General features: G+C 48.9%; 4 protein-coding genes, 1 long non-coding RNA gene and 3 other non-coding genes across 12 annotated transcripts; 4 read left to right on the top strand and 4 right to left on the bottom strand.

Annotated features, from left to right (window-relative positions):
- Positions 1 to 6,306: 6,306 nt before the first annotated feature.
- On the bottom strand, positions 6,307 to 16,216 carry LOC128332674 (uncharacterized). Its single transcript, XM_053267260.1, has 19 exons — positions 15,965 to 16,216; positions 15,578 to 15,641; positions 14,435 to 14,520; positions 14,060 to 14,132; positions 13,015 to 13,100; positions 12,574 to 12,652; positions 12,094 to 12,185; positions 11,501 to 11,570; positions 11,031 to 11,200; positions 10,514 to 10,636; positions 10,275 to 10,395; positions 10,048 to 10,185; positions 9,533 to 9,706; positions 9,206 to 9,355; positions 8,862 to 8,981; positions 8,652 to 8,760; positions 8,271 to 8,333; positions 7,812 to 8,003; positions 6,307 to 7,517 (listed from the first exon to the last, which is right to left on the bottom strand). The coding sequence occupies exons 1-18, from the start codon at positions 16,003 to 16,005 to the stop codon at positions 7,819 to 7,821; spliced, it is 1,944 nt and encodes a 647-aa protein (XP_053123235.1). The 5' UTR covers positions 16,006 to 16,216; the 3' UTR covers positions 6,307 to 7,517; positions 7,812 to 7,818.
- Positions 16,217 to 46,107: 29,891 nt separating this feature from the next.
- TRNAA-AGC (transfer RNA alanine (anticodon AGC)) lies at positions 46,108 to 46,178 on the bottom strand. The gene has a single exon. It is a non-coding gene; the product is annotated as a tRNA-Ala (tRNA).
- A 25,471-nt stretch (positions 46,179 to 71,649) lies between these two features.
- On the bottom strand, positions 71,650 to 193,644 carry LOC128332669 (uncharacterized). 3 transcript variants are annotated; one of them, XM_053267250.1, is made up of 22 exons: positions 193,555 to 193,644; positions 189,353 to 189,426; positions 187,914 to 187,977; positions 186,845 to 186,933; positions 184,628 to 184,691; positions 183,485 to 183,570; positions 183,089 to 183,161; positions 182,045 to 182,130; positions 77,933 to 78,011; positions 77,441 to 77,532; positions 76,848 to 76,917; positions 76,378 to 76,547; positions 75,861 to 75,983; positions 75,622 to 75,742; positions 75,395 to 75,532; positions 74,880 to 75,053; positions 74,553 to 74,702; positions 74,209 to 74,328; positions 73,999 to 74,107; positions 73,619 to 73,681; positions 73,160 to 73,351; positions 71,650 to 72,865 (listed from the first exon to the last, which is right to left on the bottom strand). In XM_053267250.1, exons 1-21 carry the CDS (start codon positions 193,576 to 193,578, stop codon positions 73,167 to 73,169), a joined length of 2,154 nt encoding a protein of 717 aa, XP_053123225.1. In that variant the 5' UTR covers positions 193,579 to 193,644; the 3' UTR covers positions 71,650 to 72,865; positions 73,160 to 73,166. The 3 variants fall into 3 exon arrangements, with proteins under 3 accessions (XP_053123225.1, XP_053123227.1, XP_053123228.1); XM_053267252.1 differs by lacking the exon at positions 74,880 to 75,053; XM_053267253.1 differs by lacking the exons at positions 186,845 to 186,933; positions 187,914 to 187,977; positions 189,353 to 189,426; positions 193,555 to 193,644 and adding an exon at positions 185,015 to 185,295.
- LOC128332680 (uncharacterized) lies at positions 122,330 to 215,112 on the top strand. Of its 2 annotated transcripts, XR_008310717.1 has the most exons (11): positions 122,330 to 122,380; positions 210,189 to 210,367; positions 210,559 to 210,596; positions 210,880 to 210,996; positions 211,134 to 211,213; positions 211,561 to 211,651; positions 211,789 to 211,871; positions 212,532 to 212,636; positions 212,999 to 213,071; positions 213,450 to 213,497; positions 213,588 to 215,112. It is a non-coding gene; the product is annotated as an uncharacterized LOC128332680 (long non-coding RNA). The 2 variants fall into 2 exon arrangements; XR_008310716.1 differs by having other exon boundaries at positions 213,450 to 215,112.
- Positions 141,911 to 144,937, top strand: LOC128332679 (uncharacterized). The gene is made up of 7 exons (XM_053267270.1): positions 141,911 to 142,015; positions 142,191 to 142,340; positions 142,565 to 142,684; positions 142,786 to 142,894; positions 143,218 to 143,280; positions 143,548 to 143,739; positions 144,034 to 144,937. Exons 1-6 carry the CDS (start codon positions 141,929 to 141,931, stop codon positions 143,730 to 143,732), a joined length of 714 nt encoding a protein of 237 aa, XP_053123245.1. The 5' UTR covers positions 141,911 to 141,928; the 3' UTR covers positions 143,733 to 143,739; positions 144,034 to 144,937.
- On the top strand, positions 166,041 to 166,111 carry TRNAA-AGC (transfer RNA alanine (anticodon AGC)). The gene has a single exon. It is a non-coding gene; the product is annotated as a tRNA-Ala (tRNA).
- A 33,922-nt stretch (positions 215,113 to 249,034) lies between the features above and the next one.
- LOC128332673 (uncharacterized) lies at positions 249,035 to 258,936 on the top strand. 2 transcript variants are annotated; one of them, XM_053267258.1, is made up of 19 exons: positions 249,035 to 249,216; positions 249,540 to 249,603; positions 250,659 to 250,744; positions 251,068 to 251,140; positions 252,099 to 252,184; positions 252,517 to 252,595; positions 253,000 to 253,091; positions 253,614 to 253,683; positions 253,984 to 254,153; positions 254,522 to 254,644; positions 254,764 to 254,884; positions 254,975 to 255,112; positions 255,506 to 255,679; positions 255,855 to 256,004; positions 256,229 to 256,348; positions 256,450 to 256,558; positions 256,882 to 256,944; positions 257,212 to 257,403; positions 257,699 to 258,936. In XM_053267258.1, exons 1-18 carry the CDS (start codon positions 249,176 to 249,178, stop codon positions 257,394 to 257,396), a joined length of 1,944 nt encoding a protein of 647 aa, XP_053123233.1. In that variant the 5' UTR covers positions 249,035 to 249,175; the 3' UTR covers positions 257,397 to 257,403; positions 257,699 to 258,936. The 2 variants fall into 2 exon arrangements, with proteins under 2 accessions (XP_053123233.1, XP_053123234.1); XM_053267259.1 differs by lacking the exon at positions 255,506 to 255,679.
- Positions 258,937 to 268,114: 9,178 nt separating this feature from the next.
- Positions 268,115 to 268,185, bottom strand: TRNAA-AGC (transfer RNA alanine (anticodon AGC)). Its single transcript has one exon. It is a non-coding gene; the product is annotated as a tRNA-Ala (tRNA).
- Positions 268,186 to 284,938: the final 16,753 nt, after the last annotated feature.

The raw sequence follows: 284,938 nt of genomic DNA, 5'->3' as shown, positions 1-284,938 counted from the left end.
AGATCTTGCATTTGTTGGTTACATTTTTTGACTTCTTTCATCCAGCCTGCTTTTTTATTATAATCTATTGGATTGTCCCATAATTTCCGCCAGAATTGCACTGTTTCTTCTTTATTTGGCGTTTCTACGTTTCTTGCAGTTTCTCCTTCTATGCTTTGGTAGAAACGTCTCTGATTCGACTGGAATTGGAGATTCTGCCTGTGTTGTGTAATTCTGGCTTCATATCTGCTAATCTTCTTTGACACTGCTGTTATTTGCTGCTTTATTATTTCCAGGACTTCTCTCATTTTCCTTGAATCTAGGTGGTATTTTTGGATCAGATACTGTTTAGTGTTTTCATTCTTCATCTTCTTGTCTGGCATATCTTTCAATTTACTAGCATCTGATCTAAGCCTGGAGATTTTATTTTCTAATCAAATCTTCCATTTAGGTGATGTACTGCTTTCTTTTTTTACAGGTCCACTGATCTTCTATCCGAGCTCTTGTGTTGTTATTGTTGCTGCACTGTACAGGAGTTGGTTTGTTTCTTGCAAATTCTTGGTTGTTATTTCTGCAAGTGCAGCATTGACATCTTTTAATGCCTGAGCAAGTTGTTTTTTGGCAACTGTTTTTAGAGCGGGAAGTCGAACCCTGGTGGTTGTTTGCTTCATGTGCTCAGTTATTTTTTGCTTTAGTTCTTGTTGCTTTCCTGTTAAACGGCATTTGGGTTTTTGAGGTGAAGGCAAAGGGGAGGTTGCCTGGTTTTAATTTTAAAACAGTTCAGCAACGGTGATATCCTCTATTTCCAACACCTCCTCCATCTGTGCCTGAGCAACTGCTTCCGTTGGTGGTAATTCTTCTTCCATATCTTGAGCCTGTGTTGCTCTTTGCAGTTCTTCCAGCTCAACTCCTGTGAATACTTTATTTCTTATTCTGAATCTTCTCTGGTCTGCTAGCCTTTGTTCTGTTATTTCTGTATCTGGATGCTTCTCTTTCCAAATTTGGTACATTCTTTTTAAATAACCTCTTCTAGTTGGACTAGACTTGTAATAGCAGATCATTATTTCCTTCTTGGCATTTTTTGTATATTTTTTTCGGTTAAGCGACGTTTCTTCCACTAGCTTTGCTGTCTCCAGCCCTGGTTGCTCAACTGAAGATCCTGAGTCCTGTAGCCCACTTGCCACCAGATGTCCAGGGACTATAGCACCTGGCGTGGTCCTTGTTGACCCGGGCGATGACCAATCCGGTATAGATTTATTAAAGTTACGTCTCACCATATTGTTGATGGGAGAAGCACTCTTTGTCTGGATCCTCTGGTGAGACCTGTCTTGTAATAATAATAATTATTATTATTTTTAATAATTAATAATAATGATGATATTATTATTATTATTATTATTATTAACATTTATATCCTGCTCTTCCTCCAAGGAGCCCAAAGCAGTTTACTACATACTTAAGTTTCTCTTCACAACAACCCTGTGAAGTAGGTTAGGCTGAGGGAGAAGCGACTGGCCCAGAGTCACCCAGCTAGTATCATGGCTGAATGGGGATTTGAACTCAAGTCTCCCCGGTCCTAGTCCAGCACTCTAACCACTACACCACACTGGCTCTTCCGATAGCCTTTGAAGTACCCCTAGGGGTACTAGTACCCCCTGTTGGGAACCCCAACCTATCTCAATATTGTCTGTACTGTCTGGCAGTGGCACTCCAGAGTTTCAGGCAAGAGTTTTCCCCAGCTCTCCCTGTAGATGCCAGGGATTGAACCTGGGACCTTCAGCATCTTTAAGCAGATACTCTACCACTGAAATACAGCCCCATCCCTAACACAGTCCAAGGGACAATAAAATGCTCCTTTAGGTTATAATGTTTGAAAACTGCATGCAGAAGGTTCCACATTCCCTCCCTGGCAGCATCTCCAAGACAGGACAAGATTTTTTTTTATTCTTAGTACAAGATTTTAGGACAAATTTTTTTATTTTATTTTTTAGGACAAGATTTTTTTATTGAACCAACAAACTACGAAAGCATATGAAACACTTGCCTGTAAACTTGGAAAAGCTGCTGCCAGTCTGTGTAGACAATACTGAGCTAGATGGACCAAGGGCCTGACTCAATATAGAGCAGCTTCTGATGTTCCTAAGTTCCTATATTCACAGTGAAGTCCTAAGTGTTTTGAAACGGAGGGGGGAAATATTTAAAACTGAAAACCTGGACATTTTTGATGGAACTGTGAGTCTGGATTTGCTTAAAATGGCAAGAGGGTGGTGGACAGTAGGAAGGCAGGAAGGCAGTCTAAATAAATATCATAGGATTTGTCTTACACATAGTCTTACACAATGCTTGCTTGTGGTAAAACTTGTTTTTGTTTTTAAAAAAGCATGTGGTTTCTGCATAGAATAAATGTGTGGTTTTTTTCCTGGGGAAGAGCATGAGCAATACCCTGCTAACTAGGCAAAGAGGCACCTTTTAACGTGGTGATTCTCTTTATTTAGCAGGGGGAGAGTAACTGGCCCTATCCATCCCCAGCACAGCATCCCTCCAGTGACTTTTGCTGGTGTCTATCTTATGTTTCTTTTTAGAGTGTTAGCCCTTCGGGGACAGGGATCCATCTTATTTAGTTATTTATTATTCCTCTGTGTAAACCACCCTGAGCCATTTTTGGAAGGGTGGTATAAAAATCAAATGAATGAATGAATGAATGAATGAATGAATGAATGAAATCTTACTTGCAATCTGAATAGGGGGAGGCGGTCCACAATTCTGAAAATGATGCTAATGCACCAAACTGGCCACGTGGGAAGCTTCGGGGCAGAGAGCGTCCAAGGCAGGCGCGTTCTTAAATTCTTCTTAAATTTGGATTCCCACAAGTTGTTTGAGAAGGAGAGCTGGTCTTGCGGTACTAAGCATCATCATCATCATCATCATCATCATCATCATCATCATCATTTATTCAACTAGCACTTTGCAGAGTTGTAATAAAGGCCTTGGGAAAGATATTTAGATGCCATGAAGTGTCTATACCTACAGAGATTAGAATAGTTTGGACAATTGTTTTCCCCGTGACACTCTGTGGATGCAAAAGCTGGATTTTTAAGAAGCAAGATAGAAAAAGTATTGACACTTTTGAACTTTGGTGCTAGAGAAGACTTTTGAGGATACCATGGACAGCCAGGAAAATAAACAAATGGATCACAGAACAAACCAATCCAGAATTTTCACTCAAGGCAGAAATGACCAGGCTCAAACTATCATACTTTGGACACATTATGCGAAAACCCAGCTCCCTTGAGAAGTCCATAATGCTGGGGAAAGCTGAAGGCAAGAGAAGAAAATGGCCAGCAGCAAGGTGGATGGACCTGATCACGACAGCAATGGATGCACCACTGAGAGACCTTAAAGGCCAAGTTGAAGACAGATCATCCTGGAGAGAATCTATATATGTGGTCGCTAAGAGTCGACACAGACTTGACAGCACTCAATCAATCAATCAATCAATCAATCAATCAATCAATCAATCAGGGAGAGAAGGGGGATATGTCTCCATCATCTCTCTAGGAGGAAACAAAGAAGATTGACTCACCACAGGAGGTACCTGAGGAGTAAAAGCAGGGTTCATAGAGTAGAGGCAAGCAGGGACAGGTGAGGAGACCCTGACTAGCTCCCTCTGATCCCAATGCCCCTAGTTGCCATTAGGTTAGTTGGTGCAAAAGGTCGATGCACTGGAACTCCATCTCCAACACGTATAGACAATAGTGAGCTAAGCAGACCAATGGTCCGGCTTGGTATAAGACAGCTTCCTATGTTCCTATGTACAACTCCCATAGAATCACAGGATCATAGAATGTCAGAGTTGGAAGGTACCTTAGAGTTCTTCAGTCCCCTACTCCGTGCAGGAAACTGCTACAGCAGCTCGGACAGATGCCTGTCCAGCCTCTGTTTGAAAACCTCCAGCAAAGGAAAGCCTACCACTGCATGAGGGAGACTGCTTCACTGTCGAACAGCTCTTACAATTAAGAAATTCTTCCTAATGCCTAGCCTAAATCTGCTTCCTTGCCATTTCAACCCATGGATTCTAGTAGCCCAGCCCTAAGGAGCAACAGAGAACCAGTCTGTTCCTTCTTCTATAAGGCCATGGTGGCCAGGGATGTTGTAGTTCAGTATCATCTGGAGACCCAAATATGAGGACCCCTGACCTTCGAATGATGAGTTAGTGTTCTAGCATACAGTCGAGATGTGCAACGAAACCAGACCACACCCTTGTGCAGCAACTATAATGTGTAGCAAGCGTATAATGGTAGCAAGCGTTTCTTCCCCCCTTAGCTGAGCAGTGTCTGCCTTGGTTTCATTTGAATGGGAGATTAGACGTGTGAGCACTATAAGAGATTCCCCATCAGGGGATGGAGCCGCTCTGGGAAGAGCATCGAGGTTCCAGGTTCCCTCCCTGGCAGCATCTCCAAGATAGGACTGAGAGAGATTCCTGCCTGCAACCTTGGAGAAGCTGCTGCCAGTCTGTGTAGGCAATACTGAGCTAGATGGACCAATGGTCTGACTGGCAGCTTCATATGTTCCTATCCCCCAATGCACCACGCTCGACACACTATGCATTGTGGGATATCCAATGGTCATCCCAGCCTCCAAAGATCCACACTGCTGGGAGCAGTGAGGATCATGTGAGCGCATGGTAGTATACCTGAAGAAAAGCAGAAGAATCATCTGGGGGGAAGATGAGTTGGACTCTCCCTACCCCACTGCCCGCCCTCCGCATCCCAGGACTATCATGTGAATAGCCTCAGGGTCTTACTCCTAATCAGCTCTAATTCCAGCTTTAGCGCGAACTTTAAACTCTTCCTCCAGCTTTCACTAACTTTCTGCTGCAGGCGAGCCTCCTTTTATTCTCTTCCCCCCCTCCAATTTTCCGAAACTAACCGATTTAAAATTGACTGCATGTTATGCTTTAAAAGAAAATTATTACAAAATGATGTATAGATGGTATATGACACCCAAAAAATTGGCATTAATGTATAAAAATGTATCAAACAAATTTTGGAGGTGTGGACAGTCTGAAGGCACTTTTTTTCCTATGTGGTGGAGCTGTGGGAAGGCTAAAGCATATTGGGAGATGATATATAATGAGTTAAAGAAAATATTTAAAATGACATTTCCTAAGAGGCCAGAATCCTTCCTGCTGGGAATAATAGAAGGTGCAATTTCTACAACTAAGTCAACGCTTTTTATGTACGCTTCGACGGCGGCTAGAATTATATATGCACAGAAATGGAAGAGTAATGAAGTGCCTTCAAAAGAAGATTGGCTGATAAAATTTTTGGAATATGCGGAGATGGCAAAACTTACAACACTAATAAGAGACCCAAATTTGGAATGCTTCAAAGAAGATTGGAAACCATTCTTGTTGTATCTAAAGAACTATTTTCCTACTATGGACTTTACAGCAGGGTTCGAAATTCAGTAAAAAAACCTGCAGGTTGGGTAGATTAGCTGTGTTTGTAAGGATTTAAATTTATGTTTTGAACTATTATTATAGCAAGGGTGAACTTTATAGCTGATGATTCACGAAGAGATGCGTGCGGGAAGTCCACTTTTGTCTATTCGTAATAAATGACATATTAATATTGTTAAAAATAATAAAAATTGAATTTGGGGGAAAAACCAAACCAACCAATCAAAATTAATGCGAGCTCCCCCCATTAAAAAAACAAAACCAAACCAATCCAATCCAATCCAACCCTCTTCTCCCTCCAAAAACCAAACAGCAGGACTCTTTCCCCAACCAGACCAAACTGTCAAACGGGAGCTGTGAACTCTTGATCCCTGCCAGCTTCTTATTACAGAGCACAGGAAGGAAGCAAATACGCATTCAAAAGAGAAATGTGAAGAGCACAAGAGGAGGTCAAGGCCTTGTTCCTGCACAAATGGCATTTCATACTTGGCAGGACTTTTTAATCACTGGAATGGAATCACATTTCATATTTGGCTGTATTGGAGGCAGTCAGTGTTGGTTTGTAAGCTTGCCAAGCATTGCCAAGGCTGTGCTTTCCGGGCACTCGATTGGAAGGTGCAGCTTGCTCCCAGGATCCTGTGCTCAGCAAACCTCATTGGCGGCAAACCTCAAGTGGGCTCCTCTGGAGTGATCCAAGCCAATTGTCTGAGTGAGTGCTTGAAAGCAAGAGGCATTTGCATGGACCTGTAGCAGTGTAGCAGCGTCTCCCTCAGCCAAGAGGTGAGCTTGGGAGTCTGTGGGCACAAACGCTCCAAGGGAGACGAGAAGAAAAGAGGATCTCAGACACGACGGTATGTTTTGAACAAAAGGGGCAACTTTATTAATATACTTAAATAGGTTACAAGTCGTCACTTAACTTTCTAACTAAAGGAAACAAAACAGGACAGAATGGAGTAGGCAAAAAAACTTTCCATCTCGGCCAATCTGTTGGAAAGCCAAAAATTCCTACTCGGCCCCCAACAGGGCGACCAGCAAAGCCCATTCTGTCCCTGGGAGGGAGGGGGAGGGAGGGAGGGAGGGAAGGGAGGAAGCCCAGGGTCACACAGAAGAAGGGAATAGCAGGGCAAACAAAATTGGGGGGAGTCCCAGCCAGCCCCCACCCACCCCCCCGCTCCTGGCAGGCATGTTCACGTGGTCTCCTTTTCTGGGGCGGATCGACTCCTCCAGCCTCCCAGCAGCAGCACATGCCTGCAAGAAGCACAAAGCAGCGTCAGTGGGGTTGCCCTGCTCCTCCTCCCTTTCCACTCTGGCAGCCCAGCAAGCGGGGATCGGGCAGTGGGGTGGGGGTTGATGGGGGGGCAAGCCAGAGAATTCGGGCTCCCCACTGTGCAGCCACAGCATGGAGCAGGAGGGAGAGGAGAATTCTCTGGCCTGCCACCGGGCAGCACCAGGGGGCGCTACTGGGGCTGCAGGGGGCCCCCAGAGTCTCCCAGGCTCCTCTGCTGCTGCACCGGTTTGGGAGGAAGGAGGAGGGAGCGGAGGGGGGAGTGAGGCGTGGCTGCGGGAGTGGAGGGGGGGAGGAGCACACCCTCGGCAGGGGAGGGGGCGGATGACTGGATGGGGCTTCCCCTGCCAGGGGAAGCCAGGCCGCTGGGGAAGGGGAGAAAGGTGGAAGGAGGAGGGGGCGCTCCTTGGCCAGCTGGTGGGAATGGAGGGACCTTGCCCTCCTGCTGGGGCCACACAGCCTCCCCGGACCCAAGGGAAGCCCAAGAATGGTTCCAAAGGGCCACTTGGGGGCAGGGTGGTCCTGTAGCCTCCTCCCACAGCCTGCCAGCAGAAGCAAGGGGAGGGGCTTCTGCACCCCAGAGGCGGGGCTTCCTTGGGCCAGGCGAATGGAGCCTGCTTCCCCCTCACTCCTCAGACAGAACTGCACTTCCCTGCTGGATGTCTTCTTGTGGACAGATCTTGTGTCCACGCGGTTGGAGGAGGTCTTCTGGGAGGCCCCTGCGCTGCACGGTCTTTCCTGAACCTCCCTTCAGCTGCTGATCTTCAAGGGGAGAGCACGGGGCTGTTGTTCCTGGAAAGAGAGAAGGACATTGGTTCAGAGATGGGGGGTCTTCTCACACTCTCCCCCATGACACCACCAAGCACCAGGGACTCCTGGCAGAATATTTGTGTCCTCATTTCCCAGAGGGAAGAGAGATCTTTCCTCTTTCCCTTTGGCTACTGGTACAACCAGACACAAGGGCCGAAGTTGGCATTCCAACACGAGGGAGGGTTGCCCAGATTCCTGCCCACCCTTCCTGCAGCCCCAGCCCCCTCCCTAACCATCGGGGCCCCTTCAAGTGAAGCCCTGCCTTGGTCTGCTCACCAGTCGGTCAGGTGGAGAGATCACCGTACTCTGGCGGGTGTCTCTTCTTCTTACAGCCCGCCCACAAGCGCCGAACGGCAGCCCGCAGCCCGTGCCGGGAGTGGAGGGAAAAGGCCTTCTTCACGATCTTCTCTGTCTTGCAGGCAACTCTCCCGACCTCGGGGTCATGGTCGCCAAGCAAGCTCTCCAGCGCTGGAGGGATGAAGGAGAAGGTTCAGAAATGGCATGAAGAGATCACCCCACCCTTGGCCAAGCCCCACCATTTCCACACCAAGAGGGCGCAAGTCCTGACTCTTTCTCCCCTGCACTCTGGGAAAGCCTACTGCTGAGCATCCCTGAGGATGCAAGCGGGACCTTCCATTTGAGGGGACAGGTGGCCCATTCCAGCTCTGTGGTCCCTAAATCTAGGCCTCTCCCCTCACAGAAACTTCCCCTTCCCACCCAGAAACCGGCACTTACCAGCATGGAAGGTCTCTATGTTCCCTTCAGTGAGGATGCTGCCCTTTTTGTGGACCAGGTGACCTAAAAAACAAGGGTGGAAGGAAATGGGACCACAGTTCAGGACACTGTGCATGGACAACCCGATCATTCAGGAGAGGAAATCCTCCCCTCTCTGCTCCCTCTGGGACTGACAATTTGAGCCATTCCTCCAGGGACTCTTATGTCACCTTGGGAGGAAATTAAGCCAAGAGACCTCGCTAACACGCACTGGGCCAGTCCTCCTGGGGAGGGAACAGCTCCTGCCCCTCCACACCCTTCTGGCAGTGCCTTCCAAGAGAATGAACCTTTGCCCACCAAGACGACCCACTAAGGGAGACCCAAAAGTCTTGTTTTGCTTACCGATCAGCAGGGCAGCCGTTCTCCTCACTGAAGGCTGCTCGCTGCGGAAGAAGCCCAGGATCTTGGTGGCCTCCATCTCCACGGCGTCCTCTGTGCCGAGCTGCCGAATCTGGGATCAAGAGCAAAGACAAATCCCGAGTGAGCAAAGCATCGCCCAAAGGTCCTTGAGCCATTTGAGCCGAGGGATGGACAGGGAGGGGCTGCCCTTACCAGACGCTTGGCGATCTTGTGGAGCAGCTCCTGCAGGCTGTAAGAATCCCGCGCCAGCAGCTTGCCCTCCAGGTGCCATAGGAGGGCTTCCGCCAGGAGGCTCAGATTGTCCTTCGCAGCCTGCCAAAAGAAAGACCGGAATGGGAGTGAAAAATCCTCCCAAGGGATTCCAAGAAACCTCTTAGGGGGCTTCAAGGAGTAGGGCCTGGATAGGCCAAACCACAGCGGGACAGCTCGTGAATTCACCATCCCGTGAGGCTAACTCTGGGGCCTGCCACTGGGTGGCTGGACTTGGGGAAGCCTAAACACCTTCGTAGGGGTGGCAGGAAGAAGTGGGCTCTCACCTGTGCTACCTCCAGGTCCTCATCCTCCACATGCATCAGCACTGCGATGAGGGTCGTGATGTTCTCCTCTGTACCCTCATGATGGTGGTGGCGGTGCTGCAGGAGATCCAGGTGGGTCCTCATGGCTGCCCTTCGGATCTTAGCCTCCTCCTACAAAGAAGAACAGGGGTTGTTATTAGGGAGGAATTCCTCACCTCCATCACCATGCAGAAGAGCTTGCATGGGTCTCTAGGGGGTGTCTGGTTTCCCTTCTCCAACCCGTTCGGAACCTGCAGGTTGGCCAGCCCTCATAGAGCCGGGGCGGAGGGCTGGCATGTAAGTACTCACGTGGTGGAAGAGAGGGCGGCACAGGGCAGCCAGGACAGCATTCACCGTGGCCTGGTGTTCTGATGGACAGTGCCTCAGCCGCTCCATGAAGGCCAGGACCCCCAAAGTGGCTTCCAGACTGGAGGTCCTGAGCCCTCCCAGGATCCCAGCACTAAAATCCTGGGGTTTCTTCGCCTAGGGAGGGAAAAGGTGGATCCTTGAGAACACATGCTAGTCTACCCCCTGCTAAATGGACCACATAGCTGTCCATGTTTGATGCCGCTTGGCTTCCATCCAAGAGGGGTGAGAAGGCGGCATTGGAGCACGTGGGGAATCAGGGCTCCCACTGAGAGATGCATTCCCTTAAGGATTTCTCCTTCATCCTGTGGCAAGGGTTCCACAGGCTGAATCCTCCCAACTGGAAAAATCTTCCTGTCACACCTGGGGATGCCTAGGAGCACCAGCCTCAGGAAGGGCTCCCCAAAGAGAGGAGTCTCCATGTCTAGGGATGCTCCATGCCCAGGGATGTCACTCACCGCCTTTAGCTTTCCATAAATGTGGAGAAGACCCCTTTCGCTCAGGTAGCGGATGTTCTGGCTGGGGTGGACTAGCCACGCTACCAGGAGCATCCAGGTCTTCTCTAAGGCAGCAAAGTCTTGGTCTTTCAGGAGCAGCTAAAAGAGGGAAAGGAGCAGAAGACCCATCAGCCCCTGGGGCCAAACCCTCCTCTCAGGGAAGCCCACCTGAGGAAAATGCTTCTCACCTCCACAAAGAAGGCCACCTCTGCGAGGGAATGCTCTTCTGGATCTTTATCGAGGCTGAAGAGGGAAGCCAGGTATGCCTTCAGCCTGGCCACTGTGGAGGATGGTGTCTGGAGGAGAGCCCTGCAACACACAAAGGCCCCTGCTGAGTCCTGGGCGGGAGCCCCAGAAAGAGCAGACCTGACCCAAACCACCCCAGCCCCCAGGCCTCCTGAGGAATCTCCTATTCACTCCTACTTACCTCACCAAGAGGGCCACACCCTGGAGGCAGCTCTGCGGAGAGCACAGGGATTCCCAGCAGGTCTTCTCTGGGGTCACCTGTGCCACCTTCTCCAGCAGGGTTCGGACAATCTGCTCGGTCTCCCTGCAGAGAAGAGAAGGTTGCTGTCACCACCATGTCAAGGGTGGAGGCAGTGGACAAGGGAGGGACTCCTTGCGGGGTGGCGTAGTATCAAGGGTGGAGGGACTGAGTTGGACCATGGGAGGGAGACCACAGAGGTGAAGTGACTTTATCCACAGCTGGCTTTTTAACACTGCAGATGCATTTTAAGGCTCTCTGCAGAGCCAAGAGGGCTGCAAATTCTGGGCTCTCCTCTGTGTAGCTGAGGGAGGGGACATCTGTGCCAGAGTCACCCAAACAGGCCAGAAATGCTGCTCACCCATCAGAGTGGGACATGGGAGAAATGACCCTAGCCTGTCCTCCCAGAGTGCTGGAAGGAAGACTTGCTGGCCCCGCTTTCCCCACTGCCATGACTTACTCAGGAGGCAGGTCTTGGCTGTCTCGGTTCCCGACTCCCTCGGTGGTGTTCTGCAGGCCGGTGAGGATCTTGTTGACCAGGCCCACCAGGAGTTTGGGGAACCTTTCCTCCACCTCACTGGCATACTCCACGCTCCGGATGACGTCCCCAATCTTCTTTGTTGCTCTCCCCTGCGAAGAAGAGGAGGGTCAGGCCTCAGCACACAGTCCTAGGGACGGTTATGGGTCAGGAGAATCCCCAGGGCCAGGCCAGTGCCATGGGTGTCTGCACCCACATCTGGGCCTGGAGGGTGCTGCCTTTGGCTCAGGGTGCATGAGGTCAACTGCAAGGGAAAGACATCCACAAGGGGAAAGGGCAAGTCCCCACCTCCCGTCTGAACAGTGACTGCCATCCAAGCCGCCTTCTTGTGTAGTGCAGGAAAGGAGGGGCAGATGGCTGGAGTCAAGTCACCCTTGGTTTGCGCCCCTTACCTCTCCCAGATGGACCGAGGAGAACCAATCTGGGGCCAGCTGTCCTCTTCTTTCCTCTTCGCCGATGTTCCTGAGAGAGGAGAGGAGAGAGAAAAGCTTCTCAAAGAACTGTCCTGTTGGAGATGGCAGCCAGCTGAAGAAGTACACGGGCACCCAAGGAGATGCTAAGCAAAGATCTCGCCTCCCTTGGGAGGTGGCTGGCAGGGGAACTTCATCAGGCCAGAGATCTCCCAAGTCCAGCCTTTCGTTCCCCACTGAGAAGCCCTGGGAAGTGTTCAAAGGGGGCATCGAGACAGGAGCCCTCCCCTGCTCCTTCTCCCCAACACCCGCTCATGCCAACAGCATGGGGGTCTCAGAGCTCCCTCTGCTAACAGCCAGCAATAGACTTGCTGGTGTCTGTCTTGCACCTGCTGCCAATCGGCCTCCTTGGGTGAACTCCCCCTCCAGATTTCTCAGGGAGCAGGTAGGAGGAAACATCCCTCTATGGGGCTCAGACATGGGGGATCTGCCCCTGTCCCCTGCAGCCTTCTGCTGGCTACGCTAAAATCCCCCCAGCTCCCTACTGGCTCCTCAGCTGAGACGAGGGTACCTACCTGGCCGAACTGGGGGTCAGCGGAGAGTCCCACACCTCGTCCTCGATGCTGCTGATGTCATGCATCGTGTCGTCCTCGTCCGTCGAGGAGCACTGGGGAGGAGAGAGAAGAGAATCGGGAGCGTTTCAGGGCTTGCGTTGACCTTGCGAGGCTTCTGAGAGGAACCAAGCCCAAGGGACGGTTGGGAAGACATCCTGCTCTAAAATAAGACCTGCCCCTTGGTAGAAAAGGCATTTGGCATCTCAGCCCAGAAGAGCCTTTCACCACATTTTTGCCCTCTTTCCAATGCCTCAGATGCATTTCCTCCCATCCCACCAATCACAATCCCTCCCATCCTGCAGCATCTAGAACTAGAACCATTCCATGTTCTGTCTCCTGCTGGGGAACAGGGCACTCACACACACACACACACAAACACACAAAAACAACCTAGAGCCCGTTCACATGAAAAAATGGATGATGAAATGGATCATTTCTCACCTCCGCGGAGGACGAGTCTTCCACCGTGTAGGTGTTCTTCATCATCTTCTTGATGAGCCACTTCTTTGGCTTCTGGACTCTGAGAGGAGAAAGGAGAGACATGGCATAAGAACAGCAATGCATGCCCTGTGGATCAAGTGAAAGACACGTGTAGCCCAGAACCCAACAGTGGACAGCCAGATGCCTATTTAGTTGGTTGTGAACCACTTGAGACCTGGTTACATGTGGCATTAAAGTGTGTTTATTCAGAGAGAGAGAGAGAGAGAGAGAGAGAGAGAGAGAGAGAGAGAGAGATCTCGAGATTCGGAGGTTCCTTGGCTGTCATGGGTAATAGTCTTCAACTGGCTTCTCCTCCATGAACATGTCTAATCAACCAAGGCTCCCAGGGAAGGTGATCCGCCTCTATGATCCCTGGAGCGGCCCTTCAGCTGAGAAAGGTACCTGGGGGAACTGGTGGCATAGTCCTCTTCCGACCCCTCTTCCTCCACGCTGGCATGTGGAGTCTCGGCCCCCGGGAAGGAAGAACTCTGTGAAGGAGAGAAGGGGGAGAAATGGTTGCTCTGGCCCTCTCATTGAGCTTCCTAGGCTTCAGCAGGGAATAGGCCAGCCTGGCACCTTCCAGCGGTCATCACCGGGTGAGCTGAACGCAGGAAGTGGGCCAGAAGGGGATTGTCCCGTTCTGGACACAATTCCTCCCGCTTTCCTGATTTTCAGTTTTCTTAAAAACCACTTTGGAGCCCAGGCATGCTGGCTGGAAGCTGGCAGGAGAGATGGCAAAAGAGCTCCTCTCTCATGCCCGCCTTCCTCGCAATAAGGTCGGTCGGGCTGATTTCAGGCCTTCGCGCACGCATGCAAATGGCAGAGGGGAAAGGCATCAACTCCCCCCACCCCAAGACATGCTGCGCTCCCTCACTCAACTGGGGCCCCGATGGCTCTGGTGACTGGAAAAGACCACTTCCAGTCCACTTCATGCTTTCAGTCGGCTCCTTAGTGAGGACACTAAAGGCACGTGCAAAAACATGCCAAAACTGGGTCTCCTTTCCTCTTTCTTTCCCATTTCTTTCCCCTTTTTCATTTAGTTCATTTCTCATTGGTTTGGTTGAGTTTGCTTATTGTTTTGTATTTTTATTCATTCTTCATTTATTTGTCACTGTTTTTCAATGGTTGCCATTAAAGCAACAGGATGTTCCACCTTTAACTGTGAGATCTCGACCAGAAGTCAAGGCCATAGCCACCATCTCCTTGCGGCCATCTTCTTTAATCCTATCACCCCCACCGTGCCACCATTGTGATGCAGTGTTGTTAAGGGCATGGCTATCCCTTTACCATAGCTTTAAGCAAACAACTGTCAGAAGATGGCCGCCCACCCGGCAGCATCAAAACTGGGGCCACTCCACATGCTCTCTACTCCTGGGCAACACGGGGGACCCACACGCCCAACCCACAGTTCTTCCGAGGGAGGGACTGGATGTTGAGGCTTCCTGACCTCTCCAAGGGATGGCTCTTGGTCAGCGGCGGTGTTTTGCAGCCTCCTCAACACAGTGCTTGGCCTCTGGACGCTAAGAAAAGAAAGAAAGAAGACACATGAGATCAGAACACGAGTGCTTAGAAAGAGCTCTGCTTGATGAGATGAATGAGGCATGCAGCCCAACACCCTGTTTCCAGGAGTGGACAGCCAGATGCCTGCAGGAAGCCCACGGGCTGGGCATGGAGACACCTGCCTCCATGGAAACAACCCTCCACCCTTGGCTTCTTGCTAAACTAAACACCTCCACCCCCCAAAAAACTTGCATGGGCTTCTAAGGAAGGTCCTCTACTTCCATGAGCGATGGAGCTGCCCCTCCAGGTGAGAAAAGAGTACCTTGGGGAACTGACAAAGCTCTCCACGTCCAGCTCCTGATCCCTAGTGCTGTCTTCTGGGATCTTGGCCTCTTGGATGTCAGGACTCTGCAAATGAGACAAAGGTTTCCTATGAGTGTACTCACTCTGATCTTCCTAGGGCCCAGGATTCGTAGGGAGTTTTCCCCCTGACATTTTCTTTGAGTTCTTTTTTATTTCTTTAAATTATTTAGATTTTTTAAAAAAACAAAAAAACCTTATTAAAAAGAAACCATGTGTTCTAATTCTAACTGTGGTGGGAGTGCCAGGGCACAGCCACCACATGCTTGTGGCCATTTGGTTTCATCCTATGTCCAACCATGAACCTCCATTGTGATATGATCTACTGTGGTCAGCAAACTGGCCACCATCCTTCAAAAGGGCCATCAGAATCAGTTGGCTGCACTCTGGAGCTCTAGTCCAAAGACAGCATGACAGGTAGGTCTGTGAAATCTCTTTCTTTCCCTCCCCAAAACCAGCCATTAACAGAAACATCACTGCATGGGAGCTCCAGAATGGAATGCTAACTGCTTGTTGTCATTTCTTGTCATTTCTTCTGCATTCCTTTCATGGGGAATGGAAACCAAGAGGAACGGGACCCACTGGCATCAATAGTTTGGCCCAGAGAGTCTTCTTGATCCCACCCCTTCATGTCCTCTTCTCTCCTCTCCCCAAGAAACAGGGTTAGCTCAGCCTTTCCAAAGGGAGAGACAAGGTGGGCCCCTGAGTCCGGAGTGAGGGCCATCCCTCCTGCTGTGGGCTGTTTTTACCTGAGGGGACCAGGATTGTCTCTCCAGAAATGCCTCTTCAGTCAAGAGACCTGGAGGATCTCTGCCAGGAAGACCCTCTCCTCTCCTGACCCGTCTCAGGGTCTTGGGAGCCGTTTGATGCCTCCAATCCAAAGCACACCAACCCAGAAAGGTGGCCATTGGAAGGAGAGGCAGAGGGTGGCAGAATCCTTCCCTAGCCACGACGTTCCCACTGTAATCCTCTGGCCAACATGCAGCAGCTGGATTTCCTCCCCTTTCAGGATCTGACCCCGCTCTGTCTCCTGACGGTGGAGATGCAATCTCCCCTCACCCCTCCACCAGCCCATCCACAAAAGCGACTGGAATCGTTTCCTGACCTCACAAGACCATTCGGTGTCCACGGTCTGGAGAAACCATCCATCCTCCTCAACCGTGAAGACACTGCAGGAAGAAATACAATGGCCTGAGTACCTCGGAAGAGCCTTGCTGGATCAGACCTAAGATGCGTCTGTCCCAGCACGCTGCTTCCAATATGGGACAGCCATCCGGCAGGCCTCCAGGAAGCTATCCTCTGTGCCCTTCAAGCTAGCGGACATCACCACCACATCTTGGAAGAGTGAATGCTTCTACGCAGGGGCATAACTACCATGAGGCCGGGGGAGGCCGTCGCCTCGGGGCCCCACTGCCTTGAGGGGCCCCCCAGAGACACCTCCCATGACTCCCCATTGCCCCCTGCCCAGCCCCAAGACCCTTCAGCCACTTGCCCTGTTTGCCCTCCCTCCTGCTGGTCCTCCTGGTCGGCCATCCAAGCAGCAGGCAAGCTGCTTTTCTCCCGGGCGCCTCTCAGCTGATCGGCGGCTGGGCGGGGCTTCCAGGGAGGCCTCCGTGTAGGCCTCCGTGAAGCCTGAATTCGAGTAGGCTGGCCAGCCCCAGGAAGAAGGCTGGCAGTCAGAGTGGCCACTCCAGTTCTCTGCAGCAGACCCTCTTCTTCCCAGGCCAGACAGCTCAGCCGTGGCCAGGTAGAATGTGGATTCCTTTTGGTGGTCACACCCCGCCCCCCGCCCCCTATATCCAGGTAGGGATCTGCTTGCCATAGGGCTTGGATGGGGTGTGGGGAGACTGAGAAGTCTCTGAATATTTCATTGAAGACTGATTGGAAAATCTGCTGGCTTAAAAAAACCTCTAAAAAGTCCTATAAGTGGCTTGTTTCATGTCCGGAAATTACAAAAACTTCTGGAACAAATTTATTTATGACTTCATTCATTCATTCATTCATCAATACACTTCTGTTCAAGTTGTTTTGCAACCCAGGTCTGAGTGAGAACTGAGACATGAGTGAGAACTGTGACGCATGTGTTGTGCTTTTCTATTTTTCCCCCTTAGGGTCAATCTGGCCCACATGTGAATGCAGCACCTCCATTCCAGAGGAGATGTGTGTTAAAGGGCTTTCAAAGCCTCTTGTGAAAAACCTCCTGGAATCAAACTTGACTGAATTTGTTCAGAATTCTGAGAAAACAAACATAGGCTCACCCTGCATGGTTGAAAGTCTCCTTTGCTAATCTGCAGCAAGGGGCCCATCTTAATTATGAGTGTTTCTAGTGTGTTCTAGGCATTAAAAGTAGCACAAAGATATAGTATTCAATGTATATCACTATATATTGTGAAGTGAGTGTGTATTCAGTGAAATGTATTTCTTGGCAGCATACATATTTTGAAATATCAGACTTAAATCCTTGGAAGCCTGGGGTGTGTGTAAGCCCTGGACTTTGGGGGGGGGGCATTTTAAAATCTCTTCTCAGGGCCCACTCCAACCTTGCTACGCCCCTGAGCGAATTTGGCTCCGTTCTTAGAGCTCTACTTCGAAAACGGAGCACAATGCAGAGAGCTTCATGATTGAAAAGGGAGCTGCATCTGCTGTCCACAGAGCCACCACCAGGTATTACTTGCTGGCAGACTGGAAGTCGCTTAGATGAACTTCCAGCTCAAATCCTTGGTTTTGCAAATACACCACATGAAAAAGGAATTTTTGACTTGGAAATAGTTGTGCCTGAAAGGTATCCATTTGAGCCTCCAAAGATGCACTTCCTGACTCCTTAAGAAAAAGGTTTTACTCCCATATAATTCTTCTCTCCTCATTTGCTCAAATTTGTACATCTGTTTTTTGTATGTTTTGAATGAGGACAGAAATGTGAGAATAAAAGCCCCCTGCTTACGGGGCAAAGAGGCACCTTTTTCTCTTTGTAAACCGCCCTTAGGCATTTTTGGAAGGGCGCTATAGAAATTGAATTATTATTATTATTATTATTATTATTATTATTATTATTATTATTATTATTATTATTAAAAAATTTCTGGGCGGGGGGGCCCATTTAAGAATCTTGTCTCAGGGCCCACTCCAACCTAGTTACGCCCCTGCTTCTACACAATGTATGAAGACATCGTTTTTGTCTGCCCTGCACCTCTTGCCAGTCAGCAGCACTGGATCCATCCCAGATCCAGGCTGGCAGGGGGACAGAAAACCTTCCCTACACAAAAGTTCAAGAAGAAACTCTACCTCCTCGGGGAACTGATGGCATGTGCGTCTTCCAGGATCTCGTTCCCAGTGTTGACGGTCTGAATCCTGGAGCCATCCGAGAATGACTTCTGTGGATGAGAATGGAGAGAGGAATGGGTGCTGTGGTGCCCACTTGACCTTTGCAGGGCATCTGGGGTCCAAACATCAACCCTCCTTCAAGAGGTCCTTCTTAACAGAGGAGCTTAAAGCAGGAGGTGGCTCCTTAGCACCTCAAAACCGTGTCTACCAAGGTGTAACTGGGCTCAGAGAGGAAACCAAACCCAAGAATCTACTGAACCTCAGAAACCAGCTTTCCGCTTATTCCTGGGCAGTCGGGTGAGATCATGGGTATTACACAACATTTGGAGTGTCAGGATCCCGAAGAAGAGTCAGGCCTCCTGCTACATGGGACACTATGGTTTCTTTAATGGTACCTTTAATTAAGGAAAGCCTAGCTAAGTTCTTCTCTTTGCTGGGCAGAGCTATTGGGCACTTGATGCTGCAGACCCGTGTTTTGAGGCCCTTTTCAATGACACCAGAAAGTGGGCCATGAGGAGCCAAGAAGTGGCAGTGGGGGAAGAATGCACCATCTACCCCAAAGAAGACTTTCCCACTCTAGTTCCCCTCCAGACTGCTCCCTTCCTGGATGTGTTTTCTGCTTGGTAGTCCAGAACAAAATCAAAGTCTAGAACCCTGGGGGAGGGAGTGATTTGGGGCAGGAGAGCGGAATGGAGAAGCGACGTTGGAAGATAGGTAGACACACCCCTCTTCCCTCTCAGCACTTCCCATCCCAAAAGTTCCCATGATGCTTCCTCCATAGCGAGGGTCTCCAACCTTTGCCTGAGTCACTTGTAGTTGAGCCCGGATTGTCACTCATCCCACCCACCCAATTCACTGCTACTACCACTGCAAATATCAAGGCATATGGCTTTTCCAGACAAGTTCTCAAAGCATCCCTTCAACTTGCTAAGACTGAATCTCTACCACACGCCCTCTATTCTAGCTCGAAATAGGGTCTCTCCCACCCCCTCCCAGCCCTGCCATGTACAGACTGGGTTTTCATCCCTTACCAGTGACCATTTGCTTGTTTTGGCCACGGAGCACTCTTCATATATCTCCTGTGGCTGGAAGTCACTGAGAGGGAAAAAGGACAAAAGACACAAGTGAGTGAGTGAGTGTGTCAAAGGAATCCAGATTAGCCTGTTTCCAGCAGTGGGCAGGGGTGAAGGCAAGAACCCTCCAAGCTCCTTGCAACATAAAGGTGACTTTCTTTATTTTATTTTATTTTATTTTATTTTATTTTTTTATTTATATACCCTCCCCGCTCTCCACAACATAAAGGGCTTTCTTTCTTTCTTTCTTTCTTTCTTTCTTTCTTTCTTTCTTTCTTTCTTTCTTTCTTTCCTGATTCATTCATTCATTGGATTTATATATATTTTTATACTGCCTAATTTAAAAACCTCTAAAACAGCTCAGCTCCCTTGGTTGGGGTTTGGAGAGCGGCTACTGGTCAGAGTAGAGCAATGGTCTGACTCAGCATCACCTGTTCCGAGGGGCTGCCACAACCCCCTCCTCTGCCCCCCAGAGGGGCTTCCATCACTCCCCATCTCAACTGCTCCCTTTGCCCTGCAACCACTCAAGGAGGCACCAGCAGATCCAGCCCTGAAGGAGCAGCCAGCCACACCCTGGCTCCAGCCTCACGCTCTGGGTGCTGCAGGGCTCACCTGGAATCCAGGGCCTGAGAAATAGTGGGCCAGGAACACCAGCCCATGGAGCCCCACAGCCCTTCAGTCCTCAGAGAGCAGACTAGGGAACCGATCCCCCCACCCCACCCATCCTCCTTTGAAACCCTAGGGAGCAAAATGTGCACGAGAACCCTCCCTGGCCTCCTGTGCCTGAACCCCTGGATCCTCTCCCAGAACCCAGCTAGCTCAGACGGATCGGCTCTTCTCCTTTGGAACTCCCTTTGGCTGGACATCCATCAGGTAGAGTGGTGTGGTTAGGAAATGCTTGGAAATGCTGGAACACAACGTGGACACCAGCAGCAGCCGTCAGGAGGGGTGCCGTGCTGGGGTTGGATAGGGCCAGTTGCTCTGTCCAGGAGAGACGCCGGACCCATCCGTTGGGGCCAGCATCTTTAAGAAACTGCGAGGCACGCCTGCTCAGAGGAGATCATCGCAAGCCCGTGACGTTTAGGCTTGCAACGATCTCTAAACTGCACGGGCGCGTCTGGCAGTTTCTTAAAGATGCTGGCCCCAACAGATGGGTCCAGCGTCTCTCTTGGCTGCCGCCGGAGGAGGGGGGAGGGAGGACTGCTCCACTCCCCCCCCCCAGCCACAAGTATTTTTTTAAGCGGAGCTTTGGAGGGGCGGCCCCCCCAATGAGATTGGGGGGCCTCATACAGGGTGGCGGGAGGGGTGTCTCATGGCTGGGTGGTCCAGGCACCTGAATTACTTTGGTGCACCCCTGGGAGGGGCTGCTGAGCTCTTGGAGGCATAAAAAGGAGGGAGGTGCACCAGAGGGCCGGCAGACCGCCTCTAGGCGGCCAACAAAGCTGGCCTCCAAAGGGGGCCAGCTTTTGGTGCCGGGCCTTCGGGGTGGGACTGAGGTCTAGGAGAAGGTTATATTAGGGTGGGGCTGGAGGTCTGGGCTAGAGTTTGCAGGAGGCTTTACACACAGGGTTTCTGCCCCGAATCTCCTTCAGTAGAGAGCGTGTGCATACACTCACTGGAGCAGGACCTTGCTCCTCTGCAATGCCAGGTCAGTTCAGAAGAAGACCGAAATCATCCACGACTTGATCATGGGTGAGGCAGGGAGCTGACCCGGCTTGTATAAGTCTATAACTGAGACTTGGCTGCGGGAGGAAAGGGGTCCAGTTTGGGCCCAGCTTCTCCAATCAGATTACTCTGATGGGGAGCAGGTTAGGGGAAGTGGGTGGGGTGGGGTAGGGTGGGGTGGCTGTGGTCCATAAGAATACCATCTCCCTTACCAGAGCCTCTGTGAGACAGATTACTTGTACCAAGTGTATATTTTTGAGGCTGGGAAATAGGGATAGACTCTTGGTGTACCATCCACCCCGCTGCTCAACGGACCCCCTAACTGAGTTGATGGAACCAGTCACAGAGTTGGTGTTGGAGTCTCCCAGACTTTTGATGTTAGGCGACATCAGTATCCACTTTGGGGCTGGCTTGTCTGGTGCAGCTTGGGAGTTCATAGAGGCCATGAAATCGATGGGCCTATCGCAATTAATTTCAGGACCAACTCATGGTGCCGGAAACACACTCAATTTGGTCTTCTGTTGGGCTCCATCGTCAGGAGATCCTGTGGTTTCCCCATTGTTATGGACGGACCACTGCCTGCTTCACAGCCACAACCCACCCCTGCAGGGGTGGTGGACCTATTAGGATGGCCCACCCGAGAAGGCTGCTGGATCCAGTAGGATTCCAAAAAAGCCTTGGAGGGTTTTAATGTTGGTGCTGCCAGTGAGTCTGTCGAGGCCCTGGTGGGAACCTGGAATATGGAACTCACCAGGGCAAGAGACACGATTGCTCCTAAGCGTCCCTTCCAACCTGCTTCAAAAATGGCCCCTTGGTATACAGAGGAGTTGCGGGGGCTGAAGCATGAGAGTAGGTGTGACTGGAACACAAGTGGAGGGAAACCTGGCTCAAATTCGACAGGACACAGCACTGGATCCATTTGAAGGTTTATGTGATAGCGGTGCATGCGGCAAAAAACCAATTTTGGTCTGCATGAATTGTGCATGCAGATTTGCGTTCAGCAGAGCTATCCCAGGTTGTGAGGAGTTTAATTTCTGCTCTTTCTGTTTGGAATCAGTCCCCGGAGAATTTGTTCTGCTGTAAAGCTTTTAATGGGTTCTTTGCGGATAAAATCTCCTGTATTCTGGGCTGACTTGGACTCCACTATTTCTGCAAGGGTTATGAAGGGGGTGTTCAGCAATCCCTCTTGCAGTATTATGCAGGATCAGTTTCAATCTGTGATTTCTGAGGATGTGGACGAGCTGCTTCGGGCGGTGCGGCCTACCACCTGTTCTCTGGAACCTTGCCCGACTAACAGGAGGAGAGCTAGTTTTGTGGTAGCAAGCATGACTTGTCCCCTTAGCTAAGCAGGGTCCACCCTGGTTGCATATGAATGGGAGACTAGAAGTGTGAGCACTGTAAGATATTCCCCTTAGGAGATGGGGCTGCTCTGGGAAGAGCATCTAGGTTCCAAGTTCCTTCCCTGGCATCTCCAAGATAGGGCTGAGAGATCCCTGACTACAACCTTGGAGATGCCGCTGCCAGTCTGTGTAGACAGTACTGAGCTGGATGGGACAATGGCCTGACTCAGTATATGGCAGCTTCCTGTGTTCCTACAACTTGGCTGCTTCTATCTAGCAAGGAGATTGTTGGAGGTGGCCTCGTTAATATCATTCATGCATCGCTGAGGGGGTACCCCCCGTTTGGAGGAGGGGCAATAGATAGACCACTTCTTAAGAAACCTTCCCTGGATCCCTTAGCGATGGCTAGTTACAGGCCAGTCTCCAATCTCCCATGGTTGGGCAAGGTGACTGAGAGAGTGGTGGCCTACCAACTCCAGACAGTTTTGGAGAAAACGGATTATCTAGACCCATTTCAAACTGGCTTTAGAGCTGGCTATGGAGTTGAGAGGGCTCCATTCTGTCACCAGTGCTTTTTAATATCGACATGAAACCGCTGGGTGAGATCATCAGATTTGGTGCAGGGTGTTATCAGGATGCTTGTCATCTATTTCTCCTTGTCATCACCACCACCACCACCATCATCAGGAAATGGCATTCATTCCCTAAATGCCTGCCTACAGGCAGTAATGGGCGGAGGTGCTCATTGTAGGCACTCAGAATCTGAAGGATGAGTTAGATCTTCCTGTCCTGGGTGAGGGTTACACTCCCCCAAAAGGAACAGGTATGCAGCTTGGGAGTACCCTTGGACCCAAGCCTCACCCTGGTATCTCAGGTGGAGGCTATGGCCAGGAGTGCCTTCCAACAGCTTTGGTTGATTCACCAGCTGCGTCCATTCCTTGAAGAGAACAATCTCAAAACAGTGGTGCATCAGCTGGTAACCTCCAGGCTTGACTATTGCAATGCGCTCTACGTGGGGCTGCCTTTGTACGCAGTTTGGAAACTTAAGTTAGTTCAAAAACCAGCACCCAATCTCTCAAAAACCATTGCTTCTCTCCAACCATCCATTTTCTGCTAAACCTGCCTGCCTCTGGACCTAAGAGGGAGGGAGAGAGAAAGAGCATCCGAAGGCTGCCTGTTTGCTTAAGGAATCAAGTGGCCAGCTGGATCTTTGATTTTGAGAGCCGATGATGATGGCGAGAGGGAAGCCTTCTTGGATTCAATTGGGACAGATGGGACATTCTCCTTTTGTGCTGACCCCCCCCCCAACGCCCCCCCCCCATGCTCCCAGCAAACGTGATGGTTGTTGGTCCCTGCATTAAACAGCATTCTGTGCAATGCCCGCTCCATCTGTGAGAGCCCTCTTTGACATTTCTTGCCCTGTCTCCAAGGAAGTAGCTTCGATAGCCTATAGAAGACCAGCTAAAAGACCCCCCCCCAACACACACACAGCTCTGGCTCTTGGGGGAGACTATCTGCGTAGATGGATAGATAGATAGATAGATAGATAGATAGATAGATAGATAGATAGATAGATAGATAGATAGATAGAACAAGGCTGCATAATCAACCAGAAACAAATTTGGATCTTCACCATTAGTTCCCTGAGATCATAGTTCTGGCAGTGAACTACATAACTATGTAAATTTAGTTATATTTGTAACTATATATAGTTATAGATATAAATATAACTATATAGTAATAGATATAAATATAACTTTATAAATATTCACCATATTCATATTATTATTTATTTGATTTATATACCGCCCTTCCAAAATGGCTCAGGGCCGTTAGGGGATGTGATACATATAGGGGATGTGAGTGTGAGTGCACTATATATTGTGAAATGTGTAAACCAACCAACCAACCAACCAACCAATCAGCGAGGGGCCCATTGTAAAACCTCGTCTCTGGGCCCACTCCAACCTTGTTATGCTCCTGCTTTTGCAGTGGCCACTTTGACGGAGCTGCTCCATTCCTTCCCATCCTGCCACCTGCGTTCTCACCAGAGTAGCTGCTTTCACTCCGTAGAAGGGAAAATATTATTATTATTATTATTATTTCTTGTTTACACAGTCAGACAGGTGTTATTGACTGGTTTGTTTTATCCAGACATCGAGTCCTTTCCAAGGACCTGGGATGCCAGAATTGTATTGTCAATCGTTATAGATATCGTCGCAGAATATAGGCTGTTCCCAGTAAAGCTGCTTTTTGTAATTGGCTGATGGTGATTTCTGGGGCCCCTATGGTGTTGAGGTGCTTTTCAAGGTCTTTTGGAACTGCACCCAGGGCGCCAATTACCACTAGGATTATTTCGGTCTTTTTCTGCCACAGCCTTTCAATTTCAGTTTGTAGATCTTTGTATTTTATTATTTTTTCTATTTCTTTTTCTTCTATTCTGCTATCCCCTGGTATTGCTATGTCGATTATTTTCACTTGTTTTTCTTTCTTCTCGACTACAGTGATATCTGGTGTATTGTGTGGCAGATGTTTGTCTGTTTGTAGTCGGAAGTCCCATAATATTTTTACATCTTCATTTTCTTCAACTTTTTCAATTTTATGGTCCCACCAATGTTTGGCTACAGGTAGCTTTAGGGATGTGCAATTCGGATTTTCGGGTGATTCGGCTCGGACCCGAGCCGAATCACCCCCGTTCTGTTTTGTGCCCGAATCTGGGTCACCCGAATCACCCTTGATTCGGTTCGGATTCGGATTTAATCTGAATCTGAATCCAAATCGATTCAGGGGGCTAAAAAGGGGCCCAGGGGCAAAATTTTGGTGTGGGGTGGTATTGCCCAATGGGTAGAGTCTACCACCCCAATTTCAGGGGGATTGGGCAAAGTAATGATTTTTTGTGAATTTTTAAAGTTTTAGTGACTTTGGGGCAGTTCGGGGGCATAGCATGGGATTTGGGCAAAAGGAGTGGGGTGGGTTGGTAGCGCCTAATGAGTGCAGGCTACCACCCCAATTTCAGGGGGATTTGGAAAAGGGCTGATTTTTGGTAAATTTCTGAAAATTTCATGTCTTTGGGGCAGATTGGGGCATATTGGGGCAGAAAGTGGGGGCTGGGGCAGAATAGTGGGGTGGGGTGGTAGTGCCTAATGGGTGCAGGCTACCACCCCAATTTCAGGGGGTTTGGACAAAGGGCTGATTTTTTGAGAATTTTTGAATTTTTGGTGACTTTGGGGCAGTTTGGGGGCAGAAAGTGGATCTGCCCCAAAAGAGTGGGGTGGGGTGGTAGTGCCTAATGGGTGGAGGCTACCACACCAATTTCAGGGGGATTGGGCAGAGGGCTGATTTTTTGAGAATTTTTGAAATTTGGGTGTCTTTGGGGCAGATTGGGGACAGAAAGTGGATCTGCCCCAAAGGAGTGGGGTGGGCTGGTAGATAGTGCCTGATGGCTAGAGGCTACCACCCATCCCCAATTTAAGAGTGATTGGGCAGAGGGGTGAATTATGGTGAATTTATTTGTATGAGGTTTGTCTTCATAAGGTGAAGTGTGCTAAATTGATTACTTCCTCATATTATTCATAGTAAAGGAAAGTGTGAAAAAGTGAAAGTGGGGTCATGAGAGTTGTTTAATTGAAAAAAATCTCATTTGCTATGATAGAATGAGAATTCACACCTCAGAAAAAACTTATGAGGTGTGAATTCTCATTCTATCATAGCAAATTTGCCTGCCCCTGCTCTCATTCCTTTCTGTCTTCCCCACATTCCAATAGTAAGAACTTAGACTGGGTGCCCCTTGCAAACTGGGACCTCTTGGGGGTTGGGCTTATTAATGTTGGGGGTCATGACTTCTATGGCAGAGTATTCAGCAGCTATTTCACTCCCATTACAGCAGAAGTCAACAGTGTCTCCGGGGCAATAGCTTGTCCATGATAAGCAGGGAGATTCACACAAGGTTAAACTAATCTGCTTTATTCAGAAGAAGATGCTGAGAGGAAAAGACCTCCATCTGACTTCTGGCTACGTGTTGGTCAGAGAGAGACCTGTCGTGGTCATCAGGGTTACTGGTGCCAAAGGCCGATGGCATCTGGAGCTGGATCTCCAATAATGAAACCCTGGCAGGGGCCATGTTTCTTGAGAGGATCCCAAGTGGTCCTGAAATCCAAGGTGCCATAAATCAAGATGGGCCCAGATAACGCAGGAAGAGCAGGAGGACGTACCTGAGAGGAGCCACAGGAGTTGCCTCATCAAGGCTGCCCACGCCGCGTAGTGAGGGGCATCCTTCTCCCATGTCCTGTCAAGGAGAGAGGAGAGCAGGATTGAGGATGGGCTGGGCCAGTTCACACCCACCGGGGTCATTCCTAAGCAGCCAGTGGGGACTCCCACCCTAGATTTCTCATCAAACCGCTTTGAGAACTTGGGTGGTCTTTCCCCCACATTGGACCTCTTTGGGGCAGGGTGGTGAACCCTCCCTCTAAACCCCCTGCCGGAGGCCATGTTCAGCGCTCCCACATGGCCCCAAATGGACCAAATTTGGCATGAGCCGCAGGGGAGACAGGTTGCTCTCCCCCTGCTAAATATCAGAGTATGACCACTTTGAAGGGGTCTCTTGGCTCAGTTAGCTGAACTCCCTGGGCCCCGTGGTTGGCATGGGGCACCACCAGCCAGCAGGGTTGCCAACTCTCTCACTAATCCTGCTCCTGTGACTTCAGCAGAAGGCTGGCATGCAGATATCAAGCTGGTGATGCATTTCCCATCTCTTTGGGCTAAGCTGGTCAAGCTTTTGCTCAGAGCAGAGGAGCCAGGCCACATCAAGAGGGGGCAATTCCCATCTTCCATAGAACCTGCAACTCCCCCTTGGCAGAAATGGCCCTTTCAGTCCTCCCTCCATCCCCCTCCTCAACATTTCATTTCTTTTACTGAAGAATGACCAGTGTTGTTTTCTTCACTCCCTCATATGGCCATCCTGCCCCTCTGAAGGGGGAAGCTGCAGGGATCTCGGAGAGACCAGGAACCCCTTCCCTTCCTCTGTGCAGGTGGCTCCACTCTGCAGTTCCTCGCTGGATGAGGTCCTTGAGGAGGGAGGGGGCTGATGGGACTCTGACCCATCGATGGGGGGCTGCTACTCCATGAAGACCCCGTGAAGATGGTCTGGGCCAGTCCCTTCCTGCACTACAAGGTCAGCCCAGAGGGGCCAGGACAGTCTCACTTCCTAAATGTCTCCACCTTGACCCAAATCCAACCCCTGGGGGTCTCCCCACCCCCACCCCCTTCATCAAGAGGGGGCAATTCCCATCCTCCACATAAGTGCCACTTGGCAGATCTTGCCATTTCTATCTTCCCTCCATCCTCCTCCACAACATTTCATTTCTTTTGTATCCTACTTTTAGTTTAAAAATATCAAAGAGGCTTACAAGCAATAAAACTTGTATTATTTCATTCTAAGCTACTGAGGAAGAAGCCTTTCAAAACAAGGTCATCATCACCATCAATCCAAAGCGGGAGGGAGGGAGGGAGGGAGGGAGAGCGCCTCTCTGCAGGGGTGTTGCTTGAGACTTAAAATTTTCCCGAGCCTGACCCCTTTTATTTATTTATTTATTTCATTTATATATCGCCCTTCCGAAATGGCTCAGGGCGGTTTACAATTAAAACAGAAAACATTAAAAACAATTAAAACAGAGATACAAATATAAATACCAATTTAAAACAACTTAAAAAACAATTAAACTATCAAAACAATTAAAACCCTGAAAACCAGGTATTAAAACAATTAAAACTGATTAAAAACCCTGAAAGGCCAGGCTCTCTTGAAGGACAGTAAAGAATCAAGATTACGAATTTCCGCTGGGAGTGCATTCCACAGTCCAGGAGCAGCTACAGAGAAGGCCCGCCTTTGAGTCGTCACCAAACGAACCGGTGACAACTGGAGATGGACCTCCCCAGATGACCTTAATGTGCGGTGGGGATCATATAAAAGAAGGCGCTCTCTAAAAGATCTTGGACCCAAGCCGTTCAGAGCTTTAAAGGTAATAACCAGAACTTTGTATTTTGCCCGGAAAAAAATTGGCAGCCAGTGTAACTGTTTTAAAACAGGCTTTTGAGCATCCAATCCAGGCATCTCCAGCTCCCAAGAATGACAAATATTTTTTTAAAGCCACCTAATGGCGAAGCAGGGAAGCAACTTGCCTAGAGAGCAAGAGGCTATTGGTTCGAATCCCTTCTGGTGTGTTTCCCAAACAATGGGAAACTCCTATATCGGGCAGCAGCAATCAAGGAAGGTGCTGAAAGGCCTCATCTCAGACTGCACAGGAGATGGCAATGGTCAACCCCTCCTGTATTCTAGCAAAGATAACCACAGGGCTCTGTGGGCACCAGGAGTCGACACTGACCAACAGCACAATCTTTCCTCTCCTTTAATAAGGCCATCCTGCCCCACTGAAGGGGGAAGCTGCAGGGATCTCGGAGAGGCCAGGAGGTCCTTCCCTTCCTCTGTGCAGGTGGCTCCACTCTGCACTTCCTCGCTGGATGACGTCCTGGAGGAGGGAGGGGGCTGACGGAGCTCTGACCCATCGATGGGGGGCAGCTGCTCCATAAAGACCCTGTGAAGATGGGCTGGGCCAGTCCCTTCCTGCCCACCAGGGTCAGCCCAAAGGGGCCAGGACAGTCTCACTTCCTAAATGTCTCCACCTTGACCCAAATCCAACCCCTGGGGGTCTCCCCCCACCCCCTTCAACAAGAGGGGGCAATTCCCATCCTCCACAGAACCTGCAACTCCCACTTCGCAGAATTCGCCATTTCTATCCTCCTTCCTCAGGCCCCCCCCCCACATTCCATTAAATTGATATCTTCCTTTTAATTTAAAAATAATGAAGTGGCTAACAAACAATAGAACTCATATAATCTCATGCAAAGCTACAGAAGAAGAAGCCTTCCAAAAATGGAGGTCATCACCATCTATCCAAAGAGGAAGAGAGAGGGGGAGCCTCGCTGCAGGGGTGTTGCTGGATGCTGAAAGTGCTCCCGAGTTTGGGCTCTTTTCACCATCCATTCCAGTCATGCTCAAATACCAAGAATGACCAGTGTTATGTTCTTCAAGTCCCTCATATGGCCATCCTGCCCCTCTGAAGGGGGAAGCTGCAGGGAGCACGGAGAGGCCAGGAACTCTTTCCCCTGTTCTGTGCGGGTGGCTCCACTTTGTGCTTTCTCGCTGGAAGAGGTCCTGGAGGAGGGAGGGGGCTGGAGGAGCTCTGAGCCATCCATGGGGGGGCTGGTGCTCCATGAAGACCTTGTGAAGGTGCGCTGGGCCAGTTCGTTCAGGCCCACCTTGTTCAGCCCAAAGGGGCCAGGACAGTGTTGCTTCCTAAATGTCTCCACCTGGACCCAAATCCAACCCCTCTGGGTCTTACCTGCCCCCACCAAACATTGAACCTATTTGGGGCAGGGCGGTGGACACTCACTCTGGACTCCTTGCCCGAGGCCATTTTCTGCACTCCCTCACGGCCAAAATGGGACGGAAATTGGCCGTGAGCAGCAGGAGAGGCCAGAAAGTCTTCCTTTCAACGGTCGAGTCCAGAGAGTTTGATGGCAACAGTGGAACCTCCAGCCCCATCAGGATCCGTTGCAACCGGTAAACACACCCAGCCAGGGACTCCCCCCCTCCAGCAACCGCCATGTTTGAATGTACACAAGGATGGTGGAACTCCCAGGCCCAGTGGTGGGCTCGAGGAACCAGTAGTCTGGGTTGCCAACTCTTTACCTGGTCCTGCTCCTGTGACTTCAGCAGATGCCTGACAAGCAGGTCTTAAGCTGGTGAAGCAGTTTCCCATTTCTTTGGGCTAGGAATGGCTTCACCTGCTCAATCTGCTCAAGCTTTTGCTCAAAGCAGAGGAGCCAGGCTACATCAAGAGGGGGCAATTCTCATCCTCCACATAAGTGCCACTTGGCAGATCCTGCCATTTCTATCTTCCCTCCACCCACCCACCCCACCTCAACATTTCATTTCTTTTAGCCAAGAAAGACCAGTGTTGTTTTCTTCACTCCCTAATATAGCCATCCTGCCCCTCTGAAGGGGGGAACTGCAGAGAGCTCAGAGAGGCCAGGAACCCCTTCCCTTCCTCTGTGGAGGTGGCTCCACTCTGCACGTTCCTCGCTGGATGTGGTCCTGGAGGAGGGAGGGGGCTGATGGAGCTCTGAGCCATCCATGGAGGGCTGCTGCTCCATGAGAACACCGTGAAGGTGAACTGGGCCACTCCCTTCCTGCCCTACAAGGTCAGCCCAGAGGGGCCAGGGCAGTGTCGCTTCCTAAATGTCTCCACCTGGACCCAAATCCAACCCCTGGGGGTCTCCCCCGCCCAAAAAACATTGAAACCATTTGGGGCAGGGCGGTGGACACTCACTCTGGACTCCTTGCCTGAGGCCATGTTCTGCGCTCCCTTCACGATCCAAATTGGATGGAAATTTGCTGTTAGCAGCAGGAGAGGCCAGAAAGTCTTCCTGCCAACGGTCGAGTCCAGAGAGACTGAAGGCAGCAGCGGAACCTCCAGCCCCATCAGGATCCGTCACGACCGGTAAACACTCCCGGCTTGGACCCCCCCCCCCCCAGCAACCGCCATGTTTGAATGTACACAAGGATGGCGGAACTCCCATGCCCAATGCTGGCCACGAGGCACCAGCAAGCAGGGTTGCCAACTCTCTACCTGCTCCTGCTCTTATGCTTTTAGAGGAAACCTGGCATATAGAAATTAAACCGATGAAGATTTCCCCATCTCTTCATTTCCATTGCAGCAAAAGCTTCATCTGCTTAATTTTGGACTGTCAAGCTCTTTTTCAAGGCACAGGAGCCAGGCTAGCAAAAAGGTTGGCAACCCTGCAGGAAAAAGACTGAAGTCCATCCCTGATCACACATGGAGGGGGACAACAGTGATGTGAATTTGGTTCGTCCCTGGGTCCGCCTTTTAGCCAATCAAACAGACACAGTGGGAATCTCTTTTGAGGTGTTTATTGCTACTGCAGATTAGCAAGGTATCCAGTGGGCTTTGGCTCTGCACTGAATACAAATTGGTTATAGGTGCATCTTACATTTATACAAACAATCTGAATGATGCTGACACCCTAGACATAGTATACGTGGCAATCAAATGGTGGGCTAAGTATCTAGTACGCATGCGAATGATTCATTCTTCATCTGGTGATTACTCCTTATTTGGTTACATCCTGTTTTCTTAATTGTAAGCAAAGAACAGTGAGAATCCTGTGAGAACCAAGTTTCCTTAGATACAATTTAGTGGAGAGAGATAACGACGTTGATCATGAGAGGCCGTGATGGGCCTGAGCTGGGCTGGTGTTACTTTTAGTCAGACTGAGGTTTTCTAAGTAAAATGGAGTTACTTTGGTTTTCTAAAAGACATCAATTCCCCCCTGAAACACTGGATCATCCTGAATCTTCAGGATATATGGGCTTGTAAAGGTACAGCTGTATGTATGGGTCTTACATTATGGCAAGGTTGAAAGGTTCTCATAAACATTTGGATTCAAGCTAGAATGCATTATAAGCAGCAACATGTGATTATCAATAAAAGGAAAATACATACTATAATTAGAATTATCTTCTTTGCCCATAAATCAATAGGCTCTCCATATGAGTTAAATGAAAGTCCTAACTGTTTGGAAATATTAATAATAGCTCTTTCTAACACATCAACTCCTAATCTTGGAAATATAGTTCTGTGTTTTGTGTAGCTAAAGGATTTGGGACATATAGGTGCTGAATGGGCTGTACATATGGCAATAAAACTAGATACATAGCATATAATATCCTAGAGCTACAAACATAATTAGTATAATTCTGATTTGATATAGATAAAAAGTTTTAGACATAGCAGCAAGGTTTACATATAAAGATCATATAACTTATAGCAAGCAACATTGTTTTTATCCCAAATAAAGTATCAATAACAGTCTTCCATTGTGGAACCAGGTGCTTATGGTGATTAATGGATTATCAGCTTGTGGAAAGCGATAGCAATGACAAGTCATGAACAATCACTTTGCTTAAATACAAGTGTCTACAAACTTAGCAGGTAAATCTTGGGTTAGCTTAATGTCTTAGAGCACAAAGGGACCAGTAACTTGGGGATAGGTGCAGACTTGCAGGTAAATGCTCTGGGAAATGACCGGAGAGCAAGCATGTGAGGTCCATGTCCTTACAGCACAGGAGATAGCAAGGTTTTCAACATAATGATAGCACATAGTCACTACAAGAAAGTAATATAAGAAAGTGGACCTCAACTCCCACCCCCCTTAGTGTCCTCTAGAGTCTGTCATGGCCAAAAAGGAAGCCATGGAGAGCTTTAGAACTGTGATCTGGCTGCTCACAGTTACAGTGGCAATTGTCTGCACAAGGAAACACCATCCCCATGATGGCCAGCACTTCTGTGATCAGCAGCATGTATGACCCCCTGAATATAAATATTTGTAGTAGTTGTAGTAGCAGCAGCAGCAGTATAGTATATAAATGTGCTAAAATAAATAAATAAATATGTATGTAATATTTATATTAAACATATGAAAATAACAAAATATGAAATATGAGAAAGAAAGAAAGAAAGAAAGAAAGAAAGAAAGAAAGAAAGAAAGAAAGAATTAGTTTGTGAGGAGATATAGTGATGAGGAAGCCACTTAATTGTGCAGCAGAGAAATGACTTGATTATCAAGCCAGATGTTGGCGGTTCAAATCCCCGCAGGTATGTTTTCCCAATATAGGAAGATGCTGAAAGGCATCATCTCATACTTCAGAGGAGGCAATGGTCAACCCCTCCTGTATTCTACCCAAGACAACCACAGGGCTCTGTGGTCACCGGGAGTCAAAACCGACTTCATGGCACACTTTGCCTTTACAGTGATGAGGACAAGTTTCCAGAGGATAGAAAGCAGGGGTGTGAGAGCTGGCTGGGTTCAAGCCGGCTTGGCTTGACAGGTCCAGGGTCAAACTTGGCTGGTCTTGTGTGTTCAAATGGGCACAAAACGGCCGGGATGGGTCCACTCAAATCCAGTTCAAATTTTAACCAAGCCTGCATAACTCGTTTTGTGTACATCCCTAGTAGAAAGTTTGAAAACAACAGTTTATGGAGAGGAAAGGCATAGACAGGTGATGATTCAGCACTTTAATCAGATTCCCTCCTCCTAGTTCTTACGTGACTGTGTGAGAGTGAGACCTGCATGTAGAGAGACTGATCTGCCACTGCCATGTCTAGTTTGGCTCCCAGTCAGACCATTGGTCCAGCTAGCCCAGAACTCCCTGCTCTGACTGGCAGCGGCTCTCCAAGATCCCAGGGGATGGGGCCGTAGCTCAGTGCTACAGTATATGCAGAAGGTCCCAAGTTCTGTCCCTGGCAGCATCTCCAGAGAGAGCTGAGAAAGACTCCTGCCTGCAACCTTGAAGAGCCGCTGCCAGTCAGTGTAGCTAGATGGACCAATGGTCTCACCTGGTATAAGGCAGCTTCCTATGTTCCCAGTCCACTAGGCGGTCACCATGCATCTCATCATGTAGCATCTAGGGCAGTGGTTCCCCAACCAGGGTTCCTCCAGATGTTGCTGAACTACAACTCCCATCACCCCCCAGCCACAATAAATTGTAGCTGGGAATGTCCACTGGTCTAGGGAAGGTACTAAAACAAATGACAGGGAATGCCCACTGAAACGCCCTTGTTCCCTCCAAATGGCCATGGGAATGCATGGGATTTCCGAATGGCCGTTGGGAACCACTGCATTCCAGAGGGCATTCCCTGTCATTTGTTTTAGGATGCCCTGACAGTAGCTCACCATAGGACTTGCACACTGACGGTCCCAGGTTCAATCCCTGGAAACAGCTTCCTGTTGGAGATGGAGTTCCAGTATATCGACCTTCTGCACTGACTATACTAATGACCATTAGGGGAATTGGGAGTAGAGGTAGCTAGTGAGGGTCTCCTTACCTGTCCCTGTTTGCCTCTACTCTATGGCCCCTGCCTTGACTCCTCAGGTATTTCCTGTGCTGCGTCAGTACTCTTCCTTTCCTCCTAGAGAGAAGATGGACACATCTCTCCCTCCCTCCCTCCCTCTTCATTACGTGGCTGATAGATAGGATAGGTCTTTCCTATCTCAAAAGTACCTAACCAATAAACCCATTTAGTTTAGATTGCACAACAATCTCCATGTGTATTCTTAAGGTAACTGCAACAGCGAAACTCTGCCCTACTCTGGAGTAACTGGAGTGGGCAGCTCCCTCGTGGTGCTTTGCTAAATAATTAAAAACTCTTAACACTCCCAGCATGGCTGGGAAAGGATCGTGCCTGAATCCTGGGAGAGCCACTGCCGGTGGAGTGAGCCAGAGACCTTCTTCACGCAAAGCCTGTGCTCGTCCGCTGAGCAAAGGGCTTGCTGACTCGCTGTATCAGGATGCGGCTCAGAGGCAGGTGAGGACGCTGAGGTGGACATGAGTCAGTCAAAGGCCGGGGCTGGGCCAAAGGTAACAGCCGCTTCCTCGAGTGACCCAGAAAGCCAGCTGAGTGCAAGAGAGCAAGAATTCATCATGTGAGGTCATGGCAGTGATGAAACCAAGCACAGAGCAAGATTAAGGAGGGTGTGGGGCCTGAGCTAATCCATCAGCCAGGCCCACCCATTTTGGCCATCAGCCTGGCTCTGTGGTTGCCAGGAGTCAACTCTGACTTGACGAGGGCGCAACCAAAGATTTGCTACCCCAGGGACAAGAGTAAGGGGGCTTGGTGGGGAGGAAAGCTTCATTCCGTTTTTTACCTTTAAAAAATATTGCTGTGCAGAGGCAGAGGCTCCGTCCACCTCCTAAACCATCACAGGAGGTGAGGTCGGGCACTGGAGGATGGCGGGGAGAGAGCTCTATATTCAAGCCCCCTTGCAAATGACACAGAGTGGCTGATGAAATTGCTGGTCTTGTAGGAGGAGAGCTGGTCTGGTGGTAGCAAGCATGACGTGTCCCCTGAGCTAAGCAGGGTCTGCCCTGGTTGCATATGAATGGGAGACTCGAAGTGTGAGCACTGGAAGAGATTCCCCTCAGGGGATGGAGCTGCTCTGGGAAGAGCATCTAGGTTCCAAGTTCCCTCTCTGGCTTCTTCAAGATAGGGCTGAGAAAGATTCCTGCCTGCAACCTTGGAGAAGCCACTGCCAGTCTGTGAAGACAATACTGAGCTAGATGGACCAGTAGTCTGACTCAGTAGAAGGCAACTTTCTATGTTTCTGTGTTCAGTGTTTCTCTTCCATAGGATCCTATGGAGTTTGGGTTGTACCCTTGTACTTGTACCCTTAGCTAAGCAGGAGTGTGAGCATTGTAAGATATTCCCCTCAGAGGATAGAGCCGCTCTGGGAAGAGTATCTAGGTTCCAAGTTCCCTCCCTGGCAGCATCTCCAAGATATGGCTGAGAGAGATTTCTGCCTGCAACCTTGGAGAAGCTGCTGCCAATCTCCTGTGATAGTTTAGGAGGCGGGTGAAGCCTCTGCTGCTACACAGCATCATTTTTAAAGGTTGGGGGGGGAGAATTAAGTTCCCCTCCAAGATGCTTCTCCCCAAGATTTGGTGCCATAGGCAGTTGGCCAATACTGCCTATGCGGTAACCCACCATTGGGCACAACTTTACTTCACCATCTCAGGGGACAAATGCTCCTAGTGATCCCCCTGAGATGAAGAATGGGTGATGGTATTGCTGCACTGACAGCTTTCTCTGTCTCAGCATCACCCTGCTTCTTTATCCCTACCCCCAAACCCTCAGGGTAAAATTGCACTCATTTCTGCACGGAGCAAAGGGTCAAGGTAACAATGAACAATGTGTTGTCCTCTCTCCATGGAATGGACTTTGGAGGACAGTCCTGCCCATTTCCATTTCCAATCCTCTAAGAACATTGAAGAAATTTTGAATGAGCTTTTGTGTTTTTAAAAGACTTCTAAAAACTTTCAGAACTCCATTGCAAATGTGGCCACAGCAGGCTCAATGGTCAGGACAATCAAAGCATGAGCACACACTGGTGGAGAGCTGGTCTTGTGGTAGCAATCATGATTTGTCCCCTTTGCTAAGCAGGGTCTATCCTGCTTTTCATTTGGATGGGAGACTACATGTGAGCATTGTAGGATTTGGGGGCCGCTCTGGGAAGAGCATCTGCATGCTTGCATGCAAAAGGTTCCAAGTTCCCTCCGTAGCTTCTCCAAGACAGGACTGAGAGAGACTCCTGCCTGCAATCTTGGGGAAGCCACTGCCAGTCTGGGTAGACAATACTGAGCTAGATGGACCAATGATCTGACTCGGTAGAAAGCAGCTTCCTATGTCCCTATGAAAGCTAAAGTCATGCAATGCTATTACCTATTTTCCTTCTCTAGACCTTGTCCCAAATCTCAATGAGCATTCGCCCCCGCCCCTAGATATTCAGTGGGCAAACATGGTCCTCCAGCTGCTATTGAACTACAACTCCCATCGTTCCCAGCCACAATGTATTGTAGCTGGTGGAGCTGGGAGTTGTAGTTCAACAACAGCTGGAGGACCGAGTCTGCTTAGCCCAATCCCAGACGGTACCAATCACCCCAGCCAGCTCATGTACTAATACAGGAGATTGGTGATCATCAGAACTCTCAATGGTTTATTTTTATTTTTATTTTTAAGCAGCTCTGAGAGCTCCAATTTTGATCAAAGTGGCAGCATTGGGTGTTGTGCATTCTGCTGTCCCACTCTTTTGAACCAGGAGGTGGTGCTCTTAGATCCAGCTTTCTTGTGTAGGGTTAGGCAGTGGCCGTAGCCAGGGTGCTTTCCAGATTAGGCCCTGCAATGGGGTCACATTGTATCGCAGAAGTTGGTTGCCACACTTCCTGTGTTGTGATACCACCGTCCCTACGTGGACAGCAGGGTGCCATTCACATTTCCAATGCCTTGTTTCAAATTTAATCACTATGCTATAGTGCTATGGAGTTGCATATCCAGTGTTAAAAAGGTGCTGTTTTTTCGGGTTGTTAGTTTCCGTGAGCCTGCTCCCCCTGCTGTTTACATTTTGAATGCGACTTGCCTGAACGGAGGCATTTTGCTGCTGTTGAGCAGCTAGCCTGGAAAGCGCCCAGGAGTGTCTTTGGGTTGCCAGCTGCAGCCTTTCTTGGAAAAAGAAGATCCAACCACAATTGTTAGATATGATTGAATTGTGTAGTGAATCTGTAGATAGGTTTCACTCTAATGGGGTATGTTGAATCTGCCAAACTGTTGTATCTGCTATCTTTACTTGGTATCTTTGTTGCTCCAGGAAAATGCTTTGTTAAGAGCTCTGCGTCTGCATGGAGTTGTGAATACTACACAATGAGGTGATTCACACAATCAAAAACTGTGTCCTACCCAGGATTAGGAGCTGTGTGTGCTCCCAATTTTCGGTTGTGTGGAAGCAGGGGAAGAGGAAAACTTGGGTAGCTATTCCTCCAACCTTGATTCCACACAATCACTTATATCCAGGTTTTCCCTGCTACTTTGCTTCCACACAACCGAAAACTGGGAGCACACACAGAGCTCCCAAAACGGGGTAGAACACAGTTTTTGATTGTGTAAATGACCTCAAGATCTTGCAACCATGAGGCAGGTCTCACGATCAGTGAGACCCACTTTGTCCAGTGTAGCAGGGAGAGCAGGCTAAGCCCGCTCTCCCCACAGATGAGCAGGGCGGCAGCCCTGGGCAGCCGGATCGGCCGCCCACATGACTGCCAGCTCTGTGATGGAGCCGGGGGGACACGACTGGGATGATTGGGGGCCGTGCGGCTGCTGGAAGCTCCAGTATGCCCTGTGCGGGCATGCAGGGCATACTGGAGAGACCCCCGAGCCGGGAGGCTGCTTTTGAGCCTCCCGGTTGGGGGTCTCCTCATGAGTAGCCATGGTGCGGAGCTGCACCCCGGCTACTCATGATTTTAAAAACCGGGTTTGCGGAGTGCTGGCTACTTAAGCCGGCTAACCGGCTAACCGCTTGTAAGCCACCAGGCTCGCCTGCGAGCTCGGTGGTTTACACGAGCAGCAAAAATCGGGCTAGGCTCTCCTCGCCCGATTTTTACTGCTCGTGGAAATAGCCCCCATCTTGTTTTATAGCTGCTCCCCTCATAAATACAAAGTCACCGTATGTTTGTTTAACTAAGACTTTATTCCAGAAACAACTCCATTTTCGCTTCTCCTTCCTTCCCCTTTTCTTTCTCACCTCTTTTCTTTTTCACTCTCTACAGGATCTCCACTGGGACAAACGTCTGATCAACAAAAACACAATGGACTGCTAGATAGAATGTAACAAGCTTCTTCTGCCCTGGTCACAATCCTGCTAGACAACTGCAATGTATTCTACATGAGGTTACCTGCAACGGCTGCAATCAGATTGGTGTCCTGCATTTTTAAATTAAGATGCCAAAATATCCATGGCTGTATTAGCACACAGTGAAATGCGCTCATTACAGTTGATATGAGTTCTGATATAAAAGCACTGCATTTTTCAATTAAGATGCCAAAATATCCATGGCTGTATTAGCACACAATGAAATGCGCTCATTACAGTTGATATGAGTTCTGATCAAACTGGTTTTATGCCACATAGGCACGTGAGGGAGTCGGTCAGAAGAGTACTTAAGGAAGTATGCCGTTGTAATTCCTTTAGCCCTATTCACTGGATGTAAGCAAACCTCTTCATACATTAGAATAAATTACTCAAATAAACAGTCTCATTGCAATTGATGGGACAGGTTTACTTGTGGGGCAGGTTTACAGAGAAAGTCTCCTTCCTGCAACCTTGGAGAAGCCACTGCCAGTCTGTGTGGACAGTACTGAGCTAGATGGACCAATGTTCTGATAGGCAGCTTCCTACCTTCCTAATTTCAATGGGAGTATCCAGTGCTAATTTTCTGGAGCCTGTCAGTCAGGCTGAGGGGAGGGATTTTCATTCATTCATTCATTCATTCATTCATCTATCTCTATGTAAACCGCTTTGGAAACTTCAGTTGCAAAACAGTATATAAGTATCCGTTGTATTGTATTGTATTGAATAAGCTGAGCTCCAGCTCATAGCCAGCCAGTCAGGAGCAGAGGAGAAGGGTCTTCACCCTCCTCCTTCCCCTTCTGCAGCAGACACATCGCTGAGGATGTGTTGGGTTCAAGCCGACGATCCTCAGATGGGGATCAATAGTGCAGTTGCACCATAGGGGGGCAGGAGGGCTGTGAGTACCCCACCTTCAAGTGCCACTGGGATTCTAGTACCCTCGTTGGGAAGGAACCCCTGCTAGGGATGTGCACGGAACCGGGCAGGGGTGGTTCGAAGGCAGGGGGTGCACCTTTAAGGGTGGAGGAGGGTGCACTTACCCTTCCCTCCGCTTTCCCCCCCACCAGCGGTCCATTTTTTAAAAAGTGCATCGGGGTGGCAGCATACCTCTCCACTGCCCCATTGCCCCCTTTACCGGAAGTAACCAGAATGATCCAACATGCCTGTGCATGCCAGGCATGAGCGTGTGCACATCGCGTGCACATGCATGCCCGATGCACGCCCGTGCCCAACGCATGCAGGTGCATCGGATACTTCCGGTTACTTCTGGTAAAGGGGGCAACCGGGTGGCAGGAAGGTACGCTGCCAGCCCGATGGACTTTTTAAAAATGGAATGCCGGTGGGGGGAAAGTGGAGGGAGGGGTAAGTGCACCCTCCCCTGCCCTTGAAGATGCACCCCCCCGCCAGCGAACCGGCGAACCACTCGCAGTTCGAACCTGTTCGGAGGCTCGTAAAGGGCCTCCGAACCAGTTCCGTGCACATCCCTAACCCTTGCTCTGTTCTGACCTTCAGATGAGTGAAGGTGAGACTGAAGGCAAAATCAGACCACCGTGATCCCACCCTTTCCTGCTCATGGAAACAATGTGTGGAAGGGATTAATCAGTTCAGTTCAGTTTCATTTATTATAATCACTGATCAGTTCTACACATTTCAATCCAAACCCAAATAAAAAGAAGAACCTTAGGAGTAAATATTGGTACATAGACTGTGTAAAGAGCCCCTGGTGGCGCAGTGGTAAAATTGCCGCCCTGTAACCAGAAGGTTACAAGTTCGATCCTGACCAGGGGCTCAAGGTTGACTCAGCCTTCCATCCTTCCGAGGTCGGTAAAATGAGTACCCAGAATGTTGGGGGCAATATGCTAAATCATTGTAAACCGCTTAGAGAGCTCCGGCTATAGAGCGGTATATAAATGTAAGTGCTATTGCTATTGCTATTGCTAAACACTATTACATAAAAATAAAACAAAACAGAATGAAATGAAACAAACTAAAAAACCTAAATTAACCATTTCTAGCACACCATGTGCGGAACTTAATCCCAGCCATACACAAAATGGACACCTGATACGAGACATCATCGGTGTGTTTATCAGAGAGAAGTATATAAAACTCAACAGAATTGTTTGGGTATCTAGAAACAAGAGGAGTAAAATATCAAAAATGTAAATTGCAGTAAAAAGAACAACAGGGGGGAGAAATGTTACACGTTTACAATGCTGCCTTGAGGTACGTTTCACGAGCAGTTTCTCAGAAAGCACAGTTTTACTGACAGAGCATAACACAAGTCAGAACTTGCCTGGGAGACTTCAGAGAGGAGCATTGACCAATCAGGAATGCAGGAAATGTAGTTGATGTTTAATCCAACCTGGGACTTTTACACAAAGCAGGCTTTACCACGAGCTTACGGGGGGACTTTACTGCGAACTCGAAGTTTTCAAAAAAAACTGGCGCAAATAGTGGGGTTTTTTTAACCCTGGATATAAATCGGGCTACACTCTAATGTGCAGTGAAAAACCTGAATTGTGTGTGAACTGCTCCCTGATAACTCACAGGGACTTCAGGGTAAATCTAGCCGATATATGAATGCATCCCCTCCATTCCAGAGGAGATGCAAGTTAGAGGGCTTCAAAAGCCCCATGTGAAAAGCTTCCTGGTGACTCAAAGCCCAATCATGGCCCTGTCTAGTTTCAGGGGAGGAACATGAATAGAGGCCTTGGATGATTCATAAAAAGGTCATACAATGAAAATGCTAGAAGGGATCCAGTGAGAATCAGCCAGGCCTGGCTCTCTCCTGAGACAGAGTAAGTCCATTTGGGGCAGCAGCAGTAGTGGCCTTTCCTAAGAAGCCAGGGGGCACCAAAGGAGACAGCTCGGGTCGTTCTTCTCTCTCTCCTCCCCCACCTGGGATCTGTGCTACTGCAGGCTGGTCAACCACGCATCTCTACCTGATGAATGGCCAGCCTGCAGGCAGCTGCCTCCTTTGGTGCCCCCTCTGGGCACTTTCCAGATTAGCCCCTGCAACAGGGTCACAACATACCTGCGAAGTGTGCTTCCCCACTTCCTGTGTTGCGACACCGCAGTCCCTACGCTGTCAGTAGGGTGCCGCTCACATTTCTGATGCCTTATTCTGGATTTTATCGCTGTAATTTAATGCAATAACGTTGTATGTCCTTTGCCAAAAAAAAAAAAAAACTAGCTGTAATTTTTCCATTTTAAGAGGGTCACAATTCTGTTTCGGCATTGTAAGTGGTGTGGTGAGGATGGTTACATCTGCGTGGATGGTGATTTATCAATATAAAGCTCCTTTCCGTTTTAGAAATTTATTTCTTTTCTTTTTTTCGATGGGGTTGTGAAGAACTTTACACCTTGATTTTTTTCTCCATGCGGTCTGCAAAAGAAAGCCAACGTTCTGGCAAGGCTGGAAATGTGCTCCCTACAGCAGCAGAAACGTGGAGACCGCCGGGGGCTGCCCTCCTCCTGCTTGGCCGTCCCATTGTTCCTAAAGGCAGCAGCCACAATAAGAAGGTTTGTGCACAGAAGTCCCCCCCCCACTGTGAGCTTGCAAGCAAGTTCTGTGGCACAGCCTTCCCCGCCCCCCTCCCCGAGTGCATTTGCATCCCTTTTTCTCACCCGTTTTTGCGCACAGTTCTAATAAAGCTAATAACAATAATAATGCTAAGGGGGGGCCCCTCTTGCTTTACATGTGCCACAGCCAGAGAGAGAGAGAGGAAAGAAAGACGCATCCTTGGGGGCGAAGTTGAACCATGTGTGTGCTTGAACGTTTGATTGTGTGCACATGCGTCTCTCTTTCAGAAAGCAAAAAGGAGATGCAAACTCCTCAACAGTGGATTGCAACTCTGCAGCTGCCAGTGCAGTTTCTTTTGGGGTGGGTGGGTTGCAGCACACAGTATGAACGGTTCCGCCTGGGGGGGGGGCATTGTTCCATGGACTATGCAACAAACGACTTACACCATTTCTTTACGTTTCCAATGCGATCGTGCCAAGCCGAAGCATTTTACACCACCCCAACCACTGTAGAGCATGTAATCTGGAAAGCACCCTGGTTCATTCGGACAAGCCACTACTGGACAGCAGAGAGTGACTGGCCCAAACTCACCCTGTGCCATGGACCAGGACCTATTGCCACACCAGGTTGGTCTGGGGAGGGAGAGCTCTGAGGACAAGGTTCCTGGTTTCCAGGAGATACCTGCACAACCTGGGCGCTTTCCAGGTTAGCCGCTCAACAGTGGCACAATGCTTCCCTTCAGGCCAATCCCATTCAAAACGTAAATAGCAAAGCACCCAGCAGGGGGAGCAGTGTCATGCAAACGAACAACCCAAAAAAACAGCAACTTTTTTACGCTGGATATATAACATCACAGCACTAAATCGCATCGATTCAATTCTAAAGAAGGCATTGGAAATGTGAACGGCACACTGCTGTCAGCGTAGGGACTGCGGTGTCGCAACACAGGAAGTGGGGAAGCACACTTCATAGATACACCATGTCCCCATTGCAGGGTATAATCTGGAAAGCGCCCTGGCCCCAAAGCTACCCTCGGGGAACCTTCTGTATCCCCAGCCATATCTGGACCTATTGCTGAGAGTTCTGAGGATGAGGAAACTGAAGCGTCACCTTGCTCTGAGGACACCTCATTGCCCCTTTACTACAGTTCGGAGGAGAACGTTGACCCTCCTGCAGAGACTGATCCGTAGGAGTCTGCGATTAAGAAATAGGGCTCAGCCCTTTAACTAGCCATTGGGGCTATTCTCACAATCGGGAAGAATCGGGCTAGGAAAGCCTAGCCCGATTTTCCCCGATCGTAAGAACCACCGGCCTTGGCTGCGAGCCCGGTGGTTCTCCAGCAGGTAACCCGCTTTGGTGGCCCTCCTCTTAGCCCGGGTTTGCGGAGTGAGTGCTCCGCAAACCTGGGCTATCTGGCCGTGAGTAGCCACATGCAGCTCCGTGCTGTGGCTACTCACGAGGAGACCCCCAGAGGGGAGGCGAAAAGCCGCCTCCCGGCTCCGGGGTTCTCACCAGCATGCCCTGCGCGCTCACGCAGGGCATGCTGGAGCTTGCAGGGAGCGATCGGCCCCCCGCTCCCCCCAGCCCCCGCCAGCTCCATCACGGAGCCGGCAATTGTGTGGGTGGCCGATCCGGCCGCCCAGGGCTGCTGCCCCGATCGTCTGTGGGGAGAGTGGGCTTAGCCCGCTCTCCCCGCAGTATAATCTAAAACGGGTCTCACTGATCATGAGACCCGCCTCATTGTCTCCGGGATTGTGGGTGGAGTCTAGGCTTATACCCAGCAGCAGGGCTATATAAGAGCTCAGTTTGCAGTATGAGTTGCTGAAGCAACCTGGTTGTACTTTGCTTGTCCAGGAGATTTATCAGACTTTACCGTGACTTAACTTTGGGAGGGTGTGGGTGTGCATTCACATGTTGGCCAGATTTGCCCCTAAGTCCATGAAATGTTTCAGAGAACACTTCACACATGATACGGGTTTTCCCCTCAATATTGGAACCTAGCCTGATTTATGTCTGGGGTTAAAAAAATCTTTTCTTTTTGCGTTGGAGTATCGGTTATGCCCTGAACTCACAGTAAAGCCTCGTGGTAAAGCCACGGAAAAGCCTGCTGTCTGAAAAGCCTCCTGGTTCCTGATCCTCAGCTCCCCTGAATATGCCCTTTGCTTGCTCCTGAGAAGTGCTGTGTATTGACGACAGGCCTTTGACCTCCTGCTCTGTTGACTGTGCTATACGTCTCCTCCTGAACTACAGGACCTGTGGGTCTTCTGAACTACAGAACCTCGCCCTGTGCAGAACATGATCCATGTCTGAAGATCAACCTAGACAAGACGATGTACATTTTCCACAACAGGGCAAGTAGCAGCCCTTTCCATTGGGAAGATGGCAGGGAGGGGTCAGTCAAGCTTCTTTTCCAGTGTTGGTGATCTGAATTCCTCTACAGCTGATTGCTTTAAATATGTAGAGACACCAGCCCTATTCAGTCATTATAAAAATGGTTAGAGATTGTAACTGGGGGGCGGGGGCAGAAGTGGGGTTCCCATTTAAAACTGCCAATGGTAAGGCATCATCTCTTGCTCTGAAGAACACTCTCTGGTGGCTGGGTAGAGAGAGTAACAATAAATCACTGGCTGGTTCCTGGCTGTGATTGCCAAGATGTCCTCTTGTGGTCTGCAGGATGATACCCAGGTCATTTTGATGCTCAATGTCCAAGATCCACTGTTTGAGAATCTTCTTGGCCTGATTATATCCTAATAGTGACAGATATTTCTTTAGAATTCTTTAGAATTTAGATGCCAAGTGATGAGAGTTTTGCTAGCAGTGCTTGTATCCAGGAAGACTGAAACCTGTCGGCCAGTACAAGGGGAATCAGCCCCAAAGGGGAAAGTTGATCTTGAGACAGTAGTTGAAAATTGAAACGCATGCTTTGGATTCCACCCTTTGAAAACCCATTTCTACCTTAGTGCAGCATTAGAAATACATCTGGGAGCCCAGAATACAGCTCTTATAAACTTAGACTGGACAATCTGCAGTGTTCTGTAGTTGGAATAGTGGCCCAGTTGTTCACCGTACAGACATTGAGCCAGTGGTTTGGCAATGAACAGATTTAGTGCAGCAGAAATAACTTCTCCTTTGGAGCAGAAAAATATCAGAATGGCTGATGTACCTGTTGGGCAGTGTAATCCACATGGGCCTTCCATGACCCTGTGGCATGAAAAACCACACCCAAATATTTAAAACTGTTAACCTGTTCAGTCCGATGGCCCTTGATTGACCAATTAAAATTCTTAGGCTTCTTGGCAAGGACCATCACCTTAGATTTCTGAAAATTCATAACCAGGTGGTTATCCTTACAGTAATTGGCCAGGAGCTTAAGAGCCCTCCTAAGATCTACTGGGGTTTGAGAGATAATAGCATCAGCATCCGCTTACAGCAAAATTGGGATTTTTACCCCCGCGGTGTCTGGCAGATGTAACCCTGGATCTGAGAGATTTTTGGCTAAGGTGTTTATATGCAGGTTAAACAGAGAGGGTGCCAACCTGCACCCTTGTTTGACTCCTTTGCTGGAAGTTATTGGGTGTGAAAGTGAGCCTCGGGGTTACCTCTCACCCTGACGTTGGTGTTCTCATAAAGCTTTTGAATGAGAAGAAGTAATTGCCTATCAGTGTTGATATCCCTGAGTTTTCCCCACAACCTTGGCCTCGAAATTGAATCTAGCGCTGATTTGAAATCTACAAAGGCCACATACAAAGAGCACTTGGGCTTACTGCTATACTGGATGGCTTTAAGAGGGGTTTGGATAACTTCATGGAGGAGAGGTCTATCAACGGCTACTAGCTGGAGGGCTATACTATAGGCCACCTCCAGCCTCAGAGGCAGGATGCCTCTGAATACCAGTTGCAGTGGAGTAACAGCAGGAGAGAGGGCATGTCCTCACCTCCTGCCTGTAGGCTTCCAGCGGCATCTGATGGACCACTGTGTGAATCAGGATGCTGGACTAGATGGGCCTTGGGCCTGATCCAGCAGGGCTGTTCTTATGTTCTCAATAAGATGGCGTAGCACTAAGGAATGATCCATAGTTGAGCGCCCCATTCTAAAACCAGCCTCTTCATCCCCCAAGATGTCTTCTTGGTGGCACCACTGTGGCAAACCCGCCTAAGTAGCCACCCTTTAAAACAAGGTTAAGGGAGCGAGTGTTCCTTTAAACCTGTTTTTTAAATCGTCTGGCAGCTGCTGATGCTTCCAGCTGCAGATGCCAGACTGCGGGGAGCCCAGAGAGGCCTCATCCCCTAGGAAGCTGCTGTCTACTGAGACTATTGCCCCCCCCAGCTCAATATTGTCTACACTGCTTGGCAGCATCTCTCCAGGGTTTCATGTTGGGGTCTTTCCCAACCCTGCCTGGAGATGCTGCCAGGGATTGAACCAGGACCTCCCGCATGCTAAGCAGATGCTCTACCACTAAGCTACAGCAGCACTATTTCCAAGGAAGTTGCCTTCTACCAAATCAGGCCATTGGCCCATCTAGCTCAACACTGGCTGGCAGCAGTTCTCCAGGGTTTCAGGCAGAAGTCTTTCCAAGCGTTACCTGAAGATGCCGTGGGTTGAACCTGGGACCTTCTGCATGTAAATCCAATGCTCTACCGCTAAGCTACAGCAATTGCCCCAACAATCTGCTCCCTGAGATGACTACGTCACCTTGCTTCATGGTGGGGCCGCCCCGTCCAAGCCACTAAGCCACACAGACTCTCCAATATTTTCAGCAGCGTGGTGAGTGACCCTTTGGATTTCTATACACTCCTGGCTTGATCCTTTAAAAGGGATTGATGGTCCCAAGTTCCAGTGGCAGGATTCAGACTGGTTCATCTTGATGTACCCCCCCTGCTCGCTTAAATACATACATACCGGAAAGAACTAAGAGGACGAACAGCAGCAAGGTGGATGGACTCGATTACGCAGGGGCATAGCAAGGTTGGAGTGGGCCCAGAGACAAGATTTTTAAATGCCCCCACTCACTGAAGCTCAGCTCATAAAGTAAAGAAATCTTAAAAGAAGCTGAACAGTGGTAACAAAAAGCATCTCTCTCTCTCTCTCTCTCTCCTATGTGCCACTATAGAACATCATCCTAAATTATATTTTAAAAGGTTTTGTAAATTGTGGATGATGCAAGTCATTTAATGCATTTCCCAGTCATGTGACTTGCCTCTGGGGGAGGGGGTCCCCAAGGCAGTGGGGCCCCAAACACTGTCTCCCCCTGCCCTATTAAAGTTACACCCCTGTGATTTTGGCAGCAGTGAATGCACCACTGAGAGACCTAAAAGGCCAAGTTGAAGGCAGATTATCCTGGAAAGAATCTATCTATGTGGTTGCTAAGAGTCGACACCGACTTGACGGCACTTATCAATCAGCAAGAACTAGAAATGTAAGCTTTGGAGGTGCATTTGCATGCATAGTGGTGGGGACATCACTTGCACCCCCCTAAAAAAAAAAAAAATCAGTGCAGGCTGGCATGCAAAATGAAATCTGAACAGACATTCTCAATCCGTTGGCTGTTCTTTCTCTCTGCTTTGATCGATATTTTGCTACCAGGTCGGTATTAGGTAGGGCCTTCCTTCCATTGTTTAATTCTATGGCCATCGGGTTATTAGCTGAACAAACAGTTGGGTGACTGAAGCAGTTGCTTCCCAAGGCGGAGAATTATGTTGACTGTATGGCTAAAATTCTCTTCCAAGAGCTGAAATGCCTTAGTGATTAGTCCTGCTGCTAGCCTGAGTCCCAGGCTTTTGCCATTTAACCAAGCCTGGTCATTTGTCCTACTGACAGTAATGGGCTTTATTGGGTTACTATTTGTGAAGTTTCATTTGATGCCTGCCAGAGGTTACTGCACTCTAGGGGTGTGCACGGAACCGCCAACTGCGGTCTGGCACTGGGGTGGGGTGGGGTTGCTTTAAGAGCGGTGGGAGGGTTTACTTACCCCTCCCGCCGCTTTCCCGCTTGCCACCGTAAACATACGAGTAATTGGGGCGGCAGGATACCTCCCTGCCGCCCCTTCCCCGACGTTACTTGCAAAACCTCCCAGGAGTGCATTGTGCGCCTGCGCGCACGTCACAGTGACGTTAAGCGCGCGCTCGTCTCTGTGACGTGCGTGCGGAGTGCACTCCTGGGAGGTTTTGCAAGTAACGTCGGGGAAGGGGCGGCCCAATTACTCGTATGTTTACAGCGGCAAGCGGGAGAGGGGTGGGAGGGGTAAGTAAATCCTCCCGCCACTCTTAAAGCGACCCCCCCAATCCAAACCACCCAGGTCCGGACTGGTCTGGACTGGTCCGGACCGGTCCGGAGGCCTTTTCAATGGCTTCCGGACCGGTCCGGGTCCATCCCTACTGCACTCCTGTGCACTCTTTCTAGGGAATCATGTTCCATCAAACTCCATGACTCTTACTTCTGATCAAATATTTATTTATTTATGTTTATGTTTATGAGTACCCAGAATGTTGGGGGGCAATATGCTAAATTATTGTAAACCGCTTAGAGAGCTTCCAGCTATAGAGCGGTATATAAATGTAAGTGCTATTGCTATTGCTATTGCTATTATTTATGTTTATTCACCAAACATTTGTCTCTGGGAGGTTAACATAAAACAATTAAAGCACATATAAAAGTTAAAACAAATCAACAGTTTAAAATCAACCATAAAATTAAAACAGACATTTTTTTAAAAGCTGAGAAAGCTTTTCAATATGCTTAGGATCCTGCTTAGGAATATGCTTAGGATCTGGCAAGCAAAGTGTGTTACAGATATTTTTATCATACTTTTTATATACACACATACACACACCATTATACAAGAGAGAGAAAAGGAATAGGGTCAAACAGCCCAATTCAGACACTATGCTGCATGAGTGTACAGATAGATGTCTGTACACTCGTACATGTGTTTGTGTGAATGGCTATACCTGAGTTCATTTTTAAAGTGAACCTGAATGCAGGCCCTTCAAATGCAGGGTACAGATTGGAAGTATACTGCTGTACCTGCAATCAACATAACATGTGAATGACTATACCTGTGTACAGATCTGTACCTGTGTACACTGTACACACGTTCTACAGTGTTGAACATAATGTGTGAATGAACCTATTATCACTACATTTCTTATTCCAATGGACCAAGGGCAGGCAAACTTTGGCCCAGGTGCCAAAGTGCAGACAACGTGATTTTGAGTGGCACTCACACTGACATCTGAGAGGAGGCTCCACCGCTGAATTTAGCAGGAGCCATTGTTGCAGGGGATGATGGGAGCTGTAGTCCAACAACATCTAGGGACCCCAGTTTGAGAGACCTCCTGTTCCATTGGGTTTCTTCTCCTAAGTTGGGAGTGCACACGGTTGCAGCTTGTGAAGGCTATGCAATGTGCTACAGGAAGTCCTCAGACTTATGACACAATTGCTTCCTGAAAACTATGTCTTCAGTCACAGAACGTCTTAACTCAGAACCCATTTTTCAATAGGAATCAACGTTCTAAGGAGGGGAGTTGGTTCCTTAACCACGGTTACATACCTTATTTCCCCCACCCCGCCCCCCTGCTGCTGGCACAAAACAGCTACAATACAGGAGAAGGAGGAGAGCTGGTTTTGTGGTAGCAAGCACAAATTGTTCCCTTTGATAAGCAGGGTCCACCCTGGTTTGCATTTGGAAGGAAGACTACATGTAGTCTCTCCCAGACTACATGTGATCGGGCTGGGAGAGACTCCTGCCTGCAACCTTGGAGAAGCTGCTGCCAGTCTGTGTAGGCAATACTGAGCTAGAGGGACCAAGGGTCTGACTCGGTAGAAGGCAGCTTCCTCTGTTCCTATCTCCCAGCCTTGTGTTGTCTAGATGAGAGCATTGCGACAGTTTTAACCCCACCACAAAGTCTTAGCAAAGACACACAGCAAAGCCACCACAGGAGAAGAGGCTGGCCTTATTTCTTAGCAGACCTGGTTTATGCACGAGGCAGAGAGAAGCAGATGTACAGGTGACTTCCTTGCCCTGGCTTGCAAAGAGTCTTCAGTTCTTGCAGCCAGAAGGAAACTGCAAGTCGAGAGGACGAGACAGATCCGAGGCTGCCCACAGTAGCAGGGGATGTGGCAAGGAGGGTTTCCAGCAAGCCTGTTCCAGGAGAAGATGGGACATTTCTGCTGAGGAGTGGCTGAACTTTGGCCAGTCACTATCTTTGGCCAGTCACAGGGTGATGGTAGACTGACTTTGGACTAGACTGGTAGACTGACTTTGGCCAGTCACAGGGTGATGGCAGCCCTAGCAGAGCCAATAAGGATGAGAAACCCGTTCCCCAGTGCCCAGTTCCTCAAGGAGGGCAGAAACCCCTGCAGCGGAAAGGAGAGCAGCTAGAAAGCAACCGGAGTCTGGCATTCCATCCAAAAAGGAGGAGAGAGGCTTGATGATTTGCTATTCAAAAGCTTTTCCAGCTTCCCTGGGGGAAAAAGGTATCTTCATCATGAAAGCCCCATATTGATCTACCTTTATTTGCACACATTATTTATGCTGAAATTTTGCCTTGCCAAGTGGAAAGGCATTCATACAGATTCACCGTGTTGCTCTTGCCTGCCTCTTTTCTTTCTTCCCTCCTTCCCTCTGCTGTCTTTCTCAGCTAAAAATCGAGATTGCATGCTCCTTGGGACAGGGACCTGTCATTTGGCTCTGTGTAAAGTCCATCAATGGTACTTTATCAGTTGTTTGATTGTTCAGAGAGCGCTTCAGCTGTGTACTTCACGCCATGATTGCAAAGTAATTCATGAAGCAGTGTTTAACATGTTGTTGGGAGTGTGTGTGTGTGTGTGTGTGTGTGTGTGAGAGAGAGAGAGAGAGAGAGAGAGAGAGAGAGAGAGAGAGAGAGAGAGAGAGAGAGGTGGTGCAACTGTGGGGAGTCCAGCCAGATTTAACTATTGAACAGAGAGGTGATAAAGCAGGTCAAGCCTTTCTGGAAGTCCTTTTGGAGACGGGACCATAGCTTAGCACAGAGAACATAGCTGCCTTTTGAGGGGAAGGAGGTGTGAAAGATCCAGAGATAGAGCATCTGCTTTGTATGCAGATGGTCCCAAGTTCCATCCCTGGCAGCATCTCCAGGTAGGGCTGGGAGAGACAGATTCCTGCCTGCAACCTCAAAGAGCCGCCGCCAGTCAGTGTTGACAGTACTGAGCTAGATGGACCAAGGGTCTGACTTGGTATAAAGCAGCTTCCTATGTTCCATGTTCTGCCCCTAGGTGCATGGGGCATTCTGCCCCAAAGCATGCCTTTTATACTAGTAGTAGTAGTAGTACTAGTAGTAGTAATAGTAATAATGTGCTCCAGGACAGAGCTTTTACAATTAAAACAGTTTCTTGGCTCACATTAAATCCTTTATCCTGTGTAGGACACTCTCTTCTGCATCCCCTATGCCCCTTCCTCTCACAAAACCAAAAACCAGATGCGCACTCTTGCAATGTCCTTCTGCGTGGCGCTTTCCAGACTAGCTGCTCATCATCAGCAAAACGCCTCCGTTCAGGCAAGTTGCATTCGGAATGTAAACAGCAGGGGGAGCAGTCTCATGGAAACTAACCACCCAAAAAAACCAGGAACCTTTTGACGACGGATATACAATGTCCTAGCTCTATATCGCAGAAATTAAATTCGCAACAAGGCATTGGAAATGTGAACGGCACCCTGCTGTCCACGGAGGGATAGCAAGAGTGGCTATCTGGCTGGCTGGCTAGCTGTCTGGCAGCTGGATTTTTAATTTTAAGCCTCCTAGCCGCAGTGGAAGAGAACGTACTTAGGGGTCCAACAAATACTGCAAAAGAGGGGAATATTAAAAGCAATTTGCTTGTATTTCGAGACCGACTGCAACTTCTGGCTTGTGTTGGGTTTGTCTCCTCAAAAGACAGCTCTGCATACAGTGCATCACAATTGTCTCTTCAGTGTGGATACTGCTGCTCAGGTTTGTTGCTGGCCCTGTTTGATGCTGGCCCTGTTCCTAGTCTACACAGCAATCAGGTTGGGTGTTGTTGTTGTTTTGCTCTTCTGTTTTGGTTTTTCCTGCTGTTACATAAGAACACAGGAAGCCGCCTCCTACCGAGTCAGACCTTTGGTCCACCTAGTTTACTATTGTCTACACTGACTGGCAGCAGCTCTCCAAGGTTTCAGGCAGGAGTCTCCCCCAGATCTACCCCGAGAGATGCTGCCAAGGATTAAACCTAGGATCTCCAGCGCGCCAAGCGGATGCCCTGCCACTGAGCTAAATCCCCATCCTCCTAGGATTTCTTACAGCTGACAGTGCTCACATCAGGGGTGTAGCTATGATGGATGGTTCAAAGGACCCAGCCCCCCCAGCTCCTGAGAGCCCCCCAGCTCCACCCCTCCCTCTTTTCTTCATTATTTCCCTCATTCCAAGGCACTGTCAGAGAGAGGGCCAAACACGGGCCCACCTCCCTTAGCTACGCCCCAGGCTCACATGTTGTCACCCATCCAAATGCAAACCAAGATGGACCCTGCTTAGCAAAGGGGATGACTCACACCCTGTGACGTGAAATGTGTCCTGGGTTCCAAACAGCTGACCTTCAAACAAACTTTAGGAAGACAATACAGCCTGTAGGTGAGTTAGGGACTTCCTGTAGATACCGTACTTGTCATAACAGAATAAGCAATGCCGTGGAAGGGAAGGAGAGACAACATGTAATTCCACCTTCCACCAGTTCCCTTTCTCTAGGCCAGCTTCTGCCTTCCCACCACCCTGAAAGAAGCTAAGGCTCAACAATAGATCAGGAGCAGCTCGTCCTAATGAGTCAGGGGGACACCCAAGGAGGCGGCTCAGGTTTCTCCTCTCTCTCCCACCCTGCCTGCTGCCTGTAGGCTGGACATCCATCAGGTAGAGTGGTGTGGTTAGGAAATGCTTGGAAATGCTGGAGCACAACGTGGACACCAGCAGCAGCCGTCAGGAGGGGTGCCGTGCTGGGGTTGGATAGGGCCAGTTGCTCTGTCCAGGAGAGATGCCGGACCCATCCGTTGGGGCCAGCATCTTTAAGAAACTGCGAGGCACGCCTGCTCAGAGGAGATCATTGCAAGCCCGTGATGTTTAGGCTTGCAACGATCTCTAAACTGCACGGGCGCGTCTGGCAGTTTCTTAAAGATGCTGGCCCCAACAGATGGGTCCAGCATCTCTCTTGGCTGCCGCCGGAGGAGGGGGGAGGGAGGACTGCTCCACTCCCCCCCCCCAGCCACAAGTATTTTTTTAAGCGGAGCTTTGGAGGGGCGGCCCCCCCAATGAGATTGGGGGGCCTCATACAGGGCGGGGGGAGGGGTGTCTCATGGCTGGGTGGTCCAGGCACCTGAATTACTTTGGTGCACCCCTGGGAGGGGCTGCTGAGCTCTTGGAGGCATAAAAAGGAGGGAGGTGCACCAGAGGGCCGGCAGACCGCCTCTAGGCGGCCACCAAAGCTGGCCTCCAAAGGGGGCCAGCTTTTGGTGCCGGGCCTTCGGGGTGGGACTGAGGTCTAGGAGAAGGTTATATTAGGGTGGGGCTGGAGGTCTGGGCTAGAGTTTGCAGGAGGCTTTACACACAGGGTTTCTGCCCCGAATCTCCTTCAGTAGAGAGCGTGTGCATACACTCACTGGAGCAGGACCTTGCTCCTCTGCAATGCCAGGTCAGTTCAGAAGAAGACCGAAATCATCCACGACTTGATCATGGGTGAGGCAGGGAGCTGACCCGGCTTGTATAAGTCTATAACTGAGACTTGGCTGCGGGAGGAAAGGGGTCCAGTTGGGCCCAGCTTCTCCAATCAGATTACTCTGATGGGGAGCAGGTTAGGGGAAGTGGGTGGGGTGGGGTAGGGTGGGGTGGCTGTGGTCCATAAGAATACCATCTCCCTTACCAGAGCCTCTGTGAGACAGATGACTTATACCAAGTGTATATTTTTGAGGCTGGGAACTAGGGATAGACACTTGGTGTACCGTCCACCCCGCTGCCCAACGGACTCCCTAACTGAGCTGATGGAACCAGTCACAGAGTTGGTGTTGGAGTCTCCCAGACTTTTGATGTTAGGCGACATCAGTATCCACTTTGGGGCTGGCTTGTCTGGTGCAGCTTGGGAGTTCATAGAGGCCATGAAATCGATGGGCCTATCGCAATTAATTTCAGGACCAACTCATGGTGCCGGAAACACACTCAATTGGGTCTTCTGTTGGGCTCCATCGTCAGGAGATCCTGTGGTTTCCCCATTGTTATGGACGGACCACTGCCTGCTTCACAGCCACAACCCACCCCTGCAGGGGTGGTGGACCTATTAGGATGGCCCACCCGAGAAGGCTGCTGGATCCAGTAGGATTCCAAAAAAGCCTTGGAGGGTTTTAATGTTGGTGCTGCCAGTGAGTCTGTCGAGGCCCTGGTGGGAACCTGGAATATGGAACTCACCAGGGCAAGAGACACGATTGCTCCTAAGCGTCCCCTCCAACCTGCTTCAAAAATGGCCCCTTGGTATACAGAGGAGTTGCGGGGGCTGAAGCATCAGAGTAGGTGTGACTGGAACACAAGTGGAGGAAAACCTGGCTCAAATTTGACAGGACACAGCACTGGATCCATTTGAAGGTTTATGTGATAGCGGTGCATGCGGCAAAAAACCAATTTTGGTCTGCATGAATTGTGCATGCAGATTTGCGTTCAGCAGAGCTATCCCAGGTTGTGAGGAGTTTAATTTCTGCTCTTTCTGTTTGGAATCAGTCCCCGGAGAATTTGTTCTGCTGTAAAGCTTTTAATGGGTTCTTTGCGGATAAAATCTCCTGTATTCTGGGCTGACTTGGACTCCACTATTTCTGCAAGGGTTATGAAGGGGGTGTTCAGCAATCCCTCTTGCAGTATTATGCTGGATCAGTTTCAATCTGTGATTTCTGAGGATGTGGACGAGCTGCTTCGGGCGGTGCGGCCTACCACCTGTTCTCTGGAACCTTGCCCGACTAACAGGAGGAGAGCTAGTTTTGTGGTAGCAAGCATGACTTGTCCCCTTAGCTAAGCAGGGTCCACCCTGGTTGCATATGAATGGGAGACTAGAAGTGTGAGCACTGTAAGATATTCCCCTTAGGAGATGGGGATGCTCTGGGAAGAGCATCTAGGTTCCAAGTTCCTTCCCTGGCATCTCCAAGATAGGGCTGAGAGATTCCTGACTACAACCTTGGAGATGCCGCTGCCAGTCTGTGTAGACAGTACTGAGCTGGATGGGCCAATGGTCTGACTCAGTATATGGCAGCTTCCTGTGTTCCTACAACTTGGCTGCTTCTATCTAGCAAGGAGATTGTTGGAGGTGGCCTCGTTAATATCATTCATGCATCGCTGAGGGAGTACCCCCTGTTTGGAGGAGGGGCAATAGATAGACCACTTCTTAAGAAACCTTCCCTGGATCCCTTAGCGATGGCTAGTTACAGGCCAGTCTCCAATCTCCTATGGTTGGGCAAGGTGACTGAGAGAGTGGTGGCCTACCAACTCCAGACAGTTTTGGAGAAAACTGATTATCTAGTCCCATTTCAAACTGGCTTTAGAGCTGGCTATGGAGTTGAGAGGGCTCCATTCTGTCACCAGTGCTTTTTAATATCGACATGAAACCGCTGGGTGAGATCATCAGATTTGGTGCAGGGTGTTATCAGGATGCTTGTCATCTATTTCTCCTTGTCATCACCACCACCACCACCACCATCATCAGGAAATGGCATTCATTCCCTAAATGCCTGCCTACAGGCAGTAATGGGCGGAGGTGCTCATTGTAGGCACTCAGAATCTGAAGGATGAGTTAGATCTTCCTGTCCTGGGTGAGGGTTACACTCCCCCAAAAGGAACAGGTATGCAGCTTGGGAGTACCCTTGGACCCAAGCCTCACCCTGGTATCTCAGGTGGAGGCTATGGCCAGGAGTGCCTTCCAACAGCTTTGGTTGATTCACCAGCTGCGTCCATTCCTTGAAGAGAACAATCTCAAAACAGTGGTGCATCAGCTGGTAACCTCCAGGCTTGACTATTGCAATGCGCTCTACGTGGGGCTGCCTTTGTACGCAGTTTGGAAACTTAAGTTAGTTCAAAAACCAGCAGCCAATCTCTCAAAAACCATTGCTTCTCTCCAACCATCAATTTTCTGCTAAACCTGCCTGCCTCTGGACCTAAGAGGGAGGGAGAGAGAAAGAGCATCCGAAGGCTGCCTGTTTGCTTAAGGAATCAAGTGGCCAGCTGGATCTTCGATTTTGACAGCCGATGATGATGGCGAGAGGGAAGCCTTCTTGGATTCAATTGGGACAGATGGGACATTCTCCTTTTGTGCTGACCCCCCCCCAACGCCCCCCCCCATGCTCCCAGCAAACGTGATGGTTGTGTTGGATGTAAAGGACTTTGCGCTGTCTCTTTGCCTCAGACAGTGGAGGACAGACTAGTAAGTCAGAGGGCTAGAAGGTCAAAGACATTTGGTCATCACTTCCTGCTGCTCTGATGCTATCCCTTTGAAATGTAGATTGCTAATCTTAGGGGATTCAACTTCCTTCTTCCTCCTCTCTCTTCCTACCTGGCTGTTGACCTTGCAACATGGCAAGTCTCTTGCCCTGCACCATATGTGCAGAGAAGATGGTGAATCCATCTGCATCCATTTAGATAGATAGATTAGAGATCCTAAATCCTCACTTTCCTATCTAGAATGGAGTTCCTTAATAAATACCTTTTTATATTGATTTGAAACTAGCAATTGGCTCCAAGTTACTTTACTCTTAGCACACATGCATGCATAACTAAATCCGCTGTGTTTGTGCCTCTGTGCACTCTGCTATATTGAAAAAGGGATTCTCTCACCACAGAGAATTTCCAACAGGTTATGGGCTCCAGCCAGTTATGGGAGCAGTATTTTGAGCTGCGTGTGCTGCAACTAGATAGTTAGGTTTGTTCCAGGAGATCCATTGAGATCTAGCGTGGACACTTTGAATTGCTAATCTACAGCAACTGCCTTTTGGAGCCGGTGAGCATGGCTGCATACCTGGAGGGAAAACTCAGGCTTACCATCCTGGAAGCGGATAATTACTTGGAATGGAAGACTCGACTGAGGATTGCACTGAAAGCAGAGGGACTCCACCAAGTTACTGAGGAAGACCCCCCGCCAGATGGAACCTCGGATGCTGAAAAAAAGGAGAAGGAACTCTGGCTAATTAAGGACCGAAAATCACAAGCGATGATTACAGCTTCCGTGAGTAAAACTTTCCTTTATGCTATTTGTGATCTTGGAACCTCAAAGGAGATGCTAAACAAGCTAGATTCTATGCATATGAGGAAAGGATGGGCATACACGTTTAATTTACGCCGAAAATTGCAAGATCTTCAGTATAAAGATGGGGACTGTTTCTCTACTTTTATTGGGACTTTGGAAGATTTCTTTTTTCAATTTAGACAAGCAGGAGAGGAATTTACAGAGAGTCAAAAGCTGGAGACTCTGTTCTTGAGCTTGCCTGCTTCCTATAGCACTATAATTGGGCAATTGGAAACCCACACCAATCTAAACTTTGAAAAGGCTGTAGAAACATTGTCTTCGGAGGCTAACCGAAGAAACCTTTTAAACTCACGCTATGAAAGTGAACTGGCTAGCAACTTTGCTCTTAAAGCAACAATTGATCATTCCAGACGTAACCCGAGATGGGGAGGGAATGCTGGAGGAAATGCTGCAAGAGGGAACCGCATGGGCACCTCACATTTGCATACAAAGAGAGCCGATTTCACCAGAGAAACTCAGCCCAGAGAGAGAGGTCACATGACCGCCAGTGCTGAAATGAGGTCAGCTGGAAACAAAGCCTTCAGGTGTTTCCTATGTAACGAATTTGGCCACCGGGTGGCGCATTGTCCCAAGAATCAGACCAGGAGGTCTGGGAATATCAGTCAAACAAAGGAGAATGAAAATAGAGATTCCAAGTATACAGACAGACATTTCAACAAGAACTATAGTGTTAATTTAATGAAAAATAATGAAAAGCTGATTTTAGATTCTGGGTCATCTGTCCATATTTCTAAAAATCTAAGTTTCTATACTGAACTGTTTGATATTCCTGAAGAGACCGTTTATTTGGGCAATAATACTACAATTAAAGCAAAGAAAAAGGGCGAAGGAATTTTATATTGCAAATTGCTGGATGGATCTGTTAAACCATTTTTTCTGAGAGATGTTTTGTATATCCCTGAATTCTCAAGCTCCTTGATTTCAATATCCAAGCTAGAGCAACAAGGCTGTGAATTGTATATTAAAAATGGACAATGTGTTGTTACCCAGAATGGAGAAGTTTGCCTTGTGGGCTCGGAATTTCAAGGTCTTTATCATGTGGAAGAGCAATTTACAGACAGAGAAAGACCAGCCCAGTCCAGACCTGAGGCATACCAGCCTAATGTAATGAACCTAGCCAAGTTGTGTCAGCATGGAAACTGCTTACAATTATGGCACAGAAGACTAGGACACAGAAGTTTTGAATCAATTCAAAACATGAAGGAACAGGGATTAGCTAATGGCATTGATTTTGTACCATGTGACACTGTAACTAACTGTGTTTCTTGTCTCGCGTTCAAAGCAGTAAACAAGCCATTCCCAAAGCAGAGTGAAAGGAAGACGAAAGGACCCTTGGATCTGATCCACAGTGACATATCTGGACCACTACCAGCAACCATAGGTAATCATAAATATTTTCTAACTATAACAGATGATTTCTCAAGATACACGTGTGTTTATTTACTGAAGGAAAAATCAGAGATGCTGGAGAAATTAAAACAATATGTGGCGATGGCAAGCAACAAATTTGGCTGGAAGCCAAAGATCCTGCGCACAGATAATGGAGGAGAATACATGTCCAATGCTACACAGCAGTTCTTAAGAGAACATGGAATTGTGCATCAAACTACGGTGCCTTACTGCCCGCCCCAAAATGGAATCGCAGAAAGAATGAACAGAACTCTACTGGACATGGTAAGATGCATGCTTGCTGACGCACACCTCCCACAGAAATTCTGGGGAGAAGGCATCATGACTGCTACATACATACACAACAGAATGAACACAAAACCTATTGAAACAACACCTTATGAACTTTGGCATGGTCATAAGCCGTCCCTGACGCACCTGCGTGTCTTTGGAAGCACGGCTTACTCATACATCCCAAAGGAAAAAAGGACTAAGTTAGGGCCTAGGGCCACAAAAGGGATTTTTGTAGGCTACGCAGCACAATCCAAAGCCTACAGAATTCTGGATCCTGACACCAACAGGATAACCATAAGCAGAGCAGTGTGTTTTGAAGAGGATGAAAGAGCTACACCTTCAGAGGGGGCCTACACTGAAGCAAGCAACCAGACCAAGCACCCTGATGACTGGATTATGCTTCCTGATCTCAGAGGAACTGAGGAGGAGGAGGAGACAGCAGATCCAGATCCAACCACACTTGACACAGAGACCCCCAGCGATCCACCAGACGCACCTGAGGTGATAGAAGGGACCACAGAGGGTGAGGTGAGGCGATCAACGCGCTCAAACAGAGGTGTTCCAGCTCTGAGGCTGTCCTACCTCGCAAGAACAGCGGAACAACCAGAACCTTCATCATGGGAGGAAATATCCCAGCTACCACAACCAGAAGCCCAGAAGTGGAAACAGGCTGCAATTGAAGAGCTTGAGGCTCTACAGAAAAACAAAACCTGGACTCTTACTAAGTTACCACAAGGAAGAAAAGTTATTGGCTGCAAATGGGTTTTCAAACTCAAACATGATGCTGATGGTGAGATTCAGCGCTACAAAGCCAGATTAGTAGCAAAAGGATATTCACAAAAATATGGAGAAGATTATGATGAAACCTTTGCACCAGTGGTTAAACATACCACAGTAAGGACTCTGTTAAGTATTGCTGCTAGCAAAGGAATGCATGTTGAGCACCTAGACGTGAAAACTGCATTCTTGCATGGTGAACTAGAAGAGGACATTTACATGCAACAACCACCAGGTTTCTTACAGGAAGGCAAAGAGGACTATGTATGCAAACTGCAAAAGAGCATTTATGGTTTAAAACAAGCTGCCAGAGCATGGAATATAAAACTGAATGATATGCTGCTTCAAGCAAACTTCAAAAGAAGTGAAGCTGATCCCTGCCTGTACACGAGATGCAGAGATGGGAAATGGACTTACATTTTGGCGTATGTTGATGATTTGATTTTTGCCTATGAAAATCCAGATGACAGCAAGGAAATAATGGATCATCTGAACAAAGAAGTGGAAGTCAAGCAACTTGGCAACATTGCACACTACTTGGGCATTCAAGTACAAAGAGAGAAAGATGGAAGTTTCCTGATCAACCAAGAACAGAAAATTAAAGACTTGATAAACTTGCTCAGACTGGAAAATGCAAATCCTACACCAACTCCAATGGAAGTGAACTACATAAAGCAAGAAGATCAAACTGAGCCACTATCTGACAACCATAGATATCGTGAAGCATTGGGTAAGCTTTTATACATTAGTACACTCACTAAGCCACTACCAAGACCCTGCTTTGAAAAGCTGAGAGAGAAAATGAATATTGTGAACTAAGTCATGAGACAACGAGAGGGGGTGTTGGAAGTAAAGGACTTTGCGCTGTCTCTTTGCCTCAGACAGTGGAGGACAGACTAGTAAGTCAGAGGGCTAGAAGGTCAAAGACATTTGGTCATCACTTCCTGCTGCTCTGATGCTATCCCTTTGAAATGTAGATTGCTAATCTTAGGGGATTCAACTTCCTTCTTCCTCCTCTCTCTTCCTACCTGGCTGTTGACCTTGCAACATGGCAAGTCTCTTGCCCTGCACCATATGTGCAGAGAAGATGGTGAATCCATCTGCATCCATTTAGATAGATAGATTAGAGATCCTAAATCCTCACTTTCCTATCTAGAATGGAGTTCCTTAATAAATACCTTTTTATATTGATTTGAAACTAGCAATTGGCTCCAAGTTACTTTACTCTTAGCACACATGCATGCATAACTAAATCCGCTGTGTTTGTGCCTCTGTGCACTCTGCTATATTGAAAAAGGGATTCTCTCACCACAGAGAATTTCCAACAGGTTGTTGGTCCCTGCATTAAACAGCATTCTGTGCAATGCCCACTCCATCTGTGAGAGCCCTCTTTGACATTTCTTGCCCTGTCTCCAAGGAAGTAGCTTCGATAGCCTATAGAAGACCAGCTAAAAGACACACATCCCCAACACACACACAGCTCTGGCGCTTAGGGGAGACTATCTGCATAGATGGATGGATGGATGGATAGATAGATAGATAGATAGATAGATAGATAGATAGATAGATAGATAGATAGATAGATAGAACAAGGCTGCATAATCAACCAGAAACAAATCTGGAACTTCACCATTAGTTCCCTGAGATCATAGTTCTGGCAGTGAACTATATAACTATATAAATTTAGTTATATTTGTAACTATATATAGTTATAGATATAAATATAACTATATAGTAATAGATATAAATATAACTTTATAAATATTCACCATATTCATATTATTATTTATTTGATTTATATACCGCCCTTCCAAAATGGCTCAGGGCGGTTAGGGGATGTGATACATATAGGGGATGTGAGTGTGAGTGCACTATATATTGTGAAATGTGTAAACCAACCAACCAACCAACCAACCAACCAATCAGCGAGGGGCCTATTGTAAAACCTCGTCTCTGGGCCCACTCCAACCTTGTTATGCTCCTGCTTTTGCAGTGGCCACTTTGACGGAGCTGCTCCATTCCTTCCCATCCTGCCACCTGCGTTCTCACCAGAGTAGCTGCTTTCACTCCGTAGAAGGGAAAATATTATTATTATTATTATTATTATTATTATTATTATTATTATTTCTTGTTTACACAGTCAGACAGGTGTTATTGACTGGTTTGTTTTATCCAGACATCGAGTCCTTCCCAAGGACCTGGGATGCCAGAATTGTATTGTCAATGGTTATAGATATCGTCGCAGAATATAGGCTGTTCCCAGTGAAGCTGCTTTTTGTAATTGGCTGATGGTGATTTCTGGGGCCCCTATGGTGTTGAGGTGCTCTTCAAGGTCTTTTGGAACTGCACCCAGGGCGCCAATTACCTCTGGGATTATTTTGGTCTTTTTCTGCCACAGCCTTTCAATTTCAGTTTGTAGATCTTTGTATTTTATTATTTTATTTTTTCTATTTCTTTTTCTTCTATTCTGCTATCCCCTGGTATTGCTATGTCGATTATTTTCACTTGTTTTTCTTTCTTCTTGACTACAGTGATATCTGGTGTATTGTGTGGCAGATGTTTGTCTGTTTGTAGTCGGAAGTCCCATAATATTTTTACATCTTCATTTTCTTCAACTTTTTCAATTTGATGGTCCCACCAATCTTTGGCTACAGGTAGCTTGTATTTTTTGCAGATGTTCCAGTGTATCATCCCTGCTACCTTGTCATGCCTTTGTTTGTAGTCAGTCTGTGCGATCTTCTTACAACAGCTGATCAGGTGGTCCACTGTTTCATCTGCTTCTTTACAAAGGCGGCACTTGCTGTTTGTTGTGGATTTTTCGACTTTGGCTCTTATTGCATTTGTTCTTAGTGCCTGTTCTTGTGCAGCCAGTATTAAACCCTCTGTTTCTTTCTTCAAGTTGCCATTCTTAAGCCATTGCCAGGTCTTGGTGATGTCTGATTTTCCACTTATATTGTGTAAATATTGACCATGCAGGGGCTTATTTCTCCATTTTTCTGCTCGGTTCTTGACTTGTTCTTTCTTGTAGGCCTGTTTTGTTTCATTGGTGTTGAATAGTTGTGCGTTCTTGACCATATGAAGTGCATCTTCTTCACTGTCCCTTATATATTCTTCAAGGTCTCTTTTCTCCTCCTCTACTGTTTGATGGACTTGCAGCATTCCTCTTCCACTTGAGCTGCGAGGGAGGTAGAGCCTATCTACATCACTGTGGGGGTGCAGAGCACGATTGATGGTCATGATTTTCCTGGTCTTACGATCTAGCGTCTCCAGCTCTGCCTGGGTCCAGTCTATCATTCCTGCAGTGTATCTAATAACAGGTATAGCCCAGGTGTTTATGGCTTGTATGATGTTCCCGCCATTGAGTATGGACCTGAGGATTTTTCTGACTCTCCTGATGTATTCACTTCCCATTTTTCTTTTAACTTCAGCGTGTGCGATGTTATCAGCCTGGAGAATGCCCAAGTATTTGTAAGGTTCTTTCTCTTCCAGCTTCTTGATCTTGCTTCTATTGGGCAGTTCTATTCCTTCTGTTTTTCTTATTTTCCCTCTGTTCATTATTAGTGCAGCACACTTGTCTAGTCCAAATTCCATTGCTATATCGCTACTGAATATACGGACAGTGTTTAGCAGTGATTCGATTTCTGACTGGGACTTTCCATACAGCTTCAGATCGTCCATGTAAAGCAGATGGTTGATTTGACTGGATGTTTTAGATGTTTGGTATCTGAGGCTTGTTTTGTTTAGTATTTGTGAAAGTGGGGTCATGGCGATTACAAACAATAGAGGGGATAGTGAGTCCCCTTGGAAAATGCCTCTTCTAATGCTAACCTGTCCAAGTGCCTCACCATTGATTGTTAACTGTGTACTCCACATGCTCATTGCTTTTTAAATAAATATCTGAATGTTTTTGCTGACACCAGTTGTTTCTAAACAATTTAGTATCCATGTGTGAGGCAATGAATCGAAGGCTTTCTTGTAGTCAATCCATGCAACACTTAGATTGGTTTTTCTTCTCTTGCAGTTTTCTAAAATCATTTTGTGAATCAGCAGCTGGTCTTTTGTGCTTCTGGTGTTCGGGCAATTTCCTTTCTGTTCAACTGGAAGCTGTTTGTTAGTTAATAAGTGTTGCATCACTTCATCTGCTATTATTCCAGTTAAGAATTTGAACATGGTTGGCAGGCAGGTTATCGGTCTATAATTACTTGGAACTGCACCTTTTGCTGGGTCTTTCATGATGACATGAGTTTTCCCAGTTGTTAGCCATTGTTCAATATCACCTCCTTGCAAAATGTGATTGAACTGTTTTGATAGTTGTTTATGAAGGCTTGTTAGGTGTTTAAGCCTGAAGCCATGCAGTTCATCGTCGCCTGGCGCAGTCCAATTTTTAATTTTCTTTGCTCTTTCACTGATTAATTCTGGTGTTATTATTAGATCTTGCATTTGTTGGTTACATTTTTGACTTCTTTCATCCAGCCTGCTTTTTTATTATAATCTATTGGATTGTCCCATAATTTCCACCAGAATTGCACTGTTTCTTCTTTATTTGGCGTTTCTACATTTCTTGCAGTTTCTCCTTCTATGCTTTGGTAGAAACGTCTCTGATTCGACTGGAATTGGAGATTCTGCCTGTGTTGTGTAATTCTGGCTTCATATCTGATAATCTTCTTTGATACTGCTGTTATTTGCTGCTTTATTATTTCCAGGACTTCTCTAATTTTCCTTGAATCTAGGTGGTATTTTTGGATCAGATACTGTTTGGTGTTTTCTTTCTTCAGCTTCTTGTCTGTCATATCTTTCAATTTACTAGCATCTGATCTAAGCCTGGAGATTTTATTTTCTAATCAAATCTTCCATTTAGGTGATGTACTGCTTTCTTTTTTGACAGGTCCACTGATCTTCTATCCGAGCTCTTGTGTTGTTATTGTTGCTGCACTGTACATGAGTTGGTTTGTTTCTTGCAAATTCTTGGTTGTTATTTCTGCAAGTGCAGCATTGACATCTTTTAATGCCTGAGCAAGTTGTTTTTTGGCAACTGTTTTTAGAGCGGGAAGTCGAACCCTGGTGGTTGTTTGCTTCATGTGCTCAGTTATTTTTTTGCTTTAGTTCTTCTTGCTTTTCTGTTAAACGGCATTTGGGTTTTTGAGGTGAAGGCAAAGGGGAGGTAGCCTGGTTTTGATTTTGAAATACTTCAGCAACGGTGGTATGCTCTATTTCCAACACCTCCTCCATCTGTGCCTGAGCAACTGCTTCAGTTGGTGGTAATTCTTCTTCCATATCTTGAGCCTGTGTTGCTCTTTGCAGTTCTTCCAGCTCAACTCCTGTGAATACTTTATTTCTTATTCTGAATCTTCTCTGGTCTGCTAGCCTTTTTTCTATTATTTCTGTATCTGGATGCTTCTCTTTCCAAATTTGGTACATTCTTTTTAAATAACCTCTTCAAGTTGGACTAGACTTGTAATAGCAGATCATTATTTCCTTGTTGGCATTTTTTGTATATTTTTTTCGGTTAAGCGACGTTTCTTCCAGTAGCTTTGCTGTCTCCAGCCCTGGTTGCTCAACTGAAGATCCTGAGTCCTGTAGCCCACTTGCCACCAGATGTCCAGGGACTATAGCACCTGGCGCGGTCCTTGTTGACCCGGGCGACGACCAATCCGGTATAAATTTATTAAAGTTACGTCTCACCATATTGTTGACGGGAGAGGCACTCTTTGTCTGGCTCCTCTGGTGAGACCTGTCTTGTAAAAATAATAATAATAAATAATAATAATAATAATGATGATGATGATGATGATGATGATTAACATTTATATCCTTCTCTTCCTCCAAGGAGCCCAAAGCAGTGTACTACATACTTAAGTTTCTCTTCGCAACAACCCTGTGAAGTAAGTTAGGCTGAGGGAGAAGCGACTGGCCCAGAGTCACCCAGCTAGTCTCCTGGCTGAATGGGGATTTGAACTCAAGTCTCCCCGGTCCTAGTCCAGCACTCTAACCACTACACCACGCTGGCTCTTCCGATAGCCTTTGAAGTACCCCTAGGGGTACTAGTACCCCCTGTTGGGAACCCCAATCTATCTCAATATTGTCTGTTCTGTCTGGCAGTGGCACTCCAGAGTTTCAGGCAAGAGTTTTCCCCAGCTCTCCCTGTAGATGCCAGGGATTGAACCTGGGACCTTCAGCATCTTTAAGCAGATACTCTACCACTGAAATACAGCCCCATCCCTAACACAGTCCAAGGGACAATAAAATACTCCTTTAGGGAATAATGTTTGAAAATTGCATGCAGAAGGTTCCACATTCCCTCCCTGGCAGCATCTCCAAGACAAGACAAGATTTTTTTTTATTTTTAGGACAAGATTTTAGGACAAGATTTTTTATTTTATTTTTTAGGACAAGATTTTTTTATTGAACCAACAAACTACCAAAGCATACGAAACCCTTGCCTGTAACCTTGGAAAAGCTGCTGCCAGTCTTTGTAGACAATACTGAGCTAGATGGACCAAGGGCCTGACTCAATATAGAGCAGCTTCTGATGTTCCTAAGTTCCTATATTCACAGTGAAGTCCTAAGTGTTTTGAAACGGAGGGGGGAAATGTTTAAAACTGAAAACCTGGACATTTTTGATGAAACTGTGAGTCTGGATTTGCTTAAAATGGCAAGAGGGTGGTGGACAGTAGGAAGGCAGGAAGGCAGTCTAAATAAATATCATATGATTTGTCTTACACATAGTCTTACACAATGCTTGCTTGTGGTAAAACTTGTTTTTGTTTTTTAAAAAGCATGTGGTTTCTGCATAGAATAAATGTGTGGTTTTTTCCCCTGGGGAAGAGCATGAGCAATACCCTGCTAACTAGGCAAAGAGGCACCTTTTAACGTGGTGATTCTCTTTATTTAGCAGGGGGAGAGTAAATGGCCCTCTCCATCCCCAGCACGGCATCCCTCCAGTGACTTTTGCTGGTGTCTATCTTATGTTTCTTTTTAGATTGTGAGCCCTTCGGGGACAGGGATCCATCTTATTTAGTTATTTATTATTCCTCTGTGTAAACCACCCTGAGCCATTTTTGGAAGGGTGGTATAAAAATCAAATGAATGAATGAATGAATGAATGAAATCTTACCTGCAATCTGAAGAGGGGGAGGTGGCCCACAATACCGAAAATGATGCTAATACACCAAACTGTCCACGTGGGAAGCTTCAGGGCAGAGAGCGTCCAAGTTAGGTGCGTTCTTAAATTCTTCTTAAATTTGGATTCCCAGAAGTTGTTTGAGAAGGAGACCTGGTCTTGCGGTACTAAGCATCATCATCATCATCATCATCATCATCATCATCATCATCATCATCATTTATTCAACTAGCACTTGGCAGAGTTGTAATAAAGGCCTTGGGAAAGATATTTAGATGCCATGACGTGTCTATACCTACAGAGATTAGAATAGTTAGGACAATTGTTTTCCCCGTGACACTCTGTGGATGCAAAAGCTGGATTTTTAAGAAGCAAGATAGAAAAAGTATTGACACTTTTGAACTTTGTTGCTGGAGAAGACTTTTGAGGATACCATGGACAGCCAGGAAAATAAACAAATGGATCACAGAACAAACCAATCCAGAATTTTCACTCAAGGCAGAAATGACCAGGCTCAAACTATCATACTTTGGACACATTATGCGAAAACCCAGCTCCCTTGAGAAGTCCATAATGCTGGGGAAAGCTGAAGGCAAGAGAAGAAAGTGGCCAGCAGCAAGGTGGATGGACCTGATCACGACAGCAATGGATGCACCACTGAGAGACCTTAAAGGCCAAGTTGAAGACAGATCATCCTGGAGAGAATCTATCTATGTGGTCGCTAAGAGTCGACACTGACTTGACAGCACTTAATCAATCAATCAATCAATCAATCAGGGAGAAAGAGGGGGATATGTCTCCATCATCTCTCTAGGAGGAAACAAAGAAGATTGACTCAACACAGGAGGTACCTGAGGAGTCAAAGCAGGGTTCATAGAGTAGAGGCAAGCAGAGACTGGTGAGGAGACCCTGACTAGCTCCCTCTGATCCCAATGCCCCTAGTTGCCATTAGGTTAGTTGGTGCAAAAGGTCGATGCACTGGAACTCCATCTCCAACACGTATAGACAAGAGTGAGCTAAGCAGACCAATGGTCCGGCTTGGTATAAGACAGCTTCCTATGTTCCTATGTACAACTCCCATGGAATCACAGGATCATAGAATGTCAGAGTTGGAAGGTACCTTAGAGTTCTTCATTCCCCTACTCCGTGCAGGAAACTGCTACAGCAGCTCGGACAGATGCCTGTCCAGCCTCTGTTTGAAAACCTCCAGCAAAGGAAAGCCTACCACTGCATGAGGGAGACTGCTTCGCTGTCGAACAGCTCTTACAATTATTTATTTGTTTATTGATTGATTTGATTTGATTTGATTTGATTTTTATACCGCCCTTCCGAAATGGCTCAGGGCGGTTTACAATTAAAACAGAAAACATTAAAAACAATTAAAACAGAGATACAAATATAATTACCAATTTAAAACAACTTAAAAAACAATTAAACTATCAAAACAATTAAAACCCTGAAAACCAGGTTAACATTAAAACAATTAAAAACTGATTAAAATCCCTGAAAGGCCAGGCAAAACAGATGGGTTTTAAGGGCTCTCTTGAAGGTCAGCAAAGAATCAAGATTACCAATTTCTGCTGGGAGTGTATTCCACAGTCCAGGAGCAGCTACAGAGAAGGCCCGCCTCTGAGTCGTCACCAAACGAACCGGTGACAACTGGAGACGGACCTCCCCAGATGACCTTAACGTGCGGTGGGGATCATGTAAAAGAAGGCGCTCTCTAAGATATCTTGGACCCAAGCCGTTCAGGGCTTTAAAGGTAATAACCAGCACTTTGTATTTTGCCCGGAAACATATTGGCAGCCAATGTAACTGTTTCAAAACAGGCATCATATGGTCTCTCCGGGTTGCCCCAGAGACCAATCTGGCAGTCGCATTCTGAACTAACTGAAGTTTCCGGACTACATACAAAGGCAGAATTAAGAAATTCTTCCTAATGGCTAGCCTAAATCTGCTTCCTTGCCATTTCAACCCATGGATTCTAGTAGCCCAGCCCTCAGGAGCAACAGAGAACCAGTCTGTTCCTTCTTCTATAAGGCCATGGTGGCCAGGGATGTTGTAGTTCAGTATCATCTGGAGACCCAAATATGAGGACCCCTGACCTTCGAATGATGAGTTAGTGTTCTAGCATACAGTCGAGATGTGCAACGAAACCAGACCGCACCCTTGTGCAGCAACTATAATGTGCCAAGGGAAGGCAAGTAGTTTGCATAAGAGAAAACACACTCAGAATTTATCATTTCTACAGTCCTTTTTAGTGCTTCACAATGGATATAACATTGCTCCTCTTCCGTTTCTGTTGTGAAATGTCATGATGCATCTCTTGAACTCCTCCCTCCTCCTTCCATGATCTTCTGGGTATTTGAAGACCATCCTTCCAGGCCTTCACAACTCTGGTCCTGCCCCCAGTAGAAACATAGGAAGTTGCCTTATACCAAGTCAGACCCTGGGTCCGCCTGGCTCAGAGCTTTCTGGCACAATATTGTCTATTCTGACTGGAAGCAGCTCTCCAAGGTCACAGGCAGCTTTTCTCTGTTGCCCCCGAGGACTGGATTAGAAATTGGATTAGAAATTCCATGGGGTGAAATTGCAAGGAAGCAGATTTAGGAGACGACAGGGATCAAACCTGGGACCTTCTGCGAGCAAAGCAGATGCAATTCCAGCTGCGTGATTTCCAGCTCTCTGCTCTAAACTGATCAGGGTGGGGGTGGGGGCCAGTTCTCTCCTGCGTCTGCTTCCCTCTTCACTGTTCTAGCTATGTTTCTCAGGAAGACGGTTCCCAGAAGCAATTTAACCCAGGCTGCTCGTCTGCAGCGCAGGCATCCCTATGGATCACGGTGCTGCTGGCCCGCCTAACCCCACTTTGAAGCCCGGCCTTTAGACAAAGTTTAGGGTGCGAGCGTGCCCTTTACCCTGGCACTGGGATCAGATGGGTGCTCGGGCTGCTTGTTGCCTGAGTGCACACAGAGATGGGTGCCTAGAGCGCCCGTCTCAGAGGAGAGGAGAGCTGGTCTTGTGGTAGCAAGCGTGTCTTCCCCCCTTAGCTGAGCAGTGTCTGCCTTGGTTTCATTTCAATGGGAGATTAGACGTGTGAGCACTATAAGAGATTCCCCATCAGGGGATGGAGCCGCTCTGGGAAGAGCATCGAGGTTCCAGGTTCCCCCCCTGGCAGCATCTCCAAGATAGGACTGAGAGAGATTCCTGCCTGCAACCTTGGAGAAGCTCCTGCCAGTCTGTGTAGGCAATACTGAGCTAGATGGACCAATGGTCTGACTGGCAGCTTCATATTTTCCTATCCCCCAATGCACCACTCTCGACACACTATGCATTGTGGGATATCCAAAGGTTGGGATGTGTCATCCCAGCCTCCAAAGATCCACACTGCTGGGAGCAGTGAGGATCATGTGAGCGCATGGTAGTATACCTGAAGAAAAGCAGAAGAATCATCTGTGGGGAAGATGAGTTGGACTCTGCCTACCCCACTGCCCGCCCTCCGCATCCCAGGACTATCATGTGAATAGCCTCAGGGTCTTACTCCTAATCAGCTCTAATTCCAGCTTTAGCGCCAACTTTAAACTCTTCCTCCAGCTTTCACTAACTTTCTGCTGCAGGCGAGCCTCCTTTTATTCTCTTCCCCCCCTCCAATTTTCCGAAACTAACCGATTTAAAATTGACTGCATGTTATGCTTTAAAAGAAAATTATTACAAAATGATGTATAGATGGTATCTGACACCCAAAAAATTGGCATTAATGTATAAAAATGTATCAAACAAATGTTGGAAGTGTGGACAGTCTGAAGGCACTTTTTTTCCTATGTGGTGGAGCTGTGGGAAGGCTAAAGCATATTGGGAGATGATATATAATGAGTTAAAGAAAATATTTAAAATGACATTTCCTAAGAGGCCAGAATCCTTCCTGCTGGGAATAATAGAAGGTGCAATTTCTACAAGTAATTCAAAGCTTTTTATGTACGCTTCGGCGGCGGCTAGAATTATATATGCACAGAAATGGAAGAGTAATGAAGTGCCTTCAAAAGAAGATTGGCTGATAAAATTTTTGGAATATGCGGAGATGGCAAAACTTAGAACATTAATAAGAGACCAAAATTTGGAAAGCTTCAAAGAAGGTTGGAAACCATTCTTGTTGTATCTAAAGAACTATTTTTCTACTATGGACTTTACAGTAGGGTTCGAAATTTAGTAAAAAAACCTGCAGGTTGGATAGATTAGCTGTGTTTGTAAGGATTTAAATTTATGTTTTGAACTATTATTATAGCAAAGGTAAACTTTATAGCTGATGATTCACGAAGAGATGTGTGCGGGAAGTCCACTTTGTCTATTCGTAATCAATGACATATTAATATTGTTAAAAATAATAAAAATTGAATTTGGAAAAAAAAACCAAACCAACCAATCAAAATAAATGCGAGCTCCCCCCATTAAAAAAACACACCAAACCAATCCAATCCAACCCTCTCCTCCCTCCAAAAACCAAACAGCAGGACTCTTTCCCCAACCAGACCAAACTGTCAAACGGGAGCTGTGAACTCTTGATCCCTGCCAGCTTCTTATTGCAGAGCACAGGAAGGAAGCAAATACGCATTCAAAACAGAAATGTGAAGAGCACAAGAGGAGGTCAAGGCCTTGTTCCTGCACAAATGGCATTTCATACTTGGCAGGACTTTTTAATCACTGGAATGGAATCACATGTCATATTTGGCTGTATTGGAGGCAGTCAGTGATGGTTTGTAAGCTTGCCAGGCCTTGCCAAGGCTGTGCTTTCCGGGCACTCGATTGGAAGGTGCAGCTTGCTCCCAGGATCCTGTGCTCAGCAAACCTCATTGGCGGCAGGCCTCAAGTGGGCTCCTCTGGAGTGATCCAAGCCAATGGTCTGAGTGAGTGCTTCCAAGCAAGAGGCATTTGCATGGACCTGTAGCAGTGTAGCAGCGTCTCCCTCAGCCAAGAGGTGAGCTTGGGAGTCTGTGGGCACAAACGCTCCAAGGGAGACGAGAAGAAAAGAGGAACTCAGACACGACGGTATGTTTTGAACAAAAGGGGCAACTTTATTAATATACTTAAATAGGTTACAAGTCGTCACTTAACTTTCTAACTAAAGGAAACAAAACAGGACAGAATGGAGTAGGCAAAAAAACTTTCCATCTCGGCCAATCTGTTGGAAAGCCAAAAATTCCTACTCGGCCCCCAACAGGGCGACCAGCAAAGCCCATTCTGTCCCTGGGAGGGAGGGGGAGGGAGGGAGGGAAGGGAGGAAGCCCAGGGTCACACGGAACAAGGGAATGGCAGGGCAAACAAAATTGGGGGGAGTCCCAGCCAGCCCCCACCCACCCCCCCGCTCCTTGCAGGCATGTTCACGTGGTCTCCTCTTCTGGGGCGGATCGACTCCTCCAGCCTCCCAGCAGCAGCACATGCCTGCAAGAAGCACAAAGCAGCGTCAGTGGGGTTGCCCTGCTCCTCCTCCCTTTCCACTCCGGCAGCCCAGCAAGCGGGGATCGGGCAGTGGGGTGGGAGTTGATGGGGGGGGCAAGCCAGAGAATTCGGGCTCCCCACTGTGCAGCCACAGCATGGAGCAGGAGGGAGAGGAGGATTCTCTGGCCTGCCACCGGGCAGCACCAGGGGGCGCTACAGGGGCTGCAGGGGGGCCCCAGAGTCTCCCAGGCTCCTCTGCTGCTGCACCGGTTTGGGAGGAAGGAGGAGGGAGCGGAGGGGGGAGTGAGGCGTGGCTGCGGGAGTGGAGGGGGGGAGGAGCACACCCTCAGCAGGGGAGGGGGCAGATGCCTGGATGGGGCTTCCCCTGCTAGGGGAAGCCAGGCCGCTGGGGAAGGGGAGAAAGGTGGAAGGAGGAGGGGGCGCTCCCTGGCCAGCTGGTGGGAATGGAGGGAGGCAGTGACCTTGCCCTCCTTCTGGGGCCACACATCCTCCCCGGACCCAAGGGAAGCCCAAGAATGGTTCCAAAGGGCCACTTGGGGGCAGGGTGGTCCTGTAGCCTCCTCCCACTGCCTGCCAGCAGAAGCAAGGGGAGGGGCTTCTGCACCCCAGAGGTGGGGCTTCCTTGGGCCAGGGGAGTGGAGCCTGCTTCCCCCTCACTCCTCAGACAGAACTGCACTTCCCTGCTGGATGTCTTCTTGTGGACAGATCTTGTGTCCACGCGGTTGGAGGAGGTCTTCTGGGAGGCCCCTGCGCTGCACGGTCTTTCCTGAACCTCCCTTCAGCTGCTGATCTTCAAGGGGAGAGCACGGGGCTGTTGTTCCTGGAAAGAGAGGAGGACATTGGTTCAGAGATGGGGGGTCTTCTCACACTCTCCCCCATGACACCACCAAGCACCAGGGACTCCTGGCAGAATATTTGTGTCCTCATTTCCCAGAGGGAAGAGAGAGATTTCCTCTTTCCCTTGGGCTACTGGTACAACCAGACACAAGGGCCGAAGATGGCATTCCAACACGAGGGAGGGTTGCCCAGATTCCTGCCCACCCTTCCTGTAGCCCCAGCCCCCTCCCTAACCATCGGGGCCCCTTCAAGTGAAGCCCTGCCTTGGTCTGCTCACCAGTCGGTCAGGTGGAGAGATCACCGTACTCTGGCGGGTGTCTCTTCTTCTTACAGCCCGCCCACAAGCGCCGAACGGCAGCCCGCAGCCCGTGCCGGGAGTGGAGGGAAAAGGCCTTCTTCACGATCTTCTCTGTCTTGCAGGCAACTCTCCCGACCTCGGGGTCATGGTCGCCAAGCAAGCTCTCCAGCGCTGGAGGGATGAAGGAGAAGGTTCAGAAATGGCATGAAGAGATCACCCCACCCTTGGCCAAGCCCCACCATTTCCACACCAAGAGGGCGCAAGTCCTGACTCTTTCTCCCCTGCACTCTGGGAAAGCCTACTGCTGAGCATCCCTGAGGATGCAAGCGGGACCTTCCATTTGAGGGGACAGGTGGCCCATTCCAGCTCTGTGGTCCCTAAATCTAGGCCTCTCCCCTCACAGAAACTTCCCCTTCCCACCCAGAAACCGGCACTTACCAGCATGGAAGGTCTCTATGTTCCCTTCAGTGAGGATGCTGCCCTTTTTGTGGACCAGGTGACCTAAAAACAAGGGTGGAAGGAAATGGGACCACAGTTCAGGACACTGTGCATGGACAACCCGATCATTCAGGAGAGGAAGTCCTCCCCTCTCTGCTCCCTCTGGGACTGACAATTTGAGCCATTCCTCCAGGGACTCTTATGTCACCTTGGGAGGAAATTAAGCAAAGAGACCTCGCTAACACGCACTGGGCCAGTCCTCCTGGGGAGGGAACAGCTCCTGCCCCTCCACACCCTTCTGGCAGTGCCTTCCAAGAGAATCAACCTTTGCCCACCAAGACGACCCACTAAGGGAGACCCAAAAGTCTTGTTTCGCTTACCGAGCAGCAGGGCAGCCGTTCTCCTCACTGAAGGCTGCTCGCTGCGGAAGAAGCCCAGGATCTTGGTGGCCTCCATCTCCACGGCGTCCTCTGTGCCGAGCTGCCGAACCTGGGATCAAGAACAAAGACAAATCCCGAGTGAGCAAAGCATTGCCCAAAGGTCCTTGAGCCATTTGAGCCGAGGGATGGACAGGGAGGGGCTGCCCTTACCAGACGCTTGGCGATCTTGTGGAGCAGCTCCTGCAGGCTGTAAGAGTCCCGCGCCAGCAGCTTGCCCTCCAGGTGCCATAGGAGGGCTTCCGCCAGGAGGCTCAGATTGTCCTTCGCAGCCTGCCAAAAGAAAGACCGGAATGGGAGTGAAAAATCCTCCCAAGGGATTCCAAGAAACCTCTTAGGGGGCTTCAAGGAGTAGGGCCTGGATAGGCCAAACCACAGCGGGAGAGCTCGTGAATTCACCATCCCGTGAGGCTAACTCTGGGGTCTGCCACTGGGCAGCTGGACTTGGGGAAGCCTAAACACCTTCGTAGGGGTGGCAGGAAGAAGTGGGCTCTCACCTGTACTACCTCCAGGTCCTCATCCTCCACATGCATCAGCACCGCGATGAGGGTCGTGATGTTCTCCTCTGTACCCTCATGATGATGGTGGCGGTGCTGCAGGAGATCCAGGTGGGTCCTCATGGCTGCCCTTCGGATCTTAGCCTCCTCCTACAAAGAAGAACAGGGGTTGTTATTAGGGAGGAATTCCTCACTTTCATCACCATGCAGAAGAGCTTGCATGGGTCTCTAGGGGGTTTCTGGTTTCCCTTTTCCAACCCGTTCGGAACCTGCAGGTTGGCCGGCCCTCATAGAGCCGGGGCGGAGGGCTGGCATGTAAGTACTCACGTGGTGGAAGAGAGGGCGGCACAGGGCAGCCAGGACAGCATTCACCGTGGCCTGGTGTTCTGATGGACAGTGCCTCAGCCGCTCCATGAAGGCCAGGACCCCCAAAGTGGCTTCCAGACTGGAGGTCCTGAGCCCTCCCAGGATCCCAGCACTAAAATCCTGGGGTTTCTTCGCCTAGGGAGGGAAAAGGTGGATCCTTGAGAACACATGCTAGTCTACCCCCTGCTAAATGGACCACATAGCTGTCCATGTTTGATGCCGCTTGGCTTCCATCCAAGAGGGGTGAGAAGGCGGCATTGGAGCACGTGGGGAATCAGGGCTCCCACTGAGAGATGCATTCCCTTAAGGATTTCTCCTTCATCCTGTGGCAAGGGTTCCACAGGCTGAATCCTCCCAACTGGAAAAATCTTCCTGTCACACCTGGGGATGCCTAGGAGCACCAGCCTCAGGAAGGGCTCCCCAAAGAGAGGAGTCTCCATGTCTAGGGATGCTCCATGCCCAGGGATGTCACTCACTGCCTTCAGCTTTCCATAAATGTGGAGAAGACCCCTTTCGCTCAGGTAGCGGATGTTCTGGCTGGGGTGGACTAGCCACGCTACCAGGAGCATCCAGGTCTTCTCTAAGGCAGCAAAGTCTTGGTCTTTCAGGAGCAGCTAAAAGAGGGAAAGGAGCAGAAGACCCATCAGCCCCTGGGGCCAAACCCTCCTCTCAGGGAAGCCCACCTGAGGAAAATGCTTCTCACCTCCACAAAGAAGGCCACCTCTGCGAGGGAATGCTCTTCTGGATCTTTATCGAGGCTGAAGAGGGAAGCCAGGTATGCCTTCAGCCTGGCCACTGTGGAGGATGGTGTCTGGAGGAGAGCCCTGCAACACACAAAGGCCCCTGCTGAGTCCTGGGCGGGAGGCCCAGAAAGAGCAGACCTGACCCAAACCACCCCAGCCCCCAGGCCTCCTGAGGAATCTCCTATTCACTCCTACTTACCTCACCAAGAGGGCCACACCCTGGAGGCAGCTCTGCGGAGAGCACAGGGATTCCCAGCAGGTCTTCTCTGGGGTCACCTGTGCCACCCTCTCCAGTAGGGTTCGGACAATCTGCGCGGTCTCCCTGCAGAGAAGAGAAGGTTGCTGTCACCACCATGTCAAGGGTGGAGGCAGTGGACAAGGGAGGGACTCCTTGCGGGGTGGCGTAGTATCAAGGGTGGAGGGACTGAGTTGGACCATGGGAGGGAGACCACAGAGGTGAAGTGACTTTATCCACAGCTGGCTTTTTAACACTGCAGATGCATTTTAAGGCTCTCTGCAGAGCCAAGAGGGCTGCAAATTCTGGGCTCTCCTCTGTGTAGCTGAGGGAGGGGACCTCCGTGCCAGAGTCACCCCAACAGGCCAGAAATGCTGCTCACCCATCACAGTGGGACATGGGAGAAATGACCCTAGCCTGTCCTCCCAGAGTGCTGGAAGGAAGACTTGCTGGCCCCGCTTTCCCCACCGCCATGACTTACTCAGGAGGCAGGTAATGGCTGTCTCGGTTCCCGACTCCCTCGGTGGTGTTCTGCAGGCCGGTGAGGATCTTGTTGACCAGGCCCACCAGGAGTTCGGGGAACCTTTCCTCCACCTCACTGGCATACTCCACGCTCCGGATGACGTCCCCAATCTTCTTTGTTGCTCTCCCCTGCGAAGAAGAGGAGGGTCAGGCCTCAGCACACAGTCCGAGGGACGGTTATGGGTCAGGAGAATCCCCAGGGCCAGGCCAGTGCCATGGGTGTCTGCACCCACATCTGGGCCTGGAGGGTGCTGCCTTTGGCTCAGGGTGCATGAGGTGAACTGCAAGGGAAAGACATCCACAAGGGGAAAGGGCAAGTCCCCACCTCCCGTCTGAACAGTGACTGCCATCCAAGCCGCCATCTTGTGTAGTGCAGGAAAGGAGGGGCAGATGGCTGGAGTCAAGTCACCCTTGGTTTGCGCCCCTTACCTCTCCCAGATGGACCGAGGAGAACCAATCTGGGGCCAGCTGTCCTCTTCTTTCCTCTTCGCCGATGTTCCTGAGAGAGGAGAGGAGAGAGAAAAGCTTCTCAAAGAACTGTCCTGTTGGAGATGGCAGCCAGCTGAAGAAGTACACGGGCACCCAAGGAGATGCTAAGCAAAGATCTCGCCTCCCTTGGGAGGTGGCTGGCAGGGGAACTTCATCAGGCCAGAGATCTCCCAAGTCCAGCCTTTCGTTCCCCACTGAGAAGCCCTGGGAAGTGTTCAAAGGGGGCATCGAGACAGGAGCCCTCCCCTGCTCCTTCTCCCCAACACCCGCTCATGCCAACAGCATGGGGGTCTCAGAGCTCCCTCTGCTAACAGCCAGCAATAGACTTGCTGGTGTCTGTCTTGCACCTGCTGCCAATCGGCCTCCTTGGGTGAACTCCCCCTCCAGATTTCTCAGGGAGCAGGTAGGAGGAAACATCCCTCTATGGGGCTCAGACATGGGGGGGCTGCCCCTGTCCCCTGCAGCCTTCTGCTGGCTACGCTAAAATCCCCCCAGCTCCCTACTGGCTCCTCAGCTGAGACGAGGGTACCTACCTGGCCGAACTGGGGGTCAGCGGAGAGTCCCACACCTCGTCCTCGATGCTGCTGATCTCATGCATCGTGTCGTCCTCGTCCGTTGAGGAGCACTGGGGAGGAGAGAGAAGAGAAACGGGAGTGTTCCGGGGCTTGCATTGACCTTGCGAGGCTTCTGAGAGGAACCAAGCAAAAGGGATGGTTGGGAAGACATCCTGCTCTAAAATAAGACCTGCCTCTTGGTAGAAAAGGCATTTGGCATCTCAGCCCAGAAGAGCCTTTCACCACATTTTTGCCCCCTTTCCAATGCCTCAGATGCATTTCCTCCCATCCCACCAATCACAATCCCTCCCATCCTGCAGCATCTAGAACTAGAAACATTCCATGTTCTGTCTCCTGCTGGGGAACAGGGCACTCACACACACACACACACACACACACACACACACACACACACACAACCTAGAGCCCGTTCACATGAAAAAATGGATGATGAAATGGATCAGTTCTGACCTCCGCGGAGGACGAGTCTTCCACCGTGTAGGTGTTCTTCATCATCTTCTTGATGAGCCACTTCTTTGGCTTCTGGACTCTGAGAGGAGAAAGGAGAGACATGGCATAAGAACAGCAATGCATGCCCTGTGGATCAAGTGAAAGACACGTGTAGCCCAGAACCCAACAGTGGACAGCCAGATGCCTATTTAGTTGTTTGTGAACCACTTGAGACCTGGTTACATGTGGCATTAAAGTGTGTTTATTCAGAGAGAGAGAGAGAGATCTCGAGATTCGGAGGTTCCTTGGCTGTCATGGGTTATAATCTTCAACTGGATTCTCCTCCATGAACATGTCTAATCAAACAAGGTTCCCAGGGATGGTGATCCGCCTCTATGATCCCTCGAGCGGCCCTTCAACTGAGAAAGGTACCTGGGGGAACTGGTGGCATAGTCCTCTTCCAACCCCTCTTCCTCCATGCTGGCATGTGGAGTCTCGGCCCCCGGGAAGGAAGAACTCTGTGAAGGAGAGAAGGGGGAGAAATGGTTGCTCTGGCCCTCACATTGAGCTTCCTAGGCTTCAGCAGGGAAAAGGCCAGCCTGGCACCTTCCAGAGGTCATCACCGGGTGAGCTGAACGCAGGAAGTGGGCCGGAAGGGGATCGTCCCGTTCTGGACACAATTCTTCCCGCTTTCCTGATTTTCAACTTTCTTAAAAACCACTTTGGAGCCCAGGCATGCTGGCTGGAGGCGGGCGGGAGAGATGGCAAAAGAGCTCTTCTCTCGTGCCCGCCTTCCTCGCAATGAGGTCGGTCGGGCTGATTTCAGGCCTTCGCGCACTTATGCAAATGGCAGAGGGGAAAGGCATCAACCACCCCCCCAAGACATGCTGCGCTCCCTCACTCAGCTGGGGCCCCAATGGCTCTGGTGACTGGAAAAGACCACTTCCAGTCCACTTCATGCTTTCAGTCGGCTCCTTAGTGAGGACACTAAAGGCACGTGCAAAAACATGCCCAAACTGGGTCTCCTTTCCTCTTTCTTTCCCATTTCTTTCCCCTTTTTCATTTAGTTCATTTCTCATTGGTTTGGTTTAGTTTGCTTATTGTTTTGTATTTTTATTCATTCTTCATTTATTTGTCACTGTTTTTCAATGGTTGCCATTAAAGCAACAGGATGCTCCACCTTTAACTGTGAGATCTCGACCAGAAGTCAAGGCCATAGCCACCATCTCCTTGCGGCCATCTTCTTTAATCCTATCACCCCCACCGTGCCACCATTGTGATGCAGTGTTGTTAAGGGCATGGCTATCCCTTTACCATAGCTTTAAGCAAACAACTGTCAGAAGATGGCCGCCCACCCGGCAGCATCAAAACTGGGGCCATTCCACATGCTCTCTACTCCTGGGCAACACGGGGGACCCACACGCCCAACCCACAGTTCTTCCGAGGGAGGGACTGGATGTTGAGGCTTCCTGACCTCTCCAAGGGATGGCTCTTGGTCAGCGGCGGTGTTTTGCAGCCTCCTCAACACGGTGCTTGGCCTCTGGACACTAAGAAAAGAAAGAAAGAAGACACATGAGATCAGAACACGAGTGCTTAGAAAGAGCTCTGCTTGATGAGATGAAGGAGGCATGCAGCCCAACACCCTGTTTCCAGGAGTGGACAGCCAGATGCCTGCAGGAAGCCCACGGGCTGGGCATGGAGACACCTGCCTCCATGGAAACAACCCTCCATGCTGTTCGGAGCTTCTCTCCACCCTTGGCTTCTTGCTAAACTAACCACCTCCACCCCCCCAAAAATTGCATGGGCTCCTAAGGAAGGTCCTCTACTTCCATGAGCCATGGAGCTGCCCCTCCAGGTGAGAAAAGAGTACCTCGGGGAACTGACAACGCTCTCCACGTCCAGCTCCTGATCCCTAGTGTTGTCTTCTGGGATCTTGGCCTCTTGGATGTCAGGACTCTGCATATGAGACAAAGGTTTCCAATGAGTGTACTCACTCTGATCTTCCTAGGGCCTAGGATTCGTAGGGAGTTTTCCCCCTGACATTTTCTTTGAGTTCATTTTTATTTCTTTAAATTATTTTGATTTTTTTTTAAAGACAAAAAAACCTTATTAAAAAGAAACCATGTGTTCTAATTCTAACTGTGGTGGGAGTGCCAGGGCACAGCCACCACATGCTTGTGGCCATTTGGTTTCATCCTATGTCCAACCATGAACCTCCATTGTGATATGATCTACTGTGGTCAGCAAACTGGCCACCATCCTTCAAAAGGGCCATCAGAATCAGCTGGCCGAACTCTGGAGCTCTAGTCCAAAGACAGCATGACAGGTAGGTCTGTGAAATCTCTTTCTTTCCCTCCCCAAAACCAGCCATTAACAGAAACATCACTGCATGCGAGCTCCAGAATGGAATGCTAACTGCTTGTTGTCATTTCTTGTCATTTCTTCTGCATTCCTTTCATGGGGAATGGAAACAAAGAGGAACGGGACCCACTGGCATCAATAGTTTGGCCCAGAGAGTCTTCTTGATCCCACCCCTTCATGTCCTCTTCTCTCCTCTCCGCAGGAAACAGGGTTAGCTCAGCCTTTCCAAGGGGAGAGACAAGGTGGGCCCCTGAGTCCGGAGTGAGGGCCATCCCTCCTGCTGTGGGCTGTTTTTACCTGAGGGGACCAGGATTGTCTCTACAGAAATGCCTCTTCAGTCAAGAGACCTGGAGGATCTCTGCCAGGAAGACCCTCTCCTCTCCTGACCCGTCTCAGGGTCTTGGGAGCCGTTTGATGCCTCCAATCCAAAGCACACCAACCCAGAAAGGTGGCCATTGGAAGGAGAGGCAGAGGGTGGCAGAATCCTTCCCTAGCCACGACGTTCCCACTGTAATCCTCTGGCCAACATGCAGCAGCTGGATTTCCTCCCCTTTCTGGATCTGACCCCGCTCTGTCTCCTGACGGTGGAGATGCAATCTCCCCTCACCCCTCCACCAGCCCATCCACAAAAGCGACTGGATTCGTTTCCTTACCTCACAAGACCATTCGGTGTCCACAGTCTGGAGAAACCATCCATCCTCCTCAACCGTGAAGACACTGCAGGAAGAAATACAATGGCCTGAGTACCTCGGAAGAGCCTTGCTGGATCAGACCAAAGATGCATCTGGCCCAGCACGCTGCTTCCAATAGGGGACAGCCATCCGGCAGGCCTCCAGGAAGCTATCCTCTGTGCCCTTCAAGCTAGCGGACATCACCACCACATCTTGGAAGAGTGAATGCTTCTACGCAGGGGCGTAACTACCATGAGGCCGGGGGAGGCCGTCGCCTCGGGGCCCCACTGCCTTGAGGGGCCCCCCAGAGACACCTCCCATGACTCCCCATTGCCCCCTGCCCAGCCCCAAGACCCTTCAGCCACTTGCCCTGTTTGCCCTCCCTCCTTCTGGTCCTCCTGGTCGGCAATCCAAGCAGCAGGCAAGCTGCTTTTCTCCCGGGCGCCTCTCAGCTGATCGGCGGCTGGGCGGGGCTTCCAGGGAGGCCTCCGTGTAGGCCTCCGTGAAGCCTGAATTCGAGTAGGCTGGCCAGCCCCAGGAAGAAGGCTGGCAGTCAGAGTGGCCACTCCAGTTCTCTGCAGCAGACCCTCTTCTTCCCAGGCCAGACAGCTCAGCCGTGGCCAGGTAGAAGGTGGATTCCTTTTGGTGGTCACACCCCGCCCCCCGCCCCCTATATCCAGGTAGGGATCTGCTTGCCATAGGGCTTGGATGGGGTGTGGGGAGACTGAGAAGTCTCTGAATATTTCATGGAAGACTGATTGGAAAATTGGCTGGCTTAAAAAAACCCTCTAAAAAGTCCTAGAAGTGGCTTGTTTCATGGCAGGAAATTACAAAAACTTCTGGAACAAATTTATTTATGTATTCATTCATTCATTCATTCATTCATTCATTCATAAATACACTTCTGTTCAAGTTGTTTTGCAACCCAGGTCTGAGTGAGAACTGAGACATGAGTGAGAACTGTGACGCATGTGTTGTGCTTTTATATTTTTCCCCCTTAGGGTCCATCTGGCCCACATGTGAATGCAGCACCTCCATTCCAGAGGAGATGTGTGTTAAAGGGCTTTCAAAGCCTCTTGTGAAAAACCTCCTGGAATCAAACTGGACTGAATTTGTTCAGAATTCTGAGAAAACAAACATAGGCTCACCCTGCATGGTTGAAAGTCTCCTTTGCTAATCTGCAGCAAGGGGCCCATCTTAATAATTAGTGTTTCTAGTGTGTTCTAGGCATTAAAAGTAGCACAAAGATATAGTATTCAATGTATATCACTATATATTGTGAAGTGTGTGTGTATTCAGTGAAATGTATTTCTTGGCAGCATACATATTTTGAAATATCAGACTTAAATCCTTGGAAGCCTGGGGTGTGTGGAAGCCCTGGACTTTGGGGGGGGGCATTTTAAAATCTCTTCTCAGGGCCCACTCCAACCTTGCTACGCCCCTGAGCGCATTTGGCTCCGTTCTTAGAGCTCTACTTCGAAAATGGAGCACAATGCAGAGAGCTTCATGATTGAAAAGGGAGCTGCATCTGCTGTCCACAGAGCCACCACCGGGTATTACTTGCTGGCAGACTGGAAGTCGCTTAGATGAACTTCAAGCTCAAATCCTTGGTTTTGTAAATACACCACATGAAAAAGGAATTTTTGACTTGGAAATAGTTGTGCCTGAAAGGTATCCATTTGAGCCTCCAAAGATGCACTTCCTGACTCCATTTAAAAAAGGTTTTACTCCCATATAATTCTTCTCTTCTCATTTGCTCAATTTTGTACATCTGTTTTTTGTATGTTTTGAATGAGGACAGAAATGTGAGAATAAAAGCCCCCTGCTTACGGGGCAAAGAGGCACCTTTTTCTCTTTGTAAACCGCCCCGAGGCATTTTTGGAAGGGCGCTATAGAAATTGAATTATTATTATTATTATTATTATTATTATTATTATTATTAAAAAATTTCTCGGCGGGGGGGCCCATTTAAGAATCTTGTCTCAGAGCCCACTCCAACCTAGTTACGCCCCTGCTTCTACACAATGTATGAAGACGTCATTTTTGACTGTCTGCCCTGCAACTTTTGCCAGTCAGCGGCACTGGATCCATCCCAGATCCAGGCTGGCAGGGGGACAGAAAACCTTCCCTACACAAAAGTTCAAGAAGAAACTCTACCTCCTCGGGGAACTGATGGCATGTGCGTCTTCCAGGATCTCGTTCCCAGTGTTGACCGTCTGAATCCTGGAGCTGTCCGAGAATGACTTCTGTGGATGAGAATGGAGAGAGGAATGGGTGCTCTGGGGCCCACTTGACCTTTCCAGGGCATCTGGGGTCCAAACATCAACCCTCCTTCAAGAGGTCCTTCTTAACAGAGGAGCTTAAAGCAGGAGGTGGCTCCTTAGCACCTCAAAACCGTGTCTACCAACGTGTAACTGGGCTCAGAGAGGAACCAAACCCAAGAATCTACTGAACCTCAGAAACCAGCTTTCTGCCCATTCCTGGGCAGTCGGGAGAGATCATGGGTATTACACAACATTTGGAGTGGCAGGATCCCGAAGAAGAGTCAGGCCTCCTGCTACATGGGACACTGTGGTTTCTTTAATGGTACCTTTAATTAAGGAAAGCCTAGCTAAGTTCTTCTCTTTGCTGGGCAGAGCTCTTGGCCACTTGATGCTGCAGACCCGTGTTTTGAGGCCCTTTTCAATGACACCAGAAAGGGGGCTATGTGGAGCCAAGAAGTGGCAGGGGGGAAAGAGTGCACCATCTACCCCAAAGAAGACTTTCCCACTCTAGTTCCCCTCCAGACTGCTCCCTTCCTGGATGTGTTTTCTGCTTGGTAGTCCAGAACAAAATCAAAGTCTAGAACCCTGGGGGAGGGAGTGTTTTGGGGCAGGAGAGCGGAATGAAGGAGCCAGGTTGGAAGATAGGTAGACACACCCCTCTTCCCTCTCAGCACTTCCCATCCCAAAAGTTCCCATGATGCTTCCTCCATAGCGAGGGTCTCCAACCTTTGCCTGAGTCACTTGTAGTTGAGCCCGGATTGTCACTCATCCCACCCACCCAAGTCACTGCTACTACCACTGCAAATATCAAGGCATATGGCTTTTCCAGACAAGTTCTCAAAGCATCCCTTCAACCTGCTAAGACTGGATCTCTACCACACGCCCTCTATTCTAGCTCGAAATGGGGTCTCTCCCACCCCCTCCCAGCCCTGCCATGTACAGACTGGGTTTTCATCCCTTACCAGTGACCATTTGCTCGTTTTGGCTACGGAGCACTCTTCATATATCTCCTGTGGCTGGAAGTCACTGAGATGGGAAAAGGACAAAAGACACAAGTGAGTGAGTGTTTCAAAGGAACCCAGAGTAGTCAGTTTCCAGTAGTGGGCAGGGGTGAAGGCAAGAACCCTCCAAGCTCCTTGCAACATAAAGGTTACTTTCTTTATTTTATTTTATTTTATTTTATTTTATTTTATTTTTTTATTTATATACCCTCCCCGCTCTCCACAACATAAAGAGCTTTCTTTCTTTCTTTCTTTCTTTCTTTCTTTCTTTCTTTCTTTCTTTCTTTCTTTCTTTCTTTCTTTCTTTCTTTCTTTCCTGATTCATTCATTCATTGGATTTATATATATTTTTATACTGCCTAATTTAAAAACCTCTAAAACAGCTCAGCTCCCTTGGTTGGGGTTTGGAGAGCGGCTACTGGTCAGAGTAGAGCAATGGTCTGACTCAGCATCACCTGTTCCGAGGGGCTGCCACGACCCCCTCCTCTGCCCCCCAGAGGGGCTTCCATCACTCCCCATCTCAACTGCTCCCTTTGGCCTGCAACCACTCAAGGAGGCACCAGCGGATCCAGCCCTGAAGGAGCAGCCAGCCACACCCTGGCTCTAGTCTCCTTCTCCCGCTCTGGGTGGCTGCAGGGCTCACCTGGAATCCAGGGCCTGAGAAATAGTGGGCCAGGCACATCAGCCCATGGAGCCCCACAGCCCTTCAGTCCTCAGAGAGCAGACTAGGGAACCGATCCCCCCACCCCACCCATCCTCATTTAAAACCCTAGGGAGCAAAATGTGCACGAGAACCCTCCCTGGCCTCCTGTGCCTGAACCCCTGGATCCTCTCCCAGAACCCAGCTAGCTCAGACGGATCGGCTCTTCTCCTTTGGAACTCCCTTTACCTGCCCCTGCTCTCATTCCTTTCTGTCTTCCCCACATTCCAATAGTAAGAACTTAGACTGGGTGCCTCTTGCAAACTGGGACCTCTTGGGGGTTGGGCTTATTAATGTTGGGGGTCATGACTTGTATGGCAGAGTATTCAGCAGCTATTTCACTCCCATTACAGCAGAAGTCAACAGGGTCTCCGGGGCAACAGCTTGTCCATGATAAGCAGGGAGATTCACACAAGGTTAAACTAATCTGCTTTATTCAGAAGAAGATGCTGAGAGGAAAAGACCTCTATCTGACTTCTGGCTACGTGTTGGTCAGAGAGAGACCTGTCGTGGTCATCAGGGTTACTGGTGCCAAAGGCCGATGGCATCTGGAGCTGGATCTCCAACAATGAAACCCTGGCAGGGGCCATGTTTCTTGAGAGGATCCTAAGTGGTCCTGAAATCCAAGGTGCCATAAATCAAGAATGGGCCCAGATAACCCAGGAGGAGCAGGAGGACGTACCTGAGAGGAGCCACAGGAGTTGCCTCATCAAGGCTGCCCACGCCGCGGAGTGAGGGGCATCCTTCTCCCATGTCCTGTCAAGGAGAGAGGAGAGCAGGAGTGAGGATGGGCTGGGCCAGCTCACACCCACCGGGGTCATTCCTAAGCAGCCAGTGGGGACTCCCACCCTAGATTTCTCATCAAACCGCTTTGAGAACTTGGGTGGTCTTTCCCCCACATTGGACCTCTTTGGGGCAGGATGGTGAACCCTTCCTCTAAACCCCCTGCCGGAGGCCATGTTCAGCGCTCCCACATGGCCCCAAATGGACCAAATTTGGCGTGAGCCGCAGGGGAGACAGGTTGCTCTCCCCCTGCTAAATATCAGAGTATGACCACTTTGAAGGGGTCTCTTGGCTCAGTTAGCTGAACTCCCTGGGCCCCGTGGTTGGCATGGGGCACCACCAGCCAGCAGGGTTGCCAACTCTCTCACTAATCCTGCTCCTGTGACTTCAGCAGAAGGCTGGCATGCAGATATCAAGCTGGTGATGCATTTCCCATCTCTTTGGGCTAAGCTGGTCAAGCTTTTGCTCAGAGCAGAGGAGCCAGGCCACATCAAGAGGGGGCAATTCCCATCTTCCATAGAACCTGCAACTCCCCCTTGGCAGAAATGGCCCTTTCGGTCCTCCCTCCATCCCCCTCCTCAACATTTCATTTCTTTTACCGAAGAATGACCAGTGTTGTTTTCTTCACTCCCTCATATGGCCATCCTGCCCCTCTGAAGGGGGAAGCTGCAAGGATCTCGGAGAGACCAGGAACCCCTTCCCTTCCTCTGTGCAGGTGGCTCCACTCTGCAGTTCCTCGCTGGATGAGGTCCTGGAGGAGGGAGGGGGCTGATGGGGCTCTGACCCATCGATGGGGGGCTGCTACTCCATGAAGACCCCGTGAAGATGGTCTGGGCCAGTCCCTTCCTGCCCTACAAGGTCAGCCCAGAGGGGCCAGGACAGTCTCACTTCCTAAATGTCTCCACCTTGACCCAAATCCAACCCCTGGGGGTCTCCCCATCCCCACCCCCTTCATCAAGAGGGGGCAATTCCCATCCTCCACATAAGTGCCACTTGGCAGATCTTGCCATTTCTATCTTCCCTCCATCCTCCTCCACAACATTTCATTTCTTTTCTATCCTACTTTTAGTTTAAAAATATCAAAGAGGCTTACAAGCAATAAAACTTGTATTATATCATTCTAAGCTACTGAGGAAGAAGCCTTTCAAAACAAGGTCATCATCACCATCAATCCAAAGAGGGAGGGAGGGAGGGAGGGAGGGAGGGAGGGATCTAGGGAGGGAGAGTGCCTCTCCGCAGGGGTGTTGCTGGAGACTTAAAATGTTCCCGAGCCTGATCCCTTTTATTTATTTATTTATTTATTTATTTATTTATTTATTTATTTATTTCATTTATATACCGCCCTTCCGAAATGGCTCAGGGCGGTTTACAATTAAAACAGGAAACATTAAAAACAATTAAAACAGAGATGCAAATATAAATACCAATTTAAAATTACTTTAAAAACAATTAAACTATCAAAACAATTAAAACCCTGAAAACCAGGTATTAAAACAATTAAAACTGATTAAAAACCCTGAAAGGCCAGGCTCTCTTGAAGGACAGTAAAGAATCAAGATTACGAATTTCCGCTGGGAGTGCATTCCACAGTCCAGGAGCAGCTACAGAGAAGGCCCGCCTTTGAGTCGTCACCAAACGAACCGGTGGTAACCGGAGACGGACTTCCGCAGATGACCTTAACGTGCGGTGGGGATCATGTAAAAGAAGGCGCTCTCTAAGATATCTTGAACCCAAGCCGTTCAGAGCTTTAAAGGTAATAACCAGAACTTTGTATTTTGCCCGGAAAAAAATTGGCAGCCAGTGTAACTGTTTTAAAACAGGCTTTTGAGCATCCAATCCAGGCATTTCCAGCTCCCAAGAATGACGAATATTTTTTTAAAGCCACCTAATGGCGATGCAGGGAAGCAACTTGCCTAGAGAGCAGGAGGCTGTTGGTTCGAATGCCTGCTGGTGTGTTTCCCAAACAATGGGAAACTCCTATATCGTGCAGCAGCAATCAAGGAAGGTGCTGAAAGGCCTCATCTCAGACTGCACAGGAGATGGCAATGGTCAACCCCCTCCTGTATTCTAGCAAAGATAACCACAGGGCTCTGTGGGCACCAGGAGTCGACACTGACCAACAGCACAATCTTTCCTCTCCTTTAATATGGCCATCCTGCCCCACTGAAGGGGGAAGCTGCAGGGATCTCGGAGAGGCCAGGAGCTCCTTCCCTTCCTCTGTGCAGGTGGCTCCACTCTGCACTTCCTCGCTGGATGAGGTCCTGGAGGAGGGAGGGGGCTGACAAAGCTCTGACCCATCGATGGGGGGCTGCTGCTCCATAAAGACCCTGTGAAGATGGGCTGGGCCAGTCCCTTCCTGCCCACCAGGGTCAGCCCAAAGGGGCCAGGACAGTCTCACTTCCTAAATGTCTCCACCTTGACCCAAATCCAACCCCTGGGGGTCTCCCCCCACCCCCTTCAACAAGAGGGGGCAATTCCCATCCTCTACAGAACCGGCAACTCCCACTTGGCAGAATTCGCCATTTCTATCCTCCTTCCTCAGGCCCCCCCCCACATTCCATTAAATTGATATCTTCCTTTTAATTTAAAAATAATGAAGTGGCTAACAAACAATAGAACTCATATAATCCCATGCAAAGCTACAGAGGAAGAAGCCTTCCAAAAAATAGAGGTCATCACCATCTATCCAAAGAGGAAGAGAGAGGGGGAGCCTCGCTGCAGGGGTGTTGCTGGATGCTGAAAGTGCTCCCGAGTTTGGGCTCTTTTCACCATCCATTCCAGTCATGCTCAAATACCAAGAATGACCAGTGTTATTTTCTTCAAGTCCCTCATATGGCCATCCTGCCCCTCTGAAGGGGGAAGCTGCAGGGAGCACGGAGAGGCCAGGAACTCTTTCTCCTGTTCTGTGCGGGTGGCTCCACTTTGTGCTTTCTCGCTGGAAGAGGTCCTGGAGGAGGGAGGGGGCTGGCGGAGCTCTGAGCCATCCATGGGGGGGCTGGTGCTCCATGAAGACCTTGTGAAGGTGTGCTGGGCCAGTTCATTCATGCCCACATGGGTCAGCTCAAAGGGGCCAGGACAGTGTTGCTTCCTAAATGTCTCCACCTGGACCCAAATCAAACCCCTCTGGGTCTCCCCCCCCCCATAAACTGAACCTATTTGGGGCAGGGCGGTGGACACTCACTCTGGACTCCTTGCCCGAGGCCATTTTCTGCACTCCCTCACGGCCAAAATTGGATGGAAATTTTTTGTGAGCAGCAGGAGATGCCAGAAAGTCTTCCTTTCAACGGTCGAGTCCAGAGAGTTTGAAGGCAACAGTGGAACCTCCAGCCCCATCAGGATCCGTTGCGACCGGTAAACACACCGAGGTGGGGACTCCCCCTTCCAGCAACAGCCATGTTTGAATGTACACAAGGATGGTGGAACTCCCAGGCCCAGTGGTGGGCACAAGGCACCAGTAGGCTGGGTTGCCAACTATTTACCTGGTCCTGCTCCTGTGACTTCAGCAGACGCCTGACATGCAGATCTTAAGCTGGTGAAGCAGTTTCCCATTTCTTTAGGCTAGGAATGCCTTCACCTGCTCAATCTGCTCAAGCTTTTGCTCAAAGCAGAGGAGCCAGGCTACATCAAGAGGGGGCAATTCTCATCCTCCACATAAATGCCACTTGGCAGATCCTGCCATTTCTATCTTCCCTCCATCCCCCCCCCACCTCAACATTTCATTTCTTTTAGCCAAGAAAGACCAGTGTTGTTTTCTTCCCTCCCTAATATGGCCATCCTGACCCTCTGAAGGGGGGAACTGCAGAGAGCTCAGAGAGGCCAGGAACCCCTTCCCTTCCACTGTGCAGGTGGCTCCACTCTGCACGTTCCTCGCTGGATGAGGTCCTGGAGGAGGGAGGGGGCTGATGGAGCTCTGAGCCATCCATGGAGGGCTGCTGCTCCATGAGGACCCCGTGAAGCTGCACTGGGCCACTCCCTTCCTGCCCTACAAGGTCAGCCCAGAGGGGCCAGGACAGTGTCGCTTCCTAAATGTCTCCACCTGGACCCAAATCCAACCCCTGGGGGTCTTCCCCGCCCAAAAAACATTGAAACTATTTGGGGCAGGGCGGTGGACACTCACTCTGGACTCCTTGCCTGAGGCCATGTTCTGCGCTCCCTTCACGATCCAAATTGGACAGAAATTTGCTATTAGCAGCAGGAGAGGCCAGAAAGTCTTCCTGCCAACGGTCGAGTCCAGAGAGACTGAAGGCAGCAGCGGAACCTCCAGCACCATCAGGATCCGTCGCGACCGGTAAACACTCCCGGCTTGGACCCACCCCCCCAGCAACCGCCATGTTTGAATGTACACAAGGATGGCGGAACTCCCATGCCCAATGCTGGCCACGAGGCACCAGCAGGCAGGCTTGCCAACTCTCTCCCTGCTCCTGCTCTTATGCTTTTAGAGGAAACCTGGCATATTCAAATTAAACCGATGAAGATTTCCCCATCTCTTCATTTTCATTGCAGCAAAAGCTTCATCTGCTTAATTTTGGACTGTCAAGCTCTTTTTCAAGGCACAGGAGCCAGGCTAGCAAAAAGGTTGGCAGCCCTGCAGGATAAAGACTGAAGTCCATCCCTGATCACACATGGAAGGGGACAACAGTGATGTGAATTCGGTTCGTCCCTGGGTCCGCCTTTTAGCCAATCAAACAGACACAGTGGGAATCTCTTTTGAGGCGTTTATTGCAGATTAGCAGTGGGCTTTGGCTCTGCACTGAATACAAATTGGTTATAGGTGCATCTTACATTTATACAAACAATCTGAATGATGCTGACACCCTAGACATAGTATACGTGGCAATAAAAAGGTGGGCTAAGTATCTAGTACGCATGCGAATGATTCATTGTTCATCTGGTGATTACTCCTTATTTGGTTACATCCTGTTTTCTTAATTGTCGGCAAAGAACAGTGAGAATCCTGTGAGAACCAAGTTTCCTCAGATACAATTTAGTGGAGAGAGATAACGATGTTGATCATGAGAGGCCGTGATGACCCTGAGCTGGGCTGGGGTTACTTTAAGTAAGACTGAGGTTTTCTAAGGAAAATGGAGTTACTTTGGTTTTCTAAAAGACATCAATTCCCCCCTGAAACACTGGATCATCCTGAACCTTCAGGATATATGGGCTTGTAAAGGTACAGCTGTATGTATGGGTCTTACATTATGGCAAGGTTGAAAGGTTCTCATAAACATTTGGATTCAAGCTAGAATGCATTATAAGCAGCAACATGTGATTATCAATAAAAGGGAAATACATACTATAATTAGAATTATCTTCTTTGCCCATAAATCAATAGGCTCTCCATATTAGTTAAATGAAAGTCCTAACTGTTTGGAAATATTAATAATAGCTCTTTCTAACACATAAACTTTTAATCTTGGAAATATAGTTCTGTGTTTTGTGTAGCTAAAGGATTTGGGACATATAGGTGCTGAATGGGCTGTACATATGGCAATAAAACTAGATACATTGCATATAATATCCTAGAGCTACAAACATAATTAGTATAATTCTGATTTGATATAGATAAAAAGTTTTACACATAGCAGCAAGGTGTACATATAAAGATCATACAACTTATAGCAAGCAACATTGTTTTAACCCATCTTTATCCCAAATAAGGTATCAATAACAGTCTTGCATTGTGGAACCAGGTGCTTCTAGTGATTAATGGATTATCAGCTTGTGGAAAGCGATAGCAATGACAAGTCACGTACAATCACATTGCTTAAATACAAGTGTCTATAAAATTAGCAGGTCAAGCTTGGGCTAGCTTAATGTCTTAGAGCACAAACTTGGGGATAGGTGCAGACTTGCAGGTAAATGCTCTGGGAAATGACCGGAGAGCAAGCATGTGAGGTCCATGTCCTTACAGCACAGGAGATAGCATGGTTTTCAACATAATGATAGCACATAGTCACTACAAGAAAGTAATATAAGAAAGTGGTGTAAATCATCAACTCCCACCACTCTTAGTGTCCTCTAGAGTCTGTCATGGCCAAAAAGGAAGCCATGGAGAGCTTTAGAATTAAAATTAAAAAAACCCTAAGAGTCCTTGGTAAAAAAAAATTTTAGTCCTTCAGTTGAGAACCAAATGCTCTTGTACAACGTTGCAGGATTTTGGCTATCCTGGATGTTCTCTGATCCGTGTTGTTTTGGCTTGTTTGGATAGTGTCCATAGACAAGCTCGAATGTTCATGTGTTTGGGAGCCTTGATTCCCCCCCCCCCCCCCGTGGGCAATCTGAAATAGTCTCTTTGGCAGAATTTGAAATAGTGTCTTTGGCAAGGTATCTTACCCAGGTAGGATGGTTCCAGGGCTTTACAGCTTGGGGAGATGCTGTTGCATGTATGACTCCAGAGAAAAGTGACAGCCTCCAGGCATTTGTTGTCTATCCCTCTCCTATAGCACTTAGGAGCAGGAAGATGAACTTTGCATTAGGCCCTCTTCTTCGAACACAGGACAGGGTAGCAGATGGACGTTCTGTCACCATTGGGTTGGATTGGAAATGCAGATAGGGACTGCCCCCGGGTAGCTGCTGCTGATGATGGTTAGCTTTCCTGGGTCAGTGTTGATGTCCTCTGGAGACTCCCTTGGGATCACGTTCTGGCGACGGATCCAGGTATTCCTTCATTCTGGAGAGGACCAATCCTTCTTGGAAAGACAATTCAAGGCACTGCTGGTTGCAAACCTGTTTACTTGAGAGAAAGACAGGCAAGTGAGTTGCCAATTCCCTCCCCCCTCATGTAGGGACAGCGTCCTGAGACGCTGTCTGGGTGCCAACCATCAGCCAACCATCTGGGTGCCATCCATCAGCACAAAAGGAAAAGTCAAGTTTTCAAGGCAAATAATACAAAGGATGGATAAAACCTGAGGCTATTTTCAATTTGGTCTTTTGGCATTTTTTCTTTTGTTCCTATGTTCATGGAGCCGCTCTGGGAAGAGCATCTGAAGGTTCCAAGTTCCCTCCTTGGCTTCCCCAAGATAGGGCTGAGAGAGATTCCTGTCTGCAGCCCTGGAGAAGCCGCTGCCAGCCTGTAAAGACAATACTGAGCTAGATAGATCAGTGGTCTGACTCAGTATATGGCAGCTTCCTAGGTTCCTAGGTTCAAATGATCTGGCTGCTCACAGTTACAGTGGCAATTTTCTGCACAAGGAAACACCGTCCCCATGATGGCCAGCACTTCTGTGATCAGCAGCATGTATGACCCCCTGAATATAAATATTTGTAGTAGTTGTAGTAGCAGCAGCAGCAGTATAGTATATAAATGTGCTTAAATAAATAAATAAATAAATATGTATGTAATATTTCTATTAAACATATGAAAATAACAAAATATGAAATATGAGATAGATAGATAGATAGATAGATAGAATTAGTTTGTGAGGAGATACAGTGATGAGGAAGCCACTTAATTGTGCAGCAGAGAAATGACTTGATTATCAAGCCAGAGGTTGGCGGTTCAAATCCCCGCAGGTATGTTTTCCCAATATAGGAAGATGCTTAAAGGCATCATCTCATGCTTCAGAGGAGGCAATGGTCAACCCCTCCTGTATTCTACCCAAGACAACCACAGGGCTCTGTGGTCACCGGGAGTCAAAACCGACTTCATGGCACACTTTGCCTTTACAGTGATGAGGACAAGTTTCCAGAGGATAGACAGCAGGGGTGTGAGAACAAGCTGGGTTCAAGCCGGTTTGGCTTGACAGGTCCAGGGTCAAACTTGGCTGGTCTTGTGTGTTCAAATGGGCACAAAATGGCCAGGATGGTTCCACTCAAATCCAGTTCAAATTTGAACCAAGCCTGCATAACTCCTTTTGTGTACATCCCTAGTAGAAAGTTTGAAAACAACTGAGCTAAACCAAAATAATCCCAAAAACATGTCATGATGTGCAGCGGCCCTCTCCACCCCCAACACAGGACCTTCAGTGACTGTTGCTGGTGTCTATCTTAGGTTTCTTTTTAGATTGTGAGCCCTCTAGGGACAGGGATCCATCTTATTTATTTGTTATTTCTCTGTGTGAAGCTGGACTTGGAAGAAGCAAGATAGAAAAAGTATTGACGCTGCTGGAGAAGACTTTGCTGCTGGAGAAGACTTTTGAAGATACCATGGACAGCCAGGAAAACAAACAAATGGATTATAGAACAAATCAATCCAAAATTTTCACTCAAGGCAGAAATGAGCAGGCTTAAACTATCATACTTGGGACCCAGCTCCCTTGAGAAGTCTATAATGCTGGGAAAAGTTGAAGGACAGAGAAAACGAGGAGGACCAGCAGCAAAGTGGATGGACTCAATTACGGCTGCAATGAACGCACCACTGAATGACATTAAAGGCCAGGTTGAAGACAGATCATCTTGGAGAGAATCCATCTATGTGGTCGCTAAGAGTTGACACCAACTTGACGGTACTTAGTCAATCAATCAAGAGAAAAATGACATTGAGGACAGATTATGGGGAGGTAAGGCATAGACAGGAGATGATTCAGCACTTGAATCAGATTCCCTCCTCCTAGTTCTTACGTGACTGTGTGAGAGTGAGAGCTGCATGTAGAGAGACTGCTCTGCCACTGCCATGTCTAGCTTGGCTCCAGTCAGACCATTGGTCCAGCTAGCCCAGAACTCCCTGCTCTGACAGGCAGCAGCTCTCCAAGATCCCAGGGGATGGGGCCATAGCTCAGTGCTAGAGTATATGCAGAAGGTCCCAAGTTCTGGCCCTGGCAGCATCTCCAGAGAGAGCTGAGAAAGACTCCTGCCTGCAACCTTGAAATGTTTTAGCTGGATTTCACTGAGCAGAATGATTAACTGCACTTCACTGAGCAGGTGTGAATGGGTAGAAGGCCAAAGTCTGTCATTCTCCTGGGACAATTAATTACCTGGGATTATCAGCAGGTAGCCATGCCCATGACATTTCTGGCTGATTCCGGCAGTTAAAGGCATGGGGAAAGGGAAGAACAAAGACTCATAAAGTCCCCATTCCTCCTGGTCACCTTGACCCTCTAGATTCTTTTAAACAAATACATGTCTGTGGATTTCAGCCTTTCGCCTTCCACCAAAGTCTAGGAAATGTTTTTTAAAAGAACACATTACATCATGAACACATTACAACCAAATCCAGTCCAGCTACATCCATGCAGTTTCCAGGCCTCCCGACTTTGTGATGTTTACCTCCTGGCAACTTTGAGCCGTGTTACTTCCTTAATTCGTTCTCTTGTGGCCGTTTCGAGGAACTGTGGGCGTCACTGGCCATCTAATTGCACTAACATTTCTCCCGGGGGAGGAACAGCGGAACAGGTGCTGGAGGTGAATGGTTTGGTCGAAACCAGACTCAGCTGGAAATCTTGGCATTTCCCTGGGCCTCTTTTGGCCTTGGGGGACTATTGATGGCTCTGCTTATATGCAAACGTCCGTCTACAGTTCCAGAAGTGAAACACGGCAGGGGGAGAGAGGAAAGTAGATCTGGTGGAGAACATGAAGAGATGTGCGTACTCCCGTCAGTGACGGAGACCCTGTTGCTGGCTGTACCGGTGACTGAGTACTCCCATTGAAATGAAGAGAACAAGTCAACTTGTCCCATTCATTTCCATAAGACTGCTTAGAGTCAGCCGCAGAGGGAGGCCAGCGGTGACCCAGGTGCTGCCCCCACCGTGGCCCCCTCCAGCCCAACCCCCTGCGTCTGATGTCAGATGCAGGCGTGTAGTTTTGCTCCCCAACAGGCCCACGTGGCCCTGTTTAGGAGCTCAGTTGGCCAGCGCTGCGTTCACCTTCAAAAGTCAGGGGGAGCTGCTCTGGCCGCACTGCAAAGGTAGTGCTGGCCAATTTCGCTCCCAAACGGGGCCACAGGGCCCCATTTGGGAGCAAAATCACACACACACCCCTGTATCAGACAACTTAATCTGGATTTAAGCCAGTCAGTGACTGGAGTAGCCCATCTCATAGCTGCTGCACTTAATTGTGTGTGTGTGTATACACATATATACACAAAAACACAAATTTAAGTGGTACAGAGACTATTGCAGTCACTGGTTCACATCCACACTAAGTTACTCATAAGCAGCCTGATTGAAATTCATGGGACAAGTGCAATTTTCTGAAGCCTGTCGCTTAGGCTGAGGAGGAGGGATACGCTGAGCTTCAGCACATAGCCAGCCAATCAGCAGCGGAGGGGGAGGGTCTTCACGCTGCTCCCTCCCCTTCTGCAGCAGACACAGCACTGAGGACACCTCAGCTTCAAGCCGGCAATCCTGAGAAGGAGAACAAAGAGCACAGCTGCAGTGTGGGGGCAGGAGGGCTCTGAGCCCCCGCTCGATATCATTTATTCATTTATTTATTTATTTACATAGACAGGTGTTATTGACTGGTTTGTTTTATCCAGACATCGAGTCCTTCCCAAGGACCTGCGATGGCTGAATTTTATTGTCAATGTTGTTGCTGTTGTTATAGATATCGGCGCAGAATATAGGCTGTTCCCAGGAAAGTTGCTTTTTGTAATTGGCTGATGGTGATTTCTGGGGCCCCTATGGTGTTGAGGTGCTCTTCAAAGTCTTTTAGAACTGCAACCAGGGCGCCAATGACTACTGGGATTATTTGGGTCTTTTTCTGCCACAGCCTTTCAATTTCAGTTTGTAGATCTTTGTATTTTATTATTTTTTCTATTTCTTTTTCTTCTATTCTGCTATCCCCTGGTATGGCTATGTCGATTATTTTCACTTGTTTTTCTTTCTTCTCGACTACAGTTATATCTGTTGTATTGTGTGGCAGATGTTTGTCTGTTTGTAGTCAGAAGTCCCATAATATTTTTGCATCTTCATTTTCTTCAACTTTTTCAATTTTATGGTCCCACCAATGTTTGGCTACAGGTAGCTTGTATTTTTTGCAGATGTTCCAGTGTATCATCCCTGCTACCTTGTCATGCCTTTGTTTGTAGTCAGTCTGTGCAATCTTTTTACAAAAACAACAACAACTATTATTATTATTATTATTATTATTATTATTATTATTATTTGCATTTATATCCCGCTCTTCCTCCAAGGAGCCCAAAGCAGTGTACTACATACACAAGTTTCTCTTCACAACATCCCTGTGAAGTAGGTTAGGCTGAGAGAGAAGCGACTGGCCCAGAGTCACCCAGCTAGTATCATGGCTGAATGGGGATTTGAACTCGAGTCTCCCTGGTCCTAGTCCAGCACTCTAACCACTACACCACGCTGGCTCTTCTGATAGCCTGATAGTACTTGTACCCCCTGTTGGGAACCCCAATCTATCTCAATATTGTCTATTCTGTCTGGCAGTGGCACTCCAGAGTTTCAGGCAAGAGTTTCCCCCAGCTCTCCCTGTAGATGCCAGGGACTGAACCTGGGACCTTCAGCATCTTTAAGCAGATACTCTACCACTGAAATACAGCCCCATCCCTAACACAGTCCAAGGGACAATAAAATGCTCCTTTAGGGAATCATGTTTGAAAACTGCATGCAGAAGGTTCCACATTCCCTCCCTGGCAGCATCTCCAAGACAGGACAAGATTATTATTATTATTTTTTTAGGACAAGATTTTAGGGCTGAGAGAAACCCTTGCCTGAAACCTTGGAAAAGCTGCTGCCAGTCTGTGTAGACAATACTGAGCTAGATGGACCAAGGGCCTGACTCAATATAGAGCAGCTTCCGATGTTCCTAAGTTCCTATATTCACAGTGAAGTCCTAAGTGTTTTGAAACGGAGGGGGGAAATGTTTAAAACTGAACACCTGGACATTTTTGATGAAACTGTGAGTCTGGATTTGCTTAAAATGGCAAGAGGGTGGTGGACAGTAGGAAGGCAGGAAGGCAGTCTAAATAAATATCATAGGATTTGTCTTACACATAGTCTTACACAATGCTTGCTTGTGGTAAAACTTGTTTTTGTTTTTAAAAAAGCATGTGGTTTCTGCATAGAATAATCATGTCTGAGCTTTTCTCCCCCCCCCAGAACGAGAACATTGAGGCGCTCCAGAGGATGATCAGGGCTTTGCTGGAGGAGGCCCCCTCTGTCTGGAACTGAATCAGCATCTTGAAGGTAAGAGCAATGAAAGCCCCATTCAGACAGTTGGTAGTACATGTGTGCAGGTGTCTGAACATTGGTACGTGATTCTGTGTGCATGACTGTAGTTGCTTCGTTTTAAAAGTGAACCTGGGCACGGGCCCCTCACAGGCCTGGTCCAGCTAGTGCCTGAAAACAGGACTGCCTAATGGTTACATGGTTTCCATTCACCCCTGAGCTCGTTCATGGTTCTTCTCTGCAACTTTGCCAGCTCTAACATAATCTGGCTGAGCTGGGCTGACCAGAACTGCACCCCATATGTCAAAGGTCTCTGCCCCAAAGCGTTGGGGCAGCTGTCTCGACCCAATTCCTCAGCCAGAAGGAGGACGGTGCACCACCTGGAAGCCTATTGGGCTACCTGTATTGCTGCCCTCCTTCTGTTCTGCACTCCTTCACTGCCCCATTGGCCCCCTCTCCTGCCAATGTCTGCTTAAGGGTCGCTTTCTCACTTTCTCCCTGCTCTCTTCTAGGCTGCGAAGAGTCTGCCGTTGCTGCAGGCGGCTGTTTAAGACTTCCCCCACCAGTGACTCCGCCAAGGGCAAGCCCCCCAGAGGGAGGTTCTTTAAACGGAAACACCGCGTTGAGCCTACTCCAGCACCACCTCCAACTCCCACAGGGGGCTCCCCGGCAGTATCCAGAGTCACCATCGATGAGGAGGTGCCCCAGGTTGGGACTGGGGCTGACTCTTTGGGGAAGATGAGAGAGCTAGTGCTTGGGAACCTGGCAGACTTGTGGGTCCGAATGAAAAGGCCTTTGGTGAGCAGTCGCTTCCCTTTGGGAGATGCTAATCTCTCATTATTCATATAGGCTGGCTGACTTGGGCTGTAACCTAGAACTGGTAGCCCGCCTTAATTCCAAGAAAAGGAATCCCCGTTTTTAAATTCCAAATGGGAATCAAACTCCTTAAACCCACCCACCGCCGACTCTTCTTCCCTTCCAGATCTGACAACTGGAGTGGAGAAAATGGAAAGAGCTGAGGTAGGGATCCATTCAGAAAAGGGCCTTCCTCCCTAGAGCCCAGGACATTTCTCTGAGAGGCATTTGCCCCATACGGGATCTGGAAGCACCCACTCTCTGCTCTGATCCCTTTCCCACTTCTGCATTCTCCCTGAGAGGCAGAAGCTGAATATTCCATGGAGGGGGTGGGGTCCCCAGAAAGGACCTGAGAGCAGCCCACCAAGTAAGGGTGCCCGCTAAATTTCCAGGAAGGCACGGAGAGTCCTTCATCTCTAACAGCTCAATGCTTCTAATATTCAGGTCATCCTCTGCTGGGCTGAATTCTTGACGTCCTTTATTGACGGTATTAAGGGTGCCAAGTCCTGTGAAAGTGAGATGCTGTCGTATGAAAAAGACAAGGCTGTGGACGCCGTACTGGAGAGTGAGATGTGGCAGAGAATGGAAGAGGATGACCAAGCGCAGGCTCAGTCAAAACCTGACTGCCAAAAGTGTGTGTTTGAGGCTGGTGCTATTCCAATGAAGTCCATGGGTACTGACCAATTCTCTTCTGCTCTTTGATCTCTGCCAGGAAATTATGGAGGACTGTCTGTGGCAGGACTCCCAAGTGGGCACGTCTCAAACTCTCAACCCCTCTCACAGGGGTAAAAATGGTTCTTGCAGGCAAAGACCTTGCAGCAAAACTGTGAGATCTGGAAGCCATGCTTGCCTTCTGCTTGGGGAACCCCAAGGCAAAAAGTAACACATTAGACCCTCCTCCATTTGTTCAATATGTAGAAGTCCCTCCTTACCTAAATCAATTAACATCAGAATATTACGTCTCTTCTCTTCTCTTCTCTTCTCTTCTCTTCTCTTCTCTTCTCTTCTCTTCTCTTCTCTTCTCTTCTCTTCTCCTCTCCTCTCCTCTCCTCTCCTCTCCTCTCCTCTCCTCTCCTCTCCTCTCCTCTCCTCTCCTCTCTTCTCTTCTCTTCAGATGGCCTTGTCTTCGAGGACTTCCATGAAAAGGAGGAGTTTGTCTGATCGCCCATTTGCTTCCTTTTCTTTTTAATGCTCCTAAAGCTAGGAGAATAGCTGCCTGGAAGTATTATATGTTTTTAAGAATACATATCATACCATATCATATCATATTACATGATTGATTTTAACAATGACTTTGAAATGGTTCTGTATTGTATTTTGTATTTCCTTCACCCCTCCCCCCTTTTCAATCTGTTATGATTTATTTTTTTCTTTGTTTTATCTTAATAAGTACAGTTTATTGTTCTTATTCTTATTTGCATTCTTATTCTTACTATTAGTGAAACTGCTATATATCTTGAATTTCTGCCCAGACATTTATGAAGCGACATAACAGCTAGGGGAAGCACCGTGCCTTGCAGAGGTGCACCAGGCAGAAATTCATCTGGGGCATCTCTAGGAAGTTGATTGGGGAAGCTGCAATTCTGGAATGTCTGCCTAGACACATCCCTCCCCAGCCCAATGTCCAGCTGAGAGATCAAGGCAAAGTGTGGCTGCATGGAGCCTCTTTTGGAAAGCCACCATACCCTCCCAGACTGTATAAAGTCTTGACAGCTTCTATGGTGCGGAATTTAACATGGCCACCTTCGCTTGGAATTTCCGTGCTTTTTAGAGTAGAACTGGAAATGGAAAGCGTCTCAACTCTCATCTGAAAGAAGAGGTTTTTGGATGACTGGAGAACATTGAAGCCATATTGAGTTGCTGTATCTAAACCTTTTCTGATCAGATCCACTTAAAGTTAAAAGACGAGGCCACCTGAAAAGATGACACTACTTCCAAATGACAGTCAGGAGAGCGCTGAGGACTAATGTAGAGAACGAAGAAGGACCTAGTTTGGGGCCTTCTTATGTGGACCAGCTCAGTCTTTCTCCTATTCCAGCTGGACGACCACAAACATGATTAATCTCCCCAAAGGGAAGCACTTTCACAGCTCTTCCTTTTTAATGAAACTCTTACCTTCAGCATCATTGATCTCAACTAGAAATTAAAATGTCTTACTCCCTGAAGCGTATCACACCATCCATAGATGGCAGAAGTAAGATTAAAGTAGCAATCCTAAACATAGCTGCTTGGAAGTAAATCCCTTTGAAATCAATAGGGCTTACGTTGAGTAAGCATACTTCAGTTCAGGGCTGTAAGATCCGAAACATTCCAATTCACAGACTAGCCCAGTGGAGCAGAACTTCTCAATGATTCTATTGACAGGCTTTTGATCTTGCTTGATTTTGGGCTGTGTTGCGTGGAATCCGATCGAATCATTTGGAAGTCTTGTATATTATTGCATAAGTCTATATACACTGACGTAATGAGGAGGTTTGGAGAGAAGAGTTTGCAGAGGAGCTCTGTACTGACAGCAGTGCTGGATGATAGTCTTGACATAGCATCTTTTATTGTACACACCATTTTCTTTGTGGGATTAATCTGCACATAACTGGGTGAGTCATGATAGCTGCTGTTTCACCAGTGGGCAGGCAGGATCACAGTGTGACTTGCTCAAGACCACCTATGAGTTTGTGGCTGAGCACAGATGTCAGCCGGGGTCCAGATCAAGACTGCTGTCCCACCCCACCCCACCCCCATTACATTTATACCCCACTCTTCCTCCCTGAGGGTAGAGTTCTCCATGTTATCCTTGCAACAGCCTTCTGAGGTAGGCTAGGCGGAGAATAGTGACTGGCCCACGGCCACCCAGTGTGTTTCATGGCTGAAAGAGAATCTGAACCCAGGAGAGGTGGCTCAGTCATGCATTATGAGAGGCTGTCTCCACAGGAGCACCAATGGCCATAGGGATGGATTTGGGGCTTGATCCTGCTCTCAGTTTACAATCCTGCTGGAGGCTCAGCACTTGATTAGACAAGAGGACATCTGGAATTTGGTGATGCGAGCACCAAGCCCTCTTTATTTCATGCCGAGACATTGAACAGCTGGCACCAGACCTTTATGACCAATTCAGGTTTTCTGTTAGGCGACTCCAGAACAGCATTCCTTCCGTGACTGGCACTAGCTTCTCCCTTGTGCTTCTTTTTAGATTGCGAGCTCTTTGGGGGGACAGGGGGCCACTTTCTTCTCCTTTTTGTATGTAAACCACTTTGAGAACAGTTGCGTTGAAACATGAGATATAAATAAGATAAGTAGTTGTTTGCTTCGGTATTCCATTTCTCAACATCCTTCCTTCACAGAGGGGGAAAGTGCCAGTTGGACTTCCAAGGAGACCCTGACCTGGATGAAGCTGGCTCACTTTTGAACAATATCGTGGCTTGAGTTGCCCTCCGAACAACTTGAGTTACCCCCCGTAACGTCACGGGCTTGCGACGATCTCTAAACTGCACAGGCGTGCAGTTCATTTGCTTCAAGCCACCATCCCTCCCCCCTCGCTGCCACCCCTCAGCCACCATTAGAGTCTTTGGTTTGGTTTTTTAATGGAACTTTGGTGGGGTGGGCCCCCCAAAGGAAGTTTTGGGGAGCCTCGCATGGGGGTGGGGGCTCATGGCTGGGCGGTCCGGATGCCCAAATTACCTTGGTGTATCCCTAGAAGGATCTGCTCTGCTGCTAACACCAGACATGGATCTCCTGACCAATGACCCGTTTAACTACTGCCACCAAGTAGACTTGTGTGTTCTAGACTGAATCTACCGCAATGGCCTTCCAACCTTCCGTTGCAAAAGCAAACTTCTTTCAAGGTAGTAAAGCCTATAGGCGTGGGGTGGAGTCCACAGAAGCTAGAATTTTCCTTTTGCTATTACAAGAAATCTGACTTTGTGATTAGTTCACTTCAAGGTTGTTTCACACGTTCAGTACAAAACAACAACAACAACAGTAACTAACAGAGCAAAAGGAACAGACAAAATGTGATCAAAAACGCATCCAAGATAGATACGTAGATCTCTGCCTTAACATGTGGTTATGGAATGTCTTGGTTTGATGTCCAGTCACAACATAGCTATGCATCTTATTGATCTTATTAGCAAAGCGCCAAAAGGAAGCTACCCACACCAGTTACGGAGTAGAGTGCAGAGTTGAGTTGTTGCCATTATGTGAAGAACACACATGGAGATTGTTGTACAATCTAAATGAAAAAGATGTATTGGTGAAGTACATTTAGAGAGGAAAAACCTAGTCCTATCTATCAGCTACATAATGAATAGGAAGGGAGGGAGAGATGTTTCCATCTACTCTCTCAGAGGAAAGGAAGAGGACTGACTCTTGACTGGGAATAGCTGAGGAGTCGAGGCAGGGGCCATAGAGGAGAGGCAAGCAGGGACAGGTAAGGAGACCCTCACTAACTACCTCTACGCCCAATACCCCAAGTGGTCATTAGGAGAGCTGGTGAAAAAGGTCGATGCACTGGAACTCCATCTCCAACTCTAAGAGTAGTAGCTTCTTTACAGTAAGTGCAATTTCTGACCTAATTCCAAAGGAGCATGGAAGTCTCTTGTGCAGAGTTCTCTCTCTCTCTCTCTCTCTCTCTCTCTCTCTCTCTCTCTCTCTCTCTCTCTCCATCATAGTTTACCCTGTAGCAGAGGCCTGTACAGAGCAAGCCAGGCTGCACATGGGATATCTCAAGCTCTTTGATGTGGCTTGTCATGCACAGAAATCACGCTTGATGTGGAAGAGGGGAGTGGACTTCAATGTTCTAATCAAAGAGCTGCATCTGAGCTGGTACAATACAAGTGCCTGTTGCTATTCTCTTAGAATGAGCCAGCCCTATTGGTATCCCAGGTATATTTTGGTGTACTTAAGCTTTGCCCATATATGGCAAAGCTTTTCTGCAAGCAAATCAGAGTGTGAAAAGTCAGACCAGATATTGGTGGTCACCAGGGAGCTGCTGCTGAAAACGGCCTCCAAGGATCTGATCTCCATCTTGTTGCTAACACTTAGAAGCATTGTGTACATGTGACAATTGAACTGGGATTCTCCATGTCTCCTTCGAATGGGCTTGTGGAGATTGACAGTGTGGTTGCTGCATTGTAATTTCACCGAGTACACATGCGCAAACCCAGTGAAGGTCATTCACTTCAAGGAGGCTGTTGTTGGGCTTTGTGATTATTTAGCAAAGCACCAAGGAAGCTACCAGGCATTGGAGAAGATCCTTTATCTTCTGCTTCTGGTGGAGAAGGAATGCCCCTTCTGGTTGTGGTACAGATTCTTCGGGTTCATGGTCTGGCTCTTGCATCGTGAGACATCTTGCCTCTTTCACCTGGATCTCTGGCACAAGTTCTGGCACATCATCCCTAGTTGGCCCTTGTCTCTCATCAAAAGACACCACATTGCAGATCCTGACCTCTCCATTTGTAGGATCAAGGGTTCTCTATCCCTTTTGGCCATGCGGATATCTAACCAAGACTCCCAGTTCACAGTTGCGATTGAGTTGGGTTCTCCTGGCCTTTGGGACGTATGCATAAGCTCTCTATCCAAACATTTTGACATGCTTTAGAGAGGGTTTGTGCCCAAGCCATCGTTCAGATGGTGTCTTGTCTATTGCTTTGGCTGGCAATCTGAGTGGCAAGGACTTAGGAACACAATGGAAGCTGCCATCTCCTGAGTCAGACCATAGGTCCATCTAGCTCAGTATTGTCTGCACAGACTGGCAGCGGCCTCTCCAAGGTTGGGAGAAGGTTGGGGTCCACCCTGGTTGCATATGAATGGGAGGCTAGCACTGTAAGAGATTCCCCTTAGGGGATGGAACCGCTCTGGGAAGAGCAGAAGGTTCCAAGTCCCCTCCCTGGCTTCTCCAAGATAGGACTGAGAGAGATTCCTGCCTGCAACCTTGGAGAAGTCGCTGCCAGTCTGTGTAGACAATACTGAGCTAGATGGACCAATGGTCTCACTCAGGAGATGGCAGCTTCCTATGGTTCTATGACATCAGAATGTATTAGCTCCAAAGGACACTGTGACTCTGTCTGTGCAGAAAAGCTGGCTCTCACCCCTTGATTCTGTAAGCAACACTGACCCCTTGTGGCAGCTTCTCTGCATGACTCCACTTGAAAGTCCTTCCTAATGCCATTTCCCCCAAGCTCATTTATCACATGGATTTGCCTATGTGCTAGTCTTTTCGGCCATATGGTCGAACAGTTCTTGTCTTTGCATGAGGCTGCAAGCCTGGCTGTTCAGTTACACAGTCCAGTTGAAAAAGCACATCTTTATGCATATAGGCTATATATATTATGCATCAGGAAATCATCCTTCTTAGCTGATGTAGCAAACGTTGTCCTGCAAAGTCACTTTGCAACTTTGATTGACTCCATCTCCCACAGAGGTCAAGTTACTCTCCATATCAGGGACTAAGAGGGCATCTTGGATCAAAATCTTTTCCATTTCCCCATCCAATTGCTTACTAGACAGTTCAGCAGTTCCTCTCCTGGATGAAGAACTATTTTTCCCAACAGCAAACCAAACAGCAACTTTGTCATTTTTGTCTAAATCTATCAACAGTTGAGGGGAATTCAGGATGTTTGGGGTAGCGCCTGACTCAATAACAAAACGATTCCTCTCATTCCTGGGTGCTACAATGAAAGACTTCTCTCTCTCTCTCTCTCTCTCTCTCTCTCTCTCTCTCTCTCTCTCTCTCTCTCTCTCTCTCTGTTTCCCGTTCTTTCAATCCAACCTGCTGTTTGCTTCTCTGTCTGTGAGAAACGGGTATCCTCCTTTCTATTGTGTAGACAGACTGTCAGTCATCTCTGGAGCTATGCTGACCAGAAACAGACTTCCCCAAGTCTTCAAAGGTCATCAGGCAATGGCTGTACTGTTAACCATAATATCAGTTGTCAGCTCTACAGCCCTATGAAAGCAATGTAGCTGCAGCTTATAGCAGCGAGCAATGTTGGTATCCAAGCAGTTGTGGAAAGCTAAACAACACTTGAGATTGACCCTCATGGTTGCCCACTCGCCCTTTTTAGGACAGGGAACTCCCTCTACTTGTCAACCTGATGAGCTGGTGAGGACTCAGCCGTTAAGAGTTCAGAAAACTTTAGCTCTCCACCTGAAAGAGACATCCCACTTCTCAGAGAAGTTGAAGGTCACCCCTTCAAACCTGCACATACACTTCACTCAAGCCATTTCCAGACTTCTCTTCCTTGGGTGTGCACCCAAACGGACCAACTCCAGCATCCATGAACTCATTCTTCTACCTGAATATTGGACCCTCCAGGTATGACTGATGCATTGCCTCCAAGCAGGTTTTGAAGTATGACTCCAGAGGCAGCATGGAGAAGACAAGCGGCTGCCTCTCTGTGGTTGACTGCTGCACTATTACGTCAGTAGCCTCCTCCCTCCTTCACTTCCACTGGGTCTCCTCCTCTCCAAGCATGGGAAGGAGAGCCCTGCTGTTCCCCAAACAAGAGGGTCCAGAGGGAAGCCAGGCAGCTGTTCAGAGCTTCCTTCCACTTGGGGCATCAGCTCTTGGCTTTGAGACTCAGAGGGAGGGAGGGAGAATCCTGCTGCTGCCTCTTCCGCCACCCTCCGCTGAATAATGCCAAAGTCAGCGATGAAGAGGCAGAGTGGAGAAGGCTAAGCAGCCACCGAGCTGCTCCACGCTGCCTCCTGGCAGGCAAGTGACAGCATCGCCACACTCTGGAAAGAGCAGAGAGCAGTGGCCAGAGGGCAGAGCCAGCAAAGTGATGTGTGTCCCCTCAGGTGAGAATCAGTGTCAGGATTGCGCTGAAGGAATGAGTCCCCGTGTCGTGCTGAAACAAGAGCACATCCCAGCAACCAAGGTGGCTCTCGGGATGAATGGCAGTGGGCAGAGGTGGAGGGGTCTGCTCTGAGGGCCTGTGGTGGTTTTGCTTTCAACATGGTGGGGAAGAGAGTCCTCTGATTTCTCAGATCAACAGACATATGCACAGGAAGGGTGAGGTTTGGAAGAACTTCTACTACTACTACTAATACTACTACTACTACTATTGATATACCGCTTTTCGACACAAGTTTCCAAAGCAGTTTAAGTGGAGTAAGAATCAAGGAATAAAGATGGCTCCCTGCCCCCAAAGGCTCACAATCTACCGAGAAACCTAAGTTTGACACCAGCAACCGCCACTGGAGGGTTACTGGGCAGGGGGTGGGTAGGGCCAACTGCTCCCCCGTGTGGCCTCTGTTCAATAAAGAGAATCAGCCCTTTGAAAAGGTGCCTCTTTGCCCGCTTGGCAGGGGATGCCTCCAAGTCCTGAAGCAACCACTAGAGGCAAGAGGACCAATGGCCATTGCTGAGGCTCATGACACATCCTCTTTTATGACACCACCGGGGCTCAGCTGCTCTTTGTGGGTGAGTTAGGCGAGGAGGGAGGAGGCGAGGTGGAGAGGAGTTGGAGAGATAGCGAGGAAAGAGTGTATTAGAGAGTCCGTTTCTGTTTCTGTTTCTGTTGATCCATCTATTTATTCATCTATTTGTTTATTTATCCATTTATTGATTGATCTATTTATCCATTTATTTATCCATTCAGTGTTACAGTTAGTGTTTGTTATTTTGTTGCTTGTTTGTTGTTTGTTTGGGGTGGTTTGGGGAGGGATCTAGGGGGGGAGGGAGGGACAGTCAGCTTTTAGTAAGAGGAGGGATAGTTATTCAGGGGGGAATAGTTAGACAGGGAGGGAAATGGGGGAGAAGATGAGGAAAGGCTTCTTTGCACGGTTAGTAGGATTGCATAACAGCTTTGCCTTGCTCCCTCTGTTCCCAGACAGGTCTGACTAGAGACCCATTCTCACCTTCTCTCTACTCTCTTCTAGGTTGCGAAGAGTCTGCAGATGCTGCAGAAAGTTCTTTAAGACCTCCCCCAGCAGTGACTCCGAAAAGGGCAAGCCCCCCAGAGGGAGGTTCTGGCCACGAAGCAAGCGGGTTGAGCCGACTCCAGCGCCACCTCCAACTCCCTCAGGGGGCACCCCGGCAGTCTCGGGAGTCACCATCGGTGAGGAGGTGCCCCAGGCTCCTGGCGAATGGTTGGGACTGGGGCTGACTCTTTGGGGAGTGTGGGACAGCTGGTGCTTGGGAGCCCGGGAGCCAGCCTGAATGCCAACAAAGGGAATTCACCTTGCTTAATTCCTCATGGGAATTCAAGTCCTGAATCCCCCCTCCCTTCCCATTCTTCTTCCCTTCCAGGTTTGACAACTATCCAGGAGGAAGTGGACAGAGCTGAGGTAGGGAACCATTGAGGAGAGCGCCTTCCTCCACAGAGGTCAGGACATTCCTGTGAGAGGCATTTCTTCCATCCGGGATCTGGGAGCACCCACTCTCTGCTCGGGTCCTTTTCCCAGTTCTGCACTCTCCCTGAGAAGCAACAGCTGCAGAATATTCCATGGAGCGGGTGGTGTCCCCAGAAAGGACTTGAGAGCAGCCCACCAAGTAAGGGTGCCCGCTCCATTTCCAGGAAGGCACGGAGAGTCCTTCCATCACTATCAGTTCAGTGCTTCTAATTTTCAGGTGACCTATGATAAGGATGAGGCTGTGGAAGCCGTACTGGTGAGTGAGATGTGGCATAGAATGGAAGGGAATGCCCAAGCGAGGGCTCAGTCCAAAGTGTGTGTTTGGGGATGGAGCTATAGCAAGGAAGTCCCTGGGTAGTGACCACCTCTCTTCTGCTCTTTGATCTCTGCCAGGAAATTATGGAGGATGTCAAAAAGCATCCGGACCCTGGGTTCCTGCTGCGGTTAAGCCTGGACGCCGTCACGGAACTCACCTATGCTTATAGCCCACGGGGATTAAATAGGAGGGGGTTGTGTCAGGAAAGGGCAGTGGCAAACCAGGCCAGATCTGTAACTGGATCTCCCCTTTCCCAAAAGATGGCCATTAATGTGAAGGTTTTTCTTTTAGAAAGAAATCTTCTTAAGTACTACGGCCTTTTGCGAACCAGGGCCTCCCCAGACGGGGACTGGTCATTTTTGGAAAAAAGAAGGGAAACCATCACAGACCTGTCGTCGTTTTTGACGCTTGCTGGGTTGCCATGTTCCTCTTCTCTAGAGGAGCTTCCATTGGCTGGATCACCAGCCCTCCTCACACTACGAAATCTCATCTTTCTCCCTCCAGCAAAATGAAGCCGCCTATGCCCTTCAATCTCAAGGCAGCAGTCCTCAATGTGGCGGTGTCCGGGCTGAACCAAGTGGACCCAGGGACCCAGGTAAATTCTTCTTGGGCTTTTTTCTCTTGCGAAGAAAACGTGATAGCACTGTCAGTACCAGTGATTTTTCAATGTTGTATTCTCAAGACCGGTTGTGTCTCCTACTCATGACTGATCTTCTCTTTCCCCCCTCGAAGGAGAACATGGCATCCTTTAAGAAGATGCTCAGGGGGCTGCTGGAGGAGGCCCCCTCTGTCTACAGCACCATTGGCATCTTGAAGGTAAGCGCAATGAAAGCCCTATTGGGACGTTAGGTAGTAGATGCGTGCAGGTGTCTGAACGCTGGTACGTGCGTGACTGTAGTTGCATTTCTTTTCAAAGTGAACCTGGGCACGGGCCCCTCACAGGCCTGGTACAGAGAGGGAGTGTCAAGCAGTGCCTCTATTCAACAGCATGTATGAATTGCAGTCCCTGTGTCCAGATCTGCCCCTGTGCACTCTCCACTCGTGGTCCGAGTGTGCAACATAAGGTGTGAATGGGGCTTCTGTCTTCATCCTCTCCCACATCCGAACGTGGTCTGACAGAAAGAGGCAGCAGACCCCATCCACTTGGTGTATTCAAGATACATCTAGCTCACTTCCTTATTAGAAGACAACTGGCTGAGAAGACAGAGAAAACCATCACTCTCATAAGCAACTTTCAGAAATATTGATCAACTTTAGAATTGACTTCTAGAATTCTGAATGACAATTCAGAAATATGTCAACTTTATTGCGGGGGGGATGTTTATATGGAATTTGATCCTCCTTAGACTCCTTTGGGACACAACCAAGGGATGTTCCTGTAGTGGAACAAATTCCTTCCGGGCTTAGCTCTCAGTAGCATGGCAAGGGATGATTTAGGCCAGTGCGATGACTCTGAGCTGCTGTTTCAACCCACAGGAGCTCCACAGGTATATTGAATCAGAGGAGCCCCGGCTGCAGGCTCTGGGCCGAGAAGCCTACGTCTACGTCCTGCAGCATGTGGCCAGACTGCCCAATGTGGAAGTAAGTACCCTGCTGTGGACATGGCTTGGCTCTGCTTCAGCATCCTCTGGGACCCCTTGTCAGCTTCCAGGTTCAGAAGAAGACCTCCCATTGGTCCCTGGTCACACGGGGGCAGCCTGGCAGCACACTTGCTGGAGAGGGGCTGTTTCCACTGCGGCTCACCGAGGAAGAGGAGGAACAGGACAGAGCTGTCACCCGCCCCCACCCCATGTCTCTTCTGGCTGCCCAGTGCCCAGAAGAGCCACACTCCATCTTTGGGAATCCTCAGCTTTGTTCCCAACGGGATCATCTTCAATTCTTCACTGCTTTGGATATGGTGTCACACTGACATGAAAAAAACATGTCCGTCTTTATTTCTACAGCTGACCACACACAAGGCTCTCTTGCGCATTGAAGATGACTTGACTCATCATTTGATTGAAAGCACCATCAAAGGTAATGCCAATTTCCAGGGAAGTGGGGAGGGCAGAACTGTCTCCTTGGAATCCCAGAATGGGCCTGGGCGACAAAGGTCATCATTCGTCCAAGGAGCCCCAGTTTTGCTCTGACCTCTCTGTGGCAGGCCTCCCGAGTGGGCATGTTTCAAACTCCCAACCCCTCTCACATGGGCAAACACGGTTCTTCTTGGGAAAGTCCTTGCAGCTAAAGTGCGAGGTCTGGAAGCCATGCTTGTCTTCCGCTTTGGCAATCCCAGTGCAAAAAGTGACCCATTAGAACCTCCTCATTTATTCAACATGGACCTGTCCCTCCTTCACTCTTCTCTTAGCCAATTGAAAGAAGAAAACCCAATCTTTTCTCTTCTCTTCCCTTCAGATGATCTTGTCCTGGAGGACTTCAATGAGGAGGAGGAGTCTGCTAATTGTATGAGTATCAGAATGGAGCGGGTGGGACTGGTTGAATAGCCATTTGAGCCGGAGACTCAATCTTTTGTCTTTTTGTTTGGTTTTCTAGGCTGAGAGAGAACAACTACTCCAACAATAATAGAACTTGGTTACCCAGTGGCAGTAGATTCAGGACAGACTGCTTTGCACAATGCATCTTTATGTTGCGGGATTCCCTTCGAGATGTCGGGAGTGCCACCGGCTTCGCTTAAGAATTATGCCAATTAATAGAAGATAGGTCTGTCGATAGACAGGTGAGCTCTGGGGAGCCCGGTGAAGGATTGCAGGTATCCCTCTGAGGGAATGGATGCTGAGGAAAAACAGAAGAAAGAACAGGGAAAGGCAGAGAGGACTTGCCCCAGCTTGTGGCCCATTTTATCCTCCGATGCCAATCTCTGGAAAAAAGATACTTTCCCCCTGCTTAGTTGCCTATGTGCCGTGAGCGTCTGGAGTTGCTTCTTGTGAATGGGTTGGTTGGTGGGTTGGGTATTTTTCGATCTCCCCTTTATGATACTAGTTGGAAAGAAAGTCACTTCTGCTGTATTAGATTGACTGGCCTGGATCATGTGACGTTCTTTCTTTCTTTCTTTCATGACAGGCTAGAACTACTGATGGATGGGCTAAAAGTCCAAATTCCAAAACAGCCATCCCAGTTCCTAGAGGAAAGGTCTCTCTCTCTCTCTCTCTCTCTCTCTCTCTCTCTCTCTCTCTCTCTCTCTCTCTCTCTCTCTCTCTCATTTTATTGAATGTAAGTATAAATAGCTGGCTCTTTCTTTCAGGTTTGAGGTCATTCAGTAATAAGTCTTCCCCAATGCAAACTCTTTTGAGGGTTACAATTTTATGTTTTGTTTCCCCCCAGTGTTATAGTAGTGTTGCTTGTCAAAGTGAAAGTGGCTCTCATATGGAAACCCCGACACCTTCCGTGCACACGTAAGAACAGGATCACTGGTTCGTGTTCCCATATGGAAGTGTACACAAACATTGAATGCAGCTCTAAACCAGCCAGGATCCACCAAGCCAAGTGTCGTCATATACGTTGGCCCACCTGGCCTCAATGAACCTCCTGTCTTGGCTGCTGTCTTTGACTCAGCAGATCCCCATTTCTGTCATCCTGATTCCATCCCTTCGGTCTTGTGTTCCAGACAGCAATCGTGTGTAGGATCTGTAAAGCTTTTGCTCAAATTCCAAGCACAGTGGAATTTGAGTGGAATAATCTCACCTTACAGACACCCTTCAGGTTACTCCTGAAATGGGAAACATGTTCTTTGGCTCTAATTTCGTTTTCTGACATTAGAAACCAGATAGATCCAATTTGGAAGTATTTATTTTTTATAATTTATTCGATTTCTATACCGCCCTTCCAAAAATGGCTCAGGGAGGTTTAAACAGAGAAATAATAAATCAATAAGATGGATCCCTGTCCCCAAAGGGCTTGCAATCTAAGAAGAAACATAAGACAGACACCAGCAACTGTCACTGGAGATACTGTGCTGGGGGTGGATAGGGCCAGTTACTCTCCCCCGCTAAATAAAGAGAATCACCAAGTTAAAGGTACCTCTTTGCCAAGTTAGCAGGAGAAGCTATATTACTTCTAATGTGAAAAAGGTACATGATACAGAAACCCAATATTGATGCAAAGCAAAGAATTCATGGGATGGCAAAATCGTTTTTATTATGAACATTTTGCCTTTCCATTATCAAAATGATGTGGTCGCTAAGAGTTGACACCGACCTGACAGCACTCCATCCATCAATCACATGCGTGCCACAAAGAAGCAGTTCTTTTCTGCCCGCATTGCTTCTGCAAGCTCACGTTCAGCAGAGTTGTCTCGGGTTGTGAAAGGGTTAGTACATGACCCTCCTCCCTTGAATGAGTATTTGGATCCATCAGTTACCCACTTTGACATTTTAAAGAGATGTTTGCAGATAAAAACTCTCTTCATCCAATGGAACAGACTCTACAGGTAGTGCAGAGCCTACTGTGGAGGTGTCCGGCAGCTCCTCTTGCACAGTGAAATTGGATCATTTTCCATTTGTGAGCACGGAGGATGTGGACAAGCTGCTTGGGAGACTTCACTTGACAACCTGTTTTCTTGATCCTTGCCCAACATGGCTTATACCATCTGGCAAGGAGGTGATGGGATTAGGTCTTGGAAGCATCATTAATGCTTCTCTGAGGAAGGGCAGGATGCCTCCTTGCCTCAGGAAGGCCATGATTAGACCACTGTTGAAGAAACCTGCATTGGATCCCATTCTAGGCCTGTCTCCAACCTCCCATGGTAGGGCAAGGGGATTGAGAGGGTAGTGCCATCTCAGCTCCAGGAGTCTTGGAAGAAGGAGATGATCTGGGCCCATTTCAAAATGGCTTCCGGGTGGGCTATGGGGTTGAGAAGGACTTGGTTGGCCTGTTGGGTGATCTCCAATTGGGAATTGACAGGGGGAGTGTGAGCCTGTGGATCCTTGTGGATGTCTCAGCCGATCCTTTTGATATCAGTGGATCATGGCACCTCCTGGAGCGCCTGAAGGGGTAGGGAGAGGGGTAGGGAGTGAGAGGCACCACTTTGCAGTGACTCCGCTCCTACTTCTCATATAGGTCCCAGATGCTGTTGCTTGGAGATTGTTGCTCTTCCAAAGGAGAGCTATTGTATGGGGTTGCACAGGGCTCCATTCTATCTCCAATGCTTTTTAATATCTACATGGAACGGTGCGGGGAAATCGTCCGGGATTTGGAGCAGGGTGTTATCCATATACTGACACACAAACCTCTTTCTCCATCTCAACTTCATTAGGTAATGGCCTAACTTCCCGAAGGACTTACCTGGAGTCCGTGATGAGCCGGATGAGGGAGAACAAACTGAGGCTCAATCCAAGGAAGACAAAGGTACGCATGTTGGGAAGTTGGGACATAGGAAGTGGCTTAGATCTGCCTGTTTTGGATGGAGTTACACTCTCCCAGAAAGAGCCCGTATGTAGTCTGGGAGTACTTCTGGACCCAAGCCTCTTCCTGGTCTCTCAGCTTGAGGCAGTGGCCAGGAGGGCTTTCTATCAGCTTAGGCTGATACGCCAGCTACGTCCATTCCTGGAGATAGACCAGCTGGAAACAGTGGCGCATATGCTAGTGACATTCTGCACTAGTGCCATGCACTGTACTTTGGGCAGTTTTTGTCTGTAGTATGCTGAATGTATGTCGAATACAGCAGCCAGGCTGGTCTCTGGGGCTTGGGCCCAAGATATTAAAGGAAATGCTACCTTCTTCATGAGCCCTGCTGCTGCCTATTCAGATCATCTGGGGAGGTTTGGTTGCAGTTGCCACTGGTTCAGCTGGTGCTGACCCAAAACCCAGCCTTTTCTAGGGTTCCCCAGGACTTTGGAATGTGCATCCTAACTAAATCAAGTGTTTCTATATTTCTTTCTATTCTCAGCATTTTTCACCAACTACGAATGAAAAGATTCCTCAGCCAATGCACACACTACACTGTGCTGCCAATAGAGTGTGGCCCGTGAAGCTCGTCACTCCCACCCTGATATCTCTACTGCCTAAAGTCCACAAAAAAGTCTCGGTCATCAGCTCTGATTCCAAAAAAGCTGACTTGGGTATCTACAAACCTTAAGTCTGCACAGTGACTTCCAGGCCAAGACAGGGATCATTACCATCCCAACATAGACTCGAGAGACCGCTCCACTCCCAACAAGGGAGACCCCAGAGAAGTCACACCAAGATCACCCTCCAATCCTGAAGGTGACATCGACAAAGCACATATGGAGCATGATACCATCAACACTAGCTGATCTTCTCAAGACCGGCCACCTCCGGACTGAAAAGAGTCTCCTGCACGATACCAATGATCTAGAAGAGACCCTACGTGATACCAACGCTCTCCGGGCCACAGGGAATCCCCTCACCATCTGTACTCTCCAAAACACTATCCCATAGGATTTGGCATATTGCTACTGAGAACCTCGACACTGAGACTACTCTCCATCTGATCATGCCTGATCGTTCCACTAACTTCTTCGACGACAGATCTGGCATTGGTGATAGAGGACGCTATCTTCACCCTTGCTCTTGGGCTCCACATCGAAACCAATATCCGGGGAGATTGGACCATCCAGACGCTCGGTCCCGATCACATTCTCCTCAGCACTGCCGGTCTTGGTCTCAGTCAAGAGACCAAAGAACTCAACCACCTAAGCAGCCGGACCTTGACCCTCTACCACCAAATTCCTGAACTGAAGAATCCGCCTCAGAGGAAGATGCTGAAACAGCTCTGGACATCGCATGGGGTTCCACACCTTCAGATCCAATTGGAGATCCCAGGCCTCTGTCTCCCTCGGAGTACCTGAAGCTCTTTCAGCACCTGGAGCCAAGAAAGGGAGGGCTAAACTGAATAGCATGCCCTACCATTTTTGAAAAATGCTGAAACCCAACTTGCCCTCATACATACAAAAAAGGATATTCCCAAAGAGGTGTTAATTCTCTTGGAAGGGTCAATCATGTGGAGCTTTGACTGCAAGAGGATGGATGGCAGAAGAATGTTGTTCAGAGCTGTGTAGTTATTGGGACCATTTTCAGCATTTTTTAAGTGCCAAAATGTCTTCAGAATCCGCTTACAGAATTCAGCTTCTTGAGTCTCAGCTTTCTGTCCCTCTTTGAAACAAAAAGCCAATGTCTAGGCACTGTGATTTTAGAAAGGTACGCAAATGGTTCTTAAGAGGATGTTGATACTGTTGAAGGACCCCTGGACCTTGAATGCTGAAGGACCCTGCTAACGGGGCAAAGAGGCACCTTTTTAACATGGTGATTCTCTTCATTTAGCAGGGGGAGAGTAACTGGCCCTATCCACCCCCAGCACAGCACCTCCAGTGACTCTTAGGTTTCTTTTTAGATTGTCAGCCCTTTGGGGACAGGGATCCATCTCATTTATATATGATTTCTCTATGTAAACCTCTTTGGAAACATTTGTTGAAAGTGGTATAGAAATATTTGTTGTTGTTGTTGTTGTTGATTTCCAGTGTCCAGAGGCCACAACTTCATGGCTGTGTACCCTTCCCTTTCCATCCCTATAGTCAACAGAAGCACAATAGTTTTGTTCAAAGTGAGAGAAATAATGGGAAGTGGTTTAATTTGCACCAGTTATCCCATCGCAGAACTCAACCTTGCCTGTGGCAGAATTTAGGCTGTCGGTGCACACACAGAATTGAGGCTGACAGCACACACAGTGCTGTCTGCATGCAGTTCTTCCAAATAACAGCATCATAAGAAGTTGTGCTCCAGTTCATGGCAAGGCTTTTTTAAAAACTGCATTGCGTTAACCCTCCTCCCCTTTATGTTACATAGGTCCCTGTTTTCCAAATCCACACTCTGTTGGACCGAGTTCATACAACTCAGGGTACGTGTACCGTGTGAAGCCCTCCAGTACATCGAAGTCAACCATGGAAGATACCTGTGAAGCATGAGACTGCAAGACCTCACTACCCAATGTACAGCCCAATGGGATCTGGCCCATAGATGAAAGGGAAGACGTCATTCAACTCTACTGACCTGTCTATAAGACACAACAACCTCGAACAGGGATGTCCAACTCAGGGTCCGTGGGCTGGATCTATCCTGTGGCGCTCCACTGTCCAGCAGCCGAGCAGGTCCAGCTGATTCCTGCCGTGAGTGCCACCACATTCCCTGTCTTCCCTCTCGCCAGCACCGCTGCAGCGACCGCTGAGCAGGGGCCAGGAAGTCCATCACCAGCATGGCCAAGAAGCGGCCCTTATCCAGCCCTTCTTTCCCCCATCAGGAAGTCATGGCCAGAAGAGCTTTTCCCTTTTGAGATGCTTTCTTCATTTTGCCCAACAGAGCCAAGAAAGGATGTATTAATTGCGGGATTTTGTTTTCAGTATCATACAAAAATTGGTGTCTTTCACATTTTGACACCAAGCAAGGACAATAAACGATTTTCATGTTTTATTTTTCTTTCATGTGTACTGTTTATTGTAAACCTCCCAGAGACATACGTTTCGGGTGGTACATAAATACGTTCAATAAAATCAATCAATCGATACTGGAACTCTGATCCTGGAATCTTATTTTCTCTCTCTCGGAGTAGTTCTTCAAACTGGCCATCATGCAAGCACATCGCTTGGAGCTTGTGCAGGCAAGGCATCAGCCCGGGCACTGCTGCCTCCGCTCCTTCCATAAAGAGCAACTTTCAACACATTGAACGGGTGGGGAGCGGGCCGTGCCCTTCCTTCCAGCCGCCCTGATTGATCGGGAAAGGAAGGATTGAGACTCATCAGCACAGGAAGTGCGGAAGAGTCAGATCAGGGGTCATAGAGTAGAGGCAGGTAGAATAGTGGAGGGAGACCCCCACTCACGGCCTCTACTCCCAATGCCCCTAGCGGTCCGCAGATACAGGATCCATGGATAACTGGGTTTGAATTCAACCTGAGGACAACTTCAGCCATGCCCTTTTAATTCCACAATGCTCCCATGATATCTGTAAAGAAGATCCAAAGCAGGCCCAGGGAATGAATGAAGGGGTTTCCTTTCATATCACCATCTCTGGGAGGGCTATAAAGGGTTCTGCTTTACAGGCAAGCCCTGTTCTCCATGGATCCTCCTCCTTCATGGCCAGGAGGCATGTTGTTGCTGGCCCTAAGAGACTCAAAAATCTCCTGAGCATCCTGGAAAGGGTGCCAGACAAGGAGATATCAGGGAGGGTCTTAACTCTCTGTAAAACAGACCAGGGGGCAATACATGTTGGATGGTTTCAATCTCCCTCTAACCACAAGGGCAGATTCTATCTTCCCTAGGTATACTCTTTATTCTCTAAGCCTGCACAGCCGACGGGAGCAGGTCATACCTTGCTCTAAAGGAAGCTCTCAGATAGCACGGGTTCTCTAGACCGAATGGAGAATTGCACAGAAAAAGCAAGAGTGTGTTGCTGTGTTGAAGAATTTGTGGCTTTGGAGATGACAAACTTGGTCCGGGGGTGACCAGCTCCTGCCACATTCATCCTGAACTCTATCTTCAGCGAGGTGCGGTGAAGCATTGGCTGCTAGGTGCCATCCACCAGAGTGAGAAGCACAGAGACTTGCATAGACCAGCATGCCTACCAGGGGGAGGAGAAAGGTGTGTGGGTCTGCTGGCCCTCCCCTCCGCTCTGCTCTTTGGCAGCACAGGCTTGCACATGGGCTTCTTGCATGTAACTGCGGATGGCACTTGCACAAAACCATTCATGGTCTTCTCTTTCATCTCCCTGACGCACCTCAAGGCTGTCAGGCAGATCAAGGAGAGGGACAGTACACACTTCTTTGCTTGTAACAACAGTTTCTAACTGAAGTTGAGGATTCCAGTATAAAAGGATCTCTTCCTTGGGATTCTCGCTACTGAGTTCTGCATGGTGTCAAGACATGCTGCTCTCTGCTGGATTGACACCTCTTCCTGATCCGTCTGTTGTTTCTCATGTGGTAACAAATGTGGTCACATCTTCAAGAGAAGTGTAGTTTTGTTTTCCACAGCAGAGCTGATAATAGCAACTTCCTTACAGTACGTTCAATTTCAAAAGGAGCACGGAAGTCTCCTGAGCAGAGACAAATGAAGAGCTTTCTCTCTCCCTCCCTCCCTCCCTCTCGTAATGTCAAATACATCTCATGGACAGCATCAAAACTTCCATATGGCCTAGAAAGCTGGGCTTTGGAATATGTTGAAGACAATCTAACTAGCAGAAAAAACCCACAGTAGGATGTTGGTGCACTTGTTCCCAGGGTCGGTGCCAGACTCTTTTGCGCCCTAGGCAAACACATTGACACTCGACACTCCGCAACCCCCTGAGGTCTGGGGTCTGCACTCTGCTGCCTAGTTGGCCTAACGGTAGCACCAGCCCTGCTTGTTCCTCACAAGGGGGACACAGAACTGTAAGGCACTTGCATCTTGACCTGGAACATGCTGAAGGTGCCTCCGATTAGAACACTCTTTGAAAGTGAAGATCCTTTTGACATGTAATCCTGAACCTGAGACAAGGAAACCCTCCAACAGAGGCCAGGCTGCTTGCTTCTCGCCAGTGATGATGAGAACTTGCTGCATCTCTCTGTGTGAACAAGCCAAAGGTATGAGCAGGGACTGACTGATGTTGAATACATGTTGTGGAGGAGGTGCCGACTGCTTTGGCTGCTAGCCCAACCAGAGTGGTCGCGCTTGGAGATCGGTCTCACCATGCCCCCAATCCCCCTTAGCAATGCGAGTCTCCAGTTGTGATGGTTTAGTTCCCGAAGGAACCAGCAGCCTCACCACCCACAGACCGGTGAGCATGGTGGCAGCCTGGTGTGGGATCACTTCAAGTTGTGCCTTAGTGACCATAGACATGCTGTCTGCACCTACTGGGTAGCAGGTACTGGGTAGTACTGGGTAGTAGGTACTGTCTGCACCTACATGGGTCAGCAGGGGAAAGGACCCCAAGCGTCTTGGGACGATGGTGGTGGTGCTGCACCTGCGACCCCTTTCACCTGGGGGTCCATTCTCCTGCTGGCAGCAATGGGTCTGGCGTGCCCTCGGCTAGCAGCAGCAGCTGCTGCTGCTCCCAAGCCTCCAGGATTCGAAGGGCACTTGCAATAGGGGGCTCCCACCACACAGGCCCTGCTAGGGCCCATAGCTAGCCTCAATGTACAGCCTGGGACACACCCTGGCTACGGGACCCTGCTGCTTCCATGGCGCTCTTGTGGAGAATCGCCACAAGATAGCCGGCCATTTCCACCGGGGTGAAAAGGCTCAGTGCATGCTGAAGGAGAGGCAGCTTGAGCTGGACCTACCTGAACACCTGATCCCTCAGGAGATTCCTACCCAGTGGAACTCTGACCTTCTTCTGCGGGATGGTTTGGTTGGGGGGTTTTCTGCTCCATGCTGTGCCTCAGGAGAGGCACGGAGGTTTGATTCTGTAATGTCCTTTTCTCTGCACTGAGTGTAATGCTTTTCTCTTGTCAGTATAACAACCTGGTTTTGCTGGATCTCAGATTGACAAAAGCAGTACTCGGCTTCCTTCCTTCCTTCCTTCCTTCCTGCCTGCCTGCCTGCCTGCCTGCCTACCTTCCTAGAGCTCTGGTTTGGCAGACTGTGTGTGAGATGGTGTTGTGGAGAGAAAGGGACAGTGGCAGCTCAGCTCTATGTGTCTAATATTTCTTGGTGATTGCCGTGATGAGCTCTCTATCTAGGGTTCCCTTTGAGGACGATCAGGAAGCTACAGCGAGTCCAGAATGAAGCAGCTCGCCTTCCCATGGGTGCCAGAAAATATGATGGGTAACACCTCTCCTGCAGTCATTGCACTGGTTGCCTATTGGCTTCCGAGTTCAATTTAAGGTCCTGGTTCTGACCTTGAAAGCCTTGCAGGGCTTGGCGCCTGTCTACCTACAGACCCGCCTCTCCCTTTCCAGTTACATCCCTTCCGGTTAGATCGTCTCAGATGGCCCTTTCGTCGGTCCCTGATTTCCAAGTGGTTCGGGGCTCTAGGACCTCGGAAAGGGCCTTTTCGGTTGCTGCCCCACTTCTTTGGAACACTCTTCCCCTTCAGATCCGTCTAGCCTCTTCCTTACTGATCTTCAAATCTCTATTGAAGACTTTTCTTTTTCACCAGACTTTTGCCCTGTACTTTAAATATTTGTTTTTTGTTAGTTACTTGAGTTTTTAATTTAGAACGTGATTTTTAATGTTGCCTTGTTTGCATGTTTTTGTGCACTGCCCGGAGTCTTCAGAGTGGGCGGTAGATTAAATGTTTCAAAAAAATAAAAAATAACTGGCTTCTGGGGGCACCAGAGCGGGTTGAGCATGATGGGTACTACCCACCACCCAACCCACAGAGCAATTGGGAAATCAGGTGGTTTTTAATGATTTCTTTTTAATTGTGTCAGGGTCATTTCAGTCCATTGCCCTACTGAGCCAGAGAAAATTACATCTGGTGAGAGCTAGTCTCTCAGTTGGTTTTCTGGGAGGACTAGTCTTCCCATTGGTCAGCCTTTTCCTTCCCAATGTCAGCAAGGTGCCAGCTCTGCCAATTAATCTAATAGCAGCAGTCCTGCACGTGGCCGTGTCCAGAGTCAACCAGCTGGACCCAGGGACGCAGGGATATACTTATTGAGCTTTTTTCCTCCTGTGCCACAAACTCCTGCTGCTTCCACTCCCGGGCTACTTGTCTCATTTGAGACCACTTCAGAATCTTTTCTATGTAAGGATGCCCCAGTTTTGCTTTGTCATAATATGTTCTATGACGAAGGGAGAATTCAGTGTCAACTGAAAATCTCCTGGTTGGCCCCAACTGGAACCCGAAGCAAAGCCCTGTAGTGGTAACCAGTTCAGAAGATGGCGTTCCATAATTCCATCATTGCTTTCATTCAGAAAGACTGGCATGATGCTTTCTTCTCAAGTCAAGTCCCATGGTTGTCTTTTTCTAGAGTTACATGGCAAACTAAAGAGTTTGGATATTATCCTGTAGGAAATGTAACTAAACTGGTTCAAGGTGTTTGAACTGCTTACCAAAACACTTTGGAAAGTGAATCTTTGAGCCCACACTGAACGGGAGAGTTCCAAAAGAATGACCAAGTTTGAAATGGTGTGACTCCCTGCACAGGTGGTTTCTTACTTTTCTGAGATTTAATGTATAAGCTCTTCTTCCAGGTTAATTGTTAGCACCCTTTCCCACTTCCATATGTCCTGGTGGTTTCTTGGCCCAACTGGAATCAAACACAATACCATGATAAGCATGAGTGCTTTTCCAATGTTGCATTCTCAAGACCGGTTGTCACTCATACACTCATGTCTGATCTTTTCTCCCCCCCCAGAACGAGAACATTGAGGCGCTCCAGAGGATGATCAGGGCTTTGCTGGAGGAGGCCCCATCTGTCTGGAACTTAATCAGCATCTTGAAGGTAAGAGCAATGAAAGCCCCATTCAGAGAGTTGGTAGTACATGTGTGCAGGTGTCTGAACATTGGTACGTGATTCTGTGTGCATGACTGTAGTTGCTTCGTTTTAAAAGTGAACCTGGGCACGGGCCCCTCACAGGCCTGGTCCAGCTAGGAAGTGTCATGTAGTGCCTGAAAACAGGACAGCCTAATGGTTACATGGTTTCCATTCACCCCTGAGCTCGTTCATGGTTCTTCTCTGCAACTTTGCCAGCTCTAACATAATCTGGCTGAGCTGGGCTGACCAGAACTGCACCCCATATGTCAAAGGTCTCTGCCCCAAAGCGTTGGGGCAGCTGTCTCGACCCAATTCCTCAGCCAGAAGGAGGATGGTGGACCACCTGGAAGCCTATTGGGCTACCTGTATTGCTGCCCCTCCTTCTGTTCTGCACTCCTTCCTTGCCCCATTGGCCCCCTCTCCTGCCAATGTTTGCTTAAGGGTCGCTTTCTCACTTTCTCCCTGCTCTCTTCTAGGCTGCAAAGAGTCTGCCGTTGCTGCAGGCGGCTGTTTAAGACCTCCCCCACCAGACACTCCGCCAAGGGCAAGCCCCCCAGAGGGAGGTTCTTTAAACGGAAACACCGCGTTGAGCCTACTCCAGCACCACCTCCAACTCCCACAGGGGGCTCCCCGGCAGTATCCAGAGTCACCATCAATGAGGAGGTGCCCCAGGTTGGGACTGGGGCTGACTCTTTGGGGAAGGTGAGAGAGCTAGTGCTTGGGAACCTGGCAGACTTGTGGGTCCGAATGAAAAGGCCTTTGGTGAGCAGTCGCTTCCCTTTGGGAGATGCTAATCTCTCATTATTCATATAGGCTGGCTGACTTGGGCTGTAACCTAGAACTGGTAGCCCGCCTTAATTCCAAGAAAGGGAATCCCCGTTTTTAAATTCCAAATGGGAATCAAACTCCTTAAACCCACCCACCCCTGACTCTTCTTCCCTTCCAGATCTGACAACTGGAGTGGAGAAAATGGAAAGAGCTGAGGTAGGGATCCATTCAGAAAAGGGCCTTCCTCCCTAGAGCCCAGGACATTTCTCTGAGAGGCATTTGCCCCATACGGGATCTGGAAGCACCCACTCTCTGCTCTGATCCCTTTCCCACTTCTGCATTCTCCCTGAGAGGCAGAAGCCAAATATTCCATGGAGGGGGTGGGGTCCCCAGAAAGGACCTGAGAGCAGCCCACCAAGTAAGGGTGCCCGCTAAATTTCCAGGAAGGAATGGAGAGTCCTTCCATCACTAACAGTTCAGTGCTTCTAATATTCAGGTCATCCTCTGCTGGGCTGAATTCTTGACGTCCGTTATTGATGGTATTAAGGATGCCAAGTCCTGGGAAAGTGAGATGCTGTCGTATGAAAAAGACAAGGCTGTGGACGCCGTACTGGAGAGTGAGATGTGGCAGAGAATGGAAGAGGATGACCAAGCGCAGGCTCAGTCAAAACCTGACTGCCAAAAGTGTGTGTTTGAGGCTGGTGCTATTCCAATGAAGTCCATGGGTACTGACCAACTCTCTTCTGCTCTTTGATCTCTGCCAGGAAATTATGGAGGACTGTCTGTGGCAGGACTCCCAAGTGGACATGTCACAAACTCTCAACCCCTCTCACAGGGGTAAAAATGGTTCTTGCAGGCAAAGACCTTGCAGCAAAACTGTGAGGTCTGGAAGCCATGCTTGCCTTCTGCTTTGGGAACCCCAAGGCAAAAAGTGACCCATTAGACCCTCCTCCATTTGTTCAATATGTATAAGTCCCTCCTTACCTAAATCAATTAACATCAGAATATTACGTCTCTTCTCTTCTCTTCTCTTCTCTTCTCTTCTCTTCTCTTCTCTTCTCTTCTCTTCTCTTCTCTTCTCCTCTCTTCTCTTCTCTTCAGATGGCCTTGTCTTCGAGTACTTCCATGAAAAGGAGGAGTTTGTCTGATCGCCCATTTGCTTCCTTTTCTTTTTAATGCTCCTAAAGCTAGGAGAATAGCTGCCTGGAAGTATTATATGTTTTTAAGAATACATATCATACCATATCATATCATATTACATGATTGATTTTAACAATGACTTTGAAATGGTTCTGTATTGTATTTTGTATTTCCTTCACCCCTCCCCCCTTTTCAATCTGTTATGAATTAATTTTTTGTTTGTTTTATCTTAATAAGTACAGTTTATTGTTCTTATTCTTATTTGCATTCTTATTCTTACTATTAGTGAGACTGCTATATATCTTGAATTTCTGCCCAGACATTTATGAAGCGACATAACAGCTAGGGGAAGCACTGTGCCTTGTAGAGGTGCACCAGGCAGAAATTCATCTGGGGCATCTCTAGGAAGTTGATTGGGGAAGCTGCAATTCTGGAATGTCTGCCTTAGGAGCCCATGCAAGTTTTTTGGGGGGGAGGTGGTTAGTTTAGCAAGAAGCCAAGGGTGGAGAGAAGCTCCGAGCAGCATGGAGGGTTGTTCCATGGAGAAAACCATACCATCATTTCTGAGTTCCTCTTTTCTTCTCGTCTCCCTTGGAGCGTTTGTGCCCACAGACTCCCAAGCTCACCTCTTGGCTGAGGGAGACGCTGCTACACTGCTACAGGTCCATGCAAATGCCTCTTGCTTGGAAGCACTCACTCAGACAATTGGCTTGGATCACTCCAGAGGAGCCCACTTGAGGTTTGCCGGCAATGAGGTTTGCTGAGCACAGGATCCTGGGAGCAAGCTGCACCTTCCAATCGAGTGCCCGGAAAGCACAGCCTTGGCAAGGCCTGGCAAGCTTACAAACCAAGGCCAAAATTCAATTCAAATGAAACCAAGGCAGACCCTGCTTAGCTAAGGGGACAAGTCACGCTTGCTACCACAAGACCAGCTCTCCTCTCCTCTGAGACGGGCGCTCTAGGCACCCGTCTCTGTGTGCACGCAGGCAACAAGCAGCCCAAGCACCCATCTGATCCCAGTGCCGGGGTAAAGGGCACGCTCGCACCCTCAACTTTGTCTAAAGGCTGGGCTTCAAAGTGGGGTTAGGCGGGCCAGCAGTGCCAGGGATGCCTGCGCTGCAGACGAGCAGCCTGGCTTAAACTGCTTCTTCTGGGAACCGTCTTCCTGAGAAACATAGCTAGGACAGTGAAGAGGGGAGCAGACCGCAGGAGAGAAGCGACCCCCACCCCCACCCCGGTCAGTCAAGAGCAGAGAGCTGGAAATCACGGAGCTGGAATTGCTCCAGCAGCGGAGAGGCAGAAACCACTCGGTGGTCACAGTGAAGGAGCTCGGCCTGTTACAGGGGAAAGGAGGAAGTTTTGGGGGAAACATATCGGCAGCCAGTGTAGCTCCTTCCATACAGGAGTGATGTGGTCTCTCCGAGATGACCCAGAGACCAACCTGGCTGCCCCATTCGGCAGAGTAATGATCCCAAATCCCATGATCCCGTGTCATTCAACTCCTACAAGAAATCCCATCGTTCTGGCACAAAATGATACAACTGAGCATGCTCAGAGGCCTCATTCCTGGCTCTGGGGTTGGTCAGGGGGCAGGCAGGTCCACTGGTCCCTTCCCCATTCACAAAGGCAGGGGGTTCTCCAAGGCACCATTGCTGTGGAGACGGATGGGGCTCTCCTGTGCCGCAGCGGTGAGTTCCAGAGGTTCCTGGTAGAGTGGCGAGCAGCAAAAGATGGATCCCCTGGATGAGAACATGGCAGCACTGTGTGTGTGTGTGTGTGTGTGTGTGTGTGTGTGTGTGTGTGTGTGTCTGATTGCCCTGAAAAGTGCCTGACCCAGTTTTGGCTTCTCTCCTCCCAGGGGCCGGAAGGTGATCATGGCGTCAAGCCAGTGGGCTTGTGAAGATCCTAGCAGGACGTGAGACCTGCCGGCCATCTGCTGCGCTTGGCTTAGTGGCCACAATGACTGGGAATGAAGCCCTGCTCTGACCTGAAGGAAGGAGGTTCCTTGCCTGGACCCCAATTGACACACACACACCTCCTCTGCCAAGCCTTCTGCTCCTCAGCAGCTCTATTACCCACATTTAGTGGGCGCCTCCCTCATGCCCTGTAACACCTGTGTGGAGAAGTCTCCCTTTGAAGACCCGGGGGGCCAAATGTTCAGAATATTCCTCCTGCCCCTTGGAGGAAAGGCACGGTCCTTTTTGTCCCCTTCCATGTGTGCTCAGGGATGGACTTCACACTGGATCCTGCAGGGTTGCCAACCTTTTTGCTAGCCTGACTCCTGTGCCTTGAAAAAGAGCTTGACAGTCCAAAATTAAGCAGATGAAGCTTTTGCTGCAATGGAAATGAAGAGATGGGGAAATCTTCATCAGTTTAATTTCGATATGCCAGGTTTCCTGTAAAAGCATAAGAGCAGGAGCAGGTAGAGAGTTGGCAACCCTGCCTGCTGGTGCCTCGTGCCCACCACTGGGCCTGGGAGTTCCGCCATCCTTGTTTAGATCCAAATATGGCAGTTGCTGGAGGGGGGTCCCCGTCCGGGAGTGTTTACCGGTCGCCATGGCGCTGTGGTTCTGACGGATCCTGATGGGGCTGGAGGTTCCGCTGCTGCCTTCAAACTCTCTGGACTCGACTGTTGGCAGGAGGATTTTCTGGCCTCTCCTGCTGCTCACGGCATATTTCCATCCAATTTTGGCCGTGAGGGAGCGCAGAACATGGCCTCAGGCAAGGAGTCCAGAGTGAGTGTCCACCGCCCTGCCCCAAATAGGTTCAGTGTAGCTTTGGTGGGGGGGGGGAGACCCAGAGGGGTTGGATTTGGGTCCAGGTGGAGACATTTAGGAAGTGAGACTGTCCTGGACCCTTTGAGCTGACCAAGGTGGGCATGAATGAACTGGCCCAGCGCACCTTCACAAGGACTTCATGGAGCACCAGCCCCCCATGGATGGCTCAGAGCTCCATCAGCCCCGTCACTCCTCCAGGACCTCATCCAGCAAGAAAGCAGAGAGTGGAGCCACCTGCACAGAACGGGGAAGGGGCTCCCGGCCTCTCCGAGATCCCCGCAGTTTTCCCCTTCAGAGGGGCAGGATGGCCATATGAGGGACTTGAAGAAAATAACACTGGTCATTCTTGGGAGTTGAGCATGACTGGAATGGATGGTGAGAAGGGCCCAGGCTCAGGAGCATTTCAGCATCCAGCAACACCCCTGCAGCGAAGCTCCCCCTCTCTCTTTCTCTTTGGATAGATGGTGATGAGCTCCATTTCTGGGAAGGCTTTTTCCTCTGTAGCTTTGCATGGGGTTATATGAGTTCTATTGTTTGTTAGCCATTATTTTTAAAATAAAAGGAAGATATCAATTTAATGGAATGCGGCGGGGGGAGGAAGGTGGATAGAAATGGCAAATTCTGCAAAGTGGGAGTTGCAGGTTCTGTGGAGGATGGGAATTGCCCCCTCTGGATGAAGGGGGGGGACCCCCAGGGGTTGGATTTGGGTCAAGGTGGAGACATTTAGGAAGCGAGACTGTCCTGGCCCCTCTGGGCTGAGCTTGTAGGGCAGGAAGGGACTGGCCCAGCCCGTCTTCACGGGGTCTTCATGGAACAGCAGCCCCCCATCGATGGGTCAGAGCCCCATCAGTCCCCTCCGTCCTTCAGGACCTCATCCAGCGAGGAAGTGCAGAGTGTAGCCACCTGCACAGAGGAAGGGAAGGACCTCCTGGCCTCTCCGAGATCCCTGCAGCTTCCCCCTCAGAGGGGCAGGATGGCCATATGAGGGACTTTAAGAAAACAACACTGGTCATTCTTCGGTAAAAGAAATGAAATGTTGAGGAGGGGGGATGGAGGAAGGATAGAAAGGGCCAGTTCTGCCCAGGGGGAGTCGCAGGTTCTGTGTAGGATGGGAATTGCCTCTCTTGATGTGGCCTGGCTCCTCTGCTCTGAGCAAAAGCGTGACCTGTTTGAGCTGGTGAAGCCATTTCTAGGCTAAGGAGATGGGAAACTGCTTCACTAGCTTAAGATCTGCATGTCAGGCATCTGCTGAAGTCACAGGAGCCGGACCAGTTAACGAGTGGGCAACCCTGCCTCTTGATGCCTTGTGCCCACCACTGAGGCTGGGAGTTCCGCCATCCTTGTTTAGATTCAAATATGGCAGTTGCTGGAGTGGGGATCCCCAGCCGGGAGTGTTTACCGGTCGCCATGGCACTGAGGTTCTGATGGATCCTGATGGGGCTGGAGGTTTCGTTGCTGCCTTCAAACTCTCTGGACTAGACCGTTGGCAGGAGGACTTTCTGGCCTCTCCTGCTGCTCACGGCCAATTTCCGTCCCATTTTGGCCATGAGAGAGTGCAGAACATGGCCTCAGGCAAGGAGTCCAGAGTGAGTGTCCATGGACATGCCCCAAATATGTCAATGAGATGGGGGGGGAGACCCCCAGGGGTTGGATTTGGGTCCAGGTAGAAACATTTAGGAAGTGAGATGTCCTGGCCCCTTTGGGCTGATCCTGTTGGGCAGGAAGGGACTGGCCCAGCCCTTCTTCACGGGGTCTTCATCAGGGGGGTATCAAGCATGGGGCAGGCTGGGCATGTGCCCTGGAAGCCACATGAAGGGGGAGCACCATTTTTAAAAATTAAAAAACAATAAATAATGGCCACCAAAAACAAAATGGCCACTGCACATGCTCAAATGGCTTCTCTGTGGCCCTAGGTCATGCCAAGCCTCACAGAGGCCATTTGAGCATGCGCTGTGGCCATTTTGTTTTCAGCGGCCATTTTTTAAAAACAAAATTTATTGTAATAAATGGCCACTGCACATGCTCAAATGGTCCCTGTGAGGCCCTAGAGGATAGAGGATAGAGGGGAACATTTGCTTACCCCAAACGGCCTTTACCAAGCCCCCCGAAGGGGCGACAGGTAATTTTTGTAAAAAATATATAAAAATATAAGTCACTGTACACATATTTAGTTTGGCACTATGTATGGAGAATCGGGGCTTGTGAATGCTGAGCTGAAGCTTATGAGCTAGGATTGTATTCATTTGCTCTTACTTTGCTTCTTGTGATAAGTGAGTTAAATGTAATGTCTTAATAATATGGCTATTAATGGTGAGTTTGTCTTTGAATCAGTGTGAAATCCTTAGTATTAAGGCCCACTGGGAGTTTCTTGCTCTCTTTCTCTCATTTTAACTGTCTTTCTGAAAGACTAGAATATATTCCAAGCAGTGACACAGTTTACTCTGCATATCCTTAAATTATTTTCAGAGTATCTGGATTCTCTGGATTCAAATTCTCCATTTATTTTAAAAACTGATTTAATAGTGATGCTACAATGCATAGTAGAGAATGAGACAGGCACTTCTCTTTAGTTTTTCAAGTATACCTCCACATAGTATTTGGGTATTTCATGAGCTGCAGCATACTGAAATGTGTAGTTTCCCAGCAATTTTTGGACTGGCTACATCCACTGCTAAATAGTTTTTGAGATATTAAAAGATTAAGAAGCTTGACTTGTATTTTTCAGCTGTTATTATGGTAAAGTTCTCTGAAAGATGGGTGTCAGATGTTTGGCCAGGGGGCGCAATTTCAGTGCTTGCCCCAGGCGCTATTTTCCCTAGATACGCCTCTGGTCTTGGATGGCTCAGAGCTCCACCAGCCCCCTCCCTCCTCCAGGACCTCTTCCAGCGAGGAAGCACAGAGTGGAGCCACCTGCACAGAACAGGGGAAGGAGCTCCTGGCCTCTCCGAACTCCCTGCAGTTCCCCCTTCAGAGGGGCAGGATGGCCATATTAGGAACTTTAAGAAAACAATACTGGTCATTCTTGGGGGCTGAGCATGACTGGAATGGATGGTCAAAAGGGCCCAGGCTCAGGAGGATTTTAAACATCCTGCAAGACCCCTGCTGCGAGGCTCTCTCTCCTTCTCCCTCTTTGGACAGATGGTGACGACCTCCTTGTTTTGGAAGGCTTCTTCCTCTATAGCTTTGCATGGGATGATATGAATTCACTATTTTTCGATTAAATGTAAGATATAAATTTAATGGCATGGGGTTGGGGAGAAGGAGAGAGGATAGAAATGTCCAGTTCTGCCAAATGGGAGTTGCCGGATATGTGGAGGATGGGAATTGCCCTCTCTTGATGTGGCCTGGCTCCTGTGCTCTGAGCAAAAGTGTGACCAGTTTGAGCAGGTGAAGCCATTTCAAGCCTAAAAAAGAAACAGTGGTGTTCTAATTCTAACTGTGGTTGGGAGTGCCAGGGCACATTTAGTTTCATGCTATGTCCAACAATGAACCTCCATTGTGATCAGCAAAAAGGCCGCCATTTTGGCCGCGAGAGAGCACAGAACATGGCCTCGGGCAAGGAGTCCAGAGTGAGTGTCCACTGACATGCCCCATATAGGTTAATGCGGTGGGGGTGGAGACCCCCAGGGTTGGATTTGGGTCCAGGTAGAGACATTTAGGAAGTGAGACTATCTTGGCCCCTTTGGGCTCACCCAGGTAGGCAGGAAGTGCAAGCCCAGCCCATCTTCACTGGGTCTTCATGGAGCACCAGCCCCCCATGGATGGGTCAGAGCCCTGTCAGCCCCCTCCCTCCTCCAGGACCTCATCAAGAAAGGAAGTGCAAAGTGGAGCCACCTGCACAGAGGAAGGGAAGGGGCTCCTGGCCTCTCCGAACTCCCTGCAGTTCCCCCTTCAAAGGGGCGGGAAGGCAATATGAGGGACTGGAAGAAAACAACACTGGTCATTTTTGGGAACTGAGCATGACTGGATTGGATGGTCAAAAGGGCCCGGACTCAGGAGCATTTAAGCATCCAGCAACACCCCTGCAGGGTGTCTCTCTCTCTCTCTCTCTCTCTCTCTCTGGTCAGATGGTGATGATGCCCTCCTTGTTTTGGAAGGTTTCTTGCCTGTAGCTTTGCATGAGATTATATGTTCTGCCAAATGGGCGTCGCAGGTTCTGTGGAGGATGGGAATTGCCCCCTCTTGATGGGGGGTGGGGGGGAGACCCCCAGGGGTTGGATTTGGGTCAAGGTGGAGACATTTAGGAAGCGACACTGTCCTGGCCCCTCTCATTGCCCTGTAAGACCGGTGTGGAGAAGTCTCCCTTTGAAGACCTGAGGGGCCAAATGTTCAGAATATTCCTCCTGCCCCTTGGAGGAAAGGCATGGTCCTTTTTGTCCCCTTCCATGTGTGCTCAGGGATGGACTTCAGTCTGGATCCTGCAGGGTTGGCCTGCAGGGTTGCCAACCTTTTTGCTAGCCTGGCTCCTGTGCCTTGAAAAAGAGCTTGACAGTCCAAGATCAACCAGATGAAGCTTTTGCTGCAATGGAAATGAAGAGATGGGGAAATCTTCACCAGTTTAATTTCGATATGCCAGGTTTCCTGTAAAAGCATAAGAGCAGGAGCAGGTAGAGAGTTGGCAACCCTGCCTGCTGGTGCCTCGTGCCCACCACTGGGCCTGGGAGTTCCGCCATCCTTGTGTACATTCAAAGATGGCGGTTGCTGGGGGGGGGGGTCCAAGCCGGGAGTGTTTACCGGTCGTGACGGATCCTGATGGGGCTGGAGGTTCCGCTGCTGCCTTCAGTCTCTCTGGACTCGACCGTTGGCAGGAAGACTTTCTGGCCTCTCCTGCTGCTCACGGCAAATTTCCGTCCACTTTTCGTCGTGAGGGAGCGCAGAACATGGCCTCAGGCAAGGAGTCCAGAGTGAGTGTCCACCACCCAGCCCCAAATAGGTTCAATGTTTGGTGGGAGCGGGTCAGACCCCCAGGGGTTGGATTTGGGTCCAGGTGGAGACATTTAGGAAGTGAGACTGTCCTGGCCCTTTGAGCTGACCTTGTAGGGCAGGAAGGGACTGGCCCAGCCCATCTTCACGGCGTCTTCATGGAGCAGCAGCCCCCCATCGATGGGTCAGAGCCCTATCAGCCCCCTCCCTCCTCTAGTGCCTCATCCAGCAAGGAAGTGCAGAGTGGAGCCACCTGCACAGAGGAAGGGAAGGGGTTCCTGGCCTCTCTGAGCTCCCTGCAGCTTCCCCCTTCAGAGGGGCAGGATGGCCATATGAGGGACTTGAAGAACACAACACTGGTCCTTCTTGGGTAAAAGAAATGAAATGTTGAGGAGGGGGATGGAGGGAGGACTGAAAGGGCCATTTCTGCCCAGGGGCACTCGCAGGTTCTGTGGAGGATGGGAACTGCCCCCTCTAGATGTCGCCTGGCTCCTCTGCTCTGAGCAAAAGCTTGACCAGCTTAGCCCAAAGAGATGGGAAATGCACCACCAGCTTGATATCTGCATGCCAGCCTTCTGCTGAAGTCACAGGAGCAGGATTAGTGAGAGAGTTGGCAACCCTGCCTCCTGGTGCCCCATGCCCACCACTGGGCCCTGGGAGTTCAGCTAACTGAGCCAAGAGACACCTTTCAAAGTGTTGATACTCTCATATTTAGCAGGGGGAGAGAAACTTGTCCTCTCCATCCCCAGCACAGCATCTCTCCGGTGGTGTTGCTGGCATCTGCTTGATGTTTCTTTTTGGACTGAGAGCCCTTTGGAGACAGGGGACCATCTTATTCAGGTCTTCTTGATTTATTTCTCTGTGTAAACTGCTTTGAGTACTTTGGTTGGAGAGTGGAATATACATCTCTGTAGTAGCCGAAGGACTTGTTTAGATTCAAAAAGTGGCCGTTGCTGAGCTGCATCCCAGGGCTGGGTATGTTGACCTGGTCGCCATGGCGCTGGGGTTCCGACGGATCCTGATGGGGCTGGAGGTTCCGCTGCTGCCCTGGGAGCCCCTGGACTCGACTGGTGGCAGGAGGGCGTTGCGGTCTCCCCTGCTGCTCACGCCAAATCTGGTCCATTTGGGGCCATGTGGGAGCGCTGAAGATGGCCTCCGGCAAGGGGTTTAGAGGGAGGGTTCACCACCCTGCCCCAAAGAGGTCCAATGTGGGGGTGGGGGGAGAGACCACCAAAGTTCTCAAAGCGGTTTGATGAGACATCTAGGATGGGAGTCCCCACTGGCTGCTTAGGAATGACTCCGGTGGGTGTGAAGTGGCCCAGCCCATCCTCACTCCAGCTCTCCTCTCTCCTTGGCAGGACATGGGAGAAGGATGCCCCTTACTCCGCGGCGTGGGCAGCCTTGATGGGGCTACTCCTGTGGCTCCTCTCAGGTACGTCCTCCTGTTCCTCCTGGGTTATCTGGGCCCATTCTTGATTAATGGCACCTTGGATTTGGGACCCTCTCAAGAAACATGGCCCCTGCCAGGGTTTCATTGTTGGAGATCCAGCTCCAGATGCCATCGGCCTTTGGCACCAGTAACCCTGACGACCATGACAGGTCTCTCTCTGACCAACACGTAGCCAGAAGTCAGATAGAGGTCTTTTCCTCTCAGCATCTACTTCTGAATAAAGCAGATTAGTTTAACCTTGTGTGAATCTCCCTGCTTATCATGGACAAGCTGTTGCCCCGGAGACCCTGTTGACTTCTGCTGTAATGGGAGTGAAATAGCTGCTGAATACTCTGCCATAGAAGTCATGACCCGCAACATTCATAAGCCCAACCCTGCAAGAGGTTCCAGTTTGCAAGGGGCACCCAGTCTAAGTTCTGACTATTGGAATGTGGGAAAGACAGAAAGGAATGACAGCAAGGGCAGGCAAAGGGAGTTCCAAAGGAGAAGAGCCGATCCGTCTGAGCTACCTGGGTTTTGGGGGAGGATCCAGGTGTTCAGGCACAGGAGGCAGGGGAGGGTTCTCATGCACAATTTGCTCTCTAGGGTTCCAAAGGAGGATGGGTGGGGTGGGGGGATCGGTCCCCTAGTCTGCTCTCTGAGGACTGAAGGGCTGTGGGGCTCCATGGGCTGGTGGGCCTGGCCCACCATTTCTCAATGCCTGGATTCCAGGTGAGCCCTGCAGCCACCCAGAGCGTGAGGCTGGAGCCAGGGTGTGGCTGGCTGCTCCTTCAGGGCTGGATCCGCTGGTACCTCCTTGAGTGGTTGCAGGCCAAAGGGAGCAGTTGAGATGGGGAGTGATGGAAGCCCCTCTGGGGGGCAGAGGAGGGGGTCGTGGCAGCCCCTCGGAACAGGTGATGCTGAGTCAGACCATTGTTCTACTCTGACCAGGAGCCGCTCTCCAAACCCCAACCAAGGGAGCTGAGCTGTTTTAGAGCTTTTAAAAGTAGGCAGTATATAAATATATATAAATCCAATGAAAGAGAGAATGAATGAATGAATCAGGAAAGAAAGAAAGAAAGAAAGAAAGAAAGAAAGAAAGAAAGAAAGAAAGAAAGAAAGAAAGAAAGAAAGAAAGAAAGAAAGAAAGCCCTTTATGTTGTGGAGAGCTGGGAGGGTATATAAATAAAACAAAATAAAATAAAATAAAATAAAATAAAGAAAGTAACCCTTATGTTGCAGGGAGCTTGGAGGGTTCTTGCCTTCACCCCTGCCCACTGCTGGAAACTGGCTACTCCGGGTTCCTTCGACACACTCTCTCACTCACTTGTGTCTTTTGTCCTTTTTCCCTCTCAGTGACTTCCAGCCACAGGAGATATATGAAGAGTGCTCCGTGGCCAAAACAAGCAAATGGTCACTGGTAAGGGATGAAAACCCAGTCTGTACATGGCAGGGCTGGGAGGGGGTGGGAGAGACCCCATTTCGAGCTAGAATAGAGGGCGTGTGGTAGAGATCCAGTCTTAGCAGGTTGAAGGGATGCTTTGAGAACTTGTCTGGAAAAGCCATATGCCTTGATATTTGCAGTGGTAGTAGCAGTGACTTGGGTGGGTGGGATGAGTGACAATCCGGGCTCAACTACAAGTGACTCAGGCAAAGGTTGGAGACCCTCGCTATGGAGGAAGCATCATGGGAACTTTTGGGATGGGAAGTGCTGAGAGGGAAGAGGGGTGTGTCTACCTATCTTCCAACCTGGCTCCTTCATTCCGCTCTCCTGCCCCAAATCACTCCCTCCCCCAGGGTTCTAGACTTTGATTTTGTTCTGGACAACCAAGCAGAAAACACATCCAGGAAGGGAGCAGTCTGGAGGGGAACTAGAGTGGGAAAGTCTTCTTTGGGGTAGATGGTGCACTCTTTCCCCCCTGCCACTTCTTGGCTCCACATGGCCCCCTTTCTGGTGTCATTTAAAAGGGCCTCAAAACACGGGTCTGCAGCATCAAGTGGCCAAGAGCTCTGCCCAGCAAAGAGAAGAACTTAGCTAGGCTTTCCTTAATTAAAGGCACCATTCAAGAAACCACAGTGTCCCATGTAGCAGGAGGCCTGACTCTTCTTCGGGATCCTGCCACTCCAAATGTTGTGTAATACCCATGATCTCACCCAACTGCCCAGGAATGGGCGGAAAGCTGGTTTCTGAGGTTCAGTAGATTCTTGGGTTTGGTTCCTCTCTGAGCCCAGTTACACGTTGGTAGACACGGTTTTGAGGTGCTGAGGAGCCACCTCCTGCTTTAAGCTCCTCTGTTAAGAAGGACCTCTTGAAGGAGGGTTGATGTTTGGACCCCAGATGCCCTGGAAAGGTCAAGTGGGCACCAGAGCACCCATTCCTCTCTCCATTCTCATCCACAGAAGTCATTCTCGGACGGCTCCAGGATTCAGACGGTCAACAATGGGAACGAGATCCTGGAAGAAGCACATGCCATCAGTTCCCCGAGGAGGTAGAGTTTCTTCTTGAACTTTTGTGTAGGGAAGGTTTTCTGTTCCCCTGCAAGCCTGGATCTGGGATGGATCCTGTGCCGCTGACTGGCAAGAGGTGCAGGGCAGACAAAAACGTCGTCTTCATACATTGTGTAGAAGCATTCACTTTTCCAAGAATGGTGGTGGTGATGTCCGTTAGCTTTAAGGGCACAGAGGATAGCTTCCTGGAGGCCTCCCAGATGGCTGTCCCCTATTGGAAGCAGAGTGCTGGGACAGATGCATCTTTGGTCTGATCCATCAAGGCTCTTCCAAGGTACTCTTGCCATTGTATTTTTTCCTGCAGTGTCTTCACGGTTGAGGAGGATGGATGGTTTCTCCAGACTGTGGACACCGAATGGTCTTGTGAGGTAAGGAAACGATTCCAGTCGCTTTTGTGGATGGGCTGGTTGAGGAGTGAGGGGAGATTGCATCTCCACCATCAGGAGACAGAGCGGGGTCAGATCCAGAAAGGGGAGGAAATCCAGCTGCTGCATGTTGGCCAGAGGATTACAGTGGGAACGTCGTGGCTAGGGAAGGATTCTGCAACCCTCTGCCTCTCCTTCCAATGGCCACCTTTCTGGGTTTGTGTGCTTTGGATTGGAGGCATCAAACGGCTCCCAAGACCCCGAGACGGGTCAGGAGAGGAGAGGGTCTTCCAGGTAGGGAATCTCCAGGTCTCTTGACTGAAGAGGCATTTCTGTAGAGACAATCCTGGTCCCCTCAGGTAAAAACAGCCCACAGCAGGAGGGATGGCCCTCACTCCGGACTCAGGGGCCCACCTTGTCTCTCCCTTTGGAAAGGCTGAGCTAACCCTGTTTCTTGGGGAGAGGAGAGAAGAGGACATGAAGGGGTGGGATCAAGAAGGCTCTCTGGGCCAAACTATTGATGCCAGTGGGTCCCGTTCCTCTTGGTTTCCATTCCGCATGAAAGGAATGCAGAAAAAATGACAAGAAATGACAACAAGCAGTTAGCATTCCATTCTGGAGCTCCCATGCAGTGATGTTTCTGTTAATGGCTGGTTTTGGGAAGGGAAAGAAAGAGATTTCACAGACCTACCTGTCATGCTGTCTTTGGACTAGAGCTGCAGAGTGCAGCCAGCTGATTCGGATGGCCCTTTTGAAGGATGGTGGCCAGTTTGCTGACCACAGTAGATCATATCACAATGGAGGTTCATGGTTGGACATAGGATGAAACCAAATGGCCACAAGCATGTGGTGGCTGTGCCCTGGCACTCCCAACCAGTTAGAATTAGAACACATGGTTTCTTTTTAATAAGGTTTTTTTGTCTTAAAAAAAAATCAAAATAATTTAAAGAAATAAAAATGAACTCAAAGAAAATGTCAGGGGGAAAACTCCCTACGAATCCTAGGCCCTAGGAAGATCAGAGTGAGTACACTCATTGGAAACCTTTGTCTCATATGCAGAGTCCTGACATCCAAGAGGCCAAGATCCCAGAAGACAACACTAGGGATCAGGAGCTGGACGTGGAGAGCGTTGTCAGTTCCCCGAGGTACTCTTTTCTCACCTGGAGGGGCAGCTCCATCGCTCATGGAAGTAGAGGACCTTCCTTAGGAGCCCATGCAATTTTTTGGGGGGTGGAGGTGGTTAGTTTAGCAAGAAGCCAAGGGTGGAGAGAAGCTCCGAGCAGCATGGAGGGTTGTTTCCATGGAGACAGGTGTCTCCATGCCCAGCCCGTGGGCTTCCTGCAGGCATCTGGCTGTCCACTCCTGGAAACAGGGTGTTGGGCTGCATGCCTCATTCATCTCATCAAGCAGAGCTCTTTCTAAGCACTCGTGTTCTGATCTCATGTGTCTTCTTTCTTTCTTTTCTTAGCGTCCAGAGGCCAAGCACCGTGTTGAGGAGGCTGCAAAACACCGCTGCTGACCAAGAGCCATCCCTTGGAGAGGTCAGGAAGCCTCAACATCCTTGGAAGGACTGTGGGTTGGGCGTGTGGGTCCCCTGTGTTGGCCAGGAGTAGAGAGCATGTGGAATGGCCCCAGTTTTTGATGCTGCTGGGTGGGCGGCCATCTTCTGACAGTCGTTTGCTTAAAGCTATGGTAAAGGGACAGCCATGCCCTTAACAACACTGCATCCCAATGGTCACACAGTGGGGGTGATAGGATTAAAGAAGATGGCTGCAAGGAGATGGCGGCCATGGCCTTGACGTCCGGTCCAGATCTCACAGTTAAAGGTGGAGCATCCTGTTGCTTTAATGGTAACCATTGAAAAACAGTGACAAATAAATGAAGAATGAATAAAAATACAAAACAATAAGCAAACTCAACCAAACCAATGAGAAATGAACTAATTGGAAAGGGGAAAGAACTGGGAAAGAAAGAGGAAAGGAGACCCAATTTTGGCATGCTTTTGCACGTGCCTTTAGTGTCCTCACTAAGGAGCCGACTGAAAGCATAAAGTGGACTGGAAGTGGTCTTTTCCAGTCACCAGAGCCATCGGGGCCCCAGCTGAGTGGGGGAGCGCAACATGTCTGGGGGGGGTGGTTGATGCCTTTCCCCTCTGCCATTTGCATGAGTGCGCGAAGGCCAGAAATCAGCCCGACCGACCTAACTGCGAGGAAGGCGGGCAGGAGAGAGGAGCTCTTTCGCCATCTCTCCCGCCCGCCCCCAGCCAGCACGCCTGGGCTCCAAAGTGGTTTTTAAGAAAACTGAAAATCAGGAAAGCGGGAGGAATTGTGTCCAGAACGGGACGATCCCCTTCCGGCCCACTTCCTGCGATCAGCTCACCCGGTGATGACCGCTGGAAGGTGCCAGGCTGGCCTTTTCCCTGCTGAAGCCTAGGAAGCCAATGCGAGGGCCAGAGCAGCCATTTCTCCATCTTCTCTCCTTCACAGAGTTCTTCCTTCCTGGGGGCCGAGACTCCACCCGCCAGCGTGGAGGAAGAGGGGTCGGAAGGGGACTGTGCCACCAGTTCCCCCAGGTACCTTTCTCAGCTGAAGGGCCGCTCCAGGGATCATAGAGGCGGATCACCTTCCCCGGGAGCCTTGGTTGATTAGACATGTTCATGGAGGAGAAGCCAGTTGAAGACTATTACCCATGACAGCCAAGGAACCTCTGAATCTCCAGATTTCTCTCTCTCTCTCTCTCTCTCTCTCTCTCTCTCTCTCTCTCTCTCTCTCTCTGAATAAACACACTTTGATGCCACATGTAACCAGGTCTCAAGTGGTTCACAACCAACTAAATAGGTTGATCCACAAGGGCTCTTGGCATGCATTGCTGTTCTTATGCCATGTCTCTCCTTTCTAGTCTCAGAGTCCCGAAGCCAAAGAAGTGGCTCATCAAGAAGATGATGATGAACACCTACACAGTGGAAGACTCGTCCTCCGCAGAGGTCAGAAATGACCCATTTCATCATCCATTTTTTCATGTGAACGGGCTCTAGGTTGTGTGTGTGTGTGTGTGTGTGTGTCTGAGAGAGAGAGAGAGAGAGAGAGAGAGAGAGAGAGAGAGAGAGAGAGAGAGAGTGCCCTGTTCCCCAGCAGGAGACAGAACATGGAATGGTTCTAGTTCTAGATGCTGCAGGATGGGAGGGATTGTGATTGGTGGGATGGGAGGAAATGCAGCTGAGGCATTGGAAAGGGGGCAAAAATGTGGTGAAAGGCTTTTCTTCTGGGCAGAGATGCCAAATGCCTTTTCTAGCAAGAGGCACGTCTTATTTTAGAGCCGGATGTCTTCCCAACTGTCCCTTGGGCTTGGTTCCTCTCAGAAGCCTCGCAAGGTCAACGCAAGCCCTGGAACGCTCCCGTTTCTCTTCTCTCTCCTCCCCAGTGCTCCTCTACGGACGAGGACGACACGATGCATGACATCAACAGCATCGAGGATGAGGTGTGGGACTCTCCACCGACCCCCAGTTCGGCCAGGTAGGTACCCTCCTCTCAGCTGAAGGGCCTTAGGAGCCAGTAGGGAGCTGGGGGAGGAGAGCTGGTCTTGTGGTAGCAAGCATGGCTTGTCCCCATAGCTTAGCAGGGTCTGCCCTGGTTGCATATGAATGGGAGACTTGATGTGTGAGCACTGGAAGAGATTCCCCTTAGGGGATGAAGCCGCTCTGGGAAGAGCAGAAGGTTTCAAGTTCCCTCCCTGGCAGCATCTCCAAGATAGGGATGAGAGAGATTACTGCCTGCAACCTTGGAGAAGCCGCTGCCAGTCTGTGAAGAGAATACTGAGCTAGATAGACCAATGGTCTGACTCAGTAGATGGCAGTTCCCTATGTTCCCTATGTTCCTATGGGGGGCTTTTAGCACAGTAAGCAGAAGGCTGCAGGGGACAGGGGCAGCTCCCCCATGTCTGAGCCCCACAGAGGGATGTTTCTTCAAACTTGCTTCCTGAGGACTCTGGAGGGGGAGTTCACCCAAGGAAGCCGATTGACAGCAGGTGCAAGACAGACACCAGCAAGTCTATTGCTGGCTGTTAGCAGAGGGAGCTCTGAGACCCCCATGCTGTTGGCATGAGCGGGTGTTGGGGAGAAGGAGCAGGGGAGGGCTCCTGTCTCGATGCCCCCTTTGAACACTTCCCAGGGCTTCTAAGTGGGGAACGAAAGGCTGGACTTGGGAGATCTCTGGCCTGATGAAGTTCCCCTGCCAGCCACCTCCCAAGGTAGGCGAGATCCTTGCTTAGCATCTCTTTGGGTGCCCGTGTTCTTCTTCAGCTGGCTGCCATCTCCAACAGGACAGTTCTTGGAGCAGCTTTTCTCTCTCCTCTCCTCTCTCAGGAACATCGGCGAAGAGGAAAGAAGAGGACAGCTGGCCCCAGATTGGTTCTCCTCGGTCCATCTGGGAGAGGTAAGGGGTGCAAACCAAGGGTGACTTGACTCCACCCCTCTGCCCCACCTTTCATGCACTACACAAGATGGCGGCTTGGATGGCAGTCACTGTTCACACGGGAGGTGGGGACTTGCCCTTTCCCCTTGTGGATGTCTTTCCCTTGCAGTTGACCTCATGTACCCTGAGCCAGAGGCAGCACCCTCCAGGCCAAGATGTGGGTGCAGACACCCATGGCACTGGCCTTGCCCTGGGGATTCTCCTGACCCATAACCGTCCCTCGGACTGTGTGCTGAGGCCTGACCCTCCTCTTCTCCTCAGGGGAGAGCAACAAAGAAGATCGGGGATGTCGTCCGGTGTGTGGAGTATGCCAGTGAGGTGGAGGAGAGGTTCCCCGAACTCCTGGTGGGCCTGGTCAACAAGATCCTCACCGGCCTGCAGAACACCACCGAGGGAGTCGGGAACCGAGACAGCCAAGACCTGCCTCCTGAGTAAGTCATGGCGGTGGGGAAAGCGGGGCCAGCAAGTCCTCCATCCAGCACTCTGGGAGGACAGGCTAGGGTCATTTCTCCCATGTCCCACTCTGATGGGTGAGGAGCATTTCTGGCCTGTTGGGGTGACTCTGGCACGGTGGTCCCTTCCCTCAGCTCCACAGGGGAGACCCCAGAATTTGCAGCCCTCTTGGCTCTGCAGAGAGCCTTAAAATGCGTCTGCAGTGTTAAAAAACCAACTGTGGGGAAAGTCACTTCACCCCTGTGGTCTCCCTCCCATGGTCCAACACAGTCCATCCAACCTTGACACTACACCACCCCACAAGGAGACACACACTTTGGTGAGAGCAACCTTCTCTTCTCTGCAGGGAGACCGCACAGATTGTCCGGACCCTGCTGGAGAGGGTGGCACAGGTGACCCCGGAGAAGACCTGCTGGGAATCCCTGTGCTCTACGCAGAGCTGCCTCCAGGGTGTGGCCCTCTTGGTGAGGTAAGTAGGAGTGAATAGGAGATCTCTCAGGAGGCCTGGGGGCTGGTGTGGTTTGGGTCAGGTCTGCTCTTTCTGGGCCTTCCGCCCAGGACTCAGCAGGGTCTTTTGGTGTTTTGCAGGGCTCTCCTCCAGACACGGTCCTCCACAGTGGATAGGCTGAAGGCATACCTGGCTTCCCCCTTCAGCCTGGACAAAGATCCAGAAGAGCATTCGCTCACAGAGGTGGCCTTCTTTGTGGAGGTGAGCCAGCGTGTTCCTCAGGGTGGGCTTCCCTGAGAGGAGGGTCTGGCCCCAGAAGCTGATGGATGTTTTCCTCCTTTCCCTCTTTTAGCTGCTCCTGAAAGACCAAGACTTTGCTGCCTTAGAGAAGACCTGGAGGCTCCTGGTAGCGTGGCTAGTCCACCCCAGCCAGAACATCCGCTACCTGAGCGAAAGGGGACTTCTCCAAATTTATGGCACCCTGAAGGCGGTGAGTGACATCCCTGGGCATGGAGCATCCCTAGGCATGGAGACTCCTCTCTTTGGGGAGCCCTTCCTGAGGCTGGTGCTCCTAGGCATCCCCAGGTGTGATGGGGAGATTTCTCCAGTTTGGTGGATTCAGTCTGTGGAGCCCTTGCCACAGGACGAAGGAGAAATCCTTAAGGGAAGGCACAGGAATGCATCTCTCAGTAGGAGCCTGATTCCCCACGTGCTCCAATGCCACCTTCTCCCCGCTCTTTGTGCCTCTGGGATGGCTTGAGTCATCTCCTCCCCAAGGCAGTGGATGGTGGCCAAGCAGCATCAAACACGGACAGCTCTGTGGTGCGTTTAGCAGCGGGTGGACTAGCATGTGTTTTCAAGGAGCCAACTTTTCCCTCCCTAGGCCAAGAAACCCCAGGATTTTAGTGCTGGGATCCTGGGAGGGCTCAGGACCTCCAGTCTGGAAGCCACTTTGGGGGTCCTGGCCTTCATGGAGCGGCTGAGGCACTGTCCATCAGAACACCAGGCCACGGTGAATGCTGTCCTGGCTGCCCTGTGCCGCCCTCTCTTCCACCACGTGAGTACTTGCACGCCAGCCCTCCGCCCCGGCTCTATGAGGGCCGGCCAACCTGCAGGTTCCGACTGGGTTGGAGAAGGGAAACCAGACACCCACTAGAGACCCATGCAAGCTCTTCATCAATTATGGAGGTGAGGAATTCCTCCCTAATAACAAGCCCTGTTCTTCTTTGTAGGAGGAGGCTAAGATCCGAAGGGCAGCCATGAGGACCCACCTGGATCTCCTGCAGCACCGCCACCACCACCACAAGGGTACAGAGGAGAACATCACGACCCTCATCGCGGTGCTGATGCATGTGGAGGATGAAGACCTGGAGGTAGCACAGGTGAGGGCCCACTTCTTCCTGCCACCCCTACGAAGGTGTTTAGGCTTCCACAAGTCCAGCCACCCAGTGGCAGGCCCCAGAGTTAGCCTCATGGGGTGGTGAATCCACGAGCTGTCCCGCTGTGGTTTGGCCCATCCAGGCCCTACTCCTTGAAGCCCCCTAAGAGGTTTCGTGGAATCCCTTGGCAGCCTTTTTCACTCCCATTCCGGTGTTTCTTTTGGCAGGCTGCGAAGGACAATCTGAGCCTCCTGGCGGAAGCCCTCCTATGGCACCTGGAGGGCAAGCTGCTGGCGCGGGACTCTTACAGCCTGCAGGAGCTGCTCCACAAGATCGCCAAGCGTCTGGTAAGGGCAGCCCCTCCCTGTCCATCCCTCGGCTCAAATGGCTCAAGGACCTTTGGGCGATGCTTTGCTCACTCGGGATTTGTCTTTGCTCTTGATCCCAGATTCGGCAGCTCGGCACAGAGGACGCCGTGGAGATGGAGGCCACCAAGATCCTGGGCTTCTTCCGCAGCGAGCAGCCTTCAGTGAGGAGAACGGCTGCCCTGCTGATCGGTAAGCGAAACAAGACTTTTGGGTCTCCCTTAGTGGGTCGTCTTGGTGGGCAAAGGTTCATTCTCTTGGAAGGCACTGCCAGAAGGGTGTGGAGGGGCAGGAGCTGTTCCCTCCCCAGGAGGACTGGCCCAGTGAGCGTTAGCGAGGTCTCTTGGCTTAATTTCCTTCCAAGGTGACGTAAGAGTCCCTGGAGGAATGGCTCAATCTGTCAGTCCCAGAGGGAGCAGAGAGGGGAGAACTTCCTCTCCTGAATGATGGGAAGTGGGCTGTCCATGCGCAGGGTCCTGAACTGTGGTCCCATTTCCTTCCACCCTTGTTTTTAGGTCACCTGGTCCACAAAAAGGGCAGCATCCTCACTGAAGGGAACATAGAGACCTTCCATGCTGGTAAGTGCCGGTTTCTGGGTGGGAAGGGGAAGTTTCTGTGAGGGGAGAGGCCTAGATTTAGGGACCACAGAGCTGGAATGGGCCACCTGTCCCCTCAAATGGAAGGTCCCGCTTGCATCCTCAGGGATGCTCAGCAGTAGGCTTTCCCAGAGTGCAGGGGAGAAAGAGTCAGGACTTGCGCCCTCTTGGTGTGGAAATGGTGGGGCTTGGCCAAGGGTGGGGTGATCTCTTCATGCCATTTCTGAACCTTCTCCTTCATCCCTCCAGCGCTGGAGAGCTTGCTTGGCGACCATGACCCCGAGGTCGGGAGAGTTGCCTGCAAGACAGAGAAGATCGTGAAGAAGGCCTTTTCCCTCCACTCCCGGCACGGGCTGCGGGCTGCCGTTCGGCGCTTGTGGGCGGGCTGTAAGAAGAAGAGACACCCGCCAGAGTACGGTGATCTCTCCACCTGACCGACTGGTGAGCAGACCAAGGCAGGGCTTCACTTGAAGGGGCCCCGATGGTTAGGGAGGGGGCTGGGGCTGCAGGAAGGGTGGGCAGGAATCTGGGCAACCCTCCCTCGTGTTGGAATGCCAACTTCGGCCCTTGTGTCTGGTTGTACCAGTAGCCAAAGGGAAAGAGGAAAGATCTCTCTTCCCTCTGGGAAATGAGGACACAAATATTCTGCCAGGAGTCCCTGGTGCTTGGTGGTGTCATGGGGGAGAGTGTGAGAAGACCCCCCATCTCTGAACCAATGTCCTTCTCTCTTTCCAGGAACAACAGCCCCGTGCTCTCCCCTTGAAGATCAGCAGCTGAAGGGAGGTTCAGGAAAGACCGTGCAGCGCAGGGGCCTCCCAGAAGACCTCCTCCAACCGCGTGGACACAAGATCTGTCCACAAGAAGACATCCAGCAGGGAAGTGCAGTTCTGTCTGAGGAGTGAGGGGGAAGCAGGCTCCACTCCCCTGGCCCAAGGAAGCCCCGCCTCTGGGGTGCAGAAGCCCCTCCCCTTGCTTCTGCTGGCAGGCTGTGGGAGGAGGCTACAGGACCACCCTGCCCCCAAGTGGCCCTTTGGAACCAGTCTTGGGCTTCCCTTGGGTCTGGGGAGGCTGTGTGGCCCCAGCAGGAGGGCAAGGTCACCGCCTCCCTCCATTCCCACCAGCTGGCCAAGGAGCGCCCCCTCCTCCTTCCACCTTTCTTCCCTTTCCCACTGGCCTGGCTTCCCCTGGCAGGGGAAGCACCATCCAGGCATCCTCCCCCTCCCCTGCCGAGGGTGTGCTCCTCCCCCCTCCACTCCTGCAGCCACGCCTCACTCCCCCCTCCGCTCCCTCCTCCTTCCTCCCAAACCGGTGAAGCAGCAGAGGAGCCTGGGAGACTCTGGGGGCCCCCTGCAGCCCCAGTAGCGCCCCCTGGTGCTGCCCGGTGGCAGGCCAGAGAATCCTCCTCTCCCTCCTGCTCCATGCTGTGGCTGCACAGTGGGGAGCCCGAGGTCAAGCAGAATTCTCTGGCTTGCCCCCCCCTCAACCCCCAGCCCCCTGCCCAATCCCCACTTGCTGGGCTGCCGGAGTAGAAAGGGAGGAGGAGCAGGGCAACCCCACTGACGCTGCTTTGTGCTTCTTGCAGGCTTGTGCTGCTGCTGGGCGGCTGGAGGAGTCGATCCGCCCCAGAAGCGGAGACCAAGTGAACGTGCCTGCAAGGAGCGGGGGTGGGGTGGGCTTGGGGGCTGGCTGGGACTCCCCCCAATTTTGTTTGCCCTGCCATTCCCTTCTTCTGTGTGACCCTGGGCTTCCTCCCTTCCCTCCTTCCCTCCCTCCCTCCTTCTCCCTCCCAGGGGCAGAATGGGCTTTGCTGGTCGCCCTGTTGGGGGCCGAGTAGGAATTTTTGGCTTTCCAACAGATTGGCCGAGATGGAAAGTTTTTTTGCCTACTCCATTCTGTCCTGTTTTGTTTCCTTTAGTTAGAAAGTTAAGTGACGACTTGTAACCTATTTAAGTATATTAATAAAGTTGCCACTTTGTTAACAGCCAGTCCTTTCTGAGATCTTCTTTTCTTCTCGTCTCCCTTGGAGCGTTTGTGCCCACAGACTCCCAAGCTCACCTCTTGGCTGAGGGAGACGCTGCTACACTGCTACAGGTCCATGCAAATGCCTCTTGCTTGGAAGCACTCACTCAGACAATTGGCTTGGATCACTCCAGAGGAGCCCACTTGAGGTTTGCCGCCAATGAGGTTTGCTGAGCACAGGATCCTGGGAGCAAGCTGCACCTTCCAATCGAGTGCCCGGAAAGCACAGCCTTGGCAAGGCCTGGCAAGCTTACAAACCATCACTGACTGCCTCCAATACAGCCAAATATGACATGTGATTCCATTCCAGTGATTAAAAAGTCCTGCCAAGTATGAAATGCCATTTGTGCAGGAACAAGGCCTTGACCTCCTCTTGTGCTCTTCACATTTCTGTTTTGAATGCATATTTGCTTCCTTCCTGTGCTCTGTAATAAGAAGCTGGCAGGGATCAAGAGTTCACAGCTCCCCTTTGACAGTTTGGTCTGGTTGGGGAAAGAGTCCTGCTGTTTGGTTTTTGGAGGGAGGAGAGGGTTGGATTGGATTGGTTTGGTGTGTTTTTTTAATGGGGGGAGCTCGCATTTATTTTGATTGGTTGGTTTGGGTTTTTTTTCCAAATTCAATTTTTATTATTTTTAACAATATTAATATGTCATTGATTACGAATAGACAAAAGTGGACTTCCCGCACACATCTCTTCGTGAATCATCAGCTATAAAGTTTACCCTTGCTATAATAATAGTTCAAAACATAAATTTAAATCCTTACAAACACAGCTAATCTACCCAACCTGCAGGTTTTTTTACTAAATTTCGAACCCTACTGTAAAGTCCATAGTAGAAAAATAGTTCTTTAGATACAACAAGAATGGTTTCCAACCTTCTTTGAAGCTTTCCAAATTTTGGTCTCTTATTAATGTTCTAAGTTTTGCCATCTCCGCATATTCCAAAAAAATTATCAGCCAATCTTCTTTTGAAGGCACTTCATTACTCTTCCATTTCTGTGCATATATAATTCTAGCCGCCGCCGAAGCGTACATAAAAAGCGTTGACTTAGTTGTAGAAATTGCACCTTCTATTATTCCCAGCAGGAAGGATTCTGGCCTCTTAGGAAATGTCATTTTAAATATTTTCTTTTACTCATTATATATCATCTCCCAATATGCTTTAGCCTTCCCACAGCTCCACCACATAGGAAAAAAAGTGCCTTCGGACTGTCCACACTTCCAACATTTGTTTGATACATTTTTATACATTAATGCCAATTTTTTGGGTCTCAGATACCATCTATACATCATTTTGTAATAATTTTCTTTTAAAGCATAACATGCAGTCAATTTTAAATCGGTTAGTTTCGGAAAATTGGAGGGGGGGAAGAGAATAAAAGGAGGCTCGCCTGCAGCAGAAAGTTAGTGAAAGCTGGAGGAAGAGTTTAAAGTTGGCGCTAAAGCTGGAATTAGAGCTGATTAGGAGTAAGACCCTGAGGCTATTCACATGATAGTCCTGGGATGCGGAGGGCGGGCAGTGGGGTAGGCAGAGTCCAACTCATCTTTCCCCCAGATGATTCTTCTGCTTTTCTTCAGGTATACTACCATGCGCTCACATGATCCTCACTGCTCCCAGCAGTGTGGATCTTTGGAGGCTGGGATGACACATCCCAACCTTTGGATATCCCACAATGCATAGTGTGTCGAGCATGGTGCATTGGGGGATAGGAACATATGAAGCTGCCAGTCAGACCATTGGTCCATCTAGCTCAGTATTGCCTACACAGACTGGCAGCAGCTTCTCCAAGGTTGCAGGCAGGAATCTCTCTCAGTCCTATCTTGGAGATGCTGCCAGGGGGGGAACCTGGAACCTCGATGCTCTTCCCAGAGCGACTCCATCCCCTGATGGGGAATCTCTTATAGTGCTCACACATCTAATCTCCCATTCAAATGAAACCAAGGCAGACACTGCTCAGCTAAGGGGGGAAGACACGCTTGCTACCACAAGACCAGCTCTCCTCTCCTCTGAGACGGGCGCTCTAGGCACCCATCTCTGTGTGCACTCAGGCAACAAGCAGCCTGAGCACCCATCTGATCCCAGTGCCGGGGTAAAGGGCACGCTCGCACCCTAAACTTTGTCTAAAGGCCAGGCTTCAAAGTGGGGTTAGGCGGGCCAGCAGCACCGTGAGCCAGAGGGATGCCTGCGCTGCAGACGAGCAGCCTGGGTTAAACTGCTTCTGGGAACCGTCTTCCTGAGAAACATAGCTAGAACAGTGAAGAGGGAAGCAGACGCAGGAGAGAACTGGCCCCCACCCCCACCCTGATCAGTTTAGAGCAGAGAGCTGGAAATCACGGAGCTGGAATTGCATCTGCTTTGCTCGCAGAAGGTCCCAGGTTTGATCCCTGTCGTCTCCTAAATCTCCTTCCTTGCAATTTCACCCCATGGAATTTCTAATCCAATTTCTAATCCAGTCCTCGGGGGCAACAGAGAAAAGCTGCCTGTGACCTTGGAGAGCTGCTTCCAGTCAGAATAGACAATATTGTGCCAGAAAGTTCTGAGCCAGGCGGACCCAGGGTCAGACTTGGTATAAGGCAACTTCCTATGTTTCTACTGGGGGCAGGACCAGAGTTGTGAAGGCCTGGAAGGATGGTCTTCAAATACCCAGAAGATCATGGAAGGTGGAGGGAGGAGTTCAAGAGATGCATCATGACATTTCACAACAGAAACGGAAAAGGAGCAATGTTATATCCATTGTGAAGCACTAAAAAGGACTGTAGAAATGATAAATTCTGAGTGTGTTTTCTCTTACGCAAACTACTTGCCTTCCCTTGGCACATTATAGTTGCTGCACAAGGGTGTGGTCTGGTTTCGTTGCACATCTCGACTGTATGCTAGAACACTAACTCATCATTCTAAGGTCAGGGGTCCTCATATTTGGGTCTCCAGATGATACTGAACTACAACATCCCTGGCCACCATGGCCTTATAGAAGAAGGAACAGACTGGTTCTCTGTTGCTCCTGAGGGCTGGGCTACTAGAATCCATGGGTTGAAATGGCAAGGAAGCAGATTTAGGCTAGGCATTAGGAAGAATTTCTTCATTCTGCCTTTGTATGTAGTCCGGAAACTTCAGTTAGTTTAGAATGCGGCTGCCAGATTGGTCTCTGGGGCAACCCGGAGAGACCATATGATGCCTGTTTTGAAACAGTTACATTGGCTGCCAATATGTTTCCGGGCAAAATACAAAGTGCTGGTTATTACATTTAAAGCCCTGAACGGCTTGGGTCCAAGATATCTTAGAGAGCGCCTTCTTTTACATGATCCCCACCGCACGTTAAGGTTATCTGGGGAGGTCCATCTACTGTTGTCACCGGTTCGTTTGGTGACGACTCAGAGGCGGGCCTTCTCTGTAGCTGCTCCTGGACTGTGGAATACACTCCCAGCAGAAATTGGTAATCTTGATTCTTTGCTGACCTTCAAGAGAGCCCTTAAAACCCATCTGTTTGGCCTGGCCTTTCAGGGATTTTAATCAGTTTTTAATTGTTTTAATGTTAACCTGGTTTTCAGGGTTTTAATTGTTTTGATAGTTTAATTGTTTTTTAAGTTGTTTTAAATTGGTAATTATATTTGTATCTCTGTTTTAATTGTTTTTAATGTTTTCTGTTTTAATTGTAAACCGCTCTGAGCCATTTCGGAAGGGCGGTATAAAAATCAAATCAAATCAAATCAAATCAATCAATAAACAAATAAATAATTGTGAGAGCTGTTCAACAGTGAAGCAGTCTCCCTCATGCAGTGGTAGGCTTTCCTTTGCTGGAGGTTTTCAAACAGAGGCTGGACAGGCATCTGTCCGAGCTGCTGTAGCAGTTTCCTGCACGGAGTAGGGGACTGAAGAACTCTAAGGTACCTTCCAGCTCTGACATTCTATGATCCTGTGATTCCATGGGAGTTGTACATAGGAACATAGGAAGCTGTCTTATACCAAGCCGGACCATTGGTCTGCTTAGCTCACTATTGTCTATACGTGTTGGAGATGGAGTTCCAGTGCATCGACCTTTTGCACCAACTAACCTAATGGCAACTAGGGGCATTGGGATCAGAGGGAGCTAGTCAGGGTCTCCTCACCAGTCTCTGCTTGCCTCTACTCTATGAACCCTGCTTTGACTCCTCAGGTACCTCCTGTGTTGAGTCAATCTTCTTTGTTTCCTCCTAGAGAGATGATAGAGACATATCCCCCTCTCTCTCCCTGATTGATTGATTGATTGATTGATTGATTGATTGATTAAGTGCTGTCAAGTCTGTGTCGACTCTTAGCGACCACATATATAGATTCTCTCCAGGATGATCTGTCTTCAACTTGGCCTTTAAGGTCTCTCAGTGGTGCATCCATTGCTGTCGTGATCAGGTCCATCCACCTTGCTGCTGGCCACTTTCTTCTCTTGCCTTCAGCTTTCGCCAGCATTATGGACTTCTCAAGGGAGCTGGGTTTTCGCATAATGTGTCCAAAGTATGATAGTTTGAGCCTGGTCATTTCTGCCTTAAGTGAAAATTCTGGATTGGTTTGTTCTGTGATCCATTTGTTTATTTTCCTGGCTGTCCATGGTATCCTCAAAAGTCTTCTCCAGCACCAAAGTTCAAAAGTGTCAATACTTTTTCTATCTTGCTTCTTAAAAATCCAGCTTTTGCATCCACAGAGTGTCACGGGGAAAACAATTGTCCAAACTATTCTAATCTCTGTAGGTATAGACACGTCATGGCATCTAAATATCTTTCCCAAGGCCTTTATTACAACTCTGCCAAGTGCTAGTTGAATAAATGATGATGATGATGATGATGATGATGATGATGATGATGATGCTTAGTACCGCAAGACCAGGTCTCCTTCTCAAACAACTTCTGGGAATCCAAATTTAAGAAGAATTTAAGAACGCACCTAACTTGGACGCTCTCTGCCCTGAAACTTCCCACGTGGACAGTTTGGTGTATTAGCATCATTTTCGGTATTGTGGGCCGCCTCCCCCTCTTCAGATTGCAAATAAGATTTTATTCATTCATTCATTCATTCATTCATTTGATTTTTATACCACCCTTCCAAAAATGGCTCAGGGTGGTTTACACAGAGGAATAATAAATAAATAAATAAGATGGATCCCTGTCCCCGAAGGGCTCACAATCTAAAAAGAAACATAAGATAGACACCAGCAAAAGTCACTGGAGGGATGCTGTGCTGGGGATGGAGAGGGCCATTTACTCTCCCCCTGCTAAATAAAGAGAATCACCACGTTAAAAGGTGCCTCTTTGCCTAGTTAGCAGGGTATTGCTCATGCTCTTCCCCAGGGGAAAAAACCACACATTTATTCTATGCAGAAACCACATGCTTTTTAAAAAACAAAAACAAGTTTTACCACAAGCAAGCATTGTGTAAGACTATGTGTAAGACAAATCCTATGATATTTATTTAGACTGCCTTCCTGCCTTCCTAATGTCCACCACCCTCTTGCCATTTTAAGCAAATCCAGACTCACAGTTCCATCAAAAATGTCCAGGTTTTCAGTTTTAAACATTTCCCCCCTCCGTTTCAAAACACTTAGGACTTGACTGTGAATATAGGAACTTAGGAACATCGGAAGCTGCTCTATATTGAGTCAGGCCCTTGGTCCATCTAGCTCAGTATTGTCTACACAGACTGGCATCAGCTTTTCCAAGGTTACAGGCAAGGGTTTCGTATGCTTTGGTAGTTTGTTGGTTCAATAAAAAAATCTTGTCCTAAAAAATAAAATAAAAAATCTTGTCCTGAAATCTTGTCCTAAAAATAAAAAAAAATCTTGTCCTGTCTTGGAGATGCTGCCAGGGAGGGAATGTGGAACCTTCTGCATGCAGTTTTCAAACATGATTCCCTAAAGGAGCATTTTATTGCCCCTTGGACTGTGTTAGGGATGGGGCTGTATTTCAGTGGTAGAGTATCAGCTTAAAGATGCTGAAGGTCCCAGGTTCAATCCCTGGCATCTACAGGGAGAGCTGGGGAAAACTCTTGCCTGAAACTCTGGAGTGCCACTGCCAGACAGAACAGACAATATTGAGATAGATTGGGGTTCCCAACAGGGGGTACTAGTACCCCTAGGGGTACTTCAAAGGCTATCGGAAGAGCCAGCGTGGTGTAGTGGTTAGAGTGCTGGACTAGGACCGGGGAGACTTGAGTTCAAATCCCCATTCAGCCAGGAGACTAGCTGGGTGACTCTGGGCCATTCGCTTCTCCCTCAGCCTAACTTACTTCACAGGGTTGTTGCAAAGAGAAACTTAAGTATGTAGTACACTGCTTTGGGCTCCTTGGAGGAAGAGAAGGATATAAATGTTAATCATCATCATCATCATCATCATTATTATTTTTTATTATTATTATTACAAGACAGGTCTCACCAGAGGAGCCAGACAAAGAGTGCCTCTCCCGTCAACAATATGGTGAGACGTAACTTTAATAAATTTATACCGGATTGGTCGTCGCCCGGGTCAACAAGGACCGCGCCAGGTGCTATAGTCCCTGGACATCTGGTGGCAAGTGGGCTACAGGACACAGGATCTTCAGTTGAGCAACCAGGGCTGGAGACAGCAAAGCTACTGGAAGAAACGTCGCTTAACCGAAAAAAATATACAAAAAATGCCAAGAAGGAAATAATGATCTGCTATTACAAGTCTAGTCCAACTTGAAGAGGTTATTTAAAAAGAATGTACCAAATTTGGAAAGAGAAGCATCCAGATACAGAAATAATAGAAAAAAGGCTAGCAGACCAGAGAAGATTCAGAATAAGAAATAAAGTATTCACAGGAGTTGAGCTGGAAGAACTGCAAAGAGCAACACAGGCTCAAGATATGGAAGAAGAATTACCACCAACTGAAGCAGTTGCTCAGGCACAGATGGAGGAGGTGTTGGAAATAGAGGATACCACCGTTGCTGAAGTATTTCAAAATCAAAACCAGGCAACCTCCCCTTTGCCTTCACCTCAAAAACCCAAATGCCGTTTAACAGAAAAGCAAGAAGAACTAAAGCAAAAAATAACTGAGCACATGAAGCAAACAACCACCAGGGTTCGACTTCCCGCTCTAAAAACAGTTGCCAAAAAACAACTTGCTCAGGCATTAAAAGATGTCAATGCTGCACTTGCAGAAATAACAACCAAGAATTTGCAAGCAACAAACCAACTCATGTACAGTGCAGCAACAATAACAACACAAGAGCTCGGATAGAAGATCAGTGGACCTGTCAAAAAAGAAAGCAGTACATCACCTAAATGGAAGATTTGATTAGAAAATAAAATCTCCAGGCTTAGATCAGATGCTAGTAAATTGAAAGATATGACAGACAAGAAGCTGAAGAAAGAAAACACCAAACAGTATCTGATCCAAAAATACCACCTAGATTCAAGGAAAATGAGAGAAGTCCTGGAAATAATAAAGCAGCAAATAACAGCAGTATCAAAGAAGATTATCAGATATGAAGCCAGAATTACACAACACAGGCAGAATCTCCAATTCCAGTCGAATCAGAGACGTTTCTACCAAAGCATAGAAGGAGAAACTGCAAGAAATGTAGAAACACCAAATAAAGAAGAAACAGTGCAATTCTGGCGGAAATTATGGGACAATCCAATAGATTATAATAAAAAAGCAGGCTGGATGAAAGAAGTCAAAAATGTAACCAACAAATGCAAGATCTAATAATAACACCAGAATTAATCAGTGAAAGAGCAAAGAAAATTAAAAATTGGACTGCGCCAGGCGATGATGAACTGCATGGCTTCAGGCTTAAACACCTAACAAGCCTTCATAAACAACTATCAAAACAGTTCAATCACATTTTGCAAGGAGGTGATATTGAACAATGGCTAACAACTGGGAAAACTCATCTCATGAAAGACCCAGCAAAAGGTGCAGTTCCAAGTAATTATAGACCGATAACCTGCCTGCCAACCATGTTCAAATTATTAACTGGAATAATAGCAGATGAAGTGATGCAACACTTATTAACTAACAAACAGCTTCCAGCTGAACAGAAAGGAAATTGCCCGAACACCAGAGGCACAAAAGACCAGCTGCTGATTAACAAAATGATTTTAGAAAACTGCAAGAGAAGAAAAACCAATCTAAGTGTTGCATGGATTGACTACAAGAAAGCCTTCGATTCATTGCCTCACACATGGATACTAAATTGTTTAGAAACAACTGGTGTCAGCAAAAACATTCAGATATTTATTTAAAAAGCGATGAGCATGTGGAGTACACAGTTAACAATCAATGGTGAGGCACTTGGACAGGTTAGCATTAGAAGAGGCATTTTCCAAGGGGACTCACTATCCCCTCTATTGTTTGTAATCGCCATGACCCCACTTTCACAAATACTAAACAAAACAAGCCTCAGATACCAAACATCTAAAACATCCAGTCAAATCAACCATCTGCTGTACATGGACGATCTGAAGCTGTATGGAAAGTCCCAGTCAGAAATCGAATCACTGCTAAACACTGTCCGTATATTCAGTAGCGATATAGCAATGGAGTTTGGACTAGACAAGTGTGCTGCACTAATAATGAACAGAGGGAAAATAAGAAAAACAGAAGGAATAGAACTGCCCAATAGAAGCAAGATCAAGAACCTGGAAGAGAAAGAACCTTACAAATACTTGGGCATTCTCCAGGCTGATAACATCGCACACGCTGAAGTTAAAAGAAAAATGGGAAGTGAATACATCAGGAGAGTCAGAAAAATCCTCAAGTCCATACTCAATGGCGGGAACATCATACAAGCCATAAACACCTGGGCTATACCTGTTATGAGATACACTGCAGGAATGATAGACTGGACCCAGGCAGAGCTAGAGACACTAGATCGTAAGACCAGGAAAATCATGACCATCAATCGTGCTCTGCACCCCCACAGTGATGTAGATAGGCTCTACCTCCCTCGCAGCTCAAGTGGAAGAGGAATGCTCCAAGTCCATCAAACAGTAGAGGAGGAGAAAAGAGACCTTGAAGAATATATAAGGGACAGTGAAGAAGATGTACTTCAAATGGTCAAGAACGCACAACTATTCAACACCAATGAAACAAAACAGGCCTACAAGAAAGAACAAGTCAAGAACCGAGCAGAAAAATGGAGAAATAAGCCCCTGCATGGTCAATATTTACACAATATAAGTGGAAAATCAGACATCACCAAGACCTGGCAATGGCTTAAGAATGGCAACTTGAAGAAAGAAACAGAGGGTTCAATACTGGCTGCACAAGAACAGGCACTAAGAACAAATGCAATAAGAGCCAAAGTCGAAAAATCCACAACAAACAGCAAGTGCCGCCTTTTTAAAGAAGCAGATGAAACAGTGGACCACCTGATCAGCTGTTGTAAGAAGATCGCACAGACTGACTACAAACAAAGGCATGACAAGGTAGCAGGGATGATACACTGGAACATCTGCAAAAAATACAAGCTACCTGTAGCCAAAGATTGGTGGGACCATCAAATTGAAAAAGTTGAAGAAAATGAAGATGTAAAAATATTATGGGACTTCCGACTACAAACAGACAAACATCTGCCACACAATACACCAGATATCACTGTAGTCGAGAAGAAAGAAAAACAAGTGAAAATAATCGACATAGCAATACCAGGGGATAGCAGAATAGAAGAAAAATAAATAGAAAAAATAAAATAATAAAATACAAAGATCTACAAACTGAAATTGAAAGGCTGTGGCAGAAAAAGACCAAAATAATCCCAGAGGTAATTGGCGCCCTGGGTGCATTTCCAAAAGACCTTGAAGAGCACCTCAACACCATAGGGGCCCCAGAAATCACCATCAGCCAATTACAAAAAGCAGCTTTACTGGGAACAGCCTATATTCTGCGACGATATCTATAACGATTGACAATAAAATTCTGGCATCCCGGGTCCTTGGAAAGGACTCGATGTCTCGATAAAACAAACCAGTCAATAACACCTGTCTGACTGTGTAAACAAGAAATAATAATAATAATAATAATAATAATAATAATAATAATAATAATAATAATAATTTCCCTTCTACGGAGTGAAAGCAGCTACTCTGGTGAGAACGCAGGTGGCAGGATGGGAAGGAATGGAGCAGCTCCGTCAAAGTGGCCACTGCAAAATCAGGAGCATAACAAGGTTGGAGTGGGCCCACAGACGAGGTTTTACAATGGGCCCCTCGCTGATTGATTGGTTGGTTGGTTGGTTGACACATTTCACAATATATAGTGCACTCACACTCACATCCCCTATATGTATCACATCCCCTAACCGCCCTGAGCCATTTTGGAAGGGCGGTATATAAATCAAATAAATAATAATAGGAATATGGTGAATATTTATAAAGTTATATTTATATCTATTACTATATAGTTATATTTATATCTATAACTATATATAGTTACAAATATAACTAAATTTATATAGTTATATAGTTCACTGCCAGAACTATGATCTCAGGGAACTAATGGTGAAGTTCCAGATTTGTTTCTGGTTGATTATGCAGCCTTGTTCTATCTATCTATCTATCTATCTATCTATCTATCTATCTATCTATCTATCTATCTATCTATCTATCCATCCATCCATCCATCCATCCATCTATGCAGATAGTCTCCCCCAAGCGCCAGAGCTGTGTGTGTGTTGGGGGGGGGTGTCTTTTAGCTGGTCTTCTATAGGCTATCGAAGCTACTTCCTTGGAGACAGGGCAAGAAATGTCAAAGAGGGCTCTCACAGATGGAGCGGGCATTGCACAGAATGCTGTTTAATGCAGGGACCAACAACCATCACGTTTGCTGGGAGCATGGGGGGGGCGTTGGGGGGGGTCAGCACAAAAGGAGAATGTCCCATCTGTCCCAATTGAATCCAAGAAGGCTTCCCTCTCGCCATCATCATCGGCTGTCAAAATCGAAGATCCAGCTGGCCACTTGATTCCTTAAGCAAACAGGCAGCCTTCGGATCCTCTTTCTCTCTCCCTCCCTCTTAGGTCCAGAGGCAGGCAGGTTTAGTTTGAGGCTTGTTTAGCAGAAAACTGATGGTTGGAGAGAAGCAATGGTTTTTGAGAGATTGGCTGCTGGTTTTTGAACTAACTTAAGTTTCCAAACTGCGTACAAAGGCAGCCCCACGTAGAGCGCATTGCAATAGTCAAGCCTGGAGGTTACCAGCTGATGCACCACTGTTTTGAGATTGTTCTCTTCAAGGAATGGACGCAGCTGGTGAATCAACCAAAGCTGTTGGAAGGCACTCCTGGCCATAGCCTCCACCTGAGATACCAAGGTGAGGCTTGCGTCCAAGGGTACTCCCAAGCTGCATAACTGTTCCTTTTGAGGGAGTGTAACCCTCACCCAGGACAGGAAGATCTAACTCATCCTTCAGATTCTGAGTGCCTACAATGAGCACCTCCGCCCATTACTGCCTGTAGGGAGGCATTTAGGGAATGAATGCCATTTCCTGATGATGGTGGTGGTGGTGGTGGTGATGACAAGGAGAAATAGATGACAAGCATCCTGATAACACCCTGCACCAAATCTGATGATCTCACCCAGCGGTTTCATGTCGATATTAAAAAGCACTGGTGACAGAATGGAGCCTTCTCAACTCCATAGCCAGCTCTAAAGCCAGTTTGAAATGGGTCTAGATAATCCGTTTTCTCCAAAACTGTCTGGAGTTGGTAGGCCACCACTCTCTCAGTCACCTTGCCCAACCATGGGAGATTGGAGACTGGCCTGTAACTAGCCATCGCTAAGGGATCCAGGGAAGGTTTCTTAAGAAGTGGTCTATCTATTGCCCCTCCTCCAAACAGGGGGTACTCCCTCAGCGATGCATGAATGATATTAACGAGGACACCGCCAACAATCTCCTTGCTAGATAGAAGCAGCCAAGTTGTAGGAACACAGGAAGCTGCCATATACTGAGTCAGACCATTGGCCCATCCAGCTCAGTACTGTCTACACAGACTGGCAGCGGCATCTCCAAGGTTGTAGTCAGGAATCTCTCAGCCCTATCTTGGAGATGCCAGGGAAGGAACTTGGAACCTAGATGCTCTTCCCAGAGCATCCCCATCTCCTAAGGGGAATCTCTTACAGTGCTCACACTTCTAGTCTCCCATTCATATGCAACCAGGGTGGACCCTGCTTAGCTAAGGGGACAAGTCATGCTTGCTACCACAAAACTAGCTCTCCTCCTGTTAGTCGGACAAGGTTCCAGAGAACAGGTGGTAGGCCGCACCGCCCGAAGCAGCTCGTCCACATCCTCAGAAATCACAGATTGAAACTGATCCAGCATAATACTGCAAGAGGGATTGCTGAACACCCCCTTCATAACCCTTGCAGAAATAGTGGAGTCCAAGTCAGCCCAGAATACAGGAGATTTTATCCGCAAAGAACCCATTAAAAGCTTTACAGCAGAACAAATTCTCCGGGGACTGATTCCAAACAGAAAGAGCAGAAATTAAACTCCTCACAACCTGGGATAGCTCTGCTGAACGCAAATCTGCATGCACAATTCATGCAGACCAAAATTGGTTTTTTGCCGCATGCACCGCTATCACATAAACCTTCAAATGGATCCAGTGCTGTGTCCTGTCAAATTTGAGCCAGGTTTTCCTCCACTTGTGTTCCAGTCACACCTACTCTGATGCTTCAGCCCCCGCAACTCCTCTGTATACCAAGGGGCCATTTTTGAAGCAGGTTGGAGGGGACGCTTAGGAGCAATCGTGTCTCTTGCCCTGGTGAGTTCCATATTCCAGGTTCCCACCAGGGCCTCGACAGACTCACTGGCAGCACCAACATTAAAACCCTCCAAGGCTTTTTTGGAATCCTACTGGATCCAGCAGCCTTCTCGGGTGGGCCATCCTAATAGGTCCACCACCCCTGCAGGGGTGGGTTGTGGCTGTGAAGCAGGCAGTGGTCCGTCCATAACAATGGGGAAACCACAGGATCTCCTGACGATGGAGCCCAACAGAAGACCAAATTGAGTGTGTTTCCGGCACCATGAGTTGGTCCTGAAATTAATTGGGATAGGCCCATCGATTTCATGGCCTCTATGAACTCCCAAGCTGCACCAGACAAGCCAGCCCCAAAGTGGATACTGATGTCGCCTAACATCAAAAGTCTGGGAGACTCCAACACCAACTCTGTGACTGGTTCCATCAGCTCAGTTAGGGAGTCCGTTGGGCAGCAGGGTGGACGGTACACCAAGTGTCTATCCCTAGTTCCCAGCCTCAAAAATATACACTTGGTATAAGTCATCTGTCTCACAGAGGCTCTGGTAAGGGAGATGGTATTCTTATGGACCACAGCCACCCCACCCTACCCCACCCCACCCACTTCCCCTAACCTGCTCCCCATCAGAGTAATCTGATTGGAGAAGCTGGGCCCAAACTGGACCCCTTTCCTCCCGCAGCCAAGTCTCAGTTATAGACTTATACAAGCCGGGTCAGCTCCCTGCCTCACCCATGATCAAGTCGTGGATGATTTCGGTCTTCTTCTGAACTGACCTGGCATTGCAGAGGAGCAAGGTCCTGCTCCAGTGAGTGTATGCACACGCCCTCTACTGAAGGAGATTCGGGGCAGAAACCCTGTGTGTAAAGCCTCCTCCAAACTCGAGCCCAGACCTCCAGCCCCACCCTAATATAACCTTCTCCTAGACCTCAGTCCCACCCCGAAGGCCCGGCACCAAAAGCTGGCCCCCTTTGGTGGCCAGCTTTGGTGGCCGCCTAGAGGCGGTCTGCCGGCCCTCTGGTGCACCTCCCTCCTTTTTATGCCTCCAAGAGCTCAGCAGCCCCTCCCAGGGGTGCACCAAAGTAATTCAGGTGCCTGGACCACCCAGCCATGAGACACCCCTCCCCCCGCCCTGTATGAGGCCCCCCAATCTCATTGGGGGGGCCGCCCCTCCAAAGCTCCGCTTAAAAAAATACTTGTGGCTGGGGGGGGGAGTGGAGCAGTCCTCCCTCCCCGCTCCTCCGGCGGCAGCCAAGAGAGATGCTGGACCCATCTGTTGGGGCCAGCATCTTTAAGAAACTGCCAGACGCGCCCGTGCAGTTTAGAGATCGTTGCAAGCCTAAACGTCACGGGCTTGCGATGATCTCCTCTGAGCAGGCGTGCCTCGCAGTTTCTTAAAGATGCTGGCCCCAACAGATGGGTCCGGCGTCTTTCCTGGACAGAGCAACTGGCCCTATCCAACCCCAGCACGGCACCCCTCCTGACGGCTGCTGCTGGTGTCCACGTTGTGTTCCAGCATTTCCAATCATTTCCTAACCACACCACTCTACCTGATGGATGTCCAGCCTACAGGCAGCAGGCAGGGTGGGAGAGAGAGGAGAAACCTGAGCCGCCTCCTTGGGTGTCCCCCTGACTCATTAGGACGAGCTGCTCCTGATTTATTGTTGAGCCTTAGCTTCTTTCAGGGTGGTGGGAAGGCAGAAGTTGGCCTAGAGAAAGGGAACTGGCGGAAGGGGGAATTACATGTCGACTCTCCTTCCCTTCCACGGCATTGCTTATTCTGTTATGACAAGTACGGTAACTACAGGAAGTCCCTAACTCACCGACAGGCTGTATTGTCTTCCTAAAGTTTGTTTGAAGGTCAGCTGTTTGGAACCCAGGACACATTTCACGTCACAGGGTGTGAGTCATCCCCTTTGCTAAGCGGGGTCCATCTTGGTTTGCATTTGGATGGGTGACAACATGTGAGCCTGGGGCGTAGCTAAGGGAGGTGGGCCCGTGTTTGGCCCTCTCTCTGACGGTGCCTTGGAATGAGGGAAATAATGTAGAAAATAGGGAGGGGTGGATCTGGGGGGCCCTCAGGAGCTGGGGGGGGCTGGGTCCTTTGAACCATCCATCATAGCTACACCCCTGATGTGAGCACTGTCAGCTGTAAGAAATCCTATGAGGATTGGAATTTAGCTCAGTGGCCAGGGCATCCGCTTGGCGCGCTGGAGATCCTAGGTTTAATCCTTGGCAGCATCTCTCGGGGTAGATCTGGGGGAGACTCCTGCCTGAAACCTTGGAGAGCTGCTGCCAGTCAGTGTAGACAATAGTAAACTAGGTGGACCAAAGGTCTGACTCGGTAGGAGGCGGCTTCCTGTGTTCTTATGTAACAGCAGGAAAAACCAAAGCAGAAGAGCAAAACAACAACAACACCCAACCTGATTGCTGTGTAGACTAGGAACAGGGCCAGCAACAAACAGGGCCAGCAACAAACCTGACCAGCAGTATCCACACTGAAGAGACAATTGTGATGCACTGTATGCAGAGCTGTCTTTTGAGGAGACAAACCCAACACAAGCCAGAAGTTGCAGTCGGTCTCGAAATACAAGCAAATTGCTTTTAATATTCCCCTCTTTTGCAGTATTTGTTGGACCCCTAAGTACGTTCTCTTCCACTGCGGCTAGGAGGCTTAAAATTAAAAATCCAGCTGCCAGACAACTAGCCAGCCAGCCAGATAGCCACTCTTGCTATCCCTCCGTGGACAGCAGGGTGCCGTTCACATTTCCAATGCCTTGTTGCGAATTTAATTTCTGCGATATAGAGCTAGGACATTGTATATCCGTCGTCAAAAGGTTCCTGGTTTTTTTGGGTGGTTAGTTTCCATGAGACTGCTCCCCCTGCTGTTTACATTCCGAATGCAACTTGCCTGAACGGAGGCGTTTTGCTGATGATGAGCAGCTAGTCTGGAAAGCGCCACGCAGAAGGACATTGCAAGAGTGCGCGTCTGGTTTTTGGTTTTGTGAGAGGAAGGGGCATGGGGGATGCAGAAGAGAGTGTCCTACACAGGATAAAGGATTTAATGTGAGCCAAGAAACTGTTTTAATTGTAAAAGCTCTGTCCTGGAGCACATTATTACTATTACTACTACTAGTACTACTACTACTACTAGTATAAAAGGCATGCTTTGGGGCAGAATGCCCCATGCACCTAGGGGCAGAACATGGAACATAGGAAGCTGCTTTATACCAAGTCAGACCCTTGGTCCATCTAGCTCAGTACTGTCAACACTGACTGGCGGCGGCTCTTTGAGGTTGCAGGCAGGAATCTGTCTCTCCCAGCCCGACCTGGAGATGCTGCCAGGGATGGAACTTGGGACCATCTGCATACAAAGCAGATGCTCTATCTCTGGATCTTTCACACCTCCTTCCCCTCAAAAGGCAGCTATGTTCTCTGTGCTAAGCTATGGTCCTGTCTCCAAAAGGACTTCCAGAAAGGCTTGACCTGCTTTATCACCTCTCTGTTCAGTAGTTAAATCTGGCTGGACTCCCCACAGTTGCACCACCTCTCTCTCTCTCTCTCTCTCTCTCTCTCTCTCTCTCTCTCTCTCACACACACACACACACACACACACTCCCAACAACATGTTAAACACTGCTTCATGAATTACTTTGCAATCATGGTGTGAAGTACACAGCTGAAGCGCTCTCTGAACAATCAAACAACTGATAAAGTACCATTGATGGACTTTACACAGAGCCAAATGACAGGTCCCTGTCCCAAGGAGCATGCAATCTCGATTTTTAGCTGAGAAAGTCAGCAGAGGGAAGGAGGGAAGAAAGAAAAGAGGCAGGCAAGAGCAACACGGTGAATCTGTATGAATGCCTTTCCACTTGGCAAGGCAAAATTTCAGCATAAATAATGTGTGCAAATAAAGGTAGATAAATATGGGGCTTTCATGATGAAGATACCTTTTCCCCCCAGGGAAGCTGGAAAAGCTTTTGAATAGGAAATCATCAAGCCTCTCTCCTCCTTTTTGGATGGAATGCCAGACTCCGGTTGCTTTCTAGCTGCTCTCCTTTCCGCTGCAGGGGTTTCTGCCCTCCTTAAGGAACTGGGCACTGGGGAACGGGTTTCTCATCCTTATTGGCTCTGCTAGGGCTACCATCACCCTGTGACTGGCCAAAGTCAGTCTACCAAAGTCAGTCTACCAGTCTAGTCCAAAGTCAGTCTACCATCACCCTGTGACTGGCCAAAGATAGTGACTGGCCAAAGTTCAGCCACTCCTCAGCAGAAATGTCCCATCTTCTCCTGGAACAGGCTTGCTGGAAACCCTCCTTGCCACATCCCCTGCTACTGTGGGCAGCCTCGGATCTGTCTCGTCCTCTCGACTTGCAGTTTCCTTCTGGCTGCAAGAACTGAAGACTCTTGCAAGCCAGGGCAAGGAAGTCACCTGTACATCTGCTTCTCTCTGCCTCGTGCATAAACCAGGTCTGCTAAGAAATAAGGCCAGCCTCTTCTCCTGTGGTGGCTTTGCTGTGTGTCTTTGCTAAGACTTTGTGGTGGGGTTAAAACTGTCGCAATGCTCTCATCTAGACAACACAAGGCTGGGAGATAGGAACAGAGGAAGCTGCCTTCTACCGAGTCAGACCCTTGGTCCCTCTAGCTCAGTATTGCCTACACAGACTGGCAGCAGCTTCTCCAAGGTTGCAGGCAGGAGTCTCTCCCAGCCCGATCACATGTAGTCGGGGAGAGACTACATGTAGTCTTCCTTCCAAATGCAAACCAGGGTGGACCCTGCTTATCAAAGGGAACAATTTGTGCTTGCTACCACAAAACCAGCTCTCCTCCTCCTCCTGTATTGTAGCTGTTTTGTGCCAGCAGCAGGGGGGCGGGGTGGGGGAAATAAGGTATGTAACCGTGGTTAAGGAACCAACTCCCCTCCTTAGAACGTTGATTCCTATTGAAAAATGGGTTCTGAGTTAAGACGTTCTGTGACTGAAGACATAGTTTTCAGGAAGCAATTGTGTCATAAGTCTGAGGACTTCCTGTAGCACATTGCATAGCCTTCACAAGCTGCAACTGTGTGCACTCCCAACTTAGGAGAAGAAACCCAATGGAACAGGAGGTCTCTCAAACTGGGGTCCCTAGATGTTGTTGGACAACAGCTCCCATAATCCCCTGCAACAATGGCTCCTGCTAAATTCAGCGGTGGAGCCTCCTCTCAGATGTCAGTGTGAGTGCCACTCAAAATCACGTTGTCTGCACTTTGGCACCTGGGCCAAAGTTTGCCTGCCCTTGGTCCATTGGAATAAGAAATGTAGTGATAATAGGTTCATTCACACATTATGTTCAACACTGTAGAACGTGTGTACAGTGTACACAGGTACAGATCTGTACACAGGTATAGTCATTCACATGTTATGTTGATTGCAGGTACAGCAGTATACTTCCAATCTGTACCCTGCATTTGAAGGGCCTGCATTCAGGTTCACTTTAAAAATGAACTCAGGTATAGCCATTCACACAAACACATGTACGAGTGTACAGACATCTATCTGTACACTCATGCAGCATAGTGTCTGAATTGGGCTGTTTGACCCTATTCCTTTTCTCTCTCTTGTATAATGGTGTGTGTATGTGTGTATATAAAAAGTATGATAAAAATATCTGTAACACACTTTGCTTGCCAGATCCTAAGCATATTCCTAAGCAGGATCCTAAGCATATTGAAAAGCTTTCTCAGCTTTTAAAAAAATGTCTGTTTTAATTTTATGGTTGATTTTAAACTGTTGATTTGTTTTAACTTTTATATGTGCTTTAATTGTTTTATGTTAACCTCCCAGAGACAAATGTTTGGTGAATAAACATAAATAATAGCAATAGCAATAGCAATAGCACTTACATTTATATACCGCTCTATAGCTGGAAGCTCTCTAAGCGGTTTACAATAATTTAGCATATTGCCCCCCAACATTCTGGCTACTCATAAACATAAACATAAATAAATAAATATTTGATCAGAAGTAAGAGTCATGGAGTTTGATGGAACATGATTCCCTAGAAAGAGTGCACAGGAGTGCAGTAGGGATGGACCCGGACCGGTCCGGAAGCCATTGAAAAGGCCTCCGGACCGATCCGGACCAGTCCAGACCAGTCCGGACCTGGGTGGTTTGGATTGGGGGGGGTCGCTTTAAGAGCGGCGGGAGGATTTACTTACCCCTCCCACCCCTTTCCCGCTTGCCGCTGTAAACATACGAGTAATTGGGCCGCCCCTTCCCCGACGTTACTTGCAAAACCTCCCAGGAGTGCACTCCGCACGCACGTCACAGAGACGAGCGCGCGCTTAACGTCACTGTGACGTGCGCGCAGGCGCGCAATGCACTCCTGGGAGGTTTTGCAAGTAACGTCGGGGAAGGGGCGGCAGGGAGGTATCCTGCCGCCCCAATTACTCGTATGTTTACGGTGGCAAGCGGGAAAGCGGCGGGAGGGGTAAGTAAACCCTCCCACCGCTCTTAAAGCGACCCCACCCCACCCCAGTGCCAGACCGCAGTTGGCGGTTCCGTGCACACCCCTAGAGTGCAGTAACCTCTGGCAGGCATCAAAAGAAACTTCACAAATAGTAACCCAATAAAGCCCATTACTGTCAGTAGGACAAATGACCAGGCTTGGTTAAATGGCAAAAGCCGGGGACTCAGGCTAGCAGCAGGACTAATCACTAAGGCATTTCAGCTCTTGGAAGAGAATTTTAGCCATACAGTCAACATAATTCTCCGCCTTGGGCAGCAACTGCTTCAGTCACCCACCTGTTTGTCAGCTAATAACCCGATGGCCATAGAATTAAACAATGGAAGGAAGGCCCTACCTAATACCGACCTGGTAGCAAAATATCGATCAAAGCAGAGAGAAAGAACAGCCAACGGATTGAGAATGTCTGTTCAGATTTCATTTTGCATGCCAGCCTGCACTGATTTTTTTTTTTTTTTAGGGGGGTGCAAGTGATGTCCCCACCACTATGCATGCAAATGCACCTCCAAAGCTTACATTTCTAGTTCTTGCTGATTGATAAGTGCCGTCAAGTCGGTGTCGACTCTTAGCAACCACATAGATAGATTCTTTCCAGGATAATCTGCCTTCAACTTGGCCTTTTAGGTCTCTCAGTGGTGCATTCACTGCTGTCGTAATCACAGGGGTGTAACTTTAATAGGGCAGGGGGAGACAGTGTTTGGGGCCCCACTGCCTTGGGGACCCCCTCCCCCAGAGGCAAGTCACATGACTGGGAAATGCATTAAATGACTTGCATCATCCACAATTTACAAAAACTTTAAAAATATAATTTAGGATGATGTTCTATAGTGGCACATAGGAGAGAGAGAGAGAGAGAGAGAGAGAGAGATGCTTTTTGTTACCACTGTTCAGCTTCTTTTAAGATTTCTTTACTTCATGAGCTGAGCTTCAGTGAGTGGGGGGCATTTTAAAATCTTGTCTCTGGGCCCACTCCAACCTTGCTATGCCCCTGCGTAATCGAGTCCATCCACCTTGCTGCTGTTCGTCCTCTTAGTTCTTTCCGGTATGTATGTATTTAAGCGAGCATGGGGGGTACATCAAGATGAACCAGTCTGAATCCTGCAACTGGAACTTGGGACCATCAATCCCTTTTAAAGGATCAAGCCAGGAGTGTATAGAAATCCAAAGGGTCACTCACCACGCTGCTGAAAATATTGGAGAGTCTGTGTGGCTTAGTGGCTTGGACGGGGCGGCCCCACCATGAAGCAAGGTGACGTAGTCATCTCAGGGAGCAGATTGTTGGGGCAATTGCTGTAGCTTAGCGGTAGAGCATTGGATTTACATGCAGAAGGTCCCAGGTTCAACCCACGGCATCTTCAGGTAACGCTTGGAAAGACTTCTGCCTGAAACCCTGGAGAACTGCTGCCAGCCAGTGTTGAGCTAGATGGGCCAATGGCCTGATTTGGTAGAAGGCAACTTCCTTGGAAATGGTGCTGCTGTAGCTTAGTGGTAGAGCATCTGCTTAGCATGCGGGAGGTCCTGGTTCAATCCCTGGCAGCATCTCCAGGCAGGGTTGGGAAAGACCCCAACATGAAACCCTGGAGAGATGCTGCCAAGCAGTGTAGACAATATTGAGCTGTGGGGGGGGGGGCAATAGTCTCAGTAGACAGCAGCTTCCTAGGGGATGAGGCCTCTCTGGGCTCCCCGCAGTCTGGCATCTGCAGCTGGAAGCATCAGCAGCTGCCAGACGATTTAAAAAACAGGGTTAAGGGAACACTCGCTCCCTTAACCTTGTTTTAAAGGGTGGCTACTTAGGCGGGTTTGCCACAGTGGTGCCACCAAGAAGACATCTTGGGGGATGAAGAGGCTGGTTTTAGAATGGGGCGCTCAACTATGGATCATTCCTTAGTGCTACGCCATCTTATTGAGAACATAAGAACAGCCCTGCTGGATCAGGCCCAAGGCCCATCTAGTCCAGCATCCTGATTCACACAGTGGCCCATCAGATGCCGCTGGAAGCCTACAGGCAGGAGGTGAGGACATGCCCTCTCTCCTGCTGTTACTCCACTGCAACTGGTATTCAGAGGCATCCTGCCTCTGAGGCTGGAGGTGGCCTATAGTATAGCCCTCCAGCTAGTAGCCGTTGATAGACCTCTCCTCCATGAAGTTATCCAAACCCCTCTTAAAGCCATCCAGTATAGCAGTAAGCCCAAGTGCTCTTTGTATGTGGCCTTTGTAGATTTCAAATCAGCGCTAGATTCAATTTCGAGGCCAAGGTTGTGGGGAAAACTCAGGGATATCAACACTGATAGGCAATTACTTCTTCTCATTCAAAAGCTTTATGAGAACACCAACGTCAGGGTGAGAGGTAACCCCGAGGCTCACTTTCACACCCAATAACTTCCAGCAAAGGAGTCAAACAAGGGTGCAGGTTGGCACCCTCTCTGTTTAACCTGCATATAAACACCTTAGCCAAAAGTCTCTCAGATCCAGGGTTACATCTGCCAGACATCGCGGGGGTAAAAATCCCAATTTTGCTGTAAGCGGATGCTGATGCTATTATCTCTCAAACCCCAGTAGATCTTAGGAGGGCTCTTAAGCTCCTGGCCAATTACTGTAAGGATAACCACCTGGTTATTAATTTTCAGAAATCTAAGGTGATGGTCCTTGCCAAGAAGCCTAAGAATTTTAATTGGTCAATCAAGGGCCATCGGATTGAACAGGTTAACAGTTTTAAATATTTGGGTGTGGTTTTTCATGCCACAGGGTCATGGAAGGCCCATGTGGATTACACTGCCCAACAGGTACATCAGCCATTCTGATATTTTTCTGCTCCAAAGGAGAAGTTATTTCTGCTGCACTAAATCTGTTCATTGCCAAACCACTGGCTCAATGTCTGTACGGTGAACAACTGGGCCACTATTCCAACTACAGAACACTGCAGATTGTCCAGTCTAAGTTTATAAGAGCTGTATTCTGGGCTCCCAGATGTATTTCTAATGCTGCACTAAGGTAGAAATGGGTTTTCAAAGGGTGGAATCCAAAGCATGAGTTTCAATTTTCAACTACTGTCTCAAGATCAACTTTCCCCTTTGGGGCTGATTCCCCTTGTACTGGCCGACAGGTTTCAGTCTTCCTGGATACAAGCACTGCTAGCAAAACTCTCATCACTTGGCATCTAAATTCTAAAGAATTCTAAAGAAATATCTGTCACTATTAGGATATAATCAGGCCAAGAAGATTCTCAAACAGTGGATCTTGGACATTGAGCATCAAAATGACCTGGGTATCATCCTGCAGACCACAAGAGGACATCTTGGCAATCACAGCCAGGAACCAGCCAGTGATTTATTGTTACTCTCTCTACCCAGCCACCAGAGAGTGTTCTTCAGAGCAAGAGATGATGCCTTACCATTGGCAGTTTTAAATGGGAACCCCACTTCTGCCCCCGCCCCCCAGTTACAATCTCTAACCATTTTTATAATGACTGAATAGGGCTGGTGTCTCTACATATTTAAAGCAATCAGCTGTAGAGGAATTCAGATCACCAACACTGGAAAAGAAGCTTGACTGACCCCTCCCTGCCATCTTCCCAATGGAAACGGCTGCTACTTGCCCTGTTGTGGAAAATGTACATCATCTTGTCTAGGTTGATCTTCAGACATGGATCATGTTCTGCACAGGGCGAGGTTCTGTAGTTCAGAAGACCCACAGGTCCTGTAGTTCAGGAGGAGACGTATAGCACAGTCAACAGAGCAGGAGGTCAAAGGCCTGTCGTCAATACACAGCACTTCTCAGGAGCAAGCAAAGGGCATAGTCAGGGGAGCTGAGGATCAGGAACCAGGAGGCTTTTCAGACAGCAGGCTTTTCCGTGGCTTTACCACGAGGCTTTACTGTGAGTTCAGGGCATAACCGATACTCCAACGCAAAAAGAAAAGATTTTTTTAACCCCAGACATAAATCAGGCTAGGTTCCAATATTGAGGGGAAAACCCGTATCATGTGTGAAGTGTTCTCTGAAACATTTCATGGACTTAGGGGCAAATCTGGCCAACATGTGAATGCACACCCACACCCTCCCAAAGTTAAGTCACGGTAAAGTCTGATAAATCTCCTGGACAAGCAAAGTACAACCAGGTTGCTTCAGCAACTCATACTGCAAACTGAGCTCTTATATAGCCCTGCTGCTGGGTATAAGCCTAGACTCCACCCACAATCCCGGAGACAATGAGGCGGGTCTCATGATCAGTGAGACCCGTTTTAGATTATACTGCGGGGAGAGCGGGCTAAGCCCACTCTCCCCACAGACGATCGGGGCAGCAGCCCTGGGCGGCCGGATCGGCCACCCACACAATTGCCGGCTCCGTGATGGAGCTGGCGGGGGCTGGGGGGAGCGGGGGGCCGATCGCTCCCTGAAAGCTCCAGCATGCCCTGCGTGAGCGCGCAGGGCATGCTGGTGAGAACCCCGGAGCCGGGAGGCGGCTTTTCGCCTCCCCTCTGGGGGTCTCCTCGTGAGTAGCCACAGCACGGTGCTGCATGTGGCTACTCACGGCCAGATAGCCCAGGTTTGCGGAGCACTCACTCCGCAAACCCGGGCTAAGAGGAGGGCCACCAAAGCGGGTTACCTGCTGGAGAACCACCGGGCTCGCAGCCAAGGCCGGTGGTTCTTACGATCGGGGAAAATCGGGCTAGGCTTTCCTAGCCCGATTCTTCCCGATTGTGAGAATAGCCCCAATGGCTAGTTAAAGGGCTGAGCCCTATTTCTTAATCGCAGACTCCTACGGATCAGTCTCTGCAGGAGGGTCAACGTACTCCTCCGAACTGTAGTAAAGGGGCAATGAGGTGTCCTCAGAGCAAGGTGACGCTTCAGTTTCCTCATCCTCAGAACTCTCAGCAATAGGTCCAGATATGGCTGGGGATACAGAAGGTTCCCCGAGGGTAGCTTTGGGGCCAGGGCGCTTTCCAGATTATACCCTGCAATGGGGACACGGTGTATCTATCAAGTGTGCTTCCCCACTTCCTGTGTTGCGACACCGCAGTCCCTACGCTGACAGCAGGGTGCCGTTCACATTTCCAATGCCTTGTTTAGAATTGAATCGATGCGATTTAGTGCTGTGATGTTATATATCCAGCGTAAAAAAGTTGCTGTTTTTTGGGGTTGTTCGTTTGCATGACACTGCTCCCCCTGCTGGGTGCTTTGCTATTTACGTTTTGAATGGGATTGGCCTGAAGGGAAGCATTGTGCCACTGTTGAGCGGCTAACCTGGAAAGCGCCCAGGTTGTGCAGGTATCTCCTGGAAACCAGGAACCTTGTCCTCAGAGCTCTCCCTCCCCAGACCAACCTGGTGTGGCAATAGGTCCTGGTCCATGGCACAGGGTGAGTTTGGGCCAGTCACTCTCTGCTGTCCAGTAGTGGCTTGTCCGAATGAACCAGGGTGCTTTCCAGAGTACATGCTCTACAGTGGTTGGGGTGGTGTAAAATGCTTCGGCTTGGCACAATCGCATTGGAAACGTAAAGAAATGGTGTAAGCCGTTTGTTGCATAGTCCATGGAACAATGCCCCCCCCCAGGCGGAACCGTTCATACTGTGTGCTGCAACCCACCCACCCCAAAAGAAACTGCACTGGCAGCTGCAGAGTTGCAATCCACTGTTGAGGAGTTTGCATCTCCTTTTTGCTTTCTGAAAGAGAGACGCATGTGCACACACTCAAACGTTCAAGCACACACATGCTTCAACTTCGCCCCCAAGGATGCGTCTTTCTTTCCTCTCTCTCTCTCTCTCTGGCTGTGGCACATGTAAAGCAAGAGGGCCCCCCCACCTTAGCATTATTATTGTTATTAGCTTTATTAGAACTGTGCGCAAAAACGGGTGAGAAAAAGGGATGCAAATGCACTCGGGGAGGGGGGCGGGGAAGGCTGTGCCACAGAACTTGCTTGCAAGCTCACAGTGGGGGGGGGACTTCTGTGCACAAACCTTCTTATTGTGGCTGCTGCCTTCAGGAACAATGGGACGGCCAAGCAGGAGGAGGGCAGCCCCCAGCGGTCTCCACGTTTCTGCTGCTGTAGGGAGCACATTTCCAGCCTTGCCAGAACGTTGGCTTTCTTTTGCAGACCGCATGGAGAAAAAAATCAAGGTGTAAAGTTCTTCACAACCCCATCGAAAAAAAGAAAAGAAATAAATTTCTAAAACGGAAAGGAGCTTTATATTGATAAATCACCATCCACGCAGATGTAACCATCCTCACCACACCACTTACAATGCCGAAACAGAATTGTGACCCTCTTAAAATGGAAAAATTACAGCTATTTTTTTTTTTTGCAAAGGACATACAACGTTATTGCATTAAATTACAGCGATAAAATCCAGAATAAGGCATCAGAAATGTCAGCGGCACCCTACTGACAGCGTAGGGACTGCGGTGTCGCAACACAGGAAGTGGGGAAGCACACTTCGCAGGTATGTTGTGACCCTGTTGCAGGGGCTAATCTGGAAAGTGCCCAGAGGGGGCACCAAAGGAGGCAGCTGCCTGCAGGCTGGCCATTCATCAGGTAGAGATGCGTGGTTGACCAGCCTGCAGTAGCACAGATCCCGGGTGGGGGAGGAGAGAGAGAAGAACGACCCGAGCTGTCTCCTTTGGTGCCCCCTGGCTTCTTAGGAAAGGCCACTACTGCTGCTGCCCCAAATGGACTTACTCTGTCTCAGGAGAGAGCCAGGCCTGGCTGATTCTCACTGGATCCCTTCTAGCATTTTCATTGTATGACCTTTTTATGAATCATCCAAGGCCTCTATTCATGTTCCTCCCCTGAAACTAGACAGGGCCATGATTGGGCTTTGAGTCACCAGGAAGCTTTTCACATGGGGCTTTTGAAGCCCTCTAACCTGCATCTCCTCTGGAATGGAGGGGATGCATTCATATTTCGGCTAGATTTACCCTGAAGTCCCTGTGAGTTATCAGGGAGCTGTTCACACACAATTCAGGTTTTTCACTGCACATTAGAGTGTAGCCTGATTTATATCCAGGGTTAAAAAAACCCCACTATTTGCGGCAGGTTTTTTTGGAAAACTTCGAGTTCGCAGTAAAGTCCCCCCGTAAACTCGTGGTAAAGCCTGCTGTGTGTAAAAGTCCCAGGTTGGATTAAACATCAACTACATTTCCTGCATTCCTGATTGGTCAATGCTCCTCTCTGAAGTCTCCCAGGCAAGTTCTGACTTGTGTTATGCTCTGTCAGTAAAACTGTGCTTTCTGAGAAACTGCTCGTGAAACGTACCTCAAGGCAGCATTGTAAACGTGTAACATTTCTCCCCCCTGTTGTTCTTTTTACTGCAATTTACATTTTTGATATTTTACTCCTCTTGTTTCTAGATACCCAAACAATTCTGTTGAGTTTTATATACTTCTCTCTGATAAACACACCGATGATGTCTCGTATCAGGTGTCCATTTTGTGTATGGCTGCGATTAAGTTCCGCACATGGTGTGCTAGAAATGGTTAATTTAGGTTTTTTAGTTTGTTTCATTTCATTCTGTTTTGTTTTATTTTTATGTAATAGTGTTTAGCAATAGCAATAGCAATAGCACTTACATTTATATACCGCTCTATAGCCGGAGCTCTCTAAGCGGTTTACAATGATTTAGCATATTGCCCCCAACATTCTGGGTACTCATTTTACCGACCTCGGAAGGATGGAAGGCTGAGTCAACCTTGAGCCCCTGGTCAGGATCGAACTTGTAACCTTCTGGTTACAGGGCGGCAGTTTTACCACTGCGCCACCAGGGGCTCTTTAAGTATCATCTGGGGACCCAAATATGAGGACCCCTGACCTTCGAATGATGAGTTAGTGTTCTAGCATACAGTCGAGATGTGCAACGAAACCAGACCACACCCTTGTGCAGCAACTATAATGTGCCAAGGGAAGGCAAGTAGTTTGCGTAAGAGAAAACACACTCAGAATTTATCATTTCTACAGTCCTTTTTAGTGCTTCACAATGGATATAACATTGCTCCTCTTCCGTTTCTGTTGTGAAATGTCATGATGCATCTCTTGAACTCCTCCCTCCTCCTTCCATGATCTTCTGGGTATTTGAAGACCATCTTTCCAGGCCTTCACAACTCTGGTCCTGCCACCAGTAGAAACATAGGAAGTTGCCTTATACCAAGTCAGACCCTGGGTCCGCCTGGCTCAGAGCTTTCTGGCACAATATTGTCTATTCTGACTGGAAGCAGCTCTCCAAGGTCACAGGCAGCTTTTCTCTGTTGCCCCCGAGGACTGGATTAGAAATTGGATTAGAAATTCCATGGGGTGAAATTGCAAGGAAGCAGATTTAGGAGACGACAGGGATCAAACCTGGGACCTTCTGCGAGCAAAGCAGATGCAATTCCAGCTGCGTGATTTCCAGCTCTCTGCTCTTAACTGATCCGGGTGGGGGTGGGGGCTAGTTCTCTAATGCGTCTGCTCCCCTCTTCACTGTTCTAGCTATGTTTCTCAGGAAGACGGTTCCCAGAAGAAGCAGTTTAAGCCAGGCTCTTCGTCTGCAGCGCAGGCATCCTTGGCACTGCTGGCCCGCCTAACCCCACTTTGAAGCCCGGCCTTCAGACAAAGTTTAGGGTGCGAGCGTGCCCTTTACCCCGGCACTGGGATCAGATGGGTGCTCAGGCTGCTTGTTGCCTGAGTGCACACAGAGATGGGTGCCTAGAGTGCCCGTCTCAGAGGAGAGGAGAGTTGGTCTTGTGGTAGCAAGCGTGTCTTCCCCCCTTAGCTGAGCAGGGTCTGCCCTGGTATCATTTGAATGGGAGATTAGAAGTGTGAGCACTATAAGAGATTCCCCATCAGGGGATGGAGCCGCTCTGGGAAGAGCATCTAGGTTCCAGGTTCCCTCCCTGGCAGCATCTCCAAGATAGGACTGAGAGAGATTCCTGCCTGCAACCTTGGAGAAGCTGCTGCCAGTCTGTGTAGGCAATACTGAGCTAGATGGACCAATGGTCTGACTGGCAGCTTCGTATGTTCCTATCCCCCAATGCACCACGCTCAACACACTATGCATTGTGGGATATCCAAAGGTTGGGATGTGTCATCCCAGCCTCCAAAGATCCACACTGCTGGGAGCAGTGAGGATCATGTGACCGCATGGTAGTATACCTGAAGAAAAGCCCAAGAAGCATCTGTGGGGAAGATGAGTTGGACTCTGCCTACCCCACTGCCCGCCCTCCGCATCCCAGGACTATCATGTGAATAGCCTCAGGGTCTTACTCCTAGTCAGCTCTAATTCCAGCTTTAGCGCCAACTTTAAACTCTTCCTCCAGCTTTCACTAACTTTCTGCTGCAGGCGAGCCTCCTTTTATTCTCTTCCCCCCCTCCAATTTTCCGAAACTAACCGATTTAAAATTGACTGCATGTTATGCTTTAAAAGAAAATTATTACAAAATGATGTATAGATGGTATCTGACACCCCAAAAATTGGCATTAATGTATAAAAATGTATCAAACAAATGTTGGAAGTGTGGACAGTCTGAAGGCACTTTTTTTCATATGTGGTGGACCTGTGGGAAGGCTAAAGCATATTGGGAGATGATATATAATGAGTTAAAGAAAATATTTAAAATGACATTTCCTAAGAGGCCAGAATCCTTCCTGCTGGGAATAATAGAAGGTGCAATTTCTACAACTAATTCAACACTTTTTATGTACGCTTCGACAGTGGCTAGAATTATATATGCACAGAAATGGAAGAGTAATGAAGTGCCTTCAAAAGAAGATTGGCTGATAAAATTTTTGGAATATGCGGAGATGGCAAAACTTACACTAATAAGAGACCAAAATTTGGAATGCTTCAAAGAAGGTTGGAAACCATTCTTGTTGTATCTAAAGAACTATTTTTCTACTATGGACTTTACAGTAGGGTTCGAAATTTAGTAAAAAAAACCTGCAGGTTGGGTAGATTAGCTGTGTTTGTAAGGATTTAAATTTATGTTTTGAACTATTATTATAGCAAGGGTAAACTTTATAGCTGATGATTCACGAAGAGATGTGTGTGGGAAGTCCACTTTTGTCTATTCGTAATCAATGACATTTTAATATTGTTAAAAATAATAAAAATTGAAATTGAAAAAAAAACCAAACCAACCAATCAAAATTAATGCGAGCTCCCCCCATTAAAAAAAAACAACCAAACCAATCCAATCCAACCCTCTCCTCCCTCCAAAAACCAAACAGCAGGACTCTTTCCCCAACCAGACCAAACTGTCAAACGGGAGCTGTGATCCCTGCCAGCTTCTTATTACAGAGCACAGGAAGGAAGCAAATACGCATTCAAAACAGAACTGTGAAGAGCACAAGAGGAGGTCAAGGCCTTGTTCCTGCACAAATGGCATTTCATACTTGGCAGGACTTTTTAATCACTGGAATGGAATCACATGTCATATTTGGCTGTATTGGAGGCAGTCAGTGTTGGTTTGTAAGCTTGCCAGGCCTTGCCAAGGCTGTGCTTTCCGGGCACTCGATTGGAAGGTGCAGCTTGCTCCCAGGATCCTGTGCTCAGCAAACCTCATTGGCGGCAAACCTCAAGTGGGCTCCTCTGGAGTGATCCAAGCCAATGGTCTGAGTGAGTGCTTCCAAGCAAGAGGCATTTGCATGGACCTGTAGCAGTGTAGCAGCGTCTCCCTCAGCCAAGAGGTGAGCTTGGGAGTCTGTGGGCACAAACGCTCCAAGGGAGACGAGAAGAAAAGAGGAACTCAGAAAGGACTGGCTGTTAACAAAGTGGCAACTTTATTCATATACTTAATTAGGATACAAGTCATCACTTAACTTTCTAACTAAAGGAAACAAACAGGACAGAATGGAGTAGGCAAAAAAACTTTCCATCTTGGCCAATCTGTTGGAAAGCCAAAAATTCCTACTCGGCCCCCAACAGGGCGACCAGCAAAGCCCATTCTGTCCCTGGGAGGGAGGGGGAGGGAGGAAGGGAAGGAGGGAAGGGAGGAAGCCCAGGGTCACACAGAAGAAGGGAATGGCAGGGCAAACAAAATTGGGGGGAGTCCCAGCCAGCCCCCAACCCCACCCCACCCCCGCTCCTTGCAGGCACGTTCACTTGGTCTCCTCTTCTGGGGCGGATCGACTCCTCCAGCCGCCCAGCAGCAGCACAAGCCTGCAAGAAGCACAAAGCAGCGTCAGTGGGGTTGCCCTGCTCCTCCTCCCTTTCCACTCCGGCAGCCCAGCAAGCGGGGATCGGGCAGTGGGGTGGGGGTTGATGGGGGGGCAAGCCAGAGAATTCGGGCTCCCAATGTGCAGCCACAGCATGGAGCAGGAGGGAGAGGAGGATTCTCTGGCCTGCCACCGGGCAGCACCAGGGGGCGCTACTGGGGCTGCAGGGGGCCCCCAGAGTCTCCCAGGCTCCTCTGCTGCTGCACCGGTTTGGGAGGAAGGAGGAGGGAGCGGAGGGGGGAGTGAGGCGTGGCTGCAGGAGTGGAGGGGGGGAGGAGCACACCCTCGGCAGGGGAGGGGGCGGATGCCTGGATGGTGCTTCCCCTGCCAGGGGAAGCCAGGCCGCTGGGGAAGGGGAGAAAGGTGGAAGGAGGAGGGGGCGCTCCTTGGCCAGCTGGTGGGAATGGAGGGAGGCGGTGACCTTGCCCTCCTGCTGGGGCCACACAGCCTCCCCAGACCCAAGGGAAGCCCAAGAATGGTTCCAAAGGGCCACTTGGGGGCAGGGTGGTCCTGTAGCCTCCTCCCACAGCCTGCCAGCAGAAGCAAGGGGAGGGGCTTCTGCACCCCAGAGGCGGGGCTTCCTTGGGCCAGGGGAGTGGAGCCTGCTTCCCCCTCACTCCTCAGACAGAACTGCACTTCCCTGCTGGATGTCTTCTTGTGGACAGATCTTGTGTCCACGCGGTTGGAGGAGGTCTTCTGGGAGGCCCCTGCGCTGCACGGTCTTTCCTGAACCTCCCTTCAGCTGCTGATCTTCAAGGGAAGAGCACGGGGCTGTTGTTCCTGGAAAGAGAGAAGGACATTGGTTCAGAGATGGGGGGTCTTCTCACACTCTCCCCCATGACACCACCAAGCACCAGGGACTCCTGGCAGAATATTTGTGTCCTCATTTCCCAGAGGGAAGAGAGATCTTTCCTCTTTCCCTTTGGCTACTGGTACAACCAGACACAAGGGCCGAAGTTGGCATTCCAACACGAGGGAGGGTTGCCCAGATTCCTGCCCACCCTTCCTGCAGCCCCAGCCCCCTCCCTAACCATCGGGGCCCCTTCAAGTGAAGCCCTGCCTTGGTCTGCTCACCAGTCGGTCAGGTGGAGAGATCACCGTACTCTGGCGGGTGTCTCTTCTTCTTACAGCCCGCCCACAAGCGCCGAACGGCAGCCCGCAGCCCGTGCCGGGAGTGGAGGGAAAAGGCCTTCTTCACGATCTTCTCTGTCTTGCAGGCAACTCTCCCGACCTCGGGGTCATGGTCGCCAAGCAAGCTCTCCAGCGCTGGAGGGATGAAGGAGAAGGTTCAGAAATGGCATGAAGAGATCACCCCACCCTTGGCCAAGCCCCACCATTTCCACACCAAGAGGGCGCAAGTCCTGACTTTTTCTCCCCTGCACTCTGGGAAAGCCTACTGCTGAGCATCCCTGAGGATGCAAGCGGGACCTTCCATTTGAGGGGACAGGTGGCCCATTCCAGCTCTGTGGTCCCTAAATCTAGGCCTCTCCCCTCACAGAAACTTCCCCTTCCCACCCAGAAACCGGCACTTACCAGCATGGAAGGTCTCTATGTTCCCTTCAGTGAGGATGCTGCCCTTTTTGTGGACCAGGTGACCTAAAAACAAGGGTGGAAGGAAATGGGACCACAGTTCAGGACCCTGCGCATGGACAGCCCACTTCCCATCATTCAGGAGAGGAAGTTCTCCCCTCTCTGCTCCCTCTGGGACTGACAGATTGAGCCATTCCTCCAGGGACTCTTACGTCACCTTGGAAGGAAATTAAGCCAAGAGACCTCGCTAACGCTCACTGGGACAGTCCTCCTGGGGAGGGAACAGCTCCTGCCCCTCCACAGCCTTCTGGCAGTGCCTTCCAAGAGAATGAACCTTTGCCCACCAAGACGACCCACTAAGGGAGACCCAAAAGTTTTGTTTCGCTTACCGATCAGCAGGGCAGCCATTCTCCTCACTGAAGGCTGCTCGCTGCGGAAGAAGCCCAGGATCTTGGTGGCCTCCATCTCCACGGCGTCCTCTGTGCCGAGCTGCCGAATCTGGGATCAAGAGCAAAGACAAATCCCGAGTGAGCAAAGCATCGCCCAAAGGTCCTTGAGCCATTTGAGCCGAGGGATGGACAGGGAGGGGCTGCCCTTACCAGACGCTTGGCGATCTTGTGGAGCAGCTCCTGCAGGCTGTAAGAGTCCCGCGCCAGCAGCTTGCCCTCCAGGTGCCATAGGAGGGCTTCCGCCAGGAGGCTCAGATTGTCCTTCGCAGCCTGCCAAAAGAAAGACAGGAATGGGAGTGAAAAAGGCTGCCAAGGGATTCCACGAAACCTCTTAGGGGGCTTCAAGGAGTAGGGCCTGGATGGGCCAAACCACAGCAGGACAGCTCGTGGATTCACCACCCCGTGAGGCTAACTCTGGGGCCTGCCTCTCGGTGGCTGGACTTGTGGAAGCCTAAACACCTTCGTAGGGGTGGCAGGAAGAAGTGGGCCCTCACCTGTGCTACCTCCAGGTCTTCATCCTCCACATGCATCAGCACCACGATGAGGGTTGTGATGTTCTCCTCTGTACCCTTGTGGTGGTGGTGGCGGTGCTGCAGGAGATCCAGGTGGGTCCTCATGGCTGCCCTTCGGATCTTAGCCTCCTCCTACAAAGAAGAACAGGGCTTGTTATTAGGGAGGAATTCCTCACCTCCATAATTGATGAAGAGCTTGCATGGGTCTCTAGTGGGTGTCTGGTTTCCCTTCTCCAACCCAGTCGGAACCTGCAGGTTGGCCGGCCCTCATAGAGCCGGGGCGGAGGGCTGGCGTGCAAGTACTCACGTGGTGGAAGAGAGGGCGGCACAGGGCAGCCAGGACAGCATTCACCATGGCCTGGTGTTCTGATGGACAGTGCCTCAGCCGCTCCATGAAGGCCAGGACCCCCAAAGTGACTTCCAGACTGGAGGTCCTGAGCCCTGCCAGGATCCCGGCACTAAAATCCTGGGGTTTCTTGGCCTAGGGAGGGAAAAGTTGGCTCCTTGAAAACACATGCTAGTCCATCCGCTGCTAAACGCACCACAGAGCTGTCCGTGTTTGATGCTGCTTGGCCACCATCCACTGCCTTGGGGAGGAGATGACTCATGCCATCCCAGAGGCACAAAGAGCGGGGAGAATGCAGCATTGGAGGACGTGGGGAATCAGGCTCCTACTGAGAGATGCATTCCTGTGCCTTCCCTTAAGGATTTCTCCTTCGTCCTGTGGCAAGGGTTCCACAGACTGAATCCACCCAACTGGAGAAATCTCCCCATCACACCTGGGGATGCCTAGGAGCACCAGCCTCAGGAAGGGCTCCCCAAAGAGAGGAGTCTCCATGCCTAGGGATGCTCCATGCCCAGGGATGTCACTCACCGCCTTCAGGGTGCCATAAATTTGGAGAAGTCCCCTTTCGCTCAGGTAGCGGATGTTCTGGCTGGGGTGGACTAGCCTCGCTACCAGGAGCCTCCAGGTCTTCTCTAAGGCAGCAAAGTCTTGGTCTTTCAGGAGCAGCTAAAAGAGGGAAAGGAGGAAAACATCCATCAGCCTCTGGGGCCAGACCCTCCTCTCAGGGAAGCCCACCCTGAGGAAGACGCTGCTCACCTCCACAAAGAAGGCCACCTCTGCGAGGGAATGCTCTTCTGGATCTTTGTCCAGGCTGAAGAGGGAAGCCAGGTATGCCTTCAGCCTGGCCACTGTGGAGGACCGTGTCTGGAGGAGAGCCCTGCAAAACACCAAAAGACCCTGCTGAGTCCTGGGCGGAAGGCCCAGAAAGAGCAGACCTGACCCAAACCACACCAGCCCCCAGGCCTCCTGAGAGATCTCCTATTCACTCCTACTTACCTCACCAAGAGGGCCACACCCTGGAGGCAGCTCTGCGTAGAGCACAGGGATTCCCAGCAGGTCTTCTCCGGGGTCACCTGTGCCACCCTCTCCAGCAGGGTCCGGACAATCTGCGCGGTCTCCCTGCAGAGAAGAGAAGGTTGCTCTCACCAAAATGTGTGTCTCCTTGCGGGGTGGTGTAGTGTCAAGGGTGGATGGACTGTGTTGGACCATGGGAGGGAGACCACAGGGGTGAAGTGACTTTCCCCACAGCTGGTTTTTTAACACTGCAGACACATTTTAAGGCTCTCTGCAGAGCCAAGAGGGCTACAAATTCTGGGGTCTCCCCTGTGGAGCTGAGGGAAGGGACCACTGTGCCAGAGTCATCCCAACAGGCCAGAAATGCTCCTCACCCATGAGAGTGGGACATGGGAGAAATGACCCTGGCCTGTCCTCCCAGAGTGCTGGAAGGAGGACTTACTGGCCCCGCTTTCCCCACCGCCATGACTTACTCAGGAGGCAGGTCTTGGCTGTCTCGGTTCCCGACTCCCTCGGTGGTGTTCTGCAGGCCGGTGAGGATCTTGTTGACAAGGCCCATCAGGAGTTCGGGGAACCTCTCCTCCACCTCACTGGCATACTCCACACACCGGACGACATCCCCGATCTTCCTTGTTGCTCTCCCCTGCGAAGAAGAGGAGGGTCAGGCCTCAGCACTCAGTCCGAGGGACGGTTATGGGTCAGGAGAATCCCCAGGGCGAGGCCAGTGCCATGGGTGTCTGCACCCACATGTAGGCCTGAAGGGTGCTGCCTCTGGCTCAGGGTGCATGAGGTCAACTGCAAGGGAAAGACATCAACAAGGGGAAAGGGCAAGTCCCCACCTCCCGTGTGAACAGTGACTGCCATCCAAGCCGCCATCCTGTGTAGTGCATGAAAGGTGGGGCAGAGGGGTGGAGTCAAGTCACCCTTGGTTTGCACCCCTTACCTCTCCCAGATGGACCGAGGAGAACCAATCTGGGGCCAGCTGTCCTCTTCTTTCCTCTTCGCCGATGTTCCTGAGAGAGGAGAGGAGAGAGAAAAGCTTCTCAAAGAACTGTCCTGTTGGAGATGGCAGCCAGCTGAGGAAGAACACGGGCACCCAAAGAGATGCTAAGCAAAGATCTCGCCTCCCTTGGGAGGTGGCTGGCAGGGGAACTTCATCAGGCCAGAGATCTCCCAAGTCCAGCCTTTCGTTCCCCACTGAGAAGCCCTGGGAAGTGTTCAAAGGGGGCATCGAGACAGGAGCCCTCCCCTGCTCCTTCTCCCCAACACCCGCTCATGCCAACAGCATGGGGGTCTTAGAGCTCCCTCTGCTAACAGCCAGCAATAGACTTGCTGGTGTCTGTCTTGCACCTGCTGCCAATCGGCCTCCTTGGGTGAACTCCCCCTCCAGATTTCTCAGGGAGCAGGTAGGAGGAAACATCCCTCTATGGGGCTCAGACATGGGGGATCTGCCCCTGTCCCCTGCAGCCATCTGCTGGCTACGCTAAAATCCCCCCAGCTCCCTACTGGCTACTCAGCTGAGACGAGGGTACCTACCTGGCCGAACTGGGGGTCAGCGGAGAGTCCCACACCTCGTCCTCGATGCTGCTGATGTCATGCATCGTGTCGTCCTCGTCCGTAGAGGAGCACTGGGGAGGAGAGAGAAGAGAAACGGGAGTGTTCCGGGGCTTGCATTGACCTTGCGAGGCTTCTGAGAGGAACCAAGCAAAAGGGATGGTTGGGAAGACATCCTGCTCTAAAATAAGACCTGCCTCTTGGTAGAAAAGGCATTTGGCATCTCAGCCCAGAAGAGCCTCTCACCACATTTTTGCCCCCTTTCCAATGCCTCAGATGCATTTCCTCCCATCCCACCAATCACAATCCCTCCCATCCTGCAGCATCTAGAAGTAGAAACATTCCATGTTCTGTCTCCTGCTGGGGAACAGGGCACTCACACACACACACACACACACACACACACACACACACACACACACACACACAACCTAGAGCCCGTTCACATGAAAAAATGGATGATGAAATGGATCAGTTCTGACCTCCGCAGAGGACGAGTCTTCCACCGTGTAGGTGTTCTTCATCATCTTCTTGATGAGCCACTTCTTTGGCTTCGGGACTCTGAGAAGAGAAAGGAGAGACATGGCATAAGAACAGCAATGCATGCCCTGTGGATCAAGTGAAAGACACGTGTAGCCCAGAACCCAAGAGTGGACAGCCAGATGCCTATTTAGTTGGTTGTGAACCACTTGAGACCTGGTTACATGTGGCATTAAAGTGTGTTTATTCAGAGAGAGAGACAGAGATCTCGAGATTCGGAGGTTCCTTGGCTGTCATGGGTAATAGTCTTCAACTGGCTTCTCCTCCATGAACATGTCTAATCAACCAAGGCTCCCAGGGAAGGTGATCCGCCTCTATGATCCCTGGAGCGGCCCTTCAGCTGAGAAAGATACCTGGGGGAACTGGTGGCACAGTCCCCTTCCGACCCCTCGTCCTCCACGCTGGCATGTGGAGTCTCGGCCCCCGGGAAGGAAGAACTCTGTAAAGGAGAGAAGATGGAGAAATGGCTGCTCTGGCCCTCGCATTGGCTTCCTAGGCTTCAGCAGGGAAAAGGCCAGCCTGTCACCTTCCAGCGGTCATCATCAGGTGAGCTGAATGCAGGAAGTGGGCCGGAAGGGGATCGTCCCGTTCTGGACACAACTCTTCCCGCTTTCCTGATTTTCAACTTTCTTAAAAACCACTTTGGAGCCCAGGCATGCTGGCTGGAGGCGGGCGGGAGAGATGGCAAAAGAGCTCCTCTCTCGTGCCCGCCTTCCTCGCAATGAGGTCGGTCGGGCTGATTTCTGGCCTTCGTGCACTCATGCAAATGGCAGAGGGGAAAGGCATCAACTCCCCCCACCCCAAGACATGCTGCGCTCCCTCACTCAGCTGGGGCCCCGATGGCTCTGGTGACTGGAAAAGACCACTTCCAGTCCACTTCATGCTTTCAGTCGGCTCCTTAGTGAGGACACTAAAGGCACGTGCAAAAACATGCCAAAACTGGGTCTCCTTTCCTCTTTCTTTCCCATTTCTTTCCCCTTTTTCATTTAGTTCATTTCTCATTGGTTTGGTTGAGTTTGCTTATTGTTTTGTATTTTTATTCATTCTTCATTTATTTGTCACTGTTTTTCAATGGTTGCCATTAAAGCAACAGGATGCTCCACCTTTAACTGTGAGATCTCGACCAGAAGTCAAGGCCATAGCCACCATCTCCTTGCGGCCATCTTCTTTAATCCTATCACCCCCACCGTGCCACCATTGTGATGCAGTGTTGTTAAGGGCATGGCTGTCCCTTTACCATAGCTTTAAGCAAACGACTGTCAGAAGATGGCCGCCCACCCGGCAGCATCAAAACTGGGGCCATTCCACATGCTCTCTACTCCTGGGCAACACGGGGGACCCACACGCCCAACCCACAGTTCTTCCGAGGGAGGGACTGGATGTTGAGGCTTCCTGACCTCTCCAAGGGATGGCTCTTGGTCAGCGGCGGTGTTTTGCAGCCTCCTCAACACGGTGCTTGGCCTCTGGACACTAAGAAAAGAAAGAAAGAAGACACATGAGATCAGAACACGAGTGCTTAGAAAGAGCTCTTCTTGATGAGATGAATGAGGCATGCAGCCCAACACCCTGTTTCCAGGAGTGGACAGCCAGATGCCTGCAGGAAGCCCACGGGCTGGGCATGGAGACACCTGCCTCCATGGAAACCCTCCATGCTGCTCGGAGCTTCTGTCCACCCTTGGCTTCTTGCTAAACTAACCACCTCCACCCCCCCAAAAAAAATTGCATGGGCTCCTAAGGAAGGTCCTCTACTTCCATGAGCGATGGAGCTGCCCCTCCAGGTGAGAAAAGAGTACCTCGGGGAACTGACAAAGCTCTCCACGTCCAGCTCCTGATCCCTAGTGTTGTCTTCTGGGATCTTGGCCTCTTGGATGTCAGGACTCTGCAAATGAGACAAAGGTTTCCATTGTGTGTACTCACTCTGAGCTTCCTAGGGCCTAGGATTCGTAGCGAGTTTTCCCCCTGACATTTTCTTTGAGTTCATTTTTATTTCTTTAAATTATTTAGATTTTTTTTTAAAGACAAAAAAACCTTATTAAAAAGCAACCATGTGTTCTAATTCTAACTGGTTGGGAGTGCCAGGGCACATCCACCACATGCTTGTGGCCATTTGGTTTCATCCTATGTCCAACCATGAACCTCCATTGTGATATGATCTACTGTGGTCAGCAAACTGGCCACCATCCTTCAAAAGGGCCATCAGAATCAGCTGGCCGAACTCTGGAGCTCTAGTCCAAAGACAGCATGACAGGTAGGTCTGTGAAATCTCTTTCTTTCCCTCCCCAAAACCAGCCATTAACAGAAACATCACTGCATGGGAGCTCCAGAATGGAATGCTAACTGCTGGTTGTCATTTCTTGTCATTTCTTCTGCATTCCTTTCATGGGGAATGGAAACCAAGAGGAACGGGACCCACTGGCATCAATAGTTTGGCCCAGAGAGCCTTCTTGATCCCACCCCTTCATGTCCTCTTCTCTCCTCTCCCCAAGAAACAGGGTTAGCTCAGCCTTTCCAAAGGGAGAGACAAGGTGGGCCCCTGAGTCCGGAGTGAGGGCCATCCCTCCTGCTGTGGGCTGTTTTTCCCTGAGGGGACCAGGATTGTCTCTACAGAAATGCCTCTTCAGTCAAGAGACCTGGAGGATCTCTGCCAGGAAGACCCTCTCCTCTCCTGACCCGTCTCAGGGTTTTGGGAGCCGTTTGATGCCTCCAATCCAAAGCACACCAACCCAGAAAGGTGGCCATTGGAAGGAGAGGCAGAGGGTGGCAGAATCCTTCCCTAGCCACGACGTTCCCACTGTAATCCTCTGGCCAACATGCAGCAGCTGGATTTCCTCCCCTTTCTGGATCTGATCCCGCTCTGTCTCCTGACGGTGGAGATGCAATCTCCCCTCACTCCTCCACCAGCCCATCCACAAAAGCGACTGGAATCGTTTCCTGACCTCACAAGACCATTCGGTGTCCACGGTCTGGAGAAACCATCCATCCTCCTCAACCGTGAAGACACTGCAGGAAGAAATACAATGGCCTGAGTACCTCGGAAGAGCCTTGCTGGATCAGACCAAAGATGCATCTGGCCCAGCACTCTGCTTCCAATAGGGGACAGCCATTTGGGAGGCCTCCAGGAAGCTATCCTCTGTGCCCTTCAAGCTAGCGGACATCACCACCACATCTTGGAAGAGTGAATGCTTCTACGCAGGGGCGTAACTACCATGAGGCCGGGGGAGGCCGTCGCCTCGGGGCCCGACTGCCTTGAGGGGCCCCCCAGAGACACCTCCCATGACTCCCCATTGCCCCCTGCCCAGCCCCAAGACCCTTCAGCCACTTGCCCTGTTTGCCCTCCCTCCTGCTGGTCCTCCTGGTCGGCCATCCAAGCAGCAGGCAAGCTGCTTTTCTCCCGGGCGCCTCTCAGCTGATCGGCGGCTGGGCGGGGCTTCCAGGGAGGCCTCCGTGTAGGCCTCCGTGAAGCCTGAATTCGAGTAGGCTGGCCAGCCCCAGGAAGAAGGCTGGCAGTCAGAGTGGCCACTCCAGTTCTCTGCAGCAGACCCTCTTCTTCCCAGGCCAGACAGCTCAGCCGTGGCCAGGTAGAATGTGGATTCCTTTTGGTGGTCACACCCCGCCCCCCGCCCCCTATATCCAGGTAGGGATCTGCTTGCCATAGGGCTTGGATGGGGGGTGGGGAGACTGAGAAGTCTCTGAATATTTCATGGAAGACTGATTAAAAAATTTGCTGGCTTAAAAAAACCTCTAAAAAGTCCTATAAGTGGCTTGTTTCATGGCAGGAAATTACAAAAACTTCTGGAACAAATTTATTTATGTATTCATTCATTCATTCATTCATAAATACACTTCTGTTCAAGTTGTTTTGCAACCCAGGTCTGAGTGAGAACTGAGACATGAGTGAGAACTGTGACGCATGTGTTGTGCTTTTATATTTTTCCCCCTTAGGGTCCATCTGGCCCACATGTGAATGCAGCACCTCCATTCCAGAGGAGATGTGTGTTAAAGGGCTTTCAAAGCCTCTTGTGAAAAACCTCCTGGAATCAAACTGGACTGAATTTGTTCAGAATTCTGAGAAAACAAACATAGGCTCACCCTGCATGGTTGAAAGTCTCCTTTGCTAATCTGCAGCAAGGGGCCCATCTTAATAATGAGTGTTTCTAGTGTGTTCTAGGCATTAAAAGTAGCACAAAGATATAGTATTCAATGTATATCACTATATAGTGTGAAGTGTGTGTGTATTCAGTGAAATGTATTTCTTGGCAGCATACATATTTTGAAATATCAGACTTAAATCCTTGGAAGCCTGGGGTGTGTGTAAGCCCTGGACTTTGGGGGGGGGGCATTTTAAAATCTCTTCTCAGGGCCCACTCCAACCTTGCTACGCCCCTGAGCGAATTTGGCTCCGTTCTTAGAGCTCTACTTCGAAAACGGAGCACAATGCAGAGAGCTTCATGATTGAAAAGGGAGCTGCATCTGCTGTCCACAGAGCCACCACTGGGTATTACTTGCTGGCAGACTGGAAGTCACTTAGATGAACTTCAAGCTCAAATCCTTGGTTTTGTAAATACACCACATGAAAAAGGAATTTTTGACTTGGAAATAGTTGTGCCTGAAAGGTATCCATTTGAGCCTCCAAAGATGCACTTCCTGACTCCATTTAAAAAAGGTTTTACTCCCATATAATTCTTCTCTTCTCATTTGCTCAATTTTGTACATCTGTTTTTTGTATGTTTTGAATGAGGACAGAAATGTGAGAATAAAAGCCCCCTGCTTACGGGGCAAAGAGGCACCTTTTTCTCTTTGTAAACCGCCCCGAGGCATTTTTGGAAGGGCGGAATAGAAATCGAATAATAATAATAATAATAATAATAATAATAATAATAATAATAATAATAATTATTATTATTATTATTATTATTATTATTATTATTAATATTATTATAAAATTTCTCGGCGGGGGGGCCCATTTAAGAATCTTGTCTCAGGGCCCACTCCAACCTAGTTACGCCCCTGCTTCTACACAATGTATGAAGACGTCGTTTTTGACTGTCTGCCCTGCAACTCTTGCCAGTCAGCGGCACTGGATCCATCCCAGATCCAGGCTGGCAGGGGGACAGAAAACCTTCCCTACACAAAAGTTCAAGAAGAAACTCTACCTCCTCGGGGAACTGATGGCATGTGCGTCTTCCAGGAATTCGTTCCCAGTGTTGACCGTCTGAATCCTGGAGCTGTCCGAGAATGACTTCTGTGGATGAGAATGGAGAGAGGAATGGGTGCTCTGGGGCCCACTTGACCTTTCCAGGGCATCTGGGGTCCAAACATCAACCCTCCTTCAAGAGGTCCTTCTTAACAGAGGAGCTTAAAGCAGGAGGTGGCTCCTTAGCACCTCAAAACCGTGTCTACCAACGTGTAACTGGGCTCAGAGAGGAACCAAACCCAAGAATCTACTGAACCTCAGAAACCAGCTTTCTGCCCATTCCTGGGCAGTCGGGAGAGATCATGGGTATTACACAACATTTGGAGTGGCAGGATCCCGAAGAAGAGTCAGGCCTCCTGCTACATGGGACACTGTGGTTTCTTGAATGGTGCCTTTAATTAAGGAAAGCCTAGCTAAGTTCTTCTCTTTGCTGGGCAGAGCTCTTGGCCACTTGATGCTGCAGACCCGTGTTTTGAGGCCCTTTTAAATGACACCAGAAACGGGGCCATGTGGAGCCAAGAAGTGACAGGGGGGAAAGAGTGCACCATCTACCCCAAAGAAGACTTTCCCACTCTAGTTCCCCTCCAGACTGCTCCCTTCCTGGATGTGTTTTCTGCTTGGTAGTCCAGAACAAAATCAAAGTCTAGAACCCTGGGGGAGGGAGTGATTTGGGGCAGGAGAGCGGAATGAAGGAGCCAGGTTGGAAGATAGGTAGACACACCCCTCTTCCCTCTCAGCACTTCCCATCCCAAAAGTTCCCATGATGCTTCCTCCATAGCGAGGGTCTCCAACCTTTGCCTGAGTCACTTGTAGTTGAGCCCGGATTGTCACTCATCCCACCCACCCAATTCACTGCTACTACCACTGCAAATATCAAGGCATATGGCTTTTCCAGACAAGTTCTCAAAGCATCCCTTCAACTTGCTAAGACAGGATCTCTACCACACGCCCTCTATTCTAGCTCGAAATGGGGTCTCTCCCACCCCCTCCCAGCCCTGCCATGTACAGACTGGGTTTTCATCCCTTACCAGTGACCATTTGCTCGTTTTGGCTACGGAGCACTCTTCATATATCTCCTGTGGCTGGAAGTCACTGAGATGGGAAAAGGACAAAAGACACAAGTGAGTGAGTGTTTCAAAGGAACCCAGAGTAGTCAGTTTCCAGTAGTGGGCAGGGGTGAAGGCAAGAACCCTCCAAGCTCCTTGCAACATAAAGGTTACTTTCTTTATTTTATTTTATTTTATTTTATTTTATTTTATTTTATTTTATTTTATTTTATTTTTTTATTTATATACCCTCCCTGCTCTCCACAACATAAAGAGCTTTCTTTCTTTCTTTCTTTCTTTCTTTCTTTCTTTCTTTCTTTCTTTCTTTCTTTCTTTCTTTCTTTCTTTCTTTCTTTCCTGATTCATTCATTCATTGGATTTATATATATTTTTATACTGCCTAATTTAAAAACCTCTAAAACAGCTCAGCTCCCTTGGTTGGGGTTTGGAGAGCGGCTACTGGTCAGAGTAGAGCAATGGTCTGACTCAGCATCACCTGTTCCGAGGGGCTGCCACGACCCCCTCCTCTGCCCCCCAGAGGGGCTTCCACTGTTCCCCTCCCAGTTGGTCCCTTTGCCCTGCAACCACTCAAGGAGGCACCAGCAGATCCAGCCCTGAAGGAGCAGCCAGCCACACCCTGGCTCCAGTCTCCCTCTCCCGCTCTGGGTGGCTGCAGGGCTCACCTGGAATCCAGGGCCTGAGAAATAGTGGGCCAGGCCCACCAGCCCATGGAGCCCCACAGCCCTTCAGTCCTCAGAGAGCAGACTAGGGAACCGATCCCCCCACCCCACCCATCCTCATTTAAAACCCTAGGGAGCAAAATGTGCACGAGAACCCTCCCTGGCCTCCTGTGCCTGAACCCCTGGATCCTCTCCCAGAACCCAGCTAGCTCAGACGGATCGGCTCTTCTCCTTTGGAACTCCCTTTACCTGCCCCTGCTCTCATTCCTTTCTGTCTTCCCCACATTCCAATAGTAAGAACTTAGACTGGGTGCCTCTTGCAAACTGGGACCTCTTGGGGGTTGGGCTTATTAATGTTGGGGGTCATGACTTCTATGGCAGAGTATTCAGCAGCTATTTCACTCCCATTACAGCAGAAGTCAACAGGGTCTCCGGGGCAACAGCTTGTCCATGATAAGCAGGGAGATTCACACAAGGTTAAACTAATCTGCTTTATTCAGAAGAAGATGCTGAGAGGAAAAGACCTCTATCTGACTTCTGGCTACGTGTTGGTCAGAGAGAGACCTGTCGTGGTCATCAGGGTTACTGGTGCCATAGGCCGATGGCATCTGGAGCTGGATCTCCAACAATGAAACCCTGGCAGGGGCCATGTTTCTTGAGAGGATCCTAAGTGGTCCTGAAATCCAAGGTGCCATAATCAAGAATGGGCCCAGATAACCCAGGAGGAGCAGGAGGACGTACCTGAGAGGAGCCACAGGAGTTTCCTCAACAAGGCTGCCCACGCCGTGGAGTGAGGGGCATCCTTCTCCCATGTCCTGTCAAGGAGAGAGGAGAGCAGGAGTGAGGATGGGCTGGGCCAGCTCACACCCACCGGGGTCATTCCTAAGCAGCCAGTGGGGACTCCCACCCTAGATTTCTCATCAAACCGCTTTGAGAATTTTGGTGGTCTTTCCCCCACATTGGACCTCTTTGGGGCAGGATGGTGAACCCTTCCTCTAAACCCCCTGCCGGAGGCCATGTTCAGCGCTCCCACATGGCCCCAAATGGACCAAATTTGGCGTGAGCCGCAGGGGAGACAGGTTGCTCTCCCCTGCTAAATATCAGAGGATGACCACTTTGAAGGGGTCTCTTGGCTCAGTTAGCTGAACTCCCTGGGCCCCGTGGTTGGCATGGGGCACCACCAGCCAGCAGGGTTGCCAACTCTCTCACTAATCCTGCTCCTGTGACTTCAGCAGAAGGCTGGCATGCAGATATCAAGCTGGTGATGCATTTCCCATCTCTTTGGGCTAAGCTGGTCAAGCTTTTGCTCAGAGCAGAGGAGCCAGGCCACATCAAGAGGGGGCAATTCCCATCTTCCATAGAACCTGTGACTCCCCCTTAGCAGAAATGGCCCTTTCGGTCCTCCCTCCATCCCCCTCCTCAACATTTCAATTCCTTTACCGAAGAATGACCAGTGTTGTTTTCTTCACTCCCTCATATGGCCATCCTGCCCCTCTGAAGGGGGAAGCTGCAAGGATCTCGGAGAGACCAGGAACCCCTTCCCTTCCTCTGTGCAGGTGGCTCCACTCTGCAGTTCCTCTCTGGATGAGATCCTGGAGGAGGGAGGGGGCTGACGGGGCTCTGACCCATCGATGGGGGGCTGCTACTCCATGAAGACCCCGTGAACATGGTCTGGGCCAGTCCCTTCCTGCACTACAAGTTCAGCCCAGAGGGGCCAGGACAGTCTCACTTCCTAAATGTCTCCACCTGGACCCAAATCCAACCCCTGGGGGTCTCCCCATCCCCACCCCCTTCATCGAGAGGGGGCAATTCCCATCCTCCACATAAGTGCCACTTGGCAGATCTTGCCATTTCTATCTTCCCTCCATCCTCCTCCACAACATTTCATTTCTTTTATATCCTACTTTTAGTTTAAAAATATCAAAGAGGCTTACAAGCAATAAAACTTGTATTATATCATTCTAAGCTACTGAGGAAGAAGCCTTTCAAAACAAGGTCATCATCACCATCAATCCAAAGAGGGAGGGAGGGAGGGAGGGATCTAGGGAGGGAGAGTGCCTCTCCGCAGGGGTGTTGCTGGAGAATTAAAATGTTCCCGAGCCTGATCCCTTTTATTTATTTATTTATTTATTTATTTATTTATTTATTTATTTATTTCATTTATATACCGCCCTTCCGAAATGGCTCAGGGCGGTTTACAATTAAAACAGGAAACATTAAAAACAATTAAAACAGAGATGCAAATATAAATACCAATTTAAAACTACTTAAAAAACAATTAAACTATCAAAACAATTAAAACCCTGAAAACCAGGTATTAAAACAATTAAAACTGATTAAAAACCCTGAAAGGCCAGGCTCTCTTGAAGGACAGTAAAGAATCAAGATTACGAATTTCCGCTGGGAGTGCAATCCACAGTCCAGGAGCAGCTACAGAGAAGGCCCGCCTTTGAGTCGTCACCAAACGAACCGGTGGTAACCGGAGACAGACTTCCGCAGATGACCTTAACGTGCGGTGGGGATCATGTAAAAGAAGGCGCTCTCTAAGATATCTTGAACCCAAGCCGTTCAGAGCTTTAAAGGTAATAACCAGAACTTTGTATTTTGCCCGGAAAAAAATTGGCAGCCAGTGTAACTGTTTTAAAACAGGCTTTTGAGCATCCAATCCAGGCATTTCAAGCTCCCAAGAATGACGAATATTTTTTTAAAGCCACCTAATGGCGATGCAGGGAAGCAACTTGCCTAGAGAGCAGGAGGCTGTTGGTTCGAATGCCTGCTGGTGTGTTTCCCAAACAATGGGAAACTCCTATATCGTGCAGCAGCAATCAAGGAAGGTGCTGAAAGGCCTCATCTCAGACTGCACAGGAGATGGCAATGGTCAACCCCTCCTGTATTCTAGCAAAGATAACCACAGGGCTCTGTGGGCACCAGGAGTCGACACTGACCAACAGCACAATCTTTCCTCTCCTTTAATATGGCCATCCTGCCCCACTGAAGTGGGAAGCTGCAGGGATCTCGGAGAGGCCAGGAGCTCCTTCCCTTCCTCTGTGCAGGTGGCTCCACTCTGCACTTCCTCTCTGGATGAGGTCCTGGAGGAGGGAGGGGGCTGACGGAGCTCTGACCCATCGATGGGGGGCTGCTGCTCCATAAAGACCCTGTGAAGATGGGCTGGGCCAGTCCCTTCCTGCCCACCAGGGTCAGCCCAAAGGGGCCAGGACAGTCTCACTTCCTAAATGTCTCCACCTTGACCCAAATCCAACCCCTGGGGGTCTCCCCCCACCCCCTTCAACAAGAGGGGGCAATTCCCATCCTCTACAGAACCGGCAACTCCCACTTGGCAGAATTCGCCATTTCTATCCTCCTTCCTCCCCCCCCCCCACATTCCATTAAATTGATATCTTCCTTTTAATTTAAAAATAATGAAGTGGCTAACAAACAATAGAACTCATATAATCCCATGCAAAGCTACAGAGGAAGAAGCCTTCCAAAAAATGGAGGTCATCACCATCTATCCAAAGAGGAAGAGAGAGGGGGAGCCTCGCTGCAGGGGTGTTGCTGGATGCTGAAAGTGCTCCCGAGTTTGGGCTCTTTTCACCATCCATTCCAGTCATGCTCAAATACCAAGAATGACCAGTGTTATTTTCTTCAAGTCCCTCATATGGCCATCCTGCCCCTCTGAAGGGGGAAGCTGCAGGGAGCACGGAGAGGCCAGGAACTCTTTCTCCTGTTCTGTGCGGGTGGCTCCACTTTGTGCTTTCTCGCTGGAAGAGGTCCTGGAGGAGGGAGGGGGCTGGCGGAGCTCTGAGCCATCCATGGGGGGGCTGGTGCTCCATGAAGACCTTGTGAAGGTGTGCTGGGCCATTTCATTCATGCCCACATGGGTCAGCTCAAAGGGGCCAGGACAGTGTTGCTTCCTAAATGTCTCCACCTGGACCCAAATCAAACCCCTCTGGGTCTTCCCCCCCCCCATAAACTGAACCTATTTGGGGCAGGGCGGTGGACACTCACTCTGGACTCCTTGCCCGAGGCCATTTTCTGCACTCCCTCACGGCCAAAATTGGACGGAAATTTTTTGTGAGCAGCAGGAGATGCCAGAAAGTCTTCCTTTCAACGGTCGAGTCCAGAGAGTTTGAAGGCAACAGTGGAACCTCCAGCCCCATCAGGATCCGTTGCGACCGGTAAACACACCCAGCTGGGGACTCCCCCCTCCAGCAACCGCCATGTTTGAATGTACACAAGGATGGTGGAACTCCCAGGCCCAGTGGTGGGCACAAGGCACCAGTAGGCTGGGTTGCCAACTATTTACCTGGTCCTGCTCCTGTGACTTCAGCAGACGCCTGACATGCAGATCTTAAGCTGGTGAAGCAGTTTCCCATTTCTTTAGGCTAGGAATGCCTTCACCTGCTCAATCTGCTCAAGCTTTTGCTCAAAGCAGAGGAGCCAGGCTACATCAAGAGGGGACAATTCTCATCCTCCACATAAATCCCACTTGGCAGATCCTGCCATTTCTATCTTCCCTCCATTCCCCCCCCCCTCAACGTTTCATTTCTTTTAGCCAAGAAAGACCAGTGTTGTTTTCTTCCCTCCCTAATATGGCCATCCTGCCCCTCTGAAGGGGGGAACTGCAGAGAGCTCAGAGAGGCCAGGAACCCCTTCCCTTCCACTGTGCAGGTGGCTCCACTCTGCACGTTCCTCGCTGGATGAGGTCCTGGAGGAGGGAGGGGGCTGATGGAGCTCTGAGCCATCCATGGAGGGCTGCTGCTCCATGAGGACCCCGTGAAGCTGCACTGGGCCACTCCCTTCCTGCCCTACAAGGTCAGCCCAGAGGGGCCAGGACAGTGTCGCTTCCTAAATGTCTCCACCTGGACCCAAATCCAACCCCTGGGGGTCTCCCCCGCCCAAAAAACATTGAAACTATTTGGGGCAGGGCGGTGGACACTCACTCTTGACTTCTCGCCTGAGGCCATGTTCTGCGCTCCCTTCACGATCCAAATTGGACAGAAATTTGCTATTAGCAGCAGGAGAGGCCAGAAAGTCTTCCTGCCAACGGTCGAGTCCAGAGAGACTGAAGGCAGCAGCGGAACCTCCAGCACCATCAGGATCCGTCGCGACCGGTAAACACTCCCGGCTTGGACCCCCCCCCCAGCAACCGCCATGTTTGAATGTACACAAGGATGGCGGAACTCCCATGCCCAATGCTGGCCACGAGGCACCAGCAGGCAGGCTTGCCAACTCTCTCCCTGCTCCTGCTCTTATGCTTTTAGAGGAAACCTGGCATATTCAAATTAAACCGATGAAGATTTCCCCATCTCTTCATTTTCATTGCAGCAAAAGCTTCATCTGCTTAATTTTGGACTGTCAAGCTCTTTTTCAAGGCACAGGAGCCAGGCTAGCAAAAAGGTTGGCAACCGTGCAGGATAAAGACGGAAGTCCATCCCTGATCACACATGGAAGGGGACAACAGTGATGTGAATTTGGTTCGTCCCTGGGTCCGCCTTTTAGCCAATCAAACAGACACAGTGGGAATCTCTTTTGAGGCGTTTATTGCAGATTAGCAGTGGGCTTTGGCTCTGCACTGAATACAAATTGGTTATAGGTGCATCTTACATTTATAAAAACAATCTGAATGATGCTGACACCCTAGACATAGTATACGTGGCAATAAAATGGTGGGCTAAGTATCTAGTACGTATGCGAATGATTCATTGTTCATCTGGTGATTACTCCTTATTTGGTTACATCCTGTTTTCTTAATTGTCGGCAAAGAACAGTGAGAATCCTGTGAGAACCAAGTTTCCTCAGATACAATTTAGTGGAGAGAGATAACGATGTTGATCATGATAGGCCGTGATGACCCTGAGCTGGGCTGGGGTTACTTTAAGTCAGACTGAGGTTTTCTAAGTAAAATGGAGTTACTTTGGTTTTCTAAAAGACATCAATTCCCCCCTGAAACACTGGATCATCCTGAACCTTCAGGATATATGGGCTTGTAAAGGTACAGCTGTATGTATGGGTCTTACATTATGGCAAGGTTGAAAGGTTCTCATAAACATTTGGATTCAAGCTAGAATGCATTATAAGCAGCAACATGTGATTATCAATAAAAGGGAAATACATACTATAATTAGAATTATCTTCTTTGCCCATAAATCAATAGGCTCTCCATATGAGTTAAATGAAAGTCCTAACTGTTTGGAAATATTAATAATAGCTCTTTCTAACACATAAACTTTTAATCTTGGAAATATAGTTCTGTGTTTTGTGTAGCTAAAGGATTTGGGACATATAGGTGCTGAATGGGCTGTACATATGGCAATAAAACTAGATACATTGCATATAATATCCTAGAGCTACAAACATAATTAGTATAATTCTGATTTGATATAGATAAAAAGTTTTACACATAGCAGCAAGGTGTACATATAAAGATCATACAACTTATAGCAAGCAACATTGTTTTAACCCATCTTTATCCCAAATAAGGTATCAATAACAGTCTTGCATTGTGGAACCAGGTGCTTCTAGTGATTAATGGATTATCAGCTTGTGGACAGCGATAGCAATGACAAGTCACGTACAATCACATTGCTTAAATACAAGTGTCTATAAAATTAGCAGGTCAAGCTTGGGCTAGCTTAATGTCTTAGAGCACAAACTTGGGGATAGGTGCAGACTTGCAGGTAAATGCTCTGGGAAATGACCGGAGAGCAAGCATGTGAGGTCCATGTCCTTACAGCACAGGAGATAGCATGGTTTTCAACATAATGATAGCACATAGTCACTACAAGAAAGTAATATAAGAAAGTGGTGTAAATCATCAACTCCCACCACTCTTAGTGTCCTCTAGAGTCTGTCATGGCCAAAAAGGAAGCCATGGAGAGCTTTAGAATTAAAATTAAAAAAACCCTAAGAGTCCTTGGTAAAAAAAATATTTTAGTCCTTCAGTTGAGAACCAAATGCTCTTGTACAACGTTGCAGGATTTTGGCTATCCTGGATGTTCTCTGATCCGTGTTGTTTTGGCTTGTTAGGATAGTGTCCATAGACAAGCTCGAATGTTCATGTGTTTGGTAGCCTTGATTCCCCCCCCCCCCCCCCCCCGTGGGCAATCTGAAATAGTCTCTTTGGCAGAATTTGAAATAGTGTCTTTGGCAAGGTATCTTACCCAGGTAGGATGGTTCCAGGGCTTTACAGCTTGGGGAGATGCTGTTGCATGTATGACTCCAGAGAAAAGTGACAGTCTCCAGGCATTTGTTGTCTATCCCTCTCCTATAGCACTTAGGAGCAGGAAGATGAACTTTGCATTAGGCCCTCTTCTTCGAACACAGGACAGGGTAGCAGATGGACGTTCTGTCACCATTGGGTTGGATTGGAAATGCAGATAGGGACTGCCCCCGGGTAGCTGCTGCTGCTGATGGTTAGCTTTCCTGGGTCAGTGTTGATGTCCTCTGGAGACTCCCTTGGGATCACGTTCTGGCGATGGATCCAGGTATTCCTTCATTCTGGAGAGGACCAATCCTTCTTGGAAAGACAATTCAAGGCACTGCTGGTTGCAAACCTGTTTACTTGAGAGAAAGACAGGCAAGTGAGTTGCCAATTCCCTCCCCCCTCATGTAGGGACAGCGTCCTGAGACGCTGTCTGGGTGCCAACCATCAGCCAACCATCTGGGTGCCATCCATCAGCACAAAAGGAAAAGTTAAGTTTTCAAGGCAAATAATACAAAGGATGGATAAAACCTGAGGCTATTTTCAATTTGGTCTTTTGGCATTTTTTCTTTTGTTCCTATGTTCATGGAGCCGCTCTGGGAAGAGCATCTGAAGGTTCCAAGTTCCCTCCTTGGCTTCCCCAAGATAGGGCTGAGAGAGATTCCTGTCTGCAGCCCTGGAGAAGCCGCTGCCAGCCTGTAAAGACAATACTGAGCTAGATAGATCAGTGGTCTGACTCAGTATATGGCAGCTTCCTAGGTTCCTAGGTTCAAATGATCTGGCTGCTCACAGTTACAGTGGCAATTTTCTGCACAAGGAAACACCGTCCCCATGATGGCCAGCACTTCTGTGATCAGCAGCATGTATGACCCCCTGAATATAAATATTTGTAGTAGTTGTAGTAGCAGCAGCAGCAGTATAGTATAGAAATGTGCTTAAATAAATAAATAAATATGTATGTAATATTTCTATTAAACATATGAAAATAACAAAATATGAAATATGAGATAGATAGATAGATAGATAGATGGATAGATAGATAGATAGATAGAATTAGTTTGTGAGGAGATACAGTGATGAGGAAGCCACTTAATTGTGCAGCAGAGAAATGACTTGATTATCAAGCCAGAGGTTGGCGGTTCAAATCCCCGCAGGTATGTTTTCCCAATATAGGAAGATGCTGAAAGGCATCATCTCATGCTTCAGAGGAGGCAATGGTCAACCCTTCCTGTATTCTACCCAAGACAACCACAGGGCTCTGTGGTCACCGGGAGTCAAAACCGACTTCATGGCACACTTTGCCTTTACAGTGATGAGGACAAGTTTCCAGAGGATAGACAGCAGGGGTGTGAGAACTAGCTGGGTTCAAGCCGGTTTGGCTTGACAGGTCCAGGGTCAAACTTGGCTGGTCTTGTGTGTTCAAATGGGCACAAAATGGCCAGGATGGTTCCACTCAAATCCAGTTCAAATTTGAACCAAGCCTGCATAACTCCTTTTGTGTACATCCCTAGTAGAAAGTTTGAAAACAACTGAGCTAAACCAAAATAATCTCAAAAACATGTCATGATGTGCAGCGGCCCTCTCCACCCCCAACACAGGACCTCCAGTGACTGTTGCTGGTGTCTATCTTAGGTTTCTTTTTAGATTGTGAGCCCTCTAGGGACAGGGATCCATCTTATTTATTTGTTATTTCTCTGTGTAAAGCTGGACTTGGAAGAAGCAAGATAGAAAAAGTATTGACGCTGCTGGAGAAGACTTTGCTGCTGGAGAAGACTTTTGAAGATACCATGGACAGCCAGGAAAACAAACAAATGGATTATAGAACAAATCAATCCAAAATTTTCACTCAAGGCAGAAATGACCAGTCTTAAACTATCATACTTGGGACCCAGCTCCCTTGAGAAGTCTATAATGCTGGGAAAAGTTGAAGGACAGAGAAAACGAGGAGGACCAGCAGCAAAGTGGATGGACTCAATTACGGCTGCAATGAACGCAGCACTGAGAGATGTTAAAGGCCAGTTTGAAGACAGATCATCTTGGAGAGAATCCATCTATGTGGTCACTAAGAGTCGACACCAACTTGACGGTACTTAGTCAATCAATCAAGAGAAAAATGACATTGAGGACAGATTATGGGGAGGTAAGGCATAGACAGGAGGTGATTCAGCACTTTAATCAGATTCCCTCCTCCTAGTTCTTACGTGACTGTGTGAGAGTGAGAGCTGCATGTAGAGAGACTGCTCTGCCACTGCCATGTCTAGTTTGGCTCCCAGTCAGACCATTGGTCCAGCTAGCCCAGAACTCCCTGCTCTGACAGGCAGCAGCTCTCCAAGATCCCAGGGGATGGGGCCGTAGCTCAGTGCTAGAGTATATGCAGAAGGTCCCAAGTTCTGTCCCTGGCAGCATCTCCAGAGAGAGCTGAGAAAGACTCCTGCCTGCAACCTTGAAATGTTTTAGCTGGACTTCACTGAGCAGAATGATTAACTGCACTTCACTGAGCAGGTGTGAATGGGTAGAAGGCCAAAGTCTGTCATTCTTCTGGGACAATTAATTACCTGGGATTATCAGCAGGTAGCCATGCCCATGACATTTCTGGCTGATTCCGGCAGTTAAAGGCATGGGGAAAGGGAAGAACAAAGACTCATAAAGTCCCCATTCCTCCTGGTCACCTTGACCCTCTAGATTCTTTTTAACAAATACATGTCTGTGGATTTCAGCCTTTCGCCTTCCACCAAAGTCTAGGAAATGTTTTTTAAAAGAACACATTACATCATGAACACATTACAACCAAATCCAGTCCAGCTACATCCATGAAGTTTCCAGGCCTCCCGACTTTGTGATGTTTACCTCCTGGCAACTTTGAGCCATGTTACTTCCTTAATTCATTCTCTTGTGGCCTGGCCATCTAATTGCATTAACATTTCTCACGGGGGGGGGGGGATGAACTGCGGAACAGGTGCTAGAGGCGTATGGTTTTGCCGAAACCAGACTCAGCTGGAAATCTTGGCATTTCCTTGGGCCTCTTTTGGCCTTGGGGGACTATTGATGGCTCTGCTGATATGCAAACGTCCGTCTACAGTTCCAGAAGTGAAACACGGCAGGGGGAGAGAGGAAAGTAGATCTGGTGGAGAACATGAAGAGATGTGCGTACTCCCGTCAGTGACGGAGACCCTGTTGCTGGCTGTACCGGTGACTGAGTACTCCCATTGAAATGAACAGAACAAGTCAACTTGTCCCATTCATTTCCATAAGACTGCTTAGAGTCAGCCACAGAGGGAGGCCAGCGGTGACCCAGCTGCTGCCTCCCCCGTGGCCCCCTCCAGCCCAACCCCCTGCGTCTGATGTCAGATGCAGGCGTGTAGTTTTGCTCCCCAACAGGCCCACGTGGCCCTGTTTAGGAGCTCAGTTGGCCAGCGCTGCGTTCACCTTCAAAAGTCAGGGGGAGCTGCTCTGGCCGCACTGCAAAGGTAGTGCTGGCCAATTTCGCTCCCAAACGGGGCCACAGGGCCCCATTTGGGAGCAAAATCACACACACACCCCTGTATCAGACAACTTAATCTGGATTTAAGCCAGTCAGTGACTGGAGTAGCCCATCTCATAGCTGCTGCACTTAATTGTGTGTGTGTGTATACACATATATACACAAAAACACAAATTTAAGTGGTACAGAGACTCTTGCAGTCACTGGTTCACATCCACACTAAGTTACTCATAAGCAGCCTGATTGAAATTCATGGGACAAGTGCAATTTTCTGAAGCCTGTCGCTTAGGCTGAGGAGGAGGGATACGCTGAGCTTCAGCACATAGCCAGCCAATCAGCAGCGGAGGGGGAGGGTCTTCACGCTGCTCCCTCCCCTTCTGCAGCAGACACAGCACTGAGGACACATCAGCTTCAAGCCGGCAATCCTGAGAAGGAGAACAAAGAGCACAGCTGCAGTGTGGGGGCAGGAGGGCTCTGAGCCCCCCCTCGATAGGATTTATTGATTTATTTGTTTGTTTATTTACATAGACAGGTGTTATTGACTGGTTTGTTTTATCCAGACATCGAGTCCTTCCCAAGGACCTGCGATGGCTGAATTTTATTGTCAATGTTGTTGCTGTTGTTATAGATATCGGCGCAGAATATAGGCTGTTCCCAGGAAAGTTTCTTTTTGTAATTGGCTGGTGGTGATTTCTGTGGCCCCTATGGTGTTGAGGTGCTCTTCAAAGTCTTTTAGAACTGCAACCAGGGCGCCAATGACTACTGGGATTATTTGGGTCTTTTTCTGCCACAGCCTTTCAATTTCAGTTTGTAGATCTTTGTATTTTATTATTTTTTCTATTTCTTTTTCTTCTATTCTGCTATCCCCTGGTATGGCTATGTCGATTATTTTGACTTGTTTTTCTTTCTTCTCCACTACAGTTATATCTGTTGTATTGTGTGGCAGATGTTTGTCTGTTTGTAGTCAGAAGTCCCATAATATTTTTGCATCTTCATTTTCTTCAACTTTTTCAATTTTATGGTCCCACCAATGTTTGGCTACAGGTAGCTTGTATTTTTTGCAGATGTTCCAGTGTATCATCCCTGCTACCTTGTCATGCCTTTGTTTGTAGTCAGTCTGTGCAATCTTTTTACAAAAACAACAACAACAACTATTATTATTATTATTATTATTATTATTATTATTATTATTATTATTATTATTAGCATTTATATCCCGCTCTTCCTCCAAGGAGCCCAAAGCAGTGTACTACATACACAAGTTTCTCTTGAGCCCCTGGTGGCGCAGTGGTAAAACTGCCGCCCTGTAACCAGAAGGTTACAAGTTCGATCCTGACCAGGGGCTCAAGGTTGACTCAGCCTTCCATCCTTCCGAGGTCGGTAAAATGAGTACCCAGAATGTTGGGGGCAATATGCTAAATCATTGTAAACCGCTTAGAGAGCTCCGGCTATAAAGCGGTATAAAAATGTAAATGCTATTGCTATTGCTAAATGCTATTCACAACATCCCTGTGAAGTAGGTTAGGCTGAGAGAGAAGCGACTGGCCCAGAGTCACCCAGCTAGTATCATGGCTGAATGGGGATTTGAACTCGAGTCTCCCTGGTCCTAGTCCAGCACTCTAACCACTACACCACGCTGGCTCTTCTGATAGCCTGATAGTACTTGGACCCCCTGTTGGGAACCCCAATCTATCTCAATATTGTCTATTCTGTCTGGCAGTGGCACTCCAGAGTTTCAGGCAAGAGTTTCCCCCAGCTCTCCCTGTAGATGCCAGGGACTGAACCTGGGACCTTCAGCATCTTTAAGCAGATACTCTACCACTGAAATACAGCCCCATCCCTAACACAGTCCAAGGGACAATAAAATGCTCCTTTAGGGAATAATGTTTGAAAACTGCATGCAGAAGGTTCCACATTCCCTCCCTGGCAGCATCTCCAAGACAGGACAAGATTATTATTATTATTTTTTTAGGACAAGATTTTAGGGCTGAGAGAAACCCTTGCCTGAAACCTTGGAAAAGCTGCTGCCAGTCTGTGTAGACAATACTGAGCTAGATGGACCAAGGGCCTGACTCAATATAGAGCAGCTTCCGATGTTCCTAAGTTCCTATATTCACAGTCAAGTCCTAAGTGTTTTGAAACGGAGGGGGGAAATGTTTAAAACTGAACACCTGGACATTTTTGATGAAACTGTGAGTCTGGATTTGCTTAAAATGGCAAGAGGGTGGTGGACAGTAGGAAGGCAGGAAGGCAGTCTAAATAAATATCATATGATTTGTCTTACACATAGTCTTACACAATGCTTGCTTGTGGTAAAACTTGTTTTTGTTTTTTAAAAAGCATGTGGTTTCTGCATAGAATAATCATGTCTGAGCTTTTCTCCCCCCCCCCCAGAACGAGAACATTGAGGCAATGACCCCTCTCCTGCCAATGTCTGCTTAAGGGTCGCTTTCTCACTTTCTCCCTGCTCTCTTCTAGGCTAAATTTCCAGGAAGGCACGGAGAGTCCTTCATCTCTAACAGCTCAATGCTTCTAATATTCAGGTCATCCTCTGCTGGGCTGAATTCTTGACATCCGTTATTGACGGTATTAAGGATGCCAAGTCCTGTGAAAGTGAGATGCTGTCGTATGAAAAAGACAAGGCTGTGGACGCCGTACTGGAGAGTGAGATGTGGCAGAGAATGGAAGAGGATGACCAAGCGCAGGCTCAGTCAAAACCTGACTGCCAAAAGTGTGTGTTTGAGGCTGGTGCTATTCCAGTGAAGTCCATGGGTACTGACCAACTCTCTTCTGCTCTTTGATCTCTGCCAGGAAATTATGGAGGACTGTCTGTGGCAGGACTCCAAAGTGGGCACGTCTCAAACTCTCAACCCCTCTCACAGGGGTAAAAATGGTTCTTGCAGGCAAAGACCTTGCAGCAAAACTGTGAGATCTGGAAGCCATGCTTGCCTTCTGCTTGGGGAACCCCAAGGCAAAAAGTGACCCATTAGACCCTCCTCCATTTGTTCAATATGTAGAAGTCCCTCCTTACCTAAATCAATTAACATCAGAATATTACGTCTCTTCTCTTCTCTTCTCTTCTCTTCTCTTCTCTTCTCTTCTCTTCTCTTCTCTTCTCTTCAGATGGCCTTGTCTTCAAGGACTTCCATGAAAAGGAGGAGTTTGTCTGATCGCCCATTTGCTTCCTTTTCTTTTTAATGCTCCTAAAGCTAGGAGAATAGCTGCCTGGAAGTATTATATGTTTTTAAGAATACATATCATACCATATCATATCATATTACATGATTGATCTTAACAATGACTTTGAAATGGTTCTGTATTGTATTTTGTATTTCCTTCACCCCTCCCCCCTTTTCAATCTGTTATGATTTAATTTTTTCTTTGTTTTATCTTAATAAGTACAGTTTATTGTTCTTATTCTTATTTGCATTCTTATTCTTACTATTAGTGAAACTGCTATATATCTTGAATTTCTGCCCAGACATTTATGAAGCGACATAACAACTGGGGGAAGCACCGTGCCTTGCAGAGGTGCACCAGGCAGAAATTCATCTGGGGCATCTCTAGGAAGTTGATTGGGGAAGCTGCAATTCTGGAATGTCTGCCTAGACACATCCCTCCCCAGCCCAATGTCCAGCTGAGAGATCAAGGCAAAGTGTGGCTGCATGGAGCCTCTTTTGGAAAGCCACCATACCCTCCCAGACTGTATAAAGTCTTGACAGCTTCTATGGTGCGGAATTTAACATGGCCACCTTGGCTTGGAATTTCCATGCTTTTTAGAGTAGAACTGGAAATGGAAAGCATCTCAACTCTCATCTGAAAGAAGAGGTTTTTGGATGACTGGAGAACATTGAAGCCATATTGAGTTGTTGTATCTAAACCTTTTCTGATCAGATCCGCTTAAAGTTAAAAGACGAGGCCACCTGAAAAGATGACACTACTTCCAAATGACAGTCAGGAGAGCGCTGAGGACTAATGTAGAGAACGAAGAAGGACCTAGTTTGGGGCCTTCTTATGTGGACCAGCTCAGTCTTTCTCCTATTCCAGCTGGACGACCACAAACATGATTAATCTCCCCAAAGGGAAGCACTTTCACAGCTCTTCCTTTTTAATGAAACTCTTACCTTCAGCATCATTGATCTCAACTAGAAATTAAAATGTCTTACTCCCTGAAGCGTATCACACCATCCATAGATGGCAGAAGTAAGATTAAAGTAGCAATCCTAAACATAGCTGCTTGGAAGTAAATCCCTTTGAAATCAATAGGGCTTACGTTGAGTAAGCATACTTCAGTTCAGGGCTGTAAGATCCGAAACATTCCAATTCACAGACTAGCCCAGTGGAGCAGAACTTCTCAATGATTCTATTGACAGGCTTTTGATCTTGCTTGATTTTGGGCTGTGTTGCGTGGAATCCGATCGAATCATTTGGAAGTCTTGTATATTATTGCATAAGTCTATATACACTGACGTAATGAGGAGGTTTGGAGAGAAGAGGTTGGAGAGGCGCTCTGTACTGACAGCAGTGCTGGATGATAGTCTTGACATAGCATCTTTTATTGTACACACCATTCTCTTTGTGGGATTAATCTGCACATAACTGGGTGAGTCATGATAGCTGCTGTTTCACCAGTGGGCAGGCAGGATCACAGTGTGACTTGCTCAAGACCACCTATGAGTTTGTGGCTGAGCACAGATGTCAGCCGGGGTCCAGATCAAGACTGCTGTCCCACCCCACCCCACCCCCATTACATTTATACCCCACTCTTCCTCCCTGAGGGTAGAGTTCTCCATGTTATCCTTGCAACAGCCTTCTGAGGTAGGCTAGGCGGAGAATAGTGACTGGCCCACGGCCACCCAGTGTGTTTCATGGCTGAAAGAGAATCTGAACCCAGGAGAGGTGGCTAAGTCATGCATTATGAGAGGCTGTCTCCACAGGAGCACCAATGGCCATAGGGATGGATTTGGGGCTTGATCCTGCTCTCAGTTTACAATCCTGCTGGAGGCTCAGCATTTGATTAGACAAGAGGACATCTGGAATTTGGTGATGCGAGCACCAAGCCCTCTTTCTTTCATGCCGAGACATTGAACAGCTGGCACCAGACCTTTATGACCAATTCAGGTTTTCTGTTAGGCGACTCCAGAACAGCATTCCTTCCGTGACTGGCACTAGCTTCTCCCTTGTGTTTCTTTTTAGATTGCCAGCTCTTTGGGGGACAGGGGGCCACTTTCTTCTCCTTTTTGTATGTAAACCACTTTGAGAACAGTTGCGTTGAAACATGAGATATAAATAAGAGAAGTAGTTGTTTGCTTCGGTATTCCATTTCTCAACATCCTTCCTTCACAGAGGGGGAAAGTGCCAGTTGGACTTCCAAGGAGACCCTGACCTGGATGAAGCTGGCTCACTTTTGAACAATATCGTGGCTTGAGTTGCCCTCCGAACAACTTGAGTTGCCCCCCGTAACGTCACGGGCTTGCGACGATCTCTAAACTGCACAGGCGTGCAGTTCATTTGCTTCAAGCCACCATCCCTCCCCCCTCGCTGCCACCCCTCAGCCACCATTAGAGTCTCTGGTTTGGTTTTTTAATGGAACTTTGGTGGGGTGGGCCCCCCAAAGGAAGTTTTGGGGAGCCTCGCATGGGGGTCGGGGCTCGTGGCTGGGCGGTCCGGATGCCCAAATTACTTTGGTGTGTCCCTAGAAGGATCTGCTCTGCTGCTAACACCAGACATGGATCTCCTGACCAATGACCCGTTTAATCACTGCCACCATGTAGACTTGTGTGTTCTAGACTGAATCTACCGCAATGGCCTTCCAACCTTCCGTTGCAAAAGCAAACTTCTTTCAAGGTAGTAAAGCCTATAGGCGTGGGGTGGAGTCCACAGAAGCTAGAATTTTCCTTTTGCTATTACAAGAAATCTGACTTTGTGATTAGTTCACTTCAAGGTTGTTTCACACGTTCAGTACAAAACAACAACAACAACAGTAACTAACAGAGCAAAAGGAACAGACAAAATGTGATCAAAAACGCATCCAAGATAGATACGTAGATCTCTGTCTTAACATGTGGTTATGAAATGCCTTGGTTTGATGTCCGGTCACAACATAGCTATGCATCTTATTGATCTTATTAGCAAAGCGCCAAAAGGAAGCTACCCACACCAGTTACGGAGTAGAGTGCAGAGTTGAGTTGTTGCCATTATGTGAAGAACACACATGGAGATTGTTGTACAATCTAAACGAAAAAGATGTATTGGTGAAGTACATGTAGAGAGGAAAAACCTAGTCCTATCTATCAGCTACATAATGAATAGGGAGGGAGGGAGAGATGTTTCCATCTACTCTCTCAGAGGAAAGGAAGAGGACTGACTCTTGACTGGGAATAGCTGAGGAGTCGAGGCAGGGGCCATAGAGGAGAGGCAAGCAGGGACAGGTAAGGAGACCCTCACTAACTACCTCTACGCCCAATACCCCAAGTGGTCATTAGGAGAGCTGGTGAAAAAGGTCGATGCACTGGAACTCCATCTCCAACTCTAAGAGTAGTAGCTTCTTTACAGTAAGTGCAATTTCTGACCTAATTCCAAAGGAGCATGGAAGTCTCTTGTGCAGAGTTCTCTCTCTCTCTCTCTCTCTCTCTCTCTCTCTCTCTCTCTCTCTCTCTCCATCATAGTTTACCCTGTAGCAGAGGCCTGTACAGAGCAAGCCAGGCTGCACATGGGATATCTCAAGCTCTTTGATGTGGCTTGTCATGCACAGAAATCACGCTTGATGTGGAAGAGGGGAGTGGACTTCAATATTCTAATCAAAGAGCTGCATCTGAGCTGGCACAATACAAGTGCCTGTTGCTATTCTCTTAGAATGAGCCAGCCCTATTGGTATCCCAGGTATATTTTGGTGTACTTAAGCTTTGCCCATATATGGCAAAGCTTTTCTGCAAGCAAATCAGAGTGTGAAAAGTCAGACCAGATATTGGTGGTCACCAGGGAGCTGTTGCCGAAAACGGCCTCCAAGGATGTGATCTCCATCTTGTTGCTAACACTTAGAAGCATTGTGTACATGTGACAATTGAACTGGGATTCTCCATGTCTCCTTCGAATGGGCTTGTGGAGATTTGCAATGTGGTTGCTGCATTGTAATTTCACCGAGTACACATGCGCAAACCCAGTGAAGGTCATTCACTTCAAGGAGGCTGTTGTTGGGCTTTGTGATTATTTAGCAAAGCACCAAGGAAGCTACCAGGCACTGGAGAAGATCCTTTATCTTCTGCTTCTGGTAGAGAAGGAATGCCCCTTCTGGTTGTGGTACAGATTCCTCGGGTTCACGGTCTGGCTCTTGCATCGTGAGACATCTTGCCTCTTTCACCTGGATCTCTGGCACAAGTTCTGGCACATCATCCCTAGTTGGCCCTTGTCTCTCATCAAAAGACACCACATTGCAGATCCTGACCTCTCCATTTGTAGGATCAAGGGTTCTCTATCCCTTTTGGCCATGCGGATATCTAACCAAGACTCCCAGTTCACAGTTGCGATTGAGTTGGGTTTTCCTGGCCTTTGGGACGTATGCATAAGCTCTCTATCCAAACATTTTGACATGCTTTAGAGAGGGTTTGTGCCCAAGCCATCGTTCAGATGGTGTCTTGTCTATTGCTTTGGCTGGCAATCTGAGTGGCAAGGACTTAGGAACACATGGGAAGCTGCCATCTCCTGAGTCAGACCATAGGTCCATCTAGCTCAGTATTGTCTGCACAGACTGGCAGCGGCTTCTCCAAGGTTGGGAGAAGGTTGGGGTCCACCCTGGTTGCATATGAATGCGAGGCTAGCACTGTAAGAGATTCCCCTTAGGGGATGGAACCGCTCTGGGAAGAGCAGAAGGTTCCAAGTCCCCTCCCTGGCTTCTCCAAGATAGGACTGAGAGAGATTCCTGCATGCAACCTTGGAGAAGTCGCTGCCAGTCTGTGTAGACAATACTGAGCTAGATGGACCAATGGTCTGACTCAGGAGATGGCAGCTTCCTATGGTTCTATGACATCAGAATGTATTAGCTCCAAAGGACACTGTGACTCTGTCTGTGCAGAAAAGCTGGCTCTCACCCCTTGATTCAGTAAGCAACACTGACCCCTTGTGGCAGCTTCTCTGCATGACTCCACTTGAAAGTCCTTCCGAATGCCATTTCCCCCAAGCTCATTTATCACATGGATTTGCCTATGTGCTAGTCTTTTCGGCCATATGGTCGAACAGTTCTTGTCTTTGCATGAGGCTGCAAGCCTGGCCTGTTCAGTTACACAGTCCAGTTGAAAAAGCACATCTTTATGCATATAGGCTATATATATTATGCATCAGGAAATCATCCTTCTTAGCTGATGTAGCAAACGTTGTCCTGCAAAGTCACTTTGCAACTTTGATTGACTCCATCTCCCACAGAGGTCAAGTTACTCTCCATATCAGGGACTAAGAGGGCGTCTTGGATCAAAATCTTTTCCATTTCCCCATCCAATTGCTTATTAGACAGTTCAGCAGTTCCTCTCCTGGATGAATAACTATTTTTCCCATCAGCAAACCAAACAGCAACTTTGTCATTTTTCTCTAAATCTATCAACAGTTGAGGGGAATTCAGGATGTTTGGGGTAGCGCCTGACTCAATAACAAAACGATTCCTCTCATTCCTGTTTGCTACAATGAAAGACTTCTCTCTCTCTCTCTCTCTCTCTCTCTCTCTCTCTCTCTCTCTCTCTCTCTCTCTCTCTCTCTCTCTCCCTGTTTCCCGTTCTTTCAATCCAACCTGCTGTTTGTTTCTCTGTCTGTGAGAAACGGGTATCCTCCTTTCTATTCTGTAGACAGACTGTCAGTCATCTCTGGAGCTATGCTGACCAGAAACAGACTTCCCCAAGTCCTCAAACGTCATCAGGCAATGGCTGTGCTGTTAACCATAATATCAGTTGTCAGCTCTACAGCCCTATGAAAGCAATGTAGCTGCAGCTTATAGCAGCGAGCAATGTTGGTATCCAAGCAGTTGTGGAAAGCTAAACAACACTTGAGATTGACCCTCATGGTTGCCCACTCGCCCTTTTTAGGACAGGGAACTCCCTCTACTTGTCAACCTGATGAGCTGGTGAGGACTCAGCCGTTAAGAGTTCAGAGAACTTTTGCTCTCCACCTGAAAGAGACATCCCACTTCTCAGAGAAGTTGAAGGTCACCCCTTCAAACCTGCACATACACTTCACTCAACCCATTTCCAGACTTCTCTTCCTTGGGTGTGCACCCAAACGGACCAACTGCAGCATCCATGAACTCATTCTTCTACCTGAATATTGGACCCTCAAGGTATGACTGATGCATTGCCTCCAAGCAGGTTTTGAAGTATGACTCCAGAGGCAGCATGGAGAAGACAAGCGGCTGCCTCTCTGTGGTTGACTGCTGCACTATTACGTCAGTAGCCTCCTCCCTCCTTCACTTCCACTGGGTGTCCTCCTCTCCAAGCATGGGAAGGAGACCCTGCTGTTCCCCAAACAAGAGGGTCCAGAGGGAAGCCAGGCAGCTGTTCAGAGCTTCCTTCCACTTGGGGCATCAGCTCTTGGCTTTGAGACTCAGAGGGAGGGAGGGAGAATCCTGCTGCTGCCTCTTCCGCCACCCTCCGCTGAATAATGCCAAAGTCAGCGATGAAGAGGCAGAGTGGAGAAGGCTAAGCAGCCACCGACCTGCTCCACGCTGCCTCCTGGCAGGCAAGTGACAGCATCGCCACACTCTGGAAAGAGCAGAGAGCAGTGGCCAGAGGGCAGAGCCAGCAAAGTGGTGTGTGTCCCCTCAGGTGAGAATCAGTGTCAGGATTGCGCTGAAGGAATGAGTCCCTGTGTCGTGCTGAAACAAGAGCACATCCCAGCAACCAAGGTGGCTCTCGGGATGAATGGCAGTGGGCGGAGGTGGAGGGGTCTGCTCTGAGGGGCCTGTGGTGGTTTTGCTTTCAACATGGTGGGGAAGAGAGTCCTCTGATTTCTCAGATCAACAGACATATGAACAGGAAGGGTGAGGTTTGGAAGAACTTCTACTACTAGTACTACTACTACTATTACTACTACTATTGATATACCGCTTTTCGACACAAGTTTCCAAAGCAGTTTAAGTGGAGTAAGAATCAAGGAATAAAGATGGCTCCCTGCCCCCAAAGACTCACAATCTACCGAGAAACCTAAGTTTGACACCAGCAACCGCCACTGGAGGGTTACTGGGCAGGGGGTGGGTAGGGCCAACTGCTCCCCCGTGTGGCCTCTGTTCAATAAAGAGAATCAGCCCTTTGAAAAGGTGCCTCTTTGCCTGCTTGGCAGGGGATGCCTCCAAGTCCTGAAGCAACCACTAGAGGCAAGAGGACCAATGGCCATTGCTGAGGCTCATGACACATCCTCTTTTATGACACCACCGGGGCTCAGCTGCTCTTTGTGGGTGAGTTAGGCGAGGAGGGAGGAGGCGAGGTGGAGAGGAGTTGGAGAGATAGCGAGGAAAGAGTGTATTAGAGAGTCCGTTTCTGTTTCTGTTTCTGTTGATCCATCTATTTATTCATCTATTTGTTTATTTATCCATTTATTTATTGATCTATTTATCCATTTATTTATCCATTCAGTGTTACAGTTAGTGTTAGTGTTTGTTATTTTGTTGTTTGTTGTTTGTTTGGGGTGGTTTGGGGAGGGATCTAGGGGAGGAGGGAGGGACAGTCAGCTTTTAGTAAGAGGAGGGATAGTTATTCAGGGGGGAAGAGTTAGACAGGGAGGGAAATGGGGGAGAAGATGAGGAAAGGCTTCTTTGCATGGTTAGTAGGATTGCATAACAGCTTTGCCTTGCTCCCTCTGTTCCCGGACAGGTCTGACTAGAGACCCATTCTCACCTTCTCCCTGCTCTCTTCTAGGTTGCGAAGAGTCTGCAGATGATGCAGAAAGTTCTTTAAGACCTCCCCCAGCAGTGACTCCGAAAAGGGCAAGCCCCCCAGAGGGAGGTTCTGGCCACGAAGCAAGCGGGTTGAGCCGACTCCAGCGCCACCTCCAACTCCCTCAGGGGGCACCCCGGCAGTCTCGGGAGTCACCATCGGTGAGGAGGTGCCCCAGGCTCCTGGCGAGTGGTTGGGACTGGGGCTGACTCTTTGGGGAGTGTGGGACAGCTGGTGCTTGGGAGCCCGGGAGCCAGCCTGAATGCCAACAAAGGGAATTCACCTTGCTTAATTCCTCATGGGAATTCAAGTCCTGAATCCCCCCTCCCTTCCCATTCTTCTTCCCTTCCAGGTTTGACAACTATCCAGGAGGAAGTGCACAGAGCTGAGGTAGGGAACCATTGAGGAGAGCGCCTTCCTCCACAGAGCTCAGGACATTCCTGTGAGAGGCATTTCTTCCATCCGGGATCTGGGAGCACCCACTCTCTGCTCGGGTCCTTTTCCCAGTTCTGCACTCTCCCTGAGAAGCAACAGCTGCAGAATATTCCATGGAGCGGGTGGTGTCCCCAGAAAGGACTTGAGAGCAGCCCACCAAGTAAGGGTACCCGCTCCATTTCCAGGAAGGCACGGAGAGTCCTTCCATCACTAACAGTTCAGTGCTTCTAATTTTCAGGTCATCTTCTGCTGGACCCAGTTCCTGTCCGCAGTAATAGAAAACGTCAAAGACATCAGGTCGCAGGGTGGTCAGCTTCTGACCTATGATAAGGATGAGGCTGTGGAAGCCGTACTGGTGAGTGAGATGTGGCATAGAATGGAAGGGAATGCCCAAGCGAGGGCTCAGTCCAAAGTGTGTGTTTGGGGATGGAGCTATAGCAAGGAAGTCCCTGGGTAGTGACCACCTCTCTTCTGCTCTTTGATCTCTGCCAGGAAATTATGGAGGATGTCAAAAAGCATCCGGACCCTGGGTTCCTGCTGCGGTTAAGCCTGGACGCCGTCACGGAACTCACGTATGCTTATAGCCCACGGGGATTAAATAGGAGGGGGTTGTGTCAGGAAAGGGCAGTGGCAAACCAGGCCAGATCTGTAACTGGATCTCCCCTTTCCCAAAAGATGGCCATTAATGCGAAGGTTTTTCTTTTAGAAAGAAATCTTCTTAAGTACTACGGCCTCTTGCGAACCAGGGCCTCCCCAGACGGGGACTGGTCATTTTTGGAAAAATGAAGGGAAACCATCACAGACCTGTCGTCGTTTTTGATACTTGCTGGGTTGCCATGTTCCTCTTCTCTAGAGGAGCTTCCATTGGCTGGATCACCAGCCCTCCTCACACTACGAAATCTCATCTTTCTCCCTCCAGCAAAATGAAGCCGCCTATGCCCTTCAATCTCAAGGCAGCAGTCCTCAATGTGGCGGTGTCCGGGCTGAACCAAGTGGACCCAGGGACCCAGGTAAATTCTTCTTGGGCTTTTTTCTCTTGCGAAGAAAACGTGATAGCACTGTCAGTACCAGTGATTTTTCAATGTTGTATTCTCAAGACCGGTTGTGTCTCCTACTCATGACTGATCTTCTCTTTCCCCCCTCGAAGGAGAACATGGCATCCTTTAAGAAGATGCTCGGGGGCTGCTGGAGGACGCCCCCTCTGTCTACAGCACCATTGGCATCTTGAAGGTAAGCGCAATGAAAGCCCTATTGGGACGTTAGGTAGTAGATGCGTGCAGGTGTCTGAACGCTGGTACGTGCGTGACTGTAGTTGCATTTCTTTTCAAAGTGAACTTGTGCACGGGCCCCTCACAGGCCTGGTACAGAGAGGGAGTGTCAAGCAGTGCCTCTATTCAACAGCATGTATGAATTGCAGTCCCTGTGTCCAGATCTGCCCCTGTGCACTCTCCACTCGTGGTCCGAGTGTGCAACATAAGGTGTGAATGGGGCTTCCGTCTTCATCCTCTCCCACATCCGAACGTGGTCTGACAGAAAGAGGCAGCAGACCCCATCCACTTGGTGTATTCAAGATACATCTAGCTCACTTCCTTATTAGAAGACAACTGGCTGAGAAGACAGAGAAAACCATCACTCTCATAAGCAACTTTCAGAAATATTGATCAACTTTAGAATTGACTTCTAGAATTCTGAATGACAATTCAGAAATATGTCAACTTTATTGCGGGGGGGATGTTTATATGGAATTTGATCCTCCTTAGACTCCTTTGGGACACAACCAAGGGATGTTCCTGTAGTGGAACAAATTCCTTCCGGGCTTAGCTCTCAGTAGCATGGCAAGGGATGATTTAGGCCAGTGCGATGACTCTGAGCTGCTGTTTCAACCCACAGGAGCTCCACAGGTATATTGAATCAGAGGAGCCCCGGCTGCAGGCTCTGGGCCGAGAAGCCTACGTCTACGTCCTGCAGCATGTGGCCAGACTGCCCAATGTGGAAGTAAGTACCCTGCTGTGGACATGGCTTGGCTCTGCTTCAGCATCCTCTGGGACCCCTTGTCAGCTTCCAGGTTCAGAAGAAGACCTCCCATTGGTCCCTGGTCACACGGGGGCAGCCTGGCAGCACACTTGCTGGAGAGGGGCTGTTTCCACTGCGGCTCACCGAGGAAGAGGAGGAACAGGACAGAGCTGTCACCCGCCCCCACCCCATGTCTCTTCTGGCTGCCTAGTGCCCAGAAGAGCCACATTCCATCTTTGGGAATCCTCAGCTTTGTTCCCAACGGGATCATCTTCAATTCTTCACTGCTTTGGATATGGTGTCACACTGACATGAAAAAAACATGTCCGTCTTTATTTCTACAGCTGACCACACACAAGGCTCTCTTGCGCATTGAAGATGACTTGACTCATCATTTGATTGAAAGCACCATCAAAGGTAATGCCAATTTCCAGGGAAGTGGGGAGGGCAGAACTGTCTCCTTGGAATCCCAGAATGGGCCTGGGCGACAAAGGTCATCATTCGTCCAAGGAGCCCCAGTTTTGCTCTGACCTCTCTGTGGCAGGCCTCCCGAGTGGGCATGTTTCAAACTCCCAACCCCTCTCACATGGGCAAACACGGTTCTTCTTGGGAAAGTCCTTGCAGCTAAAGTGCGAGGTCTGGAAGCCATGCTTGTCTTCCGCTTTGGCAATCCCAGTGCAAAAAGTGACCCATTAGAACCTCCTCATTTATTCAACATGGACCTGTCCCTCCTTCACTCTTCTCTTAGCCAATTGAAAGAAGAAAACCCAATCTTTTCTCTTCTCTTCCCTTCAGATGATCTTGTCCTGGAGGACTTCAATGAGGAGGAGGAGTCTGCTAATTGTATGAGTATCAGAATGGAGCGGGTGGGACTGGTTGAATAGCCATTTGAGCCGGAGACTCAATCTTTTGTCTTTTTGTTTGGTTTTCTAGGCTGAGAGAGAACAACTACTCCAACAATAATAGAACTTGGTTACCCAGTGGCAGTAGATTCAGGACAGACTGCTTTGCACAATGCATCTTTATGTTGCGGGATTCCCTTCGAGATGTCGGGAGTGCCACCGGCTTCGCTTAAGAATTACGCCAATTAATGGAAGATAGGTCTGTCGATAGACAGGTGAGCTCTGGGGAGCCCGGTGAAGGATTGCAGGTATCCCTCTGAGGGAATGGATGCTGAGGAAAAACAGAAGAAAGAACAGGGAAAGGCGGAGAGGACTTGCCCCAGCTTGTGGCCCATTTTATCCTCCGATGCCAATCTCTGGAAAAAAGATACTTTCCCCCTGCTTAGTTGCCTATGTGCCGTGAGCGTCTGGAGTTGCTTCTTGTGAATGGGTTGGTTGGTGGGTTGGGTATTTTTCGATCTCCCCTTTATGATACTAGTTGGAAAGAAAGTCACTTCTGCTGTATTAGATTGACTGGCCTGGATCATGTGACGTTCTTTCTTTCTTTCTTTCTTTCTTTCTTTCTTTCTTTCTTTCTTTCTTTCTTTCTTTCTTTCATGACAGGCTAGAACTACTGATGGATGGGCTAACAGTCCAAATTCCAAAACAGCCATCCCAGTTCCTAGAGGAAAGGTCTCTCTCTCTCTCTCTCTCTCTCTCTCTCTCTCTCTCATTTTATTGAATGTAAGTACAAATAGCTGGCTCTTTCTTTCAAGTTTGAGGTCATTCAGTAATAAGTCTTCCCCAATGCAAACTCTTTTGAGGGTTACAATTTTATGTTTTGTTTTCCCCCAGTGTTATAGTAGTGTTGCTTGTCAAAGTGAAAGTGGCTCTCATATGGAAACCCTGACACCTTCCGTGCACACGTAAGAACAGGATCACTGGTTCGTGTTCCCATATGGAAGTGTACATAAACATTGAATGCAGCTCTAAACCAGCCAGGATCCACCAAGCCAAGTGTCGTCATATACGTTGGCCCACCCGGCGTCAATGAACCTCCTGTCTTGGCTGCTGTCTTTGACTCAGCAGATCCCCATTTCTGTCATCCTGATTCCATCCCTTCGGTCTTGTGTTCCAGACAGCAATCGTGTGTAGGATCTGTAAAGCTTTTGCTCAAATTCCAAGCACAGTGGTCTCACCCTACAGACACCCTTCAGGTTACTCCTGAAATGGGAAACATGTTCTTTGGCTCTAATTTCGTTTTCTGACATTAGAAACCGGATAGATCCAATTTGGAAGTATTTATTTTTTATAATTTATTCTATTTCTATACCGCCCTTCCAAAAATGGCTCAGGGAGGTTTAAACAGAGAAATAATAAATCAATAAGAAGGATCCCTGTCCCCAAAGGGCTCGCAATCTAAGAAGAAACATAAGACAGACACCAGCAACTGTCACTGGAGATACTGTGCTGGGGGTGGATAGGGCCAGTTACTCTCCCCCGCTAAATAAAGAGAATCACCAAGTTAAAGGTACCTCTTTGCCAAGTTAGCAGGAGAAGCTATATTACTTCTAATGTGAAAAAGGTACATGATACAGAAACCCAATATTGATGCAAAGCAAAGAATTCATGGGATGGCAAAATAGTTTTTATTATGAACATTTTGCCTTTCCATTATCAAAATGATGTGGTCGCTAAGAGTTGACACCGACTTGACAGCACTCCATCCATCAATCACATGCGTGCCACAAAGAAGCAGTTCTTTTCTGCCCGCATTGCTTCTGCAAGCTCACGTTCAGCAGAGTTGTCTCGGGTTGTGAAAGGGTTAGTACATGACCCTCCTCCCTTGAATGAGTATTTGGATCCATCAGTTACCCACTTTGACATTTTAAAGAGATGTTTGCAGATAAAAACTCTCTTCATCCAATGGAACTAGACTCTACAGGTAGTGCAGAGCCTACTGTGGAGGTGTCCGGCAGCTCCTCTTGCACAGTGAAATTGGATCATTTTCCATTTGTGAGCACGGAGGATGTGAACAAGCTGCTTGGGAGACTTCACTTGACTACCTGTTTTCTTGATCCTTGCCCAACATGGCTTATACCATCTAGCAAGGAGGTGATGGGATTAGGTCTTGGAAGCATCATTAATGCTTCTCTGAGGAAGGGCAGGATGCCTCCTTGCCTCAGGAAGGCCATGATTAGACCACTGTTGAAGAAACCTGCATTGGATCCCATTCTAGGCCTGTCTCCAACCTCCCATGGTAGGGCAAGGGGATTGAGAGGGTAGTGCCATCTCAGCTCCAGGAGTCTTGGAAGAAGGAGATGATCTGGGCCCATTTCAAAATGGCTTCCGGGTGGGCTATGGGGTTGAGAAGGACTTGGTTGGCCTGTTGGGTGATCTCCAATTGGGAATTGACAGGGGGAGTGTGAGCCTGTGGATCCTTGTGGATGTCTCAGCCGATCCTTTTGATATCAGTGGATCATGGCACCTCCTGGAGCTCCTGAAGGGGTAGGGAGAGGGGTAGGGAGTGAGAGGCACCACTTTGCGGTGGCTCCACTCCTACTTCTCATATAGGTCCCAGATGCTGTTGCTTGGAGATTGTTGCTCTTCCAAAGGAGAGCTATTGTATGGGGTTGCACAGGGCTCCATTCTATCTCCAATGCTTTTTAATATCTACATGGAACGGTGCGGGGAAATCGTCTGGGATTTGGAGCAGGGTGTTATCCATATACTGACACCCAAACCTCTTTCTCCATCTCAACTTCATTAGGTAATGGCCTAACTTCCCGAAAGACTTACCTGGAGTCCGTGATGAGCCGGATGAGGGAGAACAAACTGAGGCTCAATCCAAGGAAGACAAAGGTACGCATGTTGGGAAGTTGGGACATAGGAAGTGGCTTAGATCTGCCTGTTTTGGATGGAGTTGCACTCTCCCAGAAAGAGCCCGTATGTAGTCTGGGAGTACTTCTGGACCCAAGCCTCTTCCTGGTCTCTCAGCCTGAGGCAGTGGCCAGGAGGGCTTTCTATCAGCTTAGGCTGATACGCCAGCTACGTCCATTCCTGGAGATAGACCAGCTGGAAACAGTGGCGCATATGCTAGTGACATTCTGCACTAGTGCCATGCACTGTACTTTGGGCAGGTTTTGTCTGTAGTATGCCGAATGTATGTAGAATACAGCAGCCAGGCTGGTCTCTGGGACTTGGGCCCAAGATATTAAAGGAAATGCTACCTTCTTCATGAACCCTGCTGCTGCCTATTCAGATCATCTGGGGAGGTTTGGTTGCAGTTGCCACTGGTTCAGCTGGTGCTGACCCAAAACCCAGCCTTTTCTAGGGTTCCCCAGGACTTTGGAATGTGCATCCTAACTAAATCAAGTGTTTCTCTATTTCTTTCTATTCTCAGCATTTTTCACCAACTACGAATGAAAAGATTCCTCAGCCAATGCACACACTACACTGTGCTGCCAATAGAGTGTGGCCCGTGAAGCTCGTCACTCCCACCCTGATATCTCTACTGCCTAAAGTCCACAAAAAAGTCTCGGTCATCAGCTCTGATTCCAAAAAAGCTGACTTGGGTATCTACAAACCTTAAGTCTGCACAGTGACTTCCAGGCCAAGACAGGGATCATTACCATCCCAACATAGACTCGAGAGACCGCTCCACTCCCAACAAGGGAGACCCCAGAGAAGTCACACCAAGATCACCCTCCGATCCTGAAGGTGACATCGACAAAGCACATATGGAGGATGATACCATCAACACTAGCTGGTCTTCTCAAGACCGGCCGCCTCCGGACTGAAAAGAGTCTCCTGCACGATACCAATGATCTAGAAGAGACCCTACATGATACCAACGCTCTCCGGGCCACAGGGAATCCCCTCACCATCTGTACTCTCCAAAACACTATCCCATAGGATTTGGCATATTGCTACTGAGAACCTCGACACTGAGACTACTCTCCATCTGATCATGCCTGATCGTTCCACTAACTTCTTCGACGACAGATCTGGCATTGGTGATAGAGGACGCTATCTTCACCCTTGCTCTTGGGCTCCACATCGAAACCAATATCCGGGGAGATTGGACCATCCAGACGCTCGATCCCGATCACATTCTCCTCAGCACTGCCGGTCTTGGTCTCAGTCAAGAGACCAAAGAACTCAACCACCTAAGCAGCCGGACCTTGACCCTCTACCACCAAATTCCTGAACTGAAGAATCCGCCTCAGAGGAAGATGCTGAAACAGCTCTGGACATCGCATGGGGTTCCACACCTTCAGATCCAATTGGAGATCCCAGGCCTCTGTCTCCCTCGGAGTACCTGAAGCTCTTTCAGCACCTGGAGCCAAGAAAGGGAGGGCTAAACTGAATAGCATGCCCTACCATTTTTGAAAAATGCTGGAACCCAACTTGCCCTCATACATACAAAAAAGGATATTCCCAAAGAGGTGTTAATTCTCTTGGAAGGGTCAATCATGTGGAGCTTTGACTGCAAGAGGATGGATGGCAGAAGAATGTTGTTCAGAGCTGTGTAGTTATTGGGACCATTTTCAGCATTTTTTAAGTGCCAAAATGTCTTCAGAATCCGCTTACAGAATTCAGCTTCTTGAGTCTCAGCTTTCTGTCCCTCTTTGAAACAAAAAGCCAATGTCTAGGCACTGTGATTTTAGAAAGGTACGCAAATGGTTCTTAAGAGGATGTTGATACTGTTGAAGGACCCCTGGACCTTGAATGCTGAAGGACCCTGCTAAAGGGGCAAAGAGGCACCTTTTTAACATGGTGATTCTCTTCATTTAGCAGGGGGAGAGTAACTGGCCCTATCCACCCCCAGCACAGCACCTCCAGTGACTCTTAGGTTTCTTTTTAGATTGTCAACCCTTTGGGGACAGGGATCCATCTCATTTATATATGATTTCTCTATGTAAACCTCTTTGGAAACATTTGTTGAAAGTGGTATAGAAATATTTCTTGTTGTTGTTGTTGTTGTCGTCGTCGATTTCCAGTGTCCAGGGGCCACAACTTCATGGCTGTGTACCCTTCCCTTTCCATTCCTATAGTCAACAGAAGCACAATAGTTTTGTTCAAAGTGAGAGAAATAATGGGAAGTGGTTTAATTTGCACCAGTTATCCCATCGCAGAACTCAACCTTGCCTGTCTCAGAATTTAGGCTGTCGGTGCACACACAGAATTGAGGCTGACAGCACACACAGTGCTGTCTGCATGCAGTTCTTCCAAATAACAGCATCATAAGAAGTTGTGCTCCAGTTCATGGCAAGGCTTTTTTTAAAACTGCATTGCGTTAACCCTCCTCCCCTTTATGTTACATAGGTCCCTGTTTTCCAAATCCACACTCTGTTGGACCAAGTTCATACAACTCAGGGTACGTGTACCGTGTGAAGCCCTCCAGTACATCGAAGCCAACCATGGAAGATACCTGTGAAGGCATGAGACTGCAAGACCTCACTACCCAATGTACGGCCCAATGGGATCTGGCCCATAGATGAAAGGGAAGACGTCATTCAACTCTACTGACCTGTCTATAAGACACAACAACCTCGAACAGGGATGTCCAACTCAGGGTCCGTGGGCTGGATCTATCCTGTGGCGCTCCACTGTCCAGCAGCCGAGCAGGTCCAGCTGATTCCTGCCGTGAGTGCCGCCACATTCCCTGTCTTCCCTCTCGCCAGCACCGCTGCAGCGACCGCTGAGCAGGGGCCAGGAAGTCCATCACCAGCATGGCCAAGAAGCGCCCCTTATCCAGCCCTTCTTTCCCCCATCAGGAAGTCATGGCCAGAAGAGGTTTTCCCTTTTGAGATGCTTTCTTCATTTTGCCCAACAGAGCCAATAAAGGATGTATTAATTGCGGGATTTTGTTTTCAGTATCATACAAAAATTGGTGTCTTTCACATTTTGACACCAAGCAAGGACAATAAACGATTTTCATGTTTTATTTTTCTGTCATGTGTACTGTTTATTGTAAACCTCCCAGAGACATACGTTTCGGGTGGTACATAAATACGTTCAATAAAATCAATCAATCGATACTGGAACTCTGATCCTGGAATCTTATTTTCTCTCTCTCGGAGTAGTTCTTCAAACTGGCCATCATGCAAGCACATCGCTTGGAGCTTGTGCAGGCAAGGCATCAGCCCGGGCACTGCTGCCTCCGCTCCTTCCATAAAGAGCAACTTTCAACACATTGAACGGGTGGGGAGCGGGCCGTGCCCTTCCTTCCAGCCACCCTGATTGATTGGGAAAGGAAGGATTGAGACTCATCAGCACAGGAAGTGCGGAAGAGTCAGATCAGGGGTCATAGAGTAGAGACCACAGTTCTAATGGGTCACTTATTGCACTGGGATTGCCAAAGCGGAAGACAAGCATGGCTTCCAGACCTCGCACTTTAGCTGCAAGGACTTTCCCAAGAAGAACCGTGTTTGCCCATGTGAGAGGGGTTGGGAGTTTGAAACATGCCCACTCGGGAGGCCTGCCACAGAGAGGTCAGAGCAAAACTGGGGCTCCTTGGACGAATGATGACCTTTGTCGCCCAGGCCCATTCTGGGATTCCAAGGAGACAGTTCTGCCCTCCCCACTTCCCTGGAAATTGGCATTACCTTTGATGGTGCTTTCAATCAAATGATGAGTCAAGTCATCTTCAATGCGCAAGAGAGCCTTGTGTGTGGTCAGCTGTAGAAATAAAGACGGACATGTTTTTTTCATGTCAGTGTGACACCATATCCAAAGCAGTGAAGAATGGAAGATGATCCCGTTGGGAACAAAGCTGAGGATTCCCAAAGATGGAGTGTGGCTCTTCTGGGCACTGGGCAGTCAGAAGAGACATGGGGTGGGGGCGGGTGACAGCTCTGTCCTGTTCCTCCTCTTCCTCGGTGAGCCGCAGTGGAAACAGCCCCTCTCCAGCAAGTGTGCTGCCAGGCTGCCCCCGTGTGACCAGGGACCAATGGGAGGTCTTCTTCTGAACCTGGAAGCTGACAAGGGGTCCCAGAGGATGCTGAAGCAGAGCCAAGCCATGTCCACTGCAGGGTACTTACTTCCACATTGGGCAGTCTGGCCACATGCTGCAGGACGTAGACGTAGGCTTCTCGGCCCAGAGCCTGCAGCCGGGGCTCCTCTGATTCAATATACCTGTGGAGCTCCTGTGGGTTGAAACAGCAGCTCAGAGTCATCGCACTGGCCTAAATCATCCCTTGCCATGCTACTGAGAGCTAAGCCCGGAAGGAATTTGTTCCACTACAGGAACATCCCTTGGTTGTGTCCCAAAGGAGTCTAAGGAGGATCAAATTCCATATAAACATCCCCCCCGCAATAAAGTTGACATATTTCTGAATTGTCATTCAGAATTCTAGAAGTCAATTCTAAAGTTGATCAATATTTCTGAAAGTTGCTTATGAGAGTGATGGTTTTCTCTGTCTTCTCAGCCAGTTGTCTTCTAATAAGGAAGTGACCTAGATGTATCTTGAATACACCAAGTGGATGGGGTCTGCTGCCTCTTTCTGTCAGACCACGTTCGGATGTGGGAGAGGATGAAGACAGAAGCCCCATTCACACCTTATGTTGCACACTCGGACCACGAGTGGAGAGTGCACAGGGGCAGATCTGGACACAGGGACTGCAATTCATACATGCTGTTGAATAGAGGCACTGCTTGACACTCCCTCTCTGTACCACGCCTGTGAGGGGCCCGTGCCCAGGTTCACTTTGAAAAGAAATGCAACTACAGTCACGCACGTACCAGCGTTCAGACACCTGCACGCATCTACTACCTAACGTCCCAATAGGGCTTTCATTGCGCTTACCTTCATGATGCCAATGGTGCTGTAGACAGAGGGGGCCTCCTCCAGCAGCCCCCTGAGCATCTTCTTAAAGGATGCCATGTTCTCCTTCGAGGGGGGAAAGAGAAGATCAGTCATGAGTAGGAGACACAACCGGTCTTGAGAATACAACATTGAAAAATCACTGGTACTGACAGTGCTATCACGTTTTCTTCGCAAGAGAAAAAAGCCCAAGAAGAATTTACCTGGGTCCCTGGGTCCACTTGGTTCAGCCCGGACACCGCCACATTGAGGACTGCTGCCTTGAGATTGAAGGGCATAGGCGGCTTCATTTTGCTGGAGGGAGACAGATGAGATTTCGTAGTGTGAGGAGGGCTGGTGATCCAGCCAATGGAAGCTCCTCTAGAGAAGAGGAACATGGCAACCAAGCAAGCGTCAAAAACGACGACAGGTCTGTGATGGTTTCCCTTCTTTTTTCCAAAAATGACCAGTCCCCGTCTGGGGAGGCCCTGGTTTGCAAGAGGCCGTAGTACTTAAGAAGATTTCTTTCTAAAAGAAAAACCTTCGCATTAATGGCCATCTTTTGGGAAAGGGGAGATCCAGTTACAGATCTGGCCTGGTTTGCCACTGCCCTTTCCTGACACAACCCCCTCCTATTTAATCCCCGTGGGCTATAAGCATACGTGAGTTCCGTGACGGCGTCCAGGCTTAACCGCAGCAGGAACCCAGGGTCCGGATGCTTTTTGACATCCTCCATAATTTCCTGGCAGAGATCAAAGAGCAGAAGAGAGGTGGTCACTACCCAGGGACTTCCTTGCTATAGCTCCATCCCCAAACACACACTTTGGACTGAGCCCTCGCTTGGGCATTCCCTTCCATTCTATGCCACATCTCACTCACCAGTACGGCTTCCACAGCCTCATCCTTATCATAGGTCAGAAGCTGACCACCCTGCGACCTGATGTCTTTGACGTCTTCTATTACTGCGGACAGGAACTGGGTCCAGCTGAAGATGACCTGAAAATTAGAAGCACTGAACTGTTAGTGATGGAAGGACTCTCCGTGCCTTCCTGGAAATGGAGCGGGCACCCTTACTTGGTGGGCTGCTCTCAAGTCCTTTCTGGGGACACCACCTGCTCCATCGAATATTCTGCAGCTGTTGCTTCTCAGGGAGAGTGCAGAACTGGGAAAAGGATCCGAGCAGAGAGTGGGTGCTCCCAGATCCCGGATGGAAGAAATGCCTCTCACAGGAATGTCCTGACCTCTGTGGAGGAAGGCGCTCTCCTCAATGGTTCCCTACCTCAGCTCTGTCCACTTCCTCCTGAATAGTTGTCAAACCTGGAAGGGAAGAAGAATGGGAAGGGAGGGGGGATTCAGGACTTGAATTCCCATGAGGAATTAAGCAAGGTGAATTCCCTTTGTTGGCATTCAGGCTGGCTCCCGGGCTCCAAGCACCAGCTGTCCCACACTCCCCAAAGAGTCAGCCCCAGTCCCAACCATTCGCCAGGAGCCTGGGGCACCTCCTCACCGATTGTGACTCCCGAGACTGTCGGGGTGCCCCCTGAGGGAGTTGGAGGTGGCGCTGGAGTCGGCTCAACCCGCTTGCTTCGTGGCCAGAACCTCCCTCTGGGGGGCTTGCCCTTTTCGGAGTCACTGCTTGGGGAGGTCTTAAAGAACTTTCTGCAGCATCTGCAGACTCTTCGCAACCTAGAAGAGAGCAGGGAGAAGGTGAGAATGGGTCTCTAGTCAGACCTGTCCGGGAACAGAGGGAGCAAGGCAAAGCTGTTATGCATTCCTACTAACCGTGCAAAGAAGCCTTTCCTCATCTTCTCGCCCATTTCCCTCCCTGTCTAACTATTCCCCCCTGAATAACTATCCCTCCTCTTACTAAAAGCTGACTGTCCCTCCCTCCCCCCCTAGATCCCTCCCCAAACCACCCCAAACAAACAACAAACAACAAGCAACAAAATAACAAACACTAACACTAACTGTAACACTGAATGGATAAATAAATGGATAAATAGATCAATCAATAAATGGATAAATAAACAAATAGATGAATAAATAGATGGATCAAGAGAAACAGAAATGGAAACGGACTCTCTAATACACTCTTTCCTCACTATCTCTCCAACTCCTCTCCACCTCGCCTCCTCCCTCCTCGCCTAACTCACCCACAAAGAGCAGCTGAGCCCCGGAGGTGTCATAACAGAGGATGTGTCATGAGCCTCAGCAGTGGCCATTGGTCCTCTTGCCTCTAGTGGTTGCTTCAGGACTTGGAGGCATCCCCTGCCAAGCGGGCAAAGAGGCACCTTTTCAAAGGGCTGATTCTCTTTATTGAACAGAGGCCGCACGTGGGAGCAGTTGGCCCTACCCACCCCCTGCCCAGTAACCCTCCAGTGGCGGTTGCTGGTGTCAATCTTAGGTTTCTCGGTAGATTGTGAGCCTTTGGGGGCAGGGAGCCATCTTTATTCCTTGATTCTTACTCCACTTAAACTGCTTTGGAAACTTGTGTCGAAAAGCGGTATATCAATAGTAGTAGTAGTAGTAGTAGTATTAGTAGTACTAGTAGTAGAAGTTCTTCCAAACCTCACCCTTCCTGTTCATATGTCTGTTGATCTGAGAAATCAGAGGACTCTCTTCCCCACCATGTTGAAAGCAAAACCACCACAGGCCCCTCAGAGCAGACCCCTCCACCTCCGCCCACTGCCATTCATCCCGAGAGCCACTTTGGTTGCTGGGATGTGCTCTTGTTTCAGCACGACACGGGGACTCATTCCTTCAGCGCAATCCTGACACTGATTCTCACCTGAGGGGACACACATCACTTTGCTGGCTCTGCCCTCTGGCCACTGCTCTCTGCTCTTTCCAGAGTGTGGCGATGCTGTCACTTGCCTGCCAGGAGGCAGCGTGGAGCAGGTCGGTGGCTGCTTAGCCTTCTCCACTCTGCCTCTTCATCGCTGACTTTGGCATTATTCAGCGGAGGGTGGCGGAAGAGGCAGCAGCAGGATTCTCCCTCCCTCCCTCTGAGTCTCAAAGCCAAGAGCTGATGCCCCAAGTGGAAGGAAGCTCTGAACAGCTGCCTGGCTTCCCTCTGGACCCTCTTGTTTGGGGAACAGCAGGGCTCTCCTTCCCATGCTTGGAGAGGAGGAGACCCAGTGGAAGTGAAGGAGGGAGGAGGCTACTGACGTAATAGTGCAACAGTCAACCACAGAGAGGCAGCCGCTTGTCTTCTCCATGCTGCCTCTGGAGTCATACTTCAAAACCTGCTTGGAGGCAATGCATCAGTCATACCTGGAGGGTCCAATATTCAGGTAGAAGAATGAGTTCATGGATGCTGCAGTTGGTCCGTTTGGGTGCACACCCAAGGAAGAGAAGTCTGGAAATGGCTTGAGTGAAGTGTATGTGCAGGTTTGAAGGGGTGACCTTCAACTTCTCTGAGAAGTGGGATGTCTCTTTCAGGTGGAGAGCAAAAGTTCTCTGAACTCTTAACGGCTGAGTCCTCACCAGCTCATCAGGTTGACAAGTAGAGGGAGTTCCCTGTCCTAAAAAGGGCGAGTGGGCAACCATGAGGGTCAATCTCAAGTGTTGTTTAGCTTTCCACAACTGCTTGGATACCAACATTGCTCGCTGCTATAAGCTGCAGCTACATTGCTTTCATAGGGCTGTAGAGCTGACAACTGATATTATGGTTAACAGCACAGCCATTGCCTGATGACGTTTGAAGACTTGGGGAAGTCTGTTTCTGGTCAGCATAGCTCCAGAGATGACTGACAGTCTGTCTACACAATAGAAAGGAGGATACCCGTTTCTCACAGACAGAGAAGCAAACAGCAGGTTGGATTGAAAGAACGGGAAACAGAGAGAGAGAGAGAGAGAGAGAGAGAGAGAGAGAGAGAGAGAGAGAGAGAGAGAGAGAGAGAGAGAGAGAGAGAGAGAGAGAGAAGTCTTTCATTGTAGCAACCAGGAATGAGAGGAATCGTTTTGTTATTGAGTCAGGCGCTACCCCAAACATCCTGAATTCCCCTCAGCTGTTGATAGATTTAGACAAAAATGACAAAGTTGCTGTTTGGTTTGCTGATGGGAAAATAGTTATTCATCCAGGAGAGGAACTGCTGAACTGTCTAGTAAGCAATTGGATGGGGAAATGGAAAAGATTTTGATCCAAGATGCCCTCTTACTCCCTGATATGGAGAGTAACTTGACCTCTGTGGGAGATGGAGTCAATCAAAGTTGCAAAGTAACTTTGCAGGACAACGTTTGCTACATCAGCTAAGAAGGATGATTTCCTGATGCATAATATATATATAGCCTATATGCATAAAGATGTGCTTTTTCAACTGGACTGTGTAACTGAACAGGCCAGGCTTGCAGCCTCATGCAAAGACAAGAACTGTTCGACCATATGGCCGAAAAGACTAGCACATAGGCAAATCCATGTGATAAATGAGCTTGGGGGAAATGGCATTCGGAAGGACTTTCAAGTGGAGTCATGCAGAGAAGCTGCCACAAGGGGTCAGTGTTGCTTACTGAATCAAGGGGTGAGAGCCAGCTTTTCTGCACAGACAGAGTCACAGTGTCCTTTGGAGCTAATACATTCTGATGTCATAGAAACATAGGAAGCTGCCATCTCCTGAGTCAGACCATTGGTCCATCTAGCTCAGTATTGTCTACACAGACTGGCAGCGACTTCTCCAAGGTTGCAGGCAGGAATCTCTCTCAGTCCTATCTTGGAGAAGCCAGGGAGGGGACTTGGAACCTTCTGCTCTTCCCAGAGCGGTTCCATCCCCTAAGGGGAATCTCTTACAGTGCTAGCCTCCCATTCATATGCAACCAGGTTGGACCCCAACCTTCTCCCAACCTTGGAGAAGCTGCTGCCAGTCTGTGCAGACAATACTGAGCTAGATGGACCTATGGTCTGACTCAGGAGATGGCAGCTTCCCATGTGTTCCTAAGTCCTTGCCACTCAGATTGCCAGCCAAAGCAATAGACAAGACACCATCTGAATGATGGCTTGGGCACAAACCCTCTCTAAAGCATGTCAAAATGTTTGGATATAGAGCTTATGCATACGTCCCAAAGGCCAGGAGAACCCAACTCAATCGCAACTGTGAACTGGGAGTCTTGGTTAGATATCCGCATGGCCAAAAGGGATAGAGAACCCTTGATCCTACAAATGGAGAGGTCAGGATCTGCAATGTGGTGTCTTTTGATGAGAGACAAGGGCCAACTAGGGATGATGTGCCAGGACTTTTGCCAGAGATCCAGGTGAAAGAGGCAAGATGTCTCACGATGCAAGAGCCAGACCGTGAACCCAAGGAATCTGTACCACAACCAGAAGGGGCATTCCTTCTCTACCAGAAGCAGAAGATAAAGGATCTTCTCCAATGCCTGGTAGCTTCCTTGGTGCTTTACTAAATAATCACAAAGCCCAACAACAGCCTCCTTGAAGTGAATGACCTTCACTGGGTTTGCGCATGGGTACTCGGTGAAATTACAATGCAGCAACCACATTGTCAATCTCCACAAGCCCATTCGAAGGAGACATGGAGAATCCCAGTTCAATTGTCACATGTACACAATGCTTCTAAGTGTTAGCAACAAGCTGGAGATCAGATCCTTGGAGGCCGTTTTCAGCAACAGCTCCCTGGTGACCACCAATATCTGGTCTGACTTTTCACACTCTGATTTGCTTGCAGAAAAGCTTTGCCATATATGGGCAAAGCTTAAGTACACCAAAATATACCTGGGATACCAATAGGGCTGGCTCATTCTAAGAGAATAGCAACAGGCACTTGTATTGTGCCAGCTCAGATGCAACTCTTTGATTAGAACATTGAAGTCCACTCCCCTCTTCCACATCAAGCGTGATTTCTGTGCATGACAAGCCACATCAAAGAGCTTGAAATATCCCATGTGCAGCCTGGCTTGCTCTGTACAGGCCTCTGCTACAGGGTAAACTATGATGGAGAGAGAGAGAGAGAGAGAGAGAGAGAGAGAGAGAGAGAGAGAGAACTCTGCACAAGAGACTTCCATGCTCCTTTGGAATTAGGTCAGAAATTGCACTTACTGTAAAGAAGGTACTACTCTTAGAGTTGGAGATGGAGTTCCAGTGCATCGACCTTTTTCACCAGCTCTCCTAATGACCACTTGGGGTATTGGGCGTGGAGGTAGTTAGTGAGGGTCTCCTTACCTGTCCCTGCTTGCCTCTCCTCTATGGCCCCTGCCTCGACTCCTCAGCTATTCCCAGTCAAGAGTCAGTCCTCTTCCTTTCCTCTGAGAGAGTAGATGGAAACATCTCTCCCTCCCTTCCTATTCATTATGTAGCTGATAGATAGGACTGGGTTTTTCCTCTCTAAATGTACTTCACCAATACATCTTTTTCGTTTAGATTGTACAACAATCTCCATGTGTGTTCTTCACATAATGGCAACAACTCAACTCTGCACTCTACTCCGTAACTGGTGTGGGTAGCTTCCTTTTGGCTCTTTGCTAATAAGATCAATAAGATGCATAGCTATGTTGTGACCGGACATCAAACCAAGACATTTCATAACCACATGTTAAGACAGAGATCTACGTATCTATCTTGGATGCGTTTTTGATCACATTTTGTCTGTTCCTTTTGCTCTGTTAGTTACTGTTGTTGTTGTTTTGTACTGAACGTGTGAAACAACCTTGAAGTGAACTAATCACAAAGTCAGATTTCTTGTAATAGCAAAAGGAAAATTCTAGCTTCTGTGGACTCCACCCCACGGCTATAGGCTTTACTACCTTGAAAGAAGTTTGCTTTTGCAACGGAAGGTTGGAAGGCCATTGCGGTAGATTCAGTCTAGAACACACAAGTCTACTTGGTGGCAGTGGTTAAATGGGTCATTGGTCAGGAGATCCATGTCTGGTGTTAGCAGCAGAGCAGATCCTTCTAGCGACACACCAAGGTAATTTGGGCATCCGGACCGCCCAGCCACGAGCCCCACCACCATGCGAGGCTCCCCAAAACTTCCTTTGGGGGGCCCACCCCACCAAAGTTCCATTAAAAAACCAAACCAAAGACTCTAATGGTGGCTGAGGGGTGGCAGCGAGGGGGGAGGGATGGTGTCTTGAAGCAAATGAACTGCACGCCTGTGCAGTTTAGAGATCGTCGCAAGCCCGTGACGTTACGGGGGGCAACTCAAGTTGTTCGGAGGGCAACTCAAGCCACGATATTGTTCAAAAGTGAGCCAGCTTCATCCAGGTCAGGGTCTCCTTGGAAGTCCAACTGGCACTTTCCCCCTCTGTGAAGGAAGGATGTTGAGAAATGGAATACCGAAGCAAACAACTACTTCTCTTATTTATATCTCATGTTTCAACGCAACTGTTCTCAAAGTGGTTTACATACAAAAAGGAGAAGAAAGTGGCCCCCTGTCCCCGAAAGAGCTGGCAATCTAAAAAGAAGCACAAGGGAGAAGCTAGTGCCAGTCACGGAAGGAATGCTGTTCTGGAGTCGCCTAACAGAAAACCTGAATTGGTCATAAAGGTCTGGTGCCAGCTGTTCAATGTCTTGGCATGAAAGAAAGAGGGCTTGGTGCTCGCATCACCAAGTTCCAGATGTCCTCTTGTCTAATCAAGTGCTGAGCCTCCAGCAGGATTGTAAACTGAGAGCAGGATCAAGCCCCAAATCCATCCCTATTGCCATTGGTGCTCCTGTGGAGACAGCCTCTCATAATGCATGACTTAGCCACCTCTCCTGGGTTCAGATTCTCTTTCAGCCATGAAACACACTGGGTGGCCGTGGGCCAGTCACTATTCTCCGCCTAGCCTACCTCAGAAGGCTGTTGCAAGGATAACATGGAGAACTCTACCCTCAGGGAGGAAGAGTGGGGTATAAATGTAATGGGGGTGGGGTGGGGTGGGGTGGGGCAGCAGTCTCGATCTGGACCCCGGCTGACATCGGTGCTCAGCCATAAACTCACGGGTGGTCTTGAGCAAGTCACACTGTGATCCTGCCTGCCCACTGGTGAAACAGCAGCTATCATGACTCACCCAGTTATGTGCAGATTAATCTCACAACGAAAATGGTGTGTACAATAAAAGATGCTATGTCAAGACTATCATCCAGCACTGCTGTCAGTACAGAGCTCCTCTGCAAACTCTTCTCTCCAAACCTCCTCATTACGTCAGTGTATATAGACTTATGCAATAATATACAAGACTTCCAAATGATTCGATCGGATTCCACGCAACACAGCCCAAAATCAAGCAAGATCAAAAGCCTGTCAATAGAATCATTGATTAGTTCTGCTCCACTGGGCTAGTCTGTGAATTGGAATGTTTCGGATCTTACAGCCCTGAACTGAAGTATGCTTACTCAACGTAAGCCCTATTGATTTCAAAGGGATTTACTTCCAAGCAGCTATGTTTAGGATTGCTACTTTAATCTTACTTCTGCCATCTATGGATGGTGTGATACGCTTCAGGGAGTAAGACATTTTAATTTCTAGTTGAGATCAATGATGCTGAAGGTAAGAGTTTCATTAAAAAGGAAGAGCTGTGAAAGTTCTTCCCTTTGGGGAGATTAATCATGTTTGTAGTCGTCCAACTGGAATAGGAGAAAGACTGAGCTGGTCCACATAAGAAGGCCCTAAACTAGGTCCTTCGTTCTCTACATTAGTCCTCAGCGCTCTCCTGACTGTCATTTGGAAGTAGTGTCATCTTTTCAGGTGGCCTCGTCTTTTAACTTTAAGCGGATCTGATCAGAAAAGGTTCAGATATAGCAACTCAATAGGGCTTCAATGTTCTCCAGTCATCCAAAAACCTCTTCTTTCAGATGAGAGTTGAGATGCTTTCCATTTCCAGTTCTACTCTAAAAAGCACGGAAATTCCAAGCCAAGGTGGCCATGTTAAATTCTGCACCATAGAAGCTGTCAAGACTTTGTACAGTCTGGGAGGGTATGGTGGCTTTCCAAAAGAGGCTCCATGCAGCCACACTTTGCCTTGATCTCTCAGCTGGACATTGGGCTGGGGAGGGATGTGTCTAGGCAGACATTCCAGAATTGCAGCTTCCCCAATCCACTTCCTAGAGATGCCCCAGATGAATTTCTGCCTGGTGCACCTCTGCAAGGCACGGTGCTTCCCCCAGCTGTTATGTCGCTTCGTAAATGTCTGGGCAGAAATTCAAGATATATAGCAGTTTCACTAATAGTAAGAATAAGAATGCAAATAAGAATAAGAACAATAAACTGTACTTATTCAGATAAAACAAACAAAAAATTAAATCATAACAGATCGAAAAGGGGGGAGGGGTGAAGGAAATACAAAATACAATACAGAACCATTTCAAAGTCATTGTTGAGATCAATCATGTAATATGATATGATATGGTATGATATGTATTTTTAAAAACATATAATACTTCCAGGCAGCTATTCTCCTAGCTTTAGGAGCATTAAAAAGAAAAGGAAGCAAATGGGCGATCAGACAAACTCCTCCTTTTCATGGAAGTCCTTGAAGACAAGGCCATCTGAAGAGAAGAGAAGAGAGGAGAAGAGAAGAGAGGAGAGGAGAGCAGAAGAGAAGAGACGTAATATTCTGATGTTAATTGATTTAGGTAAGGAGGGACTTCTACATATTGAACAAATGGAGGAGGGTCTAATGGGTCACTTTTTGCCTTGGGGTTCCCCAAGCAGAAGGCAAGCATGGCTTCCAGACCTCACAGTTTTGCTGCAAGGTCTTTGCCTGCAAGAACCATTTTTACCCCTGTGAGAGGGGTTGAGAGTTTGAGACGTGCCCACTTGGGAGTCCTGCCACAGACAGTCCTCCATAATTTCCTGGCAGAGATCAAAGAGCAGAAGAGAGTTGGTCAGTACCCATGGACTTCATTGGAATAGCACCAGCCTCAAACACACACCTTTGGCAGTCAGGTTTTGACTGAGCCTGCGCTTGGTCATCCTCTTCCATTCTCTGCCACATCTCACTCTCCAGTACGGCGTCCACAGCCTTGTCTTTTTCACACGACAGCATCTCACTTTCACAGGACTTGGCATCCTTAATACCGTCAATAACGGACGTCAAGAATTCAGCCCAGCAGAGGATGACCTGAATATTAGAAGCATTGAGCTGTTAGAGATGAAGGACTCTCCGTGCCTTCCTGGAAATTTAGCGGGCACCCTTACTTGGTGGGCTGCTCTCAGGTCCTTTCTGGGGACCCCACCCCCTCCATGGAATATTCGGCTTCTGCCTCTCAGGGAGAATGCAGAAGTGGGAAAGGGATCAGAGCAGAGAGTGGGTGCTTCCAGATCCCGTATGGGGCAAATGCCTCTCAGAGAAATGTCCTGGGCTCTAGGGAGGAAAGCCCTTTTCTGAATGGATCCCTACCTCAGCTCTTTCCATTTTCTCCACTCCAGTTGTCAGATCTGGAAGGGAAGAAGAGTCGGCGGTGGGTGGGTTTAAGGAGTTTGATTCCCATTTGGAATTTAAAAACGGGGATTCCCTTTCTTGGAATTAAGGCAGGCTACCAGTTCTAGGTTACAGCCCAAGTCAGCCAGCCTATATGAATAATGAGAGATTAGCATCTCCCAAAGGGAAGCGACTGCTCACCAAAGGCCTTTTCATTCGGACCCACAAGTCTGCCAGGTTCCCAAGCACTAGCTCTCTCACCTTCCCCAAAGAGTCAGCCCCAGTCCCAACCTGGGGCACCTCCTCATCGATGGTGACTCTGGATACTGCCGGGGAGCCCCCTGTGGGAGTTGGAGGTGGTGCTGGAGTAGGCTCAACGCGGTGTTTCCGTTTAAAGAACCTCCCTCTGGGGGGCTTGCCCTTGGCGGAGTCACTGGCGGGGGAGGTCTTAAACAGCCGCCTGCAGCAACGGCAGACTCTTCGCAGCCTAGAAGAGAGCAGGGAGAAAGTGAGAAAGCGACCCTTAAGCAGACATTGGCAGGAGAGGGGGCCAATGGGGCAGTGAAGGAGTGCAGAACAGAAGGAGGGCAGCAATACAGGTAGCCCAATAGGCTTCCAGGTGGTGCACCGTCCTCCTTCTGGCTGAGGAATTGGGTCGAGACAGCTGCCCCAACGCTTTGGGGCAGAGACCTTTGACATATGGGGTGCAGTTCTGGTCAGCCCAGCTCAGCCAGATTATGTTAGAGCTGGCAAAGTTGCAGAGAAGAACCATGAACGAGCTCAGGGGTGAATGGAAGCCATGTAACCATTAGGCAGTCCTGTTTTCAGGCACTGCATGACACTTCCTAGCTGGACCAGGCCTGTGAGGGGCCCGTGCCCAGGTTCACTTTTAAAACGAAGCAACTCCAGTCATGCACATAGAATCACGTACCAATGTTCAGAAACCTGCACACATGTATTACCAACTGTCTGAATGGGGCTTTCATTGCTCTTACCTTCAAGATGCTGATTCAGTTCCAGACAGAGGGGGCCTCCTCCAGCAAAGCCCTGATCATCCTCTGGAGCGCATCAATGTTCTCGTTCTGGGGGGGGGGGGAGAAAAGCTCATTCATGATTATTCTATGCAGAAACCACATGCTTTTTAAAAAACAAAAACAAGTTTTACCACAAGCAAGCATTGTGTAAGACTATGTGTAAGACAAATCCTATGATATTTATTTAGACTGCCTTCCTGCCTTCCTACTGTCCACCACCCTCTTGCCATTTTAAGCAAATCCAGACTCACAGTTTCATCAAAAATGTCCAGGTGTTCAGTTTTAAACATTTCCCCCCTCCGTTTCAAAACACTTAGGACTTGACTGTGAATATAGGAACTTAGGAACATCGGAAGCTGCTCTATATTGAGTCAGGCCCTTGGTCCATCTAGCTCAGTATTGTCTACACAGACTGGCAGCAGCTTTTCCAAGGTTTCAGGCAAGGGTTTCTCTCAGCCCTAAAATCTTGTCCTAAAAAAAAAATGATAATAATCTTGTCCTGTCTTGGAGATGCTGCCAGGGAGGGAATGTGGAACCTTCTGCATGCAGTTTTCAAACATTATTCCCTAAAGGAGCATTTTATTGTCCCTTGGACTGTGTTAGGGATGGGGCTGTATTTCAGTGGTAGAGTATCTGCTTAAAGATGCTGAAGGTCCCAGGTTCAATCCCTGGCATCTACAGGGAAAGCTGGGGGAAACTCTTGCCTGAAACTCTGGAGTGCCACTGCCAGACAGAACAGACAATGTTGAGATAGATTGGGGTTCCCAACAGGGGGTACAAGTACCCCTAGGGGTACTTCAAAGGCTATCAGAACAGCCAGCGTGGTGTAGTGGTTAGAGTGCTGGACTAGGACCAGGGAGACTCGAGTTCAAATCCCCATTCAGCCATGATACAAGCTGGGTGACTCTGGGCCAGTCGCTTCTCTCTCAGCCTAACCTACTTCACAGGGATGTTGTGAAGAGAAACTTGTGTATGTAGTACACTGCTTTGGGCTCCTTGGAGGAAGAGCGGGATATAAATGCAAATAATAATAATAATAATAATAATAATAATAATAATAATAATAATAGTTGTTGTTGTTGTTGTTGTTGTTTTTGTAAAAAGATTGCACAGACTGACTACAAACAAAGGCATGACAAGGTAGCAGGGATGATACACTGGAACATCTGCAAAAAATACAAGCTACCTGTAGCCAAACATTGGTGGGACCATAAAATTGAAAAAGTTGAAGAAAAAGAAGATGCAAAAATATTATGGGACTTCCGACTACAAACAGACAAACATCTGCCACACAATACAACAGATATAACTGTAGTGGAGAAGAAAGAAAAACAAGTCAAAATAATCGACATAGCCATACCAGGGGATAGCAGAATAGAAGAAAAAGAAATAGAAAAAATAATAAAATACAAAGATCTACAAACTGAAATTGAAAGGCTGTGGCAGAAAAAGACCAAAATAATCCCAGAGGTAATTGGCGCCCTGGTTGCAGTTCTAAAAGACTTTGAAGAGCACCTCAACACCATAGGGGCCACAGAAATCACCATCAGCCAATTACAAAAAGCAACTTTACTGGGAACAGCCTATATTCTGCGCCGATATCTATAACAACAGCAACAACATTGACAATAAAATTCAGCCATCGCAGGTCCTTGGGAAGGACTCGATGTCTGGATAAAACAAACCAGTCAATAACACCTGTCTATGTAAATAAACAAACAAATAAATCAATAAATCCTATCGAGGGGGGGCTCAGAACCCTCCTGCCCCCACACTGCAGCTGTGCTCTTTGTTCTCCTTCTCAGGATTGCCGGCTTGAAGCTGATGTGTCCTCAGTGCTGTGTCTGCTGCAGAAGGGGAGGGAGCAGCGTGAAGACCCTCCCCCTCCGCTGCTGATTGGCTGGCTATGTGCTGAAGCTCAGCGTATCCCTCCTCCTCAGCCTAAGCGACAGGCTTCAGAAAATTGCACTTGTCCCATGAATTTCAATCAGGCTGCTTATGAGTAACTTAGTGTGGATGTGAACCAGTGACTGCAAGAGTCTCTGTACCACTTAAATTTGTGTTTTTGTGTATATATGTGTATACACACACACAATTAAGTGCAGCAGCTATGAGATGGGCTACTCCAGTCACTGACTGGCTTAAATCCAGATTAAGTTGTCTGATACGGGTGTGTGTGTGATTTTGCTCCCAAATGGGGCCCTGTGGCCCCGTTTGGGAGCGAAATTGGCCAGCACTACCTTTGCAGTGCGGCCAGAGCAGCTCCCCCTGACTTTTGAAGGTGAACGCAGCGCTGGCCAACTGAGCTCCTAAACAGGGCCACGTGGGCCTGTTGGGGAGCAAAACTACACGCCTGCATCTGACATCAGACGCAGGGGGTTGGGCTGGAGGGGGCCACGGTGGGGGCAGCACCTGGGTCACCGCTGGCCTCCCTCTGCGGCTGACTCTAAGCAGTCTTATGGAAATGAATGGGACAAGTTGACTTGTTCTCTTCATTTCAATGGGAGTACTCAGTCACCGGTACAGCCAGCAACAGGGTCTCCGTCACTGACGGGAGTACGCACATCTCTTCATGTTCTCCACCAGATCTACTTTCCTCTCTCCCCCTGCCGTGTTTCACTTCTGGAACTGTAGACGGACGTTTGCATATAAGCAGAGCCATCAATAGTCCCCCAAGGCCAAAAGAGGCCCAGGGAAATGCCAAGATTTCCAGCTGAGTCTGGTTTCGACCAAACCATTCGCCTCCAGCACCTGTTCCGCTGTTCCTCCCCCGGGAGAAATGTTAGTGCAATTAGATGGCCAGTGACGCCCACAGTTCCTCGAAACGGCCACAAGAGAATGAATTAAGGAAGTAACACGGCTCAAAGTTGCCAGGAGGTAAACATCACAAAGTCGGGAGGCCTGGAAACTGCATGGATGTAGCTGGACTGGATTTGGTTGTAATGTGTTCATGATGTAATGTGTTCTTTTAAAAAACATTTCCTAGACTTTGGTGGAAGGCAAAAGGCTGAAATCCACAGACATGTATTTATTAAAAAGAATCTAGAGGGTCAAGGTGAGCAGGAGGAATGGGGACTTTATGAGTCTTTGTTCTTCCCTTTCCCCATGCCTTTAACTGCCGGAATCAGCCAGAAATGTCATGGGCATGGCTACCTGCTGATAATCCCAGGTAATTAATTGTCCCAGGAGAATGACAGACTTTGGCCTTCTACCCATTCACACCTGCTCAGTGAAGTGCAGTTAATCATTCTGCTCAGTGAAATCCAGCTAAAACATTTCAAGGTTGCAGGCAGGAGTCTTTCTGAGCTCTCTCTGGAGATGCTGCCAGGGACAGAACTTGGGACCTTCTGCATATACTCTAGCACTGAGCTATGGCCCCATCCCCTGGGATCTTGGAGAGCTGCTGCCTGTCAGAGCAGGGAGTTCTGGGCTAGCTGGACCAATGGTCTGACTGGAGCCAAGCTAGACATGGCAGTGGCAGAGCAGTCTCTCTACATGCAGCTCTCACTCTCACACAGTCACGTAAGAACTAGGAGGAGGGAATCTGATTCAAGTGCTGAATCATCTCCTGTCTATGCCTTACCTCCCCATAATCTGTCCTCAATGTCATTTTTCTCTTGATTGATTGACTAAGTACCGTCAAGTTGGTGTCAACTCTTAGCGACCACATAGATGGATTCTCTCCAAGATGATCTGTCTTCAACCTGGCCTTTAATGTCATTCAGTGGTGCGTTCATTGCAGCCGTAATTGAGTCCATCCACTTTGCTGCTGGTCCTCCTCGTTTTCTCTGTCCTTCAACTTTTCCCAGCATTATAGACTTCTCAAGGGAGCTGGGTCCCAAGTATGATAGTTGAAGCCTGGTCATTTCTGCCTTGAGTGAAAATTTTGGATTGATTTGTTCTATAATCCATTTGTTTGTTTTCCTGGCTGTCCATGGTATCTTCAAAAGTCTTCTCCAGCAGCAAAGTCTTCTCCAGCAGCGTCAATACTTTTTCTATCTTGCTTCTTCCAAGTCCAGCTTTACACAGAGAAATAACAAATAAATAAGATGGATCCCTGTCCCTAGAGGGCTCACAATCTAAAAAGAAACCTAAGATAGACACCAGCAACAGTCACTGGAGGTCCTGTGTTGGGGGTGGAGAGGGCCGCTGCACATCATGACATGTTTTTGAGATTATTTTGGTTTAGCTCAGTTGTTTTCAAACTTTCTACTAGGGATGTACACAAAACGAGTTATGCAGGCTTGGTTCAAATTTGAACTGGATTTGAGTGGAACCATCCTGGCCATTTTGTGCCCATTTGAACACACAAGACCAGCCAAGTTTGACCCTGGACCTGTCAAGCCAAACCGGCTTGAACCCAGCTAGTTCTCACACCCCTGCTGTCTATCCTCTGGAAACTTGTCCTCATCACTGTAAAGGCAAAGTGTGCCATGATGTCGGTTTTGACTCCCGGTGACCACAGAGCCCTGTGGTTGTCTTGGGTAGAATACAGGAAGGGTTGACCATTGCCTCTTCTGAAGCATGAGATGATGCCTTTCAGCATCTTCCTATATTGGGAAAACATACCTGCGGGGATTTGAACCGCCAACCTCTGGCTTGATAATCAAGTCATTTCTCTGCTGCACAATTAAGTGGCTTCCTCATCACTGTATCTCCTCACAAACTAATTCTATCTATCTATCTATCTATCTATCTATCTATCTATCTATCTATCTATCTCATATTTCATATTTTGTTATTTTCATATGTTTAATAGAAATATTACATACATATTTATTTATTTATTTAAGCACATTTCTATACTATACTGCTGCTGCTGCTACTACAACTACTACAAATATTTATATTCAGGGGGTCATACATGCTGCTGATTACAGAAGTGCTGGCCATCATGGGGACGGTGTTTCCTTGTGCAGAAAATTGCCACTGTAACTGTGAGCAGCCAGATCATTTGAACCTAGGAACCTAGGAAGCTGCCATATACTGAGTCAGACCACTGATCTATCTAGCTCAGTATTGTCTTTACAGGCTGGCAGCGGCTTCTCCAGGGCTGCAGACAGGAATCTCTCTCAGCCCTATCTTGGGGAAGCCAAGGAGGGAACTTGGAACCTTCAGATGCTCTTCCCAGAGCGGCTCCATGAACATAGGAACAAAAGAAAAAATGCCAAAAGACCAAATTGAAAATAGCCTCAGGTTTTATCCATCCTTTGTATTATTTGCCTTGAAAACTTAACTTTTCCTTTTGTGCTGATGGATGGCACCCAGATGGTTGGCTGATGGTTGGCACCCAGACAGCGTCTCAGGACGCTGTCCCTACATGAGGGGGGAGGGAATTGGCAACTCACTTGCCTGTCTTTCTCTCAAGTAAACAGGTTTGCAACCAGCAGTGCCTTGAATTGTCTTTCCAAGAAGGATTGGTCCTCTCCAGAATGAAGGAATACCTGGATCCGTCGCCAGAACGTGATCCCAAGGGAGTCTCCAGAGGACATCAACACTGACCCAGGAAAGCTAACCATCATCAGCAGCAGCTACCCGGGGGCAGTCCCTATCTGCATTTCCAATCCAACCCAATGGTGACAGAACGTCCATCTGCTACCCTGTCCTGTGTTCGAAGAAGAGGGCCTAATGCAAAGTTCATCTTCCTGCTCCTAAGTGCTATAGGAGAGGGATAGACAACAAATGCCTGGAGACTGTCACTTTTCTCTGGAGTCATACATGCAACAGCATCTCCCCAAGCTGTAAAGCCCTGGAACCATCCTACCTGGGTAAGATACCTTGCCAAAGACACTATTTCAAATTCTGCCAAAGAGACTATTTCAGATTGCCCACGGGGGGGGGGGGGGGAATCAAGGCTCCCAAACACATGAACATTCGAGCTTGTCTATGGACACTATCCAAACAAGCCAAAACAACACGGATCAGAGAACATCCAGGATAGCCAAAATCCTGCAACGTTGTACAAGAGCATTTGGTTCTCAACTGAAGGACTAAAATATTTTTTTTACCAAGGACTCTTAGGGTTTTTTTAATTTTAATTCTAAAGCTCTCCATGGCTTCCTTTTTGGCCATGACAGACTCTAGAGGACACTAAGAGTGGTGGGAGTTGATGATTTACACCACTTTCTTATATTACTTTCTTGTAGTGACTATGTGCTATCATTATGTTGAAAACCATGCTATCTCCTGTGCTGTAAGGACATGGACCTCACATGCTTGCTCTCCGGTCATTTCCCAGAGCATTTACCTGCAAGTCTGCACCTATCCCCAAGTTTGTGCTCTAAGACATTAAGCTAGCCCAAGCTTGACCTGCTAATTTTATAGACACTTGTATTTAAGCAATGTGATTGTACGTGACTTGTCATTGCTATCGCTGTCCACAAGCTGATAATCCATTAATCACTAGAAGCACCTGGTTCCACAATGCAAGACTGTTATTGATACCTTATTTGGGATAAAGATGGGTTAAAACAATGTTGCTTGCTATAAGTTGTATGATCTTTATATGTACACCTTGCTGCTATGTGTAAAACTTTTTATCTATATCAAATCAGAATTATACTAATTATGTTTGTAGCTCTAGGATATTATATGCAATGTATCTAGTTTTATTGCCATATGTACAGCCCATTCAGCACCTATATGTCCCAAATCCTTTAGCTACACAAAACACAGAACTATATTTCCAAGATTAAAAGTTTATGTGTTAGAAAGAGCTATTATTAATATTTCCAAACAGTTAGGACTTTCATTTAACTCATATGGAGAGCCTATTGATTTATGGGCAAAGAAGATAATTCTAATTATAGTATGTATTTCCCTTTTATTGATAATCACATGTTGCTGCTTATAATGCATTCTAGCTTGAATCCAAATGTTTATGAGAACCTTTCAACCTTGCCATAATGTAAGACCCATACATACAGCTGTACCTTTACAAGCCCATATATCCTGAAGGTTCAGGATGATCCAGTGTTTCAGGGGGGAATTGATGTCTTTTAGAAAACCAAAGTAACTCCATTTTACTTAGAAAACCTCAGTCTGACTTAAAGTAACCCCAGCCCAGCTCAGGGTCATCACGGCCTATCATGATCAACATCGTTATCTCTCTCCACTAAATTGTATCTGAGGAAACTTGGTTCTCACAGGATTCTCACTGTTCTTTGCCGACAATTAAGAAAACAGGATGTAACCAAATAAGGAGTAATCACCAGATGAACAATGAATCATTCGCATACGTACTAGATACTTAACCCACCATTTTATTGCCACGTATACTATGTCTAGGGTGTCAGCATCATTCAGATTGTTTTTATAAATGTAAGATGCACCTATAACCAATTTGTATTCAGTGCAGAGCCAAAGCCCACTGCTAATCTGCAATAAACGCCTCAAAAGAGATTCCCACTGTGTCTGTTTGATTGGCTAAAAGGCGGACCCAGGGACGAACCGAATTCACATCACTGTTGTCCCCTTCCATGTGTGATCAGGGATGGACTTCCGTCTTTATCCTGCAGGGTTGCCAACCTTTTTGCTAGCCTGGCTCCTGTGCCTTGAAAAAGAGCTTGACAGTCCAAAATTAAGCAGATGAAGCTTTTGCTGCAATGAAAATGAAGAGATGGGGAAATCTTCATCGGTTTAATTTGAATATGCCAGGTTTCCTCTAAAAGCATAAGAGCAGGAGCAGGGAGAGAGTTGGCAAGCCTGCCTGCTGGTGCCTCGTGGCCAGCATTGGGCATGGGAGTTCCGCCATCCTTGTGTACATTCAAACATGGCGGTTGCTGGGGGGGGGGTCCAAGCCGGGAGTGTTTACCGGTCGCGACGGATCCTGATGGTGCTGGAGGTTCCGCTGCTGCCTTCAGTCTCTCTGGACTCGACCGTTGGCAGGAAGACTTTCTGGCCTCTCCTGCTGCTAATAGCAAATTTCTGTACAATTTGGATCGTGAAGGGAGCGCAGAACATGGCCTCAGGCAAGAAGTCCAGAGTGAGTGTCCACCGCCCTGCCCCAAATAGTTTCAATGTTTTTTGGGCGGGGGAGACCCCCAGGGGTTGGATTTGGGTCCAGGTGGAGACATTTAGGAAGCGACACTGTCCTGGCCCCTCTGGGCTGACCTTGTAGGGCAGGAAGGGAGTGGCCCAGTGCAGCTTCACGGGGTCCTCATGGAGCAGCAGCCCTCCATGGATGGCTCAGAGCTCCATCAGCCCCCTCCCTCCTCCAGGACCTCATCCAGCGAGGAACGTGCAGAGTGGAGCCACCTGCACAGTGGAAGGGAAGGGGTTCCTGGCCTCTCTGAGCTCTCTGCAGTTCCCCCCTTCAGAGGGGCAGGATGGCCATATTAGGGAGGGAAGAAAACAACACTGGTCTTTCTTGGCTAAAAGAAATGAAATGTTGAGGGGGGGGGAATGGAGGGAAGATAGAAATGGCAGGATCTGCCAAGTGGGATTTATGTGGAGGATGAGAATTGCCCCCTCTTGATGTAGCCTGGCTCCTCTGCTTTGAGCAAAAGCTTGAGCAGATTGAGCAGGTGAAGGCATTCCTAGCCTAAAGAAATGGGAAACTGCTTCACCAGCTTAAGATCTGCATGTCAGGCGTCTGCTGAAGTCACAGGAGCAGGACCAGGTAAATAGTTGGCAACCCAGCCTACTGGTGCCTTGTGCCCACCACTGGGCCTGGGAGTTCCACCATCCTTGTGTACATTCAAACATGGCGGTTGCTGGAGGGGGGAGTCCCCAGCTGGGTGTGTTTACCGGTCGCAACGGATCCTGATGGGGCTGGAGGTTCCACTGTTGCCTTCAAACTCTCTGGACTCGACCGTTGAAAGGAAGACTTTCTGGCATCTCCTGCTGCTCACAAAAAATTTCTGTCCAATTTTGGCCGTGAGGGAGTGCAGAAAATGGCCTCGGGCAAGGAGTCCAGAGTGAGTGTCCACCGCCCTGCCCCAAATAGGTTCAGTTTATGGGGGGGGGGAAAGACCCAGAGGGGTTTGACTTGGGTCCAGGTGGAGACATTTAGGAAGCAACACTGTCCTGGCCCCTTTGAGCTGACCCATGTGGGCATGAATGAAATGGCCCAGCACACCTTCACAAGGTCTTCATGGAGCACCAGCCCCCCCATGGATGGCTCAGAGCTCCGCCAGCCCCCTCCCTCCTCCAGGACCTCTTCCAGCGAGAAAGCACAAAGTGGAGCCACCCGCACAGAACAGGAGAAAGAGTTCCTGGCCTCTCCGTGCTCCCTGCAGCTTCCCCCTTCAGATGGGCAGGATGGCCATATGAGGGACTTGAAGAAAATAACACTGGTCATTCTTGGTATTTGAGCATGACTGGAATGGATGGTGAAAAGAGCCCAAACTCGGGAGCACTTTCAGCATCCAGCAACACCCCTGCAGCGAGGCTCCCCCTCTCTCTTCCTCTTTGGATAGATGGTGATGACCTCCATTTTTTGGAAGGCTTCTTCCTCTGTAGCTTTGCATGGGATTATATGAGTTCTATTGTTTGTTAGCCACTTCATTATTTTTAAATTAAAAGGAAGATATCAATTTAATGGAATGTGGGGGGGGGGGAGGAAGGAGGATAGAAATGGCGAATTCTGCCAAGTGGGAGTTGCCGGTTCTGTAGAGGATGGGAATTGCCCCCTCTTGTTGAAGGGGGTGGGGGGAGACCCCCAGGGGTTGGATTTGGGTCAAGGTGGAGACATTTAGGAAGTGAGACTGTCCTGGCCCCTTTGGGCTGACCCTGGTGGGCAGGAAGGGACTGGCCCAGCCCATCTTCACAGGGTCTTTATGGAGCAGCAGCCCCCCATCGATGGGTCAGAGCTCCGTCAGCCCCCTCCCTCCTCCAGGACCTCATCCAGAGAGGAAGTGCAGAGTGGAGCCACCTGCACAGAGGAAGGGAAGGGGTTCCTGGCCTCTCCGAGATCCCTGCAGCTTCCCACTTCAGTGGGGCAGGATGGCCATATTAAAGGAGAGGAAAGATTGTGCTGTTGGTCAGTGTCGACTCCTGGTGCCCACAGAGCCCTGTGGTTATCTTTGCTAGAATACAGGAGGGGTTGACCATTGCCATCTCCTGTGCAGTCTGAGATGAGGCCTTTCAGCACCTTCCTTGATTGCTGCTGCACGATATAGGAGTTTCCCATTGTTTGGGAAACACACCAGCAGGCATTCGAACCAACAGCCTCCTGCTCTCTAGGCAAGTTGCTTCCCTGCATCGCCATTAGGTGGCTTTAAAAAAATATTCGTCATTCTTGGGAGCTTGAAATGCCTGAATTGGATGCTCAAAAGCCTGTTTTAAAACAGTTACACTGGCTGCCAATTTTTTTCCGGGCAAAATACAAAGTTCTGGTTATTACCTTTAAAGCTCTGAACGGCTTGGGTTCAAGATATCTTAGAGAGCGCCTTCTTTTACATGATCCCCACCGCACGTTAAGGTCATCTGCGGAAGTCTGTCTCCGGTTACCACCGGTTCGTTTGGTGACGACTCAAAGGCGGGCCTTCTCTGTAGCTGCTCCTGGACTGTGGATTGCACTCCCAGCGGAAATTCGTAATCTTGATTCTTTACTGTCCTTCAAGAGAGCCTGGCCTTTCAGGGTTTTTAATCAGTTTTAATTGTTTTAATACCTGGTTTTCAGGGTTTTAATTGTTTTGATAGTTTAATTGTTTTTTAAGTAGTTTTAAATTGGTATTTATATTTGCATCTCTGTTTTAATTGTTTTTAATGTTTCCTGGTTTAATTGTAAACCGCCCTGAGCCATTTCGGAAGGGCGCTATATAAATGAAATAAATAAATAAATAAATAAATAAATAAATAAATAAATAAAAGGGATCAGGCTCGGGAACATTTTAAGTCTCCAGCAACACCCCTGCGGAGAGGCACTCTCCCTCCCTAGATCCCTCCCTCCCTCCCTCCCTCTTTGGATTGATGGTGATGATGACCTTGTTTTGAAAGGCTTCTTCCTCAGTAGCTTAGAATGATATAATACAAGTTTTATTGCTTGTAAGCCTCTTTGATATTTTTAAACTAAAAGTAGGATATAAAAGAAATGAAATGTTGTGGAGGAGGATGGAGGGAAGATAGAAATGGCAAGATCTGCCAAGTGGCACTTATGTGGAGGATGGGAATTGCCCCCTCTCGATGAAGGGGGTGGGGATGGGGAGACCCCCAGGGGTTGGATTTGGGTCAAGGTGGAGACATTTAGGAAGTGAGACTGTCCTGGCCCCTCTGGGCTGAACTTGTAGTGCAGGAAGGGACTGGCCCAGACCATGTTCACGGGGTCTTCATGGAGTAGCAGCCCCCCATCGATGGGTCAGAGCCCCGTCAGCCCCCTCCCTCCTCCAGGATCTCATCCAGAGAGGAACTGCAGAGTGGAGCCACCTGCACAGAGGAAGGGAAGGGGTTCCTGGTCTCTCCGAGATCCTTGCAGCTTCCCCCTTCAGAGGGGCAGGATGGCCATATGAGGGAGTGAAGAAAACAACACTGGTCATTCTTCGGTAAAGGAATTGAAATGTTGAGGAGGGGGATGGAGGGAGGACCGAAAGGGCCATTTCTGCCAAGGGGGAGTCACAGGTTCTATGGAAGATGGGAATTGCCCCCTCTTGATGTGGCCTGGCTCCTCTGCTCTGAGCAAAAGCTTGACCAGCTTAGCCCAAAGAGATGGGAAATGCATCACCAGCTTGATATCTGCATGCCAGCCTTCTGCTGAAGTCACAGGAGCAGGATTAGTGAGAGAGTTGGCAACCCTGCTGGCTGGTGGTGCCCCATGCCAACCATGGGGCCCAGGGAGTTCAGCTAACTGAGCCAAGAGACCCCTTCAAAGTGGTCATCCTCTGATATTTAGCAGGGGGAGAGCAACCTGTCTCCCCTGCGGCTCACGCCAAATTTTGTCCATTTGGGGCCATGTGGGAGCGCTGAACATGGCCTCCGGCAGGGGGTTTAGAGGAAGGGTTCACCATCCTACCCCAAAGAGGTCCAATGTGGGGGAAAGACCACCAAAATTCTCAAAGCGGTTTGATGAGAAATCTAGGGTGGGAGTCCCCACTGGCTGCTTAGGAATGACCCCGGTGGGTGTGAGCTGGCCCAGCCCATCCTCACTCCTGCTCTCCTCTCTCCTTGACAGGACATGGGAGAAGGATGCCCCTCACTCCGCGGCGTGGGCAGCCTTGTTGAGGAAACTCCTGTGGCTCCTCTCAGGTACGTCCTCCTGCTCCTCCTGGGTTATCTGGGCCCATTCTTGATTTATGGCACCTTGGATTTCAGGACCACTTAGGATCCTCTCAAGAAACATGGCCCCTGCCAGGGTTTCATTGTTGGAGATCCAGCTCCAGATGCCATCGGCCTATGGCACCAGTAACCCTGATGACCACGACAGGTCTCTCTCTGACCAACACGTAGCCAGAAGTCAGATAGAGGTCTTTTCCTCTCAGCATCTTCTTCTGAATAAAGCAGATTAGTTTAAACTTGTGTGAATCTCCCTGCTTATCATGGACAAGCTGTTGCCCCGGAGACCCTGTTGACTTCTGCTGTAATGGGAGTGAAATAGCTGCTGAATACTCTGCCATAGAAGTCATGACCCCCAACATTAATAAGCCCAACCCCCAAGAGGTCCCAGTTTGCAAGAGGCACCCAGTCTAAGTTCTTACTATTGGAATGTGGGGAAGACAGAAAGGAATGAGAGCAGGGGCAGGTAAAGGGAGTTCCAAAGGAGAAGAGCCGATCCGTCTGAGCTAGCTGGGTTCTGGGAGAGGATCCAGGGGTTCAGGCACAGGAGGCCAGGGAGGGTTCTCGTGCACATTTTGCTCCCTAGGGTTTCAAAGGAGGATGGGTGGGGTGGGGGGATCGGTCCCCTAGTCTGCTCTCTGAGGACTGAAGGGCTGTGGGGCTCCATGGGCTGGTGGGCCTGGCCCACTATTTCTCAGGCCCTGGATTCCAGGTGAGCCCTGCAGCCACCCAGAGCGGGAGAGGGAGACTGGAGCCAGGGTGTGGCTGGCTGCTCCTTCAGGGCTGGATCTGCTGGTGCCTCCTTGAGTGGTTGCAGGGCAAAGGGACCAACTGGGAGGGGAACAGTGGAAGCCCCTCTGGGGGGCAGAGGAGGGGGTCGTGGCAGCCCCTCGGAACAGGTGATGCTGAGTCAGACCATTGCTCTACTCTGACCAGTAGCCGCTCTCCAAACCCCAACCAAGGGAGCTGAGCTGTTTTAGAGGTTTTTAAATTAGGCAGTATAAAAATATATATAAATCCAATGAATGAATGAATCAGGAAAGAAAGAAAGAAAGAAAGAAAGAAAGAAAGAAAGAAAGAAAGAAAGAAAGAAAGAAAGAAAGAAAGAAAGAAAGAAAGCTCTTTATGTTGTGGAGAGCAGGGAGGGTATATAAATAAAAAAATAAAATAAAATAAAATAAAATAAAATAAAATAAAATAAAATAAAATAAAATAAAGAAAGTAACCTTTATGTTGCAAGGAGCTTGGAGGGTTCTTGCCTTCACCCCTGCCCACTACTGGAAACTGACTACTCTGGGTTCCTTTGAAACACTCACTCACTTGTGTCTTTTGTCCTTTTCCCATCTCAGTGACTTCCAGCCACAGGAGATATATGAAGAGTGCTCCGTAGCCAAAACGAGCAAATGGTCACTGGTAAGGGATGAAAACCCAGTCTGTACATGGCAGGGCTGGGAGGGGGTGGGAGAGACCCCATTTCGAGCTAGAATAGAGGGCGTGTGGTAGAGATCCTGTCTTAGCAAGTTGAAGGGATGCTTTGAGAACTTGTCTGGAAAAGCCATATGCCTTGATATTTGCAGTGGTAGTAGCAGTGAATTGGGTGGGTGGGATGAGTGACAATCCGGGCTCAACTACAAGTGACTCAGGCAAAGGTTGGAGACCCTCGCTATGGAGGAAGCATCATGGGAACTTTTGGGATGGGAAGTGCTGAGAGGGAAGAGGGGTGTGTCTACCTATCTTCCAACCTGGCTCCTTCATTCCGCTCTCCTGCCCCAAATCACTCCCTCCCCCAGGGTTCTAGACTTTGATTTTGTTCTGGACTACCAAGCAGAAAACACATCCAGGAAGGGAGCAGTCTGGAGGGGAACTAGAGTGGGAAAGTCTTCTTTGGGGTAGATGGTGCACTCTTTCCCCCCTGTCACTTCTTGGCTCCACATGGCCCCGTTTCTGGTGTCATTTAAAAGGGCCTCAAAACACGGGTCTGCAGCATCAAGTGGCCAAGAGCTCTGCCCAGCAAAGAGAAGAACTTAGCTAGGCTTTCCTTAATTAAAGGCACCATTCAAGAAACCACAGTGTCCCATGTAGCAGGAGGCCTGACTCTTCTTCGGGATCCTGCCACTCCAAATGTTGTGTAATACCCATGATCTCTCCCGACTGCCCAGGAATGGGCAGAAAGCTGGTTTCTGAGGTTCAGTAGATTCTTGGGTTTGGTTCCTCTCTGAGCCCAGTTACACGTTGGTAGACACGCTTTTGAGGTGCTAAGGAGCCACCTCCTGCTTTAAGCTCCTCTGTTAAGAAGGACCTCTTGAAGGAGGGTTGATGTTTGGACCCCAGATGCCCTGGAAAGGTCAAGTGGGCCCCAGAGCACCCATTCCTCTCTCCATTCTCATCCACAGAAGTCATTCTCGGACAGCTCCAGGATTCAGACGGTCAACACTGGGAACGAGATCCTGGAAGACGCACATGCCATCAGTTCCCCGAGGAGGTAGAGTTTCTTCTTGAACTTTTGTGTAGGGAAGGTTTTCTGTCCCCCTGCCAGCCTGGATCTGGGATGGATCCAGTGCCGCTGACTGGCAAGAGTTGCAGGGCAGACAGTCAAAAACGACGTCTTCATACATTGTGTAGAAGCAGGGGCGTAACTAGGTTGGAGTGGGCCCTGAGACAAGATTCTAAAATGGGCCCCCCCCGCCCAGAAATTTTATAATAATAATAATAATAATAATAATAATAATAATAATAATAATAATAATAATAATAATAATTCGATTTCTATTCCGCCCTTCCAAAAATGCCTCGGGGCGGTTTACAAAGAGAAAAAGGTGCCTCTTTGCCCCGTAAGCAGGGGGCTTTTATTCTCACATTTCTGTCCTCATTCAAAACATACAAAAAACAGATGTACAAAATTGAGCAAATGAGAAGAGAAGAATTATATGGGAGTAAAACCTTTTTTAAATGGAGTCAGGAAGTGCATCTTTGGAGGCTCAAATGGATACCTTTCAGGCACAACTATTTCCGAGTCAAAAATTCCTTTTTCATGTGGTGTATTTACAAAACCAAGGATTTGAGCTTGAAGTTCATCTAAGCGACTTCCAGTCTGCCAGCAAGTAATACCCAGTGGTGGCTCTGTGGACAGCAGATGCAGCTCCCTTTTCAATCATGAAGCTCTCTGCATTGTGCTCCGTTTTCGAAGTAGAGCTCTAAGAACGGACCCAAATGCGCTCAGGGGCGTAGCAAGGTTGGAGTGGGCCCTGAGAAGAGATTTTAAATTGCCCCCCCCCCAAAGTCCAGGGCTTCCACACACCCCAGGCTTCCAAGGATTTAAGTCTGATATTTCAAAATATGTATGCTGCCAAGAAATACATTTCACTGAATACACACACACTTTACAATATATAGTGATATACATTGAATACTATATCTTTGTGCTACTTTTAATGCCTAGAACACACTAGAAACACTAATGATTAAGATGGGCCCCTTGCTGCAGATTAGCAAAGGAGACTTTCAACCATGCAGGGTGAGCCTATGTTTGTTTTCTCAGAATTCTGAACAAATTCAGTCAAGTTTGATTCCAGGAGGTTTTTCACAAGACGCTTTGAAAGCCCTTTAACACACATCTCCTCTGGAATGGAGGTGCTGCATTCACATGTGGGCCAGATGGACCCTAAGGGGGAAAAATATAAAAGCACAACACATGCGTCACAGTTCTCACTCATGTCTCAGTTCTCACTCAGACCTGGGTTGCAAAACAACTTGAACAGAAGTGTATTGATGAATGAATGAATGAATGAATGAATAAATTTGTTCCAGAAGTTTTTGTAATTTCCTGCCATGAAACAAGCCACTTCTAGGACTTTTAGAGGTTTTTTTTAAGCCAGCAGATTTTCCAATCAGTCTTCCATGAAATATTCAGAGACTTCTCAGTCTCCCCACCCCCCATCCAAGCCCTATGGCAAGCAGATCCCTACCTGGATATAGGGGGCGGGGGGCGGGGTGTGACCACCAAAAGGAATCCACCTTCTACCTGGCCACGGCTGAGCTGTCTGGCCTGGGAAGAAGAGGGTCTGCTGCAGAGAACTGGAGTGGCCACTCTGACTGCCAGCCTTCTTCCTGGGGCTGGCCAGCCTACTCGAATTCAGGCTTCACGGAGGCCTACACGGAGGCCTCCCTGGAAGCCCCGCCCAGCCGCCGATCAGCTGAGAGGCGCCCGGGAGAAAAGCAGCTTGCCTGCTGCTTGGATGGCCGACCAGGAGGACCAGAAGGAGGGAGGGCAAACAGGGCAAGTGGCTGAAGGGTCTTGGGGCTGGGCAGGGGGCAATGGGGAGTCATGGGAGGTGTCTCTGGGGGGCCCCTCAAGGCAGTGGGGCCCCGAGGCGACGGCCTCCCCCGGCCTCATGGTAGTTACGCCCCTGCGTAGAAGCATTCACTCTTCCAAGATGTGGTGGTGATGTCCGCTAGCTTGAAGGGCACAGAGGATAGCTTCCTGGAGGCCTCCCAAATGGCTGTCCCCTATTGGAAGCAGAGTGCTGGGCCAGATGCATCTTTGGTCGGATCCAGCAAGGCTCTTCCGAGGTACTCAGGCCATTGTATTTCTTCCTGCAGTGTCTTCACGGTTGAGGAGGATGGATGGTTTCTCCAGACTGTGGACACCGAATGGTCTTGTGAGGTGAGGAAACGATTCCAGTCGCTTTTGTGGATGGGCTGGTGGAGGAGTGAGGGGAGATTGCATCTCCACCGTCAGGAGACAGAGGGGGGTCAGATCCTGAAAGGGGAGGAAATCCAGCTGCTGCATGTTGGCCAGAGGATTACAGTGGGAACGTCGTGGCTAGGGAAGGATTGTGCCACCCTCTGCCTCTCCTTCCAATGGCCACCTTTCTGGGTTGGTGTGCTTTGGATTGGAGGCATCAAACGGCTCCCAAGACCCTGAGACGGGTCAGGAGAGGAGAGGGTCTTCCTGGCAGAGATCCTCCAGGTCTCTTGACTGAAGAGGCATTTCTGGAGAGACAATCCTGGTCCCCTCAGGTAAAAACAGCCCACAGCAGGAGGGATGGCCCTCACTCCGGACTCAGGGGCCCACCTTGTCTCTCCCTTTGGAAAGGCTGAGCTAACCCTGTTTCTTGGGGAGAGGAGAGAAGAGGACATGAAGGGGTGGGATCAAGAAGGCTCTCTGGGCCAAACTATTGATGCCAGTGGGTCCCGTTCCTCTTTGTTTCCATTCCCCATGAAAGGAATGCAGAAGAAATGACAAGAAATGACAACAAGCAGTTAGCATTCCATTCTGGAGCTCCCATGCAGTGATGTTTCTGTTAATGGCTGGTTTTGGGGAGGGAAAGAAAGAGATTTCACAGACCTACCTGTCATGCTGTCTTTGGACTAGAGCTCCAGAGTGCAGCCAGCTGATTCTGATGGCCCTTTTGAATGATGGTGGCCAGTTTGCTGACCACAGTAGATCATATCACAATGGAGGTTCATGGTTGGACATAGGATGAAACCAAATGGCCACAAGCATGTGGTGGCTGTGCCCTGGCACTCCCAACCAGTTAGAATTAGAACACATGGTTTCTTTTTAATAAGGTTTTTTTGTCTTAAAAAAAATCAAAATAATTTAAAGAAATAAAAATGAACTCAAAGAAAATGTCAGGGGGAAAACTCCCTACGAATCCTAGGCCCTAGGAAGATCAGAGTGAGTACACTCATTGGAAACCTTTGTCTCATATGCAGAGTCCTGACATCCAAGAGGCCAAGATCCCAGAAGACAACACTAGGGATCAGGAGCTGGACGTGGAGAGCTTTGTCAGTTCCCCGAGGTACTCTTTTCTCACCTGGAGGGGCAGCTCCATCGCTCATGGAAGTAGAGGACCTTCCTTAGGAGCCCATGCAATTTTTTGGGGGGTGGAGGTGGTTAGTTTAGCAAGAAGCCAAGGGCGGAGAGAAGCTCCGAGCAGCATGGAGGGTTGTTTCCATGGAGGCAGGTGTCTCCATGCCCAGCCCGTGGGCTTCCTGCAGGCATCTGGCTGTCCACTCCTGGAAACAGGGTGTTGGGCTGCATGCCTCATTCATCTCATCAAGCAGAGCTCTTTCTAAGCACTCGTGTTCTGATCTCATGTGTCTTCTTTCTTTCTTTTCTTAGTGTCCAGAGGCCAAGCACCGTGTTGAGGAGGCTGCAAAACACCGCCGCTGACCAAGAGCCATCCCTTGGAGAGGTCAGGAAGCCTCAACATCCAGTCCCTCCCTCGGAAGAACTGTGGGTTGGGCGTGTGGGTCCCCCGTGTTGCCCAGGAGTAGAGAGCATGTGGAATGGCCCCAGTTTTGATGCTGCCGGGTGGGCGGCCATCTTCTGACAGTTGTTTGCTTAAAGCTATGGTAAAGGGACAGCCATGCCCTTAACAACACTGCATCACAATGGTGGCACGGTGGGGGTGATAGGATTAAAGAAAATGGCCGCAAGGAGATGGTGGCTATGGTCTTGACTTCTGGTCGAGATCTCACAGTTAAAGGTGGAGCATCCTGTTGCTTTAATGGCAACCATTGAAAAACAGTGACAAATAAATGAAGAATGAATAAAAATACAAAACAATAAGCAAACTCAACCAAACCAATGAGAAATGAACTAAATGAAAAAGGGGAAAGAAATGGGAAAGAAAGAGGAAAGGAGACCCAATTTTGGCATGTTTTTGCACGTGCCTTTAGTGTCCTCACTAAGGAGCCGACTGAAAGCATGAAGTGGACTGGAAGTGGTCTTTTCCAGTCACCAGAGCCATCGGGGCCCCAGTTGAGTGAGGGAGCGCAGCATGTCTTGGGGTGGGGGGAGTTGATGCCTTTCCCCTCTGCCATTTGCATGCGTGTGCGAAGGCCAGAAATCAGCCCGACCGACCTCATTGCGAGGAAGGCGGACACGAGAGAGGAGCTCTTTTGCCATCTCTCCCGCCCGCCCCCAGCCAGCACGCTTGGGCTCCAAAGTGGTTTTTAAGAAAGTTGAAAATCAGGAAAGCGGGAAGAGTTGTGTCCAGAATGGGACGATCCCCTTCCGGCCCACTTCCTGCATTCAGCTCACCTGATGATGACCGCTGGAAGGTGACAGGCTGGCCTTTTCCCTGCTGAAGCCTAGGAAGCCAATGCGAGGGCCAGAGCAGCCATTTCTCCATCTTCTCTCCTTTACAGAGTTCTTCCTTCCCGGGGGCCGAGACTCCACATGCCAGCGTGGAGGACGAGGGGTCGGAAGGGGACTGTGCCACCAGTTCCCCCAGGTATCTTTCTCAGCTGAAGGGCCGCTCCAGGGATCATAGAGGCGGATCACCTTCCCTGGGAGCCTTGGTTGATTAGACATGTTCATGGAGGAGAAGCCAGTTGAAGACTATTACCCATGACAGCCAAGGAACCTCCGAATCTCGAGATCTCTGTCTCTCTCTCTGAATAAACACACTTTAATGCCACATGTAACCAGGTCTCAAGTGGTTCACAACCAACTAAATAGGCATCTGGCTGTCCACTCTTGGGTTCTGGGCTACACGTGTCTTTCACTTGATCCACAGGGCATGCATTGCTGTTCTTATGCCATGTCTCTCCTTTCTCTTCTCAGAGTCCCGAAGCCAAAGAAGTGGCTCATCAAGAAGATGATGAAGAACACCTACACGGTGGAAGACTCGTCCTCTGCGGAGGTCAGAACTGATCCATTTCACCATCCATTTTTTCATGTGAACGGGCTCTAGGTTGTGTGTGTGTGTGTGTGTGTGTGTGTGTGCGTGTGTGTGTGTGTGTGAGTGCCCTGTTCCCCAGCAGGAGACAGAACATGGAATGTTTCTACTTCTAGATGCTGCAGGATGGGAGGGATTGTGATTGGTGGGATGGGAGGAAATGCATCTGAGGCATTGGAAAGGGGGCAAAAATGTGGTGAAAGGCTCTTCTGGGCAGAGATGCCAAATGCCTTTTCTACCAAGAGGCAGGTCTTATTTTAGAGCAGGATGTCTTCCCAACCATCCCTTTTGCTTGGTTCCTCTCAGAAGCCTCACAAGGTCAATGCAAGCCCCGGAACACTCCCGTTTCTCTTCTCTCTCCTCCCCAGTGCTCCTCTACGGACGAGGACGACACGATGCATGACATCAGCAGCATCGAGGACGAGGTGTGGGACTCTCCGCTGACCCCCAGTTCGGCCAGGTAGGTACCCTTGTCTCAGCTGAGGAGCCAGTAGGGAGCTGGGGGGATTTTAGCGTAGCCAGCAGATGGCTGCAGGGGACAGGGGCAGCTCCCCCATGTCTGAGCCCCATAGAGGGATGTTTCCTCCTACCTGCTCCCTGAGAAATCTGGAGGGGGAGTTCACCCAAGGAGGCCGATTGGCAGCAGGTGCAAGACAGACACCAGCAAGTCTATTGCTGGCTGTTAGCAGAGGGAGCTCTGAGACCCCCATGCTGTTGGCATGAGCGGGTGTTGGGGAGAAGGAGCAGGGGAGGGCTCCTGTCTCGATGCCCCCTTTGAACACTTCCCAGGCTTCTCAGTGGGGAACGAAAGGCTGGACTTGGGAGATCTCTGGCCTGATGAAGTTCCCCTGCCAGCCACCTCCCAAGGGAGGCTAGATCTTTGCTTAGCATCTCTTTGGGTGCCCGTGTTCTTCCTCAGCTGGCTGCCATCTCCAACAGGACAGTTCTTTGAGAAGCTTTTCTCTCTCCTCTCCTCTCTCAGGAACATCGGCGAAGAGGAAAGAAGAGGACAGCTGGCCCCAGATTGGTTCTCCTCGGTCCATCTGGGAGAGGTAAGGGGTGCAAACCAAGGGTGACTTGACTCCACCCCTCTGCCCCACCTTTCATGCACTACACAGGATGGCGGCTTGGATGGCAGTCACTGTTCACACGGGAGGTGGGGACTTGCCCTTTCCCCTTGTTGATGTCTTTCCCTTGCAGTTGACCTCATGCACCCTGAGCCAGAGGCAGCACCCTTCAGGCCTACATGTGGGTGCAGACACCCATGGCACTGGCCTCGCCCTGGGGATTCTCCTGACCCATAACCGTCCCTCGGACTGAGTGCTGAGGCCTGACCCTCCTCTTCTTCGCAGGGGAGAGCAACAAGGAAGATTGGGGATGTCGTCTGGTGTGTGGAGTATGCCAGTGAGGTGGAGGAGAGGTTCCCCGAACTCCTGATGGGCCTTGTCAACAAGATCCTCACCGGCCTGCAGAACACCACCGAGGGAGTCGGGAACCGAGACAGCCAAGACCTGCCTCCTGAGTAAGTCATGGCGGTGGGGAAAGCGGGGCCAGTAAGTCCTCCTTCCAGCACTCTGGGAGGACAGGCCAGGGTCATTTCTCCCATGTCCCACTCTCATGGGTGAGGAGCATTTCTGGCCTGTTGGGATGACTCTGGCACGGTGGTCCCTTCCCTCAGCTCCACAGGGGAGACCCCAGAATTTGTAGCCCTCTTGGCTCTGCAGAGAGCCTTAAAATGTGTCTGCAGTGTTAAAAAACCAGCTGTGGGGAAAGTCACTTCACCCCTGTGGTCTCCCTCCCATGGTCCAACACAGTCCATCCACCCTTGACACTACACCACCCCGCAAGGAGACACACATTTTGGTGAGAGCAACCTTCTCTTCTCTGCAGGGAGACCGCACAGATTGTCCGGACCCTGCTGGAGAGGGTGGCACAGGTGACCCCGGAGAAGACCTGCTGGGAATCCCTGTGCTCTACGCAGAGCTGCCTCCAGGGTGTGGCCCTCTTGGTGAGGTAAGTAGGAGTGAATAGGAGATATCTCAGGAGGCCTGGGGGCTGGTGTGGTTTGGGTCAGGTCTGCTCTTTCTGGGCCTTCCGCCCAGGACTCAGCAGGGTCTTTTGGTGTTTTGCAGGGCTCTCCTCCAGACACGGTCCTCCACAGTGGCCAGGCTGAAGGCATACCTGGCTTCCCTCTTCAGCCTGGACAAAGATCCAGAAGAGCATTCCCTCGCAGAGGTGGCCTTCTTTGTGGAGGTGAGCAGCGTCTTCCTCAGGGTGGGCTTCCCTGAGAGGAGGGTCTGGCCCCAGAGGCTGATGGATGTTTTCCTCCTTTCCCTCTTTTAGCTGCTCCTGAAAGACCAAGACTTTGCTGCCTTAGAGAAGACCTGGAGGCTCCTGGTAGCGTGGCTAGTCCACCCCAGCCAGAACATCCGCTACCTGAGCGAAAGGGGACTTCTCCAAATTTATGGCACCCTGAAGGCGGTGAGTGACATCCCTGGGCATGGAGCATCCCTAGGCATGGAGACTCCTCTCTTTGGGGAGCCCTTCCTGAGGCTGGTGCTCCTAGGCATCCCCAGGTGTGATGGGGAGATTTCTCCAGTTGGGTGGATTCAGTCTGTGGAACCCTTGCCACAGGACGAAGGAGAAATCCTTAAGGGAAGGCACAGGAATGCATCTCTCAGTAGGAGCCTGATTCCCCACGTCCTCCAATGCTGCATTCTCCCCGCTCTTTGTGCCTCTGGGATGGCTTGAGTCATCTCCTCCCCAAGGCAGTGGATGGTGGCGAAGCAGCATCAAACACGGACAGCTCTGTGGTGCGTTTAGCAGCGGATGGACTAGCATGTGTTTTCAAGGAGCCAACTTTTCCCTCCCTAGGCCAAGAAACCCCAGGATTTTAGTGCCGGGATCCTGGCAGGGCTCAGGACCTCCAGTCTGGATGCCACTTTGGGGGTCCTGGCCTTCATGGAGCGGCTGAGGCACTGTCCATCAGAACACCAGGCCACGGTGAATGCTGTCCTGGCTGCCCTGTGCCGCCCTCTCTTCCACCACGTGAGAACTTGCACGCCAGCCCTCCGCCCCGGCTCTATGAGGGCCGGCCAACCTGCAGGTTCCGACTGGGTTGGAGAAGGGAAACCAGACACCCCCTAGAGACCCATGCAAGCTCTTCATCAATTATGGAGGTGAGGAATTCCTCCCTAATAACAAGCCCTGTTCTTCTTTGTAGGAGGAGGCTAAGATCCGAAGGGTAGCCATGAGGACCCACCTGGATCTCCTGCAGCACCGCAACCACCACCACAAGGGTACAGAGGAGAACATCACGACCCTCATCGCGGTGCTGATGCATGTGGAGGATGAAGACCTGGAGGTAGCACAGGTGAGGGCCCACTTCTTCCTGCCACCCCTACGAAGGTGTTTAGGCTTCCACAAGTCCAGCCACCGAGAGGCAGGCCCCAGAGTTAGCCTCACGGGGTGGTGAATCCACGAGCTGTCCTGCTGTGGTTTGGCCCATCCAGGCCCTACTCCTTGAAGCCCCCTAAGAGGTTTCGTGGAATCCCTTGGCAGCCTTTTTCACTCCCATTCCGGTCTTTCTTTTGGCAGGCTGCGAAGGACAATCTGAGCCTCCTGGCGGAAGCCCTCCTATGGCAACTGGAGGGCAAGCTGCTGGCGCGGGACTCTTACAGCCTGCAGGAGCTGCTCCACAAGATCGCCAAGCGTCTGGTAAGGGCAGCCCCTCCCTGTCCATCCCTCGGCTCAAATGGCTCAAGGACCTTTGGGCGATGCTTTGCTCACTCGGGATTTGTCTTTGCTCTTGATCCCAGATTCGGCAGCTCGGCACAGAGGACGCCGTGGAGATGGAGGCCACCAAGATCCTGGGCTTCTTCCGCAGCGAGCAGCCTTCAGTGAGGAGAACGGCTGCCCTGCTGATCGGTAAGCGAAACAAAACTTTTGGGTCTCCCTTAGTGGGTCGTCTTGGTGGGCAAAGGTTCATTCTCTTGGAAGGCACTGCCAGAAGGCTGTGGAGGGGCAGGAGCTGTTCCCTCCCCAGGAGGACTGTCCCAGTGAGCGTTAGCGAGGTCTCTTGGCTTAATTTCCTTCCAAGGTGACGTAAGAGTCCCTGGAGGAATGGCTCAATCTGTCAGTCCCAGACGGAGCAGAGAGGGGAGAACTTCCTCTCCTGAATGATGGGAAGTGGGCTGTCCATGCGCAGGGTCCTGAACTGTGGTCCCATTTCCTTCCACCCTTGTTTTTAGGTCACCTGGTCCACAAAAAGGGCAGCATCCTCACTGAAGGGAACATAGAGACCTTCCATGCTGGTAAGTGCCGGTTTCTGGGTGGGAAGGGGAAGTTTCTGTGAGGGGAGAGGCCTAGATTTAGGGACCACAGAGCTGGAATGGGCCACCTGTCCCCTCAAATGGAAGGTCCCGCTTGCATCCTCAGGGATGCTCAGCAGTAGGCTTTCCCAGAGTACAGGGGAGAAAGAGTCAGGACTTGCGCCCTCTTGGTGTGGAAATGGTGGGGCTTGGCCAAGGGTGGGGTGATCTCTTCATGCCATTTCTGAACCTTCTCCTTCATCCCTCCAGCGCTGGAGAGCTTGCTTGGCGACCATGACCCCGAGGTCGGGAGAGTTGCCTGCAAGACAGAGAAGATCGTGAAGAAGGCCTTTTCCCTCCACTCCCGGCACGGGCTGCGGGCTGCCGTTCGGCGCTTGTGGGCGGGCTGTAAGAAGAAGAGACACCCGCCAGAGTACGGTGATCTCTCCACCTGACCGACTGGTGAGCAGACCAAGGCAGGGCTTCACTTGAAGGGGCCCCGATGGTTAGGGAGGGGGCTGGGGCTGCAGGAAGGGTGGGCAGGAATCTGGGCAACCCTCCCTCGTGTTGGAATGCCAACTTCGGCCCTTGTGTCTGGTTGTACCAGTAGCCCAAGGGAAAGAGGAAAGATCTCTCTTCCCTCTGGGAAATGAGGACACAAATATTCTGCCAGGAGTCCCTGGTGCTTGGTGGTGTCATGGGGGAGAGTGTGAGAAGACCCCCCCATCTCTGAACCAATGTCCTTCTCTCTTTCCAGGAACAACAGCCCCGTGCTCTCCCCTTGAAGATCAGCAGCTGAAGGGAGGTTCAGGAAAGACCGTGCAGCGCAGGGGCCTCCCAGAAGACCTCCTCCAACCGCGTGGACACAAGATCTGTCCACAAGAAGACATCCAGCAGGGAAGTGCAGTTCTGTCTGAGGAGTGAGGGGGAAGCAGGCTCCACTCCCCTGGCCCAAGGAAGCCCCGCCTCTGGGGTGCAGAAGCCCCTCCCCTTGCTTCTGCTGGCAGGCTGTGGGAGGAGGCTACAGGACCACCCTGCCCCCAAGTGGCCCTTTGGAACCATTCTTGGGCTTCCCTTGGGTCTGGGGAGGCTGTGTGGCCCCAGCAGGAGGGCAAGGTCACCGCCTCCCTCCATTCCCACCAGCTGGCCAGGGAGCACCCCCTCCTCCTTCCACCTTTCTCCCCTTCCCCAGCGGCCTGGCTTCCCCTGGCAGGGGAAGCACCATCCAGGCATCCGCCCCCTCCCCTGCCGAGGGTGTGCTCCTCCCCCCCTCCACTCCTGCAGCCACGCCTCACTCCCCCCTCCGCTCCCTCCTCCTTCCTCCCAAACCGGTGAAGCAGCAGAGGAGCCTGGGAGACTCTGGGGGCCCCCTGCAGCCCCAGTAGCGCCCCCTGGTGCTGCCCGGTGGCAGGCCAGAGAATCCTCCTCTCCCTCCTGCTCCATGCTGTGGCTGCACATTGGGAGCCTGAATTCTCTGGCTTGCCCCCCCATCAACCCCCACCCCACTGCCCGATCCCCGCTTGCTGGGCTGCCGGAGTGGAAAGGGAGGAGGAGCAGGGCAACCCCACTGACGCTGCTTTGTGCTTCTTGCAGGCTTGTGCTGCTGCTGGGCGGCTGGAGGAGTCGATCCGCCCCAGAAGAGGAGACCAAGTGAACGTGCCTGCAAGGAGCGGGGGTGGGGTGTGGTTGGGGGCTGGCTGGGACTCCCCCCAATTTTGTTTGCCCTGCCATTCCCTTCTTCTGTGTGACCCTGGGCTTCCTCCCTTCCCTCCTTCCCTTCCTCCCTCCCCCTCCCTCCCAGGGACAGAATGGGCTTTGCTGGTCGCCCTGTTGGGGGCCGAGTAGGAATTTTTGGCTTTCCAACAGATTGGCCAAGATGGAAAGTTTTTTTGCCTACTCCATTCTGTCCTGTTTGTTTCCTTTAGTTAGAAAGTTAAGTGATGACTTGTATCCTAATTAAGTATATGAATAAAGTTGCCACTTTGTTAACAGCCAGTCCTTTCTGAGTTCCTCTTTTCTTCTCGTCTCCCTTGGAGCGTTTGTGCCCACAGACTCCCAAGCTCACCTCTTGGCTGAGGGAGACGCTGCTACACTGCTACAGGTCCATGCAAATGCCTCTTGCTTGGAAGCACTCACTCAGACAATTGGCTTGGATCACTCCAGAGGAGCCCACTTGAGGTTTGCCGCCAATGAGGTTTGCTGAGCACAGGATCCTGGGAGCAAGCTGCACCTTCCAATCGAGTGCCCGGAAAGCACAGCCTTGGCAAGGCCTGGCAAGCTTACAAACCAACACTGACTGCCTCCAATACAGCCAAATATGACATGTGATTCCATTCCAGTGATTAAAAAGTCCTGCCAAGTATGAAATGCCATTTGTGCAGGAACAAGGCCTTGACCTCCTCTTGTGCTCTTCACATTTCTGTTTTGAATGCGTATTTGCTTCCTTCCTGTGCTCTGTAATAAGAAGCTGGCAGGGATCACAGCTCCCGTTTGACAGTTTGGTCTGGTTGGGGAAAGAGTCCTGCTGTTTGGTTTTTGGAGGGAGGAGAGGGTTGGATTGGATTGGTTTGGTTGTTTTTTTTTAATGGGGGGAGCTCGCATTAATTTTGATTGGTTGGTTTGGTTTTTTTTTCAATTTCAATTTTTATTATTTTTAACAATATTAAAATGTCATTGATTACGAATAGACAAAAGTGGACTTCCCACACACATCTCTTCGTGAATCATCAGCTATAAAGTTTACCCTTGCTATAATAATAGTTCAAAACATAAATTTAAATCCTTACAAACACAGCTAATCTACCCAACCTGCAGGTTTTTTTTACTAAATTTCGAACCCTACTGTAAAGTCCATAGTAGAAAAATAGTTCTTTAGATACAACAAGAATGGTTTCCAACCTTCTTTGAAGCATTCCAAATTTTGGTCTCTTATTAGTGTAAGTTTTGCCATCTCCGCATATTCCAAAAATTTTATCAGCCAATCTTCTTTTGAAGGCACTTCATTACTCTTCCATTTCTGTGCATATATAATTCTAGCCACCGTCGAAGCGTACATAAAAAGTGTTGAATTAGTTGTAGAAATTGCACCTTCTATTATTCCCAGCAGGAAGGATTCTGGCCTCTTAGGAAATGTCATTTTAAATATTTTCTTTAACTCATTATATATCATCTCCCAATATGCTTTAGCCTTCCCACAGGTCCACCACATATGAAAAAAAGTGCCTTCAGACTGTCCACACTTCCAACATTTGTTTGATACATTTTTATACATTAATGCCAATTTTTGGGGTGTCAGATACCATCTATACATCATTTTGTAATAATTTTCTTTTAAAGCATAACATGCAGTCAATTTTAAATCGGTTAGTTTCGGAAAATTGGAGGGGGGGAAGAGAATAAAAGGAGGCTCGCCTGCAGCAGAAAGTTAGTGAAAGCTGGAGGAAGAGTTTAAAGATGGCGCTAAAGCTGGAATTAGAGCTGATTAGGAGTAAGACCCTGAGGCTATTCACATGATAGTCCTGGGATGCGGAGGGCGGGCAGTGGGGTAGGCAGAGTCCAACTCATCTTCCCCACAGATGCTTCTTGGGCTTTTCTTCAGGTATACTACCATGCGCTCACATGATCCTCACTGCTCCCAGCAGTGTGGATCTTTGGAGGCTGGGATGACACATCCCAACCTTTGGATATCCCACAATGCATAGTGTGTCGAGCGTGGTGCATTGGGGGATAGGAACATACGAAGCTGCCAGTCAGACCATTGGTCCATCTAGCTCAGTATTGCCTACACAGACTGGCAGCAGCTTCTCCAAGGTTGCAGGCAGGAATCTCTCTCAGTCCTATCTTGGAGATGCTGCCAGGGAGGGAACCTGGAACCTCGATGCTCTTCCCAGAGCGGCTCCATCCCCTGATGGGGAATCTCTTATAGTGCTCACACTTCTAATCTCCCATTCAAATGATACCAGGGCAGACCCTGCTCAGCTAAGGGGGGAAGACACGCTTGCTACCACAAGACCAACTCTCCTCTCCTCTGAGACGGGCTCTCTAGGCACCCATCTCTGTGTGCACTCATGCAACAAGCAGCCCAAGCACCCACATGATCCCAGTGCCAGGGTAAAGGGCACGCTCGCACCCTAAACTTTGTCTGAAGGCCGGGCTTCAAAGTGGGGTTAGGCGGGCCAGCAGTGCCAAGGATGCCTGCGCTGCAGACGAAGAGCCTGGCTTAAACTGCTTCTTCTGGGAACCGTCTTCCTGAGAAACATAGCTAGAACAGTGAAGAGGGGAGGAGACGCAGGAGAGAACTAGCCCCCACCCCCACCCGGATAAGTTAAGAGCAGAGAGCTGGAAATCACGCAGCTGGAATTGCATCTGCTTTGCTCGCAGAAGGTCCCAGGTTTGATCCCTGTCGTCTCCTAAATCTCCTTCCTTGCAATTTCACCCCATGGAATTTTTAATCCAATTTCTAATCCAGTCCTCGGGGGCAACAGAGAAAAGCTGCCTGTGACCTTGGAGAGCTGCTTCCAGTCAGAATAGACAATATTGTGCCAGAAAGCTCTGAGCCAGGCGGACCCAGGGTCTGACTTGGTATAAGGCAACTTCCTCTGTTTCTACTGGTGGCAGGACCAGAGTTGTGAAGGCCTGGAAGGATGGTCTTCAAATACCCAGAAGATCATGGAAGGAGGAGGGAGGAGTTCAAGAGATGCATCATGACATTTCACAACAGAAACGGAAGAGGAGCAATGTGATATCCATTGTGAAGCACTAAAAAGGACTGTAGAAATGATAAATTCTGAGTGTGTTTTCTCTTACGCAAACTACTTGCCTTCCCTTGGCACATTATAGTTGCTGCACAAGGGTGTGGTCTGGTTTCGTTGCACATCTCGACTGTATGCTAGAACACTAACTCATCATTCGAAGGTCAGGGGTCCTCATATTTGGGTCCCCAGATGATACTTAAAGAGCCCCTGGTGGCGCAGTGGTAAAACTGCCGCCCTGTAACCAGAAGGTTACAAGTTCGATCCTGACCAGGGGCTCAAGGTTGACTCAGCCTTCCATCCTTCCGAGGTCGGTAAAATGAGTACCCAGAATGTTGGGGGCAATATGCTAAATCATTGTAAACCGCTTAGAGAGCTCCGGCTATAGAGCGGTATATAAATGTAAGTGCTATTGCTATTGCTATTGCTAAACACTATTACATAAAAATAAAACAAAACAGAATGAAATGAAACAAACTAAAAAACCTAAATTAACCATTTCTAGCACACCATGTGCGGAACTTAATCGCAGCCATACACAAAATGGACACCTGATACGAGACATCATCGGTGTGTTTATCAGAGAGAAGTATATAAAACTCAACAGAATTGTTTGGGTATCTAGAAACAAGAGGAGTAAAATATCAAAAATGTAAATTGCAGTAAAAAGAACAACAGGGGGGAGAAATGTTACACGTTTACAATGCTGCCTTGAGGTACGTTTCACGAGCAGTTTCTCAGAAAGCACAGTTTTACTGACAGAGCATAACACAAGTCAGAACTTGCCTGGGAGACTTCAGAGAGGAGCATTGACCAATCAGGAATGCAGGAAATGTAGTTGATGTTTAATCCAACCTGGGACTTTTACACACAGCAGGCTTTACCACGAGTTTACGGGGGGACTTTACTGCGAACTCGAAGTTTTCCAAAAAAACCTGCCGCAAATAGTGGGTTTTTTTTAACCCTGGATATAAATCGGGCTACACTCTAATGTGCAGTGAAAAACCTGAATTGTGTGTGAACAGCTCCCTGATAACTCACAGGGACTTCAGGGTAAATCTAGCCGATATATGAATGCATCCCCTCCATTCCAGAGGAGATGCAGGTTAGAGGGCTTCAAAAGCCCCATGTGAAAAGCTTCCTGGTGACTCAAAGCCCAATCATGGCCCTGTCTAGTTTCAGGGGAGGAACATGAATAGAGGCCTTGGATGATTCATAAAAAGGTCATACAATGAAAATGCTAGAAGGGATCCAGTGAGAATCAGCCAGGCCTGGCTCTCTCCTGAGACAGAGTAAGTCCATTTGGGGCAGCAGCAGTAGTGGCCTTTCCTAAGAAGCCAGGGGGCACCAAAGGAGACAGCTCGGGTCGTTCTTCTCTCTCTCCTCCCCCACCCGGGATCTGTGCTACTGCAGGCTGGTCAACCACTCATCTCTACCTGATGAATGGCCAGCCTGCAGGCAGCTGCCTCCTTTGGTGCCCCCTCTGGGCACTTTCCAGATTAGCCCCTGCAACAGGGTCACAACATACCTGCGAAGTGTGCTTCCCCACTTCCTGTGTTGCGACACCGCAGTCCCTACGCTGTCAGTAGGGTGCCGCTGACATTTCTGATGCCTTATTCTGGATTTTATCGCTGTAATTTAATGCAATAACATTGTATGTCCTTTGCAAAAAAAAAAAAAATAGCTGTAATTTTTCCATTTTAAGAGGGTCACAATTCTGTTTCGGCATTGTAAGTGGTGTGGTGAGGATGGTTACATCTGCGTGGATGGTGATTTATCAATATAAAGCTCCTTTCCGTTTTAGAAATTTATTTCTTTTCTTTTTTTCGATGGGGTTGTGAAGAACTTTACACCTTGATTTTTTTCTCCATGCGGTCTGCAAAAGAAAGCCAACGTTCTGGCAAGGCTGGAATTGTGCTCCCTACAGCAGCAGAAACGTGGAGACCGCCGGGGGCTGCCCTCCTCCTGCTTGGCCGTCCCATTGTTCCTGAAGGCAGCAGCCACAATAAGAAGGTTTGTGCACAGAAGTCCCCCCCCCACTGTGAGCTTGCAAGCAAGTTCTGTGGCACAGCCTTCCCCGCCCCCCTCCCCGAGTGCATTTGCATCCCTTTTTCTCGCCCGTTTTTGCGCACAGTTCTAATAAAGCTAATAACAATAATAATGCTAAGGGGGGGGGACCCTCTTGCTTTACATGTGCCACAGCCAGAGAGAGAGAGAGAGAGGAAAGAAAGACGCATCCTTGGGGGCGAAGTTGAAGCATGTGTGTGCTTGAACGTTTGAGTGTGTGCACATGCGTCTCTCTTTCAGAAAGCAAAAAGGAGATGCAAACTCCTCAACAGTGGATTGCAACTCTGCAGCTGCCAGTGCAGTTTCTTTTGGGGTGGGTGGGTTGCAGCACACAGTATGAACGGTTCCGCCTGGGGGGGGCATTGTTCCATGGACTATGCAACAAACGGCTTACACCATTTCTTTACGTTTCCAATGCGATTGTGCCAAGCCGAAGCATTTTACACCACCCCAACCACTGTAGAGCATGTACTCTGGAAAGCACCCTGGTTCATTCGGACAAGCCACTACTGGACAGCAGAGAGTGACTGGCCCAAACTCACCCTGTGCCATGGACCAGGACCTATTGCCACACCAGGTTGGTCTGGGGAGGGAGAGCTCTGAGGACAAGGTTCCTGGTTTCCAGGAGATACCTGCACAACCTGGGCGCTTTCCAGGTTAGCCGCTCAACAGTGGCACAATGCTTCCCTTCAGGCAAATCCCATTCAAAACGTAAATAGCAAAGCACCCAGCAGGGGGAGCAGTGTCATGCAAACGAACAACCCCAAAAAACAGCAACTTTTTTACGCTGGATATATAACATCACAGCACTAAATCGCATCGATTCAATTCTAAACAAGGCATTGGAAATGTGAACGGCACCCTGCTGTCAGCGTAGGGACTGCGGTGTCGCAACACAGGAAGTGGGGAAGCACACTTGATAGATACACCGTGTCCCCATTGCAGGGTATAATCTGGAAAGCGCCCTGGCCCCAAAGCTACCCTCGGGGAACCTTCTGTATCCCCAGCCATATCTGGACCTATTGCTGAGAGTTCTGAGGATGAGGAAACTGAAGCGTCACCTTGCTCTGAGGACACCTCATTGCCCCTTTACTACAGTTCGGAGGAGTACGTTGACCCTCCTGCAGAGACTGATCCGTAGGAGTCTGCGATTAAGAAATAGGGCTCAGCCCTTTAACTAGCCATTGGGGCTATTCTCACAATCGGGAAGAATCGGGCTAGGAAAGCCTAGCCCGATTTTCCCCGATCGTAAGAACCACCGGCCTTGGCTGCGAGCCCGGTGGTTCTCCAGCAGGTAACCCGCTTTGGTGGCCCTCCTCTTAGCCCGGGTTTGCGGAGTGAGTGCTCCGCAAACCTGGGCTATCTGGCCGTGAGTAGCCACATGCAGCACCGTGCTGTGGCTACTCACGAGGAGACCCCCAGAGGGGAGGCGAAAAGCCGCCTCCCGGCTCCGGGGTTCTCACCAGCATGCCCTGCGCGCTCACGCAGGGCATGCTGGAGCTTTCAGGGAGCGATCGGCCCCCCGCTCCCCCCAGCCCCCGCCAGCTCCATCACGGAGCCGGCAATTGTGTGGGTGGCCGATCCGGCCGCCCAGGGCTGCTGCCCCGATCGTCTGTGGGGAGAGTGGGCTTAGCCCGCTCTCCCCGCAGTATAATCTAAAACGGGTCTCACTGATCATGAGACCCGCCTCATTGTCTCCGGGATTGTGGGTGGAGTCTAGGCTTATACCCAGCAGCAGGGCTATATAAGAGCTCAGTTTGCAGTATGAGTTGCTGAAGCAACCTGGTTGTACTTTGCTTGTCCAGGAGATTTATCAGACTTTACCGTGACTTAACTTTGGGAGGGTGTGGGTGTGCATTCACATGTTGGCCAGATTTGCCCCTAAGTCCATGAAATGTTTCAGAGAACACTTCACACATGATACGGGTTTTCCCCTCAATATTGGAACCTAGCCTGATTTATGTCTGGGGTTAAAAAAATCTTTTCTTTTTGCGTTGGAGTATCGGTTATGCCCTGAACTCACAGTAAAGCCTCGTGGTAAAGCCACGGAAAAGCCTGCTGTCTGAAAAGCCTCCTGGTTCCTGATCCTCAGCTCCCCTGAATATGCCCTTTGCTTGCTCCTGAGAAGTGCTGTGTATTGACGACAGGCCTTTGACCTCCTGCTCTGTTGACTGTGCTATACGTCTCCTCCTGAACTACAGGACCTGTGGGTCTTCTGAACTACAGAACCTCGCCCTGTGCAGAACATGATCCATGTCTGAAGATCAACCTAGACAAGATGATGTACATTTTCCACAACAGGGCAAGTAGCAGCCGTTTCCATTGGGAAGATGGCAGGGAGGGGTCAGTCAAGCTTCTTTTCCAGTGTTGGTGATCTGAATTCCTCTACAGCTGATTGCTTTAAATATGTAGAGACACCAGCCCTATTCAGTCATTATAAAAATGGTTAGAGATTGTAACTGGGGGGCGGGGGCAGAAGTGGGGTTCCCATTTAAAACTGCCAATGGTAAGGCATCATCTCTTGCTCTGAAGAACACTCTCTGGTGGCTGGGTAGAGAGAGTAACAATAAATCACTGGCTGGTTCCTGGCTGTGATTGCCAAGATGTCCTCTTGTGGTCTGCAGGATGATACCCAGGTCATTTTGATGCTCAATGTCCAAGATCCACTGTTTGAGAATCTTCTTGGCCTGATTATATCCTAATAGTGACAGATATTTCTTTAGAATTCTTTAGAATTTAGATGCCAAGTGATGAGAGTTTTGCTAGCAGTGCTTGTATCCAGGAAGACTGAAACCTGTCGGCCAGTACAAGGGGAATCAGCCCCAAAGGGGAAAGTTGATCTTGAGACAGTAGTTGAAAATTGAAACTCATGCTTTGGATTCCACCCTTTGAAAACCCATTTCTACCTTAGTGCAGCATTAGAAATACATCTGGGAGCCCAGAATACAGCTCTTATAAACTTAGACTGGACAATCTGCAGTGTTCTGTAGTTGGAATAGTGGCCCAGTTGTTCACCGTACAGACATTGAGCCAGTGGTTTGGCAATGAACAGATTTAGTGCAGCAGAAATAACTTCTCCTTTGGAGCAGAAAAATATCAGAATGGCTGATGTACCTGTTGGGCAGTGTAATCCACATGGGCCTTCCATGACCCTGTGGCATGAAAAACCACACCCAAATATTTAAAACTGTTAACCTGTTCAATCCGATGGCCCTTGATTGACCAATTAAAATTCTTAGGCTTCTTGGCAAGGACCATCACCTTAGATTTCTGAAAATTAATAACCAGGTGGTTATCCTTACAGTAATTGGCCAGGAGCTTAAGAGCCCTCCTAAGATCTACTGGGGTTTGAGAGATAATAGCATCAGCATCCGCTTACAGCAAAATTGGGATTTTTACCCCCGCGATGTCTGGCAGATGTAACCCTGGATCTGAGAGACTTTTGGCTAAGGTGTTTATATGCAGGTTAAACAGAGAGGGTGCCAACCTGCACCCTTGTTTGACTCCTTTGCTGGAAGTTATTGGGTGTGAAAGTGAGCCTCGGGGTTACCTCTCACCCTGACGTTGGTGTTCTCATAAAGCTTTTGAATGAGAAGAAGTAATTGCCTATCAGTGTTGATATCCCTGAGTTTTCCCCACAACCTTGGCCTCGAAATTGAATCTAGCGCTGATTTGAAATCTACAAAGGCCACATACAAAGAGCACTTGGGCTTACTGCTATACTGGATGGCTTTAAGAGGGGTTTGGATAACTTCATGGAGGAGAGGTCTATCAACGGCTACTAGCTGGAGGGCTATACTATAGGCCACCTCCAGCCTCAGAGGCAGGATGCCTCTGAATACCAGTTGCAGTGGAGTAACAGCAGGAGAGAGGGCATGTCCTCACCTCCTGCCTGTAGGCTTCCAGCGGCATCTGATGGGCCACTGTGTGAATCAGGATGCTGGACTAGATGGGCCTTGGGCCTGATCCAGCAGGGCTGTTCTTATGTTCTCAATAAGATGGCGTAGCACTAAGGAATGATCCATAGTTGAGCGCCCCATTCTAAAACCAGCCTCTTCATCCCCCAAGATGTCTTCTTGGTGGCACCACTGTGGCAAACCCGCCTAAGTAGCCACCCTTTAAAACAAGGTTAAGGGAGCGAGTGTTCCCTTAACCCTGTTTTTTAAATCGTCTGGCAGCTGCTGATGCTTCCAGCTGCAGATGCCAGACTGCGGGGAGCCCAGAGAGGCCTCATCCCCTAGGAAGCTGCTGTCTACTGAGACTATTGCCCCCCCCCCCACAGCTCAATATTGTCTACACTGCTTGGCAGCATCTCTCCAGGGTTTCATGTTGGGGTCTTTCCCAACCCTGCCTGGAGATGCTGCCAGGGATTGAACCAGGACCTCCCGCATGCTAAGCAGATGCTCTACCACTAAGCTACAGCAGCACCATTTCCAAGGAAGTTGCCTTCTACCAAATCAGGCCATTGGCCCATCTAGCTCAACACTGGCTGGCAGCAGTTCTCCAGGGTTTCAGGCAGAAGTCTTTCCAAGCGTTACCTGAAGATGCCGTGGGTTGAACCTGGGACCTTCTGCATGTAAATCCAATGCTCTACCGCTAAGCTACAGCAATTGCCCCAACAATCTGCTCCCTGAGATGACTACGTCACCTTGCTTCATGGTGGGGCCGCCCCGTCCAAGCCACTAAGCCACACAGACTCTCCAATATTTTCAGCAGCGTGGTGAGTGACCCTTTGGATTTCTATACACTCCTGGCTTGATCCTTTAAAAGGGATTGATGGTCCCAAGTTCCAGTTGCAGGATTCAGACTGGTTCATCTTGATGTACCCCCCATGCTCGCTTAAATACATACATACCGGAAAGAACTAAGAGGACGAACAGCAGCAAGGTGGATGGACTCGATTACGCAGGGGCATAGCAAGGTTGGAGTGGGCCCAGAGACAAGATTTTAAAATGCCCCCCACTCACTGAAGCTCAGCTCATGAAGTAAAGAAATCTTAAAAGAAGCTGAACAGTGGTAACAAAAAGCATCTCTCTCTCTCTCTCTCTCTCTCTCTCTCTCTCTCTCTCTCTCTCTCCTATGTGCCACTATAGAACATCATCCTAAATTATATTTTAAAAGGTTTTGTAAATTGTGGATGATGCAAGTCATTTAATGCATTTCCCAGTCATGTGACTTGCCTCTGGGGGAGGGGGTCCCCAAGGCAGTGGGGCCCCAAACACTGTCTCCCCCTGCCCTATTAAAGTTACACCCCTGTGATTACGACAGCAGTGAATGCACCACTGAGAGACCTAAAAGGCCAAGTTGAAGGCAGATTATCCTGGAAAGAATCTATCTATGTGGTTGCTAAGAGTCGACACCGACTTGACGGCACTTATCAATCAGCAAGAACTAGAAATGTAAGCTTTGGAGGTGCATTTGCATGCATAGTGGTGGGGACATCACTTGCACCCCCCTAAAAAAAAAAAAAATCAGTGCAGGCTGGCATGCAAAATGAAATCTGAACAGACATTCTCAATCCGTTGGCTGTTCTTTCTCTCTGCTTTGATCGATATTTTGCTACCAGGTCGGTATTAGGTAGGGCCTTCCTTCCATTGTTTAATTCTATGGCCATCGGGTTATTAGCTGACAAACAGGTGGGTGACTGAAGCAGTTGCTGCCCAAGGCGGAGAATTATGTTGACTGTATGGCTAAAATTCTCTTCCAAGAGCTGAAATGCCTTAGTGATTAGTCCTGCTGCTAGCCTGAGTCCCCGGCTTTTGCCATTTAACCAAGCCTGGTCATTTGTCCTACTGACAGTAATGGGCTTTATTGGGTTACTATTTGTGAAGTTTCTTTTGATGCCTGCCAGAGGTTACTGCACTCTAGGGGTGTGCACGGAACCGCCAACTGCGGTCTGGCACTGGGGTGGGGTGGGGTCGCTTTAAGAGCGGTGGGAGGGTTTACTTACCCCTCCCGCCGCTTTCCCGCTTGCCACCGTAAACATACGAGTAATTGGGGCGGCAGGATACCTCCCTGCCGCCCCTTCCCCGACGTTACTTGCAAAACCTCCCAGGAGTGCATTGCGCGCCTGCGCGCACGTCACAGTGACGTTAAGCGCGCGCTCGTCTCTGTGACGTGCGTGCGGAGTGCACTCCTGGGAGGTTTTGCAAGTAACGTCGGGGAAGGGGCGGCCCAATTACTCGTATGTTTACAGCGGCAAGCGGGAAAGGGGTGGGAGGGGTAAGTAAATCCTCCCGCCGCTCTTAAAGCGACCCCCCCCAATCCAAACCACCCAGGTCCGGACTGGTCTGGACTGGTCCGGATCGGTCCGGAGGCCTTTTCAATGGCTTCCGGACCGGTCCGGGTCCATCCCTACTGCACTCCTGTGCACTCTTTCTAGGGAATCATGTTCCATCAAACTCCATGACTCTTACTTCTGATCAAATATTTATTTATTTATGTTTATGTTTATGAGTAGCCAGAATGTTGGGGGGCAATATGCTAAATTATTGTAAACCGCTTAGAGAGCTTCCAGCTATAGAGCGGTATATAAATGTAAGTGCTATTGCTATTGCTATTGCTATTATTTATGTTTATTCACCAAACATTTGTCTCTGGGAGGTTAACATAAAACAATTAAAGCACATATAAAAGTTAAAACAAATCAACAGTTTAAAATCAACCATAAAATTAAAACAGACATTTTTTTAAAAGCTGAGAAAGCTTTTCAATATGCTTAGGATCCTGCTTAGGAATATGCTTAGGATCTGGCAAGCAAAGTGTGTTACAGATATTTTTATCATAGTTTTTATATACACACATACACACACCATTATACAAGAGAGAGAAAAGGAATAGGGTCAAACAGCCCAATTCAGACACTATGCTGCATGAGTGTACAGATAGATGTCTGTACACTCGTACATGTGTTTGTGTGAATGGCTATACCTGAGTTCATTTTTAAAGTGAACCTGAATGCAGGCCCTTCAAATGCAGGGTACAGATTGGAAGTATACTGCTGTACCTGCAATCAACATAACATGTGAATGACTATACCTGTGTACAGATCTGTACCTGTGTACACTGTACACACGTTCTACAGTGTTGAACATAATGTGTGAATGAACCTATTATCACTCCATTTCTTATTCCAATGGACCAAGGGCAGGCAAACTTTGGCCCAGGTGCCAAAGTGCAGACAACGTGATTTTGAGTGGCACTCACACTGACATCTGAGAGGAGGCTCCACCGCTGAATTTAGCAGGAGCCATTGTTGCAGGGGATGATGGGAGCTGTAGTCCAACAACATCTAGGGACCCCAGTTTGAGAGACCTCCTGTTCCATTGGGTTTCTTCTCCTAAGTTGGGAGTGCACACAGTTGCAGCTTGTGAAGGCTATGCAATGTGCTACAGGAAGTCCTCAGACTTATGACACAATTGCTTCCTGAAAACTATGTCTTCAGTCACAGAACGTCTTAACTCAGAACCCATTTTTCAATAGGAATCAACGTTCTAAGGAGGGGAGTTGGTTCCTTAACCACGGTTACATACCTTATTTCCCCCACCCCGCCCCCCAGCTGCTGGCACAAAACAGCTACAATACAGGAGAAGGAGGAGAGCTGGTTTTGTGGTAGCAAGCACAAATTGTTCCCTTTGATAAGCAGGGTCCACCCTGGTTTGCATTTGGAAGGAAGACTACATGTAGTCTCTCCCCGACTACATGTGATCGGGCTGGGAGAGACTCCTGCCTGCAACCTTGGAGAAGCTGCTGCCAGTCTGTGTAGGCAATACTGAGCTAGAGGGACCAAGGGTCTGACTCGGTAGAAGGCAGCTTCCTCTGTTCCTATCTCCCAGCCTTGTGTTGTCTAGATGAGAGCATTGCGACAGTTTTAACCCCACCACAAAGTCTTAGCAAAGACACACAGCAAAGCCACCACAGGAGAAGAGGCTGGCCTTATTTCTTAGCAGACCTGGTTTATGCACGAGGCAGAGAGAAGCAGATGTACAGGTGACTTCCTTGCCCTGGCTTGCAAAGAGTCTTCAGTTCTTGCAGCCAGAAGGAAACTGCAAGTCGAGAGGACGAGACAGATCCGAGGCTGCCCACAGTAGCAGGGGATGTGGCAAGGAGGGTTTCCAGCAAGCCTGTTCCAGGAGAAGATGGGACATTTCTGCTGAGGAGTGGCTGAACTTTGGCCAGTCACTATCTTTGGCCAGTCACAGGGTGATGGTAGACTGACTTTGGACTAGACTGGTAGACTGACTTTGGTAGACTGACTTTGGCCAGTCACAGGGTGATGGTAGCCCTAGCAGAGCCAATAAGGATGAGAAACCCGTTCCCCAGTGCCCAGTTCCTTAAGGAGGGCAGAAACCCCTGCAGCGGAAAGGAGAGCAGCTAGAAAGCAACCGGAGTCTGGCATTCCATCCAAAAAGGAGGAGAGAGGCTTGATGATTTCCTATTCAAAAGCTTTTCCAGCTTCCCTGGGGGGAAAAGGTATCTTCATCATGAAAGCCCCGTATTTATCTACCTTTATTTGCACACATTATTTATGCTGAAATTTTGCCTTGCCAAGTGGAAAGGCATTCATACAGATTCACCGTGTTGCTCTTGCCTGCCTCTTTTCTTTCTTCCCTCCTTCCCTCTGCTGACTTTCTCAGCTAAAAATCGAGATTGCATGCTCCTTGGGACAGGGACCTGTCATTTGGCTCTGTGTAAAGTCCATCAATGGTACTTTATCAGTTGTTTGATTGTTCAGAGAGCGCTTCAGCTGTGTACTTCACACCATGATTGCAAAGTAATTCATGAAGCAGTGTTTAACATGTTGTTGGGAGTGTGTGTGTGTGTGTGTGTGTGTGTGTGTGAGAGAGAGAGAGAGAGAGAGAGAGAGAGAGAGAGAGAGAGAGAGGTGGTGCAACTGTGGGGAGTCCAGCCAGATTTAACTACTGAACAGAGAGGTGATAAAGCAGGTCAAGCCTTTCTGGAAGTCCTTTTGGAGACAGGACCATAGCTTAGCACAGAGAACATAGCTGCCTTTTGAGGGGAAGGAGGTGTGAAAGATCCAGAGATAGAGCATCTGCTTTGTATGCAGATGGTCCCAAGTTCCATCCCTGGCAGCATCTCCAGGTCGGGCTGGGAGAGACAGATTCCTGCCTGCAACCTCAAAGAGCCGCCGCCAGTCAGTGTTGACAGTACTGAGCTAGATGGACCAAGGGTCTGACTTGGTATAAAGCAGCTTCCTATGTTCCATGTTCTGCCCCTAGGTGCATGGGGCATTCTGCCCCAAAGCATGCCTTTTATACTAGTAGTAGTAGTAGTACTAGTAGTAGTAATAGTAATAATGTGCTCCAGGACAGAGCTTTTACAATTAAAACAGTTTCTTGGCTCACATTAAATCCTTTATCCTGTGCAGGACACTTTCTTCTGCATCCCCTATGCCCCTTCCTCTCACAAAACCAAAAACCAGATGCGCACTCTTGCAATGTCCTTCTGCGTGGCGCTTTCCAGACTAGCTGCTCATCATCAGCAAAACGCCTCCGTTCAGGCAAGTTGCATTCGGAATGTAAACAGCAGGGGGAGCAGTCTCATGGAAACTAACCACCCAAAAAAACCAGGAACCTTTTGACGTCGGATATACAATGTCCTAGCTCTATATCGCAGAAATTAAATTCGCAACAAGGCACTGGAAACGTGAACGGCACCCTGCTGTCCACGGAGGGATAGCAAGAGTGGCTATCTGGCTGGCTGGCTAGTTGTCTGGCAGCTGGATTTTTAATTTTAAGCCTCCTAGCCGCAGTGGAAGAGAACGTACTTAGGGGTCCAACAAATACTGCAAAAGAGGGGAATATTAAATGCAATTTGCTTGTATTTCGAGACCGACTGCAACTTCTGGCTTGTGTTGGGTTTGTCTCCTCAAAAGACAGCTCTGCATACAGTGCATCACAATTGTCTCTTCAGTGTGGATACTGCTGGTCAGGTTTGTTGCTGGCCCTGTTTGTTGCTGGCCCTGTTCCTAGTCTACACAGCAATCAGGTTGGGTGTTGTTGTTGTTTTGCTCTTCTGCTTTGGTTTTTCCTGCTGTTACATAAGAACACAGGAAGCCGCCTCCTACCGAGTCAGACCTTTGGTCCACCTAGTTTACTATTGTCTACACTGACTGGCAGCAGCTCTCCAAGGTTTCAGGCAGGAGTCTCCCCCAGATCTACCCCGAGAGATGCTGCCAAGGATTAAACCTAGGATCTCCAGCGCGCCAAGCGGATGCCCTGGCCACTGAGCTAAATTCCAATCCTCATAGGATTTCTTACAGCTGACAGTGCTCACATCAGGGGTGTAGCTATGATGGATGGTTCAAAGGAGCCAGCCCCCCCAGCTCCTGAAGGCCCCCCAGCTCCACCCCTCCCTATTTTCTTCATTATTTCCCTCATTCCAAGGCACCGTCAGAGAGAGGGCCAAACACGGGCCCACCTCCCTTAGCTACGCCCCAGGCTCACATGTTGTCACCCATCCAAATGCCAACCAAGATGGACCCTGCTTAGCAAAGGGGATGACTCACACCCTGTGACGTGAAATGTGTCCTGGGTTCCAAACAGCTGACCTTCAAACAAACTTTAGGAAGACAATACAGCCTGTCGGTGAGTTAGGGACTTCCTGTAGTTACCGTACTTGTCATAACAGAATAAGCAATGCCGTGGAAGGGAAGGAGAGTCGACATGTAATTCCCCCTTCCGCCAGTTCCCTTTCTCTAGGCCAACTTCTGCCTTCCCACCACCCTGAAAGAAGCTAAGGCTCAACAATAGATCAGGAGCAGCTCGTCCTAATGAGTCAGGGGGACACCCAAGGAGGCGGCTCAGGTTTCTCCTCTCTCTCCCACCCTGCCTGCTGCCTGTAGGCTGGACATCCATCAGGTAGAGTGGTGTGGTTAGGAAATGATTGGAAATGCTGGAACACAACGTGGACACCAGCAGCAGCCGTCAGGAGGGGTGCCGTGCTGGGGTTGGATAGGGCCAGTTGCTCTGTCCAGGAAAGACGCCGGACCCATCTGTTGGGGCCAGCATCTTTAAGAAACTGCGAGGCACGCCTGCTCAGAGGAGATCATCGCAAGCCCGTGACGTTTAGGCTTGCAACGATCTCTAAACTGCACGGGCGCGTCTGGCAGTTTCTTAAAGATGCTGGCCCCAACAGATGGGTCCAGCATCTCTCTTGGCTGCCGCCGGAGGAGCGGGGAGGGAGGACTGCTCCACTCCCCCCCCCAGCCACAAGTATTTTTTTAAGCGGAGCTTTGGAGGGGCGCCCCCCCAATGAGATTGGGGGGCCTCATACAGTGCGGGGGGAGGTGTGTCTCATGGCTGGGTGGTCCAGGCACCTGAATTACTTTGGTGCACCCCTGGGAGGGGCTGCTGAGCTCTTGGAGGCATAAAAAGGAGGGAGGTCTACCAGAGGGCCGGCAGACCGCCTCTAGGCGGCCACCAAAGCTGGCCACCAAAGGGGGCCAGCTTTTGGTGCCGGGCCTTCGGGGTGGGACTGAGGTCTAGGAGAAGGTTATATTAGGGTGGGGCTGGAGGTCTGGGCTAGAGTTTGCAGGAGGCTTTACACACAGGGTTTCTGCCCCGAATCTCCTTCAGTAGAGAGCGTGTGCATACACTCACTGGAGCAGGACCTTGCTCCTCTGCAATGCCAGGTCAGTTCAGAAGAAGACCGAAATCATCCACGACTTGATCATGGGTGAGGCAGGGAGCTGACCCAGCTTGTATAAGTCTATAACTGAGACTTGGCTGCGGGAGGAAAGGGGTCCAGTTTGGGCCCAGCTTCTCCAATCAGATGACTCTGATGGGGAGCAGGTTAGGGGAAGTGGGTGGGGTGGGGTAGGGTGGGGTGGCTGTGGTCCATAAGAATACCATCTCCCTTACCAGAGCCTCTGTGAGACAGATGACTTATACCAAGTGTATATTTTTGAGGCTGGGAACTAGGGATAGACACTTGGTGTACCGTCCACCCCGCTGCCCAACGGACTCCCTAACTGAGCTGATGGAACCAGTCACAGAGTTGGTGTTGGAGTCTCCCAGACTTTTGATGTTAGGCGACATCAGTATCCACTTTGGGGCTGGCTTGTCTGGTGCAGCTTGGGAGTTCATAGAGGCCATGAAATCGATGGGCCTATCCCAATTAATTTCAGGACCAACTCATGGTGCCGGAAACACACTCAATTTGGTCTTCTGTTGGGCTCCATCGTCAGGAGATCCTGTGGTTTCCCCATTGTTATGGACGGACCACTGCCTGCTTCACAGCCACAACCCACCCCTGCAGGGGTGGTGGACCTATTAGGATGGCCCACCCAAGAAGGCTGCTGGATCCAGTAGGATTCCAAAAAAGCCTTGGAGGGTTTTAATGTTGGTGCTGCCAGTGAGTCTGTCGAGGCCCTGGTGGGAACCTGGAATATGGAACTCACCAGGGCAAGAGACACGATTGCTCCTAAGCGTCCCCTCCAACCTGCTTCAAAAATGGCCCCTTGGTATACAGAGGAGTTGCGGGGGCTGAAGCATCAGAGTAGGTGTGACTGGAACACAAGTGGAGGAAAACCTGGCTCAAATTTGACAGGACACAGCACTGGATCCATTTGAAGGTTTATGTGATAGCGGTGCATGCGGCAAAAAACCAATTTTGGTCTGCATGAATTGTGCATGCAGATTTGCGTTCAGCAGAGCTATCCCAGGTTGTGAGGAGTTTAATTTCTGCTCTTTCTGTTTGGAATCAGTCCCCGGAGAATTTGTTCTGCTGTAAAGCTTTTAATGGGTTCTTTGCGGATAAAATCTCCTGTATTCTGGGCTGACTTGGACTCCACTATTTCTGCAAGGGTTATGAAGGGGGTGTTCAGCAATCCCTCTTGCAGTATTATGCTGGATCAGTTTCAATCTGTGATTTCTGAGGATGTGGACGAGCTGCTTCGGGCGGTGCGGCCTACCACCTGTTCTCTGGAACCTTGTCCGACTAACAGGAGGAGAGCTAGTTTTGTGGTAGCAAGCATGACTTGTCCCCTTAGCTAAGCAGGGTCCACCCTGGTTGCATATGAATGGGAGACTAGAAGTGTGAGCACTGTAAGAGATTCCCCTTAGGAGATGGGGCTGCTCTGGGAAGAGCATCTAGGTTCCAAGTTCCTTCCCTGGCATCTCCAAGATAGGGCTGAGAGATTCCTGACTACAACCTTGGAGATGCCGCTGCCAGTCTGTGTAGACAGTACTGAGCTGGATGGGCCAATGGTCTGACTCAGTATATGGCAGCTTCCTGTGTTCCTACAACTTGGCTGCTTCTATCTAGCAAGGAGATTGTTGGCGGTGTCCTCGTTAATATCATTCATGCATCGCTGAGGGAGTACCCCCTGTTTGGAGGAGGGGCAATAGATAGACCACTTCTTAAGAAACCTTCCCTGGATCCCTTAGCGATGGCTAGTTACAGGCCAGTCTCCAATCTCCCATGGTTGGGCAAGGTGACTGAGAGAGTGGTGGCCTACCAACTCCAGACAGTTTTGGAGAAAACGGATTATCTAGACCCATTTCAAACTGGCTTTAGAGCTGGCTATGGAGTTGAGAAGGCTCCATTCTGTCACCAGTGCTTTTTAATATCGACATGAAACCGCTGGGTGAGATCATCAGATTTGGTGCAGGGTGTTATCAGGATGCTTGTCATCTATTTCTCCTTGTCATCACCACCACCACCACCATCATCAGGAAATGGCATTCATTCCCTAAATGCCTCCCTACAGGCAGTAATGGGCGGAGGTGCTCATTGTAGGCACTCAGAATCTGAAGGATGAGTTAGATCTTCCTGTCCTGGGTGAGGGTTACACTCCCTCAAAAGGAACAGTTATGCAGCTTGGGAGTACCCTTGGACGCAAGCCTCACCTTGGTATCTCAGGTGGAGGCTATGGCCAGGAGTGCCTTCCAACAGCTTTGGTTGATTCACCAGCTGCGTCCATTCCTTGAAGAGAACAATCTCAAAACAGTGGTGCATCAGCTGGTAACCTCCAGGCTTGACTATTGCAATACGCTCTACGTGGGGCTGCCTTTGTACGCAGTTTGGAAAATTAAGTTAGTTCAAAAACCAGCAGCCAATCTCTCAAAAACCATTGCTTCTCTCCAACCATCAGTTTTCTGCTAAACAAGCCTCAAACTAAACCTGCCTGCCTCTGGACCTAAGAGGGAGGGAGAGAGAAAGAGCATCCGAAGGCTGCCTGTTTGCTTAAGGAATCAAGTGGCCAGCTGGATCTTCGATTTTGACAGCCGATGATGATGGCGAGAGGGAAGCCTTCTTGGATTCAATTGGGACAGATGGGACATTCTCCTTTTGTGCTGACCCCCCCCCCAACGCCCCCCCCATGCTCCCAGCAAACGTGATGGTTGTTGGTCCCTGCATTAAACAGCATTCTGTGCAATGCCCGCTCCATCTGTGAGAGCCCTCTTTGACATTTCTTGCCCTGTCTCCAAGGAAGTAGCTTCGATAGCCTATAGAAAACCAGCTAAAAGACACCCCCCCCAACACACACACAGCTCTGGCGCTTGGGGGAGACTATCTGCATAGATGGATGGATAGATAGATAGATAGATAGATAGATAGATAGATAGATAGATAGATAGAACAAGGCTGCATAATCAACCAGAAACAAATCTGGAACTTCACCATTAGTTCCCTGAGATCATAGTTCTGGCAGTGAACTATATAACTATATAAATTTAGTTATATTTGTAACTATATATAGTTATAGATATAAATATAACTATATAGTAATAGATATAAATATAACTTTATAAATATTCACCATATTCCTATTATTATTTATTTGATTTATATACCGCCCTTCCAAAATGGCTCAGGGCGGTTAGGGGATGTGATACATATAGGGGATGTGAGTGTGAGTGCACTATATATTGTGAAATGTTTCAACCAACCAACCAACCAATCAATCAGCGAGGGGCCCATTGTAAAACCTCGTCTGTGGGCCCACTCCAACCTTGTTATGCTCCTGATTTTGCAGTGGCCACTTTGACGGAGCTGCTCCATTCCTTCCCATCCTGCCACCTGCGTTCTCACCAGAGTAGCTGCTTTCACTCCGTAGAAGGGAAATTATTATTATTATTATTATTATTATTATTATTATTATTATTATTATTTCTTGTTTACACAGTCAGACAGGTGTTATTGACTGGTTTGTTTTATCCAGACATCGAGTCCTTCCCAAGGACCTGTGATGCCAGAATTGTATTGTCAATGGTTATAGATATCGTCGCAGAATATAGGCTGTTCCCAGTAAAGCTGCTTTTTGTAATTGGCTGATGGTGATTTCTGGGGCCCCTATGGTGTTGAGGTGCTCTTCAAGGTCTTTTGGAAATGCACCCAGGGCGCCAATTACCTCTGGGATTATTTTGGTCTTTTTCTGCCACAGCCTTTCAATTTCAGTTTGTAGATCTTTGTATTTTATTATTTTATTTTTTCTATTTCTTTTTCTTCTATTCTGCTATCCCCTGGTATTGCTATGTCGATTATTTTCACTTGTTTTTCTTTCTTCTCGACTACAGTGATATCTGGTGTATTGTGTGGCAGATGTTTGTCTGTTTGTAGTCGGAAGTCCCATAATATTTTTACATCTTCATTTTCTTCAACTTTTTCAATTTGATGGTCCCACCAATCTTTGGCTACAGGTAGCTTGTATTTTTTGCAGATGTTCCAGTGTATCATCCCTGCTACCTTGTCATGCCTTTGTTTGTAGTCAGTCTGTGCGATCTTACAACAGCTGATCAGGTGGTCCACTGTTTCATCTACTTCTTTAAAAAGGCGGCACTTGCTGTTTGTTGTGGATTTTTCGACTTTGGCTCTTATTGCATTTGTTCTTAGTGCCTGTTCTTGTGCAGCCAGTATTGAACCCTCTGTTTCTTTCTTCAAGTTGCCATTCTTAAGCCATTGCCAGGTCTTGGTGATGTCTGATTTTCCACTTATATTGTGTAAATATTGACCATGCAGGGGCTTATTTCTCCATTTTTCTGCTCGGTTCTTGACTTGTTCTTTCTTGTAGGCCTGTTTTGTTTCATTGGTGTTGAATAGTTGTGCGTTCTTGACCATTTGAAGTACATCTTCTTCACTGTCCCTTATATATTCTTCAAGGTCTCTTTTCTCCTCCTCTACTGTTTGATGGACTTGGAGCATTCCTCTTCCACTTGAGCTGCGAGGGAGGTAGAGCCTATCTACATCACTGTGGGGGTGCAGAGCACGATTGATGGTCATGATTTTCCTGGTCTTACGATCTAGTGTCTCTAGCTCTGCATGGGTCCAGTCTATCATTCCTGCAGTGTATCTAATAACAGGTATAGCCCAGGTGTTTATGGCTTGTATGATGTTCCCGCCATTGAGTATGGACTTGAGGATTTTTCTGACTCTCCTGATGTATTCACTTCCCATTTTTCTTTTAACTTCAGCGTGTGCGATGTTATCAGCCTGGAGAATGCCCAAGTATTTGTAAGGTTCTTTCTCTTCCAGCTTCTTGATCTTGCTTCTATTGGGCAGTTCTATTCCTTCTGTTTTTCTTATTTTCCCTCTGTTCATTATTAGTGCAGCACACTTGTCTAGTCCAAACTCCATTGCTATATCGCTACTGAATATACGGACAGTGTTTAGCAGTGATTCGATTTCTGACTGGGACTTTCCATACAGCTTCAGATCGTCCATGTACAGCAGATGGTTGATTTGACTGGATGTTTTAGATGTTTGGTATCTGAGGCTTGTTTTGTTTAGTATTTGTGAAAGTGGGGTCATGGCGATTACAAACAATAGAGGGGATAGTGAGTCCCCTTGGAAAATGCCTCTTCTAATGCTAACCTGTCCAAGTGCCTCACCATTGATTGTTAACTGTGTACTCCACATGCTCATTGCTTTTTAAATAAATATCTGAATGTTTTTGCTGACACCAGTTGTTTCTAAACAATTTAGTATCCATGTGTGAGGCAATGAATCGAAGGCTTTCTTGTAGTCAATCCATGCAACACTTAGATTGGTTTTTCTTCTCTTGCAGTTTTCTAAAACCATTTTGTTAATCAGCAGCTGGTCTTTTGTGCTTCTGGTGTTCGGGCAATTTCCTTTCTGTTCAGCTGGAAGCTGTTTGTTAGTTAATAAGTGTTGCATCACTTCATCTGCTATTATTCCAGTTAATAATTTGAACATGTTTGGCAGGCAGGTTATCGGTCTATAATTACTTGGAACTGCACCTTTTGCTGGGTCTTTCATGATGAGATGAGTTTTCCCAGTTGTTAGCCATTGTTCAATATCACCTCCTTGCAAAATGTGATTGAACTGTTTTGATAGTTGTTTATGAAGGCTTGTTAGGTGTTTAAGCCTGAAGCCATGCAGTTCATCGTCGCCTGGCGCAGTACAATTTTTAATTTTCTTTGCTTTTTCACTGATTAATTCTGGTGTTATTATTAGATCTTGCATTTGTTGGTTACATTTTTGACTTCTTTCATCCAGCCTGCTTTTTTATTATAATCTATTGGATTGTCCCATAATTTCCGCCAGAATTGCACTGTTTCTTCTTTATTTGGTGTTTCTACATTTCTTGCAGTTTCTCCTTCTATGCTTTGGTAGAAACGTCTCTGATTCGACTGGAATTGGAGATTCTGCCTGTGTTGTGTAATTCTGGCTTCATATCTGATAATCTTCTTTGATACTGCTGTTATTTGCTGCTTTATTATTTCCAGGACTTCTCTCATTTTCCTTGAATCTAGGTGGTATTTTTGGATCAGATACTGTTTGGTGTTTTCTTTCTTCAGCTTCTTGTCTGTCATATCTTTCAATTTACTAGCATCTGATCTAAGCCTGGAGATTTTATTTTCTAATCAAATCTTCCATTTAGGTGATGTACTGCTTTCTTTTTTGACAGGTCCACTGATCTTCTATCCGAGCTCTTGTGTTGTTATTGTTGCTGCACTGTACATGAGTTGGTTTGTTGCTTGCAAATTCTTGGTTGTTATTTCTGCAAGTGCAGCATTGACATCTTTTAATGCCTGAGCAAGTTGTTTTTTGGCAACTGTTTTTAGAGCGGGAAGTCGAACCCTGGTGGTTGTTTGCTTCATGTGCTCAGTTATTTTTTGCTTTAGTTCTTCTTGCTTTTCTGTTAAACGGCATTTGGGTTTTTGAGGTGAAGGCAAAGGGGAGGTTGCCTGGTTTTGATTTTGAAATACTTCAGCAACGGTGGTATCCTCTATTTCCAACACCTCCTCCATCTGTGCCTGAGCAACTGCTTCAGTTGGTGGTAATTCTTCTTCCATATCTTGAGCCTGTGTTGCTCTTTGCAGTTCTTCCAGCTCAACTCCTGTGAATACTTTATTTCTTATTCTGAATCTTCTCTGGTCTGCTAGCCTTTTTTCTATTATTTCTGTATCTGGATGCTTCTCTTTCCAAATTTGGTACATTCTTTTTAAATAACCTCTTCAAGTTGGACTAGACTTGTAATAGCAGATCATTATTTCCTTCTTGGCATTTTTTGTATATTTTTTTCGGTTAAGCGACGTTTCTTCCAGTAGCTTTGCTGTCTCCAGCCCTGGTTGCTCAACTGAAGATCCTGTGTCCTGTAGCCCACTTGCCACCAGATGTCCAGGGACTATAGCACCTGGCGCGGTCCTTGTTGACCCGGGCGACGACCAATCCGGTATAAATTTATTAAAGTTACGTCTCACCATATTGTTGACGGGAGAGGCACTCTTTGTCTGGCTCCTCTGGTGAGACCTGTCTTGTAATAATAATAATAAAAAATAATAATGATGATGATGATGATGATGATGATTAACATTTATATCCTTCTCTTCCTCCAAGGAGCCCAAAGCAGTGTACTACATACTTAAGTTTCTCTTTGCAACAACCCTGTGAAGTAAGTTAGGCTGAGGGAGAAGCGAATGGCCCAGAGTCACCCAGCTAGTCTCCTGGCTGAATGGGGATTTGAACTCAAGTCTCCCCGGTCCTAGTCCAGCACTCTAACCACTACACCACGCTGGCTCTTCCGATAGCCTTTGAAGTACCCCTAGGGGTACTAGTACCCCCTGTTGGGAACCCCAATCTATCTCAATATTGTCTGTTCTGTCTGGCAGTGGCACTCCAGAGTTTCAGGCAAGAGTTTTCCCCAGCTCTCCCTGTAGATGCCAGGGATTGAACCTGGGACCTTCAGCATCTTTAAGCTGATACTCTACCACTGAAATACAGCCCCATCCCTAACACAGTCCAAGGGGCAATAAAATGCTCCTTTAGGGAATCATGTTTGAAAACTGCATGCAGAAGGTTCCACATTCCCTCCCTGGCAGCATCTCCAAGACAGGACAAGATTTTTTTTTATTTTTAGGACAAGATTTCAGGACAAGATTTTTTATTTTATTTTTTAGGACAAGATTTTTTTATTGAACCAACAAACTACCAAAGCATACGAAACCCTTGCCTGTAACCTTGGAAAAGCTGATGCCAGTCTGTGTAGACAATACTGAGCTAGATGGACCAAGGGCCTGACTCAATATAGAGCAGCTTCCGATGTTCCTAAGTTCCTATATTCACAGTCAAGTCCTAAGTGTTTTGAAACGGAGGGGGGAAATGTTTAAAACTGAAAACCTGGACATTTTTGATGGAACTGTGAGTCTGGATTTGCTTAAAATGGCAAGAGGGTGGTGGACATTAGGAAGGCAGGAAGGCAGTCTAAATAAATATCATAGGATTTGTCTTACACATAGTCTTACACAATGCTTGCTTGTGGTAACACTTGTTTTTGTTTTTTAAAAAGCATGTGGTTTCTGCATAGAATAAATGTGTGGTTTTTTCCCCTGGGGAAGAGCATGAGCAATACCCTGCTAACTAGGCAAAGAGGCACCTTTTAACGTGGTGATTCTCTTTATTTAGCAGGGGGAGAGTAAATGGCCCTCTCCATCCCCAGCACAGCATCCCTCCAGTGACTTTTGCTGGTGTCTATCTTATGTTTCTTTTTAGATTGTGAGCCCTTCGGGGACAGGGATCCATCTTATTTATTTATTTATTATTCCTCTGTGTAAACCACCCTGAGCCATTTTTGGAAGGGTGGTATAAAAATCAAATGAATGAATGAATGAATGAATGAATAAAATCTTATTTGCAATCTGAAGAGGGGGAGGCGGCCCACAATACCGAAAATGATGCTAATACACCAAACTGTCCACGTGGGAAGTTTCAGGGCAGAGAGCGTCCAAGTTAGGTGCGTTCTTAAATTCTTCTTAAATTTGGATTCCCAGAAGTTGTTTGAGAAGGAGACCTGGTCTTGCGGTACTAAGCATCATCATCATCATCATCATCATCATCATCATCATCATCATCATTTATTCAACTAGCACTTGGCAGAGTTGTAATAAAGGCCTTGGGAAAGATATTTAGATGCCATGACGTGTCTATACCTACAGAGATTAGAATAGTTTGGACAATTGTTTTCCCCGTGACACTCTGTGGATGCAAAAGCTGGATTTTTAAGAAGCAAGATAGAAAAAGTATTGACACTTTTGAACTTTGGTGCTGGAGAAGACTTTTGAGGATACCATGGACAGCCAGGAAAATAAACAAATGGATCACAGAACAAACCAATCCAGAATTTTCACTCAAGGCAGAAATGACCAGGCTCAAACTATCATACTTTGGACACATTATGCGAAAACCCAGCTCCCTTGAGAAGTCCATAATGCTGGCGAAAGCTGAAGGCAAGAGAAGAAAGTGGCCAGCAGCAAGGTGGATGGACCTGATCCCGACAGCAATGGATGCACCACTGAGAGACCTTAAAGGCCAAGTTGAAGACAGATCATCCTGGAGAGAATCTATCTATGTGGTCGCTAAGAGTCGACACAGACTTGACAGCACTTAATCAATCAATCAATCAATCAATCAATCAGGGAGAGAGAGGGGGATATGTCTCTATCATCTCTCTAGGAGGAAACAAAGAAGATTGACTCAACACAGGAGGTACCTGAGGAGTCAAAGCAGGGTTCATAGAGTAGAGGCAAGCAGAGACTGGTGAGGAGACCCTGACTAGCTCCCTCTGATCCCAATGCCCCTAGTTGCCATTAGGTTAGTTGGTGCAAAAGGTCGATGCACTGGAACTCCATCTCCAACACGTATAGACAATAGTGAGCTAAGCAGACCAATGGTCCGGCTTGGTATAAGACAGCTTC

This window comes from Hemicordylus capensis, chromosome 7, assembly GCF_027244095.1.
Source record: "Hemicordylus capensis ecotype Gifberg chromosome 7, rHemCap1.1.pri, whole genome shotgun sequence".
Lineage (NCBI taxonomy): Eukaryota > Metazoa > Chordata > Lepidosauria > Squamata > Cordylidae > Hemicordylus > Hemicordylus capensis.
This window is presented reverse-complemented; position numbering and strand designations above follow the sequence as displayed.

Bases quoted from the DNA above. Each gene is read 5' to 3' on its own strand.
- LOC128332679 (XM_053267270.1), top strand. From the start codon at position 141,929: ATGGAGCGGCTGAGGCACTGTCCATCAGAACACCAGGCCACGGTGAAT. The intron at 142,016-142,190 runs GTGAGTACTTGC...TCTTCTTTGTAG, and splicing joins GCCGCCCTCTCTTCCACCAC to GAGGAGGCTAAGATCCGAAG. The intron at 142,685-142,785 runs GTAAGGGCAGCC...TCTTGATCCCAG, and splicing joins ACAAGATCGCCAAGCGTCTG to ATTCGGCAGCTCGGCACAGA.
- LOC128332669 (XM_053267250.1), bottom strand. From the start codon at position 193,578: ATGGCCTCAGGCGAGAAGTCAAGA. The intron at 76,918-77,440 runs GTAGGTACCCTC...CTCCTCTCTCAG, and splicing joins CTGACCCCCAGTTCGGCCAG to GAACATCGGCGAAGAGGAAA. The intron at 75,984-76,377 runs GTAAGTCATGGC...TCTTCTCTGCAG, and splicing joins AGCCATTACCTGCCTCCTGA to GGAGACCGCGCAGATTGTCC.
- LOC128332673 (XM_053267258.1), top strand. From the start codon at position 249,176: ATGGCCGACCAGGAGGACCAGAAGGAGGGAGGGCAAACAGG. The intron at 249,604-250,658 runs GTGAGGAAACGA...TCTCATATGCAG, and splicing joins ACACCGAATGGTCTTGTGAG to AGTCCTGACATCCAAGAGGC. The intron at 252,185-252,516 runs GTATCTTTCTCA...TTCTCTTCTCAG, and splicing joins TGTGCCACCAGTTCCCCCAG to AGTCCCGAAGCCAAAGAAGT.
- LOC128332674 (XM_053267260.1), bottom strand. From the start codon at position 16,005: ATGGCCGACCAGGAGGACCAGCAGGAGGGAGGGCAAACAGG. The intron at 12,653-13,014 runs GTACCTTTCTCA...TTCTCCTCTCAG, and splicing joins TATGCCACCAGTTCCCCCAG to AGTCCAGAAGCCAAAGAAGT. The intron at 10,637-11,030 runs GTAAGTCATGGC...TCTTCTCTGCAG, and splicing joins AGCCAAGACCTGCCTCCTGA to GGAGACCGAGCAGATTGTCC.